This window comes from Pelodiscus sinensis, chromosome 8, assembly GCF_052426305.1.
Source record: "Pelodiscus sinensis isolate ZL-2025 chromosome 8, ASM5242630v1, whole genome shotgun sequence".
Lineage (NCBI taxonomy): Eukaryota > Metazoa > Chordata > Testudines > Trionychidae > Pelodiscus > Pelodiscus sinensis.
Window position 1 is genome coordinate 28,030,963 of NC_143059.1, and position 251,005 is coordinate 28,281,967.

The 251,005-nt window shown below is 43.6% G+C and overlaps 4 protein-coding genes across 4 annotated transcripts; 2 read left to right on the forward strand and 2 right to left on the reverse strand.

Moving 5' to 3' along the window:
• Nucleotides 1-38,353: 38,353 nt before the first annotated feature.
• Nucleotides 38,354-134,286, forward strand: HK1 (hexokinase 1). The gene is made up of 18 exons (XM_006121526.4): nucleotides 38,354-39,232; nucleotides 52,943-53,105; nucleotides 61,848-61,996; nucleotides 77,627-77,746; nucleotides 84,332-84,427; nucleotides 85,616-85,715; nucleotides 85,806-85,989; nucleotides 100,065-100,220; nucleotides 103,025-103,258; nucleotides 105,149-105,453; nucleotides 109,458-109,606; nucleotides 109,723-109,842; nucleotides 111,240-111,335; nucleotides 116,177-116,276; nucleotides 117,553-117,736; nucleotides 123,355-123,510; nucleotides 129,733-129,966; nucleotides 131,549-134,286. Exons 1-18 carry the CDS (start codon nucleotides 39,170-39,172, stop codon nucleotides 131,691-131,693), a joined length of 2,754 nt encoding a protein of 917 aa, XP_006121588.3. The 5' UTR covers nucleotides 38,354-39,169; the 3' UTR covers nucleotides 131,694-134,286.
• Nucleotides 134,287-136,683: 2,397 nt separating this feature from the next.
• Nucleotides 136,684-149,375, reverse strand: TACR2 (tachykinin receptor 2). The gene is given in 5 exon segments (XM_089780338.1): nucleotides 136,684-136,950; nucleotides 140,948-141,144; nucleotides 142,989-143,145; nucleotides 146,602-146,846; nucleotides 149,298-149,375. Coding segments are annotated over 5 exon segments (831 nt in total). The 3' UTR covers nucleotides 136,684-136,796.
• A 14,944-nt stretch (nucleotides 149,376-164,319) lies between these two features.
• TSPAN15 (tetraspanin 15) lies at nucleotides 164,320-195,018 on the forward strand. The gene is made up of 8 exons (XM_075934942.2): nucleotides 164,320-164,491; nucleotides 175,797-175,982; nucleotides 179,509-179,583; nucleotides 184,866-184,961; nucleotides 187,665-187,781; nucleotides 193,697-193,744; nucleotides 193,854-193,970; nucleotides 194,805-195,018. The coding sequence occupies exons 1-8, from the start codon at nucleotides 164,396-164,398 to the stop codon at nucleotides 194,955-194,957; spliced, it is 888 nt and encodes a 295-aa protein (XP_075791057.1). The 5' UTR covers nucleotides 164,320-164,395; the 3' UTR covers nucleotides 194,958-195,018.
• Nucleotides 195,019-202,008: 6,990 nt separating this feature from the next.
• LOC102452307 (broad substrate specificity ATP-binding cassette transporter ABCG2-like) lies at nucleotides 202,009-230,450 on the reverse strand. The gene is made up of 15 exons (XM_089780339.1): nucleotides 230,431-230,450; nucleotides 227,115-227,174; nucleotides 226,601-226,718; nucleotides 225,950-226,105; nucleotides 224,832-224,989; nucleotides 224,271-224,422; nucleotides 222,883-223,047; nucleotides 222,243-222,430; nucleotides 218,247-218,398; nucleotides 217,755-217,844; nucleotides 215,568-215,692; nucleotides 214,691-214,845; nucleotides 207,806-207,895; nucleotides 204,055-204,107; nucleotides 202,009-202,215 (listed from the first exon to the last, which is right to left on the reverse strand). Exons 2-15 carry the CDS (start codon nucleotides 227,165-227,167, stop codon nucleotides 202,068-202,070), a joined length of 1,803 nt encoding a protein of 600 aa, XP_089636465.1. The 5' UTR covers nucleotides 227,168-227,174; nucleotides 230,431-230,450; the 3' UTR covers nucleotides 202,009-202,067.
• Between the last annotated feature and the right edge of the window lie 20,555 nt (nucleotides 230,451-251,005).

Below are 251,005 nucleotides of genomic sequence, written 5' to 3' on the forward strand. Positions count from 1 at the left end.
TTTTCTGAACTGTGGGCTAAGCCTTCTCTCCCCTCCTCCCAGCCTCAATTCATTTCCAACTTAAGTTACATATTTTTGTACCATAGAGTTCAGCCACTGATTACAGCACGGGTGGGTTGTACCCGAATGCCTCCTCAGCCTTACCTGAGGCAGCTTATTTAAACAGCACCCAGTGCCATGACGTGCTGAATGACACCAGGACTGGGAGCACAGGGCCAGTGGGGGAGCCGAGCATGTTTTGATCCTCAATGGAATGGGTCTATAGGGAACCAATACCTAATTTCTTTTGCATCTTTGGAGTTGGCTGTTTTAAGCTGCAGTCCCACTTTAGCTGGCTGGTTTGTTTCCTGGCCAGTGGCCATAAAAAAGTTCAACTGTGGAGACTGGGGAGTGCTTGTATAGCAAATCATGTTGGTAAAGTAATGAACTTATTAAGGGGAAGTTTCATTTAAACTGGGAGCTGGGAGTGTCTGCATGCTCCAGACAGTTATGATGGCCAAGAGTATGTTGGCCGGGGGAGGCGGGGAGAGAGCGCAACATGCCATCTGGGCAGTGTGGGGGGCTGGCTGCCCCAGCCCTGCCCCTTTTGCCCCAGGCCCCGCCCCTTCCAGGAGTGTGGTGGTGCCCTGCCATACATTACCGCGAGGCCTGGTGATCTTCTCAGTTCCCTGTCTCTACACACCTCCTTTCTTCCCTGTCTCTATTCCCCTCCTCTGAATTTTGCTTCTATTCTTTATCTTATTTTAATATTTTTTAAACTAGCTGAGTTTTTATAACCAAGCATTTGTTTGTAAATTGTGTAGTAATACTAATCAATTATTTAAGAACATAAGAATGGCCATACTGCGTCAGACCAAAGGTTCATCTAGCCCAGTGGGGGGTCCACTTCAGAAATTTTTGCTGTGAGGCTAGTTTTTCCTGGCATCTGCAGTACAGATGACATGTGGCCCGAGTGCCAACTGCCAACCTGTGCTAAAATAACCACAGCATCGAGGTATGCCACTGCAAACTGGCAATGGTGACAAAGCATGTGATCCATGACCTGCTGGAAGCTGGCTGTGGCTCTGTGCACTCCAAAAGACATGGAGGTGAACTGAAAGAGCCCCAAGGGAGTGGCAAATGCCTTTTTCCCCCTTATTCTTGCATAAGGAGTATTTGCCTGGGCCCTTTGGTCAAGTCTTGGGCCTTTCCTAGATTATCCATAAGCTCATCTAACCATGGTAGCAGGTAGGTGTTGAACTGGGATATAGTACAGAACCTCCAGAAATCCATGTAGAACCAGATAGTTCTGAGTTCCAGCATTGTCTGTATCTCCTGCTTCACCCAGCTACTCAATGATTTGATAGGTCTTGAAGAAAGGGAAGAAGCCAGAAAGTTCAGACATCCAGGGGATGCCTAAAGAGGCTCCCATGGTCAGGTGGAGGCAGATCCAGAAAGAGATAGTCATTTAGCACCTATAAGGGAGGCCAATCAGAGACTAACTGGCCAGATAAAAAGGGCTGGCTGTTTCTTTAAAGGGCCATTTGTGGGTAAAGCCAAGTCTGGGAAGGAAGGCTCTCCATGCCCTAATCCTTGTAACCTGTCTTAGACCAGGGCCTAATCTTGACAATGCTGGCCAGGGGTCTGTATGTAGGGTTAGGATACATATTATGGACTTCATCGCCCAAATGGCCCTTTTAAGTTGAGATTCAGTTTGTTTTCTGTAAATCCCAGAAGGGTCTGGGCTGAGAGCTGACCTGGTGAGAGGACTGGGCAGTGCTGACTGTTGCAGATCCAGGACATGAAAAGGCACTAGAAGAGTACCTGCAATGCTGCTCCCTCGCAGAAGGGGATTCTCTGGTGGTGATTTCACACTATGTCTGGTCCAGTCCGCGGGTGCCATTGGGCATGTTAGAAATACCTCAGATAAATGGAGAGAAGTGAAATGGACTGTGGTGAATGTAATGTAAAATGTAAACTAGCAGTAAATGGTGGGAAGCACACTCAGTTTAAAAAAATCAATATTGTTTTAGTTATTGACATCAGCAAAGAACTCTTTCCAGTTAGATGGGGCTTTACGCTTGAGTATGTGCCTTTAAGATCACACCTCATGTTTTCAGTTTTTGATTCATGCTGTGTGGCACCCAACCCCACTTCTGCATGCCAAAGCCGTGGCAGAACAATGAGAGAGCCTGGCACATGCTGTCTGCAGCATGCAGTACAAACCTAGTTCACTGTGAATCTCACATACCTTTAATAAAACAACTGCAGAAGAACAAGGTACTCCAGAAAAGGTATGGATTTTCTACAATTACAGAGCTATCAGTGGCAACTGGGACAAACCCTACATAGCTTTTGAAACAAATATGTAGAATGGCCACCATTTTGAATTAATTAAATAAATCCTGCAGCCACTTATGATACTTTAAAAGTCAAATTTTTGCTTTAAGTGTCCTGTTCTCTTTTTGTTTATACATCCTATAATAATGGCTCAAATAGAGAAATGAAGCTTTTTAAACTTCTAAAATGGCCTGAAGGGTTGTTGTGAGTAGTATCAATATGTGTGTGAGAGAAATGCTACAAGATTGTGATCCCACTGTATATTATTTCTGAATGTGTTCTTCTGGATTCCCTCCTTTTCTCTCCTTTTTATTTCCCATCTCTAACTCAACCTGTGATAGGGCTACACTGTGTCTCAGGGGAACTTATAGATTACTCTAGGAAAGATCTGGCAATCAGATACATCAGTGATGAACACAGTGTAAGTGCCGAGGCAAAAAGGCTTCTGACTAAATCTCCTACACAAATAATACACGGAGACCTAGAATTCTGGGGATGTTTTCCCACATTTATTTCTGCTTCTTAATGCAATAGCCAACAAAGGGGACAAGAACTTAAACAAAGAAACAAAAAACACTGACTATTCTACTTCCACTCTTGTTCTTTCATGGTTGGTTATGCATATAAAAAGAATAGAAACTTAGTATTTTTGACAACAGAAGATTAAAATAATCCAAATCTTAAATTAGAAAGAAACTAACTGGACAGGGATTTTACAACCACTAAGAAATAAAAGCTTTTTTCCTTTTTTGCAGGGTAGGATGGATGCAGTTTGAAAAAGGAGTAGAAGATGTGTGGGGAGAATATTAACAGTAGGGTCCTGATTTCCCTCTTGGTTAGACCAATGTACATCAGGTATAATGACTGAAATCAGTGGAGCCACTGATCAGTGGTGCAAAAGGGTGGAGAACTAGATCCTTTCAATACAAGAAATAGCAAAAGAGAGGAAACAGGAGAAAGATTAATGAAAAACACTGAAATACAAAGGCTGTGGTTGAGGATACAATTAACATAGTGGTTTATTGGAAGGGCTGAGGATATGGGAGGTTCTGCTCCACTTTGTCCCTCTACTCTGTGGTTTCCCTTTTGCAAGTAGCTCTTACCATTGGTTAGCTCCTGATGGGTTTTTGTCTTGGTAAGACGATGAAAAGTGTTCTCCTTGAGGGCCAGATTCTACATGGCTTTGCAGCTTGTATAGTCATCGACACCTTTGGCAAACAGAGTATGAAATGTTATTACTGGGGTAAATGCATGGCGAATTCAGATACATAACCATTTTACATGTAATCTGCCTAGGTCAGGGGTGGGGAAGCCATAGAAGTGAGAAGAAAGAAAAAAAAGAAGTCCCAAACTGAGGCACGTGCACACTTATTATTTAGTATTTTAGAGTGATGGCTTTTCCTTACCGAACCTTCCTTTTCTGGGTGCCACATGCAAGGAATGGTCTCGCAATCTTGCCTAGCTCTGGCCTCTCCTCCTTAAAGGGTGCGCTTTGCAGGGAAAGGACTTGGGGGCTTCCCTGCCCTTCCACTCCATCTGGCCACCTGGTGTGAGGAAGGGATTCCAGAGTTTGATGCCATGTGGCTTGCCGGTCCAGCCACCTCACCTGTATGTGCCTCTCCATGCAGGACCAGGAGACAGAAGTGTCCAGCTGGTGCTGCTGGTAAGGTTGGCCCCTGAATCTACACATGGCCCCTGAATCTTCCCACAGCATTGTACTACTGCTGCCCTTTCCCCCCTTCCCCCTTGGAGCTGGATTGAATTGTCTGGCTGGGGGGTCAGATCCACTCCTGGCCTAGGTGTAAAGGACACAGAAAATGCAAGCTAGTGGGGAAGCAGGACCACACAGTTTCCCTGCTTTGGATATAGGTAGTGTGAGCTCTCCAACCACCAACGTCTGTGTTGTCTCTATTCTCAGCCTGGCCCCAGATGCAGTGATGCCCACATCAAGCGTCTAAAAATAATGATTTGGGTCCCCAAAACCATGAGATGTCAAAAAGTAATACAGATTGGGTTCTATTTACCTCCTGGCTTTGGAGCCATTAAGGGCTCATGATTTCAAACTCTTTCTTGGTGTTCAAAGGGCTAACACTTAGTTTTTTTAAGTGGAAGTTGAGATTTTCAAGTAATCAAATATCTCCTGGAGGTGGGACTTTAAGGAAAACTTCAAACTCTGAGCAACTCAGCAGCACTCAGTCTAGCGGTTCAGCTGCAGGCCTAGAAATGATGGTTACAGCTCAGTTAAGGAGAAGGACATCAGTTCTTCAGAAGGAAATGGGCTGGCCAACCAGTCCTCAGGACCACAGCAAAGGAGACAGATTAGAGAAGCAGAAGGAAATGGGACCAGAAGGACTCAGGGACTGTCTGTTTTCTTGGGCAAAAAAGTCTCAGCTCTGCCCCATACATAGCCTAACCTTGCTTTCCAGTCAGGTTTTGAACAAGCGCTGACTCTGCAGGGATGAAGTCACTTCCTCCTCCCTTCTTAGTGGCAGCAAGCCGGGCCCAAAGACTCCATATCTTCTGCAGTTGAGCATAAATCAGTAGAGCACTGGCAGCAGCATCTGGACCATGAATTATCTGTCAGGTATAACTCAGCTAGCGTGACTGTTGCCCACTCACACTGCCTTTGCTCTGCCTTTCGTTCAGGCCCACGTGAGTCAGAATCACCAGCGAAGTTGTGAGGAGTGAGGAAGGTTTCCTTTGCAGTTCCCACACTTGGCTCATCAGCTAGAGGATAATCTTAGGGCTTTTAGACAAACACTCAAAGCTTTCCATCTCCTCCCCCTTTTCTCACTGCTCCAATGTGGACTGTAGGGGTACATCTACAAATCAACATTATTTCAAAATAACTAGCTTTACTTTGAAATAACTTAGTCCATGTCCACACAGCAGGCAGTTATTTCGAAATAATGTTGAAATACTGTCAAATTGGACAGTCTTACTCTGACTCTTGTAACCCTTATTGTAGAGGAGTAAGGGAAGTCAGAGGAAGAGTGCTATATTTTGAAATAAGTGCTGTGTAGACACTCCCAATTTCGAAATAAACTATATTGCCATAAGCTACGCAATTGACATAGCTCAATTTGCATAGCTTATTTCAAGTTAGGACCTGCTGTGTAGATGCATCCTGAGGGTACGTCTACACAGCAGTGTTATTTCAAAATAATCGCCGTTATCCCAAAATAGCAGAGTCCGCATCTACACCACAAGCAGTTATTTCAACATAATGTCAAAGTAATGTTGAGCTGGAGAACTTCTTCCTCCGACTACTGTAGCCCTCATTGTACGAGGAGTAAGGAAAGTCAGAGGAAGAGTGCTCTTTCTCAGACTTCCTGCTGTGTAGATAGTGCCAAAAGTGGAAATAAGATATTTTGACCTGAGCTACACAATTGATGTAGTTTAAGTTGCGTAGCTTATTTCAGCTTTAGTTTTCCGTTAAAAGCATTTTCGGAAAAGAGCATCTAGATTGGCACGGACGCTTTTCCGCAAAAGCACTTTTTGCAGAAAAGTGTCCATGGCCAATCTAGATGCGCTTTTGCGCAAAAAAGCCCCGATCGCCATTTTTGCCATCAGGGCTTTTTTGCGCAAAACAAATCTCAGCTGTCTACACTAGCTCTTTTGCGCAAAAGGGACTTTTGCCCGAACGGGAGCAGCATAGTATTTCTGCAAAAAGCACTGATTTCTTACAGTAGGAAGTCAGTGCTTTTGTGGAAATTCAAGCGGCCAGTGTAGACAGCTGGCAAGTTTTTCTGGGAAAGTGGCTGATTTTCTGGAAAAACTGGCCAGTCTAGACACAGCCCTGCTGTGTAGATGTGCCCTGAGAGTGCCATAGAGGGAACGAGCATGAAGGGAGAAGAAGGTGGTTAATGTTGGGTTGGCTCAGCCTTTCTCACTCGCTTGTCCCCTGGCCTTGAGCAGGCATCTGTTGCCAGAACCACATATTCCAACCTTCCAGGAGGGGTCATCATAGTAGGAAAGAGTAGACAGAAAACGGGGTGGGAGGTGGAGGGGAGAGAGGGAAGAGCCAATGAGTGAAAGAGTGGGGATTGGAGCTGGCAGGAGAGAAAACACTGAAGATATAATAAGGGGAGGTAAAAGTGTGGCTAACGCAAAGCTCTGGTAGTCAGAAATTCAGGAGTCTATTCCCAGCTCTGTGTGTAGTATCTTGGATAGGTCACAGTCAGCTCACCCTGGCTTTGGTTACATCAAGTTTGATAAAAGAATGAAAATTGATGGTGTTTGGAACTGAAGTGGTTAATTGAGCAGATAAGCTACATGACTGACAATTTGATCAAGGGAGGCAAATTTGCTGGGAAAAATATGAGAAGAGCACACAGAGAAAGCTTTGGAAAGCTCAATAGGTTTTAAAAGAAAGTAAACAAGGAAGGTGCTGCCGCTAGAGGTGCCTCAACAAAACTTCAATGAGGAAGGTTAAGGACAGTGGTTTTAGAACCATAGCTGATTGTGGAAAATGAATGGGTTAAATGTGGCATGAGAGATAAATTGTTTAAATGCCTGAAGGGCACATGTGCTGCAAGCAGTAATGCTGCAGGAAATTAAATTAAATCAAAAAGAGCTTACAATGCTAAAAATCAAAATGGAGAGAGATGTGATTTTATAATGTAGCTAAGTTAAAGTGATGGGCCTGACAAGGTGTTCTAAGTTGTACTGTAGTCACACAAAGCATGTCTATACTAGGGAGTTATTTCAAAATAACACCCCTTATTTCAAAATAACAAGGTGAGTGTCCACACTACCAAGTCTGTTATTTCAAAATACTGGGCTTGTTATTTTGAAATAATAACTCCTGCTTGTGAAGAGGAATAAGCTTACTTTGAAATAGTTTTTTCTGGCGTTATTATTTCAAAATAACCTGGTATTGTAGACACAGCCACACTGAGGAACACAATAATGCTTTGGCTTCTGCTATTCAACTTTTCAATGAAGCATCTCCATTTAGTGCAGGCATGATTCTATTTTTGCTGATTGAATTTTAAAGATGTTTTGTTATATATTCAGAAACCATGGTCTAGAAAATTTTCTATTACTTTCATGTTTGTTTTTTCAGTGCAAGGAAGCAACATTGTGTCTCTAAAGCACAGTCTGTTAGTCTGAAATTTAAATAATTGCATGGTCATTAAATTTTACACAAAAAGGAATTGACTCTAAAACCAGCTGATATGTTATCATGATTAGAGCAATAGCAATGCCTTCATTCATGATGACGAAGTTACATTGTCGGAGTGCATAATTCACTGAAATTGAAAGATTAAAAAGAATTTGTTTTACAGCTTTCAAACAAACTTTTAATTCAGCAAACAAAAGCGGGAATAAGCAGTAAGTAGCATTTTTATCCAACCAATATTTATCTCTTTAACGATGGCTTGCTGCCAATAGAAATGTGAAAAATGTAATAGTCTACTGTGCTGCCCAGTTGAGCCTGTCTCATGCTGACAAATATCAGAAAGCTGACAGGGAAAAACTTTGTGTAAAGAAACAGGGGAAATATTTAATGTTAGCATTCTTTTAGAAGCAGCCCTAGCTTTCAGCACTCAAGTTTGGGTTTGCTGTCATAGATATGTTAAGTTATGATGTTTCTGAGGATGTCTTGGCTAAAGAGTTTTCAGGGACAACACCTATCAATTTAAATGTTTTCTAAAGTATTTGGGTTTCTTTTTTATATTGTTCCTGAGGTTAAAAGTATTATTGTACTTAGAGATGCTTTGAAGTTTGTGTGTGTTTGTTCACGTATTTTGGATATAGGCAATGAGTCCCAAAATTGAACTCTTGTCTTCCTTCAGTTGAAGGATAATGTTGACTATAGAGAAGTCTCTCATTAATTAAATAAGTCTAGTATCTTGCTTCTTCCAGTGGCCTTTGCTTGTGTCATTCTCTATGTATCTGTCACAAATCTCAGACTTGTACCTTCAGACAAAATTAGGTGCGTGTAAAATTGATATTTCCAGACCAAAATTAGAGTTTTCAGCCCCAAGCAAAATGCTGTTTAGAAACATACAGTATGGTTAATTACATAGATCAGATCAATGATAAATGGAGACAGGATGCAGCCAAGCTGATTAATTTGTTGTGAGGATGCTACTCAGAAGGAGGTAAAAATCCCACATAATATACTTGGATTTTTTGGAGCTGGTAATCCTTACTTCAAAGAACATTTGTAAGACTGTTACAGACATTGCTATCCATGGGGGGAAAGGATCTTGGAGTTATCAGTCAATAATCCAAAACCTGAGGTTTGTTTACCTTTATCTTTGTATGAATATACATCACTTGATATATGTTTATTTTAAAAACAGCAGTGGGAAGAGAGTGATATTGATGCTGGGTGATATCACAACTTTAGGGGGTTTTTGGCTTTAAAAAGTCAGGTTTTTAAACAATTCTCCCTCCCAATGTTGTTAAAACATGGTTATATTGTGGACTGGAACTAAGCATGTTTAACTATGTTCCCAAACTGTGCTACTTCTCTTCTCTGTCCTGGACTGAGGCACTGTTAAAGACTGTGGTTAAACCATTAGCTCCTGTACTTGGCACATTTTAAGGCAGAACTATATTTTAACCATGTTGGGGAACAAAGATGCTTTAAGGAGGTACCCAGCTTAGGGGCTGTTATAATAATAGGCTCCATAGGATGATTTTTATCCATTTCAGCTTTAGCTATGTTATAGCTGTACATGTTGCTCTTTCTGCAAAACAAGATTATCAACTATTAACATTACTGAGATGTTCAATTCCAGAGTGTAGATACTGACATTATTATTAAACACGTTAACATTTAAAAAAATCAAACAACAACAAAAATTAATTACTTCTGAAAAGAATATTGTCTTAGATATCTCACCTTTCATTTCTCTGGCATGGGTTTTTTATTCTTTCTCCAAAGATAGATTGCTTAGAAATTGTTTTCTCCTGTTGTTCCTTTTTTTTTATTTCCCACACTCCCTTTCCCTCCGGGTACCAGACTAGTGGCAGGAACAAACAAACCAGTTTAGATTAAATAAAGACTCTTTAATCCACCCACATTCTGGGATTCAAGAATATTTTTCTCTCAGATTCTACTTCATTTTTGTATACCATGTATCTGACAGGGACTGAAAGTGTGAAAATACACAAGACTCTTCCTGTTTCTGTTTGGGCTGGAAATACCAGAAGCTTTGTAGGTGGGAGAGAAGAAGCCGGGTTTGGGGGGGGGGGGGGGGAGACTATTGTTGTGTAATTTACATATTTACATCTGAAATCTGCAGACTCAACAAGAGCCGATGAGGATTTTATTGAAGCTGAATTTTGAATCTTTTGACCATCAGCTGTAATCAATAGGATCAAAGCCACTTTAAATACAGCATGAACATCCTGACAGCAAATTCAACCACGTGCTTTGTTATAGGAAATTCTGTATGCATCTTTTCAATGCCCAAATGCCCACCTGGAAAGAAAATAACTTGATAATGAGTGCAGTGTAAAAATCTTGATAGATTGACTGTAAATCAATCTAGGAGGAGATGACTAGGTTGAGGAGCATCCAAATCCATGAGCAATTCCTGGACAGTGTGCATGTGGAGACAGCTGAAGTAGCTGTCCCAGTACACAGGACTGCTGACACACCACGGGTGGAGGAGATGGCTATGGGGGGACACTGGCAACTGGTTACTTCTGGCAGTAGGCAGTGCTCCACCCCTGCTCCGAACCCTCCCTCTGTGGTACTAGGAAACTGTTATGCTCTTCTTGATACAGGAGATAAGGAATCACCCCCTACAACAGAGGAGGAGAAGCCTCATGCCCCCAAGGCTGGGAGGTCTGCTACCACCACTGCAAAGAAGAAACATAGGGTAGTGGTGGTCGGAGACTCTCTTTTGAGGGGGACGGAGGCGCCCATCTGTCGCCCTGACATGTCATCTCGGGAGATATGCTGCCTGCCGAGGGCCCGTATCCGAGACGTTACAGAGGCATTGTCGAGGATTATCTGGCCCTCTGACTACTACCCCATGCTACTCATCCATGTGAGCACTAATGATAGAGCGAGGTGTGACACTGAGCAGATCAAGAGTGACTACAGGGCTCTGGGGGTACAGGTGAAGGAGTTTGGAGCACAGGTGGTATTCTCTTCAATCCTTCCTGTCAAAGGTAGGGGCCCAGGCAGAGACACCTCATCCTGGAGGTGAATGCCTGGCTGCGAAGATGGTGTCACCAGGAGGGTTTTGGCTTACTCGACCATGGGATGCTATTCCAGGAAGAACTGCTAAGCAGAGGTGGCATTCACCTTTCGAGGAAGGGGAAGACTGTATTTGGATACAGACACGCTAACCTAGTGAGGAGGGCTTTAAACTAGGTTCGATGGGGACAGGAGATCAAAGTCCACGGGTAAGTAAAGAACATAGAGACCTGGGAGATGGGTCAGAAATGGGAGGGATTGTGGGCTATAATAGCAGAGAGAAAGGAGGGACAAGGCAGAACTGGGAGGCAAGATCAAATCAGTATCTTAGATGCCTATATACAAATGTAAGAAGTATGGGTAATAAGCAGGAAGAACTGGAAGTGCTAATAAATAAATACAACTATGACATCGCTGGCATCACAGAGACTTGGTGGGATAATACACATAATTGGAATATTGGTATAGAAGGGTACAGCTTATTCAGGAAGGACAGGCAGGGGAAAAAAGGGAGGCGGTATTGCCTTATATATTAAAAATTTACACTCTTGGACTGAGGTGGAGATGGACATAGGAAACGGCTGTGTTGAGAGTTTCTGGGTTAGGCTAAAAGGAGTAAAAAACAAGGGTGATGTCATGCTAGGGGGTCTACTACAGGCCACCTACCCAGGCGGAAGAGGTGGATGAAGCTTTTTTTAAACAACTAACAATATTATCCAAAGTACAGGATTTGGTGGTGATGGGTGACTTCAGCTATCCAGACATATGTTGCGAAACTAACGCAGCGGGGCACAGACTATCCAATAAGTTCTTGGACTGCATTGAAGACACCTTTTTATTTCAGAAGGTTGAAAAAGCTACTAGAGGGGAAGCTGTTCAAGATTTGATTTTAACAAATAGGGAGGAACTGGTTGAGAATTTGAAAGTAGAAGGCAGCTTGGGTGAAAGTGAGCATGAAATCATAGAGTTCATGATTCTAAGGTATGGTAGAAGGGAGAACGGCAAATTAGAGACAATGGATTTCAGGAAGGCACATTTTGGTAAGTTCAGAGAGCTGGTAGGTAAGATCCCATGGGAAGCAAGACTGAGGGGAAAAACAACTGAGGAGAGTTGGCAGTTTTTCAAAGGGACATTATTAAGGGCCCAAAAGCAAACTATTCCGCTGAGTAGGAAAGATAGAGAATATGACAAAAGACCACCTTGGCTTAACCAGGAGATCTTGCATGATCTAAAAATAAAAAAGGAATCATATAAAAAATGGAAACTTGGACAAATTACAAAGGATGAATATAGTCAAACAATACAGGAATGCAGGGGCAAGATTAGAAAGGCAAAGGCACAAAACAAATCAAACTAGCTAAAGGCATAAAGGGAAACAAGAAGACATTCTGTAAATATATTAGAAGCAAGAGGAAGACCAATGACAGGGTAGGCCCATTGCTCAGTGAGGAAGGAAAAACAGTAACAGGAAACTTGGAAATGGCAGAGATGCTTAATGACTTCTTTGTTTCGGGTCTTCACCAAGAAGTCTGGTGAAGGAATGCCAGTGGGAAGGGGGTAGGTTTAGAAAAAATAAAAAAAGAACAAGTTAAAAATCACTTAGAAAAGTTAGATGTCTGCAAGTCACCAGGGCCTGATGAAATGCATCCTAGAATACTCAAGGAGCTGATAGAGGAGGTGGCTGGGCCTTTAGCTATCATCTTTGGAAAATCTTGGAAGACAGGAGAGATTCCAGAAGACTGGAAAAGAGGAAATATAGTGCCCATCTATAAAAAGAGAAACAAGAACAACCCAGGAAACTACAGACCAGTCAGTTTAACTTCTGTGCCAGGAAAGATAATGGAGCAAGTAATTAAGGAAATCATCTGTAAACACTTGGAAGATAGTAAGGTGATAGGGAACAGCCAGCATGGATTTGTAAAGAACAAATCATGTCAAGCCAATCTGATAGCTTTCTTTGATTGGATAACGGGTCTTGTGGATAAGAGAGAAGCAGTGGATGTGGTATACCTAGACTTTAGTAAGACATTTGATATGGTCTCGCATGATATTCTTATCAATAAACTACGCAAATACAACTTAGATGGGGCTACTATAAGGTGGATGTCTAACTGGCTGGATAACCATTCTCAGGGTAAGTCTACACTACCCTCCTAGTTCAAACTAGGAGGGTAATGTAGGCATACCGCACTTGCAAATGAAGCCTGGGATTTGAATTTCCCGGGCTTCATTTGCATAAGCGGGGAGCCGCCATTTTTAAAACCCTGCTGGTTCGAACCCCATGCAGCGCGGCTACACGGGGCACGAACTAGGTAGCTCGAACTAGGCTTCCTAGTTCGAACTACCGTTACTCCTTGTGAAATGAGGGGAAAGTTTCTGTATCAATCTGCAGGTTTTATGAAAAGGTCTTAAATTGTCAAGGGCTGAATTTGTTGTGAAGCACTGATGTCATTCAGAAACTGTACACAGAAAGGTGTATCCCTTCAACTTTTGGTATTCCCCCGCTCTTGCTTCTCTCACTTGCTGGTGAGACTGTGGCTGGAAGCAGAGGGGCATAAAGCTCTCTTATGCTGATTCTCCACTGGTGTAGGTCCCTTAGGAAACCGAAAGGAACTTCACACCAGTTGGCTGCTCTAATTAGTGCCTCTGCTGGGCTGACGCTGGTTCAGGGAGCCATAACAGGATTCATGATGGCCTCTATTTCCCCTGAACAAAGCAGAACTTGGACACGGAGGGTATGTCTAGATTACATGCCTATGTGACCCAGAGCCATATAAATTAGACTACCCGACATAGTCAACGAAGCTGGGATTTAAATATCCCCTGCTTCATTAAAATAAAAATGGCCGCCATGCTGTGCTGGCTCAGCTGATCGTTGACACAGCGCACGAGTCAAGACGCGGATCAGTCGACAAGGGAAGCCTTTGTCGATCAATCCGCATCTTGACTTGCACGCTGTGCCGACGATCAGCTGAGCCGGCACAGTGTGGCGTCCATTTTTATTTTAATGAAGCCAGGGATATTTAAATCCCAGCTTCATTGACTATGTTGGGTAGTCTAATTTACATGGCTCTGGGTGACAGCGGCATGTAATCTAGACATACCCGGAGAGACAAGCCTAAATCATTATGTATACATGCAAAGATAGAGGGGTAAGGTTAGTTAGCCAATATTAAGCTTCATGCTTGCCTGTGGAATGTAAGCATGTGAGTTTTCTGCAGTGGGAAAAGGATTTTTGCCCCTCATTCTCAGTGCAACTTAAAAAAAATCTTCTCTAGGAGGCAAGCAAGCCAGGATGGAAAATATAATACCCAAACATGATTGATTTTTTAGTTATAAGCGTAGGAAATAAAAGGAAGTATTCTGCAATGTTAGTTATTATAGCAGTTATGAGAGTACCTGTTTTAGTGAAACTTTAATACCAATGCCAATCAAAATGAACTGATGCTACCAGTTCTTTAAATTTCTACATTTTACATGGTAGCTGGCCCTCTGAAAGGTTCAGGTGCCCAGCCTAACTGTGACAGGCCTTGCTAAGGAGAATGAATCAGCCTCTAGATCCATCTGTGGATGCCTAGGTCACAGTTAATTTGCTAAGAAAACATTTGGCCCTAATGAAGGTTTGAGGGCTCAGACAGGACACCACAAAACAGAGGAAGCTACTGAGAAGAGGGATTGTCAGGGGAACTAGTTAGGGAAGTCACCAGGAAAGGCAACTTAGGAGAGTGATCCTTAGAGGAAATAGATTCTGCAAGGGAAGAGCTATGAGTGCCAAGCTCCTAGGAAGACCTGGTCTGAGTGAACAGATGTTACCAGATGCTGGCAGGTAGCCTGGATCATGCTGTTGTAGAGAGGAGCTGCCAAACCCCAAGGGAGACTTGGTCCCATTGAAAGGTTCTTTTCTGATAGTGGCAGGCAGCCCGCCCAGATTTCAAAAGAACTACATTTGCTCTGGAAAAGAGTTAAGAGGTTTGGACACAGCACCGTCACAGAAGACAGTGGGAAGGTTCCCACAGGTGATGACAAAAGGCTTGATTAAAGAGGGGAACCCTGGGCCATGAGGACCTTTGTCATAAGGTGCCTGAATGGAGGAATGCATAGACTCAAGGGGGACATATGGATGAAGATTAATTCAGCTCCCCCACCTAGGGCACTGGGAAAAGGTGTGTTTGTGTACCATGTTTGGCCTTTAGTTAAATAAATTAGATCTCTGAAGGGACCCTGTTTCTTATATAAAAACCTTATTGAAAGTCCATCAAGGGAAACTGAGGCTTAGTTTTGCACCAACAGGTTAGGGTGTTCTGTATGCTGCACTGCTATTAAGCAGCACTGTACATGGTTCTGTGGTTCCCGTGAAAGGGCTCAGAAGAAGGTGGGAAAGGCTGAAGTAAAAGCAAAGAGCCTGACAAGAAAGCCAGCTTAGGGCAGTAACAGCTTTTGCTTGTCTATGTGACTCTCTGTATATTCCTGTTAGAGTCTGGAATCCAGCCTCTCCTTCTCAGTTTGTATTTCTTCTGCCAGCAACTACCTAAAGCACAATCAGTTCCTGCTGCTAGATGCCTTCCTAACTAAAGATATAAGCCAGTATTAGCCTGCAGCCAGAAAAAGGAAAGAGAAGGAATAGTTACTGTACCTGCCCTGTGTCTGTCCATTGTTATTAATCAACAATATAGACCGGCAGGTGGCTGCTCTTATATTGGAGAGAGTATAACTTTTACTCAACCTAATTAAGGCCAGGGATTGGTACTGGCAGTATGTTGTAGATAGCTTATATGATGTGCTATGGTCTTCAGGCTTTTATTTTCACAGACCATGGTGAGTTTCTCCTCAGCAGCTGAGTTTCTGCTCTCAACAATTTCTCAAAGTTTCTTTTGTGTTCTAAAAAGTCCCGAGTGTCTATACATTTTACCCTCTTCTTTCTCTCTCCACCCCACCCCACCTCACATTTTCATGAGGTTTCATACCACTGAAATGTGATACCAGGACTTTCCTGACAGCCCATCAATGAGATTTTTAGTCAGCTAAAAAGGCTTGCTACTGAGAGATCAATGGCACTTCCTGCCCAGGAATTCACAGTCTGCCACAAGGATCACAGCATTGGCAGTGGGTAATGTTGTAGGCAAGCACCAGCCTGGCTCCCCAGCCACCAGGGAGGGCTGGGACTGAGCTGCAAAGAGCCCTGGCCATCTGGGTGGCCAGGAAGGATCAGGCTTGAGGGGTGGGGTTGGGCGGACGTTGGCTAGAATGGGGCGGGGGAAGAGAGAGGTTGTTGAAGGGTCTTGGTAAAAGAGGAGTAAAAACAGGACCCTTGTGGTAAGTGGCTGTCTGGAGTGTGTGTTTGTGTGTGGGGAAGTTATTTGCTGTACGCTGAGCTTGTGTTTGTCTGTTTGGTTTGTTTGTTTGTTTGTTAGTTTGAAGGAGCTTCTAAAAGGTTTGAAATCTAGAAGCCTCTGTTAATTGGCTGAGCCTCAGTCAGGGGGAGGGGCTACCAGAGCTATATAAGCCTGTGACTCAGTGACCAGGGAGCTTGCGAACAGGAACAGCTAACAGGGAGTTTGGAGAGGGAGGTTAGAGGGCACTAGTAACTTCTGACCTTCTTTAAAACATAACTCTTAGAATAATCTATACTCCAGAGGTTTAAAAAGAATACCAGTTTATACTTAAACTTATTCATTAGAAAAATGGAGACAGAAGCCCAGCAGCAGAGTGGGGGCTATCCTGTTTATTGCGTCGAGTGTAACATGTATGATTACCTGCCCTGTGAGTGGGTGGCATATTTGTGCACCCGTTGCAAGGAGCTCCTGACCCTCAGAAACCGAGTTCGGGCTTTGGAGGCCAGGGTGGCTGAACTGGAGGAGCTAAGGGAGTTAGAGAGCTATGCTGATGAGACTTTCCAGGACACTGTAGTACTGTCCCACCTCCAGTCTGAGAGCCCAGTGCTCTTAAGGAGGATGAAAGTCTCAAGGGAACACAGCATTCAATGGGAGCAGAGGGAAACCATCCCATAGTTGGGACCCTCCTCCCAGAGGATGTTGCTATCCTCTCGCACTGAGGATACCTCTGATGGGGAGGGAATGCCAGTTAGGAAGAGGCAGGTGTTAGTAGTGGGTGATTCGATCGTTAGAAACATAGATAGTTGGGTTTGTGATGACCGGGAGAACCGTATGGTCACTTGCCTGCCTGGTGCGGAAGTTGCGGATCTCTCGAGGCATCTAGATAGACTTATGTGTAGTGCTGGGGAGGAGCCAGTGGTCGTGGTACGTGTAGGTACCAATGACATAGGGAAGGGTAGGAGAGATGTCCTGGAGGCCAAATTTAGGCTGCTAGGAAAGAGACTGAAATCCAGGACCTCTATGGTGGCATTCTCGGAAATACTTCCAGTTCCACACGCAGGGCCAGGTAGGCAGGCAGAGCTTCAGAGTCTCAATGTGTGGATGAGATGATGGTGTAGGAAAGAGGGGTTTGGATTTATTAGGAACTGGGGACACTTTTGGGAGAGGGGGAGCCTATACAGGAAGGATGGGCTCTACCTAAACCAGGGTGGAACCAGACTGCTGGCACTAAACATTAAAAAGGCCGTAGAGCAGTTTTTAAACTAAGAGATGGGGGAAAGCCGATTGGTGCGGAGATGCACGTAAATCAGAGGGAGACTTCTCTTAGAGGAGAATCTATTGATAGAGATTCTCTGAGCTGTAGTCAGAAAGAGAGGAGGGGAGAGGGCAAACCATGGGCCAGAGCTGACAAACAACCGCATTCAAAGGAATCCAATGCATCAGGGAAGGGCAGACAAATAAACAGTGGCAAATTTTTAAAGTGCTTCGACACAAATGCTAGGAGTCTGACTAATAAGATGGGTGAACTAGAGTACCTTGTATTAAATGAGGAGATTGACATAATAGGCATCACTGAAATCTGGTGGAATGAGGAAAATCTGTGGGACACAATCATACCGGGATATAAAATATAAAGAAAAGACAGAGCAGGCTAGGCGGGTGGCGGAGTGGCACTGTATGTGAAAGATAATGTAGAATCAAATGAAATAAAAATATTAAGTGAATCAACATGTTGAATAGAATCGCTGTGGATAGTAATTCCATGCTCCAATAAGAAGAAATTAGCAGTAGGGATATATTACCGATCACCTGACCAGGACAGCAATACTGACATTGAAATGCTGAGGGAGATTAGAGAGGCTACCAAAATAAAGAACTCTATAATAATGTGGGATTTTAATTACCCCCATATTGACTGGATACGTGTCACCTCAGGAAGAGAAGCGGAGATAAAATTTCTCAATGGCTTAAATGACTGCTTCTTGGAGCAGCTGGTACAGGAACCCACAAGGGGAGAGGCAATTCTCGATTTAGTCCTGAGTGGAGCACAGGATCAGGTCCAGGAAATAACTGTTACAGGACTGCTTGGGAATAGTGACCATAATATAATAACATTCAACATTCCTGTGGTGGGAAGAACACCTCAGCAGTCCAGCACCCTGGCATTTAATGTCAAAAAGGGGAATTACACAAAAATGAGGAGGTTAGTTAAACAGAAATTAAAAGGCACAGTGACTAGAGCCAAATCCCTGAAAGCTGCATGGAAACTTTTTAAAGACACCATAATAGAGGCCCAACTTAAATGTATACCCCAAATTAAAAAACATAGCAAGAGACCTAAAAAAGACTCACCGTGGCTTAACCACCATGTAAAAGAAGCAGTGAGGGACAAAAAGGTATCTTTTAAGAAGTGGAAGTCCAATCCTAGTGAGATAAATAGAAAGGAACATAAACACTGTCATATCAAGTGTAAAAATGTAATAAGAAAAGCAAAAAAAGATTTTGAGGAACAGCTAGCCAAAAACTCAAAAAGAAATAACAAAATATTTTTTAAGTACATTAGAAGCAGGAAGCCTGCTAAAAAACCTGTGGGTCCCCTAGATGATCAAGCTATAAAAGGAGCAATCAAGGACGATACAGCCATTGTGGAGAAACTAAATGATTTCTTTGCTTCAGTCTTCACGGCAGATTTGGGAATCTCCCCAACGTCCTCAGCCGTGAAGACTGAAGCAAAGAAATCATTTAGTTTCTCCACAATGGCTGTATCGTCCTTGATTGCTCCTTTTATAGCTTGATCATCTAGGGGACCCCCATTGTTAGTGGCAGAATTCCCATTCACTTCACTACTTCCAGAAGTTTTTTTTGTCCATCTGTATTTGACACTGTCATTTCTAGTCAATCCACATGTGCCTTGCATTTGGCTGTGTTCTGGAGAGAGGCTGCTATTGTTTCAGCTAACCGATTGCATAAATGATTTTATCGATTCCCTACCTTTATCCTAAGTAAAGGGTGGCTGTTCCACCTACAGGCTTCAGAAAGGTTTAACCCATAGTAATAAATATAAGAGAAATTAGTTTCATAAGCATCCTATCCACTGAGGCATCTCTCTTACCCTTTTGGCTTGTCGGTGCTTGGTAATTTGCTGAGTTATCTACTCTGAAATAGCTGTTTCTGATCAACTTCCTTAGAAGAAGGCAAAAGCCAAAACACATAAATGGATTGGTTTCACTTGTTATTAGATCCTTGAATGCATCATGGTGAGAAGTTAATAGCTATTTGGATCATAAGGCCTTGGGTTGTGTTTTTAATTGTACAACTGTTTCCGATGTATTTATTTAAATAGGAAAAAATATATGTGCATTTGGGGGTAAGAGGAAGTGTTGAAAACATATATTGCTACCTACTTTCTTTTTCACAGCCACTTGGGATTATAATGTGACATCACAAGAAGTGCTCCAGCTATGGCCACAGAGGAAGACCTTAATGCCTTAGATGAGTCTTCCTATTGGTCTTCCTCAGAATGTAAAGTAAGTGATTAATAATCTAAAGAGATACAAGGTAAAGTACACTGCACAGATTGGAAGTTTGTTTCATTAAGTAAAAAGGAAGCAACATGGTGATTATAGTAACACAGAAGAGGAAAAACATCCTTGTGTTGAATATTTTCATCTCATTCTTTAGAACTTTCTCTTAAACTGTGAAACAAAAATTGCATTTTAGAATGTTAAGCCTTATTAATAGAGAAAATAAAATGCCAGCTATTTCTGGTGGTACCACCACACTTTATTTTGGCACAAATGGAAATCTGAAATTGTCAAAATTAAGTAGAATCTGTCCTACTCCAGTGTGATGTACCAGAACAATAAGCTAATGTGTCACCCATCCCGTGTGACTTCAGGTGCCTTATGAAGCTTTGTTGAAGTTCTCATTTAGGGCAGGCTGCTCACAAAGAATCTCCAGAATGCAACCACATCCTCGGTGCCTGTGTGTAGCTGCAGCCAGCCAGCCATACTTAGATTACACTCTGGCTCTCATCAGCCTTGGTTATACAGCAAGGTGACCCAACACTCTCAGATTCTCTCCCCATGCCCCACCCCCAGAAATGTATGTCCTCTGCTGCTGTGCCCTCTCTTGGATGGACCCAAGTATTTTAAGTTTATTCTTCCTGAAATTGTTATTCAGACACTTTGGCTGTGTCTAGACTGGCAAGTTTTCTGCAAAATCAGCTGCTTTTGCGGAAAAACTTGCCAGCTGTCTACACTGGCCGCTTGAATTTCTGCAAGAACACTGACTTCCTACTGTAAGAAATCAGTGCTTCTTGCGGAAATACTATGCTGCTCCCATTCGGGCAAAAGCTCTCTTGCGCAAATCATTTGCGCAAGAGGGCCAGTGTAGACAGCACAGTACTGTTTTGTGCAAAAAAGCCCTGATGGCTAAAATGGCAATCGGGGCTTTTTTGCGCAAAAGTGCGTGTAGATTGGCACGGACACATTTCCACAAAAAGTGCTTTTGCGGAAAAGCGTCAGTGCCAATCTAGACGCTCTTTTCCACAAATGCTTTTAACAGAAAACTTTTCCATTAAAAGAATTTGTGGAAAATCATGCCAGTCTAGACGTAGCCTTTGATTTAAATGCATTAGATTAGATAAAATGGTAGAACAATATTAACTACAAAGAGTTTAAGTTGTTTATTAATATCTAACTTAACAAACTATATAGAGATTCAATAAAAATTTCTAACCACATGCTTTCAACTATGTAAATCAGGACTCTCCCCTAGAAACTAACAAATGCTTCCTTTGTCATGTCAGGTGAAGTGAATCCAATGGACATGGAGAAAGGGGAAAGTGTCATGGGGTGTTTTGTGCCTCCTTTTATAGATTCAGTCCCTCTCTTGAAAAATACTTCCAGCAATACACTAGGGGTGCACCTACACTGCACCTGTAGCTCGAAATAAGCTGTGCAATTTGAACTATGCAAATTGCGTAGCTTATTTTGAGTCAATTTCAAAATAGCTTATTTTGTAATTTGGCATTGTCTACACAGCGCCAAATTTCGAAATAACCCGCTATTCTGAAATGTCCCTTACTTCTTGTGGAATGAGAATTACAGGATGTTGGCATAGCAAGCCTGTTATCCCGAAATAGCGCTGAAGTGTAGACGAAGCCTAGGAGTCAAAGAATCTATGTAGAAGCATGTTTCCTGCTGGCTTTTTCTCACCAGCTTGATGACTTTGTTTACTGCTTAAATACAAATTAAGCAGAGCACACATTCCTTTGTTTAGGACAGATCTGTTTGCCAACCTCTGTTTGTGGAGGACCGTGGGGTTTGGAGCATAACGTAACAACGTCAGACAAGGAAATCTTATAACTTTACATATAGTGTTGCCACACATTTTATGAAGAGAATACTGACCAGCAAATTAAGAGTTTTCAAATGATACTTTACAAGATATGCTTTCCACAAAATGATTATAGTCTTTTATGGGGTATGAACACTGGGGTGTATTCTATCACAGGAAGCTTTGAAATATAATTTATAAACTGCCTGCTTCTAGGTCAGTGGGCCCCAACCTTTTGGGACTGTTTTGCGCAGGGGGGCGGGGCCGCTAACGTGCCGTGTGTCCGGGGGCGGGGCGGGGCTGCTCACGCGTTGCATGCTCGGGGCCAGCACCGCACATGTGCCGTGTGCCTGGGGCAGGGGCTGCCCATGCGCCACATGCTCAGGGCTGCCACCACACATGTGCCACGCACCAGGGGCGGGGCCAGTCCAGATTGTTCGACAGGCGCACATAAATCCTCCAGTGGGCACAATGGCACCCGCGGGCACTGAGTTAGGGACCACTGCTCTAGGTAATAAAAGGAGATCTCTGCTTCATCAATGTGTTTAACACAAAAAAGTGCTCCAGATCATGATCTGGCGGTGGGGGCGGGAGGGAAGAGGAGGAAGGCGGAAAAAGGGAGGGAGGAACAGAGGGGAAATCCCAGGCTGCGGGACCCTCCTCCATGCAGGAAAGCAGACAGGCAGCAGGGAGAAGGAAGTTCTAAGCCGCGCACCAGATCCAGCTTCTGAGGAAGTACACCAGCTATTTTGGGGAGGGGAGGAACAGCCCGTGTGCTTCCTGAGACGCTGGCTCTGGCATGCAGCCTGGGACTCCTGCCTCCCCCTCTCCCCCAGCCACCAATGAAGGAAGGAAGGAAAAGCAGGCAGGCAACAGGGGGAATGAAGTCCCCTGCTGCGTACCAGACCCGGCTTTTCAGGATGTGCGACAGCTGTTTGGAGGAGGGGAGGAGCAGCCAGATCCCCCAACAGCACCCTACCCTCTCCCCCTTCCTAGACCCCCACGAGTACCCTGTCCAGGGCCCCACCAGCACCCTATACCCTGGCCAGATCCCTGCCCCTGCCACCTGGCCAGACCCCATCCAGCACCCTGCTCCTGCCCCCTCCCTCCTGGCCAGGCACCTACCCTCAGCTTGCTCCTGTATCCTATTTTCCACCCAGAATCTGCACCCTCATCACTATCCCACTCACTGGCAGCCCTGTCCCGCACATTGGATCTCTCATTTTTGGCCCCACTTTAGAATGTAGAGGGGCCCACAAATTCCACTAACCCTGGAACCCCAGAAGAGTTAATCTGGCCTGAGGCCTTGAACCTCAGTCCTATCTGCCCTCCCCCCACATGGGGCTAGAGTGCCAGGGGAGTGAGGTGTCTCAGTTGGGGCACATCAGTGAGGCTTGGGGATTTTTGGAGAGGTTGTTTTTTTACATCTCACTTGTGTGGTCCCTGACTGATTTTTCTGTGAGTCAGTGAGTTCTGACCCAAAACACATTCCTCACCTCTCCCATAAATAAAGACAATGTTGAAACATCGTGTGTTTGACATATTATTTTATTTAAAAATGAAGCCTGGCCAGCAAGTCCCCAATTGGGGCCAAGCCACCATGTGGCCGCAGCATCATAACACTCCTGTCCTCCCACTCCGACCTCAAATCTGAGTCTATCATACACCCCCTGCCCAGAGCCTCTCACATCCCCAACTTCTGCACCCCCAGTCTTCTGCCACAACACTACTGCACCATCCACACACCGCAAATCTGTGTCCCAAGCCCATCATACTTCCAGCCCCCCTGCCCTGAGCCCCTCACGCATCCCAACCCAACCCCCTGCGTCCCCACATCCATAGGCCTGTGGCTTGCTCAGCACCCCAACCCTCCACCTGACCCCAACACTCCCCAGCCTGGAGCTCCCTCCCTGAGCCAGCATCCTCTTTTCCACTTCCTCCTGCATCCAAATTTCCTCCCCGAGCTTGCACCTCTCACCCCTTCCCACACTCAAATCCCTCATTCCGGCCCCAGAACCCACACCTCCTGTCTCAACCCAGTGAGAGTGAGTAAGGGCTGGGGACAGCAAGTGATGGAGTGGAGGGGAACAGAGAGGGCGGGGCCTGAAGGAAGGAGTGGGGTCTTGGGAAAGGGTTGGGGTAGATCTTGACTTGCCCTGATATTTAAAAAGTGATCTTGGGTGTAAAAGGTTGGAGATCACTGATTTAATTGCTGCTTCTACTTCTAGCAGCTCTGTAGAAAGATTGCAAACGATTCTCTTGTGCTGTTTTATGTTTGACCAATAGGGGAGGCTTGTGCACAAATAGTGAAATTGTTCATGTCTGGAAAACTTACAATGTATCATCAGATCTGTGACATATAGTAGGGTGTCTAATGAACTCACTCTCTTGACTTACTCTAAAGATGCTAAACATTTTGCAGAAACAGTCAATGCTAAAAACAGACATTTGGGCATTGGTGTGAGGCTCCTACCAAGCATTTCAGAATGATCTGTATCCTCCCTGTGAACCCATACAGAATAACTTTGTTGTATAATAGGAAAGCTGTAATTGTTGCACACAATTTTATTTTAAAGAGTTGTTTCCTCCCTCCACCCCACCCTTTTCTAGTGGGAATGTCAGGCCTTGGAGAAGTGAAAGAAGTGTTGCTGGTCTTTCAAGCCTAGATCTAGGATTTAGACGTGCAAGACTCAGTGTAGCAACATGTAACATTTAGGCTTTCTGTAGAATGCATAGGGAGAGTTAGGTTCCTAACCTTCTATTCTTGGAAGCAGTGACTGTGAAAAAGACTTGGGGATTATTGTGAATAAGCAGCTGAATATGAGATCCCATTTTGATGATATGGCCAAAAAACTTAATGTGATCCTGGGATGTATAAACAGGGAATCTTGAAAAGGAGTAGAAAAGTTATTTTCCATCTGTATTTTTGCACTGGTGTGATTACTATTGGAATACTGTGTCCAGTTCTGATGCACACAATTCAAGAAGGATGTTGATAAACTGGAAAGAGTTCAGAGAAGAGCATTAGAAAATATGCCATATCATGATAGACTCAAAAGAACTCAATCTATTTAGTTCAACAAAGAGAACATCAAAGTGGAGTGATTTGATTACAATCTACATAGGGAACAAATATTTAATAATGGATTCTTCAATCTAGCAGAGAGAGGTGTAACATGATTGAATGACTGGAAATTAAGCCATACAAATTCAGACATGAAAGAAGGTGTACACTTTTAACAGTGAGGATAATTAACTACTGGAACAATTTGTTTTGGGTTGTAGTGGATTCTCCATCACTAACAATTTTTGAATCAAGATTGGATGATTTTGTCAAAAATCTGCTCTAGGAGTTATTTGGAGGGGAAGTTCCATGGCCTGTGTTAAAAACACAGAAAAACAACCCCCAATACACACACCTTCCACCCCGTTATAGCCAATAGCCCATGACTAGGGCACTCTGTCATATTTGGAACAGAGATTTGAGTCCAGATTTCCCCTATCCTGGAAGAGAGCCCTAACTGCTGGGTTATTGGCTATATGGGGTGACTTTCTCTGTATTTCCTCTTGAAGATCTTCAACTTTGTATTCATTGGATCAGGGATTTGAATGTGCATCTCCCACTTCCCAGGGAGGGCTCTAATCACTGGCATATGCAGTGAGTCCAATTCTAGCCCAATGACGAGTCAATAGTTTATACGAAGTGTGGACCAGCTTCAACAGGAGAGACTGAGATCTGTGCCAGAAATCCAACAGCCCAGCGGTTTAGGTCAGGGGTGGGGAACCTCAGGCTCGAGGGCCCTTGGCTTGTGTGGATCTGGCCCCTGAGGCTCAAAGCCCCTCCCCAGCATTGGGGAGCCCAAGCTGGAACTCTAGCTCCTCCCCTGCTGCCTCCCTGTGAGGCTGGAGCACACAATAGCTACTAGGCTGGGCCTCCCTAGGCTCTGGTGTGAGGGAGGAATGTGGGAAGCGTCTTTCTCTTTCTCAGTCAGGGGCCATGGCAGTTGTCCCCAACCCAAAAAAGATTCCCCACCCCTGATTTAGGTGCTTTCCTAGGATGAGAGTGACCTGGGTGCCTGCCCTGAGCAAAGTAGAGTGGGGATTTGCAAACAAGCCGACACAACCAGATGAACACCTATCCAGGGGGGTATTGGTTATTCCAGGGGATACACATACACATGTGATTGTGCCAGTCACTCAGACCCAAACATTCCTGATCAGCTCACCTCTGGCTGTCTTTGTGCATGAGGCCCAATGTGCTAGGTGTGCTCTGAGAACACTTGATGGATTGGGGCCCAGCAGATGATGTGCTAGGACAACACTGCGCTGTTTGGTGTTATCAGGATTTGAGCAATTTTGCATATACCTGAAATTTACTGGCAGGAATTTAGGCTCCCCCACAGTCAGAGGGCAGCTGAGGGGTTTTGAGAATCTCATTGTCACCCAAACATTGGACTTACGTGCCTAAAATTCTTTGTGGATTTAGTGCATAGTTCCCAATGGAGCAGGCTGCAGTCCTGCTGCCCTAGTCTTGTGGTGCACCTAAGAGGAGGGCCACTGGCCAAAGTGACTGGAGACTTTGGAAGTTAATTCCCAATCAGAATTCAGGATGATCACAGGGCGGTACTTCTACCTGTGAGCTGATTCCGTGTGCAGGGACAGGGTTACTCTCTCTCTCCTCAGTCCTGACACTACAATAAAGTCCATTAATCCAAGGAGCTTAAAGTAGGATACAAACAACCATCAAGCTTCCCCACCTTCTGAGGTAAGTATTGAAGCAATTTTAGTAAGTAAACTAAAGGTCAGTCAGAGTCATTGACTTGCCCAAGTTCAGTGCAGGATTGCCAACTCCAAGTGGTAAGGATTCTCATGGGTGGTGGGTAAAGGTAGGGCTGGGGGAGGCATGCCCCCACTCTTACTCCCCACTCCCAGTTCCACCCCTTCTATCCAGGCCCTGCCCCCACGGGAGCCAAGCCACCCCCTTGCAGCACCTTGGGGAGGGGGAGTGGCACGCGGTCCCAGCCCCACCCCCTGCAGCACCATGGGGGTTGAGGGGTGGCATGTGGCTCCAGCCTCCCTGGCCCCAAAGCATGGGGAGGGCAGGTGGTGGGGGACAGCAACATTTTGCCCCCAGTGTGCTTACAGCAAGTGTTCTGGGGCCGGAGAATGTGGGGGGCCAGGCTGGTGGTTTGGGAAAGCAATGCCTTCCCCCGCCTTCTGTATCCACATCCCCCCACTGTGAATTCTACAAATTATAATATGACTCCATCCAGTCTTATTCAGACTTTGCTGCCTGCAGTTTCCCCACATCGCTGATGATCAGCTTGGCCAACTGGAGGATGAGCAGGAGGATGTGGAAAAGAAGCTACTCTCTGAGAGCCAGGGTCTTTTCTGGACTCCGGAACCTGCTAATGGCCAAGTGGAGAGGCAGCCTGAGTCCTGCCCCACTACAATAGACCCTGATTCCTGCCTGGCATCAACTGACCTGAATCCCAGCCAGAAACGCAGGCTGGGCCTGAAGAGTCAGATCCTATGGAATGAACTTGGGCATGTAAGTTCCTGTTGGTGGTGGTGGTGGTGGTGGATGTAGGCTAGGAGTCCCACCTTTCTCCCCTCTTTTTGCTGCTTCAAAATGGCTTCCCTCAGCATGGTACAGTCACAATTTTTTGTCCCCCCTTCTTGTCTTGCCCTGTGGCAGATTTGAATAACAAAGCATTCAGCTGTGAAAAATTCAACAGTTTATAGAGGCAGAGCTTACAGGGGAAGAAATGTGGTTAGTTTCCATGGTTTCCATGAGGCCTGAGTGCACACTGTGTGGCTGGTCAAAGCACAGACAATGAGGGTTCCTATGGAGATACAGACATCCCGTAACACACATTGTAGTTGACAGCCATTGCAGGATCCTACCAATTTTGCTTTGTACAGGGGAGATATATCAAAACTTTTCATACTAAGAAACAGCTGGTTTTTGTTTTGCACAGTATAGGGAATTATCCCACATGTCCCCAATATCAATTGCAAGACCTTTCCACTCCTGCAGCACTTCTGGAAAGACAATCCCATTGAATAACTTTACAGTGTATCTTGGTGGTCTGCCCTTTGCCTTTTAAATGAGACCATCCTCTGCCCCCTAATCATGTGCCTTACACGTCTAGACTACTGCGTTTTGTTGACGGAAGTTTTGTCGACAGATACTGTCGACAAAACTTCCGTCGACAATTTGCGTCCAGACACATGGAGTTCTGTCGACAAAGCAAGCCGCTTTGTCGACAGAACTCCATAGTCTGGACGCAACGTTACAGGCAATAACACCTTCTGTCGACAGAACTCTGTCGACAGAAGGTGTTTTGCCTCGTAAAATGAGGTATACCAGCGTCGACAAAACCGCGGAGTTCTGTCGACGTTATGTCGACAGAACTCCGCGGTAGTGTAGACGCTGGTATTGTTTTGTCGACAAAAGTCCACTTTTGTCGACAAAACTAGGTAGTCTAGACACACCCTTAGTGTAACATCACTGAGTGTCAGAGCAGCTTAAAGGGATGTATAGGAGATTACTTTACGCTTGCTCCCCATAATTTTACCCTTTACACCTCTGAGGCCATAGTAGCACCTCCAGTCCACAAAGAAAGCTGTAATAACAAAACTAGAACATAGCTCCAAACACCTCACCACACTCCTAACAGCATGAAAACAGATACAATAGAGTGAAATCCCAACACACTCTTTGTGCACATACAGACCACTTACCTCTGGGTTCTCCTAATAATGGGGAGTGTCTCAGAAGTAAAATCACATATACCTATGTAACCCTTCTGCCAGTAGCAGTTGGCAGCCAGAAGGGCCGGGTTCAGTATCTAGGGGTTCTTTCAACAATGTAACCAAACTGGCTTGAGCTCCCACCCAGTAAACAGGGAAAAATCCAACCTACCCACTGGGCACTTTTAAAGGTAATTCTTCCCCTCTCACAAGCACTGAGTTGGAGATAGAAGCAGTCTGTTTAATAACAGTAATCTAGCATTAATCTAAGGAAACACAAAGAAAACCCAGAAGCAAGACACCATCCCCAGATGTCTGTAGGGCAGAGACTCTTGCTTCAAGATTGTTAGTCCAATCCCCAAATCTTATAGTGTGTCTTGCCCCCCACACTTCAAACTCCCCATTCATGGCTCTGTCCATAGGGAGCAATGCCACCCATTTTAAGTCTCCCCTCAAACACCCACTTGCTGTTCCCGCCAGCCAACCTTGTGATGGATTTGACTCTGAGCCAAACCTTGTGATTTCAGCTGCTCAATGATTTCAGGTCTTGACCCAAAACACAGTCCAGCCCCGCAAAATTCCAGCATCCGTGGAATAAATTTTAAAATCATAAAAGAGACTCCCTATGGAGTCCTTTCTAGTTCTGTCTTTGGGGGAAGGGAGAGAGAAATACGTTAAACCAGTCTTATAACTCACGCTCATGCTCTTGCTGATTCAGAGTTCTGCCCTCCCCTCACTTGACTTCTGTACCCAAGGTTCTTTACATGACAGTTTCTCTCCTTTGAACTGAGTTAAACACAGTCTGCATTTCCCTAATAACTGCAAGCATTGGTGATCATATCTCACAATTCCTGCATTTAGTGTTAACACAGTTTGTGACCCCACAACGGCCAAATTGATTATAATGGGCAAAACACCATTCTAACAGTTGAATATCTAGTAGGCCTAAGAAACTGAGTGAACTGTATTTACAAAAACATGGGAAACATGTATTTCCTTTCACATTCCACCTGGCTATAATGGAAGAATTGATTCAGACTCTGCTTATATCTAAAAAAAAAAAGCCCCTCCAAACCCCCAAAAAACTATTATGCCTTGGTTGGGATATGTTTTAAACTGTTTTTCCTCTGCCTCTACTCCCATAGTCACAGCACCTGCAACAGACAAGCCATCAAGGATAGAGCCTCTATCTACTACTAATAGGCTGCCAGTCTGAAGGAAAGAAAAAGGAAGACTTGTACAATGTGTTGGCAGAACTCATGGCAGAGTCACAGAGGAAAACCAGACAGCTTCTGAGTTTGGAGGCTGCACATGAGGGCCCATAATGAGAAAGAAATGCACCTCCCCCAAGTGATTACAGCACTTGTAATCTGTGTATCCCTGCAATAGTGCTCTCAGAGGCTCTCATTCACATTTCAGATCTAACCTCTGGGCACCAAGAACAGCAGTGCCTACGAGTCTAGCTCTTATCAGCCACAGCACCGAACCCGAGAATGCATGTGGACAAGAAGTGCCAGAGGCAAAGTGTGTACTCACTCTTAACTTTATGGATACCCTCTCCCACCAATTACTGTATTTGAAATGTTCTCATTGTTGTACTCTGAGCTTTGTTTGCACTGTTGCAGAAATTAAATGTTTGCATATAGTTGATGACTAAAGATTTGTTAAGTATATTTCCAAATGCAAAGATATATTCTTCTATGGGTGTTATTAAAATATTATCTTTTTATTGTTCTTTCATAATAAAACTGTTTACAATACATCCATTAAAGTAGTCATTGCTCTTAACACAGACAATCCTTTACATAAAGTTGAAATAATTCAGGGGGTTTACAATCTCTGTGCATACAATCTCTGCAGTCCAACACGCCCAACATAGGCTGACAGATTTAGGCAGGAAACACTAAGTATGAACAACAGCATCCTTGATAGCACTCTCTCTGGTGTTTGTGTTCTTTGTGGGATATGTTGTTGGCATCTCAAACCACTAAGCAACTGTGCATTTCTCCATTAATTTAAATAGTACTGAGTTCTAAAGGATCCTGGCATTGTGGACCACCCAGCCCACCTGCATTCATGTCTGTAAACATGCCAAGGTGGTTCACCAGCCCTTGGAGTATCATGGAGAAATACCCCTTTCTGCTTATAGATTCTGTGCCCCGCCTGTGGAATGATAAGAACCTGGGTTCCATCAGTTTCCCCACAAAGAGTTTGGGAAGTGATATGTGCAAAAACATAAGTAATCTCCTGAGCATTACAGAGCCTCAATGCCTTGGTTAGACAGCACCTTATCAGTATCATAGCAGATCTGCATGAGAACACCTCCAGCAGTTAATCCTCCCTTCTTGGAATTGGTTGGCTGCCTACAGACCAATAACGTTCTGAGGTGGCCAACTTCCAGATGGAAATAGAAACCTGTTTCTCCACAGGTACAAGGCAGCACATGTTGTTACTTTGTTCTCAGTGAAACTCCAGAGTCAGTTCTGCACAGATCTCAAAAAAGGTAGCATTACCCATCCAGAAGTTCTGTTGTTCTGCCTGCTTTCCAGACCAATCCACCCCTACCAATTCATGCTGGTTTCCTGGGCCCAGAAACAGTGCTGAATGCCATGTAGGTGATCCAGAAACCAGTCTTCTTGTTCCAGCACTCTCATCCAGTGCTGAGTATAATTTAAAGAGGAAAATAACATGTTAAGTGCTATTTATTATTTATTATTATTAATAATTTATTATATGCAGACTAGCTTTTTTGGTTCCAAGTTATTAGAGAGACAAGGTGGGTGAGGTAATATCTTTCACTGGACTAACTTCTACTGGTGAGAGAGAGACAAGCTTTTGAGCCACACAGAGCTTTTGTCTATTATTATTATTATTGAATGTGCCTGGAGTTCTTACTCACACAACTCAAAAAATGGGGAGGGGAATGGGCTGATAGTGAATGTGCCAGTCTTGCTACCTGGAAAGAGAAGGATTAATTTAAGTAGCTACTCTAAAACATTTTGTCACATGTGAAGCAGCTCATTTATAATCTCTCTAATGGAACTTATAAATGCAGCAACAAAATGGGTGGGCAGAAGTGGAAAGATCTCTTCCTTTCCCAGATTAAGAAATCTGATGATCTGTCACTACATTCTGAGATAGAGGGGAGTCTTTGGGAGATGAATTGCTCTATGGAAGCCAATACAATCCAGTTAAGCCAGTAGGAACACACAAGGAAACTCTGGTGCATGAAAAAGATCCCTATTCTTTAAACACAAGATTACTGCTGGCCTCTCAGTTAATACAGCTGCAGATTGGGCAGGGCAATCCCTCCCTTCTCCTTAAGCATTCAAAGCATGCTTAGGGGAAATCAAGGATGCTTTCCCCTCCCCCTCCAAACAAAAGAGAAAGGAATAACGTATGCAGATCAGTGAAACTCTTGATGGAAATGCCACAAGAACTGAGCTTAAATAAATACAGAAATCTAGGGAATTAAATCCTGCTCAATGGGGCTGACTTGCCAGAGATAAAGGAAGATAAGCCTTGCAAAGAAGCTTGGGAATTTGGTGAATGCAAAGAACTGATTTCACCAGAACAGTTTTGAAAAGGAAGACAGCACCTACAGGCCAAATATTTAATTATTTGCCTGTAGTAACTGACTTTGATGCAAACATTGTCAAGGCAATGTTTTAATGTCAAGGCTGTCTTTAGGGAATTACAGGCTTTCTCAATAACCTTTAGCATAGCCAATAAATTTCCTCATAGTGTTAATTGCAGGGAACTTCCTTTAGCTTCTCCTAGCAATCAATTCAGTGCTCCCACCCTAGCTTCAGTTAGTGGAGGCTGTTGTTCTAGTTTAAAGTCAATGGGAGCTGTGCAAGCACATTGGAGAATGAATTCGCCCTTCAGCATGTAAAAAGCCTCTGGATCGCCAACATATTCTTTCTAAAATATTTTTCAACGTTGTGGGCCAGGACCCTATTGTGCTAAGTGCTGTACAAACACAGAACAAAAATACAGTCTCACCTCAAAGAGTTCACATGCTAAGCAATTATGACTGAAGTATCTATTAATAGGTAAATGTGTGACTTTTGCTGTGTTTGAAAACTTTTCCTCCTCAGTATGGATAACATACGAATTATTCAGATACTATGGTAATGGGAGCTTACAAGAACCTAGCAATCTAGTAATTCATGTACCTTATATAGTGTCTTTAGATCTGAAGACAAGTCTCACAAAATTTGAAAAGAGTTCGAAATGACATTCCCTCCTATAATCCTTTCTTTCATATTGCTGTTCTATCAATGGGCAGTATTTGGTCTATTTATAGAATGGCCTACACAAGATGATGAACAATATGAAATAAGTTTGTTTTCATCTCATTTCCTTTCCTGGCTGGTCAGTAGTAACATCTAGGCCACCAAAGACATCTCTGATTTGCCTAGTAGAACAGGACCCTACTAACTGTTTGGGAAAATCAGCCTTCAGACTAATGAAGCGGGATACAGTTTCAACTCTGTCCCCTGGATTAGAATATATCGCTGTTAGCTAGGAAGGCAGGAATGGCTCTCTAGCCTCTGTTTGCCAGAAGCTGGGAATGGGTGATGAGTCTCTATTACATGTGTGCATGCTCATAAACATGTATTTATATGAATGACAACTGGTACCTGATTTTGCACTCAGAGATCTTACTACATCTTACTGCCTGTTCTGCTCATTCCCTCTGGGCACCTGGCATTGGTCACTGTCAGAAGACAGGGTACCGGGCTAGATGGACCTTTGATCTAATCCTGCATGGCTGTTCTTATGCCTCTGTAATGCAGCAGCAAGTCTCCCAAGGAAGCCAATGTAGCTCCCAAATCTGTGTATCATGCTGAGCTACAAGGCTAGATATTACGCTGCTGCTGTAAGATAAATTTAAATGAGCTTCTCAGGGGAACTGACAGGATTGCTGGTCCCTGGGCAATGGGTAGGGCCTAAGGTGAAAGGGATGGAGCTGGGACAGCCAGGCTCCAGCACTGCCTGGATGGCATGGCGCCCCGCCTCCGCTGGCCCTCAGAGCTGGCTGGAGTGCATGGTGCGGGGCTCTAGCAGCAATTTTAAAAGGCCTGGGGCTCCGGCTATCACTGCTGTCCCCTTCCTCCCAGTTCGCAGGCCTGGAGCTTTTCATTTCCATATGTAGTAAGATCTCTGAGTACAAAATCAGGTACCAGTTGTCATTCATATAAATACATGTTTATGAGCATGCACACATGTAATAGAGACTTAATTACTTTTTTTAATGCTTGCTAAATGTAGCTGCAACCGTTGTAACAGCTTAGGGGGAGATATTTAAAAGGCAAATGAAAATTAGATGCTTAAATGTTATTGACATTCAATGTGAAGGAGTGTGAGGAGGATTATCTATGTAGCTGCCATTTGTACCTCTGAAAATCACCCTTTTAGATTACGGTTTTGGGTATGGATCACTCTTACTGCAGGATAGGAGAGTGTTTGGTCAGTTCCATGATGAAGTCCTGGCTATATATTCCTTACTTCTCCCCGATCTCATTTTAAGCTTCTCTATCCTTAGTTTTTGCGCAGCAACCAGTGTGTCTGAGTGATTAGTCAATATGAGTCTCTTCACTGCCTGTATATGCTGTTCTTAAATTGATTGTAGAGGTAATTCATGAAAAATACAAGGCAGCCCCAAGAAAGCTGAGCTTCCAGCTCTGCAGCTCCCCTAGTCCCTGCCAGGACAAGGGACAGCACTGAAAGGCTCTTAAATAACTGGGCACAGCTTTCAGTGACTTTTAGAATAGTGCCATTTGAATCCAAGGAAAAAGTTAACCTAGGAATCAATCACCAGAGTACTGCCATTAGGACACCAGCATGGCAACTGTCATTAACTCCTTGGGTGAAGGTGGAGAGCAAACTATCAAAACACAGTGGGCTACGTCTACATTGGCAAGATTTTGCGCAAATACTTTTAATGCAAGAGTTTTTGCGTTAAAGTATTTGTGCAAGAGAGTGTCTACGCTGACATGTGCTTTTGCGCAAAAGCATCCGTGCCAGTGTAGACGCTCTCTTGCGCAAGAAAGCGCCCATGGCCATTTTAACCATCGGGCTTTCTTGTGCAAGAAATTCATGTTGCCTGTCTACACTGGCCTCTTGCGCAAGAACAGTTGCGCAAGAGGGCTTATTCCTGAGCGGGAGCATCATAGTTCTTGCGCAAGAAGCACTGATTTCACACATTAGAATGTCAGTGTTCTTGCGCAAGAACTCTCCGCCAGTGAAGACAGGCAGCATGTTTTTGCACAAAAGCAAGAGCTTTTGCGCAAAATCATGCCAATGTAGACATAGCCAGTAGAGTATAGAATTAACTCTAATGGCTATTTTTCCTCTAGCACAGCTACCAGCTGGCTGAAAACCTGCTATCTTTGGATTTCCTTCAAAAATCTCCATGTGAAGAAGGTCTTTTAAAAATAGCTGTGACTGTTCATTTTTAACATGTACTTTTACTGTTCTGATGGCAAGGCACGTTTTATAATAAAAATCCAAAGCCTAAGGTAGATTACCATCTTCTATGGTCTTGTAAAATTATTGACAGCATCCGAAGGGCTGGGACAGTGGTCTGGAAATCAGATCTGAAATATCTAAACTTTCAAGAGCCTCAGATTTACATTGTAGGCTGCTTGTGCCGTCTGGCTGCTCTCTACTATTCTGATGGCTCGATGGCAGGTGTAGGGAACCTTTTTTTGGGCTGGGGGTTTGGCAATGCAGCTTTTTCCAGCCCATCCGAGTGAAATAAGCTCTTCTAGAAAAAGTGCTTCTTGCACAATTCCATTTGTCATAAATATTTCATCGCATCCCTGACCAACACAGCTGTGCTAGCAAAAGTTAACAGCGAAGAAGTGGCCTAAGCCAGTGGTTCCCAACCATTGGTCTGTGAATTGCTGGTGGGCCACAAGCCCCTGCCTGCTGGTCTGCCCTACACAGCCAGGCCATGCCCGCAAGTTCTAATGAGCTCCACCCACTGGGGAGCAGTTTCCTAAGCCTCCTTTGCAGAGCCGTGCAGCAGCATTCACCACTCACTTTTGTACTGGAAGGCGAGTGGTGGTGGCGGTGGCCTGGTGGGCCACTGCTCTGCCCGCCTCCCCTTGTGCTCCAGCTGGAGCCAGGGGGCGGTGACACTGTCTCTGCTGGATCAGTCTCACCTGCCCTAGTTCCAGCTATAGTGGACACCAGACAGCCCAGATGGCAGGATCATGTTGCAGGCAACTGTACCCGTTTGCTGTGGCTGGAGCCAGGGCGCAGTAAGGCTGCCTCAGTGGGGACAGCCTTACCACGCCCCGGCTGCACCCATGTGCTCTGGCTGCCCCCCTTTGCTGTAGAAAAGTTGAGAGAGGACGGTTGAGGTAAGTGACTCCTTTCTCTGAGTCAGAGGGGAGCCAAGGAGGAGGTTTCACTCCGAGACTAAGTTTATCCTCCGATGTGCTCCTGGGCAAGTGCAGGTATATGTCACCTCTCCGCAAAGGGGGTTCATAAAGTTACAAGCTAGCTCTTTATGAATATTTTCATTATATATTTTCAAAGAAAAACAGACATTCTTATGCTGATTATAAAACATCTATTTGCCAAGGAATACTCAAGTACATTTTTCTTTTGAACGTGTATGCTATTAAGCTTGATTCTTCAAACAAATTAATGATTGTTGCAAAGCAGTTTTATTGTACACTCATAGACAAATTTGGCATTTTTTCCCAAGGAAATGAATAAGTGTCATCATCTCCAGTCCCCTTCTGGTCTCCTTCCATGTTAGGTTTGGTTCTTTTTTATTTTTGGTTCTTTGATTTGATTTTTTTCAGCGTTAGCTTCTGCAAAAGGGGAGCATACAGTTTTTATTATTATAGTTGATATTAACATATTGAATTGGCCAACAAGACTTGAACCTTTCACAGTATATGACGTTTTGGAGGTAATATAGCAGCTCCTCAGTTAAGACTGTGCTGGAATTTGCATTGAAAGAAGAAATTAAACCTATTTTTTTTAAAATGAAGAATGAAATGTATCTGGCTACAGTTAAGGTTAGCAGATAGTCTGGGAGTGAAGATGATTTACAAGTAAATGTATTATTTACTTTTATTGATAAGTCTTCTGATATAGTCTTGCATGCTGCTTAATTTTCAGTTTTGTTCTGTAAAGATAGACTGTATTGAATGTATCTCAACATAGAATTTGGCCCACTGTGTGCCAAACTGTGTGTTATTTTACTACCTCCTGGCCTTCTGTGGATGGAAGCATGGGATCTGTTAAAGTAGTGCTTGTGCACAGAAGAAAGGTGTGTATGTGTGGTTTAGAGAAAACCTTTTTTATTCTAAGATAAGTTGTTTTGGTGTATTTACTTAAGATTTATATCATCACATCAAGGCTTTACAGTAGTTGTTAGTGCCTTCCTCATAGCAGAGCAATAGCTTGTTAGCAGCTGTGAAATGTTTGGCAAATCTGATCCTAACTTTTTTGTGCAATCCTCAAGAGAACTGCTTTAAATTGAAATATGCAAACTTTGTAACTGCAAACTCCATGTTCTGCTCAATTATAAAATCTGATATCCAAGAAAAAAATGTGTGTAAGCTTTTGTCACAAAAATTAAAATGTTTTTAGAGGGAAGGTCCCTTGCATAAATTCCTATAACGGGGGAGAACAAAGCAATTCATATTTTGTAAGTAGTATGACAGCAACAGCTATAGTCCTGCTATTTTTTTTTAAATTAAATAAAACTTTTGGTGAGGAAGAGAAATTACATGATAGCACTGATTATTTTATAACATTTGATTAAATGCTATATAAAAATGAGATTATTTTAAATGTACTACAAAAATAAATATTTACTTACTTCAAATTAAACTACATTATTAAGTGCATAGGAATAAGCACACAGGTTAGGCCACTGAATGACGTGTACTATGTGTGTACAGATGCAATGTAAAACAACATGTGACTGTTTAAATGGAATTACCATAATGAATATGCAACTATGCAAATAAATTAATTACCACAATGAATATGCAAATGTTTCAGTGCTGGTTTGCCAAAAGTTTTTGAATGAGTTGGCCGGTCCACAGTACAGTATACAAAAGGTTGACCCACTGGCCTAAGCAGCCGTAAGCTCAGTTTACAATTGTCACTGAATTGGGTAAAAACTGGAACATACTGGTGAATTATTTGGTCACTGGAGTGCCTTTTCACTATGTAGAGGTTATATGAGACATTACAAATCCAAGTTTTGTATGCTTTCTGCTGTCCTTATGTATCCTACAGCACATTCCATAATGTCCTGTTGTCCTTGGCCAAAATCCTTACTTCAAACTCCTACACTAGTTTCCTGCTTCTTTCTACCTTAGATTTATCTGTTTCGCAAAGTTATTGTAGCTATTTGGATTGCAGTGCAGTGTTCTCCATTTTATACTGGGAATAATCTGAGAACATAAATCATCTGTGTAACTGATTTTTGTTGGTCACTTTAGCTGCAGTCGTCTGTGCTATTTATAAATGGTATCTGAACAAATACCCAAAATAATCTTCTGACTAGCTCTTGACAAATGATTTCTGACGAGTGGCTAGAAGGCTTCACTCATTAGGGAGCTAGCAGACAGTATGAGGTTTTAGTTACATGTTTCACCATAACAGATTTTTAATACTGCTAATTAGGACAAAGACTGTAATTATTCTTCTCCTTGATTGTAAACTGTCCAGCATAAGAAGGTAGCTGCCTTCTGAATTGAATACAAGGCCTTGATAAATGAGGGAGCAGAGGAATGTAGTTTAGCAGCTATTCAGAATTAACCAAATGACTTACAAGAGCTTCCAAGCATGACTACTATGGCTGCAAATCTGCCAAGATTCATTCAGTAGCTAGGAACATACTTCTTTTGGAGTTTCAGAGAGGAAGCTCTTTCAGCAAAAACAAGAGGAGTCTTGCAGCACCTTAAAGATTCACAAATGTATTTGGGCATAAGCTTTCGTGGGTTAGAGCCCACTTTATCAGATGCACTAAAGCTTATGCCCAAATAAATGTGCGAGTCTTTAAGATCCTACAGGACTCCTAATTGTTTTTTGCTTTGAGTAATTTCCATGCAGTTTCTCAGATATTTGCCTTTTGTGATGATAGCTTTTTAGTGTGAAAGACTGTGTTATAATTTTACTCTGATTATGTATGTGCAGGTTTATTTATTTCTCTAATCATTAACAAGGCTGCAGGCAGACAGCCCTGAAACTGAGAAATCTTGTCCCCGTGAGTGGCACATTAAATATTTTCCGCGCCCACCCTGCAGCCCCGACCTGACAGCGAGGGCGCCGAGAGCACCATAGGGCCCGGCGCTGCAAAAGTCTCGCGGCCCGGAGAGGGGGAGGGGAAAGCTGCAGCAGCGGGTCACATGACAACCAGCGGGCCCGCGCCTAGAGTCTGGGTGTGCCGCGTGTCGGCTGCAAGCGAGCGCTGATGGAGGCGGCGCGCGGCTGCTGGCCGGTTGCAAGACGAGGGCCCGGCCGAGCGCGCCAGGCCCCTTTCCTTGCAGCGCGCGCTGGGGGATGCAGGCTGGCGGGCCACCTTAACGGGCTGAACAAAGCACTGCGGGGCTGACACCTGCACGCCCTGTGGGCTGGGAGCATCCCGGGGGCCCCGCCACTAATAAAGCGTGTCCCGTTGGGTCCGTGCCGCGCTCCCTTGGGCTGTGGCGGGGCCCCCGGGAGCCGCTCGTCCGGTGCGTGCAGAACGCAGCCCGGCCCCGCTCGCGCTCCCCCGGGTGCCCTGGCCTGGCGGGGCGGGATGGGATGGGATGGCGGGCTCGGCGGTGTGGCTGGCTCTCTCGCTACCACACGGACGGGCGCTCAGACGCACTGGCAGTAACCTACGTGGGGGACGTGCCGTGCTGCATCACTTTGGGGGCGCTTGTTTCTGCACAGCCTGCCCGTCAGGGCGCACGGGAGACTGGTTTTCCCCTCATGTTGCAGAGCCCTCCTTTAGCAGCCAATCCCCGCGCAGGAAGTGGGCAGGTTTTACTCTGTCACTAGCCCCTGTATGGAAAAAGCCTCTGCATCCTTTTGCTTGGCGGGGGGAGCGGAGAAGGAAGCAGTAGCAGCCGCCGCCGCCGCCGCCTTTCTGTAATTTGGACGCTTTCCGAGCAAGGGGGGGGAAAAGAGATCCCTTTAAATCGTCCCTGTGAGAGTTGTATCGGTGCTCTGGCTGCCTCGGTATTCAGCAAAACCCTTCCATTATCTTGCTTAATCAGACAGGATGATAGCTGCCCAGCTTCTGGCCTATTACTTCACAGAATTAAAGGATGATCAGGTCAAAAAGGTAAGTCAGAAACCGCGTATTTGCCTCCCAAATGGCCAAATTATTGTTCACAGATAGCTTTTGTGTTGCTAGAGCCCGACATGTGCTTCCACTTGGTGAAAATATTGGTTAGAGAAGCTGAATGGAACAAAATCGGAAATATTTGCTTGAATAAAGGGAATCTCTTGTCTAGTGCATGTGGGGTGTTTTAAAAAAACAGTGGAGTCTTAGTAAAATTTGAAGGATATAATCCCTAAAAAGCTGTGTAATGTGCTGCAGTGTCCTTGAAAGAAGGATGTAGATGTCATTTCTCCACTGAGCAGTCCTTGTAATTTTTTCCTGCTCCAGGGCCTTGGTAGAATAGTGTTAAAATACACGAATATAATCAGTCAGTTTCATAATATGTGACTGGTATGAATGGTAAGTACATTTGATTATTGTGGGAATTCAAGGCCCAAGCCAATTATTATTTAAAAATTAAGTTATCTGAACTGTAATGTATTTATTTTGTGAAGTAGAGGCCTAATCAACAAAATCTGCATATTTCTTGTTAATTAAAGCAATCTTTTTAGCAAGCAGTTGAGTGAAGACACTGAGTAAAATGCAACATTTAAAATTTAGATAGATGGTTCACAAATTTGAATCAATTTATTCATATTCTTATTAAAGGAACAAATAGGGTCACTAGTTTTTCCTAACGTTATTTTGCACATTTATGCTTTGACCACATGTCTCATAGGCGCTTAGAGAGATGGGCCTCCATATAGAGATGAAATACTGCTTTTTAATACCATAATGTCCTTAGGCCTCTTAAGGGGAAAGGCTAACATTTTATTATACTAGGTTTAGCGCCACTATGGGTGTAGGCTATAAACACAGGCTTTGCAAAAATACTCCAATTTTTTTAATCTCGAAGAAAAAATATAAATGTTTCTTTATGCTATTTCAACTACATTTGATTTGGTTTTGTTGTCACTATCATATTACAGTCTCCTTTAAAAATGAAAAGAACTTTGATTACCAAAAAGTCAGTTCCACATGCATCACTTCAATATCAGAGGGGTAGCCCTGTTAGTCTGGATCTGCAAAAGGGACAGGGAGTCCTTGTCACTTCAATATGTTACTTTTTATTTCTTGCTTTTTGTAAACAAGAGCATGTATATAGAAGGGATCACTCCTTTTATTACCAGTGCTTAAACAGTTGTGTCTCACAAGAATGTGAGTTAAAATAAATTCAGTCACAGTCAATTTTGGATTTTATATTTTTGTGACATAAATTTATTGGACTCTAATATTTTTATAATTAGTTGACAGTCTGGAAGTTATGTTAAGACATGTTTTATAAACTATTTTGGAGGAATTTTGTTGTGTGCCAATTAGTTGCATGGCTTTATTGGTTAACATCAGAGTACAAAATGTGTGTGGAGTTTAGTGTAAACACCTTTCTGAGTACTACAGGTTGCCAGGGTGTGGTGCTTTAACAGGAAAAGGAAAAGCTTAGTAGTTAAATAATTAGCGGTGTTGGAGACTTTGGTACTAGGCCCTAAAAAGTTTGACTTTCTCTGTCTGAAGAAGCTTTCACAAATAGCTTTAGGTGGAAGATTCCCTTGACCCTTTCTGTACCAAATTTGTCCATGTTATGTGGATTTGCAGGGAGAACTGGAGAGAAGGAGAGAGGAATATTGTTAAAAGTGCATGTAAGAGTTTTCTAAAATTCTGTATAATGCAGCTTTCTATATTTCTGTTTAATGTTAGAAAAGGGAGTGTTTTTTCTGGTAATATTGGAACTTGTCTACACTATGGAAATTTGCACCTGTGTGGCTAGATTGATGTTGCAACACTGATGTAAATATTCAGCATTTGTGTTATCTACCCCAGTAATTAGGCAAGATGAGTCACATTGGTGCACGCCCCATCTTTCCACTAGTGTATCCCATCCATGCAGGGGTTTGTTCCTGTGTGATACCAGTGAGCAATCCCCTCCTTCAAAAAGCTATTGCCCTCCTCCTCCTCTCCCAAGGCGGGAACTTCCCCCTCCCCCACCAACTCCCCCCTCGCCAAACAAGCCCTCCAAACCCAAACAGAAAACCCAGTTAGTCAGGGCCTTAGAATGTGCTTTGTTTTTAAAAGTTGCCTTTTATAGCTTTAGGTCCCTTGCCCATCCTATTGGTTTTCCCCATCAAAAATCCATGTATGAGGTGGAAGCTATTATTTAGTGTGGAAGAAGATCCTGAATCTGCCTTCTCAGGAGTATTCCCTGTAAGCTGAGAGCTTGGGTGGCTACACAAGAGATCTTCAAGTGCCACCCAGCTGACTAGCATTGCGCCTGCAGCATGTGCATATGTTTCTACTGGTGGTGCACCTCTGCACATGCCCTGGGGGACACAAAATTTATTTTGCACATGGATGGAAAAAAATTAGAGGGAACATTGCTTCTCACTGAATTTTTCAATTACCTGAATCTATGCAACATGCACATTTGTTTTCTTGAAACACATGCTGCTTACTGTTCCAGATTTACATTTCCATGTAAGGCATACTGTAATCTGTTTTATTGTTATATTTAAAATCTAAATTTAAACACAAACCCAGAACTACAGTATAGGTGGCTCATACAGAAGTCTTCAGAGGCTTTATATTTTTACTGTATCTGAAGTGATTGTTATGCATGCTAATATAAGTGATTGTGTATGGTGGCATCTCGCAGATTTTGTTATAAAATATAGATGGTGGCTTTGTAAATTGTTAGTGAGAATCATAATTTTAATGTGGCTGTACTAGAAACCACTGTGGTGAGGTATTTAGAAATATAGATATTTTATAAATTAATTTGGTTTATTGAGCACTCTAAATGGGGTTTTTAAAATCAATTTAAGCGTATAACCAAAGTCTTTCTGTATGTGCACCCATATCAGAATCGGGTGATATTGGAGCTGAGGACAAAACTCCCTCTGGCCTCCTTTAAAAAATAAATAAGTTAATAAAAATCTGTTTTGGAATCTTTATGAGGGAACTCGGTGGATCAGAATTCTAGTGCTGTTCTGCCTTCAAAATACTGGAACCTTGTAAACTGTGCCCCATGTTGCCCCTTACTAGAAGTGCAACTGTAATCATCCTGGGCAACACGGAAGGAGACTTGCAATCATTTCTCATTTTCAGCTTCCTCCTAGTTGTGCTTCTTCCTTCTCAAAAGGGTGAGGTCTCCTTATTCCATTATGGAGTATTTTATTTGCATCCTTCATTCACCACCCCTCTATTATCTGATTCCCTTGTACTGCAACACATCCATGTACAGTAGAGTCCCGATTATCCGACCTTTGGTAATCCGACATTCTGCTTTATCCGACATAGCCGCGGACCATTGTCAGCCGAGCGTAGCGTGAGTATGTCCCCCCTAAGGTCAGTCGCCCTGCGCTGCTATGCCGCATGCAGCCTTCCCGGCTGAAGAGGCTCCAGCAGTCTCCTGTGGATTGTAGCCTCCTGCCAGCGCCACTTTGTCCCCATCCTTGCCTGGTCCCTTCCCTCCCTGCAGCACCCAGGTGCCGGCCAGGAGAATTGCCCCGTTCGCTGCCCCATCACTCTCTTGGTGCCGCTGCTGCCGGCTCCGCTTCGTCTCCATCCCTGCCTGGCCCCTTCCCGGAGCCAGGCAGGGATGGGTGGTACTGGCAGGAGCAGCATCAGTGGTGGGGCAGTGAGAGCAACGGGGCAGCAAGTGGGGCAATTGTCCTGGCTGCTCCCGGGAGCTGCAGGGAGAGAAGGGGCCAGGGCCAGGCAGGGATGGAGACCAAGCGGCGCCAGCAGCTATCCCTCCCTCCCTCCCAGTACTCACTATTATCTGACATTTTCCGTAATCCGACCACTTGTCGGTCCCGTTTAGTTCAGATAATTGGGACTCTACTGTAGTTTGAATCCTGAATGCAGATCAGGACTGCAAATGTCACACTCTCCTTCACTGGGAGCCTGAGGTTTAGGTGACAGCCGGTAGTGCAGGTGGTGAGTCTCTCTGAGAATGCCACCATAGGACATGGAGGATAAGGAAGGATTATCAGCAGAGACAAGGTAAACTGGAATTTGTTCAGCCTCATCCCACAGTGCCCTAGATCTCGGTGACTAGAAAATTTCCCTCAGCCACAGAATCACTGTGGTCACATAGTAATTACAGAAAACAGGCAATTCTCTAGTATCATTCACCTGGTAGTTAACTAGTTTCCTCAGTCAGTAACTTTAAGGATTTGTACAACAGCAGTTACCTTAACCTGGTGCTTCACTGTGGCTAGGTAGAATATGGAGATTTGGTTCTGAGACATGTGGAGTACATAGGCATAATGATTTAAGAATACCACTTCCAGCTTAACTTGAATATAGATATAAAATTTGTTTTTCTTTAACAGAGGCCCATGAAAGAGAAATCCACTCATTTTGCTTAATTCAGTGTCTGGAAGATTTTAAAGGCAGGAATTACCATGATGTGGAAAGAACAGTGTGTTTCATGAGCAGAAATAGGATGTTATGTGTGTGCAAAATTTGTGGAGTTGTAATATATAAAAAAGCCACTTCCATATAAAATCATGACAGTATATGATCTCATGCAAGTCCAATATGTACATAAGATGCATATAGTTTTGTTCTGTGTGGGTTAAAATGTGAAATGAATTTGAAAACATACTTTTTCATTCTAATTGTCATCAGTAAGGCTTTTGCTTATAGCAGCTCTGGTTGCAGTTCTAGTATAAGATTTTAGGGGGGGTATGCTAAGTTTTTGTCTGTGCACATATGCTCAGACCTGATCCTGCAAAGAGTTAAAGAATATGCTTAACTTTGTGTACTATGAGATACAAGGGGATGGGGTGAAATAATGTATTTTGGACTGCCTTCTGATGATAAAGTGGGGTGAGAGTGTTGCTCAAAAGAGTATCTTTTTCACCTACAGAAGGCAATCCAATAAAAGATATTTTTTAATGCAGCTTGTGTGTCTAATATTCTGCGGCCTCAACATCACTGCAAACAGCCTTATGTACTGTGACCAATCTCAGTGACTTCAGTGTAACAGCTCGCAGTACATAAAATTGAGCTGGTGTATAAGTCTTACAGGAACAGGACCTACCGAATGCTTCAAAAGGCTGAGTACTTTTGCTTTCCATCAGATTTACTAATGCAGTGGTAACCTATCTGTAAAATGTAAGATTTTGCCAATTTTCTGTCTGTTCAAGGAGCTATTAGTTTTTACTCATTTGGGTGCCTTACAAAATCTCAAAATTGTGAAATTAAAAAGAAAAAACCTCTGAAATGCATTTCATGTCTTAAAAATACAGATAATGTGATGTAAATAACAATAGTTATAATGTAGTAAAATTAACTACCCAGAATCATACTGCGTAGGAGTCATTAAAAGGTTAAAAAAAGATGCATTTTTTTGATAGAGACTAATACTGCTGTTTTGCATCAGTGCAGCAATAAACTTCAGATGCACTCTGCTAAAAATTTTAAGGGCTATTTCCCTTCCCTTCTGTATAAGTTTCTCAGAACCATCTCTGTTTGCCCCAGCAGCTGCCAGATCTTCCCAGTTTCGATTACTTTCTGTCCTCATAGCTTTTTTTCTCCCTGCCAGTGTTACTAAAGTGACATGCACGTAAAGCAAGGGCACGTCAAGTGAGGTGTGTTCTTGTTGCACACAACATGTAGTCTAGGAGCCATGCGTTCCCTCTGCAGCCAATCTTAGTACAAAGTAGCCAAAATGCTGCTATCTTTCAGTCGGCACACCCTCCAAATTCTAGATATGCAAGCACAATTAGCAAAACTACCCTATCCTGTCTTGGATCCAACAACCTTACAGCCCACTAAGTAGCCTCGGTTGCCCATTGCTGTTTTACATGTTTTTTGTTTACATGTTTTTTGTTACAAGTTTATGTAGCAATGATACATTATCCCTGGAGGTGGTGAGCTCAGGAAGTTTGGTCTTGATATTCTTTGTTTGAACACCCTCACTAAAGTACTTATATAAATAAATAATTCCATAGACAATTCTATTAGTATGCATGCTTAGAATTTGCTGGATGGGAGGGGGGTTGTGTTAAGTTTTTCGGTAACTGAAACACTTTTAAAGATTTAAGTAGTTTCTTGAAATACATACTGAATTACATAAAATATCTTACTGTTTCCAACATAAGAATCATAAGCATGCAAATCCTCCTGTCACTGGGATAATCAAAACAATATAAAACTGAAGCACTGTAGATATATCCAGTATCCCCTTAATGCTCGCAAACTTTCAGTGGTAACAAAAAAGCTTGTTTAATGAGCAAATAGTATTGGTAGATCATTTCTTTAGCCTTCGGTGTGGTGGTGTTATCACAGGAGGTGGAGCATCTATAGAGTTTATTTTAGGTGTGTGATATAATATTTATTATTGTGGATAAATCCCTGTAATATTATACTTTGTACTAAGATCTTGTCCTTTTAGATCTATCTTTAAGTGTTCTTATAGAATCTCTGTAACACTTCTCCTATAACTTTGTATTAAGATAGATCGATCTTGTAAGAAAAAATGTCTTTTGAGCTCTCCCCTTTCCTTGATTGTTCTGTTGAAATGAATGTGTGAATGGAGAATGAAAGGTGAGCACCTCCAGTAGCAGTTGCAAGTGTGGAGAAGGTTTGGGAGCCAGATCCAAGACAATACCTGTAAAGTGAGCTCATTAAGAAGACTGGACATACAGACCGTTTGGGAGTCAAGCAGCAAGTGCCTGCCCTTGGAAGAACTCTCTTTGAAGCAGCATTAAGAAAGGCAAGGCTGCATGAGAGGGATAAATAGGAGGCATCTCGCAGAGGGACCCCGGGTTTTCATCTTGTCAACATGGGAGCATCGATCCGGATCGGCAGAAGCCCGGCTCCACCCCTCCCCCATCTAACTCACCTAGCCAGTGCAGTTAGGGGGAGCAACTTTTGGTAACAAGAAGACGGAGTGTGCTTGTTTGTGTGTGAGAGAATGCATGAGTGTAATGTATCCTATGCATATAAGTATTGATTGATCTATGTATGTTCAATAAATGTGGCATGTTGTGTTACCCCCCTGAAAAAGATCCCGGGTCCTTCTTTTAAGCACAACATTATAACATTTCTAACACCTTATTAGATCATTTCATGGGCAAGGAGGTTATGGGCAATCAAGACTCAGAATAACAGTACAGCCTGATCAGGATGCAGCCTTAATTAGTGTTGCCTCTTGTTCCTGGCTGAATGCTGATGACTGACACCTTCTGTTTATTCACAGAAAACTTGCCCCATGGGTAGCAGCAGTGCAGGCTCTTCATCCTTTCACCACTAGGCTTTAGCTGTTTGGGAGAGACAGCCCTGGGCAGTAGTAGTGCAGTTCAGTGTCCACCATTGCATTCTTGGTAGGGATGTGAAAAGTTAGCTGGTCAGGGCTGGAGCAGCTTCCTGCCTGCTGCAGGCAGAGGGCTGCTCCAGCCCTGCAGTGGGCTCACCATGTACAGGGGCTGCTCTAATCTGGAGCAGCCTCTGTTCGCAGCAGGCCCGGGTACCCCACAGACCCCTGCACTGGGCTGCTCCGGCAGCGGCTGGGGATTGGGAGCCAGTGGCAGCTTTAACCTCTGTGTGGGGCCTGGGAGCCATAGCCAGCTTCAGCATGGGACTGGAAGCAGGAGCCTTGCAGGCTGGGGACTGCTCCAACTGAGCTGTGCCCTCCACTCGGATCCCATTTAGTTGGTTAAATTTTAGGCTAACCTAACATTTAACCTGTTAACTGATTTAACTTGCCTAGCTCTTGATCTGTTTTTTGAAATTGGCCAGAAGAGCACCATCTGTGGTGGTTTCTGTGATGAGGCTACTCCTCCACTAGGAAGGAGACTGAACACCAACACATTCCAGCTGGGAGGGTGGGGGGGGGGGGGGGGTTGTAACAGCATCCACCTGCTGCTGATCTTGGCTTCAAACAGATGACTTCAAGATCAGATGGCTATTGTTTAGGTATAGCTTTGGATAAATTGATATAATCTGCTGCTTATGGGGTGGTGAATGCTATTATTTCTTGTGATTTCCATGTTTCTCTTTTTTTTCCAATTTATCTTTCGTTAACTTTAACTTTCCAATTTTCTTCTGTTAAGCTTTGTGTTAAATGCCTCACAGCATATTCAAGGATAGGTTGAAACTTTTTCATTATCTAACTTTGAGGCAGTGGAGTTAGGACGGAGCCCTATCAATTTAAGATGAGACCAAATTAGATCTGGCAAGCTAAATATTGTTAGATGTGCTTAGCACAAGAGAAATCTAAGGTGCTGCAAGAAGTGTTGTTTTTGGTGGGTCAGTATTTCAGAGCACTCATACATTAATACTTGGTCATTATGTTAGGATGCCTTGTACTGTCACATGTGCCATCTGTGGTTGAGATATGAAACTGAGATTTTGATCACTTGTGGCTGAAATACTTTTTGCCACTAGTAATTGTATTGGGACTCGTTTCCTAGCCAAATTGCATTGTGAGCCCTAATTACATTCTGACTAGCTACATTCTTCTTAAGCTGGAGAACAGTATAGTATTCTTTTTCACTTCCTGTCTTAAACTGTCTTAAATTTAAGATGTGTTTTTTAATAATAAAAAATTATATTAATCTTACTTAATTATACAAATTAAAGGACTGGGTCTTGGCAAAGAACCTCATATGTCTGACGTGTTTGCCACTGCAGGTGTATTGATTGTCATCAATTACTTGGGCTGCATTTTAATGCTCTGGACCACGGGGTTAGCAGTGCTTAGCTTAGTATAGTGAGTAAAAGAGGCCATGTAATGTTGAAAGTGTTGCCTTAGGCTGATGAATTTCTAGGCCAGTGTTTGCAGGCCAGAATAGACACAAAGCTGATGGTAAACAGGAATGGGACACAAATGTTTTTAACCAGATCTCTGAAAGTTAATTTTTTTTTAATTGTTCGATTGCTGCTCTTATCCTCTTTGAAGATGAAGAGGATTTGTGTAATACAGTGAACAAAACAGTGTAGGGCTTCAGAGGAAGCTGGAACTTTTGCCTCTTCCCATATAATTTCTTATTTCACAACCTACCTACATGGTTAGAAATAATGAAATGTAAAACTGACATATTTATGTTTAAAAGCTGGCATTGACTCAGATCTAAGTTACCCTGGGCCTTTGGCCAGGGTAATTATGGAGAGGGTGTGGGAGTGGGTCCGTATGAAGTTACTCAGGGTTTAGAATGCAAGAATAAATTCTGGAGATGTGGATTAATGACAAGGGCAGATGACTCAGTCAGAGATGTGTGATAAGGTGCAGATTTGTGAAATTAATTTAACTCATATTGCCTCCATGTACAGTAAAACCTGTATTATCCAATACGCTTGGGGATTAGGTCATTCAGGTTATCTAAATTCCGGTTATCTGAGTCCCATCAACCTAGAAAAAAGCAATGGACAATAATAGTAAAACTCAAGTTTTTAATATTGGTAGTTTTTATAGTATGAGTTGGTCTCAAATTTCTATTTTGAGTTAAAGATGATTAGTACTACTTAAATAAAAAATTAAGCCAATCATGGTAAACCAAGCCAGGCCTGTGCACTTGAAGATGTGACAGTATTGTGGCTGGGGGCGATGCTGGTTAAAAAAGTTTTCTGGTTAACAGAGTGCTGGATAACAATGGTTTCACTGTAGTAGGTGTGTGCCTTCCTCACCGGAAGTAATTCTCTCCTTCCCCTTCCCCCTCATCCACTGAGATGAGAATAGATGTTAAAAAGGGAGATTTTTATCCTAAACTTTCAGATCATCATCAATCCAAAGAGTTGGGAATGAGTTTTCCTTGCCTCTTCACATTAGTCCAGGTGGATTCATTAATAATTACAGCTTTTTCTGTTGGGCATGCCAGCTCTTGAGGTTGTAGCTGTGTTCAGATGTGGCCAGGAAGTTTTGTAACCCTAAGTCTTGCAGGGTAGATGCAGCTTAGCCAGACTGACTCCTTTGTGTGTCAGTTCCCATGTAAGTCTGCTTGTATTTCTTTTCAATGCTACACACATGTTGTTTTTGAATAACTCCACAAAAGCTGTCTTGGTTGCTGTTGTCTCTTGATATCCCTTGCCCTGCGGAATGTTTCTGAGAAAATAGTTTTGGTATATTAGATGGGAGAAGAAGCCCATATCATTGTGCATGCTGGACGGTGGACACAGTCCTTCCAGCTGTCATAGACTGAGGGTGGAATTCAGTTTGTGATGTTGAAATGCTGCATTTCCTAGTATTCCTTTTTGTTTGAGCATGCAAGAATTGAGCTCTGTCTCTGTCAAAGTTATTACTGCCTTCCATGTTACTGCAGTTTACTGCACTACTTCATTAGCTCTTGGGAGAGAACCAGAGAAATGAGGACTCTCTTCTCACTGGATATTTTTTTTAATCAAATAAGCTATTGAAAGTTATTTTGATTATTTTCTTGCTCAGTTTGATAAATATTTTAATTGCTGAATTGTAAAATAATTAACTTGAAGCCTAAGGGATATATGTCATGTCCTTGCGGCAGTTGCTTTTGTGGAAGAGGGAAAAGATTTTTAAAAAGAAGCAGCACAGCAGACAGTTTATTCATTAACATTTTTGTGCAGAATAATTTAACACAGATATTTACGTTCAGTGAAGAGCATACCCGAAGATAGAAATGATTCAAATCTTGAATTCAAACCTCTGTACCTCTTAGCTATTGGGCTTTTTTCTTTGTATCAGATAGTATTTCAATGGTTTTGGTTCCATTCTGGATTCAAAACTGGACTAGACAGGTTCTATGGTTATAGTTTGGATGCAGTTAGTGATTTTGCAAGACTTTCTCCATGTTGCTTTTGTAAACAGTAAACAAATGAGTAATGGTCTCTTTGAGTCTTCTAATTTTCTTTAGAGCCTTCAGTAGACAACCCTGCTAACTCAGATCAACTTTCTGCAAAATGTGTCTAGATCTACCATCCTGTGACTTTTGGGGAAATAGCAGTAGGCTGATACTGTGGTGAATCCTTGATTCATTCTGAACAACACTTCACAAAATTATGAAGAATTCAGATTCCAAGGTTTTCTGAAACTGCTGCTACTACACAACATATTTAAAGGTCTTTGTGACACTCTCCTTTGGGAACCCAGATCTGCAAGCCACATTGTTACCCTACTGCCTTAGGCTACGTCTAGACTACATCGCTCTGTCAGCAGAGGGATGTAAATGAGGCACTTCGAAAGTGCAAATCAAGCGGGGATTTAAATATCCCGTGCTTCATTTGCATAATCATGTCATGGAGCTCTTTCGAACAAGCGCCATTTTGGGAGTAAAACTGCGGTCTTAACGCAGTTCTTTTGAAAACAGCATTTACATCCCTCATTTACATCCCTATGCCGACAGAGCGATGTAGTCTAGACATAGCCTTAGTAAGAGAGAGTTTGGTAGAGAGAGTTTGGTGGAGAGAGACCAGTCAGTCTGCATCCCCAACAAATACCTGGAGACTGAACATAAGAACGGCCGTGCTGGGTCAGACCAAAGGTCCATCTAGCCCGCTATCCTGTCTGCCGACAATGGCCAGCACCAGATGCCCCAGAGAGGGTGGACCGAAGACAATGATCAAGCGATTTGTCTCCTGCCATTTCTCTCCAGCCTCTGACAGACAGAGGCCAGAGACGCCAATTCTATCCCCTGGCTAATAGCCTTTTATGGACCTAACCTCCATGAAATTATCTAGCTTCTCTTTTGCTTGTTCTAACTGTGCTTTACACAAGTGAACCCCCAATTCCTGAATTCTCCCAGTATGTCTTCTCTTCAGTGTCCGCTCCCTCTCACTGAGCACTCGTAGAAATTAAGTTTGCTGCCTCCAAAAGCCAGAACACATAACCGTCTGTTAGTTTGGCTGAAGTCCTAGCACTGGGATGGCTTTGTAATAAAACAAGAATTAGATTATTAATAAAGAACACAGATTTAAATGATACCAAGGAAGAAAAGACAGGAATGGATTACAAACAAAATACAAATGACACACTTTCTGGTACCTAAAACTAGGGATGTGAAAAGGTAACCATGGTTAAATAGGTAACCATGTAATTGCTGAAAATCTCAGCAGTTACATGCACTGTGGGCTTTGCAGTATAAAGATTAAATAAGCTTTATATTGCAGAGCCTGCAGCAAAGCCTTCCCTGGAGTGGTCCCGCCAGTCTCTGCTGGCCCCACTCCCAGAGTCGCTTCCCTGGGAGTGGAACCAGCAAGAACTGTGGCACAGGGCAAAGTAGGGCCCACCACAGACAGACTGGAGCATCACTGCCTGCACTGGGTCCCGCGGGGCTGGAGCCGTCCCCTGCCTGGGGTGGGCAGAGAGCTGATCCAGCCCTATGGTTAACCAGAACTGGTAAGAATTAACTGGTTAACCGATTAATCGTTCACATCCTTACAGACAACTTAATTTTAGCAAGCTGTGTCTTTGTCTAAAAATAATTTCAGTTACATCAAGCTACCAGCATCTCTAACCCTTCCAGGCAAGAGGATCCACTGTTGACATGATCAGAGGGTGTGCCCTCTCTGATGAGTAACAAGAATGTCTTTTTGCTCCCCTTTCATTTCTCAAAGTCCATTGTCTTTATCTCAAGAGTCAGGAAGACCTCCTGGAAATTCAGAATCTAGGGTGGTTTTCCCTCCTTCCTCCTCAGGTGTGTTCATCAAACTGTTTCCTCTGCTGTTTGTTAGTTTGATTGCCTTGTTTACCTTATGTGTAATTTTACTTTAATTGTCCTCTCTCTCTGTAGTCAAGCCAAACAGACAGATAAACGTGCATTCCCTTGTCTATGGCAGGTTCCTTTATCCAGTACCTCTGAATATATTTAAGAACGTAGTTCCATTACACATACATAATTCTTAATGATTTATACATGTAAAATTATGTATACGTGTAAAAATGTATGCATCAGGCAATGAAATTCATTACCAGCAGCATGTATTTAATATGATAACTTTACAAGGCACTGTTTGACTAAATCAGCTGTATGTTGCCAATTGGCATAAAAGACACAACACTGGCAAGTTTCTGGGCTGAAACATTCTCAAGGGTGTGAAAAATCTCCTCCCTCCCAGCTAGTTTCAGTGCAGTAATTTGCTAGTATAAACAGGCTCCCAGCAGGGCTGTTAAAATGTGGAGCATTTTTTGTAAATGTGGACCCACTGACATTTTCAGCGGTTATGAGGGAGGTGGCTCCGCAGGATCTGATGCACATGGGAAGCCAGCTTTTAAGCTCTCTGTGCATTCTTCTGGCTAACCTGCTGGAGCCATCTGTCCCTGCTCCCCCTTTGTATCAGGCTAAGGATGATGATAAAAAAGTCCCATGCTTCAGGACATAAGCTGATTACCTTCAGAGAAGAAGGAAAGGAAGGAATTTCTCTTTTCTCCTCAAATGTATAACTACAACCACATGCATTATCTTTTTGGAGGGAGTTTCACCTAGTTTTAAACCTGAGAGGGGAGGCAGGGCTAGATGTGTGTCTGCTCTGATTTGGCATGACAGTTATTGCGTTCTTTTTTTCTTTTTGAGTGAAAGAATAGAAAACTGGTTGCATCTTTCATTTGATTGGAATGTTCCAGAATCAAACTAGAAAAATCACATGTTCAGTATATAGACATTTAATGTGCTGGAAAAGTCCTGTTAAAGAAACAAAAAGTCTGTATTGTGCATTCACAGAAACAAATGCAGGATTTTCATGTTATTTTTTTTCCAGATTGATAAATATCTGTATGCCATGCGACTCTCTGATGAAACACTGCTGGATATTATGGCTCGCTTCAAGAGAGAGATGCAAAATGGTCTTTCTAGAGACTTCAATCCAACAGCCACAGTAAAAATGCTTCCTACATTTGTACGGTCAATTCCCGATGGCTCAGGTAAGGATTAGATATTGTGTGATGTGTTGATGTAACACACTACTGAAACCAAGTGAAGGATTTTGCTTTCTGTACAGTCTGGTAGGCATGTATTCATTCCAGTGTATGGAGTTAATTTGGGCAATATGTGTCACATTAAAGCTGGAAAAGAGATCTTTTCACTGCTTTCTAGATCGTCTATCCATCACCACTCCCAAACTGTTAATTGGATTTAAAACTTTGTTTTCATTGCAAAATTCTTGTCAGTAAAATTACAGTTTAGCAGAGTTCTGTAATGTACAGAGCCACCAATGCGGTCTGGGAGAGGGCAGCTGCCCCACACTCCAGTGATATAAAAGAACCCAGGACCTCCTCCGCCACCGCTACAGTGGCAATGGCAGCTGCCAGAGTCCCAAGCTCTTTAAATTGCCATCAGTGCCCTGGGCAGAACTGAAGAGCTGGTTGGGGGAGGCTAGCCCCTAGTTCTTCCCTCTTCTGCCTGAGACCCCACCCCTTTTGGGGGACCAGAGACAACCTGGACAACCCCCACCTTGCCCAGGACCTGGTGAAGTATATTGGCTACCCTGAAAGTGGAATAAAGGTTTTAAAAGTGGACATATGAGTGAGTCTGTCTTATAAAAATGCCACACATTCTTCACAACCCAAAGAGATGGTATGTTGGTATTTGAGAGCAAATTTTGCCCTTAGTTTTGATTCTCCTAGTGATCCACTTTCTATCTCTGTGTTACTTAATAGACATGAGTAAGGGATTTGCACTGCATTTCTGCAGTAAATTTTAAATCTCTTTTTGCAACATAGTTGTGCACTCATGTTGGGAGAACTGGTTGGGTTAATATTAGGCAGTGAAATGAGTGGAAATCTTTTATGGTTCTGCTCTGCTCTCACTACTTGTAGCTTAATGATAATTTTTTATTTTTGAAATTAGAGAATCGTGTTAAGCATATTTTTAAAGTCTCATGATTTCACTGCTGAGCTGTTGGCTACTATGTTGAAATTCACCAGTATGTGGCTCACCAGCCCAAAGCCATAACTACTTAAGCCATGCATAGAGGCGACTGTGGCACATGGCATGTGCTGTGAGTATCATTGTGGCCCCCGGGGCTTCCAAAATTGAGTAGCCCTGTGTTAGATTGTATGTTAGCCTAAAAAGGAAGCAATGACATATCTATGACTAGCCACACATTCTATTTTCTTGTTCATTGATGCAGAGAGTATATATTCCTGGTGCCCAATGACAGTTCTAACATCTTTATTGATCTTGAGCTTCAGGTTTTTCTGCATCTTCACTTCTTCCAGTCCAAGCACAAATATCCCCTATCCCACCAGCACTCAGTCACTAGCATGTAAAAAACAAGACACACACAGAATAAGTAAAACTAATAGTATTATTAATGATTAAAAGATGTAAAGACAGAACCAGGGATCACTAGGCACAGTGCAGCATGCTGCAGGATGGTGTAGGTCTGGAATAGGTGGGATGTGTTGGGCTTCAAGACTAGAAAACCATCAGGGTGCAACAAGCCTAGTTCTTGGCAATTCTGTTGGTGCCTGACTTTCATAAACAACAGCTTAACTTGCCATTGAAAATAAAATACAATAAAATAGTGACATTAAAATCCAAAGCATAGGCAGATAAAATATTGGTTTCAGCATAAATCTTACACGATTTACAAAAAGACACTGAATATTATTCACGGTGTGCTTTTATTGCTCAATCTTGTTTCCATTGAAACTGGTGGGACTCAAAACTCCCATTGCCTTCATTGGTGCACAAAGAAAGTGGTGGTAGTGTGGATGTTGCTGTGATAACATAGAAAATGACTCCAGCCTTCCTCCAAGGATCTTGCAATCTATATCCATTTCAGACACAGAAGTAGACTGTGCATTCCTGAAGTAGTGCAGGCGTTTAGTATTTGTCTATGAATAATAAATGAAAACGACACAATTGTGCTGTGCAATATCTGTATAGAATGTGTCTCTCACTTAAAATATGAAAAAATACAATATTTTCTGTAGGTAACCGTTGGTGTCTGTGTTCCTGAAATGGTAAATATGTTGATCGTCACATCATGTGTCTTATGTTCCCCACAAATGAAAAATCCACTATTGAACTAATGAGACTAAAGTGCCCCTTTCCTTTTTTTAACATTTAAAAAATGTTATGACAAGAAACAGTAGGCTTAAATTGCAGCAAGGGAGGTTTAGGTTGGACATTAGGAAACATTTCCTAACTGTCAGAGTGGTTAAACATTGGAATAAATTGCCTAGGGAGGTTGTAGAATTTCCATTTCTGGAGATCTTTAAGAGCAGGTTAGATAGACATCTATCAGGGCTTGGTCCTGCCCTGAGGGAAGGGGACTGGACTCGATGACCTTTCAAGGTCCCTTCCAGTACTAGTATTCTATGATTCTATGAACAATAGCTTGCTGTCGGAAGATTTTTGCCTTGTCTCTTCGGTAAAACATCCTTTACCACAGTCATGAAAAAGTGGCTGTTATAACTCTGTTTAGACTCTAGTAAAAATGCTGGACATATGAACCCAGCCATTGTGAGAGCTAATAAACACTTGCCCAAGATGAAACTGGAAGTGGGGAAAAATATAGAGAAGTTCAAGGATTCCTGGTGCCCAGCAGCTAATATACTTAGATCTGACACTTGTGTATCTAATATCAGAATTGAGCCCTGTCGGACCAATCTTAGCTGTCTTGTAACACCTATGAAAATAATTAGTTACAGTAATTTCAGTGCACAAATCATCTGTGAATCCTAAACCATGCATGGTGAATGAAAGCTAAATATTCTGAAGAAATACTGTTGTTCCGTTAGTTGGCTACATTTCTGTACTGTAGTGACAGTAAACTTTTGAGTAATATCTTGTAATGACTGTTGAAACATTCTTAACGTTGTTATTATTAAATTCTGCATTCCTTAATTTGAGACTGCAGCAATTTTCCTGGCCATAATAGTTAGGATTGCACCTGAAGCTATTTAAAATTCTTCACAAAAAGATCTTTCTACGTTTAATTGCATCTTTGTGTTACAAAACTTACATTTAATGGTGTTAGAGTAGTTTAAATCTTGACATAATCTGAATTAATATACTCAAAGAATGTTTTAGGTTGTTTTTTAACTGAAATACATTAATTTCTCATTAAACCTTTGGTTTGTAAGGAGAGTCAAATATATTTGAAATCAAATGTGTTAATTTGTTATCTTTTGCCAGAATAGATGATTCTGAAGTGCAGTATTTGTTTGAAGTATATTCCAGGGTGCACTTAAGCTTGAAAGGACCATCTGTTCTAGTGTTATCATTATTTATTGAAGGTAATGGCTTGTAGCAGACAATGACGCTCTCTCATGGTATGGCTAAATCAGGTATTTCATTTAATAAGATGACTGGGATGAACATTTTAACTTCTGATTCTGTGACAATGGAGACAGCTAAGAAACCAAGTTCACGGTGTTAAATATGATGAAGCTACATGTAGAATTTTGAGGAGATGTTCAGATTCTAAATTATATTCATTTAAACACCTTAACATAATTTCTAAAACTTTGTAGTTTTAAAACGCATATGAAAGTACTGGAAGAAAGCTCCCTTAGTAAACAAAACATAGGTTCAGCCCAATACTTGAGGTCGCAGAAAAAGGGACCTTAAAGTTATGTGGTAAAGTATTAGACGAGCCTTCGATAAGAAGTTATAATTTAATATTCAGCTTTACAATTACAGTTTATTTTCTGTGTCTTTGTCTATACTGGAAAAGTTTGGCAACGGAAGTATTGTTGACATTCAAATGTCCCCTAAGTTGAAAACCAATCAGACCTGTTTTTCTGCCTCCTTTTGTGGACATTTTATGGCCACATTGTTAGCAGCTCTGCTGAGGGAAAAAGCAAAGCAATGTAGGTAAGCATCCCACAGTGCCTAGAGTGTCACCTTCAGTCACTAAGAACTTTGGGACTGCACAACAAAGGGATGGAAAGCTTGAAAAAGGACCATCTGTTTTAGGGAGGGAAAGCGACAAGTGGAAGTTTTTTGTTGCCAAAACTGGGCATTTGTTTTGACTTCTGTCGTATCACAGTGTGTACACTGTCCTGGTTTTGTCACCAAAAATGATTTTTTTAACGAGAAAACTTGCAGGTATAGACAATCCATGTATACATTGTTGTTTTTGATGTCTTTCAAGTGGTGGCTTACTTGCTACTATATGCTGCAATGTTGAAGATCTATAACAGCTTCTGTGTGGAACTTACTTCCCCCTTTTATAGTTTGTAATTTCGAGGATAGAAAATGACAGTTGATAGATTTCTGATAGGTCCAGTTAATTCTCTATACAGTCATCAGTCTGTTGCAAGTAGCCATTGGGCCCTACCTGCTTTCAAGTGAAATGGGTCTGGGTAGTTTAGTTGCTATTTCTAGCTCTGGGGCTTTAGAATGTGCTCCTGTCTGACATCCTTCTTTGAGATGTGGAACACTGCTATCCAGCCACCCTAAATGCATTTACATATGCTCCCCCTGCATTTACTTACTTTATACCTTGATCTGGCAGAAAAGCAAGAAACCCAGGCATAGCAGAGGAATTGCTGAGCCACGGTCAATTGAGGCCTTGTCTTGATGGATAGTTAGACCTAGTCTACACTATGTTCTGCCCCCCCCCACTGATCTAAGTTATGCAAATTGAGCTCTGCAAATACTGTAGCTGAAGACCATGTACTTACCACAGTGTTTTTTTTCCATGTGGTAAGATTGGCAGGGGCTGCTTCTCCAACTACTCTGCTTGTCCTGTTGGAGTACCAGAGTCAATGGGAGAGCACTCAAAGATTGATTTATTGCATCTAAGCAGACGTGATCAATCGACTGCCGGTGGGTTGATCCCTGCAGTGTTAATCCACGTTGTAGTTCAGACAAACCCTAAGTGGTAGTAGGGTCTGCATGTCGAGTTAGCGTGCAGTCTGTTATTATGCTGTAGGTTTGTACACAGACTGCTGCGTATGAACACTCAGCGTAGGCAAACCATTACTGTTAAAGTGTTTGAGTCACAGCTCTTTGAAAATAACAAGTCCTGACACCTTCTCCCCTCATTGGAGCTCACCCTTTCATGTTTGTCTGTGGTTCATCAGGGCTTGGCTTCTCTGCTATGCTGCTGTAGCACTGCAGTGAAGATGATACCTATGCCCACAGGAGAGCTACTCCTCCCTGAGAGGCGGAAGATATGTTGACAGGAGAAATACTCGTGTAGACCCCTGTTGACATTAGCACTGTCTACACGAGGAGTTTGGATGTGGTTTTTCCTTTACCCCCCTGAGCGACATGGTTATATAGACATAAATTCGTAGTGTAGACTAGGGCTAAGTGTTTCTGACAGGGCAGTCTCTTCTGCACATCCTCGTCCTCTGTGTTGTTCAGCCCCCTGCAGGGAACAGAATCCTGCCCTTTTAAATAGGGCCTTGTTTTCATGCAATGTGCTCAAAGTTCTGTAGTCACCAGTCTTGCTTACCCCATCCTCTGGAGCTTTTGTGGAAAGACCATTGTTCCCTGAGGGTGGGGCAGTAGTGGGGAGTCTAAGTCAACAGCCCCAGGCTACAGTCTTGATGGCTTTCAGTGTATCAAATGACTTTCCCAGGCAGGGCAGATGCCTGGAATGCAGCAAAGTAGGCTGCCCCTGGACAGGTCTGAATTAATGCAGCTACAGTGCCAGTATATCAACACAGGTACAAAACAGACTTCACAATTGGATGCTGTCATATCCACTTTGTCACAGTGAGCTCATTCCTCCTTGAAAGTTACATTGCCTATGGAAGCTTCCTAGGCAGGGCAGTATTTCTGGAAGGCTATGTGTCTGCGTATATAACATAAAAGTGAGACCAATGAGAAAAATAAGTATAAATAAGACTAGGGATGATACATTTTGATTAATCAACTAATTGAGTAGTTGATGGAGTTTCCATCAACTACTCAATTAGTTGATAAGGGGGACACTATCCCCCTGTGTATCTCCCTTTGAAATGCACAGGAGCTGCCACTGGCTCTTGTATGTTTCAAAGGAAGAGGGGCAGCGGGAACCTGCCAGAGGGGACTGAAGCAGTCCCTGCTGGCATGGGTTTCCCCTCTGTGCCTTATAAGGGAGAGGAGCTGCAGTCAGACCAGCACAAGTGGGACTATTTCAATCCCTGCTCACACTGTTTCCCACTGTGTCTCTGCCTCCTCTATACCCCGTGAAGACGGTGCTGGGAGGAACTGGCTTTCAAGCCAGCTCCCCTCAGCACTGGCTCATGCTCCTCCCCTAACTGCCTCTCTCTGATAGAGCAGCAGTGGGGGGAGAGTGACTAGTTGAGAGTTCCTACTCAACTACCCTATAAGTATTTGCTTATCAGGTATTCGACTAGTTGCTTACATCCCTAAATAAGACTAATAGTTTTTGCTGAGAAGTGGTCAGAGTAGTGTCAGATGGAAGTTCTGGTTTGAAGGTGCCAATAGGAAAATTACAGACGCATGATTTGGAGTCAGTCACACTAGATTCTTGATCCTACAGATGGATGTGACATTTGAGTTGAAGAGAAACTGGAGACAATGAAGTTTTGGGTTTGATACTTAGCAGTTCAAAGTGCATCAATATTGATTATGCAGAATTGAATATATGGCTAAAACAAGCAATGACGCAAGAATTAGAAGTTTCCTTCATAGGAATTACACAAGAAGTTAAATTCTAAAGGAAGATGAGATAGGGTATGTCTACACTAGCCCCCTAGTTCGAACTAGGGAGGCTAATGTAGGTATTTGAAGTTGCAAATGAAGCCTGGGATTTAAATATCCCGTGCTTGATTTGCATCTTCCTGCCTGGTCGCCATTTTGAAATTTCACTAGTCCGGACTAACTGCCCACGGCTACACGCGGCAGGGAGCTGGTAGTTTGAATTAAAGCCCCTAATTCGAACTACCTGTTATTCCTCTTGCAAGGAATTAGTTCGAACTAGGGGGCTAGTGTAGACATTAGATATTTATATGGATCAAGGATTGAATCCCACTGGATCATCATAGTAATGATGACAAGGGGCACAACTGGGTCTGTGCCACATACTATACCAAGGATTTTGAAACTCTGGATCGTGGTTTTTAAGGGCTTACTGCAGCTCCCATTGGCTGGAAATGGTGATCCATGGCCAACAGGAGTTGCAATTGCCCATACCTGCGGAAGCACAGATAAAGTGTCTCATGGCCAGGAAGCAGCTTGTCCTTAGATGCCACGAACCAGAGTTTGAAGTCCCCTGTACTGTACCATTTATTGTGGCAAAGGATTTAGTCTTACTTTTGGTGATGACTGAAATCCTGACCCTACAAAAGCCAGTGGCAAAACCATCATTCACTTCCATAGGGCCAGGATTTCATTTAATATGTGTAATATCTGATTTGTAATTTAACTAAATTAACAAATTGGTGAAGAGACTGAATTTGGGAGAACACTAGGAAGCATGGTGTTGTTTTAATTGTTCAGCTAAGCTGTGAGCAAACCTGGGCTTCTCTTTTGTCGCTGGGGCGAGGCCGGGAGGACAGGAGCACAAGGGCTTCAGTGTTCATGTACTGAACACACAAGCCTGTAGCTTATTGTGGCGATTGTGTAAATGTTTCCCTCATTATCTCTTCTTCAAACTGTTAAAGATAACTGTCTTTGTTTGTTCCATTGTCTGATAAGACAAGACAAGAGCAAGTGTCATCTTTTGGATCAGTCAAGTATATTTGCACAGCAGTAAAACAAGCACTGAAAGTGTGACTTTTCAGATAAATGCCTGTCTGTATCATGATTGGGTCACATTCATAAGGCTTTTTGAGCTGCTCTTGAAGGAGGTGATCAACTGATTTCCCTTCAAAGTTTTGAATTCATCTCTTGTCCCCTGAGACAGAGACGGAAATGTTCTTTCTTTTCTCTTGTTCATAGGAGAAGCTACTTTTAGGCAGTAGTATGTGTCAGATTTCAGCAGAACTTACACGTTTTGAACTCCTCTGTTGTGACAGCTATAGGTTTGTCAAGGAGGTTTTTTGTATGATTTCTCTCTTTTACATCTATTTCATTGTTGTAGTTTTCACTGACATTTAGCTCCCATAAATAAAACAGTTGGTTTATAGTTAACTGTGTTTCATGTAAGTTGGGGGTGGGGGAGCATTCAAGGCTAAATTATATCCAGCACCACCAAAACTTCAGAGTTATCCCAGAAGTACGTTAGGTCCCTCTGGAAAGACTCTTCCTCTCATTCGGTGCTCATTCCCCACAGATTCACTCTTTAATCTCCCACGCGCTGGGATTCCATTCCATCCAGACCTTGCAGCTTGCTCCTCAGATCTTCCTCACATAGAGGCTGGCAGATTTGCTAAGTCATGATGCCTGAACCCTGATGGTTGACCACTCCACTGCCCTGTTTGGGTGTGCCACACTATTATTTTCTTTACATCACTGATTAGTGTTGCTATCACACTAATCTTAGATTAAATTATAGGGAATTAGCTTGACATATTGTGTATAAAATCTACAAGCAGCACCTTCGAGACTAACAAAAATGTATATAATATGAGCTTTTGTGGGCAAAACCAACTTCAGATGAGCTGGAAGCTTGACTGGAAATAAGAGGAATTCAGAATTAGACAAAAGGAATTGGAAAAAAATTGTGCATAGATCTGCTGTAGATAGCTTGATGTTTCATAGGTCCGGGCCATTTAACAATTTTGATTACTTTTATCTTGTCTTCCAAACAGAGAAAGGAGATTTCATTGCGTTGGATCTTGGTGGATCTTATTTTCGAATTCTGCGAGTGAAAGTTTCTCATGAGAAAAAGCAGACCGTACAAATGGAAACTGAGATTTATGATACACCAGAAGATATCATGCACGGAAGTGGAACACGGGTAGGTTTCTTTTCTCAGAGATCCTTATCTAAATATTAGATGCTATACATTATTTATAAATTAGCATTGTAAAGAAGTGTAGAAAGAAAAATCATATTCATGCTTTAATATTCAAAACTATATACTGAACTCTATAATTATAATGAGATGAAGAATAAATGAGCGGTAATTATCCAAGAGAAACACATCTCTTATTGCATAATTCACCCCTGCTGAGTTTGTATGTACTGATCTAAACCAATTTCTGTGTCTTGTGTATGGAAAATCAATGTCTGTATATTGGAACGGAGGGTTGAAAAACTCCCAGTCTATGTAAGCGGTTATCTGGATCTAGAATGCAATTGAAATGTAGGGCTGTATCAAGAAACAGATAACTTGGTCCTGTCACCAATCTTTTTCATCAACCTGCAAGAAGGTGTACATGAAAGAGTATGAGCACTGTGGTGTCAGGTGAGTTTAAAAAATTATACTGTGTGTAGTAAAGTGTTTTGTCACCACAAATATCTGACTTGGTAGTGAATGCTGTATGAAACCAAATAGGAGACTGAAAAAATTATGCCAGTGTTCTGGGCATTCCAAATTTGGCTATGGAGAAATATCCACTTTTTCCTATGTGGAAATATTCACCTTTTCATATATATATATATATATAACACTGTACTCCAGTATCACACACGTGATGATATTTTTTTTTGTTGGGTAAATGCAGTTTTTGCTACCTCCTTTTTTTTTTTTTTTTTTAATTTCTTAATGAAAAGCCATTGAAGAATGTAAAGATGGCTGATTTGAAAATTCAGAGTTAATTTTTGAAAAATTGGTTGTAAAAGGATTTCCAGCCTTAATATAATTTTTTCAGATCTGATGACAATTACAGTTAGGGATGTGAAATGTCAACCGATAAGCCAGTAAGCATCATCCTTAACAGTGGAAACTTACCAGTTCCAGTTAAGTGGTGGGGGCTGGAGCAGTTCCCCTTCCACCATGGGCAGGGGGCTGCTTCAGCTCTCCATGGCAGCCTGGGCACCTTGCAGGTAGGGGATACTCTGGGGGGGGGGAGGGGTTCGCTCCGTATCAGGAGAGTGGGGAGGGAAGGAGTGCGTTCCAGGCTTAAATGGTTAACTGGTAAACTTCACATTTAACTGGTTAACCAAATAAACAGGATTTTATACCCCTAGTTACAGTATCATCTGACAATCACTCAAGTAACTGGGATAATGTATATAAAATTGCAATGATATTTGAGCTATACTATTAATATTACAACTGTTTAAAAAGTTACATGTTTTATTGTTTGGCTGCATTTAATTTATAGGGGTTTATCTGAAAGTATACCTTAATGTTCATATACATTTTAAATTGTAAATTGTTTTATGTTATGATTTGGCGAAGGAGTGGGGTTGAAACTAATGGGAGGTTTCTGGTGGAGAGGTACCAAGAGAAGCTGATAGCCCCCAAGGATGGTTGTTGGTGTACATTTAACACATGCAGCACTGCTCTCTCCTTATCACTTCCCCAAATTTGATTGTGGTTTTGCCATATACTCCTGACTGCCAACCAATTTTTCTTTAACAGTACATTGACACTGGGAAAAAAACGGCTGCTGTCTGTTATTCCTTATGTGATCAGCTGAGTGGGTTTCCAAATGTACTGCTCCTGGTTGTTCCCTAGCATGACCATATGTTCCAGTTTTGTAGGGACAGTGCCAATATTCGAGAATTTACCCTGTCCTGATTTTTTTTCATATTTCCTATCTGGTTTCCTTATAGCTCCAGGATGTATTACAGAAGTAGGAGATTTGGGCAGCTTCATGTAATTTATCATCTGCTTTCCTTGTCCCATGGCAACAGCAGCAGCAGGAGGAGATTCTGTGGAAGAATTTGGCAATTGCCAGCTTTTCATAAGACTGCTCATTCTTAGTTTTCCAGCATTCCCTGCTACTTCCCTTAATGCCCCTTACCTTTTTGCCACAGTGACTACCATAAATGTGGCCTCTAATTTTTTCCATCCATAGGTGGAATAAATTTTATGTGCTCTGAGGCATGTGCAGTTGGGCACCACCAGTAGAAACACACGCTGCTGGCTGTGTGCAGTAGGGGCGCTTTGCTAATCAGCGGGGTGGCATCTGAATCTCTCCTAGGAGGCCGCCCAAGCACTCAGCTTACAGAGAACATTGGCTACTGGTCTTGTGGGACTCTTAAGTGCTTCATTGCCCTTTTAGAACCATTGGATGAAGAGAGGTGAGGGGAAGGATTTGGACATCACTCCATCACGTAATGATGCTTTGGACAGACAGGTGTATAAAGAGATGGTGTGTAGACAGGGAAATTTGGGATTTGTGGACATTGATTTTCATACTACAGAGCAGCTGGGCTGCCTGGAGTGAGTTTGTTTTGTAGTAGTAGCTAGGATAGGTCTACTCTTGAGCTGATATAGGGACCTACCTGTGCTAGCCCTCATTGTGCTAGCACACACTGATCATAGGGTGTAGCTACAATGTCATGAGTGGCAGGGGGGTCTCACTGCCCAAATACATGGTTGGCATCGTGGATGGATATGTACTTGAAGTGGCTAGCTCCTTCTGCCAGCCACTCCTCTGCCACTGCACTGTGTTTTTAGCAAGATGGCTTGATCAAATGTCTCTGATTAAGAATTTACACCTGCAACTTGAAGTGTTGACATACCCTTAAAGAACCCAATGGGGATTGCTAATACTGTGCAAACACACAGTGAAAGGCTGTCCTGGTCCTGAAGAGAATAAAGTCTAATTTAAGGGAAGATGCCAGAAGCAGGTACTGCAAACAATGGAAAGGAATAGGGGAGGGGGAGGGCAAAGGAAACACTAAATGTTAAACACTTATTACTTGAGTTAGCAGAGTGTGTAGTTAGATAGCTAAGGTGAATGATTGTAAAAAGTAAGTCACAGGATAAAAAAGGTAAATATTAGAAATCCCTACATATATTAAAGACCACCAGTCTGGGCTCAAAACTAAAGAATTGTAAAGAGGGCTTTAAACTGGGAAGAGAGGTAGGAATGGTGGCTACATTTATACTCTGTAAGGAATGTGCATTCTAGATACTCTGTCTAGTATGTAGATATTGGTAAAGAAAGAAATCAGAAGAAAAGATTATCAGGATTAGATCAGTTTTCTTAGTTCTTATATGACTGAACATAAACATGACTAAAATTTACAGTGGTGCTATGTTAGTCACAGAATTTGTGCTGTACTTCTACAAGGACATCTAAGGAGACTGATAGGCACTCAGGTGGTTAATAATTAAATGCTTTTGAGTGATTCTGATGCTCGTTGTTCCTTTAAATTTGTGAGCCAGTTATCGCAATTATCTGAATAGCTGTTCCGTTGACCTACTGAACAGCATTGGTTACTAATGCTCTTTTTCAGCAAACTGCATTGTTAAGATTAAAGATTTATACCCTTAAATCTCATTCTGATTAGTGGAGGAATTGTGAATGATAACTTCATGACTAGCTGGCAGACCTTATTTTGAGATTTTCCACATTAGTGTATTCAGGCTTTTATCCTCACCCGTCTGTCAGGTACAAAACACTTTTCACTTTTATATAAGTCCATTTCAATTCCTGTTGAAGCCAAGGACAAAAAAACTCTCATGGGTTTCACTTATGCAGTATCATACTTAAAGTTTCTAGAGAATCTTCCAAGTCTGCCTAAAGTGCTAGAGCTAATATAAGACCTGATTTCTGTATTGATCTTTGTACTATACATCTTATTGAAATAGTTTTTGAATCTGAGCAGTGCATATTTAGCTGACTTTCCACTGGTTTCCTTGCTCCTGGCTATCACATCTGTAAATTTCTTCTAATTAGACATTAACTCTTAAAAGAATGCTGATTTGCAGACTTCCACCCAAATGGAACCTTAGACGTGTATGAGTCACAGTGGCTGTTTGTCTGAGAGCAGGAGTTTGTACTAGTGTCCTTGGATAAAATTTCCTCTTCCTGTACTGTAATTTTACTGGAAGACTTACCCTGTATTGCCCAGGGGTGTGGTCTGCGCAGGCCTCTTGCCAGCACTTTCCCAGAGCCAGAAGGGGGACGCTGGCTGGGGGTTAGGGGAAGCTCTTTGCAGGCCTTGTGCCAGTGTTGCCTGGGCCAGGAGTGGGGGTGGGGGCACTGTGCAGGTCTTTCACTGGCATTCCCCGAGCCTGGGGCTGCGGGTGCATGCCACGCAGGCCTCACACCAGCATTCCCAGGGTGGAGGTATGGGTACCACACGGACCTTGTGTCAGTGTTCCTGGGGCAGGGGTTCCCTATGCCTGTCCTTGGAAGCAGGGGTCGCTGTAAAGGTCTTGTGCTTACACTGGGGTCAAGGGCCAGTGGGAGAGGTTTGGGGAAGAAGAGTCAATTACCTGGGCTGGTGGCAGGCAACATGGTGAGCCCCATCCACAGCTGGCCACAGCTTTGACAGTGTGGTGCCCCCAGCAGTCATTCCCCGGTGAACTTACATAAAAGTATAGCTATTCCCTGTGCTTGCTGCTCCCAGTAGTGTCTGTGAGTATCATGTCCCTCCTCTCTCTGCCCCCTCCCTTTCCATGTTATGGAAAACAGTTGGACTCCAGGCACATCCCGTTTTCCTGGCATAATCAGACCCTCAGTAGGGATGTGAAGGAATAGTTGACAGGATAGTCAACTAGTCTCTTCCCCCCCTATTGCTGTCTCTCTCAGATAGAGGCAGCAAGGGCAGTGGAGAAGAGGAGGATTACTTCAAAGTGGCAGTGCTGCATGGAGCCTGGGGTCAGCTGCTCTGTGTGGTGCTGCCGCGTTGAATGCCGCAGGGAGCCTGGGATAAGCTGGGGACTGCCCAGCTGACACCGGGCTCAGTGCGGTGCCGCCGCTTTGAAATGCTACTGCGGTGTTTCAAAGCGGCAGCACCCCAGATGCCTTCACCTTTGAAGTGTTGCAGCAGCCCTAGGGTGGAGGCGCCCTATGGACTAATCGAATAGTCGATAAAAAAATGCATCGATTATTCAATTAATCAGTTACCCGATACTTAACATCCTTCACCCTGACCTTGCTTTAAGCTATGATAAGAGGAAGCTGCATGCCAAATTTGGTGGTCCTAGTTCTTTCCATTTAGGACAAACAGTCTCACAGACGGACTCATAGACGCACACACAAATCTCTAAAATATATATAAATTGACTGTCTGCTGGTTCAGTTCCTGGCTGTCACATTTAACCCTAGTGGGGTCTATATTTTAGTGGTGGCCTGTGTAGTTTGCAAAGTGCTTACAATTGGAAGTTGCTGTATAGATATATAATGCATTATTACTGAAACAACTCAGTATATATAAAATGTCATCCTTTTAAAATTATAATTTCCCTTTTCATAACTCTTTTTATCTCCCATCTTGGTAGCTGAGCATTATGTCACAGAATACAGCCTCTGTTATTTCCTTGACTTTCTCATTGTGCATGAGAGGGCTGGTATTCTTAGTCATAAAGACTCTAGTAATGTTTCCTCTCTGAAACTACCATAGCAATACTTAATCAGATTATTAAATCCATAATCACGAGCTTTCGTGGGTACAACCCACTTCTTCAGATGAATGGAGCAAGTCGTCTAGCAGTACAAATAAATAGCAGAAAAAAAGGAGACGGTTTAAAAAAAAAAGTTGTCAAGTAGAGGTGTCTGTGCTAAATGAGGTATGATACTACAGGTTGAACCTCTAAAATCCAGAACTCTCTGGTCCAGCAACATCTGTGGCCCCACAGGACCACAGATACTGTTGGACCTGAGAGCCCTCGCTGGCCAGGTTCAGAATGAGATCCTGGGCTGAGGTGGCGGGTGGAGAGCCCAGCCCCAGCAGGGCCAGTGCCTGGAAGATCATAGCCCTGGCCAGGGCTGGCGGCAAGGAGCACAGTCCCAGTCAGGTCTGACCTGGAGGTCTGACCTGGAGGTAGCAGGGCCAGTGGCCAGGAGTGCAGCCCTGGTTCGGGCTGGCGCTGTGAGAAGCACAGCCTCAGTCGGGGCTGGCGCAGTGCAGGAGTGCAATCTTGGCTGGGGCTAGTGGCAAGGACTGGAGTCTTCTGGGCACACAGCCGGGATTGGGGCTTTGGTGTATCCGTGTGTGTGTGGGGGGCGGGGGGAGGAGGTAGTCACTGCTGGGGGTGGAGGCAATGGGGCTGGCCCCTGTGTGGGGCTGGTGTGGTGGGGGACACAGAAGTGTGTGTGTGTGTGTGTGTGTGTGTGTGTGTGTGAAGGGGCTGGAGGCAGGCGGCAGGGAGCACAGCCCCACCCGGAAGCAGTGCCTATACCAGGTAGGGACCCTTGACCTCCCCTCATCTGGTAAACTCCATTGTTTGGGTCCACTCAGGTCTTGAGGGTGCTGGACAAGGGCAGTCTGACCTGTATCTACATTTTTTGTTAGTCTGTAAGGTGCTTCAGGACCATTTATTGTTAAAGTTTTTTCATTTAGGGCATGTCTACACTAACTCCCCTTATTTCGAACTAACAAGGCAAGCGTCCACACTACCAAGGCTTTGAAATAACCTGGAACTCTAGACATAGCTTTACAGACTAATATGGCTACCCCTCTGACACTTTTAAAATAAGAGCTGTAGTCTAGTAAACAGAGATGTCATGCAAACCACTTTTTAGTTTCAGTACTCAGTAGCCTTGTAAAAATTCTTTTTAGTTTCATATTTGCTGATGTATGTAATATTTACAAGACCCTACACCAGTAGAGGAAACTATTTTGATTACAGCTAAAGAGGAAGATACTTGGCAACCTACGGGTGATAAAAACGGTATTTTGTAGTCTAAGTTAGTAGCCCCGTAAGACAGAGGGTTACAATAGGAAAGAAATAGAATCTTCTTCTTTGGGTAGTGTCCCCGTGGGTGCTCCACTCTAGGTGTCTGGCTCGTCCCGGCGCCACACATCAGAGACTTGTCAGCCGTGGTTCAGCCGTGCCGCGCATGCGCGGCAGCGGCATGTACTGTTCACACCATTTGTGAGCTTGCGTGTGGCCCGGCTCCCGCTAGTTCTTCCTAACCATCCTCGGTCGCAGGTGGAGTAAATCCCTTCTCCTCAGTCTGGAAAAAGAGACCTATAAAAGTTGTAGATAGTTAGCCAAAAAAAGTTATAGTTAGTCATAGTTATAGTTATATACTTTGTTTTGGTTCCTGTTTTTTAAAAAAAACAACAACAAACAACAGTTTTTTTTCCTCATAGTGTTGTTATAGTTAGAGTAATGCCAGGGTCCCCCGGATTTAAGAAGTGTGCGGACTGCCACGATGCGATGCTGGCCTCAGATGGGCACTTGATGTGCATAAAATGTTTGGGCGAGGGTCATATCCCTCAGAAGTGCCCACACTGTTCCAAACTCACGGCCTGGGCTCACGAGACTGAGAGATGCGGCTTAAAATGCTTCTATTCAGCAAGGCTGTGCAACCTGCTGACACCGAGCCACACGGATCACCCGCAGCTTGGGGGCCCATAGCGGACAAAAGATCACCCCCGCGACATTTTGTCTTCACGGAAGAGTCTGGGTGACAAACCAGGCACCTCGGGATTTATGGTGTCCTGGCATGCTGACAGGCATGAGATGAGCCGCAGAATTTCTGAGCTGAGCACTTCCCTCCATAGGGAAGTGACTATGACACTGGCCATAGCCTCAAGATCTGATTCTGCCCCGGTAGCTGCGAAATGAAAGTCTACAGCACCGACTACCAGGGCCCCGTTGGCGGCACTGACCATTTCTGCACTGACGACCGAGTCTATATCGGCACTGACTCCTCTGGCACCAGCCTCCTCGGCACCAGCTACCACGGCGCCATCTCCGGCACTGTCACATAGTGGTGTATCCACACCGACGTCGGCACCTATTGCCTTACCGGCACTGACTTTGGTAACCAGCATAGCAGAACAGTCCACTCTTCAACCAACGGCATTGGGGCAGAGCACGTCCCACTCTGGTGCCCTTCCTTCCTCAGTGCCGGTGAAAGCTAAACAAAAATATTGGAGGCTAGTGACTCCCTCTCCAAGTCCGGAACCGGAGGGTTTTTCTCCTCAACCTCAGTCATCAGCTTCTGTCTTTTTGGTGCAGTTACAACAGGAGTCCCATATCACACACAGACAAGGTCAATAACAATTCAGACCATCACCTCGGTATTCGCTATCGCCTCAGCGATATTACAGGCATTCACATTCAACAGCCTACGTCACGTGTAGATCTCGTTCACCTACACGCTTGTCATGTTACAAGTATTGTCACGACTCTAGAAGGAGATACTCACCAGAATATTCACCAAGATGGTATCACCATGACCGCTACTATCAGTATCGAGATTATCAGGGCTCGACAAATAGTGTAATCTACTCGCCCGTGGCAAGTAGATTACACCCTGGAAGAGCCGGCGTGGAGCGATCTGCGCATGTGCAGAATGATCTGCACATGTGCAGAGCGCAGAACTGTGCAGCTGGCGAGTGGGGCTTGCCGCTCCTCAGCGAGCCCTGGAGATTATCATTATGGACACCGTTACCCTTCAGGACGTTCGTTTTTGAGATCGCCGCAGCGCTATCAGCAGCACTCTCATAGCACTGTAAGGTTACCAACACCACCAGAACCTCCTACAAGGCCATCCAGAGATATGTCTCTCCGTCTCTGACAGCCAGAACCAACAGAACTATCTGTCCCTGAACAGGCACAATCACAAATTCAATCTCCGACTGACCAGTCTTTGTCTTCCCTGGATGAGGCAGTTTTCTCCGATGATCTTTCTCCCATGGATGACATTTGTCAATTTCACGATCTCTTTAAGAGAGTAGCGGAGTCCCAGGAAGTCCAGCTAAGTGAGGTTCAACAAAAACATCATTGCCTCTTAAAAAATCTCCAACCATCACAAAAGTAAAAAATGGCATTCCTGTTAGACGAGGCAATTCTAGAGATCGCTGATGATATTTGGCAGGTACCATCCTCTTTTCAGGCCACACACAAAAGAGCTGACAAAAAATGTTTTGTCCCCTCAAAGGGGATGGAGTTCTTGTTTGCTCACCCACAACCTAATTCTTTGGTTGTTGATGCAGCTCAACAGAGAGCCAAGACATCCCAAAGCAAAAATGCTGCTGCGGATAAAGAGGCAAAACAGCTAGACCCGTTCAGCCGAAAGGTCTCCTCCTCCTCGTTGATCCTCAGGATGGCAAACTATACTGCCCTCCTCTCCAACCATAGCTTCGATAACTGTATGAAGCTAGTGTCATTACTGGAGCACCTACCTGAGAACAAGCATCAACTTTTAAAATCTGTAGTGCAGGAAGGTTATGCAGCATAACAGCTTAGCAGATCTCTCTTGACATTGCTGACAGAGCAGCGCGTGCCATGGCAACATCAGTGGTCATGAGAAGGTCATTTTGGCTGCAGCTGGCCTCAGTGCCTAAGGAACTGCAAGCCAAAGTTGAGGATCTGCCCTTCGACAGGCAGACTCTCTTTGTCGAAAAGACAGACCAAGACCTACACTTGGGCAAAGACTCCAGAACAACCCTGAGAACGCTAGGGATGTATGTGCCCCCATATCGGCGTAAATGTTTCACACCCTACTATAAACAGAGGGCCTTCCCTTGCTCCGGGCCTACATATAGGCATTATGTTCAACAGCAGCGTGGCAGACCTCGACAAGAGAAGCATCGCCTGCAAACGGCCAATTCACAAAACAACAGGCAGCAAGTTTGACAGTCCTGTCGCGGGACTGCGAACCATTCCCCTCACATAACTTTTGCAATCCCAGAATGTATTTCACCATCGTTTAAGACTTTATCAACTCAGGTGGTTTGCCATCCCCACCGACCGCTGGGTTCGTGAACTGATAACGTCCGGATACTCGATCCCACTTCTTTCTCTTTCTCCTACCTCTCCCCCATCCCTGTCCCTCTTCAGGGACCCATCTCGCGACACTCTGCTAATGCAAGATGTCCTATGGCTCATACAGATCGGGACAGTGGAGAGAGTACTGGAACAATGTCAAGGGAAAGGATTCTGTTCTCGGTATTTCCTCGCCGAGAAAAAGTCAGGAGGATAGAGGCCCATTCTGGACCTTCGACGTCTCAATTGGTACCTCCGGAAAAGCAAATTCAAGATGGTGACATTGGCTTCTATCTTCCCAGCATTGAACTCAGGAGATTGGTTCATGTCCCTCGATTTGCAGGATGCGTATTTCCACGTTACTATACACCCAGCTCACAGATGCTTCCTCAGGTTCGTTATAGGCACGCAGCACTTTCAATACAAGGTCCTCCCCTTCGGCCTGTCGTTGGCCCCGAGGGTCTTTTCCAAGACACTCACCGTGATCGCTGTGCATCTACATTGCCAGGGTATCGTCATATTTCTGTACCTGGATGATTGTCTAATCAAGGCGAACACGTACGATCGTGCCCTTCGTGCCACCAAACTCACAAGAAATATATTTTCAGATCTGGGTCTTGTGATCAACATCCCAAAGTCGTTATTCATACCGCAAACGTCCCTAGAGTTCATTGGGACACGGTTAGATTCTACAATGGTCAGGGCCTATCTTCCTCAGGAGAGATTCCACAAAATACAGAATCTTGTGCAGATGCTTTCAGCCAGTCCCAAGGTGTCCAGACTCACCTGTCTGCAACTCATGGGACAACATATGTAGTACACAACAACATATGTAGAACGACACACGAGGTTACACCTCAGATGCCTCCAACATTGGCTGGCCTCAATCTATTGACCAGGCAACCAAGATGTACACAGACGAGTTATGATATCTTCCATGGTACGACAATCTCTAACATGGTGGACTTCTCCTACCAACATGCTTTCAGAAGTGCCTTTCCACCGTCCACATCCCACGATTCAGATGACTTTGGATGCCTCTCTTCTGGGGTGGGGAGCCCACTGCGTCGGCGATTTACGCTCAAGGACAGTGGAATACTGCCACGGTTTACTACATCAACCGGCAGGGTGGAGCCAGATCCAAGTCCCTCTATGCAGAGGCCACAAAGCTATGGAACTGGTGTATACGCCACAGAGAATCAACATCATAGGCACATACCTCCCAGGCAAGGACAATACCATTGTAGATGCCCTAAGCAGACATTTTTTCCCCCCAGCATGAATGGGAACTCAACCCAGCTGTAGCTCTTTCTTTATTCCAAAGATGGGGATTCCCCACTATAGACCTGTTTGTGATGCATCTCAACGCAAAATGCCAGAAATACTGCTGGAGGGCAGCTCTGGGACTGGGATCGTTGGGGGATGCATTTCTGATAGACTGGAGTCATCAGCTACTCTATGCCTTTCCTCCAGTTCCACTTCTTCTGAGGGTTCTGGAGAAGCTATCCGAAGATCGAGCCACGATCGTACTCGTAGTCCCGTTTTGGCCCAGACAAACATGGCTTCCTCTCCTGCTCCAGATATCAACCCCCCAGATCCCTTGCCAAAGCAACTGGACCTCCTGATGCAACCAGGAATGCCCATGATACATCCACAAATCGACCAACTACACTTCACGGTGTGGCTCCTAGCTGGTTTCACCGAACAGAAGTCCTCCGCTCTCAAGAGGTGAAACACGTACTAATGTATAGTAGACGCGATTCTACTCTAAAGACTTACTGTTACAAATGGCGTTTTCACTCATGGTGTTCGGTCAATACTTTCAATGAAATGTCTATCCCAGTCCATCATATTCTGGACTATTTGCTTCACTTGCACCACTGAGGACTGAGACTTTCTTCCATCAAAGTCCATCTCATCGCGATCTCTGCATTTAAACAACCTATTGAAGGATTCACAGTACTTGCCCATCTGATGACCAAACGTTTCTTAAAAGGCCTAACAAATCTATATCCTCTGCACAGAAGACCTCCTGTACTATGGGATCTGGAGCTGGTTTTGGACACCCTTAAATATCCACCCTTTGAGCCATTAGCTACCTGTGATATATCTACACTCACAATGAAGGTCGCATTCCTCCTAGCCATAACATCAGCTCAAAGGATTGGAGAACTGGCTGCTCTCTCCGCTAGTCCACCCTACACTCTATTTACCATCCAGGGAGTAATACTTTGACCTCACCCCAGTTTTTTGCTGATGGTGAATTCGGAGTTCCATATTAACGAACCCATACTACTTCCAACATTCTACTCTAGCCCATACACCTCTAACCAGGAAGCCCAGCTATATACCTTAGTCGTCCGAAGAGCCTTGGTGTTTTACCTTCGGAGAACACGCCCCTTCCATCAATCTCAACGGCTCTTATTCTGCATGGCCGAACGAGTTAAGGGCCAACCATTGTCATCATAGCATATCTCAAAAATGATTGTAAAATGTATTACAACATGCTACTCATTACGAAACAAGTCAATACCTACCTCAATGACTGCTCACTCCACCAGAGTGACATCCACCTTGATGGCTTTTCTCAAAGGTGTCCCACTTCAGGACATTTGTCGCACAGCAACCTGGTCTTCGGACATGACATTTGCGAAACATTACGCAATTGATGCTATTGCTCGTGATTCAGCACTGGCCTCTGCAGTACTTGCCACAGCAATTAAATCCTAATATTAGTCCCACCTTCATACGAGGCTACTGCTCTGTACTTACCTAGGGTGTGTCTAATCTACATGGCTGCATCGATGGAGCCATGTAGATTAGGCTGATCGACAGAGGGAAATGAAGCAGCAATTTAAATAATCGCGGCTTCATTTAAATTTAAACGGCTGCCGCACTCTGCCAACCAGCTGAGGATCAGCTGTTTGTCGGCAGATCGGGGCAGTCTGGATGCGCCGCTGTCGACAAGGAAGCCTTTGTCGATCGGCGCAGGTATGCCTTGATGATGATATACAAGTAGGTTTCATAGTAATTGAAGAGAATATCACGCACGCGCGCTCTCTCTCTCACCCACCCACCATGTCTATAATGAGTAGGTAAAGCCAAGGGGGGATAGAGAAATGGCATTGATGGCAAGTATTTCCTACTATCCCCTCAAAAAAACCCCCAAAACTCTGAGTGTAAGTTGGAGCTGTTGTTGTCCACATTCATTAATAGTACATCTCTTAACCAACCCTCTAATTTTTTTCCACCGCTGAGCAGAATGAATTTTTTTTTTATATGCACTAAGGCAGAGGTGATGTGTGACGCAGACATGATGTGTAATACACCACCTTCATATTGGGGCACAAAATAAAAATCATGTTACAGAGGTGGGACCAAGGGGTTCTGAGTATGTGAGGGGCTCAGACCTAGAGCAGAGGTTTGGGGTGAGGGCTGTGGCTGTAGCTGTAGCTGAGGGACTTTAGGGCTGGGACAGAAGTTGGGGTACAAAGGCTCTGGCTGGGGGTTCAGGCTCTGTACTGGGGTTGAGGAGTTAGGGGTGTAGGATGGGGCTTCAGGTTTGGGGAGGTGCTCAGGGCTGGGGATTGGTGTGCCTGCGGGGATACAGGCTCTGGGCTGGGTGCGTTCGCTCTGGGAGTGGGCCTGGGATGGGGGCTTTAGGGTGCAAGACAGGGTGGGGCAGGTGATTGGGACTTGGGCTCAGGATGGTTAGGATGGGCTACTTTCCCGTGGCCGCAGCAGTTTTAGGGCTTGGGGAGAGATCTATCTCCCTCAGCTCTGAGCCCCTGCGTGGGGCTCAATAGGAAGCACACAACTGTGCAGCTTTGGGGGAACATAGTTATCTCCTCTTACTTGTATTGCTTTTTCAGGGACGAACCTAAATAAAGTAAACTTCCGATAATCTGGCACCTTTGGGACCCAGGGGGTGCTGGATTATTGGATATGCCAGAATATCAGGAGATATTCCGGAAGGGAGGCTGTGAAGGGTCTGGGGGGGGAGGGTCGGCGGGGAATGGCGCGGCATGGGGCAAACCCTCCGCCGTTTTGCAGGGAGGCGGAGGAAACCCCGCACAGCTGCTGGTGACAGGCCAGCTGGGGCTGCAAGCGGCAGCGGTGACTTGGGGAAGCGGCGGACCAGAGCAGCTGGGGTGCTACCCGGTTGTTCCCGCAGCGCTGCCTCTCACTCCCCTACTCGACACCCAGCAGCACCCCAGCTGCTCTGCTCCGCAGCTTCCCCCAAGTCCGCCACTCGTCCGTTTCAGTAGTGGAGCACAGCAGCTGGGGTGCTGCCGGGTGCCGAGCAGGGAGGTGAAAGGTGGTGCTGCGGGACCAACCCGGCGGCAGCACCCTGGCTGTTCTGCTCTGCACCTCTTCCCCAAGTCTGCCAGTGGTCAGTTTCAGCAGCAGCACAGCGGACTTGGGGAAGCGACACGGAGCAGCTCCAATTTTCCGGCTGGCCAGAGCACTTCCAGATTCCAGTTGGTGCTGGACTATCGGGAGTGCCAGACCACTGGATGCCGGACAATTGGAGTTTTACTGTATTCATGTATGATGTCTTGCATGCTGGCAACATGGTTAGTGGCCCCATGAATGTCATGTTAGCAGCTAAGCTATTGGTATTAAATGTAGATTTGCTATTTGCAGAAAATGACACTTGAACCAATAAAATTCATACTATCAGCTTTGTAACTGGTGAGCCACTGAAAGGATTAGTCGTTTCAGCATGCATATGGGGTTTTGCCACCTCTCTGAACTTTCTTTTTAGGTGTCATCTGAAAAGGAGAGATATTGTTTAAAAGATGGAGCATGAGTCACTAGTCTGATTTGCAGCACAGAGTGTATGGGTATGTGCAAGCCAGACTGGAACTGTGGTGCCATTTGTTTTGAACAGGCCATGAAGCACTTTGGCATTTACCTGATTTGAGATCAGAGAATTAAACTACCAAGTAAGAACCTCACTAAATGGGAAAAGGGGTTGTTCACCCTAGTATCTTGTCTTGCTGTGCTGTGCTGTCTTGGTTCTCCTCTTTGTGGTAATGCTGTCATGCTTGTTACAGCTGTTTCATAACATCTGAGGAGCTACAGGACAATGTACTCGATTCAAAAATGTACTCTGCCAGCATAGTTTTGCATTTTAAAAATCAATATACTCTGATTTTTTTAATACTTTTTTTTAAAAGTTAAGATATTAATCAAAGGTTCAATCCTGTAAGGTTCTGGTCTTCTGTGGGCTCAATCTAGTAAAACTTGAAGAAATGAGTAGTTCCTTATTCTAACAGGATTATTCACATTCTTAAAAGTTTACCTTGCATTGATTTGTGGATTGGCTTCTTGTATGATCAAATGCCAAATAAGGCCTTTCAGCATTTACCTGGTAAATTTAAATATAACCATTTACCTGGTAAATTTGTTATTAATAACCTCTTAAAAGAAATTGATTTTTTTGTCTGACCAAATTATTAATAGATGTGATTATAATAGATCCTAGAAAGGCACTTACCATAATCTTAGGTTTTGCATTTTTTAAAAGGTGGTGAAAAAGGCAAAGTAGAATTTCATAAAGGAATAATTTCTTTTCCTTCCTTAATTAATTAATTTTTCTATGTTGCCATAATTTTAAAATGTAGCAATTCTAAGTGACACATGGAATGTCTTTTTAGATTTGGAATTTCTTGTTTATAATGTTCACTTTAATGCTTTCCAGAGTTTCCTGTGAGGGTCAGAGCATATATTTTCTTAAAACTGTTTTTCTGCCTGTTGTCATTGTATGCGTCTCTTTTTTTCTTACAGCTCTTTGATCATGTTGCTGAATGCCTGGGAGATTTCATGGAAAAACAACAAATCAAAGACAAGAAATTACCAGTTGGGTTTACATTTTCTTTCCCGTGTAGACAATCGAAGTTGGATGAGGTAAGAATATTTCAGAATTGTTTTAATGTACAGAAGAGACACCGTACTGTTAATCCTTCCCTGCCCTTCTCCCTGTCAGCAAACCAGCAGTATTCCAGTTGGCCTGACTTCCAATGTAAGAATCAGGTGTTGCACTTTTCATTGTACAGGTTGGACTTTCCTGGTCCAGTACCCTGGGGACCTGATCCGTCCTGAATGAGGGAGTTTGCTGGCTGGGCCATGGAAGATCAATTCTGGTCCCTGGCTGACAGCCTCCAGGCTTTCCTGTGGGCTGACAGCCTCCCCATCTGGCCACGCTGCCAACCCCGACTGCATTCCCCTCTCTGGTTGTGCTGCTGGCCCCAATGCCACTCTCAGCCCCGACCATACTTCCTGCCCTGCTCCCAGTCCCAGCTGTGAGCCATGGAGAGTTCCTACCTGTGGCACTTCATCTCAGAATTATTTAAAAATGCTTTTAAGCAAATGAACAGTCTGTGCTATGGTATATTAATATTTTAGGTTTAACGAGGATGCTCTAATTGAAAGTAAAGGATAATATATGGGTTATAATTCTGAGGGCCCAGTTCACCAACACTTGCTCATACTGACTAGCACATACTGTGATGAAAAAATGGAAACCGGTCCGAATTTAGTGACCTAATCTTGAGAGGTGATGAGCATCTTTCACACTCATTGAATAAAAATAGAAGTTTAAGGTGCTCAGCCCTAACCAGAATCGCTCCACTAGATTGGAAAATAAATATGGTTACAAAATGAAATCTGTCTGGCTGCATTGTAACTCTGAATGCATAATGATTTTTATGTGAAACGCTGAACTGCAGAGTCCCCTGTAGTGTATTTCTGCATTATTTCTCATCTTTTACTTTAGATAGCTAGAATGACTCAGCAGCATGCTAATACAGTATTGCTATAGAAACTGTGTACCAATGCTTATGGACTAAGAAGCAATGAAAGTGCACATATTGATGGACATTCAGGATATGGCTACACAGCAACATTATTTTGAAATAACTAGCATTATTTCTAAATAAATTAGTTCACGTCTTCGCAGCAGGCAGTTACTTCGAAATACTGTCAAGCTGGAGGACTTCTTACTCTGACTCCTGTAACCCTCATTGCACGAGGAGTGAGGGAAGTTGGAGGAAGAGTGCTCTATTTCGAAATAAGTGCTGTGTAGATGCTCCCAATTTCGAAATAAACTATTTCAAAATAAGCTATGCCGTTGATGTATCTCAATTTGCGTAGTTTATTTCAAATTAAGCCCTGCTGTGTAGATGCACCCTCAGTGTTTTAAACATGACATCTGTACTAGTTGTAAGGGCCTACATTTTATGGAGAGCATAGCAAATAACACCTTGTTACACCCCTGGTGGACGTAGAGGTGCCAGCAGAAATTTGTGGTATAAACTTGGTCTCAGGCTATGTCTACACTCGTGGCTTCTTGCGTGAGTAATATGCAAATGAGGCTGTGTGGAATATCGCCGAGCCTCATTTGCATACCTAATGAGCCACCATTTTTTTCAGAAGAGGCTCTTGCGCAAGGAACGTCTACACTGCCCCTTCTTGCGCAAGGAAAAATCCTCTTGCGCAATGCCGTTACACCTATTACTTGACAGGAAGAACAGCATTGCGCAAGAGGGTTTTTCTTGCGCAAGAAGGGGCAGTGTAGACGCTCCTTCTTGCGCAAGAGCCTCTTTTGAAAAAAATGGTGGATCATTAGGTATGCAAATGAGGCTCAGCGATATTCCACACTTAGCCTCATTTGCATATTACTCGCTCAAGAAGCTGCGAGTGTAGACATAGCCTCAGTGTGTAACATTGGGCATTTACCCTTTCTTGTGGGTGTCCCTTTTTAGGGCTAGTTTTATTCACTAATGTTTATAACATGCGGTGAGGTCTTTGGATGGAAGTTGCTCTAGCTGTATGTAGGGCATCTGCTCTTAATATTCATAGTGCGTTTCACATCACAAAATAGGCCCTGAGGTGGTAGGCAGAGGATCATTTAGTCTCTGAGTTTAGGTATAATTAGAAGGTCCAGAAAGAATATACTTTTCCAAACAAAGCCCTTGTAATGAGAGCAGCCTTCAAGCAGTTTATAGAGTTCAAACAGCAGCTGGAAGCCTGTCAATAAAAGAAGCAGCTGTATCGTGTGTCAGTCATCAAATAAGAATTAGAGGCAGGCATGTGACTGAAGAGTCCCAGGGATAGTATCTGAGTTTGAGAAATGTCAACTGTGTATTGAGAGCTTCCCCAAGTAACAGACTCAATAAAATTAATAGTTAGGTAAGCTCTAAGAATATATAACCTACTAGACGCAACACGAGAGCACAGGGTAGTGGAATTATTTACATGGTTAACGAGAAGTCCTGTGGCACCTTAAAGACTAACAGACTTATTGGAGCATAAGCTTTCATGGGCAAAGACTCACTTCATCAGATGCATGTCCCTTTGCCCACAAAAGCTTATGCTCCTATAAATCTGTTCGTCTATAAGGTTCCACAGGACTTCTCGTTGTTTTTCCAGATTCAGACTAACGCAGCTACCCCTCTGATACTTATTTACATGGTGTAATCGATGTACATGGTGCTGTGTAACAGGCAAAATGGACTAGTCCAAAAACAGAGTACCTGTACGGAAGAGTGGATACTTGCAGGCAGTGGTCTTGCACTGGGATATGCAAGGCTGGACTCCTGCACTTGCAGGGAGGCCGCGGCCTAATGACTTCTGCTCTGGAGAATTTTGTCACCGGGTATAATGTTTCCTAGGGTTATCCAGGGTTCTGAGACCTCTCTATCATCTCTGTAACCCTTACTCATCCCTGTGCCCTTTGCCAGTTGGCACCAAGAGGTCCCTTGCACAGAGTGTCCTTAATGGCATGTGGGCAAGAGCAATTACTTAGGAGTTAGTTACAGTCTATATCTGGGTGGGCAACCCGTTCCAGGCGAAGAGCCGGGGCAAAGTTGAGCAAAAGAACGTGCTGCACTGGGGGAAAATAGGTGCTGGTACACCGTCCCACAGCTGCCTTTTTTTGAGGGGGGGTAACTTTTCCCCCAGTCTTCGCGGACCTGCCTTGTTTGTTTTGTTTTGTTTTGTTTGTTGGCTCAAAAACTTTGCCCCGGCTCTTCACGCTATCTCCACTGCTGTTGTGGCTCACAAAAAAAGCCCTGGGAAGGGGTGAGAGGTGCAAGCTCTGGGAGGGAATTTGGATGCATGAAAAAGTAGATAAGAGGCTGCTGGCTCAGAGGGGACTCCAGGCTGGAGAGTGTTGGGGTCAGGTGGAGGGTTGGGGTGCTGAGCAAGCCACAGGCTTGTGGCTGTGAGGGTGCAGGAGTTCGGGCTGGGGTGCATGAGGGGCTCAGGGCAGGAAGGCTGGGAGTATAATGGTCTCAGGACACAGATTTGCAGTGTGTGGATGGTGCAGGAGCGTTGTGGCAGAAGACGGGATGTGGGGGTCAGGAGTTTGGGGATGTGAGAAGCTCAGGACGGGGTTCCAGTGTATGATAGGTTCAGGTCTGGGGGGGTGTAGGAGTGTTATCATGCTGCGGCCAAATGGGGACTTGTTGGCCAGGTTTCATTAAAAAAAAAAAAATTGTGTCAAACACAAAATGTTTCAGTGTTGTCTTTATTTATGAGAAGGGCTGGGAACCTGTTTTGAGTCGGGTCACTGACCCACAGAGAAGTCAGTTGGGGCCACACAAGTGAGATGCAAAAAAACAACCCCTCCAAAACCCCTCAAGCCTCACTAATGTGACCTCAACGGTGCTGGTGGGGGCAGTGGACAGGGTGCTGGGGCAGGGTACTCATGGAAGGGGATGTGGCCAGGGGGAGGGGACAGAGACAGCAGGGGCCAGTACCTGGGGATCCCAGGTCTCAGGAAGCGCACGGGCTGCTCTTCCCCTCCCATAAGCAGCTGGTGCGCTTCCTGAAATTCACGGTCTGTTGCTCCGCCAGGGACTTCTTTCCCTTCTGCTGCCTGCCTGCTTAGGGTGTGGGGGTGGGGGTCTCAGGACTGAATGCCAACTCCAACTTCTTAGGAAGCACGCGCTCTTCCTCTGCTCCCCATGATAGCAGTGTGCTTCCTGAGAAGTTGGAGCTGGCATGCAGTCCCAAGATTCCTATTCCTTCCCTGCTCCCCTCTGCTCAGGCAGGCAGCAGGGAGAAAAGTCCCCGGTGGTGTGACAGACCTGGCATTTCAGGAAGCATGCCAGCTGTTGAGGGGAGGGGAAGAGCAGCCTGCTCTAACCCAGTCCCCCTTTCCTTCCCCAAAGCCAGGCACACCCTGACCCTGACCCAGTCCCCCCTCTCTTCTCCTTCCCTAAAGCCAGGCACGCACCCCCACCCAATCTTTCTCTCCTCCCCTTCCCCAAAGCCAGGTACACCCCCCCCCAACCCAGTTCCCCTCCCCCGCTCTAACCTAATTCTTGGGTCCTGGAGCTATAGCCGTGCGTCTTCCTCCAAGCGCTGGGGCACGTGCGCTGAGTGGCTGGCTTTGAGCATGAGTTGGCCGGGATGCCGTGCACAGCCCAATCCTCCTTCCCTTCCCTTCCCCAGAGCCAGACACCTCCCCTCACTGCTGTAACCCAATCCCCCCCCACACCTTATGCTCGGGTCCCGGAGCCAGAGCTGCTGCGTTGCATCTGGGACGCCATGTGCACTGCCCCCCTCCTCCGATCCCCTCCTGGTATCTCCCCTCCTCCCCACCTTGTGCCCTGGTCCCAGAGGGCTGCCTGCACTCAGCAGCTGGCTGCTAACACATGCAGGCTGGTACGCTGTGTGTGACCCAGCCTGCACATGCAGGGTATGACGTAGTGCGCTGGGAGCGGAACGGCGCAGGCCGTGAGCACGCATGCAGCTCATAGTGGCTTGGGCGTGAGAGCGGCTAACTTGAGCAGTTCTGGGTTCCATCCCGGTTCCGTCAGGAGCCGCTATTATTATTATTATTATTTTATTTATTTATTTATTTATTTATTTATTGGGCAGCTCGCGAGCCTTGGGTTGGCCACCCCTGGTCTATATACATCAGGCTGTAGAAAGTGTGAAAGAGCTGATGTAAATAGAGCCACCATGACAAACCTTTCACCTGTATCTGCTGGAATAAAATTGTCCAATTTTGAGGGAAGCAAAATATCTCTTTCTTTTTTTAAAGAGTTTATAGGAAGAAGTGGTAACCAGTTTTTAAGAGGAGAAATTTGCTGACATGCAGGAGTATTAGATTATAGGCCATTTGTAGACTTGTACTTTAATTGTTGGGAAGGCTCTGAGAGACTGCTGCGGTTGATGATGTTATAAAAGTCTGGATGGGTGTATCACTTGGGCATGAGAGAGAAAAGGAGGAAACAAATGTTGTTAGTTTGTATCTTTTCTCTTTTGTTGATCAGCCACTTTTGACGTCGTCTTTCCTTTCATTATTATTTATTATTTATTCACTGAAAGCCCGAAGGGAGCTTGGCATCAACCAGATACAAAAAATTAGACACGGTCCTTGTCCTGGAGAGCTTTCAGTCTAATTAACACAATTGCAGACAAGGTGGTGGGTGAGGGAAAGCAATATAATGGTGGATTTATTATTATTATTATTATTATTATTGTTTGATCTTTATTTCATTCCTACTCTTGACACTTTATCCAATACGCTCGCTTTCTCTTCCTTGATTATTTAGTGAGCCTAGACAAGTGTCCATTGCTAAGTCATTTAACCCTAACATTTATTCTAATGTATGTTTTTATTTTATGCCTTACTGTTACTTACTTCTATTTTTAATATTTTATTTGTTTTATTTTTAACCTTTGCCTTTGTTCCTATTTTTTATTCCTCTTGCGTCCATTTCTTTTCAGTATTTGATTTATTTTTAACCTTTATTGTTTTAACCCTTTTATTTCTAGATAAGCCTATCATATTTTGTTTTAAATGATTTTTATGGCTTACTCATTTGCCATTTTTTAAAATTTATACTTGATCTTTTCATATTCACCTTTTTGAAAATGTTAGCCTTTTAAACCTTTTAAAAATAGTTTTTAGCCCCTGCTACATTTTTAATATTTCAGTGTATTTCAGCCCTTGAACACTTTTTTCAAGTTGCAAGATGCCTATTCATCTCTCTCCCTCCTAATGCAAATGAGTGATGGTTCCTCATGTCATCTTTTTTGGTCTCGTCACATGAGTTTGCTCGTCACATGGGTTTCATTCTTGCATGGTGAACCCTTTCTGGGAGATGCTGGGTCCTAATTCCTTAAAGGGAGAAATGGGAACCAGGAATGGGTCTTCAAAAAGGAAACCATTGAGGAATAATAATAATAATCGGAGCTTGTAAAAGATTTTGAAATTTCATCCAAGCTCTCTCTCTCAAAATCTTAGATAGAAAACTTTCCCTGTTTTTTCAACCAGCTGTAGTAAGAAACAAAGATTACCAATCACATCTGATTAAGATGGCATTGTAGGTTTAAAAAAAAAAAAAAAAGATTGCCCATCCAAACCCAGAGATTTGTAGATCTGCTTGAAGTACTAACATTTCGTTTTAGAGAAAAAGATAATCTTTTTTTGTTTGGCTTAATATTGTACTTAATGTTACTCTCCTTTTTTATTAGGGTATTCTGATAACTTGGACAAAACGCTTCAAAGCAAGTGGCGTTGAAGGAGCAGATGTAGTAAAGCTACTAAACAAGGCAATCAAGAAACGTGGGGTAAATTTGTTTAGTTTTACATACATAAAAACATACGTACACACACTCGCAACGAGAGAGAGAGAGAAATACTCTGATATTTTCAGGAGCTCATCATGTGATGTGCAGTAGGGAAACGGAATGATTTTATAGTTACTATGTGAAAATATACAACAACTTAATTACACATCTCATCATAAAAAAATTTTGCTTCATGGGACAAATGAAAGTTACTGGGTCTCTCAATAATTAACTTGAAAGCTTGAGCAATTTTATCACTCTCCTTAAATATGAAATTATATGTATCACCTTACTAGTTCTCTAGTGTTGTCACCTGTAGCTCAGTAAATTCACTTCCTGTGTAACTACTTACATGTCAGATGACTAGTTCAATCGGGTGATCCTATTGATGTCATAAAGTATGGCTTGGTCTGAAAATGGAATGCTTTGTTGAAACTAGACACTTTGTTATATTCCAGAAGCAAGAAAATCATTGGTAAGTTGATTTTGTCTTCACCAAGACAGGCCATTATGCAATCAATTACTTTTTCAGACTTTGGAGAAGACAAACTAACACATCAGATAAACTCATAAATGGAAATGCATGTATTTATGTAATTTTGGTAAATCCTTTGATTTTTATTATTTACTGATTATGTGCATATGTTCAAATCTTTACTCAAAGTTTGCAGTTAATATTAATTAAAGAAATCTTGACATCATTGGGTAGGATCCTTGGAGACTCTCAGGCTCTTCAAGAAAAACTTACCAGAACATTTTGTTGTAAGACCACTTGCTCTCTGCATTATATAGCTATGGGGTTTTTTTCTCTCTTCAGTTACTAGAAATTTTATATAAAGACAGAATATTTGTTCTTTAGAAGTTACACTGTTTCTGTTACTTATCCTTCACCTTGAACATTAATCTGCTTTTAGTGCTCTTGCAATTCTCTCCACATACATTTATTACCAACACAAGATTTATGACTTCAGGTGGAGAATAGGCTGGAAGAGTAGGTGATTTCTTAAGAACAGAATTCCACTTTACAAACAAATGCTGGTTCTGTAGTAATAGAGAAATTGATTGGTATAAGCAGAGCTGTCTTTAAATACAATGTTTTTCAAGGTTTTATAGGTCAGTGACATTTTACATTGATATTAATTTTTTTTTAATGAAAGTATATAAGTGAAATTATTTTTTCTCCTTCAGGACTATGATGCAGACATCATGGCTGTTGTAAATGACACAGTAGGAACAATGATGACCTGTGGGTTTGATGACCAGCGTTGTGAAGTTGGCTTGATTATAGGTGACATTCATTCCTCAGCTACAGTGAACATATTACATTTTGTTTTTGTTGACTTGTTTTGTTAACATCTGCTGGTATCTTTTCCAAAAGGCACTGGCACAAATGCTTGCTACATGGAAGAAATGAGGCACATTGATCTGGTGGAAGGTGATGAGGGGAGGATGTGCATTAACACTGAGTGGGGAGCCTTTGGAGATGATGGGTCACTAGAAGACATCAGAACTGAGTTTGACAGGGAGATTGACCGAGGATCTCTTAATCCTGGAAAACAACTGTGAGTGAGACTTTAATTGACTTATTTAGTGGCACAACATGATTTGAGACTGATTTCTAAACTTATAATAGAACAAGCTCAGAATTAGGCAGTTTAGTGAGGCAAGGAAGCTGGCCAGTGAAGTCTATCTCATTTAGAAATATTCCATCCTATGATCTTTTAAACAATAGGCCAGGGGAAGCTTGGTAATCTTACTACTGGAGGGGGAAAATGATTTAGAAAGAAATATAAAAACCCCTCCTGGACTCCTGTCTATGGCTCAAGTGAATTTATCCAAAATATTTTTATTCTAAAGTCTTTCTCTGACATTTAAAGCCTTCAATAAGATCATCCTTTTCCAGTCGAAGTTTCCAAACATACTTCCCTTTTCCCTCTTCCTTCACTGTGAACTTTCCACAAGCCTCAGCTCCTTTCTTCCCTTAATACTATACTGGGCCCAAATTCCCACTTGACCACACCTTAACCTGGTAAAGTTTAAAAAACTTAAACTAATAGTTTTGCAACACCTTAGAGACTAACAAAAAATGTGGATGGTATCATGAGCTTTCGTGGGCACAACACACTTCTTCATATGAATGCAGTAAGGGCTCCAGGGTAGAAATAAATAGCAGAGAAAGAGAGAGGCTATTTATTTGTACCCTGGACCTCTTACTCCATTCATCAGAAGAAGTGTGTCATGCCCACAAAAGCTCATGATACCATCTACATTTTTGTTGGTCTCTACGGTGCTGGTAAATTATTTATTGTTTAAGTTTTTTTCAGTCACAGACTAACACAGTCTGAGACTGGTAAAGTTTAGTTTACAGACCCAAAAACTCAGGCACTAATTTGGCTTCCAATGAGTTTAAATATCTTGTACTATAGGATCTCAGTGAAACCACTGAGTGTTTCTTCCCTATCCCCATACAGCACCCTTCTCATTGGTATATGCCTTTCCAGTGGTTCCAACCTTTATAGACTACTGTACTCCTGTCAGGAGTATGATTTGTCATGTGTACCCCTAAATTTAATCTAATCTAAAAATTATTTGTTTATAATATCAGACATAAAAACACAGACCTGTCACAGCACTTAGGAATATTGCTTACTCATTTTTACCATATAGTTATAAAATAAGTGACTTGAAATGGAAATATTGTACTTACCTTTCAGTGTACAGTGTACAGAACAGTACAAACAAGTCAATCTTTATATAAAATGTTAGTATGTACTGACCTTGCTAGTGCTGTTTATGTAATCTGATGTGAAACTGGACAGATATGTAAATGAATTGATGTACCCCTTGGAAAACATCAATGTACTCCAAGGGTATGCATGTCCTTGATTGACAAGAACCGGTTTATCTTATATAACCATTTTCCCTTTCAAATTTCCTGTGCCCTCAGCAGCCTTTAGGACATTTGTCCTATGTAAATCACCTGGCTATATCAGGCTGCGAGAATTTCAGTGAGTCTGAAATTTGCCATTTGATCCGGCTCGCGGCCAGCGTTGGTGGGGCATAGATACGAAACCTTGCGCACTTCCAGGCCCCCATTGGCTTGGCGGGAGTAGCATAAGAAGTCTCTCCCCAACCCTCACCACCAGGGGCACGTGGCGTGTAGGTGGAGCAGCAAGCTGTTCAGAATGGCTGGCTGTTCTCTCTATGTGCCACTTGCCTGGGGGGCGGGAGGGAAAGAAGGAGATATTGCAAGCTCCCTTGCCCCCAGACCAGTCATCGCAGCTGGGGGTAGGGGAACGTGTAAACTTTCTCACCCCCCGCCAGCTGCTGGCTTCATCTATGCGCCTCATGCCCCTGGAGCAGAGTGAGAGACTTTGTGCTCTCCCCCGCCCCCAGCTGCGATGATTGGCCTGGGGGTAGGGGACTGCGCAAAATCTCTTCCTCCACTTCCCCCCCCCCCCCACTAGGGGTGCACGGCACATAGAGGGAGTTACCAACTGTTCAAAACAGCTGGTGATTCCCTCTAGGTGCCGCATGACCCTGGCGGGGTGGGTGGATGTGTGTGTGTGTGTGTGTGTGTGTGTGTGTGTGTGTGTGTGAGAGAGACTTTGCACGCTTCCCTGCCCCCAGGATTTGATTGGATGTGTGGTCCTGAGTAGCACATGAAGGGAACCCATGTGGCTGGGGCTGCTGCAGGGGCTCAGCCTCCGGCACCTCATCCCCTCCCACTTCTTAACACCCTTCCCCACGTCATCACCCCTCTATACCCTAGAATACCACCCAAATCTTCCGCACACCGGCCCAGATCACTATTCGCTTCCAGACTCTGCACCTGCTGCTACACCCCTCCCCCAGGTCAAAATTCACTCCTGCATCCCTACTTCCTCCTGGCCCCAGTACTCTAATCTCCTGCCCAACGTCCCAGCTCCCTACTTTACCTCAACTCCCTCTCAGACCCACACTTTCTCCTGCACCCCAGTCCTCTACCCCAAGCTCCCTTCTGCACCCAACCTCTGTTCCAAACCCTGCACTCCCTCCACAGAAAAGTGCATCCCTTGACCACTTTCCAAAATCTTGGATCTAAAATGATTGCCTACCTCTCATCTAAGGATATGTCTACACTACGGCATTAGGTCGAATTTATTGAGGTTGACATTTAGCATCCGATTTTATTAAGTCAAAGGTGCATGTCCTTACTAAGCACATATGGTCAATGGAGTGCATCCTTACCACCATGGCTACCATCAACTCTACCGTTGTTCATTGTGGGTAGCCATCCCATAGTTCCTGACATCCATTTGAATTCTGGGGTCAGGCTCTCAATCCCTGATGCTATAAAAACATTGTCATCAACCTGTCCTGATGCACAAACCTCCTTCCCTGCTTGAAAGCAACAACAAATAATGATTTTATGCCTTTTGTCCCTAGTTATCCGTGAAGCTGCCATAGCACAGCAAACCTGGACCCTGTGCTCAGCTGCACACTACTGTGGCAAGCATTGCAAACAGCTGGCACGTTATGCTGTGGTTTTTCCAGAGCCTAGCTAGGAGCAGCCTGTCTGAGGAAGAATGTTTTGTGTGCATGGCCTCCTCACAATTGGCATATACTGGTGGCAGTCAGGCATGTTGACCCAGTGGGACTCCAATTCTGATCCTGGGAAACAAGCACAGACTGGTGGGGCCACATAGTTATGCAGCTATGGGACGATTACTCTTGGCTGCAAAACTTTTGCATGCATAAGGCCACTTCATGGAACTTTGTGAATTGCTTTCCCACACCCTGAAGAGCAGCAATACCAAAATGAGGCTTGTTCTGACAGCTGAGAAGCAAGTGGCAATAGCCCTGTGGAATCTTGCAAAACCAGACTGCTACAGTTGGGAATCAATTTGAAGTGGGTAAATCTACATTGGGGGCTGCTGTGATCCAAGGAGCCAGGGCAATAATACCCTTCTGCAGGGAAGGATAGTGGTAGATCAGAAGGGCCATTTCACCAGCATCAATGTGGGATGGTCAGGAAAGGTGCATGATGTGCACGTCTTCAGGAACTCTGGTCTTTTCATGAAGCTGCAAGATGGAACTTTCTTCCCACCAGAAAATTACAATTGAAGACATTGAAATACTAAGCATTATTCTTGGAGACCCCGCCTACTCCTTGTTTCCATGGCTCATGAAGGCATATACAGGTCTCCTGGACAGCAGTAAGGGCAGTTCAGCTATAGACTGAACAAGTATAGAATGGTGGTAGAATGTGCTTTTTACCACTTAAAGGACACTGGCAAAGTTTATAGACTAGGTTAGACCTCAGTGAAAGTATTTCCATTGTTGTTGCTTGTTTTGTGCTACATAATATATGTGAAAGTAAGGGGTGGGGAGTTTCTGGTGTGATAGGGGATCTAGACAGATCTCCTGGTGACCAATTGCTTGCAGTCAGACACCAGGGCAAAAATGAGAGCACATTAAGGTGCACTGCACGTAAGAGAGGCTTTGAAAACTGGCTTCGTGAATGAGTAGACAGTGATGTGATAGTTGTGTGTTACTTGTTATCAAGCTGCCTCCTATTGTACAGGTGAACCAACCCGCCCCTCCAAACGCAGTTGTCACAATGAATAAAGACCTTGTTGTTCTGGAATCATGTATTTTTATTTAGGAAACAGAAAACGCAAACATAACTAAGTAGAAAAGGAGTTGTGGGCATAGCTAGGGTCTGATGATGGTGTGGAGGAGCACAAGGACACACGACTTACTACACTCAACCTGTGTAGCAATCAGAGCTGACAGAAATGACAGCCTTCTGCTCCAGGTCCCATCCCTGTGAGTTAAATTAAAGGCTTCCCAGACCCCGCCTCCTCTCTTTGCATTCTAGGATGGCTTGGAGAGGTGGCTGTGGAACTTGGTGAAGAGGGCAGGTGGCTTATCAATGGGTGGAGTGGGGCTCTGAGCTCCAGGTACTTTTCCTGCACCTGTCAGGCACTTCATCAACTCTGTTTGCTCCCCAATGAGCCTCAACATCTTGTCCTGTGTCTTATGCTCCTGTTCCTTGCATGCTTTCCTGTCCTGTTTGGGGTGGATGATCTCTAACAGCGTTCGCCTCCAGCCATTCAGTTGAGCCCTATTGTGTAGGCGGATTGCATGAGCTTGAGCCATTTCATCACATGTATTTTTTTTACTTCAAATTTGTGAAAGCCTAACTGCTGGAGGAGCAGGGACAGGTAACATACTCATGGTTCCTGCTGCACTGGGGGGGAAGACCAAGGATAGATTTTAGAGAAGATACATTGTAAAAAAACAGAAGGTTAATTCTTTTACAGTGAATGAAGCACTCTATAGCATGAAGCCCATGCATTATGCACAAAGCCGAATTTTGCATTTTAAACGGAACATCTGCCAGTAAGATATAACACAGTAAAGAATTGGGCAGCTGAATTCAGTTTGCAGGCAGGCATGGTAAACAACACGTCATGTGTGCTCTTTTGCTTTTGCTTTGAAAACATGGGAAAAAAGTGTTTGCAAACTCCAGCCCTTGCTGCTGTTCATGTTTGCAAAGGAGGTGTTTGCGTTTAGAGGGGCACCTCCCACTACACACAGTATTCTTACAGACTACAGCTCTCCTTTGGCAAATTGACCTGATTGAGTGGGGTGGGGATAGGGAAGCTCAGTTGTGGATAGGTAGAGCATGGTTGCCCCCCTTCTGACTAGCATGGCTATGCTCTGGGATGATTCCATCAAGCCCATTGCAAGCAGGGCAGCAAACTTGGGATCGTAATTTGATGGGGATGAACAAACAATTTCATTGCCTCAGTGCTATCAATTACAGAACTTCACCAATTTCACCCAGGTCATCATGAGTGATATCAGCCTTCTCCAAATCAGAGAGCATAATAGGGAGTGGATGCTGTAGGAACGTGTCCAGAAGCAATCAGTGTCCTTATGCTGCAATGCTTTGTACTGCAATGATGCCAGTTCACTTACTGGCTTGGTGTGGGAAGGCCATGGAACAAGGCAGGACTTCCCAGAAACCTTCTAAGAAGGATTGAAGAATACCTCAGTAAGAGCTTTGTAGAGGGGTGCAGGGAGGATTTCTGCTCCATCTCAAGACATGTTAACAAACTGTTCCGGGGACCTCCCTCTGTGCAGGCAGATTGGCCTCCACTATATCCCAATTGCTCAGGGCAGATAAAAGATTAAACATTTAACCATTACAATATGATTAGAAATGGGAACTCACCTGGGTTGCCCTCCTCACCACCAGGGTATGGCAACAGTGGATCCTGGAAAGGAATTGGTTCCAGAGTTAGAAAAAAGTCCTGCTTGTTGGTGAGATCGGATCCTCTGCTTGCTTGCTGAATTCCATGCAGCAGCTCCTAGCAGTGGCATGTCTGAGGCTCTGACTTTTTACTTCCTTTGTCTCCTGGTATGTCTGCCTGAGCTCCTTTATTTTCATGCAGTACTGCTGGTTGTTTCTGCTGTATTCTTTTTCCTCTGTGTCTTGTGCAATATTGGCAAAGATATCAGAATTACGCTTCGTGGCATAGATATCAGAGTTCCACCTCCATAGAGTCTTCTCCCCAAACAGAAATCAGATCCTTTATCTCCTGCATACTCTGTGTTGGAGCTCGTTCACAGCCCGGGCATTCATGGTCAGGTTTGCTGCTGGGCTCGCCATGCTGATCAAACAGGAAATAAAATTCAGACGTTCCAAGGGCTTTTCCTGTGTACTTGGGAGTGCAACAGGGTTTAAAAGTGCTGGCCAGAGTGGTCGCATTGGGGTATAGTGGGACATCTCTTGGAGTCCAAGAAAGTCGACTTGAATAGTGCTGTGCTTGTACTATCCCAAGTTTGGTCCCAGAAGATTGAATTTAGTGCTCCTCCTATCTTCAAGTTGGAGTTCAGAAGTTGATTTTAAAAGCCCTTAGGACAGCAGAAGGGGCTTGGTGGGTGTAAATACATTAATTATAAAAGTGATCTAATGCAGCTAACGTTGGCCTATCCTCATAGCGTAGAGCAGGCCCAAGATTGGTGATGGGGAACGAATTCAGTTGTACTTTTTCAGGCTCTCAGCGCTTTTAGCTTTTGATGGCTCTCTGATCTTCAGGCTCAATTCACAATGTTCCTGCTGGAATTTATTGCTGCCTGGTGGCTACTCTAAACTTGCCCAGCTAGTTATGACTCCCATTAAGAGACAGGGTGCAGCAGAGGGTTTGGGTCATGGTTTGCAAAACAAATATGGACTGTCTGAAGTGGCCAGATGGAAGCAAGATAACTCTATTTTACTACCAGATAATTACTTAAGATGGGGGCTGCAGTAGGTGGAGGCATCGGAGCTAACTATGCTGATAATATGCCCACTGAGTCAAGGGAGTTTTAACACTGCATGTTTGCAACTCATGGAAAAGAAGGAGGGGGACATTCCATCCACTGAACTTGCATTATCACTTGTGAAATTGCTGCTTGAAAATGAAGCAGTATTTAGCACCATTTTTAGTTAGGACTATCTCCAATCCTCCTCAGATGTAGCCTTGAAACTCCATATCACAAACCCACACCTTTCCTCCCTTTCATCATTGCACGGTATCTAAGGGTATGTCTACACTGCAGAGTTTTTTTCCGGAAAAACTACACTTACATCCACACTGCAATTGTGTTCTTTTGACAGAGTCTCGAAAGAGCAGAGGGTTTTTTTCTGACAGCGGTAAACCTCTTTCTGTGAGGAAGAAGCTTTTTTCCAAAAGAGCTCTTTTGGAAAAAGGCATGTGTGGACAGGGAAGAGGGTTTTTTTCCGAAAGAAGAGGCCTCCAGGAAAAAACACAGGTGCCCTGGTGGCCACTCCATCCATAGTATTCACAACTTATGGTAAATGTGAGATAGCATCCAATCAGCGTGGACACTGTCTTTTGAAAAAGCAGATTGCTTTTTCGATTCGCTTTTGCTGTGTGGACGCTTTCTTTCGCAAGAAGTTTTTCCGGAAGATCTGTTCCGGAAAAGCTTCTTCTGAAAGAAGCCTGCAGTCTAGACATAGCCGAAGTCTTTTGGTTCTCAGAACTGATCATGGTTTGGTCCAGATGGAATCCTATTGCATGGGATTTTTTCTTAATAAGCATGCATACACCCACTCAGATTTAATGGAAGCACTGGGTGTGGTTATAGCACCCTCTCTAGCCTCATTGTTTGAGTTTATTACTGAAATGGACTATCAATTTTACTACCACCTGGGTCATAGTATTATCAGTGTTTCATCCTTGATAAATAGCAATGGTGTAGTACTCCTTTCTTTTTTTTGTCCATGCTTTCCTCAGTGATAACAGAAGTAGTCCATTTTACAGTATTAAACAACCCTCTTAGACCACAATATTTGGTACAGAACAGTTTATGTATACTGTTAACCAGTATGACCCCTCTATTTGGTTTAATATGGAAGAATATTTATAAATTGCCTTTGATAGTTGACACTTAGTCTAGGCTTAAGAGGTTAGAGAAGTATTTTGCATACTTCTGTGTACTTGGAAGGTTAAAGCAACAGCTAAAATGAGCAGTGAAGACTCACCTGTGCATTGCTAGAAGAATACAGACACAGTTCATCAAATTGTGCCTTGGTTGTTTTGTTTAAAGCTACTCAGGTCAGTATTTGAGCTGGATCACACAAAACCCAGGTAATTTGCTCTTGGTTTTTTTTGAAGATCTGTTCCGGAAAAGCTTCTTCTGAAAGAAGCCTGCAGTCTAAACATAGCCTAAGTCTTTTTGGTTCTCAGAACTGATTATGGTGCCCTTCCCGCCATCAGTGCCTGGTAGCGAGATATCCTGGGAGGAGAGGGGATTGTCTCCAAAGTTGCCTGGCTGTTAGTGAGAGGGTGTTCCACTCACCTGCTGACTGTTCTCCTCCTCCTCCTTCCTCATCCACAGTGTCCTCCACACTGCTGCCAGAGGAATGTTGATAGGAATTCACAGACTGGCTTGGGAAACTGATTGGGTCCCCTCCTAGAATCCCATGCAGCCGGTCATAGAAGTGGCATGTTTGAGACAATAATCTAGACCATCCCTTTGTCTCCTTTGTCTTCTGGTATGCCTGTCTCAACTCCTCTATTTTCATGTGGCACTGCTGGAGGTTCCTGGCGTATCCTTTCTCCTCCATGCCCTTTGTGATCTTGGCAAAGATATCAGCATTTCTTATGCTGGCTCGTAGTTGTGCCTGAAGAGATTCCTCTCCTCACACAGAAGTGAGGACCAGGATCTGCTGCATGTGCCATACTGGAACTTGTTTACAACCCTGGGCATTCCTGGTCAGGTGTGCTGCTTGCTCTGAGGTCTGCTCGCCCTTACTGACTACATGAGAAATGAAATTCAAATTTTCCAGGGGCTTTTCCTGTGCACCTGCAAATGAACAGAATTGAAAATCCTGACCAGAGTAGTTGCAGTGGGGCACTGTGGGACAACTTTGAGGCCAAGAATAGCGACTTTCACCGCACTGCATCTGCACTACCCTGAAGTAGACTATGCAATGTCGAATTTACTGTTCTTCCTTGTGAAAAGCAAGAGTACCAAAATGGACTTTAATGGCCCTTAAAGTTGATGGAACAGGCTTGGTGGTGTGGATTCATTGTGTAGAAAATTGACCTAATGTGGCTAAGTTTTACTGAAACTCCCCAGTGTAGACCAGGCCTTATTCTCCATATCATCCCATGTTACCATGTTGCAGTTTCTTGTCAGTTCTAATTGAGTGTTATTTCCTGCATTTAGAGTCCATTGTTACCCAGCTCTGCCTGTTTGAATCCTGATCCTCTTTGACTGTTCCACTGATATGTTCAGATGCTGCCTTTAGAACCTCTGCTCTCAGTGGTGTTTGATATTTTTTTGTCTTGTACAGTGTGGACACACTGGATCGTAGATACAACTGCATCCAGAAGTTAGCTGGGACCAAGTGATCTGAGAAGGCAGAGCTGTTGCAGCTGTCACCACCTCGCTCCTGAGTGAGAGGCCTGCCCCGTTACGATTCAGACCTTTCAGCTGCAGGTTTTGCTTGCAGCCATTAACAGGGGTGGCCTAAAAGCCCTTTGGGAGGCAGACCAAGGGCGAGGGTGTGTGTTGTGATGGCGGATTATAATTGAGTGTGTGTTTGTGTGTGGTGGTGAGAGCAGCACACCTGGTTGTGAGATGGCCTACTCAGTCTTTGGTGAGAGCAGGGAGGGCAGGCGAGGGTTCTTGGTGAGAGGAAGTTCACTTTACCTACCCAAACTGAAGGTGTGTTTGTTCTGCTCCCGCGCCATTATGTGGTTTGGCACAGCTGGGGTGCCTAAGGAGGAGGGCTCAGATGGCATCATGGCAATTGTGACCTGTAGGGGAAGATATGGAAGTAAGATCTGGACTGGCCAGCCAAGGGGAATGAGGTTTAGACAGTTACGTGCTATTCCTTTTTCCGGTCCTGTTCCCAGTCTTAAAAATTTTGGGAACTTTTATACCTGGCCATCAGCCCTGAGGGTGCTGTTGCTGAATGCCAGGTCAGTATCCCAGAAGACAGTTGTCATCCACGATTTAATTCTGAATGAAGGGGCTGACCTGGCTTGTCTCACTGAGACTTGGCTGGGAGTGGAGGGAGGCGTTGACCTTTCCCAGTTATGCCTGGCTGGGATCTCAGTACAGCATCAGCCACGGCTTAATGGTCGTGGAGGTGGGGAGGCAATTGTCTGTCAAGGTACTATCTCACTGGCTAGGGTTTTGGTTCAACAAAGTGTCAGATTCGAGTGTCTGTACTTGATGATGGGTGGCCGGGATAGGTTGGGTATGCTGCTTGTGTACCACCCACCTCGCTTTACGGCAGATGCTCTGCTCGAGCTGGCCGACGTGGTCTCGGACGTGGCGTTGAGGACGCCAAAGCTTTTGGTCTTGGGGGACTTTAATATCCACCCTGAGGCTGTTCGGTCTGGCCCAAGATTGTATGGATACCATGACCACCCTAGGACTATCCCAAGAAATAACTGACCCAACACGTGTTGCAGGTCATATGCTCAATTTGGTTTTTTGGACTAAGGGTGATAGACTTCTTGGGATCAGGGATGTGGCTATACTCCCTCTGTCATGGACTGATCGCTACCTGGTCAAGTTTAGACTATCTGCTGACTTTCCCCTCCACAGAGGCGGAGGACCAATTAAGATGATCTGCCCTTAGAGGCTGATGGATCCGGAGGGTTTCCTGAGGTTCCTGAAGGATTGTTCAGCCATTATGGCAAATGGTCCTGTAGATGCCCTAGTCGATACATGGAACATCGAGGTAGCCCGGGCAGTAGATATGATTGCTCCTAAGTGCCCTCTTTGGACCAGTCGAGCCAAGTTTGCTCCCTGGTTTTCTGGGGAGCTGATGGCAGCAAAACAGTCTGTGCGATGGCTAGAACGCCACTGGAGGAGAACTAGAGCTGAGTCCAATCGATTGACTGTGGGTTAGAGCTGAACTGTGAGATTACTCTATGGTGGTGCTGACAGAGAAGAAAAGCTACTTCTTCACCCGTATTGCGTCCACACAATGCCGTCCAGTGGAATTGTTTTGAGTAGTGCGGGGCCTGTTGCAGTCTGGCACTCATGACAAAATAGAGGAGCGTTTGGCCTCCTGCTGTGATCTGTTTGCAAAGCATCTGGTTGGATTTGGACTCCAGTTCCTATGTAAAGGGGGCACAGAATGTGTTGAGTGCACCACCCAGTCTTTTTTTCTCTGGATCAGTTTCAGCTATTGCAGACTGAAGATGTAGACAAGATGCTTAGAGGAGTGCGACCGACCACGTGCTCACTTGACCCCTGCCCTTCATGGCTTATTAAATCTAGCTGGGAAGGATTGACTGGCTGAGTCCAGGGGATTATTAATGCATCTTTTAGATCTGATATGGTTCCTGCTGCCTTGAAAGAGGCAGTGATAAAACTGCTACTCAAGAAGACTTCCTTGGACCCACATTACTTAAATAACTATCGCCCAATTGCTAATATTCCCTTCTTGGGCAAAGTACTCGAGCAGGCAGTGGTGTTGCAACTCCAAGCTTATTGGAAGAAACAGACTACTTAGATCCTTTTCAGTCTGGCTGTAGGCCTGGTTTTGGAACTAAAACAGTGTTGGTCACCCTGGTAGATGATTTATGCTGGGAGATAGACGGGGGAAGTGCATCCCTGTTGATTCTCTTAGACTTCTCAGCGACTTTTGATACCTTTGTCCATGATATCTTTCTGGGACGCCTGGCGGAGTTGGGTATTGGAGGCACTGTTTTGCAGTGGTTCCGGTCCTACCTGCTGGGACGCTTTTAGAAGGTGGAGCTAGGGGGCTGCTATTTGACCCCATGATGATTGTGCTATGGGGTTCTGCAAGGTTCCATCTTGTCCCCTATGCTGTTTAATATCTACATAAAGCCGCTGGGAGAGGTCATAAAGAGTTTTGGAGGATGGTGCCATCAATATGCAGATGACACCCAACTCTATTTCCCTGTGACATTAAAACCAGGTATGGCGGTGACTGATCTAAATCAGTGTCTGGAGGCAGTGATGGTTTGGTGAAGTCAAATAAGCTGAAGTTGAACCCAGATAAGACTGAGGTCCTGTGGATCAGGAGGCCATCTGTTCGTCAATGTAGCATGGCACCTATTCTAGATGGGGTTACTCTCCCCCTGAAAGAACAGGTACGCAGCTTGGGAGTCCTCCTGGACCCTTTTTTAACATTTGAAGATCAGAGTTCTTCGGTGGCCAGGAGTGCCTTTGGGCAACTTCTTTGATCCGCCAGCTGCTACCCTTACTGAACAAGCATGATTTGGCCATGGTGATCTATGCTCTTGTTATATCCTGACTAGATTACTGTAATGCACTTTATGTGGGGCTGCCTCTAAAGAGCTTTCAGAAACTTCAACTGGTCCAGAATGCGGCTGCTCTAGTTTTAACCAACACTAGTTATACGGAGCACATTGTGCCAGTGCTTTGGCAACCGCACTGGCTTCCAGTATGTTTCCGGGCACAATTTAAGGTTTTAGTTATGATCTATAAAGCCTTAAATGAGTGAGGTCCGGGGTATCTGAAGGACTGTCTTCTCCCATATGAACCTGCCCGGGGATTGAGGTCAGCTGGGGAGGCTCTGCTTCATGTTCCCCCACTTGTGGAGATAAGATTAACATCTATGCGGAACAGGACATTCTCAGCTTTTGCTCCCAGGCTGTGGAATTCTCTTCCTTGGGATATTCGCATGGTGCCAACGCTAATGTTGTTTCAGCGTCAGGCTAAAGCCACCCTTTTTATTTGTGCTTTTATTAATGTTTGGGTTTGTATGTGTGTGTTCCTCCTCTCTATGTGTTTTTAGCTGGTTATGTCCCTCTGGGGTCTCATATTTTAAATTTTTATATATATTTGTATTGTGTTTTTTTTTTGTTTTTTGGTTTTTTTTGGTAAGCAGTTTGAATATTTTAAATAGGCGAGGTAAAAATATTTAAATAAAATTAATAAATAAATAAAGTGACGAGTGTGCGTGAATGCAGTGAGAGGGTGTCAGTAAGATTTACGTAAGAACATAAGAACGGCCGTACTGGGTCAGACCAAAGGTCCATCTAGCCCAGTATCCTGTCTGTTGACAGTGGCCAATACCAGATGCCCTAGAGAGAGGGATCACAACAGGTAATCCTCACGTGATCCCTCCCTGTCATCTACCTCCAGAGAAACTTGCTAATTTTATCAAGTTGTGGCAGGGGACATTTCCCTTCCATACCAGAGCCCAATGAAAAGTTCACAATCAAGATGTCCTGCTACCAAAGTGTCTTCAGATTTACATTCTGAACTTTTTTAATGCCTTTCAATAAGAAGGGGAGATTACATTTATGTTTAAATGGGTTTATTTGGTTACATTCATTGCTAGGCCCTGACTGCTTCAGTAGCCTCTGGGTAGCAGTGACACTTGTCTCTTAAAAGTAGCATTGTTATTTGAAAAAAGAAGAATCTAGGATGTTAGGCAGTACAGTCAGGCTTTCAACCTTTCATGCTTGGTCTGATGCAGAGCAGATAAGTGGATAAAACCCTAAAACTAAGAAATATTTAAAACCTTACGTATGTATATAATAAATTGTTTCCTTTATACATTTCTCCAGTGACATTATTAGTACTGTTTTTAAAGCTGTTACCTGATGACTCAAAAATTCTCATTGTATCATATGATGGGGGCCTTTGTGTACATAACAGGCCAGATTTTCAGCCAGCCCTTAGTCCAGCTTCCTTTTTAGCAAGGCTAGCTCTGCTCTTGCATGTATTTGCAAGTGCAGACCAGAGCACTAGGCATTGTAGTTCAAGAAGGTAACTTGTAGATGCAAATCAGGCACCATACTTTATCATCCAAGTGATAAAATTTCATCCACAATTCTATGCAGATGCATTTTGGCCTCTCTAAGGTTACTCTCTTTATAAGGCCATTTTCCACTCATAAGCTCTGTCCTGTGTGTGTCACATGCTTAAACAGTCATAATTCAGTGATATTATCTACATTGTAGCAAATAGCAGAATATAGCTTCTCTTCTTAGTAGAAAAGATACAAAGTAGAAAAGCATCAAAGGTGGCTTTAAACCTGAATGTTATGTCTGAATCTGCGAGTTCACTGTGCAAATATTTAATTTGTGGGATTTTTGTTTATTTGTTGTTACAGGTTCGAGAAGATGGTTAGTGGAATGTATATGGGTGAGCTGGTCAGGCTTATCCTTGTGAAGATGGCCAAGGAGGGGCTACTATTTGAAGGGCGAATCACTCCAGAGCTTTTAACCAAAGGAAAATTTGAAACGAAACACGTGTCTGCCATAGAAAAGTGAGCGACGCCTTCCTGGCTTGCTTTCTTTTTTCTGACTTGTAAAAGAATCAGCATGTTTGCAGTGTGGTAACCACCATTTCCTTTTGTAATTGTTTGTTGCCCCTTTCTTGTTTGGCAGCGGCTAGGAAAGGATGGTATAATTATCTTAGTGGCTGCTGCGTGAACAAGGAATTTCAGGGTGGGCTCTTGGATGGGCTGTTGGAAACAACCATTACCTTACTGCAATGTGAATGAGTAGTACCCGTAAACTATAAATCTACTTAGTCTTGCAGCCTCCAACCTTTTGGCTAATGCCCCTACCCAGAGTTCTGAGTTGTAACTGCCAAATGTGTAAAGTGAAGCTGGGGCTTAGATTTCAAATGAACTAACACTTAAAACAAGTACAAATTAGATCCAGGATCTGATTCTTATGTATACGAAGGCCTTTACACCACTCTGGAAAGTATGAAGGGGCCTGAAAGTGTGTTTAAAGGCAAAGGCCATTTATGCTGTCAAAATGGTGTAAAGGGGGCCCTAGTATAAATGCAGATCAGGTTTGTAATACGGGCACTCCAGTTTATTACACTCCTTTTTTTAACAGTGTCTGTATTAAAGTCCTGGGGTGTTCAAGCATCCCTGGGGCACTCCGCTATTTCCAAACTGCCTTTTCCCAGACCTAACTACCTGAGTGAGTGACTTGCTCCTTGTGCCTCCTCTTATGTTGGTATCGGGTGTTTTGACAGCATTTCTGGCATTTTGCTGGCTGTCCTCTTTTCAGGAATGAGAGGTCAGAAACAGACACTAGAAATACTGATGTGCTGATGCAGTTTGCCATTCTAAACCACTATGCTTTCTGGAGTAGTAATGACAGTGAAGAATGTGTATCTTTGGCATGCCTATGGATAGCTGAAGCACTGTCAAGTCTTGGCAGGTGGTTGGTGTTTCTACTGAAACCTATCTCTACTATCACAACTAGAACGTACTCCACCATGGTGTACTAGAAATATAGGCTCCTCCTGCCATGTAATTTAACCTGCAGAAAGCTTTACTCAGTGCATCCCAGTAAATGCTTGCTTAAGTGAGACACTCTCCCAAACTCCACAGTACCATCATGTACAAATAAAATCAACATGAAAAGTATACAGAGCATCCCATCCAGTAAATGATGATAAATATTATACTGACTATAAAATATGAAGTTTTGCATGTTACAATGTTAACATCTTTTCAATAGATACTTTTGGCTTTCAGTACCCATTTTTAAAATTTGTGTGTCTGAATAATATTCCCCCTGGTCAAATTTTTAAAAACCTACTTCTCATTTTTTTGAAACTGCCATTTTTGGTATGATATTGTGGGAACAATCAGTAATTTCTGCGGAGCCAACCCTTTTCCTCTACAAACATCTACAGATCATATTCCATGAGCAATTCCACATAAAAGTGAAAATGGATCCACCTTATGTTCACATGCATGTATAGTCAGTTAAAAGGTAAATGAAGAGAATAAAAATATTGTTGTGTTTAGAAACCACCAATGAGAACCACTGTAAAAAATTTCATCATGAAAGCCAATAGTTTGAAAAGTTATAGAAGTCTGAAAAAGAAGCTTTAGAATGAAAAGTACATAGACAGCCTTAGCTGTAGCCATATCCGTTCACCCTGGCCATAATTCAGCAGACCAGTACAGCCGCTCCCCGAGTTACAAACAAGTTACGGACCAACACTTGGTCCGTAACTCGAAGTGTTTGTAACTCGGATCCCATAGAGTTACATGGCGACTGCACTGTTCGTAAGCGCGGATCGCTGTTTGTAACTCGGATCTACATTTACGACCGCTTTGGTCGTAAGTGCGGATGGTCATAAATGGAGGTGGTCGTAACTTGGGGAGCGGCTGTAATACATATGAGTATGGGATTGCTCATATGTTCAGAGATGCATGCATACTTAAGTAGCTTGTGGAATTGAGGCCTCTGCTTATAAAACAGAATTTTGAATTAGTTTATAATTTAAACTCACTAAGGCATAAAGACATTTAATTTCTCTAAGCCTGTAAATGTCTACAGCGGATATGCTTTCTATTGCCTTGAGGCAAATAACTAAAGGAATTTTAATGGGGTTGCTCCTCTTCATTTTGCTTTGGTTGTGACCAATGACTGGCTTCCACAAGCTTCTCCATGCTTTTATTACCCTGCTCTTACCCAAGAACATGAATCAGGTAATGCTTACAAATAGTGTGTATATATACGGCTGTCTGCAGTTTGGCTCGGTTTCACACTTGTTTGAATTATGTCAGGTTCAGTGGAAAGTAGACTTGCTTATATAGTCTAGCGTGGTGAAGAATTGTTCCCTGTTGGAGATGCATCTTATAAACACACCTTAAGACACAATACACTGTCAGCAAATGTACTTGATGCCAATGGCAAACAAATTTGAGGAGATGAATATCATTTTAACTATATATACATGAGTAATTTGGCACATATAATTGTACTGACATAATTGTTGAAACTACATTGTTCCACTGATAGAAATGATTTCGTAGACAATATATCTCCATTGGGCTTTACTGAAAAGCTGTATATTCTTAGCACGCATTATTTTGTTTTTACTCCCCCTTTTTTCATACTTCGTAATTCTGTAGTCCAGTTAATAGAGGGATTGCCGTAGGCTGATATTGCCATTAACTGCTTTTCTTAACATCCTTCTCAGACTCTCAGAACACCATCACATGGTAAAGTGCCTGATGTCAGATCACATTACTTAATTATGCATTTTATAATTTCATATTTGAGAGTTCTCTCTTTAAATTCCTGTTTGTAGAAGCAAAGAAGGTCTGAATAAAGCCAAAGAAATTTTGACACGTCTTGGGGTAGAACCATCCCATGAAGACTGCATTGCTGTCCAGCACGTCTGTACAATTGTTACATTCCGTTCTGCTAATCTGGTGGCAAGTACTTTGGGTGCAATTCTAAATCAACTGCGTGATAATAAAGGAGTAACCAGGCTGCGTACCACGGTGGGTGTGGATGGTTCCCTTTACAAGATGCATCCACAGTAAGTCCTGCTGTTTCTGTAATTAACATTTGGCACCTGTTAGAATTCATCTTTTGCAAAGGTCAAATATGTAACGTGAGGCCAGCATCTTGACGTGTAGTCACAAATGACTGAACAGAAGCTACTTGTCTGCATATATAGAGAAAGAGGTAAACATCTCTGTCAACAAATGTTGTTGCCATTTACTGTAGAACTAGTTTGAGAGTTGAAAAGAGCTTAAAGAAAATAGGCATCTAACACTCATTGAAAGGGATTTGAGTTCCTTACTTCCTTAAGTGCCTTTGCAAGTTCCAACAGTAAAGAACAATTTATTTAATCAAAAATACAGTTAAACAAATATCCAAAGACTGTATTTGTGCCTATGGTCTGAGCTCTGAGGAGGAAACCCCAGTAATAGAATATTGTTCCCTATTTCCAGTTTAAAATGAATTGCTTTGAAAGTGACTTTGATAACTCCATTTCTTCAGACTTCCTCTTGCTTATGCTTGGAAGTTAGAAGGAAAAAATAGTCTCTGAATTTCCTTGTCCTTACAGAAACAGCTTGCTTATTTTTTGCCCTATTTTTTTAGCTGCATTTTTATAATGTATTAGTTTGGATTTATGTAAACTTCATAGAAGAGACAGTTATTTTTAATGGGTATGCAGAGTTATGATGTAACTTGTTTAGTCACTTGAACATACTCTAGTTATAACATTTGAACCAGTGACCAAGGTCTTGATCCTGTAGAAGCTTACATATTGAAGTCATTGGGGTAGAGATAAGTGTTTACAGATTCATGACTAAAACCAAAAAAATGATATAAGTAACTAAAGTGCAGGCTTGATTTCTTTAGTATCCTTCATGTACAGAGGCTAACATGTTTTTCATGCTGAAACAATAATCTGCTTTATAAATTAGTTAAAAATTAGTTTAAAATGGTTTCCATCTAGCCTGCAATACAGTTGCTGTCCCTCACTTAAATTTTGGTGTACACAAAAGGTGAAAGCCTGTACTACCTCTAACTACCAGTATCTAGCTGAAAAAGTTAATTACTTAAGATATTATGTTACTGCTTGAGAGCTGGAGCATATAGTATTAGGTACATTGTAGATGGACTATAAAGGACAAAGGTAAGTATTTTCTATAGAGAATTTTGGGGGAAACCCTAAGTTTCCCTCCATCTCCTAAAACTTTTTGTAGACGTTTTCCAGTTTGGTTTTGGTTTTTTTTACATTTTTTTTGTTCAGAATGAATTTTTTTTCCTGAACATTTTTGTTATGAATAAACACCATTATTTTGATCACTTGCACTAGCTGTCAGGTTTTTAATGTTTGCTGTTCATTCAGTCTGTTGTTTTTAGTTTATAAATTGATACTTTGAGCTTTTAAATTTATTTTTATGTTTTTCCCTTTAATATTTAAAAAAAAATCCAAACAAATGCAAGAATATTGTGATACCAGCTAAAGGGAATCTGCAGTAATAAGAGATGCTGTAGAAGCTCACACCAGATGGTGAGTCAGTTTGATATATCCTGTTAGGAGCATGATATTCTGAGAGGATTTTTTCCATGACTTTTGCTAGGATTTCCTGAATTCTGGAAAAAGTCTATCTATGAGCTGAATACTTTTCCACTCTACCATCATGTAATGATGATTCTTTTTACATGGAAAGGCATATTTCAGCTTGTGTGATAGGAGGGAAGCACTGCTCAAGGAGGGTTGGGGCTTGGTTGGAACACTTGCAATGAAAAACCCACTGTGTAGCAGAAAGCAGCGACTGACCAATTTCAAAGGCAGAAAAGCTAATATATATCCCATGTTCCCTTCATGTGTATAGCCAGCGATGACCAGTGCAGGTTTTTGAGCTGACCTGAGAGAGATTACTATTTTACAATTTTTTCTTCTTCACAGATACTCCAGGCGCTTGCACAAAACGACAAGGCGATTAGTTCCTGACTCAGATGTCCGATTTCTTCTGTCTGAGAGTGGCAGTGGAAAGGGTGCTGCAATGGTCACAGCAGTAGCATACAGGCTGTCTGAGCAGCACAGGCTGATAGATGAGACTCTGGCTGAATTCAAGCTTACTCATGAGCAGCTGTTGCAGGTTAAAAAAAGGATGCGAACAGAAATTGAAGCTGGGCTGAGGAAGAAAACTCATGAAACAGCAAAAGTAAAAATGCTGCCCACCTTTGTTCGCAGCACACCAGATGGAACAGGTAGTTTCATTATAATTGTTGCAAGAGGAGCATCGTAAAAATATAGCAGTATATAAAGAGCTGTCCTATCCATAGGGCATTCGGGGTGGCTGCCCTGCACTTTGGGGGACCTTGTGGCAGGTCATTTGTCCTATGAACAGGAGGGAGCTAGGAGATTGCAGGGATCACCGTCCTCCCCACTCACTGCAGCAACAGGATCCGGAGTGGCCCAGCAGCCTGCTCTGCTCTGCCCCAGTGCCCTGTCCCAGCCTGCTGAACTCTGCTTCACTGCAGCAGCCAGAAGTAAAGTATCTCAGGCTTGGGCGTTCCAGTTCCTGGTGTCGGGGCTGGGAGAGAGTTGTGGGGTGGGGCAAAGTAGGCAATGGGGCCACTCGGGCTCCTGCCGCTCTGGTGAATGTGAGGGGAAGGCAACCCCTGCTTCCACCTGGTTCCAGGCCCTGTAATCCCCTGGTTTGCATTGCTGAGGGAGGGGGCAAGAGAGCATAGTAGGGGTGGGGTGCAGGCAGAGCAGAGGCAGGGCTTGGGGAAGAGGTGGAGCAAGGGCAAAGGGGGGGAGGTGTTGTGTGTGTTTTTCTCTGGGACCTACACCTGGGGCACTGGTGGAGAGTTGCTCCAGGTTCCTGTGCCTCCTAGCGAAGGTCCTGAATCTGTACTTCCAGGCAAGCAGGATGCTGTGGTGCAAGAAAACCAAAAACATACACTTGGAGCTGAATTGCTAGTTGGTACTTTAAAGAATTGGATCTTGAGTAGCATTTATATTAACTACAAAAGTCTTAAACCACCAAAAAGAGGAAATTGAGGCTGTAATTCCTCTTTTAACATATCTTTTGCAAGTTAGAATTGTTGTTTGAGCCTATTCATAAATATAAATATAGCTCCCTTCATGCTCCACTGCTCTCCATTAGCTGAGAGTTTATAGGTAATTTTGCCTCATCTAGTACTTGGTTCAAAATCTGTAAGTTAGGGTATGTCTACACTACCGTGTTATTTTGAAATATCTAATTTCGAAATAACACGTATACACACAAAATGCATTTCGAAATAACGTTTTGCTATTTCGAAATAGCGCCTCCACACTGAGTGGACTCTGAATCGTATTTAAGGCTGGCCAGAACCAGTTCCAGCAGGGCACCAGGTCAGGACTTACTGTGTGGGGCTGTTGCCTGAGGCTATATGAGGTCTGTGCTTAAAGGGACTCCCCCCGCCCCCTCCCCAGACAGCCGGTTTTCAGCTTTCCCTGCTTGCGTGCCTACCTCGATGTGGGACAGCAAAGCATTTGTCTCTGTGTGCTCTGGCTGCGCTCACTTGGGACATGGAGCCAGAGCTGCCCCTGGGCACTCTGGTGCTTCTCTTGGATGCCTTGCTGCGAGCTTAGCCTCACTTCCTGCAGGCTGCCATCCGAGAGGTCATTGGGGGGCTGTCAGTGTCCAGGAGGCCCTGCGGGAGAGCTTCCATTCTGAGGAGCACTAAGAGCCTCCCTGGTCTGCCCCACTGGGAGCTTGTGCCTCATTCCTCCCTCACGCCTACCGCTTCCTAACCCCCCCTTCCTGCTGTCAAATAAAATACATGTAGTTTCATGAACACAAACTCTCTTTATTTAACAACTTGGGGGGAGGGAATGAAACTCTGGTGAGACTGGGGAAAGGAGGCAGGAGAGGGGAGAAGAGAGGGTGGGAGGAGGGAGCTGGAAGGGGAAAGCAAGGGGAAGAAAGTGGAGGGGAAGCTCAGGGTTGGGGGTCTCGCCAGACCAACTTGATTATCATGCAAATCTGCTCCTGAGTTCACATGTGGCCTTTGGTGGCCAGGCTGGCAGCTATCCTGCCATAGACGGCTCCATCTAGTGCGGAGATCATGGACGTTGGAGGTATGCCTGAATAAGGTCCATGATCTCCACTCTGGACCAGGAAGGCGTCCGCCTTCTCTGGGCCCTGGCAGGCTCCTGGGAGCTGGAAGACTGCTCCTGGGGAGCAGTGGAGGGCTGGCTGCCTGTGGCTTGCTGGCTTATGTTTTGTGGCCACTGGGTCTGGGGCAGTGACTGCTTGCTCTGGGCTGGCAGGCTTGGAGCTGGCACAGGCACTGTGGCCAGAGTCTACCCCTTTAAGGGCTCCAGGGAGGGGGGTAGAGAGAGAAGTGTTATTGGTTGAGGCTGGAGTGGCCACCAGAGCACCTGTGAAGGCTGGAGGCCCCCTATTTCGAAATAAGTGTCTACACAGCACTTATTTCGAAATAGCCAGGGCTTGACAAGCAGCAGCGAGCTCTGCTTGCCAGCTGCATGGTTTTGCATGCTGTGCATGTGCAGACCGTGCTGCGCATGCACTAATCGCGCTGCGGCGCTGTCCCGGGCTAAAATGTACTCGCCACGGGTGAGTAGATTACCCTAATTGACGAGCCCTGGAAATAGCTATTTCGAATTTGGCATTATTCCTCATAGAATGAGGTTTATAAATTCAAAATAAGCGCTCCACTATTTTGAATTTACTTCAAAATAGTGGTTTGGCTGTGTAGACGCTAGGAAAGTTATTTCGAAATAACTTGGCTGTGTAGACATACCCTTAGTGGGAGTGTTTCAGAGCGCTTTGAATTCAGTCCATGAACTGTGGCTAGTTCCATTCTCATTGGTCATAGATAGCAATTGATACTTCAACTAGAGATGTTAAATTTAGATTAATTGGCTAATCGAATAGTTGATGCAATTTGCATTGACTGTTCAATTAGTTGATAAGGGCCCCTCTGTATTTGAAGTATAGCAATAGCCCCAGGGCTGTTGCTACACTTCAAAGGTTAAAGCACAGTGGGGAGAGTAGGGTTACCAGGTGTTCGGTATTTTCACCTCCTGTTCGGTTAAAAAAAAAATCAGAAAATACCGGACACCTAAAATATCTGGTATTTTCTGATTTATTTTTTTTTTCCTGGCCAGGAGGCGAAAATACCAGACACCTGGCAACCCCCCGGCCTCTCCCGCCTCCCGCCCCCAGAGCCCATGCTTACCTGGTTCCGCAGGGAAGCTAAGTTCTGGCTTGAACAAAAACACAAAATGGCCGCTGGCAAAAAGCCTAAAGACCAAGGGGAAGCAATGCCTTCCCTGGGTCTTAGTGTTCAACTGCTCCCCTGTTCCTATCCCTATTCTAACTCTGCACTCACTCTGAAAGAAGCCATGCTGTTTTATTATTTATTTATGTATTACTTAATAAGTCTCGGAGTCCCTTTTTTTTCCCTCAACAACTTTGGCCTCCTCCCCCTTTTTTTTTTTCCCCTCGAGATAATTTTTTCCCCGGTGGGGTGTTTTTTTGTTTTTTGTTTGGAGGGTGGTGAGGGGGGGAAGGTGTTCGGTATTTTTGGTTCAACCATCTGGCAACCATAGGGGAGAGGGCTTGTGGGAGAATCAAGTAGTCCCCCACTGGCTCCATGCTCTCCAGGGCATTCCAAAGCGGCAGCGCCTCATGGAGACCAGAGTCAGCAGGGGAGTCTCCAGCTGTCCCCGGGTTCCGCCAGGCGCTGCCACTTTGAAGCACACCCTCTTCTCCCCTCCTCTCCCTTCTCCCCCCCGCTCCCCCCCCCCCCCCGCTAGCTCTTTCTGATAGAGGCAGCAAAGGAGAGGAAGCGACTAGTCATTCACATCTCTAACCTCAGCCAGTGGAGGCAGTGCTGTGCTTTCTCTAGCTATCCATAGGCACTAGAGGTGGAATGGCCACCTTTTTTTTCCCTCTCTCTTCTACATATGCAGCGTAAGACTACACTCTGCAGTTGGTGAAGCAGGAACATAGCACCATCTCCTGGCTTCCTGGAGAATTCTTCACTTTTTAAAGAGTGTATAGTTCAGCACGTGCAGGTTTTCAACAAGTAGGGAAAAGGCTTAGAATAGTCATGAAGAACCTTTAAAGCCTTCAGACTATTGAGAGAACTTCCAGAGCCTTATGCCAAAATGCCTGCTCAGAAAATGAAAAATGGACATCTGCTTTTGCTTTATTTCTGTGTTCCTAAAATGTATAAATACTTTGTTACAGAGAATGGAGATTTTCTGGCTCTCGATCTTGGAGGAACAAACTTCAGAGTTTTGCTTGTGAAGATCCGTAGTGGTAAAAAGAGAACAGTTGAAATGCACAATAAAATATATGCTATTCCTATAGAAGTCATGCTGGGTACTGGAGAAGAAGTGAGCATTTCTATTTTTTTCCTGCATTATCTCTGATTTTTAAAGAATATATAAACAGATATATATTTAAATAAATATGACTAATTGTAATGATGTTTATATATTTCTTTTTAAAGCTATTTGATCACATTGTTACCTGTATCTCAGACTTCCTGGATTACATGGGAATAAAAGGCGCACGACTTCCCCTTGGCTTTACATTTTCCTTCCCTTGCAAGCAGACCAGTTTAGATGCTGTAAGTTTTTTATAATATCTTTGTTTCTTTTGAATCTGTCCATTAGTATTTCTTGTGGATCTGATTCTCCAACCTTGCACAGGCTACATTATACTTACTCATATGAGTAGTTCTTTTAAAATTTGCAATAGAAATGCTTGTGTGTATAAGTCTGTGGAAAGGGTTGTAGAATTATCTGCCCCAAATTTAATATTGACTTCTAGAAGGGTGACATTCTTTTCAATACTGTTTTAGAAAGATGGCTTTCTCTACCACATTTTTATCTAGAATTTCAATGTCTAGGATATGTGGTTACATTCTGGGCAGTAGCAGTCTTTCCCAGCAGTGTGATTTTTTTTTTTATTTTTTCTATGACCAAGGCTTTAGCATCTTCCAAGAGCAAAGGCTCTTTTCTTTGGGACAATGACATCCTCCGTTTTCATTTTTTGTCATGCTTTTTCAGTGTTGAGTAGAATATGGAATGATTTGATCAGCAGATTGCATTTTAATTCTGGAGGTTTTTTTAATTCAAATAGAATATGTTGCTTTAGTCCAAATTAAAAGTTGACACAAATTTTGAAGAAGCAAAGAAAGCTTCTATCTAAATGTAGCTTCATAATAAAATATATAAAATTTGGAGCAAGTGGAAAAATATATAAAACATTCCATGTTGAAAATAAGAGGAATCTCATATGTAAAGGAGTGTGCCAATAATGGTGCTCTGTGACACATTTTGGATCTTTGAGACTTTTCACTAGCAAGTGCCTAGGTGAGTATCTGTCAAGTAGGCATTTTTAATGTTAAAAGCAAAGCCATAACATGATGAATGTTGCCTAGAAACTAAGGTTGGGGGTGCATCACCTGCAATATCAGGGAATAGAATTTATCACCTTCAGTTTGAAAAACTCCTTGCCGCTTTTTTAGTTTGAAAAATTGTTCTCTTACCAAACTACTTAAAAGAGCTGCTCCAGCCAGGGGAGAGAACCTGGGCACGACTGAAATACGTAGTATATGCTGTTCAGTAGAGGGTTGTGGTACATTTCTATATGTGTGTTGTATTTTCCTGGCGAACACTGGAGATCTTCTTCTTTCAGAGCGCCGTATCTGTGTTTTACCAGTGTACTATCCAAAAACTGGGTTCCATTTGCAAGAGTTATGGTCATGTCTGTGAGATCACCATCAGCATATAATGTGGCATCAGGGTTAGAATGTACAATCTTTCACAGTGGAACAGTGTTTATCCCCCAGGTTTAACTGCAGTTTTTAACAGAGATGTTCATTTTGTGCTTTTATGTATGTGTATGTATTTAGTCTTTTAAACCTGTGTGTTTCAGAATGTTTTTTTAATAACTCTCTCATATTCTAATGAATGGCATACTCAGAAACTTAGTAATTATGCCTTTTTTTCTTTCTTTTAGGGTATCCTCCTCAACTGGACCAAAGGCTTTAAAGCTACAGAATGTGAAGGAGAGGATGTAGTGTATTTGCTTAGGGAAGGAATTAAAAGGAGAGAGGTGACATTTCAATATTTCATTATTTTCTTGAATGAATCTGTTAACTTGATTTTTGTGTGATGGAATTCGTATGTCTTTGGTATTCTGTCATTGATTAATTCAGAAGCACTTTGGCTGTTTTTATTTGTACAAATGGTGTATATCTTACAAAGGAGGTAGGAAATATGCAAAAGGATTGTAACCAAAGAAAGCCACTTGCTTTTCTATGCTTTGTTGCTTTGTGGGGCTAGTGTCTGTGACAGGGATTGGCAACCTATGGCTCTCAAGTCAAATATGGCTCACATAGGAGCCAAATATGGCTCTCAGCTTGAGCTCTGCTCCCCGCCCCCCCTGCAATGAGGCGCCCGTGCTGACTTTCTACCCCTCTCCCCAAGATTGGAGCCAATGCCAGATTCCTGTAGGGAAGGGCTGTCACTCCAGCCTTGCACATTTCCTCCTCCCCGCACAATAATGGAACCAGTGCTGGCTTCCTATGGAGAAAGCCCCGAGCCTTGCTGCATGATTAGAGAAGCATAGCCACAAACAGCTCTGCACTCTCCTCCTCCCCCAGCTGGGAAACAGCAGCGCACAGATGCGCTGCATGGAGGCTTTTCCTTCTGCTCCATTGGCCAGAATCCATCCAGTGGAGCAGCGGGAAGCCATGCCTGGGACAGGGAGCCTGAGAGCAGCGCAGGGCGCAAAAGCTAGTAAGTGCTGCCCAGACCCTGCACCCCCAGCCCGCTCCTGCACCCTCTCCCCGGCCAAAGACCTATTCCCAGCCTACTCCTGCCCCCTCCCCCTGGCCAAACCACTACCCCCAGCCCGCTCCTGCATCTCCCCCCTTGCCAAAGACCTACCACCAGCCTGCTCCTGCCCCCTTCCCCTTGGCCAGACACACTTCTCCCAGCCTGCTCTTGTACTCTTTCTCCCACCCATATCCTCCACCCCATCCATATCCCAATTCCACTCAATGGCAACTCTGTCCCCACACACTAGACCCCTTATTTTTTGCCCTATCCCAGAGCCTAGGGGGCCCTACAAAGTCCACTGACCCTGGAACCCCAGAAGGGTTAATCTGACCTGAGGCCTTGATCCTCAATCCTCCCTCTCCCACACCACCCTGCCATGGAGCTGGAGTGCCAGGGAAATGAGATGTCTCAGTTGGGGGTTACATTAGTGAGGACTGGGGGTTTTTTGGACGGGGTGTGTGGAGTGGTTTGGTTTTTTTGCTTCTCACTTGTGTGGTCCCCAACTTATTTTTCTGTAGGTTATTAGCCAATGACCCAAAACAGGTCCTCCACCTCTGCCATAAATAGACAGATATAATATTTTACTTTATTTAAATTTTGTGTTGGATATAATATTTTACTTTATTTAAAATGAAGTTTGGTAAACTAACATGAGAAAGTGAAAGTGCCCAGCTCCCATTTGGCTGCAGTGTCCTGTCCTCAGCCCTGATCCTGGGACAGGCCCTGTCGTCTGGCCCCCATGCAGTGCAGGAAGGGCTGGTGGCAGCAGCTCCCCTCCTGCTGCAGCATGGGTGGGAGGGGAGGCTGTGATCTGGTTGTGGTGATCCTGGCCTGGCCCCTCATCCAGCTACTGCTGCCTGGGTGCAGCAGCCCAGCCCTGGGCAGGTAAGGTAATCCGGCCCCCACTCCAGCGCCCTGCCCTGCCTCCTGCACCTCCCACACACCCCAGTCCTCTGTCCCAAGTCCCTCATACAATCCATCCCTGACTCCTGCACCCCCACATCCACAAACTGCACCCCCAGCAGCAGCAAAAGTCCAATTAAATGAAGCCTGTGAGTACAATGTTTCATTCATGCTGCTATTAATCATCATGTCAATGATCTGTAATACTAAGTTGTATATTTTCAGGCATGCAAAAGGGTATTCTTGTATACTGGGTCTTTGTTGACCACTTGTTCTGAATTTTGAAGTAGTTTGGCTCTTTGGCTTGAAAAGGTTGCCAGCTGACCACTGGTCTATGAAGTCCAGTTGGTATGTAGGAGCTGTGAGGAGATGGAGCATGCTCAGCACAGATGGATCTTCAGGAAATTTATCTACCAAACTTTAACACATTTCTACTGAGCATGTGTGAACTGACATTTTTTAGAAGCTTGTAATTTGGCCAAATTTAGTTGAGTTTTCATGGTGATGAAGAGGCATGTACCTGACACATTTTAAGTTCCTGCTCCAAAGAAAGTAAGGACTAGAGTTTCTTAACAGAATTCTTGTAAGATTTTTTTTTTTAAATAACTTATGTTCCCCAAGTGTATTCTTGGAAATGGCAGAACTTTTCTAGGCAAAATTTTCTGGAACAGTTCAGCAAGAGGCAACCAGCAGAGTTGGAAAGTTCTTCTTCGAGTGATTACTCATGTGCATTCCAATATAGGTGTGCGCACACGCAACGTGCACACTCCATTGGAAGTTTTTCCCTCAGCAGTACCCTTAGGGCCAGCAGGGAGCCCCCTGCAGTGTCGCTGGTATACCGGTCCGTATATACCCCTACTGGCCCTCTCAACCACTCAGTTCCTTCTTACTGCCGTGACTTGACGGTCATTGGAACAACCCTCAGCTCCTGAATGTGATCATTGTCGTCATTGTTCTTCTTCAATCTTCAGTTAATCTTCAGCTAAGTGTCTGCAATTTAAGTTAAAGACTTTTTTGTTGTTTTCTGTTGATTGCTTGGCCCACAAGGCTTTAAGCCCTGCAAAAAGTGCAATAGGCCTATGCCCTGCGGTGACCCGCACTCGTCGTGCTTAAAGTGTCTGGGAGAAACACACCTCACAGAAGCCTGTAAAATCTGTAAGGCGTTCAAGCCAAGGACAAAACATGAGAGGGAGTCGCACCTTAAGATCCTCCTCATGAAAGCGGCTCTCCGACCAGTACCGGCCTCGGTGCATGATGGTTCCATGCACCGTGCCTCTCTGGTACCGCAGGGACCCCGGCACCACTCTCAATCGCCGGCGCCTCAGAAGAAGAGGCTTGATCATTGTCTTTGGTCCACCCTCTCTGGGGCACCTGGTGCTGGCCACTGTTGGCAGACAGGATACTGAGCTAGATGGACCTTTGGTCTGACCCAGTACGGCCGTTCTTATGTAGGGGCCCCCTAACAAGCCCCCAGGGCCCTGTCGGGGTTTTGGTGGGACCCTCGAGGGCATCTTACTAGTCTTCTCTCTACTTTTCCAGGACTGTTCATCCCATTTCCTCCAGGCCTGGCGGTCTGTTACGTCAGACTGATGGGTGCTGGAAATAGTGGAGAGGGGTTATGTAATCCCTTTCCACTCTCCCCCTCCTTCCCAACTCCCTACCCCGTCCCTTTTCAGGGACCCCTCTCACAAGCCTCTGCTACAGGAGGAAGTAAGTCATCGCCTCACTCTAAAGGGCAGTGGAATGTGTTCCCCCCTGAGTTTTGGAACGGGATTCTATTCCTGTTACTTTCTGGTTCCAAAGGCAAAAGGGGGCCTTTATCCCAATCTGGACCTCAGAGATCTAAATTCCTTCATCGTCAAGACAAAATTCAAAATGGTGACTCTGGCGTCCATTATCGCTTCCTTAGCCCCTGGAGACTGGTACGCTGCCCTTGACTTAAAAGATGCTTACTTTCACATTTCAGTTACCTTCCGCCATCGAAGGTTCCTACAGTTTACCATGGGCCCGACCATTACCAATTCACGGCCCTCCCCTTTGGTATTTCTATGGCCCCTTGGGTCTTCACTAAATCCATCGCAGTGGTGGCTGCCAACTTCAGAAAAAGAGGTGTCCATGTGTTCCCCTACCTAGATGATTGGCTCCTGAGGGGGGAGTCAGAGACTCAGGTGAGAGCCCACATCACCACAGCCCACAAACTCTTCGAAGACTTAGGCCTTCTGTTGAATCTGGACAAATCGACCCTGACTCCTACCCAGATAATAGAATTTGTGGGCACCACCCTAGATTCCCTGGCACAGAGAGCCTCTCTGTCCAGCTCCCCTTTTCTCACAATACAGACAGTGGCCAGGGTGCTCCAGAACTTTCCGGTGACCACTGTCCACACATGCATGCGTCTATGGGCCTCATTGCCACCTGAACTTATGTAGCGCAGCACGCCAGACTGCGCATGCGCCCGCTACAGATATGGCTATTGCAAGTCCACAATCCGGTCGTCCACTCTTGGGACAGGGTGCTGACAGTCCCCGCCCCCGTCCTCCTTGCATTGAAATGGTGGACCCACCGGGCAGAGGTGTGTGCGGGGGTTCCATTCTCCAGACCAGTGCCGTCCATCCAACTGGTCACGGACGCGTCAGACATGGGCTTGGGAGCTCACCTAGGAGACTTCCACAGGCAAGGTATGTGGTCTACGGACAAAACCTCCCTGCATATTAATGTCACGCACACACCTATATTGGAATGGACATGAGCAACACATCTCAAAGAATCACAGTTACGAGGTAAGTAACCGTTCTTTTCAACCTGGTTTAAGGTTGGAAAAGGTATAAACAGTTGAAATGAGGGTCATATAATGGAAACTTTAGAGCAACATTCACAATATGACTGCCTATAACACGTGTATGTGTGAGAGAGAACGGTGAATGTTATCTTATTCCTATAAGAAGTACATATCCTAACCTGTACTGGTATTCCTACTGCAAGGAAGTAGTATATTGTACAGCTCCAGCAAATTATACCAATAAGTCAAAATACCTGCATGCAAATTACATTGTGCTATTTTGGTTTTTTTAACTCATTTAAGAATTGAATGTTAAGTTAATATTTTTATCCATTTATTCACTTGACACATTTTAGACAGTTGATTAATTCCTTGCAATCTAACAAACGTTGCAATGCTTTTTCTGTAGCATTATATTTTTTTCTTCAAAGGAGTTTGACTTGGACGTGGTGGCAGTGGTGAATGATACAGTTGGCACTATGATGACTTGTGCATATGAAGATCCGAATTGTGAAATAGGACTCATTGTGGGTAGGTATTTAATGACTTTTTTTTAAATTTCAACTGTAATATAGCCTTATAAACAAATAGTTTTATGCAATTAAGACTTAGGAATGTAAGTGTCTAGTCAACTAATAACTTGACTAGTTGCTCCCTCCCACCCTTTTGCTGCCTCTAGCAGACAGAGGCAGAAAGATGTGGGGAGCAGGAGCCAATGCTGGGGGGAGCCGGCTTAAAACCCAGTTTCCCCCAGCACTTTCTCTGTGGGGTGAGAGCAGGGGTGCAGTGGGGAACTGGCAGCTCTTCCACCTTTGAAATGTAGCAAGAGCCAGGCTTCCTGTGAAAAGTGTAATCTGAATCCATTCTATAATTTTAAAATCTAGATTTGAATTAGGGATTTTTTTGGTCATTAGAAATATTAACTAATAGATACGAACCAACCTATGATGACTATAATTTGAAAACCAATCTGTTACACAACATTAATGCCATTAGGGTTGGAGCTATGGCCAGGAGCTGTGGCTGCTCCAGTAGCCGGGGGGCTTTCTTCAGCGACCCAGGCCGGGGGAAGAGAGGGGATTGTTCTGGTGGCCCACGCCAGGGGCCGCTCGGGCGGCCCGAGCTGCGTGGCAACAGGGCTCCTTTGGTGGCCAGGATCTGCTCTGGTGGCCCAGGCCACATGGCAGTGGGAGGAGGCTGCTTTGGTGGGTGGGGCCGTGTAGGAGCCGGGGGCTGCTTCAGCGGCCCAGGCTCAGAGGCTGTTCCGGCAGGCCCCATGGCAGCAGGGGAGTTGCTCGAGCAACCTGGGCCCTGGGGGGTGCTGCTCCAGTGGCCTGGGCTGCATGGTAGCTGGGGAGATGTCCCAGCAGCCATGGCTGCGTGGTGGTGGGAGGGGTTTGCTCTGGTGTCTGGGGGCTGTTTCAGTGGCCCAGGCCACGTGGCAGTGGAAGGGAGCTACTCCGGTGGTCTGGGCCATATGGAGGATCTGCTCCGGTGGCCAGGAGCTTCTCTGGCAACTTGGGCTGCATGGCGGTGGGACTACTCTGGTGTCCGGGGGCTGCTCTGGTGCCCTGGGCCACGTGGCGGTGGGAAGGATCTGTTCCGGTGCCGGGGACTGCTCTGGCAGCCGGGGGACCATGTGGCAGGGGGGCTGCTCTGCGAGACCAGGTCTCATAGTGGGGAGGGGGACTGCTCTGGTGGCCAGGGGGAGGGGGGTGCTGCTTTGGCAGGCAAAAAAGAGCCCATAAAAGTTTCTAATGCTTATTCTAGTATATTTACAAAATAATTTGTTTTTTCACGTGTTTAGGGACTGGCAGCAATGCATGTTACATGGAGGAAATGAGAAATATAGAGATGGTTGAGGGAGATCAAGGACGAATGTGTGTGAACATGGAATGGGGTGCATTTGGAGACAATGGATGCCTGGACGACATCAGGACCACTTATGACAAAGCTGTTGATGATTATTCATTAAATGCTGGAAAACAAAGGTATTTAAATATGGAATAAAAGCAAGAAATATGATGCAAAATTTATGGAATACTAATGTGCTTGGAATAAGTGATGTTGCTTTCAGCTGGTGTTAAAAGGTACTGTAATAAGATCTGTTTTTGTTAGAAAATGGAAGGATTACGAGGATATAATAGTTTGTGCTGTGACCTTCCTTGTTCCTGGTTTCCCAGATGGATGACTTTCTCTATCTGACAGGTTAAGTGGTTGCAGTCTTTTCTTCAGTGTGAACTCTGTTGGTCAACCATGCCTTTGTCACATCAGGGTCTTAAACTGCACTGCACTGTGCTTGGCACTACCGTCTCACGTCCACCTGGAAATTTCAGCTAGTAGAATGAAGCTGTCTGCTTTTTAAGGTGGGATGAGCTGTGATGTGCCTAGAACATTGGCTCAGACCTCTATACTGGCCTTTTATTTGTGACAAGTTAATTTGAAGGTTTTGCTAAGAGCTTGGAAGTGGGAGTATGAATGAGCATTCTTTGAAACTCTTAGTTCATGTTAGCACAGTGAGTTAGTGTGTGGAAAGCTAGTGTGTTACAGATTCATGCTGCAGTTTATTGTGCACTAACTTGCTGTGTGTACAAGCCATCACACAAATATACAGTAATATGTATAGTATGACTGAAGTGTAAAAACACATGAGGAATACAGGGAACGTGTCAGAGTATTTGAGATGCTCCTAAATGTGACAGTAGAATTTGAAGGCCCTAAAGAATCAGGGCACTGAGGGAGCTGAGAGATGTTTTCTTTGCAGTGGCAGCAAAGAGAGTATGGAACAAGTGGTCAGAGGGGTATATAATTCAAAGGGTACATGAGAGAGAGAGAGAGAGAGACCATTTATAGGGTACAAGGCTGTTAATGGATTATATGGCTCCCATGCAATGTTATGCTGTACCTAGGTTGGATAGGCGAGCCAGTAAAATCTCACATTTGTACAAAGGATCAAGACAGACACTATAATTTAGTGAATTATTGATTAAACAAAAATAAAAGCGGAATGTATCTTGCAATGAATTGATAGATGCGGAGTCTGAAGCACTGTGTATAACTCTGGTCACCCATGTTAAAAAAAGATAAATTCAGACTAGAACAGATGTGGAGAAGGGCTGCTAGGATGATTGTGGCAATAGGAGAGTCTGTCCTGCAAGAGGAGACTGGGAGTAACATGTATAAAGTAAATGAAATTGTGGTTGTTGCACAGGTAAACATACCTGTGCTAATCTAGCTAGCATAGGTAATGGTCATAGCAAAGACTTGGTGGCACAGGCTTCTGCATGGATTAACGATCCAACTGCATATCCAGAGTCCCCACTGGACTTGTGTTATGGTGACTAACACATGCTGAAGTCTGTGCTGCCATGTCTTCCTGGGTGTAAATGATAGTTTTAACTGCATCAAATTTTAGTGGTTACACAACTATTCAATAGTCCCTGGGGGCGGCAGGGCTGGCAGCCAGTGCGCTCCAGCCCCACTCCTGGAGACCCCTGTGCCACCCCATACTTCTGCCTCTGTATGAGAGGCAGCAGCACATGACGGCAGGCAGGAGTTGGTCGGGGAGGGGGGTCAGTTTAAAAACTGGCTTCCTGTGTAGACTGGCTCTGCCTTCTGCCCTGCACTGCTTCCTCTGATATAGAGGCAGCAGCGCAGATTGGCAGCAGCCCCTGCCCACAGGGGGTCCAAGCTCCCTGCAGACAGAAGCCACTCGGAATTCCATGGAGTAGCCTCTGTCTGCAGGGAGCTCAGACCCCACACAGATAGGGACTGCTGCCATGGAGCAGCCTCTGTCTGGCAGGCCCAGGCTCACAGTGGACAGAGGCTACTCCATGGGATGCGGAGCAGCCTCTGTCTATGGGGAGCTCAGCCCCTCGGCGGACGGAGGCTGCTCCGCGACAGCCTCCATTGCCCGACCCCCTGCACTGCTTCCTTTGTCAGAGGCAGCAGTGTGGGGATGAGGGTAGTGACTCTTGCATGTCCACCCCTGCCTTTGTAGGAGGCAACAGGGGGTGGGGAGACGGCATGGGCGGAGAGCTAGTTTAAAAGCAGACTCCTCACACGTATTGGCTCCCGCTTGCTCCCCTCACTCTCCGCACTGCTGCCTCTGTATCAGCAGTGCTCCCCACCCTCTGCTGCCTCCAATCCAGCATGTAATTGACAGGATTAACCAATAAGCCTAGGTATTACATGTTGACATCCCTAGAGAAGATATGATTGCTTTCTGTAAATATACAAAGGGCTTGGGGGTAAACACCAAGGAGGGAGAAAAGCTACTTAAAAGCTCAACGTTAACGCAAAAAAAATGGGTAGAAACTGATCATTTACAAATGTAAGCTGGAAATTAGAAGATGGTGTCGAATGATCGAAAGAATGAGGTTCTGGAACAGCTTTCCAGTAGGACAAGTGTGTGTGGGGGGGGCAAATAACCTAGCTAATTCTGGGGCAGACCTTCATACATTTATGAATAGGATTATATGATAGCAGGGGAGTGACCTTGATGACCCAGAAGTCCTGTCCACTTTTATGTCTTATGTTCCTATGTTTAGTTTAATTATTAAAATAATACTTAATCCTGAATTAGTAAACGTACATTTATAAATATTTATCGATGTCCATAAGCTGAGTACTTTATCAGTGAAAAGGATAGTACAAATTGAGAGATGTATCAGAACCCTGCTTTTAAAAAGCTTATTTATATGAGACCTCAGTACTGCTTTGTCTCCGTTACTGTATCACTGCCGAGAAATGGAAATTGATCAATGGCTTCTGTGTTTGTGTTTGAGCAGAGTGTGAGTTAGCAAAATTCTAACAAATGAGTGTAGTAACTCCTTGCTTAACATTATAGTTATGTTCCTGAAAATACTACTTTAAGTGAACTGATGTTAAGCAAATCCAGTTTCTTCATATGCATTAATATTAATGGGGCGGGAGAGTTAGGTTCCAGGGAAATTTTTTTCAACAGACAAAAAGCAGTATAACCAAATGCAGTATAAGCTTTAAAAATTGTAAACAATATAGTACTGTACATAGCAATGATGGTTGTGAAATTGGTTTGGGTGGTGAAATTAGACTGTAGTATATTTCCCAGGGAATATAATCATGCTACTAAACTGAACATGATGTTGAATCCACACAATCCTGCGGGAGTGCATCACTTTCTCCTCCAGATGGTGCATACATGGCTGAACAGTGCCAGTGAGTATATGTGAGAGATGCACACGTGTTCTGAGTGTGTGTGCGTGCATGTTAGAGAAAGAGAGAGAGACCGAGAGAGAGAGAGAGAGATCAACCTGCATGTCCCCTTAAGTACACTGACTCCACTTCTGAACTGCAGCTGCCCAGCTGAATACCTCACAGGGAACTTAGGGGACCTGATGGGGGACTGTCAGCCCACCCTGGTTCCAAACCCCAAGAAAGACCGGTTGCTTTTCCAAAAATCCTGTAAGTAGTGGACAAAGCAGGCAGCCAGACAACCTTAGAAAGGAGCATTGCACAACTTTAAATAATCATGTTCTCTAATAGATAACCTAGTCTTGGTTAACATTAATACATTGCTTAAGTGAAGAGTTACTGTAATTGTCAAATAAGTTAAACATTTGAGAATAATGTTAGCAATTCAGTGAGAGCTAGCAGGAATTGCAGTACTCAAATCTGGATGCAAAATTGACAATCAGTTACAGGAGCTGGGCAAAGAGGGTTGGTAAGCATATGTTCTAAACGTAGTAGCCCAGCGTCTGTGAGTCTGTAACGCCGAAATGCTGGCTGTTCCCTCTGGGTGGCTCGTGCTGCATGGGGGCTTGCACCAAATGGCCACTTGCACCTCTTGCACCCCTGTAGCGGCATGGCTGAGCGGCGCAGAAGTCAGCCGAGTGCCACGGTGGGAGGGGAAGCGGGGCGGGGCGGAGACGTGCGGTGTGACAGCAGCTCCAGGCCCTGCCCCCTGGCCGTGAACATCATCACCCCGCCCCCCCTTTGCCTCCCGCCATGGCGCTCGGCTGACTTCTGCGCCGCTCAGCCAGGCCACCGCGTGGGAGCAACCAGCGCAAGCAACCGTTTGGGCTCCACGCCCCCCATGCAGCACGGGAAGTGCGTAGCCCAAATGGCCATTTGGGCTCTGCGGTACCCCGAGTGAGATGCAGGAGGAGGAGGAGAAGTGGAGAGAGAGGCAGGAGGCGGAGGAGAGCTGAGCGGGGGGGGGGGAGGAAGCAGGAGGAGGAGGAGAGAGAGAGAGAGAGATGGAGTGAGAGACTGGAGGCTCAGGAGAGAAGACCGATGTGGAGGAGAGACCTGAAAATCCCGTCTTATGATGGACTACTTGGCTAGTGTTCTAATAATACACAATAATTGTGTTTGTACACCTTTCATCTCAAGAACCTATCATGATTTGAATACACCTAATTACACTTCACAACACCCCTGGCGGTAAATAAAATACCGGTCTGGGTCTGTGTATCCAAAAGAAGGGGGATCTAATTTAATATAAAAGAGCTTCCTCAGAAAATTCAGTTATTCCTTTTCAAGGTGTGTGTCAACTGTTTATTGTAAACATCTATAATATTAAAAACCTAGTTTGCCACAGATTCTCAATTTTTTTCCTGGGCATGATCTCAGGAACTTGATAAGAATTATCAGGAGTTATAATGACATGGATAAAATAGAACAAAATGCATTTTCCATAATCTTTAGTGTAAGAGGCACATCCCAACATGCAATGGTGGGTCAAAATGTGTGTGTGTGTGTGTGTGTGTGTGGTGTAAATTCAATGATTTGTTATACATCTGGACATGTGCAACCAGACACTAAAATAAAATCTTCAGTGATAACAATAAACAGCCCTACTCACTGTACTGATGAAGTTATTAATAATTAAACAAAGAAGTAATGATCTGTACTCCTGGAGATACTCATGAACATATAATATGACTTTTATCACTATTCATGGGCTTACTTTTTTCAGTGTGCTACCCAATATGTTTATGCTCTTTTAGAAATGCTCTATGAAAAAAGTCAATTGCTCCAGGGACTAAAACTCAGCTCTAAACACAGAGCCTGTGTCTAGATTACATCCCTCTTTCAACAGAGGGATGTAAATTAGGCACATCAAAAGTGCAAATGAAGCGGGGATTTGAATTTCCCACGCTTCATTTGCATAATTGCATCATGGCACTTTTTCGAAAAAGCGCCATTTTGAAAGTAAAACCGTGGTCTAAATGCGGTTCTTCGAAAATGGAAAGCTTTTTTGAAAGATCCGGTAAACCTCGGGTTTTCGAAAGAACTGCGTCTAGACCGTGGTTTTACTTTTGAAATGGCGATTTTTGGAAAAAGCGCTGTGACGTGATTATGCAAACGAAGCGTGGGAAATTCAAATCCCTGCTTCATTTGCACTTTCGAAGTGCCTAATTTACATCCCTCTGTTGAAAGAGGGTTGTAATTTAGCTGTACCCAGATAGTCTGAATAAACTGCCAACGCTGAGGCCAATCCATTTCATATTCTAAAGAAGTTAGTTTTGAGACAGTTACCAAACTCTGCACTGCTGTCCTGCATATCCATGTAAACTAGCTAGACTATTTTCTTTCTGAACTGAACCATTGTGTTTAATTCCAGGTATGAGAAAATGATTAGTGGAATGTACCTGGGAGAAATCGTTCGCAATATTTTGATTGACTTCACTAAAAGAGGATTCCTATTTAGAGGTCAAATTTCAGAGACACTGAAGACCAGAGGTATCTTTGAAACCAAGTTTCTTTCACAGATTGAAAGGTAAGATTGATGCAAGGTAGAATTACTCCAGTTGAAATAGTGCATTTCTAATTTAATACTGGTGCTTTAAGGAGGTCTTTGTAGCGGGATCTTCATTCAGAAGTGATGAGTATCAGCAGATCTTTATTTTTTTCTAGAATTAAGATGTGATGTATCCTCATTAATTAAATCTGAGTAACTGCTTGGCATTCAATTCTTCCTGAAGCTCAAACTGATTTGTAAACTGTATGGTCCTACTTGCAAACATTCACGTATATATATTTAATTCTGCTTGTGTAGCCTTATTCATTCACTGTCCCATCTTAAGGAAAACTAATCCAGAGGCACATATTTGCACTATCAAGGCCTACACTGAGTAGCTCTCAGATTCTTTGATGTCAAAACTAATACACATGCTAACTGTTAAATGGTGCACATGTTGTGGTCCTGGATAGACTTACATATTTGACCTGTCTCTCTTGTAGGGTAGATGTTGCTGTTTTCATTTTCATACTCCTATGAAATTAATTGCCTCAGTCCACCGAATTTTAAACTGTCTGACTAGCCATTATAGCATGTTTATATCTAATCATGTGTTTGGTTTCTTTTTGATTTTCTGAAAGTAAGATCTTCTAGCAGTTTAGGAATTCTAACATTTATAAAATGCAACATTTTCCTTTTTAGTGTCATACAGTAGTTTTACTTGTCCAACTTAATTTGCAGTTTATAATCTGGAAGGGAAAAAAAGATTCATGCCAGATTAGCAAAACTGTTTATAGAGCACAATAATGAAATGGGAAGTTCATCCATAGGAAACAAAAATTATTTTGTGCTGAAATACTTCTGTAAATACGAGAGAAAATATTTTGTTTTTATCTGCCCCAGAGGCAAAGGTGCAAGAATTCTTTAGAACAGGGGTCGGCAACCCTCAGCACGCATGCCACAAGTGGCACGCAAGTCAGTTTCCCCTGGCATGCAGGGCAGGAGCTCAGCCCAGCCCCTCTGCCCTCTGTGCAGCGGGAAGCTCGTGCTATGGCTTCAGCCTCAGCAGTGCAGCTGCAAGCTGGAGCAACAGCTCTGGCTTCCTGCTGGGGCAGCGGGCAGGAGAGGTGTGTGTGTGTGTGTGTGTGTGTGTGTGTGTGTGTGTGTGTGTGTGTGTGTGTGTGTGTGTGTGTGTGTGTGTGTGTGTGTGTGTGTGTGTGTGTGTGTGTGTGTGTGTGTGTGTGTGTGTGTGTGTGTGTGTGTGTGTGTGTGTGTGTGTGTGTGTGTGTCCCCGTCCTTAGAGCTGCCCCTGCCAGACCTGGGTGTGCATCTGCCCCTGCCAGACCTGGGTGTGCATCTCCTGGGAGCTAAGGGGGTTAACCTCCCTCTCCTGGCTACAGGCTCTGCAGAGCCAGGGCTGGGCAACCGGTCACATGTAGCGTGCTGGCACCCGGGCTTCACCGTGCTACTCCGCAAGGGCTGTGTGCAGGGGCAGGGAGCCTGTTCCCCAGTGCCCTGCTGTGCATGGCCAGGCTGGAGCCATCCCTGGGCTGCTCCGGGCTCTACCCACCCCAGCTCCGGAGCTGCAGGCAAAGGGCTGGGCAGGGCAGGGAAGAGATCCTTTCCCTTCTCCACCCCCCCCCCCCCACCTCTCCTCACCCCAGCACTGCTCCTGGAGGCTACAAGTTCTAGTGCTGCTGTCCTGCCAGTGAGTGCACTGGGGGCACAGGGATCTGGGGGCAGGAGGGGAAGTGAAGGAGGATACAGGGGCAGAATGGGAGGGTGCAGGGGTTGCACTGAGGGGCACGGAATGCAGGGGATTAAGATAGGCGGGGGGAATCATGGGGCAGAGGGAAGATGCGAGGGGGGGAATGCAGTTTTACTTTGCAGAAGCTGCACTCTCCTTTACTCCCCACTTCTTTGCTTCCCTCCCCAACTAACTATTTGGCTGCAATCTCACCCTCTCACCTTTTCTGTGTTACTCCCCCAACCTCCTCTCACCCCCAAACTCCCTCTTGTACCCACACCCTCTCCTGCCACCAAACTCCCTTCCAGACCCTGCCTTCCTCACCCTGCATAAGAACAGCCATACTGGGTCAGACCAATGGTCCATCCACCCCAGTATCCTGTCTGCCAACAGTGGCCAATACCAGATGCCCCAGAGGGTGGGAACACAACAGGTAATCCTCATGTGATCCCTCCCCTGTCACCCACCTACAGAGAAACAGAGGTTAGGGACACCATTCCTACCCATCCTGGCTAATAGCCATTGATGGACCTAACCTCCATGAATCTATCTAGCTCTTTTTTTGAACCCTGTTCAAGTCCTAGCCTTCGCCACATTCTCTGGCAAGGAGTTCCAGAGGTTGACTGTGTGCCGAGTGAAGAACTTCCTTTTGTTTTAAACTTGCTGTCTATGAATTACATTTGGTGATCCCTGGTTCTTATATTGTGGGAATAAATAAATAACTTCCTTATTCATTTTTTCCACACTGGTCATGATTTTATAGACCTCTATCATATCCCCTCTTAGTCTCCTCTTTTCTAAGCTGAAAAGTCCCAGTCTTTTTAATCTCTCTTCATAAGGGACCTGTTCCAAACCCCTAATCATTTTTGTTGCCTTTTTCTGAACCTTTTCCAATGCCAATATATCTCTTTTTTAGATGAGTGTGTACGCAGTATTCAAGATGTGGATGTGCCAGGGTTCTATATAGAGGCAATAAGATATTTTTTGTCTTGTTCTCTATCCATTTTTTAATGATTCCTAACCATTCTATGTACTTTTTTGACTACCCCTGCACAATGAGTGGATGTTTTCAGAGACCTATCCACAATGACTTCAAGATCTCTCTCTCTCTCTCTCGCATAGTTATAGCGAAATTAGTCCCCATCATATTGTATGTATAGTTGGGATTATTTTTTCCAGTGTGCATTACTTTACATTTATCAACATTAAATTTCATTTGCCATTTTGTTGCCCAATCTCTTAGTTTGTTGAGATCTTTTTGAAACTCTTCAGTCTTCTTTGGTCTTTACTATCTTGAGCAGTTTGGTATCATCTGCAAATGTTGCCACCTCACTGTTTACCCCTTTCTCCATCATTTATAAATAAGTTGAATAGGACGGGTCCCAGGATAGACCCTTGGGGAACCCCAACCATTTATTCCTACCCTTTGTTTCCTGTCTCTTAACCAGTTATCAGTCCGTGAAAGAACCTTCCCTTTTATCCCATGACAACTTACTTTACTTAAGAGCCTTTGGTGAGGGACCTTGTCAAAGGCTTTCTGGAAATCTAAGTACACTATAACTAATGGATCCCCCTTGTCCACATGTTTGTTGACCCCCTCAAAGGACTCTAGCAGATTAGTGAGGCATGATTTCCCTTTACAGAAACCATGTTGACTTTCCCCCACAAATCACTGTCCGACTTGCTGGTAGCCCTGTACTGCACATTGAACCCCTCATTTTTGTTCCCACCCCAGAGCCTAAGGGGGTCCACAAAATACATTAACTTTGGAGCCCCAGAAAAGTAAATCTGGCCTATGGGAATCCCCGAACCCCAGTCTTCTCTGTCCCTTCCCCTCACTCCATAGGGGCTGAAGTGCCAGAGGAGTGAGGTGTCTCGGGGGTTACATCAGTGAAAGTTGCGGGGGTTTGGAGGAGGTTTTTTTTGCTTCTCACTTGTGTGGTCCCCAGCTAATTTTATTGTGGGTTAGTTACCCTTGACCGAAAAAAGGTTCCCTACCTCTGCCATAAAGAAAACATTGAAACCTTTTGTGTTGGACATTGAATATTTTACTTTATTTAAAATGAAGTTTGCTAAACGAACATGAGAAAGTTAAAACGCTTAATCTGTTTAATCGATTAAATTAAACCATTCTCCCCAGCTGCCGCATTAGCAAAATGGATTGAGCATAATTATGTAGTTAACAGTGAGTTTCCATTAGCAACTGGTATTCTGTGGAATAGTTTGCATTGACCCAAATGGTTCTCATGGGGCAAATGGTGGAGAGCGCCTCACTTCCCCACCCTTCCTGGGAGAGCAGCACATCCCAGGACAGGAGGGTTAAATCTTGGCATGCCACTTCAGAAAGGTTGCTGACCCCTGCTTTAGAATGTCTTCTTGGTTCATAGGAGTATTTCCAGTGATGGTCATGTCTACACTATCATGTATGTCAGGAAAACTTGTATTGCTCGAGGTGTAAAAAAATGCCCTCCTTAGCTTAAGATAATTAAGATACAGTAGCCTAAATGGTAGCATACATAGTGCTTTGTCAGCAGGAGAACTTCTCTCATTGACATAGCTGTTGCTGCTCATGGGGTGCTGAAATTGTTGGTGGGAGTGACCCCTTGTCAGCAAAGAATAGCTTTGAAAAGATCTTAGAGTAGCACAGCTGCCTTGGTATGTCTGTGCCGCTGGATGCGTTCTAGTGTAGATGTAGTTGAGGATAGTGATAGTCAGGGCTCGACAAACCACGGCGAGACCTACTCGCCAGCCCCGTACCGTGCATGCGCCAGACCAGCACCTTGTATGCACACAGCACCGGTGAACAGGGCAAACGGAGCAACCAGCTGAAATCTACTCGCCACGGGCAAGTAGAAACAGCGGTTCGTCAATCCCTGTTGATAGTAATCAGAGATGCTCTTTCTGGGTTTGCTTTTTCATTTAATTATTTATATATTTAAAAGTAGTAGAGGTATAATTATTAAGCTATCCTGGCAATAGCTACTAATTGTTTGTTTGTTTTTTAGTGTATTATTAGTGCTAACTTAATATATTGTAAAGTAATTTAAAGGCCACTTGATTTATCAAGGAAAAGCATGGAGTAATAGAGACTTACAAACACTTTTCTCATGGAAATCTCCGTGAGAACAAAGGATGAGGGAAGAGACTAGCAAAAACTCCAGTCTGTTGAACCAATATTACTTCCAAGTAGAATGTGCTGCAGTGTTTGCCATGAGTATGTGATTACTGATTCTGGGATGCATCAGCATAAGGTAGAGAAATGAACTCAGGATTATGGGACGTTCTCTTGAGAGCTCATCTGGCTCTGAAAGCAAAAACTTGCCAGATGTGCCTGTGATGCTTTGGGATTTCACTTAGACCTGTAAGAGGTTCCGTCACCACCTGCTTTGTAACCTTGGGGACCCTCTATGTTAATGCTGAGGCCAGTAGCATGTCCACAGCACGGCAATCTCACTCTGGCTTCTACTAGCCCAGTTACTCTTTGCAGGGCGACACCAACAATTTTCCTGGCCCTGAGTCTCCCCAAAACCACCTGCCCTGCAGTGTGGTGTTCCTACTGGGTGTTCACAGAGGTAATACCAAGCTTCCAAAGAGCTAGTACACACAACAGTTTGTTAGTCCAGCTGGGTTTATACAATCCACCTTAATGCACATCACTGAGATAGCTTTTAGTATAACTGAGACTAAGTTTATTAACAAAAACATGGATTTAAATTATTTCAGGTCACAGCAAAAGAGAGAGGAATGGATTATAAACAAAACAAAAATAACACTCTAGTGTCTAAATTTAATTCTGGTAAGAAATAATGCTGCCTTATGAAGTTTCTTACTTACTCCAAATTGCCAGCATTCGAAGGCCTGTTTTAACGGGAGGATCCAGCTTTTATACTATAGACACCAAGCAATGGCTTCTTTGTTCTCTCAGATGATAGATTATTCAAATTTCGCGTGTGTCCTCCCCCCCCCCCCTCCACCCCCCGATATTGCCCCAAAGGCTTCCTGGGTGTATAGACTCTATCCCCCATTGTCATCTCTTCCACTTTCTTGTTTGGTGGCTTTGTTTACCTTACACATAGATGTATTTTTCAGTGTCCTCTTCAGTCAACTGGGTCAGACAAGTAAATACATATTCATTTTTCTAGGACAGGCTGGGATTTATGGTCTGCCTGTCAAACACGTTTTTAGGACATCTTTCCATCCTACATTTATAACTCATTGTCCTTACTCCATACATACATCATACAATGGTGTTGGGACCAGTGTGTCACCTGTTTGCATATGATTCTTTCCACAGAATCTTTTAGGTGCTGATTATGACAATAGTGTGTGGGGGCAATGAGTGTCAGGTCTGATGTGAGTCATGGTATGTTGGCATTCAGAGGCTCCTAGGGCCACAGTGTTTCTCAGAGGGGTTGTGAAAATGTATTGGGAGTTAATTGTTGTATAGATACTAAATATTGTAAAAGGCTTCATTCAGTGACCTGGTTAAAAATGTTGTTCCCCTTTCATTTCAGTGACAGGTTAGCATTGCTTCAGGTACGAGCAATCCTCCAGCAGCTGGGTTTGAATGGTACCTGCGATGACAGTATAACTGTAAAGATGGTTTGTGGAGCAGTATCAAGGAGAGCAGCTCAAGTGTGTGGAGCTGGAATGGCTGCTGTGGTAGATAAAATACGGGAGAATAGAGGCGTAGACCACCTGGAAGTAACAGTTGGTGTAGATGGGACTCTGTATAAACTACATCCACAGTAAGTAGTAGTTTTTTTGCTGTGTGTCTTTGCAACAAGTGCTACATTGTCATTGGCCTTTCTTTGAAGTGTTTCTGGTCTCTTAGACCTAGATACAGAGCAATGGCTTCTTTGTTCTCTAAAATGATGGATTATTCAAATGTTTCTTTCCCCCTTTTATTACCCCAAAGGCTTCCTTGGTGTACAGACATAAATTAATAGCAACCAAAAACAGAGCTTGAAAAAAATTTAGGTTGGAACTTTGTGTGGGGAATAAGAGACTATAAAAGAAATAATAAAGCACAATTATTTTTTGTCATCTTAGGTGAAAGAGTGAGAGGTGGATAGGGAGAGATACCTTGGGGGTGTTTTGCCCCTCTTTTATAGTTCAGTCCTCCTTTGAAATGCATTTTTTTGAGGCTTACCCCTAGATAAAGATCATTCCTATAAGTGAGGCTGGAGTAAAAGAGGTAAAGGAGGTTGAGGTAAAAGAGGTTTCGTGCAAATGCTTGTTCTTGCATTCCCCTCCTTGCCAACAAATGTTCCCTTGGTAGGTGATTGCTCATAAACTTTGATGAAACCTGGCTAGAAATGTCAGCTTTTTCTTTCTCTCCTCAGACCTCTCCAAAGGCACATTTTGTACAAAGATTATTGCTGTAGTGTGTTAGGCCGTGAATACAGGTCTGCATCTGGTCACAGTTACCTCAGAGTAGGGATGTTAAATATCAGTTAATTGAATAGTCGAGTAACCTCATGAATTCTTATCGGTTAGTCTACTAGTCTATAGTCCCTGGGAGTGGGGCCAGCAGCGGCACAGGGTGCCAGGTGGGAGCTAGTCTGAGAGGGGAGCCAGTTTGAAAACCAGCTCCTCTTGCAGACTGGCTGCCTGTCACCCTGTGCTGCTGCATCTGATAGGGGCAGTAGTGCGGGATGGCAGCAGCCCCTGTCTGGAGTGGGTTCTGAACTCCTGGACCCAGCGCGAACCAGAGCTGCCTGCCCACCCAGCTCCTAATACACTTTAAATGCAGAACAACAGCAGGGATAGGTCCTGGACCTGGTATGAACCAGAAGTGAGCTGGGCTGCTGGCCAGCCTGCTAAAAAATTTACTGGTAGGAGGGGAATGCATGTAGTCTATAACATTAACCTATAAGCTTTCACTTATTGGTTAATCTACTACACTATTACATCCCTACCTCATAGCACTGGGGGGAAGCAGGAACAATCAAGCCAAGTGGTAAAGACAATTCTTCATCAGCTGTGGGTCTTAAGGAAGCTGCTCTATAGACCTCTCAGAGGCAGCTTGTTTTAATGCTAGTGGTGGGGAAGGGCGGGAGAAGGTGCCCTGCCTCTACCAGCAGAGCTAATAGAAGTTAAGGCAAACATGGTCTCTACAGCAACTTAAGTTAGCATTTAAAAAGCTTGTCTTTTCATAACTACCATTATTATACAGTTTCCCAATCACCTGCACACTAACAGTATTCTTCATCTCTTTTTACATGCCTAGCTGATGTGCAGAATTTTGTTGAATTATGTTTCTCATGGCTGGGTCTTGCACAGATGGATGCTGGATTACACTTATATCCCTATCTGTTTTCTTTGTAGCTTTTCAAGAATCATGCATCAGACAGTAAAGGATCTCGCACCAAAATGCAATGTGACATTCCTTCTTTCAGAAGATGGTAGCGGGAAAGGGGCAGCTCTCATTACTGCTGTGGGATGTAGACTTCGTGATGCTGAGCAAAACTAAACTCCAGAACACTGGCTTTAATTCTGCCTTTTGAGCACTTTCTTATAAAGCAGCGACTCTGTAGTCTGAACTGTTAGAAGGCCAGAATTCACTGCTTTATTGAAAAATACAACTAATGACATAAAAATAGGATACAAAATAGAGTGTGTGCTGTTGATAATATCACTCATCTCTGGACCCCCAATCTGCATGTTTCTTTTCCACCTGGTTGGTACATACATTCCCCATCTCTAGATCATTAAATTCAGTTTATTATTTATGCTGCTGTCAAAATAAGTTATTGTTTGAAATAAAATTACAGCCAAATCATATACATTGAGAGCTATTGTTACTTTGTATGAAATATATTCTCTCCAGCAGATACGACGTCCATATTAATGCACCATTGAGACACTGAACATAAAATCAAGGTGTTCATGCTTATAGAAGCAGAAGTAACAATTCCCTCCTGCATTTCTGCCTAATGTTGTTTCACTTAAAATGACTATGGAAATATTACAGTGTGTCAGCACTGTGGGCAAATGTAACTCTATAGTGGGACTTAGAATATGACTTATTTGCCCCTTTGATTCATGTTTTGTTATAGTAAAAGTATATGGTTGTGTCCCACAAATCTGGTATCACTGGTATTTCCCATTGCTTCTGTGAATAGTAATGTGTTACCAAGTACAATCTGTATTGTTTCAAGAGGAAAATCTTTACTAATAAAGCCAAGTGATTGATTGGGGTAATCCAAATCTCTGGACATGGGAAATCTGTGGTTCTTTCAGATTTTGCTGTATTCTTCAGAGTCTGATTTCTCGTAAAAATTTTCTGTCCTTTTTTTTTAACTAAATAAGCCAGCACACTGCTGCTGTTTTGCCGAGTTTGCAGTTAAACAGGCTGAAATAGCATCATACAGGAGTGTAAAATTCTCCCTCTAACTTTAAAGAGTTTTTTTTGTTTGTTTTTATTTTTGGTTTTTTTGCTTGAAAGCAAGTTTTAATGTATAAACACCTTGTCAAAACACAAATACCCAGCTAAAGTGAATGAGCCTTAGGAAATACCAGGGTCTGGCTTTGGTTTTGACATTGAGGACTTAGGTGCATAAAACAAATCACAAAAATAGTGCCAGGCCCAGTTATTCCATGGAATAAAATAATAATGACAAAACATTATATACATATTGAGTATTCCTTCCTATGCTGTATTGATCCTGTTGTCATAATTATTTAGCACATCCATTTTTTAAACTATGAAGCAAGTTGAGCAAGCCTACATTAAATAGCTTTTATGTCACACTTTTTCCCTGCAAAAAAGAGAGCCCTTTGTAGTCAATTACTCTTTTTTTTTTTTTTTTTAACATACCAAAAATGAATTGAAGTCTCTGCATGGGTTTTTTTCCCCCCTCTTCTCTTTTTCTGCAGAAAATCTAGCCATGTAGGTTGCTCTCCCATCTTCCTGCATCACCCTCAAGATTTGGATTGCCCTGGATATTGATAACATTTCAGTATGCACTGTGATTGAATGTTGTAAGGTAACATGTGAGTCACAAACAGTACTTGCAGCTTTAAGTGTGTGTGTCTACCTGAAGAATTGCATGCCAAACTGGTTTTGCAAAGGTAGATAGTCTTTTTACTTTGCACACTAGTAATAGTTATATACTAGTGTTAAATAATATTTGTGAAAAATATTAAACTTCTTTTGGTGTGTTAACTGGTGTCCCGTGATTATTTCTGGAAGAGGCTCTATTGTGGTTTGGGACTTTGTGAAGCTTTGCTGTTTTATAAAGGAATAAATCCTAATAACAGTGATGCCAGTGCTTTTTATATTCATATGTACGCTGCTAGTAAGGAGGAATCCACAGGCATGACAAAGACCTGGCCTATAGAACTCAAGCAAATCTGTAGAAATACGTTTGACTAGCTGTTCAGTTCTGGGTATGACACATGCACCATCCTTGTTTGTGTACACCATCTGACATTTGCACACCCACATATTGGTAATTACACACATTTCCATATTCTGCGTATACAGTTGTATGATTAGTATGTTGAAATGCCAGTTTGTGTGTACAAATGTTGTGCTCACACAGGGGTTCCAGTTGTGCTTCTGGTTGAAACTGTAATGCATAATCTCTGCACAGGTATCAACCTGCCAAAACCCAAATATGCATCTGTATTGCAAAATAATGGACAAAATGAAGTGAGAAGCTTGCTATGTTGAATAGGGTTTTTGTTCTTTGTTAGCGTAAGTTACTTTTTCTGTCATTTTAATTTCACAAATCTCATTTACGATGGCAGCAATCTTTTGGAGATGGCCTGAGCTATAAAATTTGGATCTGAATTTTGAACACTAGAAAATGTGGGTCTGTTTGAGCATTTGGTTCAGCATAGAAACTGAATGGGCAGAAAAATTCAAATCTGGATCAAAGTTTAGATTGTGAAACCTCTTCCCCTAAATTTGGAGGTGCTTGGCTAGGTGGGTTTTTGGTTGGGATAAATAAAAATGGGATGACGCCAAGCAGAGGTGGCTTTATAATGTTGGATGTTTCCATGTTATGGAAGATAGTTCACATGTGATGATAAGCCCTACTTCTTTTCTAAGCAGAGGATAGATGTAGACAGGACTTTAATCTCTAAACTGCTTCTTATCCATGAGAGGTGTATTAAGATTGAAGCACAAGTCTTTAATGTATTTTTAAGAACATCTTAAATTCCATGTTGAACAAGCAGTAACTAAGATGTCTTACAGTGCATTATTTAAAGGTTTGTGGCTTAAAGAATAAAACTGTGGTCCTTACTTTGTAAGATGTTTAAGTTATTTAAAATGATCATATAAACCTTATTTTATTTACATATCTATGTGATACTATAATTTGCTCATACTGCTACAGTTGACGGTCCTTCAGTGTTTCTCTTACAACAGTCTCATCAGAATTTGTCTTTCATCAGAATTTGTCTTAAATCAAGCAATTTTTGTTCTTTTTAAATTAGTAGAAGGCAAAAATAAAGCGTTTCCTAATTTCTGAAACTATTTTGTGCTTTTTGTTTCTTCATGTTGTTGGAATGATGAGATTCTTCAGACAGTTTTTCCGAAATGAATACAAGTGACCTCTTCTTGATATTTAAAGTTAAACAACTTTACATGGCAAATTTCAGTAGATGGATATTTTAAATGCAGTTTAATAATTAATAATTTCTATGTATATTATCAAGGATTGTATTTATTATTGAGAGCCAGCTTCTTGTTAGCTCATAAATTGCTGTAAATAATGTAACCTGACATACACTGCACTTATTACTGTGCCTACTGAATGATGGGAAGAGTCTCCACTTTCAACTACTTGATCTGGGAAATACCATATCTTCCCAGAACAGAAATTGAGCCAGGACTTCTAAAACTGAAGAAACCATTTTCTAAATATGAACTGGAAACAGGCTAACAAAAAGCGTCACTGACTGATCCATCAGAAAATAGCTGCAACCTTCATAGCCCTACAAGTCAAGGGGGGATGGTGATGCTAGCTCTGCAATGTGCTATCTCAGCCCTTCAAGAGCAACCACAGCTTGACCCCCAGAAGTTTAGTCTATAGCCCACTCCCTCAATAAAGCAACACTTTTTGGTTTCTTATTAGTATATTGTAGAGCTGTTTAGTGGGAGGAGAACTCAAGTTAGTCACCTAAAGTGCAAACTGATTGTATGTCAAGAAGAGATGGAAGATGAACTAGCTTTCTGGAAGAATGGACACAGGCTCACCGTGTCCATCACTGATCATTTTTAAATAAGATTGGATGGCTTTTTTTTTTTTTTTTTGAAAGGTGCATCTTGATAGTGTGTCAGATGTCTTTTCTTTGTTCCATACACACAACTGCATTCAAGGATCCCAGCTAGGATTGTGTCCTGTTTTCACTACTATAAAGGCATCAGGAAAGATGTCTTCATATTTGCATTTGCACTAAGCTTAGAAGTTTTGGTTTTCCTTCTTCCCATTGCTCCAGTTGCACAAAAGAGGAGGGGGGGGGGGAATGCTAATCATAGAATAATAGATGATTAAGTTAGGAAGCGACCTGAGGAAATTATCTAGTCCAATGCCCTATTCAAAGCAGGACCTACCCCAACTAGATCATCTGTGCCAAGGCTTTGTCAGGCTGGCCTTAAAAACCTCTAAGAATGGAGATTTTACCATATCCCTAGGTACCACCATCTCCTTAGATAGTCATCTTATCTAACCCAGGAGCAGAAATACAGTCAGGGGACCCATCAGTAGATCTTTGAACCCGGTGATCACATCTAGTAGTTTCTCACTTCATCTGAATCTAAGTAAGGAAATGTTTTGTTTGACACACAATAACATTTTCATTTTGATTTCAGGTATTGTAACTGTTTGTTTATTTGCTTAAATAAAGGCAAACACAGTGAAGGGCTAGATTCACAAAAAAGAGGTGTTTAGGACAGTCATTGAGTAAACATGTTTGAATCCCTGCTCTAGAGCAGGGACTTGAACCCAGGTTAGTTTTCTCCCAGCTCACCAGGCCCTTGGTTGCCCACTTTCTATGAAATACTTGACTATTCAGAGAAAGAACATAAGAGAATGATTATATAGTCTGGTAGCTACTTATATGCTCCAGACCTGGGATTCAAACATGGAAATCCCACATTCCAGGTGAGTGCCCTAACTAGTAAGTGCTATTGCTGTTTGCTGTCCTCTCCATTTTGTGAATGGTGCCTAAATCCCCTTGTGAATCTAGCACCAAAAGTCTAAATGTTTTCTTTCACTAAAGCTGAAATAACCCATTTAGACATTTCCTTTTGTTGTTGTTGCTTGTTGTTTCAAATGAAACAGACAAAATCTACATAGGTTTTGATTCAAACCTGCATCTTTTGGAAGTCAGGGAGGAGTGGAGAAAGGTTAGGCTGAAAAATTCCATCCAGAATTACTACTCTTATCCTATTTCCACTGGTGATGACATTTGGAACAGCATGATCCAAAATAATAAAACTACCCCAGGCTTCTAAAGTCTACTACCGTATCTTTTAGACTGTATTTTGAACAATATTAAAGAGTATTAGCATAAAAATCAGTGTGTCAAATGCAAGCAAGATACTGATGTCTTCTTTTTCTCATTTCAGTGTGTCTGTTTTTGAATTAGCTTTGTTTGCCTGGCGGTTGCGGATCAGCTGTGACGTTGATGGATAAGTAAGTTTAAGTTTGTCTCTCTCTGTTGCTTTTATATATGGGCACCATTGGAAAGCTAGTCTAAAGCCAGAATGAAACCTGCAAACGTGCACAAACACAAAAACGGAAATTACCATGATCATACTAACTGCAAAGAGAGAAACAGCTGTGCCATGTTTCACCCTTGAATGAGCACGGGAATATGAAAGGCTCCCACTAAAGTTAGTGGGAGCCCTGTGAACTTGTCTGAGAGAATTTGACTGTTGAGGGATTAAATGCCACCAAAAAAAAGAGAGAGAGAGAGAGAGAGAGACTTTAACTGCTCAAATGACAAAGCAGTAGGAGGCAGCCAACAAAGAGAATGCTCTTTCCTTTCAAAAACAAAACAAAAAGCCCCTACAAGTTTGGGCTATGGCAAGATTGTATTTGATCTAGTTTTTCATTCTGACTTTTACAGAGGGGATGTTCATGTTCTCTCATGTGTTTAATATGGTCGCTCTTCATAAATGCTAAGTGACCATAAGCTGTATTGAGGAAATTCCAGTGATGCCTGGGCTACCCTACGAGTTTAGTTTGAAGTTAGCTACATTAGGTCGATTTTTATAACAAAAATTAGTCTAGAGCTACCAAACCCCTTCAGCCAACGTTAAGGGCTTTTCACGCCAATTTCTGTCCTTGACAAGAGGAGTAGCGCTAAATTTGACCATCTATGGGCAACTTTGGAGAAGTGCAGATGATACCCAACTCTATTTCTCTGACACATCAGATCCAGCTGTAGCAGCAACTAATCTGAACCGGTGTCTGGAAGCAGTGATGGACTGGATGAGGTCAAATAAACTGAAGCTGAATCCGGATTAAGACTGAGGTCCTGTTGAGCAGGAAGCCATCTGACTAGGAATGTGGTGTTACCTATTCTGGATGGGGTCGCACTCTCCCTGAAGGAACAGCTTGGGAGTCCTTGTGCCCTTTCTAATATTTGAGAACCAGATTTCTTCGGTGGCCAGGAGTGCTTTTGTGCAGCTTTGGCTGATGCACCAGCTGTGACCCTGAATAGGAATGACTTGGCTACGGTGATTCATGCTCTTGTCACATCCCCATTGGACTACCGTAATGCACTCTATCTGGGGGCTGCTTTTGAAAAGTTTTCAGAAACTTCAACTGGTTGAGAATGTGGCTGCTCGAATTTTAACTGACACTCACTATGCAGAGCATGTTATGCTTGTGCTCTAGAAGCTGCACTGGCTTCTGGTAGGTTTCCGGGCACAATTCAAGGTCCTGGTTATAACCTATAAAGCCCTATAAGGGCTGTATAAACCTGCCTGGGGATTAAGGTCAGCTGGGGAGGTTCTGCTCCATGTTTCTCCACTTACGGAGATAAGACTGACATCTGTGCGGGGCAGGGCCTTTTCAGCTTTTGATCCCAGGCGATGGAATTCTCTGCCCAGGACATTCTAGCACCATTGTTTCAGCGCCAGGCTAAAGCCTCTCTTTTTACCCATGCTTTTATTGGTGCTTGAGTTCGTGTGTGAGTGCGCATGTGCGCTTCTTCTCTTGGTGTGCCTTAATAGGTTTTATGCGCCCTCCCCACACTTGGGGTCTTTTATTTTACTATTTTATATATTCATTTTAAAATTTTGTAAGCTGCCTCAAATATTTTAAATAGAGAGATGGGTAAAAATATTTTAAATAAAAAAATAAAATGCACTCCAACACAAAGCATGCAGGAGGTACTGGAGTTCACTGCTGTATGGGGAGAGGAATCTGTGCAGGCAGAACATTGAAGCAGCAGGAGAAATCTGATCTCTATGCCAAAATCACACAAAGCATGGTGGGAAAAGGATACTGAAGGGACACTCAGCAGTGCTGTGTGAAAATACAAGCACAGGCAAGCGGTTGGCCCAGGTCAGAGCCTCAGGTTGCTTCTATGAGCACCTGCCTGGCATTGTAGTGGGGGATTCAATCACTGTCCCCAAACTGTCAATACCTTCCAAGTGACTTTTCAGGCTGCCATGAGCAACAATGAAGACATTGTAGAGGAGGAGAAAAAGAATGCTCAGCAGGCAAGTGGAGGATCTGATCCCTCCGACAGTCAGCACCTTTTCATAACTTTGGAGACAATCCATTCCTCCCAGATGGTATCGCTGCCAGACCTTGATGGTGGGGAGGGCACTTCTGGTAAGTTCATGTTTGTAATCATACTACAGTGGCTAAATGTAATTGGGTTTAATCTGTTTGATATACCCTGAACAATTGTGTAAAATTTTAACTTGTCTGGAGGTGAAGTGGGAATCCTCCCTGCACATCTCCAGAAAGCTCTCCTGGAGGTACTCTGTAATCCTTTTCAAAAGGTTTCTGGGTAGACCGCCTTATTCCATCCTTCATACTAGGACACCTTCCCACGCCAAGCCAGCAGTAAGTGGTCTGGCATCATGGCAGCACAAAGCATTGCAGCATAAGGCACAGGTTTTGAGGCACATTCAGTCAGCATCTGCTCCCTGTCATGCTCTTGGAGAAGACTGATGTCATGCATGGCAGCCTGGATGAAATAGGGAAAGTTCCGTAAATGATAACACTGAGGACATCCACCTCCATTTGTTCATCCTCCAACAAATCATGACCTCAGGCTTGCTGCCCTGCTTGCAATGGGCTTGAAGGGATTATCCTGGAGACCAGCCATTTTGGTCAGGAAGGGGGGTGACCATGCACAGACTGCATGAACCCATATACCTCTACCCGATTCCCCCCCTTAGCCAATCCCACACTCAATCCCCCCTTTGCAGGGCCCCTCACAAACATTGCCCCCCTTTGCAAATGCTGATGCTTACATAGCTATGAGGGGCTGTTCTTTGCAAGCACTATTTCATACATGTGGAAACAAAAGAGCAAGAACCCCAATCTCTTGCTTACCATGCCTGCCACCAAACGAGTTCAGCTGACCAGTGCTGGATGTTCTACCTGCCCGGTTAGGCACTCAGTTTAAAATGAAAAACTTGGTCTTGTACATAACACGCCTTTTCCGCAGCACACTGTTTCATTCATTGTAAAAGAGTTAACCTTCTCTAAAGGTTATTGTCTCTAAAGCCTACCCTTGTTGTTTTCCCCAGTGCAGCTGTTACCTGCTCCCCCTGCACGTTGGCTGTCACACACCAGAAAGTGGGAAAAAAATGTACACAGGATGAAATGTATAATGAACTCAGACAGTCTGCCTGGACTGATAGAGCTCAGCTGAATGTCTGGAGGAGAATGCTGAGAGAAATCATCCTCACGGAACGGGGCAGGAAAGCAAGCAGGGAACGTGAGCATAAAACACAGAATGAGATGCATTGAGTCCTCCTGCACCCTATGACCAACCACCTGCCCTCCTCACCAGTTCCATCGTCTCCACTCCCAGGCATCCTAGAATGCAGGCAGGGCGAGTCATGGGAAGCCTTTCACTCAATGCCTAGGAGTATCTCCAGGAGCAGAAGGCTGTCATTGCCACTGCTTTGTAACCAGCCACTTGCCCTTGCACTCTCCTCCTGCCATCAGACTTCATGCCCTAAACTCCTGTTCTGTCTATGTTCCCAGTGGTTCCCAAATAAAACTGGTTTCAGAAAAACAGGATCTTTATTCATTGTGCCAACTGCATTGGGGGAAGAGGCCAGTACATGTACAGCAAGGGACACCTTGTTAAAAGCAACATACATAACTGTCACATCATTGTCTGGTCATTTGTGAAACTGGTTTTCAAAGCGTCTCTGATTCACAGTGCCCCTGAGTTTGCTCTCCTTATTGTCCTGATGTTTGGCTGCTCATATTTAACCACTGGATGATCTGTCTCGCTCCCAACCCTGCCAGAAACTTTCCCCCTTTACATTCACACATATTATAGAGCACACAGCAAGCAGCAGTAGCAATGGGAGTACTGCTTTCACTGTGGTCTAAAGTAGTCAGCATCCCTTGTAATGGCCAAAGTCACATTCTGTCAGCATTCTGCACTTGCTCAGCCTGTCTTTGAACTATTCTCAACCGCTGTCCAAGCTAGAGGGGGCTGTTTGTTTTTTGTCACGTGTGGGTTTTCTGTTGTGATTTTTTTTTTTTTTTTTTTGCTACTAACCTTTGATTAAGGCAGCAGTAAATAACTGGATTGTACACCGTAGAACTCATAGCAAGCAGATAGAATGCAAGCTATACTTGCTGAATATACTTTTGCTGATAGATGTCTTTCCTGATGCTCCCCAGGATGAAGTAGAGGTGATAACTTTTGCTGTCTGTTGGTTACCTTATCACAACAATTACCATGGTCCTCACAAACTAGAAAAATAAAAGGAATATTTTATTATGTCTCTTTGCAATTATCTGAAGTTTTATATGTGACTGATTTTAAAACAATACTGTTCTTCCACCTGAATTGTTTAATCACTGCATATTTTTTGTAATAAAAATAAAAATCTTAGGGGCCTCATTGTGCCTTAGGTCATAGAATAGAATACTAGGACTGAAAGGGACCTTGAGATGTCATCGAGTCCAGTCCCCTGCCCCATTGGCAGGACCAAATACTGTCTAGATCATCCCTGATAGATATTTATCTAACCTACTCTTAAATATCTCCAGAGATGGGGATTCCACAACCTCCCTGGGCAATTCATTCCAGTGTTTTACTACCCTGACAGTTACAAACTTTTTCCTAATGTCCAACTTAAACATCCCTTGCTACAGTTTAAGCCCATTGCTGCTTGTTCTATCCTCAGAGGCCAAGATGAACAAGTTTTCTCCCTTGAACAAGTTTTCTCCCTCTTCCTTATGACACCCTTTTAGATACCTGAAAAATGAGAAGAACTTCTACCCTATTGATGCTGATAGTGGTTCTGAGCACAGACATCACAAGAGCATATAATGACTGTAGACTTCATATATTTCTTTGCATTAATACATTTCAGCTTACTAAGTCAGCCTGCACCATACAAATTGCTTGCAGTCAAACTGGAAATATTGGGGAAAGGTAGGTAACGAGGCCAGCAGTTGAATTGTGGCATTGCATAATGGGAAGAGAAATTTTTTCCTGTCTATAGCATACATAGATCTTATTCCTTGAGGCATGAATCCACTGGACACTACCTTCTACACTCCATGTAGCTTTGGGCAAAACAGTAAATTCTCCCAGAGGCCAGGTATATACGAGGGATGTGAACAACTAGTTGACTATCCGATAAATGCTTATCAGATAGCTGACACACTAGTCGACTAGTCACTCCCCCACCACGCTCCTCCCCCACTGCCTCTATCAGAAAGAGGCAGCAAGTGGAGGGGGGGGAGGAGAAGAGGGTGCTTCAAAGCAGCAGTGCTGCATGAAGCCTGGGGTCTGCCGCTTTGAAACACCGTGTGCAGCCCGAGGTCAGCTGGGAGTCCCCAGCTGAGAGTCACCTCCTGCCCCTTGCTGACAGTCCCCAGCTGACCCCGGGCTCCATGAGGTGCTGCCGCTTTGAAACATCACGGGGGGCACGGGGCCAGAGCCCCCCACTGGCCCCTTGCTCCCTAGAATGCTTTAGCCTTTGAAGTGTAGCAACAGCCCTGGGGCTATTGCTGCACTTCAAAGGCAGAGGCGCCCTTATCGACTAATTGAATAGTTGATTCAAATTGCATGGACTCTTTGATTAGCCAATTAATCTAAATTTTACATGACTAGTCTACACTAGATCTGGAAGGTTGGTTTAAGGTATGCAACTCCAGCTACGCAGAATATGTAGCTGAGTCAGCTTATAAACCGAGCTTAGCAGTGTCCACACAGTGGAAGGCTGATGCTCCCGTCGGCTTCCTTCATTCCTCATGATTGCGAGGAGTACAGGTGCCAGCTGGAGCCGTCCTCAGCTTTATGGGCCTATGCTAGACCCGCCAAGTCGAACACCAGAATTTTGATCTCCAGTGCAGCAAGTGTAGATGTGCCCTTAGAGACTGTCTTATAACAAATCACCACTTTTCACACTCATTAGGAGGTCTGTGAAAAATTGTCACCTCTCCTCCCCCTACGCTATTTTGTCAGACTTTTCCATACATCTTTAATGGGCCAATGCACAATCACAGCACACTTTGAATGAATGTAAGTTACATTTCACAGCTAGACTCAGAACAGTTGGCAAGGTAAGAGTTTCTTTTCTAACCTTTTTTTGGGCAGTAACTTGGTGGTGATAATAGACTCTATTAGCGTAGTCTCCAGGAACCGTACTCCTCCAAAGAGTAATTCCTATAATGCTATATGCGACAAACATCACTATTAAAGGCAGCAGATAAACCAAGGCAATCCCTGTGATGTGATACCTGAAAAATAAAAATAGATACATCTTGACAGTTAATGTGTGTCTCCAAAAGCTTCTGTCCCAGTGTCAAATCACCACACGTGTGTGTGCATGGTCCCCATTAACTTCAATGGGAGCTGTGGTACTGCCTGCCTCTGAGAACAAAATTTCACCATGAAGCCTCAGTGCAGATGGAAGGAACTTCCACCAACTGGAAACATGCGTTTCTTTCATGTGCCAAGGGTATTTCCTTGAACTGAAGCCTGGGCTCCTTTAAGACAACATTATTTATCTTTCTAACAGTGACTTAGATTTCATGTCAGCTTATTCATATTTAGTTGCTTTACTGGGGTCATGGCAGAAGGATTTATAACATTTGTTGCTATAAAAAGTTAACTACAAATTACAGAAGCTATAAAATCAAAATTATACATAATTATAAATAGGAATGTCAATTGACCTGTGTTAATGCCTGCAATTAACGCAGGACAGGATTATGGTGTTAATCCTTTAAAACACATTAATTGCAGGCATTAATGCTGTGCTGGCCCTTTGAAGTGTCGCTCCATCACTTCAAAGGGGCAACGCAAGTGGAGCCCCTTTGAAGTGCCGCTCTGGCGCTTCAAAGGTGATTTGCAACAGCGGAGCTGGGGATCAGATGGGGACTCCAGCTGATCCCTGGCTCCATGTTGCAAAGCCCCTTTGAAGTGCCGCTCCAGCACCAAAACGGCATTTCAAAGGGGCAGCACAAAGGGAGCAAGAGATCAGCTGGAGTCCCCAGCTGATCCCCATCTCCACTGTTGCAAAGCACTTTTGAAGTGCTGGAGCAGCACTTCAAAGTGGCTTTGCAATGCAGAGCTGGGGATCAGCTGGAGTCCCCAGCTGATCTCAGTCTCCTAATGTGCTGCATCTTTGAAGCATAGGGTTGCCAGGTGTCTGGTTTTGAACCAGACAGTCCAGTATTTGAGCTTTCTGATCAGGAAACAAATTGAGAAAATATAAATGTCTGGTATTTTCTAAATAAGATGTAATGTAGATTGTGATGTAATCTCAAATGTGTCCGGTATTTTATTGAAACCATCTGGCAACCCTATAAGTGCCATCATAGCTCTTCAAAGGAGCAGCGCTGCACAAAACCTGGAGCCAGCTGATCCTGGGCCCCTTTGAAATGCTGCCACAGAGTTTCAAAGGAGCAGCACATGCGATTAATGGCATGATTCTATCTATTAGTCCTTTGGGCTCCTAACGGAGCATAGGGCCTCCACAGTCATTCTCCATCTCTTGCGATCCTTAACCATAGTCTTGATTTGATCCCACGTTAAGCCAGCTGCTTTTACTTCATCCAAGAAGCTTCATCGCCATGTTTGTTTGGGACGTTCTCTTTTCCTCTTTCCTTTTGGATTCCATTTTAATGCTTGTCGCATGATACATTCCTCAGAGTCCTTAAACAGGATTTGGCCTGCCCATCACCAGTTTCTCTTCTTAATCTGGACCTCCATTGGTTCCTGATTTGTTGTGGTCCACAAGGTTTCGTTTGGCATACTATCATACCACTTTAGCTGGAGAATGTGTCTGAGGCATTTATTGACAAATGTCTGAATTATCTTAGTGTTGCTCTGGACAACGCACCATGCCTCCGAGCCATACAGCAGCACTGATTTCACATTAAAAGTGAAAATGCATAGTTTGGTTCTTATTGAAATGGCTCTTGTACCCCAGACTGGTCACAGTATGGCAAAGGCTTGTTGCGCCTTTTGTATTCTCACACCAATGTCCTCTTCAGTTCCCCCATTCTTGCTGATAACACTCCCCGAGTATACAAACTGGTCAACCTCTTGCACTGGTTTTTCTTCAATTGTAATTTCACCTTCCTGTCTTTTGTTAATACTCGTTAACTTGGTCTTCTCTTGACAAATCTTGAGGCCCACTCGTTCAGCTGTAGGGCATCCATCTTCTCTTGCATATGCTCTAGTTTATCTGCAAGCAGGGCTAACTTGTCTGAAAACTCTAGCTCTTCAAGTCTCCTAGTTTGAGTCCATGGGATTCCCCTTCCTGAGTCAGCATATGCTGTTTTTGTGACCCAGTCTAGGATAATCAGGAAGAGTAACAGAGAAAGAAGGTAGCCTTGACATACACCTGTTGTGACCTGGAATTTTTCCAACTATTTTCCATCATGGATGACTTGGCAGGAGTATTCTTCATACAGTTTCTTGATTATGGTAATCAGTTTGCCTGGAACTCCATAATGTTGCATGATAGTCCAGATGGACTGCCTGTCCACACTGTCGAAGGCTTTCTTAAAGTCTATGAAGTTGATGTAGAGTGGTGCTGGCCATTCAATGCATTGTTCTACGATGATCCGAAGTGTTACTATCTGGTCTGTGCAAGATTATCCTCTTTTTTTAATTGCATGATTAATTGCAATTACTTTTTTTAATCGCTTGACAGCCCTAATTATAAAGTATCTTGCAATATGCAAGGATGCTGGATTTATTTCGGAGGTTCTTAATCCTGCAAAACTCCTGTTGAAGTTAATGGGAATTTTGTTGGATTAAGTACTTCAGACTTAATGTACTGGAAGCAAATGACTGAATTGGTAAGAAAAAATAACTGGCAATATGTGTTTAGAGTTTTGCTAAGTGAATGGCATTCAAACTTAGATTATTATTTATATCATTTTATTTATTTACAAACACAAAAATAAATAAACCAACTGTCTAAGCAGGATCCACCAGCTATCTCTACCAAAAGCAATACCATCACCTTTGATTGTATAAAAGAGCGCTATCTAATGTTATCCAACAAGTTTCATTTCATGTAAAAAAACCATAAATATTATGCTTTGTATGATTATTTTGAGCAACTACCATTTATGGAGAGGGACCACCTGACTTATTCAGTTACAGCAGATGTCATTTGCACATAAACTGTGTTAAAGGAGGATTATTCATGAAGCATTTGGCACCCACTTCTGGCATTAATCACAAAAGGCTGCATGTGTATGTCTTCTCAGAATGATGACATTGTTATTTGCAAGATCAAAGTAGATTATTTTTTATAGTTAATTATGTAATCCCCAAATCATAAAAATACTTGGATCTTTTTCCTGCCTGAAGCTAGGATTGGGGAGATTACTGGAACCAAAATTTATTGTCCATTTAGTAGCGTTTACATTTAGTTTTCTCTTATGTTTATACAACACAACCCCCATTTCCATTGCCTTGATTTTCTCCTCCTGCAACATCAGCTGGGTTACAACACAAATTCTCTGATCAAAGAGATGAACACAGTTTTATTTCTAGCTAACAAGTAATGCTCAGGTTACAGTTGTCCTTCCCTCTGCATCATATAGTTCAAAAGGACATTGCTTGCTTTTAACACTTGTATCCAAGAGCACTGCATTTAGAAAAACTTTAAACTTTCAAGCAATGCTGCATAGATTTTTCATTTATATTTTATACAAATGAGATGCTCTTACATGAGCTGATGCTTTCGTCCAACATCATCTGGCCAGGTAACAATACATTTAGTCATTCCGTTATCAATCGTTATCTTAGCATAAAAGCACTGCGGGAAGGCGAGTCCATAAGCCACCATCCATATTATTTCTATAATTATTTTGGTGTTTACAGTAGAAAGTTTGGGCTTAAAAGGATAAATGATAGCTACATACCTAGAAGAAAAATGGGGTAATGTTTTTATTATAGCAATATATAACCAAAACTACATATTTTGATTGGTGCCATTATTATTTTAAATTGATTTGTTTAGTAACTTCTACTAGAAGGAAAAATTAAAACATTTTATAACAAGCTATTGTTAGTTTATCCTAAGGGAATGCACTATTCCGTGTGAAACTTACACCTTGTAACGCTATTGTCTTTCTCTTTTGATTAATACAATAATATTCGTAGAGAGAGAAATTATTTTGTGTAAGACTGCATGCATAATACATTTGCAGAGATCCTCCCGCCTTATAATTTTAATTACTGCTTCCTTTCTATAGCTTATAATTTGCTAATTTAGAGATCTTGAATAAACTAAGATCAGTGAAACTTTCTGCAAAGACTGACACAAACTATGTCCATGAATGAACACAGTCCACCTTAAATAACGAAGACAGCTGAATGTACTGCTGTTGTGGAACTGATATTAGGCCCAGCTGAATAATTGCAAAGCCAGCTCAGTCCCCAAGAATGATCTGTTACAGTGGTGCAGCTGTCTCTCACTGAAGCTAGAAAAAAAAATACTGAATTGGTGGTATGTGTTTGCTCTGAATCTTAACAGCATGAATTGCATTCAAATTTTCAGCAGCAGATGTATCTCTGTGTTAAACCTTTGAGTTACATACTTCTTTGTTCTATGGAATCTATTTCTCACTATCAGGGAAGAGTAAATTAAAGCAGGGTTTCTACCAAAGTCTCCTATTATTTTCTCAATAGCTGATTATGGCCTTGCACGTCATTTGCCATTGATCTGCATTGTTGATTTTAGCAGTGGAAACTTCTCGCAGCTCCCTCCTCTGTCTGTAACCACTCTAGCACTTGTGTTAGTAATTTGTAGTATACTTTTGATCCGTTCTCCCACACCTGTTCAGAACAATCATGCTAGATATCTATTGGACTGTTAAGGCATTACTCTTCCTTGTAATTTGTTTCTAATTTCTCTATGGAAAAATGCAGTTGTATCCCAGATAATATATAATCAATTATTCATGTCTGCCTTATTCTTTATCATGCTTGTTTCAAAGTCCAGCTAGAGTGGAAAACGTAAATGACTTCCTTGTTTTTTGTAGCAAAGGAAGAAGAGCTACTGAAGAAAATTCTGTCCAGGTCTTCAAAGCATGGGTCACAATCCAGTTCTGGGTAACGGAATGCCAGGCACTGGGTTGCTTTGCTATAGGGCAACCAGGTGACTAGTGGTGGTTGCTAAGGCAGGCTTCCTGCCTGTCCTGGCACCACGAACTGCATTGCACTCCACTCCAGCAGCAGGTCCAGTTCCTGGGGGGGCACACAGGGCTCCTTGAACTGCCCTTCCTCTAGCATATTCTCCACACTCCCATTGACTGGTTCCCAATTGTGCACCTCTGCCTAGGACTCAGACATACTTCTGGCTGCTTCTGGGGCACAGCATGGTCTGAGGTGTCAGGACAGGCAGGAAGCCAGCCTTAGAATCCCAGCTACACTGCTGACTGAGACTTTCTGGAGTAAGCCCATGCCCAACCCATCACCCCAATCCCCTGCCCCAGCCTTGAGCCCCTTCCTCCACCCTAAACCCCTCTTTCCAGCCCCACCTCAGAGCCTACACTCTAGTCAAAATGTATAATTATGTTGGGTCACAGGCATCAACAATTTTCTTCAACTGGTTTATGGAAAAACAAAAGTTTGAAAGCCACTGATATAGACACAATAAAGAATAAATGAAAGCAAGCCCACAAGTATTTCATATCAGTCAGAGCTTTGTTTAGGAAGAAGTAATGTGTACAATTTCTGTGATATTTTATTTAGCCTAGAGGATATAAAGTTATACTTCACTGCTTGAGTCCCCCCACTGGCCCCATGCTCCCTGCGGCGCTTCTGCCTTTGAAATGTAGCAAGAGCTGGCAGGGTTCTTGCTACATTTCAAAGGGAGAGGTGCCTTTATTAACTAATTGAATAGTCAATGCAAATTATTACATCAACTATTTGATTAGTTTGACTAATCTAAATTTAACATCCTTAGTTCTGGAACTAAGGAAGACATTACAGCAATAGAGAGCAGATTAGTGAAATGATGGTTTTAAACACCAGGTTTGGACATTCATCCAGATCTTGTAATTTCTTCTCCCTCCCTCCTTACTATGTCCCTGAACTCCCCTTCTCTTTCTGTTCCTCCATCCCTATAGACTTCCAGTTCATTATGCCCCCTCTCTGATTCTCTGCCTACTTAGACAAAACAACTGGATCGGTTCCATAAACTTAGTGAGAACATTAATGAACTTTTCCAAGAGGTCTGGAGGGACTTGTTATCTGGAACTTGCATTTCCAGCTGCTGATACACCTCTGCCTGGAGGCTTAGGTGTGGCTTATTTTCATTAGAGATATTGTGCAGCTTCTACCTGTAGTGTAATACACAATGCAGCTGGAAATGTTAGGAGTTCCTTTTGCTAGTAAGAAACAGCTCAGTGCTAAAAACTGTGACAAAGGCTAAATGAATAGAGTCTTTCCCATAATAATGACTAATAGTAGTGTAAGTGACTTTTTGATATGCCATTTTTAGTTTGCCACTTTAGGAGAGACTGTTTTAAATTACAGTGGTTCATCAAGGTTAGATAACTGAGCTTGAGCAGACATTAATAACTATAACAATAAACGGAAACAGAATCTTTGTTTCCAGGAGACAGTGTCAGGATCTAGTCAAGGTCAAATTAAGGATAGTTAAGCATGCTTAGGGCAGAGCCGACAAGTTTTCTTTTTGATCCCCATCATATAACTAAAATGGTTTTAGCTTCATAGATATTTTTACTTAGAAGCCCTAACAAGTAATGGCTGATAAAGAAGAGAATAGGCTGAGGTGAAACGGATTTTTAACTGTTCTAAGGATGTACATAAAACAGTTATAGCAGTACTTTCTTTAAAGCCAGAAAAGCAAACTCTCTGCATTTTAAAATCAAAATCTATACATACTGACTATGGGCTAATAATTAGCAGCAGTAGTCTGTGGCTGTGTCTAGACTGCATCCCTCTTTCAACAGAGAGATATAAATTAGACACTTCAAAATTGCAAACGAAGCAGGGATTTAAATATCCCGTGCTTCATTTGCATAATCGTGTAATGCCGCTCTTTCGAAAAAGCACCATTTCGAAAGTAAAACCTCAGTCTAGAACCCTCTTTAGAAAACAGGAGGAGTACAGGATCTTTCGAAAAAGCCTGTCATTTTCGAAAGAACTGCATCTAGACTGCGGTTTTACTTTTGAAATGGTGCTTTTTGAAAGAGCACCATTACGCAATTATGCAAGTATAGATTTCAGCATATATTGCGTGTATAATGCTCTGAAAGAACATGACTTATTTTGCAGGATATTATGCAAGCAAATCTGTTTGTCCTTAACTTGATTTCTCCATCACTAGGTTGGCAGGGACTGGGTGCCTCTCAACAGTTACTCTCACTTCTGAACCACACTGGTAATAGCAGAAGTGGCTATGAAAGCAGTTCCTGGTTAATAATTAAATAATGCTTTTGGAAGAGTTCCAGAGGGAGGCTTGTCCTAGTCTGGCAGATAATTGATGTTTCTGATAGAGAGTTGGCAGGAGACTTATATGTTGCCCATTCTTTGATTGGGGGGGGGGGGAGAGAGGAATTCTGAGAGACACTGCAGTCCCATTGAGAAGAATCAGTGAAATCTAGATATAACTCTGGACTCTTGAGTCGTTGCTTTGAGTGACTTGGGGAAGATTGGAGAAGGTATGAGAGAAAAGAGTAGGTAGGAGAGAAAAGAGTAAAGCTATTTCCGAGTGCTGGGTGGAGAATGGAAGAGCCTGGGGAAAAACTGATCTAGGATATATCAACACTATGTAGCTTTTAATGACAAGGCTCTGTCACCGTAGCCTTGTCACTAAAAGTCAGCTTGTGTGAATGCTGTTTGTCGGGACTTTTGCAGTAGCCTCCCCAAGAATTGAAATGGGGGAGGTTGAATTTACAAGGGGGGGGTGTCAGGGCCGATGAGGGGTGACTATGAGGGTGAAGGTGGGCTTTATGGCACCATAGTTCACAAAACTGGGGGGTATACACCACTATGGGGAGGGTGTACACCCCCCTTGGGGGAGGTGTAGGGAAATCCCTGGACTTTTGTCAACAAAATTCTTCTATCTCCAATGAGGGGGTTTCTCTTTGTCAACACCAGAGTACTCCTGATAAATCAGCATTCATTTTCACTCGCCATGGAAAAATCTTGTCATTCATGAGCTTTTTTTATGCACCCTTGAATGACAAAAGTTTTGTTGATCAGATACAAGTGTAGACACATTAGAAAGGATCAAGGAGAATATCAAATAGGTCTGAAGAAAGCTTGGAGGGAACTGGAGAGTTTGGGAGTCAGTTTAGCCTCCTCACTCCTTTTCCTTTCTTAGGCTATGTCTAAACTCTTTAAAAAGAGGCTTTTTCGAAAGTATCTTTCGAAAAAGCCTCTTTCAAAAAAGAGCGTCTGGACTTTCAAAAAAGCACAGTTTGCATTACACAGCACCTTTTTTTTGAAAGAGCACTTCAAAAAAAGGCATTCTTCCTCGATAAATGAGGTTTTCCATGGTCGAAAAAACTGCTGCGTCTTTTGATTTTCTTTCGAAAGAATGCGGCAGCAGTCTAGACACAGGGGAAGTGTTTTTCAAAAAAAAGTGACTTTTTTTAAAAAAAAAAACCTTTAGTCCAGATACATCCTTACAGACAATGAAAAATGACTTCCATTGAATTTAAACTTCTTCCTATTAAAGAAAAATATTAAATCATTTAGCATGTGAACCATAAATGCATCCGGTCCAGCCGAGAGGCAGCAACAGCCCCCATCCCCTCCCGTGCAAAACAGCCGTGGCGGGGCTCTTTGTGGTGCAGGAGCTGCGAGCTGGCAGGGGAGGGTCCACCCCCCCGCACAAGCCCATTGGCCGGACCTGGACAATGGCAGCTGCAGGAACCTACCAATCCCCAAGCACATGGCCAGGCAGCTCCTGTGGGACAAACGGGAGAGCAGCGCATCTTGCTGGTAAGTTTCCAGCCCCCCTCCAGCTACTCCCACTCTGATATCTTCACCCACAGAATTCTCCTCCCAGACTCTGCGCCCCAATCCCCTGCCCTGAGGTGCAATCCAAACCCCTGGCCTGAACCCTCCTCCTCCCCTTCTCCCCCCAGTAAAATATCTGGTATTTTCAGTTTCTCAGCTGGAAAGCCACTTGGGACATTCTTCCCCTGCCATGTAGAAGGGAGTGTGAGATTTAAAGGTGCCGTGATTTTTTTGGGGGGGAAGGGTGCTTTTTTTGCTCAACATTTGGACACCCCCCTTTTATTAATGCAGAATTTTTTTAAACGAATTACAATATAATTAAAATAAAAATTATCCAACTAACTTAAGTTTCTATCAAATTTACGCCATTCACATTTAATATGAAAATAGCCTTCAACTTCACATTTGACGTCTTTTTTCTATTTTTTCTCCAAAGGGGAGCCCGTGAAATTGTGCTGCGCTGGCCCTGCAAAACTTTCATCTGCCCCTGACTGATACTGCTGTTTTATTGTGCTTTGCGATTTATTATTTTTATAACATTTTGCCCAAAATGAGTGGTTCAAATAAAAGACAACGTACGTATTATTTCAACGCAGAGTGGGAAGAATCCTATTGTTTTATTGACAATAAAGGGAAATGTGTTTGCTTATTGTGCGGTGGTACTGTTGCAGCGCCAAAAAAACTAATCACAGCTCTTTTGACATTAGCCATCCACTTAAATCTGAGTTGACAGAGGTTTGACTTGAGTTGATTAATTTTCTTCTTTCTGCCCAGCAATCTGTTTTCACTAGACAAGTAGTAAAGTCTACAAGTGCTACTATTGCATCCTTTAAAATTGCTCATCTGCTCGCAAAGAAGAAAAAACCCTTTCAGGATGGTGAATTGTTGAAGGAAGCATTTTTGACTGGTGCTGATTGCCTGTTTCAAGGATTTTCTAATAAGCATGAGATTTTGTCGGCAATACAAGACTTGCAGTTATCAGACAACACAGTTACGAGAAGGATACATGCAATTTCAAGCAACATGCAAACTCAGCTAAAGGATGACTTGGAAATATGTGACTGGTTTTCTCTGCAGTTCGATGAGTCGACAGATATAGCAGATACAGCGCAGTTGGCAATTATGGTGAGGATGGTATTTAGTGACTTCACCGTAAAAGAAGAGTTACTAAAAGTATTGCCTATGAAAGGGTGAACAAAGGATGAGGACATCTATAATTTATTCAAATCATATGCAACATCAATTAGTATGCCACTACACAAGCTGTCTGCGATCACCACTGATGGGGCACCAGCAATGATGGGCAGCACCAATGGATTCATTGCACTCTGCAAGAAGGATGAATCTTTTCCTAAATTTGTCTTGTCTTATTGCATTATCTACCAAGAAGCTTTGTGCGTCAAAGTTCTTTCTTTTCAACATGTCATGAATGTCATTATTAAAATAATTAACTCTATTCGAGCAAAACCTTTGCAACACCGACTTTTTAAGGCCCTGTTGGAAGATATTGATGATAAACAATCTGATCTTATCTTGCACACAGAAGTATGATGGCTGAGCAACGGTAAAGTTCTTGCACGTTTTTTAAGCCTACTTGAAGAGATCAAAGAATTTCTGAAGTCCACAAATCAGAACTTCGAGCAACTAGAAGAATCCAGCTGGTTAATGGACTTGGCTTTTCTTGCTGACATAACTGACAAATTAAACATTTTAAATCTTGAGTTCCAGAGAAAAGACAAACATGTGGCTCAAATGATAGGTTCTGTAAAATCATTCAAAGCAAAACTGATCCTGTGGATATCACATATGAAGACAAAGTCTCTCATACATTTCCCAAGCATGAAGCAAATGGTATGTGACAGTGATTTTTAACCCATCACCATTTGTTATCCATATTCAAACACTTCTGGAACATTTTGAACAGTTCACCATCATTAAGCCTGTAGTTGCCTTTCTTGTGAATCCTTTTACTTCACAAATAGAGGTAACAGAAATGGCTACATCAATTGTGAGTCTCATTTAAGTAAGAACAGAAGAAGTGGAACTGGAGATTTTGGACCTTCAAAATGATATTGTTCTAAAATCCTGTGCAACAGATGAAAACTTTTGTTATCTGGTTGACTGAAAAAAGTTTCCTGCCTTAAAAAATGTAGCATACAAAATAAAATCTTATTTTGGCTCCACTTATCTATGCGAAGTTCTGTTTTCAACAATGAACTTCATAAAATCAAAGTACAGATCTTAGCATACAGATGCTCATCTTGATGATTGCTTACGAACGGGAATATCATCCTACTTTCCCAACTACGAAAAATTGACTGAAGAAATGCAGTGCCAAAAATCACACTGACTTTTATTAGAAAAACCACATAAATTAATGTTTTTTTCACTATTTTCCATTGTGCTGATGAGCATGTATGATTAATTTTGTATGTATGAGCATGTATGATCAATGTTTTACTTTTTTAAAATAAATAAGATAAAAACTGTTTGATATTTATTTTGTAAAAATTCTTTAATTTTTCTTATAGGTCGATTAAAAAAGAGCAAATTCACATGTAAGGTGAAACAGTAATTGCCGAATAATGTAATTAATACCTTTTACATGTAAAATTACCTTTATCTTATGGATTCATATATTATGTAATATTAAATATTATGTTTTCCATATTATTTAATGTACAAATACAAAATAAGCCTTGAAAAATTGTTGGTACCCGCCACACTCTTCTGAAAACATGAATGTGCTATTGACCACAAAAAGGTTGGGGACCACTGATCTACAGCATCTGAAGTCATGACCCTGGAGCATGTGAAGCCAATATGTAGGGCCTTTTAAAGCTCAGTTACCTAGAAATATGTTTAAAAATTCCAGTTAACAAACATACACTGTGGCAACAGCGTTGATTAATTCTAACCATCTTTCTATTGTTAAACTGTATCCTCATAGTTATCACTTTTTAGTTAAGTGGTTAGTATGCTTGTTTCTCAGTGTAGGCTTATATTTTATTTGGGTGACTATCTAGTGTTTTTATCCAAGAGATAAACGTGACAGACAATAGTAACTCCAGATGTTCTCATGTTTCAGGTATTGTTGCATACATTCTGCAGGTATGTTAGGATGGGTGTTTTTGGATATGTAATACGTTCTGTTATACTGTGTATATTTGTAACCATGAAAAATTGCTCTTCTGAGACTGCCATTCTAATCAAGTTTAAAAGATCCATAATTTTGGCCCAAGAGGAACTGAATGCAGTCAGTTAGATAAACTTATTTGCATGTGGACTCTGTTACGTGGTTTCTTGGGTCTGGAAGAAAAAATGAGATGAAACATTTTCAGTAATTATGAGACTAGAGTTGACTCCGTTTTAACAATAACAATTAGCTGAATCCATCCCCCTGCTCCCCGCCCTTAGAAATCTAATCAATTGTGCTCAATTAATGAGTGTAAATCAAAAAAATGTGGAGTCATCAGCAGATTTACTCTATGTATACATTCATTTAAATAAGCAAGACTTGGCCCTGTGTTTATACTTCAGGTTTATTTTTATAAATTAGAATTGATATTTGCACAGAGTTTAAGACAGGGTTGTTTAATTAGTAATTAATATCTCAAACATTACTGAAAACATTTCTCCTAACCTGCAGGTACAGGTTGGACCTCCCTGGTCTGGCACCCCTGAACTTGATTGGTCCCAAACCAGGGAGTTTGCTAGGGGAGGTCAATGAAGACCCAAGGGCACTTGGCCCAACTTCTCTCTTAACCCCAGCTGGGTCCTCGGCCGTTGGCCCCCTGCTGTCAACCTGGCTTCGCTACTGGGGTTCTCTGGTCTGGTAACATCTATAATTCTGCTGCCATAGTCTCTCCCGCCCCTCCCCCCCACACACACACATTGCTCCAACCACAGGGTCCCCAAGGATGCCAAACCATAGATGTTGCCAGACCAGTTAGTCCCAAATTAGAAAGGTTCAACCTGTGGTCTGTTCTTTACTTTTGCATAATTTGAAGATCAACATTTACAGAATTAATGTTTTAATGACTCCTCATTCTCATAGTATGCACTGTATTCTAAACCTTCAACCCCCTTCCCATCAAAAGAAAAGTCTTAAGTATTTGCTAAGTGAAAATGCTAAGTCTGTAAAGTTCTTTTATCAAAACCCCTACAAGTGAATTCCTTCGTAATTCACACACAAACAAAAAGACAGCATTTTCAGTCATTGCCTGCATCTTACTTGGGTTTTCAAGAGAGAACTCTTTAACATATTAAGTGAATCTAGGAAAGAAATATTGTCCATAATTTACTCTTTCTATCTCTTTTTGTCTCTTACTCTCTCTCACAGAATCTCTTTTGTTTACTAGATCTCCCAAAGTTCTTTTACATGAAATAAAGTAACTTTCTTCTGCTTACAGTGATGTCTAATTGATCATGAAAATAATGTCACCATACCATTGTGCCTGCATGGATGTTCCATAATGATGTCTATATTCAAACCAAGGATTTTGTAAAATATTGTCAGGTGATTTTGTAACCTAGTGGATTGGTCAAAATCTTATCATAATTTACTGGCTTGGTTTTGTTCTAGTGATGTATAAGAAAATTTTCAATGTTTTTAATAGTCTTATAATTTTATCCCTGACTATTTTGTAATAAAGCAATCACTCTCAAATGGTTACACCTAGTGTCAGTTTGATAATTTCAGTGTCAGTTTCAACTGCTCTCCTTCCAGGATGGAGCTCTGATCTCTCTCACCTCTGGGTTTTTGTCTCTTCACACATACTTGTACTTAACTGCCTTTTCCTTTTGGGCTGTTGCCCTTAATTGACTACTGGTTACAACTTCAAAGAATGAACAGCAAGCAGAAAAACAGGCTGTCCTAGCCTCAGTCCTGACGGACAGCTCCAGGCAGGGCCGGGGGAGAGACCCAGCTCCAAATATTGGTGAAGCAGGGCCCCCCGGCTCTGAATATTCCTGAAGCATGGGCACCATGAGCCCATATAACTCGTCGCCCATGCTGGTATTTTGTTGTCAGCTATGTGGGTGTAACTGTTAAGTGTAAGCCAGCAGTGAACTGTTAAAAATTTTCAACAGGGGTTTAAGGAGACTTCTAAGAGGAAGTGGAGGCTATGGTATAAAAGAGCTAAACAATTTGACATCAAATGAAACTTTGAGCTAGTGCTTAAACTTTTCTTTGTGTGATCTTCAAACAATGTCTGAAATTAATCTATTCTTGTTGAGTTCTATATCCCTGGATGCATATGATAGCATTTTACTAACCCTGAATTTCTTTTGCTTCCAAAACTCTCATTGACATCAAGTGGGCATTTCACTGTTCAAGTAGCAGAGAAATGGGCCAGTGGAATGCTACAAATATAAATGAAAGTGAACAATATCAGAACAAAAATGTACAGAAGACACTAGAATAGTTTTGTAGTAAAAGAGGAACTTAAAAGTTATGGGAAGTTAATGCAACACAGTTAGCCAAGGGGAACAATAATTTGAGAAGGGTATTACCTGTCTGATGGGCACTGGCCCAAGATGTGAGACACCTGGGTTCAATTCTTTGCTCCACCACAAATATCATGTGTGACTGAGCCTATCTGTGTCTCACCCCTCCCCATCTGTAAAATAGAGTCCCAGAATGAACACAGATACTGCTGAGATAAAACCCGCCCAAGATGGAGTGATGTTACTCTAAATGTGCAGTATTTAAAATTTGTGAGTTATTTATACTTTAAATTACTGAGACTGGTTCTACACCTAAAATGTTGACCCACCTAGCTACATCACTCAGGGCTGTAAAAAAAGTCGTATTTTGTGTGATATAGTTAGATTGACTTGAGTGATGGAAGAAATCTGTTTACTTAACTATCCCCTCTTGCAGGGGTGTATAGACTACAATAATGGAAAAACACTTTGTCTTGATAGTGTCCTGTAGTGGTTGTGCTGCTGCAGTGCTAGTAGTGTAGACATACCCTGAGACAATATGCTTTTTGTGCTTTATAAGTCCTGCCTCAAAAAACTTCACTCTTAGGGCACAACCTGCATAGGCTGGAATTTTAAAGAGGGCTCAGCCTTGACCTAATTCTGCTCCCTTTGAGGAAAATAGCCCTTCAGGTTAGGGTTACCAGATACTTTCACGAAAAATCCAGAACATGGCGGGGAAAAAATTGATTGAGGGGAAAAAAAACCCAGGAGACCAAACTTGTTGAGGGGGAAAAAAAAGTCACTGTGCCTTTAAATCCACATCCCGGCCCCGCCAGTTTTCCGGTATTTTCTGTTGTGGTTTTTTTTTTTTTTTTTTTTTTACTGGACAGGGGCCACAAATACTGGACTGTCCAAGCAAAAACCAGATACCTGGCAACTCTGCTTCAGATAAAATCTGTACTTCTGTCTCTCTATAACATCCACTTTGATCAAATAATCATTTGCTGTGGGGGAATGCAAAGAAAAACTCTGAGTTCCACATTGTCCTAATGATAATATCCAAGCAATAATAGTTTATGAGGTTCCATATATGCCCTTTTCAGGTTCCTTGGTGCAACAATATTATTTCATGATCTTTTTTACTAGCAGATCCAAACATACAGAATCAAATTATCTCTCTCACTGCAGTAAGATAAAGCAGGTGTTCTATGAGACAATATGAAGAAAAAATATAATTATGCATAAACAAATGTATACAGATTTATACATACCAGGTCTTGTACTGTTATGATAGAACCTCAGTGTTACGAAAACCTTGGGAATGGAGGTTGTTCATAACTGAAATGTTCATAACCGTGAACAAAAGGTCATGATTTTTCTTTCAAAAGTTTACAATTGAACATTGACTTAATATATCATTGAAACTTTATTCAGCAGAAGAAAAATGTTATTTACCCCCCCCTTTTTAATGTAGTTTGTTTTACACAGTACTGTACTGTGTTTGGTCAGTTGATTTTTGTCTTTGCTTCTGCCTAATTGCATACTTTTGGTTCCAAATGAGGTGTATGGTTGACTGGTCAGTTCATAACTCTGGTGTCCATAACTCTGAGGTTCTACTGTGTATGTTATACTCCCAAGAAAATATCTCCCTCTTTATATTGAAAGCTACCCTAATTCACACCTTCCATTTCCTTTTCTAGAAACACATATGCAGCAATACAGTTTTAGATGTCCTATCATACAGATTTACATATTCTTCCCAGGCTCTTCAAAAACCTGCTCCACACAAACTTCACCAAACAACTTAAAACCCCACAACACTCTGCATACTATGCCCTATAACTTTTATCTATTCTACATTATACTTTTAACTGCTAAAAGTATTCCTCCAGGTTTTTCTTGGCTTGGTTATAGTATCATTAAATTCCAGAGATAATCTGAGCAAGATTTTTTCCTGATTTAAAAAAAGAGAAATCAGAAAAGCAGTGTCAATAATACCTACAGATTGCAGAAAACAATACAAGATTAGAGGAGAGAGTGCAATTTCGAGATGAAACTAAATACATATTACATGAAATTCTAAGGTGACCAGGGTGTTAGTCTCTTTCATTAAGCTCTACAAACATGATAAAAGATTTCTTCCACCCACATAATGATCCATTATAAAGCTTTATAATCTGACTACTACAACCAACCTTGTGTCAACACTGCATCTTATTAGCTGCCTCGTATCGTCATGCTGCTCATTAATACACTCCTGCCTTCCCATTCATGTTCTATTTATATAGTGCCTATATTATCGTACCAGCATCTTGCCAGTTACATAGATTTTTTTTTTAAATGGGACCAAATGTTCTCATGGCTTGTGTATTGAAAATTATAGTAATTAATTTAAATCGTGCCTTTAAATTCTTCCCAGAAGCCAGAACTGCCTGGCTAGCATCTTACTTCTAACACAAAGAAGGTCCCACTCAGAAGAACTGAAAATAATTGTAAAATGAGGATAATTTGTGTAAAGCACTTTGTGATCTACTATTGAAAAGAGCCATAACAAGTGGTATTAGTACTACTTACATATTTATTTATATTGCAAGAATGTTTGTTTAAATCTTGAACAATATTACATAAGTCACCAATTGTAGAGGTTATTCTAGACCAGGTAAAAGAACTGCAAACTTGTAAAAAAAAAAAAAAAAAGTTAGTGGTTAAGTAGTGAAGTATGTGTCTTGTATGTTTGCTACCCTGGAAAAATAATACAAGATACTACAGGCAGCAGAACCTGTTTCTATAGCTGTTACATGCATTGAACTCTTGTTGACTGCAGTAAGGACTTTGTACACGTAACTGCTACAAAAGTAGGACTTAAGCAACATTAATTTCCTATAGGTAGAAATCCACCTTGGGTGTGACAAATAGTTTGATTGTGGTTGTATGACTCAGAGGTGTGCTGGGGGAAAGACAGTAGAAGAGCAGCTGCCCTACTGGTAGTTTCTGAAAACAGGCAGAGAATTTTTGTGTGTGGGGGTGTTTGTGTATGTGTGTGATGCTTTTAAGGGATACCCTACCAGCACCTGCCCTTCGCTTGAGGAAGCCTTGTCCACATGCCAGGTCTCAGCTAACTGACTCACAGCTACAAGCAACACAAGCACTGCCCACACAGTTCCGCAGTTAAGCAACTGGCATATTCCAACACTCAGGTTCTTTGAGTGTCTCCCTAAGCGTACATCTAGACTACTTTTTTTCGAAAGGAGATATGCAAATTAGCACTGAATTTGCATATCTTCCAATTGCTTGTTTGAAAGTGGGTTTTTCAAAAGTGAAAGTAGTCTGGATGTGTGTTTTTCGGAAAAAATGCTTTTTCGAAAAACCACGTAAACTTCTTTTTCAGGAAGAGCATTTTTTCAAAAAAGGTTTTTTTTCTGAAAAAAACATGTTCAGACTACTTTCACTTTAGGAGAACCCGCTTTCAAAAAAGCAATCGGAAGAAGATATGCAAATTAGCACAATTTGCATATCTCCTTTTAAAAAAATGTAATCTAGATGAACCCTAAGTGTCCTGAACCCCCCTGCCCTGATGATCTTAACACTTATTTCCAGATCTTCTTTTCCCAAAGGAATAGTACGCCTCAGCTTACCGATTACAACAGAAGGGCACAGATCTATTTAACACACAGGACTTAGATTTATTTACAGCAAAAACAAGAATAAAGTTATTGAACAAAGTTCAAAGACCCTACTGAAGCAAGCAGAAATATTAGAAACAAATGTTTCAGAGGGGTAGCCAGTTAGTCTGTTACTGGAAAAAAACGTTCTTCAGATAAATGGTATTTAAGAGGTCCAGTTTTCAAATAAATAGCACAGAGAGGAAATGGGGGGGGGGGGGAGGAAAAAAGGGGGGGAAGAAATTGTCAATTAGAGTGTTCATGCTAAATGAAGCTAATAAGAGCACTTAGTACCCACTCTAAGTACCCTTAGTTGGTTTTTTTATGTCATTAGGATGTGGAATGTAGCGGGCCATCCACCCAATGTCTCTGTTGAGACTTCTGTTGTAGGAATCAAACTTGTAAATGAAACTAAGTTCTGTAGCTTCCCTGTCCAGCTGGCTTTTGAAACTGGTTTGAAATAATACAGTGACTTTGAGATCCATTAATGAGTACCTGGGCAAGATAAAAAGGTTCCCCAACAGGTTTCTGTGTATTGCCTTTTCGGATATCTGATTTGTGTCCTTTGTTGTAGAGACTGTCCAGTTTGGCCAATTTACATAGCAGAGGGGCATTGCTGGTATTTGATGGCATAGATCACATTAGTGGATGTGCAGTTGTATGAGCCTCTGATGTGATGGTTTACGTGGTTATGTCCTGTGATGATAATGCCCATATAGATGTGTAGACAGAGTTGGCATTAGAGTTGATTGCAGGGGTGGGTTCCTGGATGAGTATGATGGAGGTGTGCTGTGTGGTTACTGGAAGAATTTATTTGAGGTTAGGGAGTTGTCTGTAGGCAAGGATTGGCCTGTCCCCCAAGGCCTGTGACAATAAGGGTCATTTTCGAGTAAAGGTTATAGATTGTTGATAATGCATTGGAGGAGTTTGTTGGAGGCTGTAGGTGATGACAAGTGGTGTCCTGTTTTATTTTGGGCCTGTCTTGAAGTAGCTGGTGTCTGGGTACTCATCTGGCTCTGTCAATCTGCTTTTTTCACTTTTCCGGGGTAGGTATTTCAGTTTTAAGAACGCTTGCTGTAGATCCTGTAGGTGTTTCTCTGTCTGTGGGATTGGAGCAAATCCAGTTGTATCTTAGGCCCTGGCAGTACACAATTGATTGGCAAATGTTTCTTGGATGGAACGCTAGAGGCATGAAGGGAAGTGTAACAGTCAGTAGGTTTCCAGTATAAAATGGTAAAAATGTATCTGTCGTGTAATTGTACTGTAGTGTCAAGGAAGTGGATCTCTCATGTGGACTGATCAAGGCTAAGGTTGATGACTGGGTGGAAGTTGTTGAAATCCTGTGAAATTCTTTAAGGGTCTCTTTCCCATGGGTCATATGATGAAAATTTCATCAATGTAGTGCAAGTAGAGTAAGGGTGTTAGAGGATGAGAGCTGAGAAAACATTGTTCAAAGTCAGCCATAAAGACATTGGCTTATTGTGGGGTCATGAGGGTGCCCATAGCTGTACTGCTGACTTGAAGATACTAAGTGTCTCCAAATTGGAAATAGTTGTGGGTGAGGACAAAGTCGCAGAGCTCTGTAACCAGGTGTGCAGTGGTGTCATCAGGGATGATGTTCCTGATAGCCTGTAATTCATCTTTATGTGGAATGTTGGTGTAAAGAGCTTCTGTGTCCATGATGACCAGGATGGTGTTTTCATGAAGATTACTGAAGTTCTGTAGTTTCCTCAGGAAATCTGTGCTATCTTGAAGATAGCTAGGTGTGCTGACAGCATAGGGTCTGAGGAGAGAAGTCAATATAGCCAGATAATCCTGTTGTAAGTGTGCCAATGCTTGAGAGTATGGGTCGTCTGGGATTTCCAGTTTTGTGTATCTTGGGTTACGGGTACCAGAGAGAAAACTCTTGGTCAGGGACTACGGGGGGTGTTTGTATAGATTTGGTCCTGAGTAGTATCCAGAAGCTTCATGAGCAGTTGTTTTAGGGTTTTTTGGTATTCTTTAGTGGGATCAGAGGAGAGAAGCTTGTAGAATCTGGTGTTAGTAAGTTGTCTGGTTGCCTCCTGTTCATAGTCTGTTCATGACTACAGCACCCCCTTTGTCAGCCTCTTTGATTATGATAGAATATTTTTTGAGGCTGTGTATAATAGCATTACATTCTGCATGACTGAGGTTATGTGTTATATGTTGTTTGATTTTTGTATTCAGACAGGGTTTGTGATCAATGCCTTTATTACTTCCAGGCTGAAGTACTGCAATGTCATCTACCTAGGGCTAAAATAGGAAAATCTTCTTTATTATTACAATCAAGCCATCATGATAGTTGTTTTCCCTGTCTTCATAATCTTCTAACCCCACATCATGTAACTTACACCAACTTAAATTTATTTATACCACTTTTTACATGACCTCGGAATGATATTTTCTGGAGAATATAGTTATATTTTTTGTGACTTATGTATATGTTATTCACATATTGCCCTGGGGCATGGATTAATTTATTATTTTTAAGAAACAACCCAGTTTATCAGAAACCTGTTTTGATAAATTGGGCCTTCCCTTGTTCCCACTAAAGACCAGTGTTGCTGACAGGGCTGAAAGGGAGGTGGCAACAGAAGGAGCAGCTATCCAGTGGAGTAAAGGGGGGGCGGGAAGCACAGCTGCGGGGAATTGGGGGCCGTGAGGGTGGTCAGGAGGAAGGGGGAGTGGGAAACACAGCTGGTGGGGGGGAGGTGCAGTGGGGGGGGGGGAAGCAGAACTGGCAGGGGTGGGGAGAGATGCCCTGGGGAGACCAGGAAGAGGAACGGGCCAGGGGGAAGCAGAGCTGTGGGAGTGTAGGGAGGGGGTGACTGGGGAAGATCAGGAGGGGAAGTAGGGGAGAACTGTCTGGGTGGGAAGTTGGGGGGGAGAGGGATGAGCAAATTGAGAAGTGGGAGCGGTACTGACCTGGGCACTTGCTGCCTGTCCCGCCCATGCTCCTCACACTCAACCAATTGAGGGACCTGGGCAGCAATCGCGGCCCCGCCTCCCAGCTGGGACTCCCAGGCTTGGCAGCTGGAAAAGTCAGAAAATACCGGACATTGCACATGTCTGCTATTTTCTGATTTTTTTTTTTTACCGGACAGAGCGTGCAAATAGCAGACGGAGTAGTACAATACCGGGCACCTGGCAACCCTAGGTGTCAGGGCGCTGAGGGGTGACACTGAGGGCGAAGGTGGGCTGTACAGCACCATGGTTCACAAAACTGGAGGGGTGCTGGGGAAATTCGGGGGGGGGGGGGGCGCACACCCCCATGGGGCGGGGTAGGGAAATCCCTGCCCAGTGCTGCGTCAGGCCGCTGCCGGCTGGGTGCTGCTCGCGGTCTGTGCTACAGGTGGCGGCGGGAGCAGCAGGAAGCGGGGCGGGCCGGGGCAGAGCCCAGCCGCGGAGCAGGATGGCGGCCGGGGACTCGGAAAACGTCCGCTACTGTGCGCGCTTCTCCTACCTCTGCCTCAAGTTCACCCTCATCACCTACTCCACGCTCTTCTGGGTGAGGAGGCGCCCGCGGCTGCCGGGCCCGCAGCCCCGCAAGGGGGGGGGCTTGCCCCGCCCGCCCCAGGGCCGGAGGCGGCTGGGATACCGCGCCCGGGGATGTTGCGCGGGGAGGCGCCGCCCTGCAGCCCCTGGCGGCGCGCCCACCTCCCGCCGGGCAAGCACCAGAGCTGCCCGCGAGGCAGAGCTCTCGGGGTGACTCTTGGGTGATCCTGGGCGTGGAGGTGCGTCCCGCGGGCTCATCTTCTGCGCTGCCCCGTCAAGTGCGGGAGGAGGCCAGGAACATCCCCCTCCTCAGGGCGCTACACCGGGGCCTGGGCTGGGCATGAAAGTATTTTGTGTCTGCCCCAGACGGGCCTTCGGGGGGTCCCGCTTGTCTCCTCTGGGATGCGGCTTTGTGGTTCTGGTGGGTCATGATGAACTGGTTTGGGCTCTTAGTGACTTCCATTGGCAGTTAGCATGGCAGTCAGCTGTGTACTACACTGTAACAATACAAAACATTGCTCTGTCTCACTCCTATGGGGGTGTAACAGCTAAGACGGGGAAAGGCTTCACCCACTAGAAAACCAGTTGTTTTTGTGTCCAGTTAAGGCATTTCAATTTTAAGCTTGTGGGGCTGTTCAGTGATGTTTTATCTGTCTTTGCTGTGGCTTTTAACAGAGCTAGGTGCAATGTTGTTTGCTGTCTTTTACTGATTTTCCTAGGAAAGGAAAGTCTCTACTGTGTGGTATTTCTACTACTGTGCAAAGCAGTAGACCAGCTCCCTTAGGGTATGTCTACACAACAGTGTTATTTCAGAATAACTGACGTTATTGTGAAATAACAAAGCCGGTTACACAGCAAGCCGTTATTTCAAAATAATGGCGAGCTGGAGGACTTATTTCTCTGATTCCTGTAACCCTCATTTTACAAGGAGTGAGGGAAGTGGAGGAAAAGTGTTCTTCCTTCAACTTCCTGCTGTGTAGACAGCACCAAAAGCCGAATTTAGCTATTTCAACTTCAGCTACGCAATTGATGTAGCTGAAGTTGCATAGCTTATTCTTGTCAAAGGAAGGTATTGAGGCCTACCCAGAATATGTCAAATGAGCACCAGTTTAATTGTAAATGTAAAGGAAAGGCAGCATTGTGAGATACAGGAGATAAAAATAAAAACAAAATTTGATTGGATGACCAATAACCCCGCTTTTAGGGAAGTAAGTAACTCAGACAGCAGTATGCAATAAAGTGCTGATTACCCCAAATGGAGCAGACGAAAGTTTTTGTAAGGGCAGAATGAGACAACAAAAATCTAACGTCAGCAATTGTCAGGCGAGTAGAGGAGTACCAAAATACCGAAACAGGGTATATAAGGTTGGCTGAAACAGACCAAGAGTGGACGAGTTGCGACTCCAAAAAGCTAGGTCTGATCAACCAGGGCTCCCTCCCCAGCGCTGAATCTCGCTGCCGCACATAAGCTCCAAAAGGGGAACAACACTGGTCGTAAGTTGCAACGAAAAATCCAAAGAAAGGAAAAACATAAAGAAAAGAATATCTCCTGAATCTAAACAATGCTTCTATCTTTCTTAATGTGAGTATTATATATTTGTTAACTCCATAAATTGTTTAAAGGTAAATCAGGAGGGTATATCTGTAGGAGAAGTTATTATTTATGGTTTTTTTAACTGTACTGTTTTTCTACTTTTTCTTTGAATATTCTATTGTCTTAAAAGAATAAAAAATAGTGAATTGATTTAAATGGAAAATTAATTATAAAGTAAATAGAAAAAATAAAAAATCTTTGTTTGACCCTAAAAAGAAGTATTCCTCTGTCTGTGGTTTCAAATCCTTTAAAGAACCAAACCCGGTTACCGAAAAGTCTGACTTTTACCCTGCTGTGTAGACGTGCCCTAAGTGCTTAAGAAAATTGCTCAGGCTTGCTAGGTGAAGAAAAAATAGTCATAAGCTTCTGTTGAAAGAGACATCACCCAAGCTGTTATACCTCAAATATGACTTACATGTCTGTCCTCAAAAGTGGCAACATCACCTTTAATAGGCAACCTGAGAATGAAAATGATGATCAGAGGTTAACACTCAGTAAGCCAAAAAGGAAAAAGAAAACAAAAAATTAGCTAATTTCCATTTTTAGGTTGTCAAGTTTTAGTTTTACTGTTTTACCATTTGCAGTTCAGGGACATTTCACATATGTTAACATTTCAGATTCCTAGATGAGTTTTGTTTCTCTGTCTTAAAAAACCTCCAAGTTTAAGGTTATTGAATTTCTTGTTTTGGAGAGCTAAGAAGTTTTCCTAATAGGGATAGATTTTTAAGGTAAGGTGTTTTATTTTTAAAGCATGAGCGGGGAGAACATGTTACTTTGGGTTTTTGAGTCTTCATAATGTACCTTTTTAGGTTTTGTTTTGAAAAAAGCAACTACAATTTGAGGAATGACTGAAAATCAAAACTTAACCCATATTATCTTTAGTTTAGACTTTTTTATATTAGGTATCTTTTAGCCTTTTTTATTATTATTTTCTATTTTAATAGAAAATTAAACTTTTCTCCTTCTTGGACCCCTACTTTCACTCCAGCAACCAGTCCATAAGTAGAATTTTCTGCAAAAAGATTGCCAGGTCAACCAACAGTAATTATAGCTTTTCCACGTTAGGATACTTTTCCCAATAATAACATTTTACTGATTTTGTTCTGTTGTTCTGTGTTCAAAAGGTTTCTAGTAATTTGATTTATACACAGGTATGCCTTCCATTCTTCCTTAAAAGCCACGTAATTTTTTTGGGCTGTAAGCAGATTTTCTGCAAAGGCACCTTTGTTTCTAATTTAATTATCCACTCTTTTGTTTGGTGTGGTAGACTTTTTTTAATGTGGCATAATACAACTGAATAACAGAGAAGTCCTCCTTAGTATTACAGAGTACCGGCAAAGTAGCTTTCAAACACCTTACATGTAGTCTTTATATGTAATTCTCCCCTTTCTTCTTCTTGGATTTTCAACCAGGAAAGAATACTAAACTTGTTCCTCCTGTCATATATCAAAATACATATAAGGCTACATGTCTAACACTTTGGAATAGCTATTAAAAATAAATTAGATATAATGTTTTGGTAAGTATTATAAACTAAAATTCCTAATGTTCATGTGAACTAAGATTAGCTTATGTGAGTGGATTTTGCGAACATATAGTTTACAAGACACTCCTGAAGAGACAGAATTTAAATATGTATATTAATGGAGGAAAGTTTATACACACTGTATCTTCTTTTAAATAACTTCTTGTCACCTGAGCACAAAGACCAGGCAGGTTGTACCATACCATACCACTTCATCCTCAACAAAATTACAGCAAATATTCCAGAAATGAAAAGAAGAAAAACTATAAATAACAGACTTGCAAATATAGTATTCCCAAGGCTTCTATATTTTAGTGACCCTTTCATTTTATTTATATAACTTTATTTATATCTAAACTCTTTAATCTATTAAACAGGCGATTTAGAACTTGAAAATGGGGCAGAGGGCACAATGAAAGAACTGTTGGAGGAAAAGATGGGGGCTGATGGCATTTGTTCTTGCAGAGAGCTTCCTTTGTTAGTATAATTGAATTCATTCACACTTTGAACCTATGATGTATTCTTTGAAATATGTTGTAAGCTTGATTCTCTTTAAATTCTGCTTTCTCCCAATCAAGTGATATAGTGTTCCTTACTTATCCAAATGTGTAATAAGTTCCCAAGGCTGAATTTTTAATCCTGTTATGCTGACAATAGTCCCCCACTGACATCTATCTGTAAGAGCAAAGTTTTGTTCTATACAGTGAACATCCCTTCTAGCTTGTGAAGGAATTTCAATATGTTATACTTGCTTAAAATTTTTGTTGACTGTACTAACTACTCTGTACTTTCCCCTCCTGTTATTACATCTTGTTTTGTACTAAGCACATTCACCCTCCCATTTACTTCCACATGTGCATTTGACACATCTGTTTAGTTAAACTCATTTTTGCTTCTTGTCAACATTATTGAAGATACACACACAAAATAGATTAAAAATAGTCTGAAAAAACTTGTTTTGGCTGTCAAAATGAATAAATGTGTTGCAAGGTCCTGTCACTGCTTAGGTTTCAACTGGGCATATAGAATTCTGTTTAAAATGTTAGATTTTCTGGATAACAGATTTCTAACACTTACAGCTAAAGAGGTAGTAGTATAATTTCTCTCTTCAGTATAAAAAGTATTTATGCCATGCTAGCCATAATAATGTTATCAATGCACATCTCGCCTGCATTGTAGGTTGGCTTGTAGTAAGGTTTGTAACAATAGTGGGTGTGATGTAAACATAAAATATTTTACAACACTGTTAGACTTGAATTTATCTTTGAAATTTTCTTCAAACATGAATACAAAGCTTCAAAAAGCTGTTTTTCCAGAGTTTCTAGCCAATAATGTTTTTTAAAAAAAAATGATTGCCCACATTCACATTATCGAGGTGAAAATAACTAATATTGAGTAGTCACAGAATTAGATGACTCGCTTAAACTTTTTTGTATGTGAATGAAATTGTAAATTTTGTTCTGGGACCAGTTGTTAAAAATCTACTTTTTCTTCTGCTTGGGAAAGTGACTCCACCCTTTTCCACACACACAATAATACAGAGGCTGTTCCTATCATTTGGTGATATATATTCAGTTAATACAAATCAAGGCACATCTGGTATAATAAAATATGAATTACCAAATTTAAATTCAGTTCTGAAGTATACAGAATGCAAAATATACTTATGTCTTTATGGTTATCCGTGTGTTCTTTTGGACTTCAGTAGCAGCTGGAAGGAGGAAAAGGATCAACATTAGCAGGAAAGAATGAGCAGGAGGGGCTAACAACCTTTCCCAAATTGTTACATCTTGGTTGAGGCAAAGTAATGATGCTGTTGTTTTTAGCCATCTAGGCTGTGAGTTTTGTTTTTTGATTATTTTAAATATAGTAGAAATAATGAGTACAGTAATAAAGCTGATTTATTATGCACGTTTTACAACAAATTATTTCTCTGGTGTGTCAGAGAAGTGCCCAGGCGGACAAGTTTATACAAGTAATGACATTGCTGGATGTCACCTTCTACATTTTGATCTGTACATTAATGCTAATCTAGGATTTTAAAAAATCATATTTCAAATATTTACAAGTTAATCTAAATATAATGCACAAGGATTTTTAATAATGCGTCTGTTTTTTATTCTGGAATTCCCGCTACTCAAAAAAGTCTTTATAATACAGTATGGAATATGTGTGTTTTGCATGACGGTACAGGGTAAATGTTTTATTAGCATGATTGTGGGAAACTTGCATTACTTCTAAATGGCAGAGCTACAAATGAGTGCCAATAAATGCTTTTTAGCTCCCACATGATAAATTTTCAATTTTTTCAAATTTTGCAGAATAAATATTTTAGAAATGTTCTACAGAGTTTAAGTTTTAATGGGACCAAGTTTGTAATACTTTATCTGACAAGCACTACTACAGGTTGAACCTCTCTAGTCTGGCACCCTTGAGACCTGACTGTTGCTAAACCAGAGAATTTGCTGAACTGTGGAGGTCAATATTGTCTAGCAGCATTATCAACACTTCCACTGCTTACTGGGGTCTTACAAGACATTTAGGGGTAAATTAAAGCTAAATAATAGAGACAGGACTGGTGGCTTTAAACAAACTTTATGGGATTATGGGAAAATTGGCCACACTCATGATAAGTGGACATCCAGCTAACTAAAATCATGCCAGACCATGGCTATTGCTAGACCAGAGAATGCCAGACTAGAGATTTTCAACCTTTACCTTGAAGTGCGAAATGCTGGAACCTTCCAGAATGAGAAGTAAGTGCTGTATGACCTGTTAGAAATCTCAGACTATCCCTTGAGGTATAGTTCACATTTTGACTCCTACTGGATCCGAGACGCATCTTAAACCTGTCATTTTCACAACACTGAATGGTGTCCATTCTGGTTCTCAGTGAGGCCAGTGTAACCATTTCGGGAGTGGGATGAAAGGAAGCATTTGTGTGGTATGTTGATTTAATAAAGGAAAATAACTGAAACTTCTAAATTTGGAATATCTGAAATAGTCTGGGAGGGGCTGGGTGGGCAAGAGTGCAGGATTAAGTAGACAAAAGTGCATTGTGTGTTGTATGGTTCTGCTGTTAATTAGTTAGGTATCATCACCAGATATGAAAAGTCTGATATATTATTGCTGCCAGACAATTCTTTAGATGTAGTTTGGTTTGTAAATATGGATCAATAATTCAAGAAAAAAAGCTTCAGAGGGGTAGCCAAGTTAGTCTGTAACTAGAAAAACATTAAAAAAAAAAGAATAATCTAGTAGCACCTTAAAGACTAACAAAACATGGAGATGGTATCAAGAGCTTTCATGGGTTTTGCCCACGAAAGCTCACAATACCATCTACATGTTTTGTTAGTCTTTAAGGTGCTACTAGATTATTCATTGTTTTTTCAAGAAAAAAAATCTCTCAACAGAATTTGCTAGTGTTAAAACAATAAACTTCTGAAAACTAGGGTATTCAAATGTGAGTTTCCACAAATAAACTTAACTCTGACTCATATTCCCACCACTTTGCACACCCTTGTATAAATTATATACTTGCTTGACAAGTATTTCAGCTATTAGGCAAATCAAACCCTCAAAACTTGCTGGTTTGATTAGATGTTGACAGCTGAGGACATCTTAAACACTGTATACCAAGGATGGGCAAGATATGGCCTGTGAGCTGGATGCAGCCTGCCAAGCCATTTGATCCAGCCTGCGGCAGCCCCACCTCCAGGTCAATCGGGATGGGGAAGTGCATGAAGTCATTCACTGTTCAAAGCAGCTGGTGGCTCTTCTCCTCCCCCTTGCCAGGAGCATGTGTCACCTAGAGGGAGCCACCAGCTGTTTTGAACAGCAAATGACTTTGCGCACTCCCCCACCCCCAGATCTCGATTGGATTGGGGACGGGAGTGCACGACGTTTCCTCCTACTGCCAGGGGTGTGCGACACCAGTGGGAACCGCCAGCTGTTCAAAGCAACTGGTGGTTCCCTTAGGGGCCATGCACCCCTGGCTGGGTTTGGGGGGGGGAGGTGAGAGATTTTGTGCACTCTCCTGCCCCCAGGCAAATGGGGCCTGGAGATATGGGTTGATTTAGTTGGGATTGGTCCTGCCTAGAGCAGGAGGCTGGACTTGATGACCTTTTGAAGTCTCTTCCAGCTCTGTGGTTCTAAGATTCTATGATATGAGTGGGGGAGAAGTCTCCTCTCCCTGCCATGGACACACAGTGCCTGGAGAGAACCACCCCTTCTATCTAAGGTCTCGCCCATTCCACGTAAGGATGTGCCTTTTCTGACAGTGGTCTTGGCCCACGACCACCACATAAAATGGTGAAGTGGTCCCCTTGGAAAAATTATTGCCCATTCCTGCTGTATACTACAGGGTCTTGTGTGTAGTTGCTTGTGGTAGTGTGTGTTAAATTCTACCAACCAGCTTTTCTTAGGAGAGTATACCAAGGCTGTGTCTACATTGGCACCCTTTTCCGAAAAAGGGATGCTAATGAGACAAGTCGGAATTGCAAATGCTGCGGGGGATTTAAATATCCCCCGCGGCATTTGCATGAACATGGCTGCTGCTTTTTTCCGGCTCGGGGCTTTGCCGGAGAAAAGCGCCAGTCTAGACGGGATCTTTCAGAAAATAAAGCCTTTTCCGGAAGATCCCTTATTCCTCTTAAAATCAGGATTTACCAGATTTTACTCTGGAGTAGATTTTATTGTTGAGATTTAAGTCCCTGAAAATTGGAGTTTGTAATGGAAAAACTGACACAGTCCTAACAGAGGTGCTGTAAGAGGCTTTCATATGGTCAGCATGTAAAGTAGGCATTTGAAAACATGGCAAATCTAAAAGTGCTGATTTAATCAAATTCAGATTTAAACCTATGTAGCAGCACCATGTAATAGAAAAAACTTATTTGATAAAAGATTATTAGTTATATTAATATATTTATGCTATAATGGCCGAAAAGCTTGCAATTTTTCCAGTAAGTTGGTGTTCAAGATTATTGGCGAGACACTGTTAAAGGAGAGAAGTTGAAAAAACATGTAATTGTATTCAAGTGTTGAGAGACTAATTTTAAATAAACACAGGACTGATAAATTGTGTGTTCTGTTATTGGCTTTTAGCAAACTATTTTCCCATTTTTATAAACTGCAATAACCTCAAAGCATTAGTTAGTATAAACTTTTTCCTAGAATAAGATTAAAAATGCTATATTGCATAGTAATTCTTTTAAAATTAATGAACTTTGCAAATCTTCTAATATACATTTGCTGTTACAAGGTTTATTACAGGTTCTTTGAATTGTTTGCTAATGTTCCTAAGTTTCATATAAGCTAGAGTAATATGAATTATCATAATCATTTATAACAGATAAGTCAAAACATTTTACTTTTTGAAAGCTAAATTAACATTAGAGATCAGCCTTCTAAAGATGTAAAAGCAATTAAAAATAGCTACAGTAGAAAAAGGCTCTTAAGGTAAATACTAAGCTGAATAAGCATTGTCTGTCTTTTCTCTTCTCTTCTGTGAGTCATAAACTGCCTGATACAATAGGTACTCTGAATTGGGGGAAGGGTGTTAGACTGAATTCAGTATGATTGAATCAGTTATTTATTAGCTGAATTCAACAATACAGTGATAAGTGTTAATGCATACATAGAAAAAGACACTAGTGTCAAGTACACCACTACAAGGTTGAGAACACTGTGTCGGATTCTCTAGAGACATCTTTATTGTGTACCTCCCCCTTCCCCTCCCCCTTACCCAAATTCCATTGAGTCATCACAGTGTATCCCGTCCCAAATTAGCTTGGGTCTTCCTCGCACCGGCTGGTCATGCCTCGGGGGCACTAGGGGGTGCGGGGTTGGGGGACTCGGGCCCGCCTACTCTCCGGAGTCCCAACCCAGAGCCCTAAGGCAGGGAGAGTGCTCCCTGTCCAGCAGGTGGGGTAGTAACCCCTAAACTCACCCGCTCTCGGGTTCTGCAGCCCCGCCCTGGGTCACTTCCTACTCTGTCACCTCAGCCCCTTCATCCCCCCAGTGGTCCCGGGGTCCGAGTCACCTCACTCGGTGTCAGGTCTCTGCTCCCTCGGGTTCCTGTCCCGGCTCCTGTGAGGACCTTCTCCCCCACTCCAGCGTCCCCGGGTCTACTTTTCAGTGTCCTGCCGTCTCAGCATGTGGCGTCATTGTTCAGTGTCGACGAGCTGTTGCGCTTGGCTCTGACGTCCTCACCCGGTGCCCCAGGGTCAAGTTGCACAGCGTTGACGTCATCCACATGCGCCACCTGGCTCGCCTCCCTGGCATTCTCAGCGCCGGAGTCTGGTCGGGTTTGGGTGTCCCCTTCCCTTGGATCCTGCGTGGTTGCTCTGGTGGCTTTCCCATGGGCATCCCCGCCCGGGAGTCCCTTCTCCTGGGGAACCCCCTATCTCCCCTTGCGTGCGGGGTTGCTGCACCCTGCCACACACCATCTATAGAAGTGTTGTGTGGGTGAGATTTGCTGTGGCAGCAAGAAGTTCAAGAACTTGCAAAGATCTTGGAAGTTACCTAAGATTATTGACTACGTCTACATCACAGACCTTACAGTGGAACAGCTGTATCACTGCAGCTGTGTCCCTGTAAGGTCTCTCATGCAACTGCTCTTTGCCAAGCTCTTCTGTTGGCAGAATTAAAACACCACCACCAAGTGGCGGTAGCTACTTTGGAGGAAGAGTATTTCCTGCCAATGTAGTGCTGCCTACAACAAACACTTGTATCAGGCCTTGTCTGCATTGGCATGTTTTGTCGCCAAAAACTGCCTTTTGTTGACAAAACAGTGAAAGCATACACACTACAATGCAACTTTTGTTAGGAAAAACACTCAGTTTTGGTGACAAAAAAATTCCATCCCTGCAAGAGACTTTTGTCTTTTGCCCTCCCTTTATTGTCGACAAAAAGCCAGTGTGGACTCTGCTGTTTGTTTCGTTGAGAGAACTGGCTTCCATCAGTATCCCACAATGCCTGCCCTGATGGTTGTGCTCATTGTTTTGTGATCTCTGCTGTTCCAGGAAGTTTGACAGCTGAGTGAACTGCACCCTTTGGGGAATAAACAAAAACAGAAAATCATTAGAATGCTCCTGTTCTTGAGAGATTGCTTTTGACATTCCTCAGCATGGAGAGCTCACAGAGCTACTGGTGATGTTGCTCCCAGCAGCTGAGAATGCCTTCTCTCACTGCACTGTGGAGTACACAATGCTTTGCTCTATCTGATGACAGGGGAGCTACCAATGTAGCAAGGAAATGTCAACAATGGGATGCAGAAAAAACAGTTTGACCATTTTTCACTTTTGCATGTCAATAGCACTTTTTTGTCACCAAACCTTCCCAGTGTAGACAGCCTCAGTCATGGGTGCATTTTTTCACACTGACAGACAAAAGCATTACTGACAAAAGTGCTAGTGTAGATAAAACTTAAGAAGAGTAATAAAAGCTGTGATCAAATACATGTGTTCATAGATAAAGAGTCCATATGCAATCACCTTGTAGAAAAATTGAATTGGCAGGAGCTCCAATAAATATTTTAAATCAGCTTTTCATAATAATTCTATTGCTATGAAGTGATGGCAAACAATTAACTATGTACAAGCCATTTTGAACTTATTGCTTGCAATGTACTTTAATTTGGGGGTTATGTGATATACAAAGAGAACATTATATTAGGTAAATTTAGAGACCAGTTTTTTCCCTTAATCTAGTGCATAGTAATTGTAGCGGTAAACAATTAGTGAAAATACTTGTATATATCAGATAGTGAAAAAGACAAATTAATACAATTACAGGCAGTCCCCGGGTTACGTACAAGATAGGGACTGTAGGTTTGTTCTTAAGCTGAATTTGTATGTAAGTCAGAACTGGTACATATTGTAGGGGAAACTCTAGCCAAACATTTCTCCAGAGCTCAGTTTTATTCTCCCACACCTCTCTTCCCTCAGTCCTTTATTCTCAAGTTGAGGTGTCTGCTGAGAAAAGCCGCTCCGCGTCTCCCTGGTCTTCTGGGGGCGGGGGGAGGGAGCGCTAGCTTTGTGTCTCCCTGGTCTGCTGGGGGGAAGCAGCTAGTGCGGGGTTGCCTCACCCCGTTTGTAAGTAGGGATCCGATGTAAGTCGGATCCATGTAACCTGGGGACTGCCTGTAATCAAATTACACCTATTTAAGAAAAAACAACCATTTTTCTTTTTTCATTTCAGCTGATAGGGGCACTTGTTCTTGCTGTTGGAATTTATGCTGAAGTTGAAAGACAGAAGTATAAAACCCTTGAAAGTGCCTTTCTAGCCCCAGCAATTATTCTAATACTCTTGGGCATTGTAATGTTTCTTGTATCCTTTGTGGGTGTATTGGCTTCTTTAAGGGACAACATATGCCTTCTTCAAGCAGTAAGTACTCTAGTTTTTTTATGAGGCGTTATATAGTTTTTATATTTGTAAATATTACTTGACCTCAACCCCCGTAAGTGTTGCACCATGAATCTTTTAGAACATTGTATAAAACACAGTATTTTTCCTCTTCTTCAATTCAATAACAGAGAGAAACTATGTATAGCAAGGCTGTTACACTCAACTCTTAAGAAGCAATAAAATAAACTCACTTTTCTTTCTTCAATTAAACATAAAATTGTAATATTCAAATGAATATTTCATTGCATGGATACCTTTGTAATGAGTCATTTGGATTAATATTTAATGTGTACAAATTAGGGATGTAAGAGACTAGTCGACTAGTGATGCGACTAGTTACTTCCTCCCCCCTTGCTGCCCCTATCAGAGAGAGGCAGCAAAGGGGGGAGCAGGAGCCGGTGCTGGGGGGAGCTGGCTTAAAAGCCGGTTCCCCCCAGCACCTTCTCTGTAAGGGCAGGGGAGGTAGAGGCACAGCGGGAAATGGTGCGAGTGGAGACTGAAGCAGTTTCCGCTCGCGCTGCTTCTGCTGTGATTCTGCTTTTGACATGTACAAGAGCCACAGCCGAAGTTTCCTCTGCCCTACCCCTGCCCTGCGAGCAGTAAGCCACTTAGAAAAGTGCCGCATGCTCCTAGCAGCATGGAGGAAACTTTGTGTGCTCCTCCACCTCCAACCTCTGATTGGCCTGGGGGCAGAGGACACTTCATGCGCTCCTCCTGCCCCCAGGCTGATCAGGGCTTAAGGGCGGTGGAGCATGTGAAGTCTCCTCCTGCCCTGCCAGAAGCGCAAGGCACTTTGAAGAGGCCCCGGCCAGAAAATATTGCCCACCCCTGCTCTAGTACATGTCAAGCCCTGAGGGGTTTCTGCTTTTGAACTGTAGCAAGAGCCTCGTAGTCTACTTGCTACAGTTCAAAGATGGAGGTGCTCTTATAGACTAATGGAATAGTCAATGGAAATCCCATAGACTATGCGATTAGTTAATTAATCTAAATTTAACATCCCTCATACAAATGTGATTTTCACAAGTGCTCAGCATTGGTCCAGCTATATTGCTGCTGAGATATTATTGACTTCTGTGGGTGCAGAGTTCAGCCAATTTTGAGCATTTTTAAAAATCTTGTCCTAGTACCATAAGTGAACAAATGATGAGCAAATAAATGTCAAATATGTAAAGATTAGGTTGTTTACTTCAAGTAGAGTAAATATGATAAATACTTGCAATATTTTCTAATTAGTAGTAAGGTAATAAGATTCCCATCATCATAGTATCTGGACTCATTTTATATATCTTGAGATTAGAACCAAACATCTTCTAAAAACAAAGAACATATTCTTTGCAGACCTTTGTAGCAATAAACGGAGTGAGCTATGTCAGATTACAGTTGTAAATAAACTGTTTTAAGAGACTCCAGGGCTTACAACTAGAAAAAAGCTAAAGAAAGGGATACATGTCACACTTTAAAAGCCAGTGAATGCTTGGTGGTATCTAATTCTAGAGGGTTCACCACTATGAATGCTCTCCTTCAAACTTGTATGAGCTTCACTCTTGAAAGAGATAGCCAAAGCCTTATTTCTGTGTGTTTTTGTTGTTAAACAAAAACCATAACACTTGGGAGAATAATCAGTCTTTGGTGAGATAACTAGAACCTATGTAATGAAGGGATTTACAGCTAATATCCCAAATTATGACTAGGCAACCAAAATGGATTGCAGTGGCTGAAAGTTACATTTAGCCTTGGATACACTGTGTGCCATTTGTCTAGTCTGATGGTAGCAAAGGCATGTATTGTGGCGAGGACTGCATTTGAGAGGAACCTGCACAATCTCTTAGGCAGTTGAAAAAAAAAGAAAAAAAATACCTGGCCAGTGCTGCTATCTGAACAAAGAAGCTTGAAACTGTGAACAACTTTTATAGCCGAATTTTGCAGTGGTTCTCAAACTGTGGATTTGGACCCCAAAGTGGATTGCAAGCCCATTTTAATGGGGTCATCAGAGCTGGCTTAGAATTGCTGGGGATTGGGTCTTCAGGATTCTGCTCCTCCTACGGAGATCATGTTTTGTTTTCAGGATAGGACTGCAGGGCAATGAAGTTTGAGAACCTCTGGATTAAGGCATTAACTGAGGGGTAGTGGTCAGGAGAAGCATTCTGAGGAGATGGCAGCCTCAGATTGAGTCTAAACAAGTTGGCTTGCATTCAAATTTCAGTGTACCATTCATTGGAGAAACAGGGGAATGGTTCTATGGGCTACAATGAGAAGATGTACAACTGTGTAATCAGTATATTGGTGGCATTTTAGCACATAGTTCCTCAGAATCTTAGAGCTGAGATGGAAACAGCAGTAATCTAGTATTTCTCTGCTATTTCTGTGAAAGAATGAGTAGCTATTTGAGGGGAATTTCGTTCACCCTGCCCAGTGTTGTGCTCATAAACAGCATACAAACATAATTATTATTCACCTGCCAAATTTTAAGTTTATGGAATAGTTAAATGTGATTCATATCGTAGGCTAAAATGATGGGTGACTGCAGTTTTTAAAAGTTCACTGGAAATTGACTTGGAAGGCATTGAACTCTGGGCCATATAGATACAGAGAAAACTGCTGAGAATATGAGGTTGTGTGATCATAGTCTCTAATTATACAGCTGTATTGCTTCCCATTCTATGGCAGGAAACCTTACCATTCTTGCTGTTGCTTGTGGATTTGAATAATGAAGGCTCTTGGTGGTTTTTTCTTAGACTAATTCTGTCTCTAGCAAGGAAAGGACTTGAAACTATAGTGGTTCCTGGTTGTTCACAACAGTCTGAATAAACTCAGTTTACTAATATGCACAGTGTGCAGTGTTTTCTTCTAGCCTTGTTTACTCTTGGTATGTGCATGTGTTCGCAAATGACGCATTGTGTTTTCCTGTTTGGGGATTGGGAAAGGAAGGAATAGATCAGAAGCAGGAAGTAAAACATTTCTGATGCGCTAGTCACATAGCACAGCACTAATTTTTGCTCTCATGTTTTGGAAAAAAGGAATTGTGGTCGTGGTGGTGAACATCTGACCCTCTCAAAATTTGGCTGACTTTGAATATTACTGATCTTTTCAGGAAGCATACAAACATAATATTATGTATTTTTAGCAGTTCATTAATATGCTATTACAAGAGCTACAATAGTGATATGGAGAGTGGAAGAGGTGTTTTGGCATGATAAATGCAATGTGAATGTTAAAAAAGCTATGTTAATTTTAGTTGAGTTGAAAACAGGAAAATAAATCAGTATTTCCAAATCAAAAAAGGTTCAGTTAGTAACATGGAGAAAAGGATCTCTTAAACCACAAACAGTTTATATCTATAAACTTATTCCGTGATAACCTTGATTTTTTCCTGTTATCTTTCAAAAGTACATGGAGATTTAGAAAATTGTTCAGTATGTTGTAGGTTAAGTAGAATAATTGAAGGAAAAACAGAGGAAAATTGCTTCTAAGCTTATTTAGGTGTTTTTGCCATTACATTTTGCAGTTCATGTACATCCTTGGTATTTGTCTCTTCATTGAATTGATTGGAGGAGTTGTGGCACTGATCTTCAGAAATCAGGTGAGCTAAATTAATTTACATTTTTATTCCTTAGTAATGTTATGTACTGTATGCAAATTTGTGGCTACAGCTATTTAGAGGGTAAAAGTTTTTAACTTGTCATGTGAACACTAAAAGGTAAGGGACTAAAGATACAGGTTTTTAAGTTTTTTTCAAATTAGTTGGAAAAAAGAAATTGTCATAGTTAGTGCAGCTTGTCTTGAGACCTAAGAATAAGAAAAAAGATTGTGTGTATGGTTTGTTAGTAAGGATCTGCACTATGTGCAGAACCGGTTTATAAAACCTGTCTGTATTATAATATTCTTTTCTTTATTTTACTTCCCATTTTACCTCCCTTAGCTGCTTTCTGAAATTTTTCACTGTTCAGGGAGACTTGGTCACTTTTGGGTCAACAATCTGTTTTGCATTTCATTTTCATCTTGTTCATGAATATTAGTTCAGTAGTGCTTTCATTATCTCAGTTGTTATTAGGTCAGAGTATCTTTCTTTCAATAACAAAATTACTTTGCTCAGACAGACCAGATCAAGCAAACACACATTACATGCTGATTAAATTGAATAATGGACTAATTCATCTATATGTGTGTGTTTTTCTGGTAATATAGTGAGTGCTCTTTTTGTTAAAGTTTTAGGACATAAGTATGTATGCCATGTTAAGTAGCAGAAGTATATACACATCTATTTTTATATTGGCAAAATCAGTAAGAACATTCAGAAGGAAAAAAGGAACAAAAAATAAAGGGTCACCCACCAATGCCTTACATCACTCTCTTCTAAAATGTGTTCTTATGGATAGCTTTCAAACACATTGTTTTTAAATGAGAAATCTTGCCATTGTATTTCTCACCTTTGTTTTGAAACAAGCTTTCCCTTTCTCCAGGACTGCTCTTTCTACTTGATGCATTCTTGATGCTACTGTGAAGTTCTGAAATTGAATTTGAACATCAAAAGATGGGTTATCTTCACTTTTAAAAGTTGTAATTAACGGCGACAGTAATGTATACTTCATATTGTGCAAATTATTCTTCTAGATTCCATTTAAAGTGAGAAACTAGACATCAGAATGCAACCCATTAAATGCATGTACTGTATCAGAATCAAAATGAGTGGACATTATAGTAAATAGAAAATTTGATTCATGGTTAATAAAACATCTGAGTGCGGGGAAGGGTTGCTGTTGATTTTCATAAAGTAAAGGTACAAATGGTCATTCCTGTAACTCTCCCCTCACCGCTTTTTTTTTTCTGTTGAATTAGTTAGCTGTTTCAGCAGAGAGATTAATAACTGAAAGGACTTGGGGGCTGTACTACTCGCTTTTAGAGTTGGTGGAGTGCTTGGCGTCAATTGTTTAAGGATCAGGATATAATTTTAAGGATCAGGATATAATTTTAAACTTCTTGCTCCCTTCAGTAATACACTGAATTTCATAGAATTATAGAATACTAGGACTGGAAGGGACCTCAGGAGGTCGAGTCCAGTCCCCTGCCCTTGTGGCAGGACCAAATACTGTCTAGACCATCCCTGATAGACATTTATTTAACCTACTCTTAAATATCTCCAGAGATGGAGATTCCACAACCTCCCTGGGCAATTTATTCCAGTGTTTGACCACCCTGACAGTAAGGAACTTTTTCCTAATGTCCAACCTAAACCTCCCTTGCTGAAGTTTAAGCCCATTGCTTCTGGTTCTATCCTCAGAGGCCAAGATGAACAAGTTTTCTCCCTCCTCCTTATGACACCCTTTTAGATATCTGAAAACTGCTATTATGTCCCCCTTCAGTCTTCTCTTTTCTAAACTAAACAAACCAATTCTTTCAGCCTTCCTTCATAGGTCATATTATCTATACCTTTAATCATTCTTGTTGCTCTTCTCTGGACCCTCTCCAATTTCGCCACATCCTTCTTGAAATACGGTGCCCAGAACTGGACACAATACTCCAACTGAGGACTAACCAGCGCAGAATAGAGCGGAAGAATGACTTCTCTTGTCTTGCTCACAACACACCTGTTAATGCACCCCAGAATCATGTTTGCTTTTTTTTGCAACAGCATCACACTGCTGACTCATATTCAGCTTGTGGTCCACTATAACCCCTAGTTCCCTTTCTGCGGTACTCCTTCCTAGACAGTCGCTTCCCATTCTGTATGTGTGAAACTGATTGTTCCTTCCTAAGTGGAGCACTTTGCATTTGTCTTTATTAAACTTCATCCTGTTTACCTCAGACCATTTCTCCAATTTGTCCAGATCATTTTGAATTATGACCCTATCCTCCAGAGCAGTTGCAACCACTCCCAGCTTGGTATCATCTGCAAAGTTAATAAGCCAATTCTAAATCGTTGATGAAGATATTCAAGAGAAGTGGTCCCAAAACAGAAACCCTACTTGTTATACCTTTCCAGCAGGATTGTGAACCATTAATAACTACTCTCTGAGTACGGTTATCCAGCCAGTTATGCACCCATCTTTTAGTAGCCCCATCTAAGTTGTATTTGCCTAATTTATTGATAAGAATATAATGCGAGACCGTATCAAACGCCTTACTAAAGTCTAGGTATACCACATCCACCGCTTCTCCCTTATCCACAAGACTCATTATCCTATCAAAGAAAGCTATCAGATTGGTTTGACATGGTTTGTTCTTTTCAAATCCATGCTGGCTGTTCCCTATCATCTTGCCACCTTCCAAGTGTTTACAGATGATTTCCTTAATTACTTGTTCCATTATCTTCCCTGGCACAGCAGTTAAACTGACTGGTCTGTAGTTTCCTGGGTTGTTCTTGTTTCCCTTTTGTATAGATGGGCACAATATTTGCTCTTTTCCAGTCTTCTTGAATTTCTCCTGTCTCCCATGATTTTCCAAAGATGATAGCGAGAGGCTCAGATACTTCCTCTATCAGCTCCTTGAGTATTTTAGGATGCATTTAATCAGGCCCTGGTGACTTGCAGGCATCTAACTTTTCTAGGTGATTTTTAACTTGTTTTTTTTTATTGTATCTTCTAAACCTACCCCCTTCCCACTAGCATTCACTATGTTAGGCATTCCTTCAGACTTCTCGGTGAAGACCGAAACAATGAAGTCATTAAGCATCTCTGCCATTTCCAAGTTTCCTGTTACTGTTTCTCCCTCCTCACTGACCAGTGGGCCTACCCTGTCCTTGGTCTTCCTCTTGCTTCTAATGTATTTATAAAAAGTCTTCTTGTTTCCCTTTATTCCTGTAACTAGTTTGAGCTCATTTTGTGCCTTTGCCTTTCTGCTCTTGCCCCTGCATTCCTGTGTTGTTTGCCTATATTCATCCTTTGTAATTTGTCCTACTTTCCATTTTTTATAGGACTCCTTTTTATTTTTAGATCATGCAAGATCTTGTGGTTAAGCCAAAGAGGTCTTTTGCCATATTTTCTATCTTTCTGATGCAGCGGAATAGCTTGCTTTTGGGCCCTTAATAATGTCCCTTTGAAAAACTGCCAACTCTCTTCAGTTGTTTTTCCCCTCAGTCTTGATTCCCATGGGACCTTACCTATCAGCTCTCTGAGCTTACCAAAATCCGCCTTCCTGAAATCCATTGTCTCTATTTTGCTGTTCTCCCTTCTACCCTTCCTTAGAATTGTGAACTCTATGATTTCTTGATCACTTTCACCCAAGCTGCCTTCCACTTTCAAATTCTAAACCCTATTTGTTAGGATCAAATCTAGATGCTGTTGTTTTGCATAAGTCACTTCCCTCTGAAAACTAAAAAGTTATGTTGCTTATCTTTGAGTCATGCTTGCTTACTTACTTATAGTATTTTGTCATGGCACTTGTTTACCATCCTTTATCTTCCATAACAGAGGACATATCAGTTATGTATTTACATAATAGCTGCATAAGAACATAACAATGACTATACTGGGTCAGAGTAAAGGTCCATCTAGCCCATTGTTCTGTCTTCCAACAGTGGCCAATGCCAGGTGCCCCAGAGGGAATGAACTGAACAGGAAATCTTCAAGTGACACACCCCTTGTCACTCATTCCCAGCTTTTGACAAACAGAGTCTAGAGAAACCATTCCAACCCATCCTGGCTAATAGCCATTGATGGACTGAGCCTCCATGAAGTTCTAGTCTTCACAACATCCTCTGGCAAGGAGTTGACTGCATTGCATGAAGAAGAACTTCCTTTAATTTGTTTTAAACCTGCTATATATTAATTTCATTTGGTGACCCCTGGGTTTTGTGTTATAGGAACAAGTAAATAACGTTTCCTTATTCACTTTCTCCGTACCAGACATGATTTTATAGATCTCTGTCATACAGTTGACTCTTTTCTAAGCTGAAAAGTCCCAGTCTTATTAATCTCTCCTCGTATGGCAGCTATTCCACACCCCTAATCATTTTTGTTGACCTTTTCTGAACTTTTTCCAATGCCAAGATATCTTTTTTGAGATAAAGTAACCACATCTTCATGCAGTATTCAAGATGTGGGCAGACCATAGATTTATATAGAGGCAATAAGATATTCTCTGTCTTACTCTCTATTCCTTTCTTAATGGTTCCTAACATTCTGTTTGATTTTTTGACTGTTGCTGCACACTGAGTCGATGTTTTCAGAGAATTATCCACAATGACTCGAAGATCTCTCTCTTGAATGGTAACAGTTAATTTAGTCCCCATCATTTTATATGTATAGTTGGGATTATGTTTCCCAATATGAATTACTTTGCATTTATCAACATTAAAATTCTTCTGCCACTTTGTTGCCCAGACATCTAGTTTTGGGTGATCCTTTTGGAGCTCTTCTCAGTCGGCTTTGGACGTAACTATTTTGAGCAGTTTTGTATCATCTGCAAATTCTGCCATCTCACTTTTTACCCCCTTTTTCAAGATCATTTATGACTATGTTAAATAGCTATCTCTCTCCATTTTGAAAACGTACCATTTATTCCTATCCTTTGTTTTCTATCTTTTAACCGGTTATCCATCCATGAAAGGACCTTCCCACTTATCACATGATACCTTATTTTGCTTAAGGTCCTTTGCTGAGGAACCTTGTCAAAGACTTTCTGGAAATCTAGGTACACTATTTCCACTGGATCCCCTTGTCCACATACTTGTTGACCCCCTCAAAGAATACTAGTAGATTGATGAGGCATGATTTCTCTTTACAGAAATCATGCTGACTTTTCTTCAAAAGAAGATAAGTTCATCTATGAGTCTCACAATTCTGATCTTTATTATGTAGGTGTTGAGTCTTAAATATCATTGTAGACTATGTAAGTGACACATTTTATTTTGCTTTTGTCCCCTAGACAATTGATTTTTTAAATGACAATATCCGAAGAGGAATTCAGAATTACTATGATGATCTGGACTTCAAAAACATAATGGATTTTGTTCAGAAGCAGGTTTGTTATTATGGGAGGGTTTACTTAAAACGAATGTTACAATGGAACATGAGGTAACCCTCTGAATGTTACATACAAGAATAAGTATTATGGAGTTTATTGTTCAATTGGTGTGTTGACCTAACTCCCATTAACAGGGGGAACAGATTCCCTTTGGTGAACTGGAGAATCAGATTTGGTGCTAGCAGGGATCTTATGGAATTCTAGTTGGCCTTTAAAGCCCTTTTCTCCGCACAGGTGTGAGGAGTGCAGACTGCAACTTTTACACCTTTGAATGTGAATCTGGGCCTAAGGATTCAAATCCTGCTGAAGACAATGCAAAGATTAAGTGAGGACCAAAACCTATTGCAGTTAAAGCTATGAAGTATTTTACTTTAAAAAAAATCTCATTTATTCCTGAAATGCTAACTGAAGGAAGTAGATCTGTTACTGATATTCAGAAATTATCTTGAGTATAGCTGACCAATATTGAATAGCATATGGAGTTGACTCATGGCCTTTTTAAAAGCTGCTGTGTTAAAATATTTATTGGATTATTTAAGAATTCTCTCACATAATTTTGAAGAAATAGAAAGTGTTCAGATGTTTGAAAAGGAGCCTATACAACTTATAGCTGTGCTAAACACTTTTAAATAGACAGCATATTGAAGTTGTGTCCTGCTCTTGAGGACCAGGATTCTTTAGATATTTTAATATTCTCTCTGTTTTGAGTGGTACTGTGATATAAGCATATGCATACACTCACATACCTGCTAATCAAAACAAAGCTGATAGTCACATGTTATTTGCAGTTTCAACACTACCCCTTAATGGCATATTTACATTAATAGCAAACTGATTCTTTAAGTTTAACTTTTCCTTCCTGGTCAGTCGAATAGAAGCGTTTCTTTGGATACACTTTTATAGACAAAATATAGTATTGAACTGTCTCAACAAACATAATTTTGAGAGATTTTCCTCTTTCATTTTGCCTCTAATCCTTTGGTTTTACTGGTTTCTGTAAAAGATGTTTGAGCTTTTTACTTGAAATGTTGTATCTGATTGGACACATTTTAAATCTAATTTTTCATTTCACTGCTGCATACTTTATTTGTGGATTTGACTATAATTTTAGATCATGCTCTTTTATAACGGTTGCTAATGAATGTATGGTATGATAAACAGACTCCATAATAGCTGCTGCCTCTTGCCTCCCTTATACAGTAAACTTCCGATAATCCGGCACCTTTAGGACCCAGGGGGTGCCGGATTATCAGATATGTCGGACTATCAGAAGGGGCGGCTATGAGGGGTCTGGAGTGGGGTGGGAGGGGATGCCACCCCAAACCTCTCATAGCCCCCCCCTTACGATAGTCTCGCTCTGCCCCAGGCGTCCCTGATTCAGCCGCTGCTGGTCAGTTTCAGCAGCAGCTGAATCGGGGATGCCTGCAATAGAACAGCTGGGGTGCTGCCGGGTTGGTCCCGCAGCGCCGAGGGGCGGCGCTACGGCACCAACCCAGCAGCACTCCAGCTGCTCTTGGGGAAGCCAGGAGCAGAGCAGCTGGGGTGCTGCTGGGTTGGTCTCGTAGCGCTGCCCCTCGGGGCTGCGGGACCAACCCGGCAGCACCCCAGCTGCTCTTGGGGACGCCTGGGGCAGAGCAGCTGGAGTGCTGCCGGGTTGGTCCCGCAGCGCCAAAGGACGGCGCTGTGGGACCAACCCGGCAGGACCACAGCTTCTCTGCCCCAGGGGTCCCTGATTCAGCCGCTGCTGAAACAGATCAGCGACTGATTCCAGGAAGCCCGGGGCAGAGCTGCTCTGCCCGAGGCTTCCTGGAATCAGCTGCTGATCTGTTTCAGCAGCGGCTGACTTGGGGACCCCTGGGGCAGAGCAGCTGGGGTCCTGCCTGGTTGGTCCCGCAGCGCTGAGGGGTAGTGCTACGAGACCAACCCCTCAGCACCCCAGCTGCTCTGCCCCAGGTGTCCGGATTCAGCCTGCTGGTGAAACTGACGCTGCTGGTCAGTTTCAGCAGCGGCTGAATCCCGGGGCCTGGGGCAAAGCAGCTGGGGTGCTGCCGGGTTGGTCCCGTAGCGCCGCCCCTCGGCGCTGCGGGACCAACCCGGCAGCACCCCAGCTGCTCTGCCCCATGGGTCCCCAAGTCAGCCACTGCTGAAACAGATCAGTGGCTGACTCCAAGAAGCCCCGGGCAGAGAAGCTCTGCCCCGGGCTTCCTGGAATCAGCCGCTGATCTGTTTCAGCAGCGGCTGAATCGGGGACCCCTGGGGCAGAGACGCTGGGGTCCTGCCGGGTTGGTCCCACAGCGCCGTCCTTTGGCGCTGCGGGACCAACCCGGCAGCACTCCAGCTGCTCTGCCCCAGGCGTCCCCAAGAGCAGCTGGGGTGCTGCCGGGTTGGTCCCGCAGCCCCGAGGGGCAGCGCTACGAGACCAACCCAGCAGCACCCCAGCTGCTCTGCTCCTGGCTTCCCCGATTCAGCTGCTGGTCAGTTTCAGCAGCAGCTGAATGGGGGAAGCCTGTCTGGCTGCCCCAGCACTTCCGGGTTCCTGATGGTGCCGGACCATCAAGAGCATTGGATGCCGGACTAATGGAGTTTTACTGTACTTGAGCTTTCTTAAAATGAATTCCTTTCTATATTTGATTAATTCTTTAATTATTAGAAAACTATTAGAATTTTAAAAATTAAAACAGCATATTTTTCTTTTTTAAGTTTAAGTGTTGTGGTGGGGAAGATTTTAAAGATTGGTCACAGAATCCATACCATGAGTGTTCTGCACCAGGGCCATTAGCCTGTGGAGTGCCTTATACTTGTTGTATCAGAAATAAGGTATGTATAATCTTCTTGATCTAATTATTTTAACTGTTTTTCATTAAATTTCAATGATTCACAGAAAAATAACTATCCAAAATTGTTCATCAGTCTCTTAAAGAACTGTTCATCAGTTAAGAATCTTGGGATGTATGTCTGTTAATGAAGCAGAAAGGAACAGATTTTGATAGTTGCTAGGTTTTAATGCTAAGCAAACATAGCTTCCCCAAGGTTGTTTTGGGACCCAATATATTATATAGAAGACCCACCTGAAGTGGAAACTTTAGATCTATGACATTGGAGAACTTGTAAAGGGGAAAATAATTCTGAATTGGCTGCATACTAAATGCTTCTCTTATCCTTGTTAATTTGCACATCACATCTATGTTCTTAGGACAGTTCATGCTTTACCTTTAGCGTTATATGCATTCACATGCGTGTACACAGCAAACATGTACACACATACTTAATTAGCAATTCATCCCCAGTGATGAGAAACCTGAATACTTTCAATGAGAAACTAACCCTCTCCTTTCCTCAGTGGTGTGATACACAGCAGGAAAATTGGTTTGAATAGCTCAAAAATGCCTCTGCTCTTCTTGTTGCATGCCTGAAAGCAGTGAATGTCAACTTACTGACAGGCAGAAACTAACTGTGACGGAGGTGCGGTCACAGACGACCCCTGGGGGTGCCTCCCAGGGTGCTGACGCAGCCACTACCTCTTGCCTTTCCGCTCTCTGGGGCTCCTCACTGCCCGGTCCTGCTGGGCCAGCTCTGCTGGTCTCCCCCAGCCAAGGCCCCGAGCTGAGGTCCCTGCCCCCACCGAGAAGCAGTACAGACACCGAACCACTTCAGGTCCAAGGAGAGTGCAGTTTAGGGCCCAGCCTCCTGAGAGATCACTCCCCAGATGGGATCAAACCCCAAAGAATTAGGTGAGCCCCCTTTAGCAATGAAAGGGGGAATGTGCACACTGGTTGCCCCCCCAGGTAACAATCGCTTACACTGGGTTTGATAGAAAATGAAAATGGTTTTATTAAGTTAAAGCAATAGGATTTAAGTAGTAATAAGAGAAAGTAGGCAGAGCAAAGTAAGTTACAAATCAAAAGAAACAAAACCGCTTGGCTAATTCTTCACTGAAACCTCAGTGCAAACTTAAACTCACCCTAAAACCTCATTTCTAGCTCCCACTCTAAACCAGGGCTCTCCGCCCCACGCTGGGGTCTCAGGCTCCTTCCTTCAGGTGCAGCCCAGCCAAAAGAGCCAGGCCTCTCCTTTCCTATTCCTTTTGTTAAGGGGTTGAGGCCGCTCTCTCTGAAGCACGGCTCAGACTTAAGGACAAAAGATAGTTTAACAGTGGCTCATCTAGAAGTTGCAGGTAACACCCTCCGTGTCTCCCATTCACACATTTGAAACTCACATAGTATTCCCCGCTCCATGTGTCTATTTTTACACAGATAAATAATACATACCACAGAGTAAGATAAACAGAACCAGCAGATCATGACATGAAGATCGATGGGTTACATGAAATAATTCGCTCAAACCACCTTTGAGTTGTATATATTCGTGTCCATGAGTCCATTTCATAAAGCATGGGGGGAGGGGAGACTCCGTCACACTAACTTTTCTGTTTTTAATCTGAACCCTTCCAAAAATACTGAGCAGGGTTAGAGCATTGGTTAGAGCAGGGGATGTCAAACTGTGAATCGAGACCCCCAAAGTGCATCACAATCCCATTTTAATAAGGTTGCCAGGACTGATATTAGACTTGCTGAGGCCCAAGACCAAGCCCCACCACTCCAGAATGAAGCCAAAGCCAGAGGGTTTCAGCCATTTTTTTGGGAGCCCCCAGCCCCATCTAGGGATGTAATAGAACATAAGAACGGCCGTACTGGGTCAGACCAAAGGTCCATCTAGCCCAGTGGCCTGTCTACCGACAGTGGCCAGCACCAGGTGCCCCAGAGAGGGTGGACCGAAGACAATGATCAAGTGATTTGTCTCCTGCCATCCCTCTCCAGCCTCTGACAAACAGAGGCCAAGGACACCATTTTATCCTCTGGCTAATAGCCTTTTATGGACCTAACCTCCATGAAATTATCTAGCTTCTCTTTAAACTCTGTTATAGTCCTAGCCTTCACAGCCTCCTCTGGCAAGGAGTTCCACAGGTTGACTACACGCTGTGTGAAGAAGAACTTTCTTTTATTAGTTTTAAACCTGCTCCCCATTAATAGTGTACTCGATTAACCGATTATCGGATAAGCAAAGCTTATAGGTTAATGCTATAGACTACATGCATTTCCCTCCCCTCTCCACTGGTCAGGGGCTGCTGCCATCCTGCATTGCTGCCTCTGTATAAGAGGCAGCAGCACAGGGCGACAGGCAGCTGGTCCATGAGGGAAACTGGTTTTTGAACTAGTTCTCCTTGTGGACCAGCTCCTGCCTGGCACCCCACGTGGAGTGGCAAGGGACTCCTTGGGACAGCGGACGGAGTGCACTGGCTGCTAGCTCCACCTCTGGGGACTATAGAATAGTCAACTAACCAATAAAAATTCACAAGATTACTCGACTATTCAATAACCGATATTTAACATCCCTAGTCCCACCTCCAGCCCCGCCCCTTCTGATGAGGCCCTGCCACTTCCCTGCCCCCAACCACAGGGAGGGGAGGGAAGCAGGCAGGTGCGTGCTCGCCCCAGCCTCCCCAACCCCAGGGCACTGGGGAGGGAGGAGGGTGTGCAGCATGGCCCCAGCCTCCCTAGCCTGGGAGGAGGGCACGCTATGCAAACCAGACCTTCTTGTCCCGGAGCACCAGGGGAGGCAGGAGGGCATGCTGCATGGTCCAGCCTTGGAGCACCAGGAGCATGGGTGCTGGGGGCAGCAACACTCTGCCCCCAGAACGCCTATGGTAGGTGTTCTGAGAGCGGGCCCAAGCCTGGTGATTTGGGAAGGCAAAGCCTTCCCCTGCTTTGGTTACTGGATTCCCATGGCTTCAGCCTTGGGCAGTGGGGCTCAGGTTACAGGCCCCCTGCTTGGAGTTGAAACATTTGTGCTTTGTCCCTCCCCACACCCAGGGTGGCGGGGCTCAGGTTTTCAACCCCCTCTTGGAGTCGTGTAGTAATTTTTTTTGTCAGAAGGGGTTTGTGGTGCAATGAAGTTTGAGAACCGCTGGAACAGTTTCAATATCTATCATACACATCATAATCAATTTGTAACCAGTGCTGTTATTTTGAAGGGTGAGTTTGATAAAGAAACAATTACAAATATTAGAAATACCTTTCACACATTTTTCACTTTTTGAAAGTGAAATCTGTATACAAGACAGAAAAATAAGGTACTTGTGTAATTCCTCAAAGTTGTTCTTTGTGCAGTTCCATGATTTCCTGTTCCTGACCAAATTCATTTTTAAATGAGGGAATCTGGCATTAGTATCTGTACATGCTGCATAAATGTTTCTCCACATGCCCAGGTACTTACAGTTCTTCTTCAAGTGATTGCTCGTGTCCATTCCATGTAGGTGTGCGTGCTGCGTGCATGCGTCATCGGAAGTTTTTCCCCTAGCAGTTGGGCCAGCAGAGGAGCACTGACTGATCTGCAGGTCCTCAAGACGCTTTCCTCAGGTGTTTATTGGCAACCTTGAGAACCTTTGTTTATGCAGCATCACTAATTAGCACAGCCATTCATTGGATAATCATCCTCACAATAGGTGGTCGAAGCCCATTGCTCCCTCCCAGTCAGAGAGCATTTAAATACAAGCACAGAGCCCATATTTATAACTTTACATATAAAAATCATACAAGTTTATGAGTAGCATACATAGAATCAGCATAACATGAGCTTTCATTTGACACCTCACATGGCCCACTTCGTACAGAATTTGGGGCAAACACACAGTAGTGGGTGCAACAATGTCCTGCCTATTCACATTAAAATCCAGTAATGTGACACAGGCTTTACCCACATGTCCAACAGCCCATTTGTCAGTGGGACCTTAACATGGTCCTGACCAGACTCACAGGCCCCTACTTCGAGCCTCTGGTGACCTGTTGGTTGCTGTACCTTTCCTGGAAGGTGTCGTTCTTAGTGGCTATCACGTCAGCCAGACATGTGTCAGAGGTAAGAGCCCTTACCTCTCACACTCACCCCTTACACAGTCTTCTTCAAGGACAAGGTTAGGCAACGCCATCTCCCCACCTTCTCACTGAAGGTGGTGTCCCACTTTTATGTCTCTTAAGAATTTTTTTCCCCAATGTTTTACCCCAAGCGCACGTTCTACACACGCTAGATGTCAGGAGAGCACTGGCTTTTTATTTAGACAGGATGAAGCTGTTTCGTAAGTCTCCACAGTTGTTTGTGGTAATCGCAAAGAGGCTCAAGGGCCAGCCAGTCTCTGCTTATAGGATTTCTTCATGGATAACCTCCTGCATCAAGGAGTGTTATGGTCTGGCTGGGGTTCTGGCCCCACCTCTCATGCCCCACTAGGGCACAGGCCTCCTCTACTGCTTTGGTGGTTCAGGTCCCTATTCTGGACATCTGTAGGACTGCCACGTGGTCTTTGGTCCATACCTTTGCTAACCACTATGCTCTGGCTCACTAGGCTAGGGAGGATGCAGCCCTTGGTAGGACTGTCCTCTGCTCAGTGGAAAGTTAGAACTCTGACCCTGCGTCCTGGGGTTTCTGCTTTGAAGTCACCTACATGGAATGGACATGAGCAATCACTTGAAAAATCAAAAATGGTTACTTCTTTGTAAGTGTTGTTCTTCGAGATGTGTTGCTCAAGTCCATTCCAAATCTCGCCCACCTTCCCTTCTTCGGAGTAGTCTGGTAAGAAGGAAGTGAGGAGGTGGAGGGCCAGCAGGGGTATATATTAGCCAATATAGTGGTGCCATTCCAGGGGGCTCCCCTGCTGGCCCAACAGGTACTGCTAGAGGAAAAACTTCTGATGACACATGCACGCAGCATACACACCTACATGGAATGGACATGAGCAATACATCTCAAAGAACAACAGTTGCGAAGGTAAGTAACCATTTTTCTCCAGCATGGATACAAGGCTACCGTGTTGTCTTTTTTACCGGGTGCCAACAGACATGCCAGGCCCCAGGCAATGTGGGGGCGGAGGGCCTGGTTCTGTGCTCCCATAGTAGGGAGGGACTCATTGGAAGAGGCAGGGCCAGGGCAGCCATCCTCCATGAGCTCTCAAAGATGGTTCCAAGATTGCTTCAGCTAGCTCCTTCTGTACCTTTGAATACATCTAACTCATTCTAAATAGTCTTTAACTTGTTCTTTCCCTATTCAGGCTTTTGTTCCTTCTCACTTGTCATTAATAATATTTGTCCTAAGCATCAGGTCACAATTTACCTTTTTAATGAAGACTGAAACAAAACAGATGCTAAATACCTCAGCCTTCTTGGTGTCTCTGGTTTAAGTATGTGCCCCTTACACTGACATAGGAAAACTCTCTCTCCAAATGGCCTAAAGCCATGGTAAACATACTGGTGTTGACACAGTGCGAGTGTAGACGTTTTGTAACTTGTATCTATCCTAATTGTCCTCCAGCAGTTGTTTTACAATGATTTGTTCCCTGTGACAATGATTTCTTTGGTCACCATAAATTTCACTGGCCATGGGTCACAGACACCAGAAGCAACCATCCTTTTAAAATACCTTTGTATTTTTGAATACCTTTTCCTGATTGCCCAGCTTGGCAAGCACACTTAGCAGCTCACCCTAGTGTGCAATGGCCTAGCCATCCATGCACAGGACATGATTGTAGCTGAACAAGGAGGGCCTGTCAGGAAAAGAGGCTGTGTAGGCCCAGCTATGGCTTTCCTATATGCTTTGAAGTTGCCTTTACATAAATATAAGTGAAAAATAAAAACATTTCATTTTGAAATTCTTTTTTAAAATTTTTGACATTTATTTTTTCTTTTCAGACAGATATTATGAACACTATGTGTGGATATAAAACTATTGACAAAGAGGTAAATAAAATATCTTAATTGTAAAGCATTTCATGTTTCTTCTTTCTAAGTTTTGATAGGGTTAATATTAAATAAGTGTTTTTAGAAGATATATTTCATTATTTTACAGCGTTTGAGTGTTCAACACATTATATATTCCCGAGGATGCACACATGCAGTCCTCATTTGGTTCTTAGACAACTACAGCATCATGGCTGGTGTCCTGCTTGGCATATTGATTCCTCAGGTAAGTCTACGTCATTACATTGTCCGTTAAGAGGAATGTTTGGTTCATTGCCTTGGTAGACAAAATGGCATTTGATTTTATAGTTAATGAAATAAACTTATGTGGCTGGAACTTTGTGACAGCAATATCATAGTGAGCAATTTTTCATGACCCTTATCTACTTCACCTGAATTCTGCCCACTAATCTGTCTCCTCCAGGACTTATTCTAACATTCCATACTACAGGCATCAGTATCTTTTTTTTTTTTAAATAGCTGATCATAAATACAGTCCCTTCATTCCCCCAAATGTGGATTTTCTCTTCTCCAAGATTGTGCTGTATTGAGCCCCCAATTTTCATATATCAATACTAGGGGTCTGCGCCCCCTGCTCATTATGCTTGCCAACCTCTTTCTGTCTGGGGGTAAGTGTCTGGCCGGGGGGAGAGGGCAGAAGCAGGCCGGGGGTGCGGAGTCTTGGCAGAAGAGGGGAGCGGGCTGGGAGGGTTGGGCTCAGATGGCGGAGAGGACTCTGTGTGGCCTGGGTGGGGTGGGATGTCAGGCTCAGATGGCAGAAAGGACCCAGCCCCAGCAGCTCCTCCCCAGTGGCACAGCCCCAGAGCATGAAGCAGGAGCTGGAGTTGAAGCTGACCATGTCCGGAGGGGACAGCACTGAGGCTGGCCACAGCAAGGAGCTGAGAACGGAGGCAGGCAGTGGCAGCGGCGTGAGGATGCTGATGTGATGACATCATTCAGTAGTCCTGCAGGAACATTTTTTTATATATATAGATTTAGAGTGGGAGGTTGGATAAGCAGTACGTTGTCTCCTATTTATGTTTGCTGTTTTATTTTTCAGTTCCTTGGAGTGTTGTTATCTTTACTTTACATAACTCGTGTAGAGGATATCATTGCTGAACACAAACTTGATGAGAGTCTTCTTGAAGGAGCGCAGCAGAAATCAGAAACTGGAATTGAAGGCGCAGGTTGCTGCATGTGTTATCCTGAGTAATATAGTGGCCATGCAAGACCTCAAGTGCTGTTTAAAAAAAAAATAAAAACAAATTTTGTGATGTTTCTTGTATGTATTTCTGCAGATCTTAAAGGTCTTGATGCTAATTAGCCTTTCTTATTTAAAAACCCCCACACCCTTCTACTTCCAAAACAAAACCTTAACTTTCTCCACCGTGTGCTCTTAACTACTTTTCCTGTGGATATCAGTTTTGAGAATGCTTTGAATTTTCACAGGATCTCTCAGGCCTTGCACTGCAGACTGCTAGATCTCATGAGAATTAAAAGGTGGACCAGGTAATCCTGTATACTTTAAAGGAATGGGAGTTCTGCAGAGGCAAAAGCATTGCCACCATAGATCAGTTTAAACATTTATTGTGGTGCTTTTTTCAACTCTACTGCCCCAGGCAGCAGTTTGCGTCTAATTCATGCTCTGTATCTCCTGTCCTGTCCTCATTTATATATCTAAGGCAGTACATGGCCTTCAGGTTTGACTCTTTAATTGCACAAGCCCAGGGATCTACCCTCCTAGATGGTGGTTGACTAAACATTTTTGTATGACTACTGAAAGACCTGTGGCGAGGAATACTTTATGTTGGGAAAACTGAGACCTAATTTTTTTGAAAGAGCTTTTGTATTTTAGTTTAACATATTTAAATAGTTATATTTTCAAATTGATTCCTAATCAGAAGAGAGACTTCTGTGTTTTTGTCTAATAAGCCAAATTGTGATATTAAATACAGCACAGGCTTTGTTATCTGGCATGCAAGGGGAATGGGGACTGCTGGTTAATTAAATGTGCCAGTTATTTGAGCTTTTCTGAATACAAAAATGTTTAAGAAATGAAATAACCATACTTAACACTACAGCTTTTAACATTGCACTGTATTACTGTATACACTACGACTACGTCTAGACTGGCATGATTTTCTGCAAATGCTTTTAACGGAAAGGTTTTTCCGTTAAAAGCATTTGCGGAAAAGACCGTCTAGATTGGCACGGATGCTTTTCCCCAAAAGCACTTTTTGCGGAAAAGCGTCCGTGCCAATCTAGATGCGGTTTTGCGCAAGAAAGCCCCGATCGCCATTTTCGCGATTGGGGCTTTTTTGTGCAAAACAATACCGCGTTGTCTACACTGGCCCTCTTGCGCAAAAGCATTTGCGCAAGAGGGCTTTTGCCCGAACGGGAGCAGCATAGCATTTCCGCAAGAACACTGACAATCTTACATGAGATCGTCAGTGTTTTTGCGGAAATTCAAGCAGCCAGTGTAGACATCTGGAAAATTTTTCCGCAAAAGCAGATGCTTTAGCGGAAAAACTTGCCAGTCTAGACGCAGCCTACAACTTTTAACACTATTACTGTATACAACACTGTAATTTACTGTTCCTGTACTGCCCCAGGGTAATCAATATCAGCAACTTCTACTGTCGATGTTGATGATGCTGGTCCAGTGGCATAAGCTGCAGAAGCTTTTGAAGCAACTTGCAGATGTCTGCCTGCCAGCAAGTCAGTTACCTTTTCTTGAGGAAATTGTGAATAATGTGCAGCTGCATGACTTTCTGAGAAGAATAAGACGACTGATGCTCAGTGAACTTCACCAAAGTTTCCAGACACTATGCAGCAGTAGGCCAAGAGATTCTGAATCTATTTCTTCTGCACTTCTTTCCATATGGACAACCATTTCTATAATTTCAGAGTCTGTCAGGGTTTTTGTAACATCTAGATTTTGATCGGCATTTACCCACTCTGTAACTTCATTATCCTTCAGTTTACTGATTGGGTTTGTGGGGTTGCTATTTTGAAGTATCTGCAGTAGTGATTTACTTTTTGAAGCCCTGAAATTCTTCATTAGAGGACCCTTCCACAAATACTACTTGGCCCACAATTTTCTCCATGCTTCTTTAAAGTTGTTGGGTTGACAGCAGACCAGGCACATGCCACACTGAAGATAGCATCCTTGAGCTGTACCATGACTGAAATTCTTGGATTGTTCCTTTAAAGTTTAGCAGCTTCCTCATAAAATCCCTCCTGTAGATGACTTTCAGGTTCTGAAAATTCCCAGATCCATTGGCCGCATAAGTGAGGTGACATTTGCAGGCAGGAAGACTGTGAAAATATTGTCAGATACAAGCTCTGCTTCAGAAGGGTGAGCTCAACAGTTATCTAAAACCAGAATAATCTTTGTGTCTTCTGGCACGTCAAGTTTTTAGGTGGTCTTTCACAGCAGGAAGGTATAGTGGGACAAACACACAGATATGTCTTTGTACTCCACTGGCAGATGGACAATACCCTTGAATGCTCTTGGCCACTTGAATTTTGAAACCACAAGCAACTTGATTTTGGTTGTGCCAGCAGAATTTGCTCACATAAGCAGAGTGATATGGCCCTTGTTCCTCTTGAATCCACCAACCTCACTTGCACCAGCAAGGGTTGAAGAGAGCAGGCAATGCTAAAAGTGTCCCGTTTCATCAGCATTGTAGATGTTCTCTGGGATTACGCCATGCTTCCCAGTCAGCTTCTTAAAAACACACACAGTATCTTTCTGTGACCTCATGATCAACACACTGTTTCTCTCCAGAGACATTAAGCCTTCTAATACCATGCCACATCTTAAAGCATCCCAGCCAACCATCAGAAAAACACAGGTCTAGGTCATTTCCATCAACTGATAAGTCTTTGGCCTTTTCGATCAACATTGGGCCAGAAATTCGATCACCCTCAGAACATTTAAAGGAGAACCATTCATCAAGTGCGTTGTCTTAATTGCTCCAATTTTGGTTTATGCAAAATACGGCATTTCTTAATTGCTTTGCTTGTCTCAGCACTTGACATGAATTTCATCAGGTCTGCCTTCTGCACCTTCATCTCATAGATTGTCGACAAGCCAACGCCAAACTCTTGCATCAAGTGGCTCCTGTTTTCCCCTTTTTCAAGGCACCTAATTAGGCTCAATTTCTGGGCTATAGTCAGTACAAATGTTTTCTTTTCTGTCCTTTGCCTGTTGCTGGTGTATTGCCAGCTATAGCTGCAGAATGGCTCAGATAATATCTGGTGATGGCTCTCTTTTATACAGTACTGTACTCAGAGGCAGGATAAGAACAGCCTTTACTGCCACAAGTTTACAATTGAGACTTCCACAAGTCCTGGAAAATGATGCCGGATGACTGTTGGAATTTTTCTGCTTAACAGAAGGGGGCATTGTATTGCCATCTATGGCAGATGCCAGTTAAGAGTTTTCTGGATATTAAAGTGCTGGATAACACAAGGCCATTTTCCCCTACCATTGACACCCACATTTTCACATAAAAAATTATGAATGGGACACATCCAGCCCACTTAATTAGCTTCATCAACACATGTCATACAATTGACAGGTGCTTCTTTTGTAGTTGTATATATCTTGGATTCTGTTATTTCCACTTCAACTCATCTGATGAAGTGGGTCTTACCCACAAAAACTCATAATCCTATATATTTTTGTTAGTCTCTAGAGTGCCACAGGACTACACGTTTTTAAAGTTATAGACTAACACAGCTACTCCCCTGAAAGCTTGTACTGTACATGTTTTAATAACTTTTTCATGCTGTCCTGACTAGGATTGACAACTTTGGTTGGGAGAATTCCTAGAGGTTTCATCACGTGACATAATCTTTAACTAAAGATTAATCTTTTATTCCTGGAGACTTCAGGATAATCCTGGAAGGCTGGCAACCCTAGTGTCTTATTTAATGACATAATGTAACTGCCTGTAATGCAGCACACTTTCATAGATGAATCTTATGTGCCTTTTAAATAATTTATGTATATGATAGTATTGGGTCTGTCAAGTAATGCTTTGACAAACTTTTTAACACAATTTATTACTGTACAGATTTTGTATGTGAGCTATTGGATGTTTGGCTAATTTAAATCTTGTAAATACTGTATTTTCTTCACCAAGTAAAGTAACTAGATTGCCTATTGATTTTTGGAGTTCTGTTATGTGCAGATATTTCATTTTCAAATTGTATTGTTCTAATAAAGAATAAATGTTGTGATTTTTTTAAAAATACCTTATTTAAAACTGATTTCAATTATAATTTTAAAGAGGAACTGTACTAGATTTGAGATATTGACAAAAACAATCTTTTCCCTAGTCTATTTTTCATTAACTCTTAGGCAAGTGCAGAGAAGTTCAGTTTTTATGTGGCTGTAGGATTAGTGAGTTACATTGTGTTATATTCAACTACTTGCAATAATAAGATTTTTATACAGCAACAGAAACAGTTTGTTTTTTTTCTTGAGAATTTTGAAGGTTTGGGAATCAACAGTCTGCATAGTATTTCAGCCTTTTTGACTGGTGAAGAATATCTCGTTTCCCCTTCAACTCTATCATCTGCAATTCTCTTTAGAACCTGTTCCCTTTAGATGCCTGTTCTTCCTCTGCTCTTCTTTGCTCACTCTTTGTATTGTTAGAGGTGTAATCTAGCAATCTGAGCAACATTGGGAACCAGAAGTATCTGAGTTTTACTCCTGGTTTTGACACTGATTTGTCCTATGGTTTTAGATAAGTTAACCTCTGTGCCTATATTTTTCTTTCTGTAAAATGGAAACTGAATTTTCTGAAGGTGTTGTGAGGACTAATCCATATTTTGTCTGAACATGTTCTCTGAAGAATTTCCAACCTCTGCCATACTCACAGGCAAAAAGTGGTGGTATTATGGAGTTCTCTAAATAAATAAAAGCCAAATTTTAGGCCAGGAAATCTTTTTCTGCTGTTTTTGTTTTTGCCTTCATCGGCCCTTCCTTTTTTGATACTCTTATGTGGCATGGCAAAAATCCAGCATCACCTTTTTTTCCTGACTTTTTCTCTCATTCCTCTTTTATTTCCTTTCCATTCATTCATCTTGTTCTCTTTGCTCATTTCCCCTCCCATTTCTTCTTCGCTTTCCTCACTTGCCAGGGGTCTCTTCAAAGGTCATTGGTGCCAGAAATGTCTGACTTGTTCTTAAATAACAATAAATACTATCATAGGAATTGGGAGGGGGGGGTGGATGGGGGAGAGGACAGTCCTATTGGACCATGTCAGTTCAGGATCATCCCTACAGTACATTTTTAGAGTTGCATCCAGATAATTGTTAAATATTTCTGACTGTTTCACAGCTTTATAGAGCTCAAGAAGTTTTCCTTAATGTTTATACTGGGTTGCACTTGTCTCTCTCTTATGGGTCACCTTTGGCAAGCTTAAGGGGAAAAGGTGTGTTTTAAAGAAGGATTTGAATAAAGAGACAGAATTGTAAATGAAGGGGGCATTTTCATTTGTAAATGAAAAGAGGAATCAAGATGAAGGACTAGTGAAGGATAAAGAGGGGTATTTTTGAGCAGCTTAGGCAAAAGGTACTTTTTTTTGCAGGAAGCAGAACACAATGGAGTAGAAAAGTGAGAGCTGAGATGTAGGCAGAGGTATAATATTGAACATGAAGACATAAATCTTGAACTTATTGTGGAAAGTGAGAGGAAGCCAATGTTGGACTGTCCCGTGGTGAGCCAGGAGTGTGAGTACCAACCTCAGGACAGATTGTTAAGAACTAGCGCACAAGCCCCAAACTAACTATGAATTACATACTTAGATTTCACCAATCAGTTATCAAGTGTAAACTTCTCAGGCGCTGTAACAGTCACAGACCTATTCTGACCTATCTTGTCACCTAAGCAAGCTTGTCTTTGTGATAAATGGTCCCTTTTACCAAGAATCAGCAATCCCAAAGGAGCAGTCACTTATCCCAGGTCATGTGCACCTTACATCTCACACCAAAGACAATGCTTGTAGCCAATCCTAAAATAAATTATACACTGATTTATTATATAGGAAAATGAAATCAAAGTGTTATTTACAAGGTTAAAACAGGTAAACATATATACAGAGAAATGGGTTCCAATCTTGCATTTCAAAAAGTAATAGACACTTTTGTAATAAAAAAGCTCTATTTGTCCTTTAGGGCTAACCCATGTTTAGCAGCTGGTGATCCCTTGTTTATGCCTAGAAACCTTGCCCCTACTGTCCAAGGAACAATGAAATACAGTTAATCCTTGTTATGGGTTTTTATTCTCATTTCTCCTTCTGCTTCGAGCTGCAAATTTAGTTTACTGGAGGAATTCACTTGCAGGACTCATCTTCCTGGTTGAAAGCAGAGTGAACATCAGAGTTATTTGCTGTTTAATCTGTCTGGTGTTAATGGACCTTCCTTCTTGGGCAGGATATAACACCTTTGGTAGGAGACTAGCATTTCACACTTCTTAATATTTCTCTCCTATCTCATGATTTACAGTTACAGAGGTTTATAGTGCAAGTGCTCAAATATTACCTTACAATATTGGATTCAGATGTTTTAAGTAAAAGTAATACATGCAGCAACTCAAAAGCATTCTATATAAAGTCTAAACACATTGTTGCAATTCTAATATCTATTTCAACAATACAAATACTTTAATGGGTGAAATACACTGATTTTAAATACATATTTGCCAGTAGTAAATTGAAACTTGGGGACTGTGCAGATGCCTGATCTACCAGAGTCATAGCCAGCACAGAATTTCGAAGTGGTAAATTGATATAAGGGTGATTGGGATATTTTGAATAGATAGTGATAAGGTAAGATGTGGGATGGCCAGAAAAGTAGAAGTTGGGGTAGACCTAGCAAATACTGACTAAAGCATAACCAAGAATTTGTGTAGGAAGAATGGAAAGGAAAGAATAATTATTGCTAGCTAAAGACAATTCTCCTTCAAGGGGTCCGATGTTTTAGCAAGAACTCTTGTGTTCCATTCTCCACACTGTGTGTGTGAGGTCAGCTGATTATTATGAGCTATGGATAGTTATGAGAGTATCTGACCATTTTCTGCATTTAAAAAGTAAAACACGTATATTTAATGAATGTTTTACACATATGTTGACACTACACTCTGTCAGTCTTGGTCAAATTACTTTTACATTTTCAGGCTTCTGGTGATTGAAGAGAAAAACCGCACAAATCAGGAGGCATCTGAAATCAAGAACATACCGATAGGAGGGGCCAAGGTGAACTCTGCATGGCTGCTGCCCTGATGGATGATAACTGGAAATTGCCCAGTTTACTTCCAGCGATTCACTCTTAACAGCTGGATGTAGGCAAAGAACAGGAACACAAGTGACAAGCACAAGAGAGCAACCTCGTTCTCCCAAAAGCCCCAGGCACTGTAGTCAATGCCTTGCTGCTGCAAGTACACCTCTCCAGGGACCCTGCAACAAACAGACACTAGTGTTTGGAACTGTTCAAATAAAACATGATCTTTTTCATTTTAAAGGTCACTATGATCAGTTTAGTGGTGATAAGTAAGAAAGTATTGCTGATAACCTGAAATGGCAAAGGAGGGCACCGTGCAAGTCTCTCCCCCTGTTCCTTTCCCATGGCTTTGCTACTGCAACTAGGTCCTGACCTGAAAGGTTGTCACTTCAAGTTATTCTCGTAGCCTCAAATGGCTCTGTCTTGAATGAATCTCTCCTGGCCAAAGACTACTCCCTGGAGGCTATTTGGAGAATACAACACTTGCTAGATCTCTTAATTTGTGTTATCCACATTAGCTACTAATTAGTGAAAATTGAGTGCATTAACCTTCTGCCACACCTAGCTCTATGATAATGCCTGTCATGAAGTCCTACAATGCTTCAATCACAGAGTGCCATCTTCTATTTATTTTGCAGTTTCTTGGAAGCAATGGTGAGGGAGCCTTCTGCTTGGTGAGCTACAGTAGATAAGGCGTGTTGTGGAAGTGATGCATTTGCTGCTCAGAACAGCTGCCAGCCTTCAGCCACCCACCTGGATGCTCCCTGAATAAGGAAATGTAGTCCACATTCAAATGCCCGGAAGACTCTTGACAAATAAATCTGGTTCTTCTAAATATATAAGTTGGGACTTTATACTGGGCTTTAATGTGCTTATTGTATGTCACTGTATACTCTGTAATTCTACAGTAGCAGTTGCTGTTTTATCAAGTGCTTATGACCACCCTTATAAAACTTCTGTCAGGTGTATTATGTGTCTGCCCATTGAGTTCCTATAATGTGCCCTTCTAAGTTCTGATGATGTGACTGTGTGAATTCCCAGATGAGCCATTAAGTACTTTGACTGTAATACGTGTGTTCTACTAACAGCACACTACAAACTTCCTGAGGGCCCATTGTGCATGAATCTCTGTGATGTCCCATATGGGCCCTGTCCATGCCCTGAGTTCCATAAATGCACAGTATAATCTTGTTTTTCTCTCGCTATGTGCCTTCTGTGCTGCTTAAAAATGCCAGGTAAAATGCTCTTATGTATTTTTCTGGTCTGAAAATTCCTTGTAAGTCCCGATAAGTGATTTCAGAGATACCCGTGTTCTCTGTTTCCCAAACATGCCTCTGTCTTGCATCACTCCTTTGGTGTACAGGACGGTGCAGGTTATCTGCATGAGGAACAGCAAGGACCAAAGCCTAACCTAATAATTACAGTAACTCTTTTATTACTGTACCTGCTGATTTACAATAGTGAATTCTAGTGACTTTTACTGAGTCACCTTCCCTTGGGTGAGGGAAGCGAGAACTAACTGGAGACATTGTACAAACATACTTCAGCAGGGTAAAAATATAACACACAAGGAATCAAATGCTACCCACCTAGTAAGAGCATTACATACCATTTGTTCATGACACTTTGTGTTAAAAGAACATTTTAAAAATTGTGAGGTTAGAGATTTTGGAAGAATATCATTATATATTGGAATGACGAATACAGCTCCCTCTAATGTGTAATATTTATTACAAAATATACTTGTGTGCGGTTCTTCCTGTTACTCATTGGTTCTCTGTGTATGTTTCTGACTCTGCAGTTTGTCTTTCAAAGGATCACACAGTATAGCATGCTGTTTATGCTCCAGTGGGTAGCTGTGTAGTATGTCAGATTCCTGGCTGTGTATGCCAAATACCTTATAAATAATATGCTTGTATGTGTCCTTGTGCTGAAGTGTGTCAGATTGGACATCATTTTTCTTCCCTCAGCTCTTGGATTGTTTTTAGTGGTTAGTGAACAGTGTGAGTACTTACGTGGAAAAATTCAAATGGAAAACTGCTCCTTTGAGCTCATTGATGGTCAGGGCCTAAAATAGGAAACACATGTTTAGAAAATCTAATATCTTAGGAAATGGCAGAGGGAGAAACTATTCTAAGAACAACAATGCCTTCCCGAGACATGGAGGCTGTGTCTACACTGGCATGAATTTCCGGAAATGTTTAAAACGGAATACTATTCCGTTTTCAGTTTTTCCGGAAAAGGAGCGTCTACATTGGCAGGCTGCTTTTCCGGAAAAGCCCTTTTTCTGGAAAAGCGTCTGTGGCCAATGTAGACGCGCTTTTTCGGAAAAGAGCCCCGATCGCCATTTTCGCGATCGGGGCTTTTTTCCAGAAAAGACTACTGGGCTGTCTACACTGGCCCTTTTCCGGAATAAGGACTTATGCCCGAGTGGGAGCAGAATAGTTTTTCTGGAATAGCGGCTGATTTTGTACAGTAGAGCATCGTTGCTTTTCCGGAAATTCAAGGGCCAGTGTAGACAGCTCGCAGCTTATTCCGGAAAAGTGGCTGATTTTCAGGAATAAGTGGCCCAGTGTAGACACAGCCGGAGTGTTTCACTTTGGCAGTGGTCCCTTCTTGTCTGTTGTTATACTGGGCCTGTATTCAGAGACTGGGAAATGCAGTATGACCATGACACGACTTTGGCAGTGGTTCTCAACCTGTTCTGTATTGGAACCACCCTCTGTTCAACAGCTTGGGAAGTGCAATGTGACCATGGTGCCCTGACACCTGTTCATGACCCTGTTCATGACTCATGGATTATGAGACTCAGGGATGATTAATTATGGACTAAATATCAAATGAATCTGCCCTGTAGCTTTTAAAACATAGTCCCTTCTCTTTCATGGGGAATTCCAAGCTAGAAAAGCATCTGGGACTATTGTGCCTTTCACTAGCATTGGAGAGACTCCGTGGTGACAGGATGTTTAAAGTGGAGATGGGACAGGACAGAGAAGAAGGAGGGAATCAGACCCTCATAAAAGTAAAGCCCAAACACACACACTAGCAGAACATGGGGAAGAGTTTCCTTAGTCTCAATGGGGGGGGGGGGGAGGACAAATATTTAGCTATAGGCCTTTTGTCTTGCAAATCTCATTGTAAACATATATAGAGATATTTATTCTTAGCCCCAGAAGCATGAATGTAATCAACCTTCATTGAAAAGAAGATCTTGATTTGTTTTACTGGGTCAGTATTGGATGGTGCCAGTAGATGGTGCTATAGTTTCTAATTATGTGTAGGACAGACTTCTTATCAACTGTTTTATTAAAAGAATACAGGAAAGTTTGTGTTGTGGCATAGATGGGGAGTGTGCATTTGTGCTTATTGTTTTCTTCACTTCTGACAAGTTCCATTGTCTGTGACAAAGCATAGTATCAAGTTTACAAAGTGAAAGACAGAAATGCAGACTTACAGGTGTTGCTAGTTATACACACACAGCAGACAGTCTGCACTTTCTTGGTTGGACAGAGGTGAGCTTCTAGGACAGGGGTGGGCAATAATTTTGGGCCAGGGGCCACTTAAATTTTTTTTGAAGAAGCCCTGGCTACCCGGAAGGGGTAGGACCTAAACCAGAAGGGGCGGGGCCAGGCTACTTCTGGGCTACCCCACTGCCAGCCCATGATTGGTCTGGGGGTGGAGGAACCCCTTTGCCCCCCCTTCCTACTAGGCACCCATACCCCTGGCAGTGTGGGAAGAGGCTTTCCATGCTCCACTGACCCCCAGACCAATCAGGGCCTGGAGTCTGGGGAGTGCGGGAAGCCGCCTCTTGCCCTGCAAGGAGCACAGGGCACTTTGAAGTGCTGCGCACTCCTCACAGGGCCAGGGCAGGTCAAAGGAAGCTTCATGCAGTTTTCCCACCCCCAGGCCCTGATTGGCCTGGGGATGGGGGGAGCGCGAAGCCTCCTCTCACTGTGCGATAAGCACACGGCACTTCGAAGTGCCATGTGCTCCTCTCAGGGTGGGAAGAGGCTTTGCGCACTCCCCCAGGCCAACCAGGGCCTGGGGCGGGGGAACTGCGTGAAGCTTCCTTCTCCCTGCCCCCGCCCTGTGTGAGCTTATGGCACTTGGAAGTGCTGTGCGCTCCTCGTAGGGTGGAGGAACCTTAGCACAGCTCCCCCGTCCCCAGGCCAATATCAGGGCTTCGGGGTGGGGAGCATGTGACATCTCCTCCCACCCTGCAAGGAGCGCGTGGCTCTTCGAAGTGCTGCGTGCTCCTCGCAGTGCATGAAGAAATTTCATGCGCTCCCCTGCCCTCAGGCCCTAATTGGCCTGAGGGTGGAGAAGCGTCAGGCCTCCACGGGCCACATCAACCCGCTTGGTGGGCCAGATTCAGCCCGCAGAGGCCCTTTTGCCCACCCCTGTTCTAGGACCTGTTCAGAAGACAGGTGAGCAACATAGATTAGATCATTCTTCCATTAGATTGTATTGGTTGTATTAGATGATTCTATCCCAGCATTTCTTAGACTCTGTTCCATGGCACACCAGTGTGTGAGCCAATCAGAGGTGTGCCACAGAGAGAACAGAACAAATTCTGATCCTCCACCCCCTGCAGAGCCCATAGAAAGTTCCTGCTGTGGCTGCCACCCCTCCCCCCCAGCTCGCAGGATGGCCCCGTCCCACCGGGGCCTCCGCTGCTGTGCAGCCTCCTCCTCCTCCACATGTGCAGGTGGCAGCTTTTACAGCAGCCGCTGCTGCTGAGAGGGGGAGGGGTGGCCAGAGCTGAGGAGCCACTCCTGGACCTCGGTGTTTTAAAACTGCTGCCTTTGGGGAACCCGGCTCAGGCTCTGCCTCTCTCCTTGCCCCCTCTCCCCCACCTTGGGGCACACTTGGGCTCTGCTGCCCCCTATGCACTGCTGCCTGGAGCAGCCCTAGATGAGCTGCCGGCAACTGGCGCTCTAGGCGAAATGTGTGATCGGCGCGTGATGGGTGCCCCTGCCTCCAAAGCCCTCAACGGCCATTTTTCTTGGTGCCCTAGGTGACCACCTAGGTTGCCTGTATTGACAGGCTGCCACTGACTGCTGCTCTCTCTCCCCCTGCCCCTCCCCAGCCTGCTGGGGAAGTGGCAGAGTTTAATCTGGCAGGGATGGTCGGGGTTTCTACTCCCCACCAGCAGGAAGCCTGCCTGGTGCTGCAGCTGTGCTGGGTTCCCCACTGCATGGGCAGCTGGGGGGGGGGGGGACTGAGCTCTCCACCCCTGTCCCCCCAGGAACAAGAGCATGCTTCCTGGAGGCTGTCCCTGCTGCAGCAAGCCAGGTAAGCATCCCCCCTCGTGCCCAGACCCCACACCCAAACCCCCCCCACTCCCGTCCCCCTGCCAAGACCCCAAGTCCCCTCCTCTACCTTCCCTCCTAGCCAGGCACCCTGCCCCGAGATCCTCATCTACCCTCCCTCCTGGTCCAGTGGTTGTTTTTTTTGTTTGTTTTGCTCCACAAGTTTTCCCTGGGGGCTGTTGTTGGTTTTTTGTGGGTTTTTTGCTCAACAAAAAAATCCTTGGTTTTCCCCATAAAAAAAAATTCTTGTTTGGTATTCCTCAGTCTTAACAAGTTTAAGAAACACTGTTCTATTCTGTCTTTGGCTAAGAGCTTGTGAACTATATGAGACATGAGAAGAGAGATGGCAAACAGGCTTGAGGGATTTTGTGTAATTTCAGGATGAAGTTCACTTTGCTTTTGAACCTGCTGTTTTGCACTTTGCCAAATCTTCCCTGTAAGGTGCGTGACTCACATTCATTCCGTAATGGAAGATGCTGATCCACTTGATCCAGGACAGCCAATTCAGCATGGAGTTCAGGTTTACAAGGAATCCACCAAAGACCTGTTGTGCAATAAAACAATATAGAACACACAATAACTGATCTAGTTGCCTTTTATTCCCAAAACTGCTAGGGAGTTGTTCCTCAGTACCAGACCCTTTGAGCCAAATGGGTAACACTCATTCATGAAAGAAGACCAGGGAAATTATTTTTTATCAAATATACAGTGTTCCTACCCACACAGTGCGCTGAGTAAGAAAATAATCATTTTAAAGATGTTTATCCAGTTTCTGTGTTAATAAAAATATATTTAAGATCATTGATACAGTTCTTAACTAAAATTTTGTCAATTTTTTTCAGACTATTTGACCCTACAGTTCACTAGGACGTCCTAACATTGGTAGTTTTCATTTAAAATGATTAGCTAAGAACAGTGGCTAATGTGACTGGTCAGTAACTCCTTTTTCATAAAAATTCTCTCATTGTTTATAGTGTTTTAGGCATCTAGAGTGGCAACATCTTGTTTGTATTATCAATTAAAAACACAAAAATTGTATTACAATAAAAATACAAAGGCCATTAAAACCTAGACTGAAGCCTCTTCTAATTGTACATCCCAGTGGGGAGGATAATGTATCATTCCACTGTTACTCAGGATATGAAATACAAATTTCATACAATATGAGTGAGAATATAAGTGTGTAATGCTTTCAGTTTTTAAGCTGCTTTGTAAATATTTAATAAACAATCTCAAATCACCTATTTGCAATAGGAAAGGATTAACCTCATTTGGAAATGGAAAAAATGAGTCAGAGACTTCAGGGCTTACTTAAGATCACAGGTAGTAATGGAGTGTTATACTGTAACAGTCACTAGGGGTATGTCTACACTACCCCGCTCGAACTAGGAGGGTAATGTAGGCATACCGCACTTGCAAATGAAGCCCGGGATTTGAATTTCCCGGGCTTCGTTTGCATAAGCGGGGAGCCGCCATTTTTAAAACCCTGCTGGTTCGAACCCCGTGCAGCGCGGCTACACGGGGCATGAACTAGGTAGTTTGAACTAGGCTTCCTAGTTCAAACTACCGTTACTCCTCGTGAAATGAGGAGTAACGGTAATTCGAACTAGGAAGCCTAGTTCAAACTACCTAGTTTGTGCCCCGTGTAGCCGCGCTGCACGGGGTTCGAACCAGAGGGGTTTTAAAAATGGCGGCTCCCCGCTTATGCAAATGAAGCCCGGGAAATCAAATCCCGGGCTTCCTTTGCAAGTGCGGTATGCCTACATTACCCTCCTAGTTCGAACTAGGAGGGTAGTGTAGACATACCCTAGGTGACTCTGGGAGACAGACTCATAGTCTCCTATAGACAACCACCTAATCAAGATGATTCCAACCCTGGTACCTTCCCTTGCAACAAACCCCGTTGCCAGCTTTGTCCACGTATTCACTCTGCTGATACCATTATTGGATCTAACCAAGTGAGTTATAAGATCAAGAATACATATTCCTGTGCATCCAGAAATATAATTTATGCTATCATGTGCCGAAAGTGTCCGTCTACTTTGTACATTGGATAAACATCTCAGACACTTCGCCAAAGGAACAATGCCCACAAAACAGATATTAGACAGGATCACAAAGAAAAAACAGTTTCTTGCCATTTCAACCAGAAAGGACACTGTCTCAACGACTTAATTACCTGCATCCTGCTTCAGAAGCCTTTTAAATCTGCACGTGAAAGGGAATCCTCTGAACTGTCATTCATGCTAAAATTCGACACTCTACGGGTAGGTCTCAACAAAGACCCCAGTTATCTTACCCATTACAAAGATAGCTTCCCTAATTATCACCTCTAATACCATTAGCTCACAGACATTTACCTTTCCCCGCCCCTCCTTCCGCATCCTCCTTCTGTTCTGAAATTTGATTTGTCCTTTTCATATGTGTTCCTTTTTTTTTAATTGTATCCTTTGGTATATATGGTTGTGTCTATTTTCTTCCACTATTTGATCTGAGGAAGTGGGTCTGGCCCACGAAAGCTCATCATCTAATAAACCATCTTGTTAGTCTTTAAAGTGCTACATAATCCTGTATTTTGTTTCAGCTACACCAGACTAACACGGCTACCTTTCTATCACTAGTCACTAGGTGGTGCTGCATGAAAATACCTTATTTAAGCTAACCTCAGCCATACCTGACATGGTATGAAAGGATCTTATGATGAACACCAGTTCTGTGTATAAACAAGCTATGTACCCAGTCCGTATCTGGTACAGGAATGTGACAAGGTGTTAGGAGTAAACTAAAGCAGAAACAGAAGAACCAGCAACAATGTTGCAAACAGAAGGCACAGCACAAGAAAGGTTGCAAGATCTCTCAACAGGCCACTCTTCAGTGCCCCCAGAGAATTTCAGCTTGACAAGCAGACTGGAAATATTTTGCAAGATTTCATATTGTTATCAAGCTGCACAAAGAAATGGGGGATATGCAGGTATCACATTTATGCTTTAGGGAAGTTGGTAGAACATAGCTTTACATTTTTTTACTTTAATAAAGACAGTCATAAAGATGACAGTGAAAGGATTATGGCTGTTTGATTCACGCTTTATACTACAGAGAAATGTGGTTTATGAAGTAGCATGTTTTCATGAACCAGGGGAAAATGTTAAATGGTTTATAAGAACTCTGCATACATTGGATGAAGACTGTGATTTTGGGAATGCAAGATATGAACGTATCAGAGAGAGGCTAGCTATTGGGTTAAGAGAGAAAAACAACAACCTTTCATAGCAGCTACAGTTAAAGACAGCTTTTACCCTAGCCTCGGCTTTTGAAATAGCAAAACAGAAAGAAAATTGTTTACAGTTTCTAAGCTAGTTTCAAGATCTCAAACACTTGAGTGTTTAAAGCCATTACCATAAAGCCCTTGATACAAGGAGATTGAACTAAGTTAGGAGGGACAAATTCCAACCTACAAAAATAAGATGTGGAAAAAGTCATATCCCAAGAGATGATGCATATCCAGACAGAAGCACATAGTGTAATATATGCACGAAATATGGATATATTTCAGCGGTTTGCCACACCAAAACAGTCTGGGAATTGACTCATATTACAAACAATGACCATTGTTTCTGTGATCTATCACTTGTGATGACATACAGCTTGCATGTAAAGTGAAATTTAATATTCGTGGCAAGACTGTTGTCTTTAAAACTAGCTCAGGCGCTGATGTCACAGTTATCTCAGAAGAAACTTATAATCACCTTCAACCCCTCCCAGAGCTAAAGTCACAGATATCGGAAGGCATTCTGAACTGTATGGTCCAGTTCATTACAAAAGTAACCTACGTCCATAATAGCTATGCAGTCAAAGTGCATCTGACCAAAAGATCAAAGACCAACAACCTTTTGTCACTGCAATGTGGTAGCCATGATGGGCCTAGTGCAAAATGTGGAAGAACCTGAAGGAGGATTGGATGATATTGGACTTTTGAAAGGACATCAAATCAACTTCAGATAATATCGAACCATGCAGTTTACAAACACTGTTAGCAGAGAAACCTCGAAAGAACTAGTTGCAGATCTATGCAAATTCAGATGACATCATTACCTGGTTGCACTGGGCTATTTCCCTCCCCCCCCCCCCAAATCATGTACTTGAAAGCACTTTTGCTCACTTTAGTATTCTGGGACAATTAGTGACAGACAATAGACAGTGACCATTCACTGCAGCAGAATTTAAGTGAATCCAAACAAAATATGGTTTTGATCATCTCACTAGCGGCCCATGTTACCCACAAGTGAATGGAAAGGCTGAGAAAGCTGTACAGATAACCAAGAAAATCCTACAGCAGGAAGAGCCGCCATTACTTGTGTAAGCGGGGGAATGATCCTGCTATTGTGGGGAACTTTCCTGACTTCTATACACCCCGGTGAAATGAACCAGCGAAAGGATCTGAGTCCCCGCTCCCACTTCCTTTACCCCACGGCTCCCTGATCCTGAGGGCTCCCCCTCCACTCTCCTGAGTAGCAGAGCCCTTGAAACCCCAACAAGGCTGGGCCCAGGTTTCCTGGGGCTTAATCCCTGACCTTGTAGTCACTAGGGGCAGGAGTTAGGGTGTTCCCACTCCGAGGTGCTCTCTTTACACTGCAGGCCTTCTTGGCCCAGTGATCACTTCATAAGGTTCAAAGCAAATACAATTTATTAAACAACAACTGATTAAAGAGAAAAGAATAAGAAAAAAATGAGAATGGTTAAATGAGAACACACAGCCCTGCTCTGTAGCACAGGGACATCAAAACAGCAGCCTGCAGAGTGTAAGGACAGTCCACAGTCTCTTCCTTAGAGGCCCTGGATGTGCTGCAGGGGCTGCAGGCTGGACACGCTTGCTCTGGCAGTGACCACTGTGGGGAAAATCCAATAACTCCAATTGTGTCTAAAGGGGGACTGTGCAGGAAATCAAAACTCTCTAAAAGAAAACTGCTGTAAGGGTTAAAAAGTTTTCCAGGCCTCTCTCCCTGTAACAGAGAGAAATCAAATTAACTCTAATCAAGACCCTTACAATGCCTCCTATCTCAAGTTCATGGATACTCCTAGTCTGTCACAATTTGTCATGTAAACCCTTATCTTTGTCACAGTTTGCCTTGTAGACTCAAGTTCTCATGTGGCTTTGTGTACTGTAAAAACTTACTTCTAGCACTCCTGGGGTGAACAGAAGTCTCAGAGTACTTCTGCTGAGACTTTGATATGTTAAAGAAGAACAATCAACAACTGAACTGTCTAAGCATTCTGTATATAGGATACCTGAATCTGTCTCTCATTGCTGCTGCTTTCACTCTTGGAAGTGACAGCCTGCATGCATGCATCATAAAGTTTTCCCTTCTAGGTTTCTCTCCTGCCTCACTGATTTGACCTCCGGCCTCGGACCCTTCTGGGGGCTCTGTACCCCAGGGGAGCGAGATTTCCCCCTCACCACACAGCCTCAAGTTCTAAGTGGCCAGACTCCTCTCCCAGTCCAGAGCCTCTCCCCACACTTTGCAGTTCCCAGCTGCTCACCACATCCAGCTGCAGGCTGTGCTGTGTGACCAGTCTCTAGCTTCTTGCATTGCTTCTCTGCTCCTTTTGGCTCTCTGAGCACTGCCAGTCTGCTGCTCAACACAGGGTCTGCGCTCTTGAGCTGTGTGTGTCAGGCTCAGCTGCTGCAAAAACTGCCCCTCAGCACACAGCTTGGTTTGCTTGGGCTGTCTCTCAGCTCCCTATTTTTGCAGGACTTCTTCACACAGCTTGTATTCCTATTTCAGCTCTCTGTCTTTGCTGGACCTCTTCTGCACACAGCTTGTTTTTTCAGAGAGAGAGCCAGAACAATCCCAGCTCACAGGGAGGACAGGGCCTGGCCTCTCCCCTTCCTCACTGGCCTGTCCAACCTGTCAATCAGGCTGAGCTGGAGTGTTGGCTGCTTTCCATTGTCTCTGGGGTCAGTCAGTCTCATGAACTCTTCCCCTTCAGATACTGCGAGCTGGCAAACCAAAAACTCCCACAGAGTTTTAGTAAGGGGTAACAGTCCCCTTACACTTGCCTTTGAGTTACAGATCAACACCAGTAGTGACTTTTGGAGGTAGTCCAACACACCATCTTGGTGGGAAGATACCTCAGAATGATTGTTCCAGTTTTGGAAAAGAGCATATCGCCAAAATGCCCAGATATGAAGAGAGTAACCAAGTCAGATAAAAAGGCTTAAAGAGTTTATGAACAATTTTACAGCTGACATTCATTTAAAGAACTACTGGGTCCAGAACCTGGCGACTCTGTTCGTGTCAAATTGGATGGAGAAAAAGGATGGACAGCTCCAGTTGTTGTAAAGAAACAGAATCCAGTACCCAGATCATATGTGATGGAGGCTGACAGCAGAGTTCAGCCAAGACCATCAATATCTATAGTTTCTTTCCTTAGAACAATCAACAGAGCAAACGCTACAACCTGTACATGCAGAGCTCAAGGATTCCAAAACCAACCACAGTCTGTTATTGAAAGTAGACAACCAGATGACAGTAAAGTACAGACACACTTAACAGATTGATTTGTACTGAACTTCGAAGACAATGCAATTGTGTAACTATTGTAAAGATAGGAATGTAGAACGTAAAGGGGGAGATGTGTTATGTAACTGTATTATGTTGCTCAGCCACTAGCTGGAATTTTGTATACAATAGTGTAGAACCCTGTTTATCTGACCCTCCATTATCCGGCTCTCTATATTAACCAAACAGCCAAAGAGCACAGGTCCAGAAATGGGCTATCTCTCCCATGGCCCTGGATGGTGCTGCTGCCTCACTCTTTCCCAATCTCCAAATTATCCATTTTTTGATTATCCTTTCTGTCCCCAGTCCCAATTAGATTGGATAAATGGAATTTTAATGTACTTTATTTAGGCTAACCTCAGACATCCCTGGAAGAGTGGTAAAGGATCTCATTATGATCACATTTGGGATATATAAGCAAGGTCTAGTAGCTAATCCATATCTGATTCAGAACATGACAGGTGCAGAGACAGGGTTAGAACTCAGGCAATGCTGACTGTCTTGTGTTTAGACCACACCAGTTGTACTAATAACTATATATAGCTACAGTTGCTTTGTATCTTGCTTTCTTCCATCAGAATTACTCCTGTTTTTTAAAAACACACCTTCCCAGAGCATTCCAATAGGGACCTAAACCAAAGCTGCAGATCTGAGCATCCCTTCAGTTTGGAATATTTTAAATCTGGATCTGAGCTGTGTTTTAAGATTTAGGCCTGCCTGAACCTAGTTGGGTTTGTATAGCCTGCAAGGCTGCCCTTGAGTGGATAAGAAGTTCTCACCATCATGAAGACGAAGGGCAAGGCGATTAAGACGTTAGCGATGGCGAATGTGCTGACACTGGCGCTCACCAGGAAGGCCATGCTCACAGCTGCCACATTTGTCAGACTGAGGGAAAGAACATACAGGAAGAAAGCTCCTGCATCCTGTTTCAGACCTGTGTATGGTGATACAGAGAAAGTGACTTAGTACCTTGGAAAGGTGTGGATCCATAACATGCATTGCCATGGAACTGCTACAGAGTGTAGGACGATTCCCACTACAGGAATCCAGCTTGGCATTTTCAGAAATTAAAAGTGTCATAACAAGCACTGCAGTGAGGATGCTTTCAGTGCTGGATGCATAGCATATCCTTCCAGGACAGTGTTGTGAGAGAGTTCCCATTACTGGAATTTTGGTTTGTAATTTGTGCATGGCTATGTTGAAGCTCACTGGATTTGTGAGGAATTTTCAGGCTGAGTGTCAGAGTTATCCCTAAAGAGCTAGGCAGTGCACCCCTCAGAAATGTTTGTATTTACTGGAAGGCTGGACCTGTTCTCATTCTCATCTGTAATCAGGCTCAAATTAGCAGTTTGGCTGTGTGGGTTTGTTTAACTCTTCACATGTCTCAGATAGAACTGAGCCCATCTGAGTGATTTTCTTGTACGGTTCCCTAAGCCGTGGAGGAACCTTAAGAGGCCACACTGCTGGAGTCCTGTTGGGACTGGATCCAGCCATGCTTTGTGAAAACGCAACCAGCTGGAGTCCGAGCTAGTGGTAGACTAGCAATAAGATGAATTTGTGGATGTGCGTCGTCTTATTGGGGGGCAAAGAAAAATTATTTTTGTCCTGAATCACTTCCTCAAAGAGGTGCTGAGCTACAGGAAATTCAATACTTACCCATCATGAAGTATGATATGGCAGAGAACATCAACAAGGGTATGATACGATTGGGAATCAGATCAGCAAACACCTTGGCCAGAAAATAAGCTGAGGTCCTATAGTATCCCCTTGAGCTCTCGTGACTGGAAAAAATGTGTGCAATAAATAAAACCACTGAAAACCAAAGTAGCTGTTCCATATATTTACAATATTTAACTCTATAACCACTTTAGCGTTTCGTCTTTTCCTCTTTTCCTCCTCAATTCCATGAACACCCATCTCCATCAGAACTTTCTTCATCTCCAGACAGATACTCCATTAAATTAGTAAGCACAACATCCTGAAACAAAACTCTATCCCCTTCATCCTCATTTTTTATACATCTCTCCCATATACCCTTACTTTCAGAAATATGCATGTTCAGCTTTAATTTCTACTCTTTCTGCCTTCTTTCTGGTCTGCAAATGTGCCTACCACATCTAAAACATCACCCACGTATGATACTATCCTGATGTCTCCTCTAATGAAACTCTCTCCTATGCTTCTATCTCCTCCTCCTCCTCTTAATGCTTATAACTTCCTCCTGCCAAATTTCAAATTGTCCAAAATATGGTGGCCAGTCTCTTCATCCATATCTAGAACTGTGACAACATCAGGCCAGCCTTCAGAAAGCTTCTCCCGCTCAAAGCTTGTTGTCTACCTCAGAATCTAGTAATATAATTTCTGCAAAGCAGGGCTTTATCCCTTTCTCACTGATTAGACTGTACATTTTTACATGAACTTGCCCAACACACTCTCTCTCTCTCTCTCCCTTCTTCACAGTATTCTTTCTTTTTCCGTAACCCAGTCCTCACTCTCCTCAAATATCCAATTCCTTTCTTTCCCTCCTTGTGGTCTCTTCAGAGTAGAATGTAGAAACTGCACTTTTACCTGTATTTTAGTCTTTTGTTTCTTAAATGTGTCCATTCACATCTCTCCTACATTGTCTATAGATGCTAAGTGTGTGCTATATTATGACTTAATGAACAGAGTGTGCTTATATTTGCATGTATAGCTTTCAATTGGCTGTGATTGTATTTGTTTTGAAACAACACTGAGCAGTATAATGTTGGGAGCTAAACTGAGACAGACTTTCTCAGATCCATGATCGGCGAGACATTTATCAGGCCCAGCTGGACCTAAATTCTGTGACACAGCATACTTATTTCTGAGATGTTCTGATATGAAAATTCTGTGCCAAGGTTCAGAAAAAGTACACTTTTTAAATGCATGAAACCTGAAAATGAAGACTACAATCTATTCATTATTCCCATGTCATTTTTATTCTGATACCCAAATCGAGTCATTTTATGCTGCCCCAGATTTTCAGTTTTTAAAGTGCTGCTGATTTTGGTATCAAAAATGTATAACTGTGTTGTAAAAGTTGTTGAAGGAATCTGGAGATTTTGGTAACAGGACAAGGAATAGATGGGGCTTTTGGCCCCTTTGGAAGTCCTGAAGAGAGTTTGGAACCTGACCATCTACAAGGCATTTGAGGCTTTTGGCATTGTTGGTGGGGATGAATTGTCCCTTTCACTTCCTTTTTTAGGCAGATGTGGAGATTATTTGAAATTTTGGGAGGACTTGATGTCCAGGAGTCCTTGTCATTAACCAGCAGCTTCCTGTCCCATTATCATCCAATGAGTCCAACAGACTCAGAAAGAAGACATTGTACTAGTATTCATTCAGTTCACATCTCAGAACTTTTCTTTGCAACTCGAAGGGCTACAGTTATTTTGGAATGAAAATTAAATTGTGGGCACACACGTCTGTGGCTGCCACCTCGGCAGCCACAAGTGGTTTATACCAGTGTTTCTCAACCTTTTTTTTATAAAGTACTCCTTTAAAATTTATATATATAATATTAGTACTTTCAGTACCTACCGTTTTCAGACAGAATTTTTTTCTACCATTGCAACACATTTGTTTAAACAACTTAATCATAGCCGGGAGGGCAATGAAATTTTTGGGTGTAAAAAGTACAAAAATAATAAAATGCTGTAAAACATTAAAAAATCAGTTTTCTCCAAATTTCAGTTGTGTTCATGTACCCCCCCCCCCGACTTCTCTCGAGTACCCCTAAGGGTACTCGTACCACTGGTTGAGAAACACTGGTTTATACCTCTTTCCAGCATTTTGAGTTAAAGTCCTTTTAGAGTCACTCACATGAAGAGCCTTCTCTCATTGATGAAGAGCTCTACTGCAGACAGATTCCCAAAGACCTGATTGATGACCAGGAAGAAGAAAGCTCCCAACCTGCAGAGAAGGGAGGAAAAGGGAAAGAGATGTATGTGGAGATCTCTTCTGGACTTGTACACAAAGGGCAGAGTTCTGTTATACTTCATGTTGCTCTCACATTACACTGTCTTGGAAGCATCCTCACAAAGGTAAGTGTTTCAAGTGGAAAATTTTTGAGTCTGTCACTGTCTTTCCTACTGGGAATATTCTCTGATGTCTTTTGATTTTGATTCCGTATAAGGTTTTGTATTCTAACCCCCTGGATGCCACAGGGTATTAGGCTCACTTGAGCTACTTGAAAGACCTTGTCTTCATCTCTGCGTTCATTCTGTAAGTGCATCATTCCCTTTGTCTCTCCATTCATCTCCCTCCCACGTCCAAGCTGGAGGAAGGGACTAAAGATGATGTTCTTCCTCTCACCTGTTCTGAAAGGCTTCAGGTAGAGTGGCTGGTACTTGGTAGAAAATGAGCCCCACCAACACAGAGAAGAAAGTGCCCAATAGCAGCTGGCCAATGGATGTCTGAGGATTCCTCAGGATGTTCTTCACGTTGCGATTGCTCACAGTGTACAGCTAAGGGAATACACGTGCACATAAATTCAGTGTCCTCACTTGCAATTTCCCAGGCTGGTCTATTGGACTGAGGATTCTTTACAACACTGTTTTGAGTCCTAATGTTCCCTTTGGGGTTTCTCCATGCTCAAAACCGCATGTTGCAGTTACCATCCATTCTAGCAAAGGATACTAGCTGCAAATCCCTCTCAGCTGCATTCTTCCATCATCCACAGAGATTTGTTTTGAGTGAAATGATGCTCAACCTCACCCCCAGATGCTAAATAAGACTGATCACTCCCAAGCTGTGCCTGCTCTAGTTGACTAGAACTCTGACTTGCACCCACACATCCTGCATGGCAGGTGCACAACAATATCCACAAGGCCACAGCCTCAGACTGGGAGACATGCACTTTTTGAAATGAAGTAGTGGGACTTCCAAGGCTCCCATTGAAGATTATGTGCAGCTGTAGCAAAGGAGCCTGCCTCTAGTGGAGAATATAATGTTTTGGAAAAACTGAGCATCAATCTCACTTTTGTGAAGATGGCTTCTTGTGACAGGGCCCCACAACCCCGCACTGAACCCCCCGCGGCGAAAGCCCTATTCGGGCGGCGGGGGAGCGCGCACTGGCATTGCGCTGGCTGTACTCGCGCCGCGGACCAGCTGACCGCCTCAGCGGCGGCGGCACAGACGCTGCGGGACAGGTGGAGTCAGCTGGTGACGTCAGGAGCACGTCACCCTCCGGCGCTGGGCGCGGTGGGAGTTTTAAATGCCGCCCCGGGCGGGGCAAGAGTAAGCCCCTCTTGGCTGTGGAAAGCAGGACTTTGCGGACCGCCGTGGAGCAACGGGGTCTGGAAGGTCATCCGGAGAGATGAGAGGTGGACCCACGGAGGGCCGAGTAAGCCAGCAGCAGTGGAAGGGGGGGGGGGGGAACAGAACGGAGAGGAAATAGCCCAGGGGAGGGCCATACAAAAGCCCCTCACTTGGGCAGGTTTCGGGAGGATGCCCCTGCCAACTGGACCTGGACCGAAGCTGGTCCGTGTCTATTAGGGCCCTGGGCTGGGGCCTGGGAGTGAGGGTGGGCCCGGGCCCCCCTCTCTCCTCCCTACCCTGTACCCCCTCTCGGCATAACTGAGAAAGAACGAAGGCCCCAGAAGGGGTAAAGCCCAGGCTGTGTGGGCAGCGTCGGAGGACAGTGTCCTGAATTGGATAGTATCACCGCCAGCAGAGCCAATTCCCCAAAGCTGACGACGAGCGACGCTGTGGGGGCGGACGGGACCCCTACACTTCTAAACCAGAAACAGGCAAATGTCTGTGAAACAGTCTGTCCATTGCCTGCAGCAATTATCCATTCACCTTTACTCTGGGACAATCCCAAACCATTCAACACCCATATATTTTACTTATGTACATCCTGGTATCTATTCTTATTTAAAAATACTTCAGTTACCTTCAGTAATAGTTCAGTGGACTATAGCAACTGTAAACTGCAGTATTCTGGGTTATTACTATAGAATATGGCAAGGGTTTTTTGTGAACTGATTTCTAATACTTAATTTTCTGATACTTAGGCTTTTAAAACACCCCTTGTCTCTGTTGATATGTCATTTTGGTGGGATGAGAAGTGTAAAGGTTAGGAATTAGGATTATCTCTGCAAGCCAGACAACGCTGCCTCATTTTCAAAGACTGTAGTGGCAATAGAATGAGTTCTGCAGATCATCATTTCTTCACACATTTGCTTACACAGAATTACATTTGCAATCACAGAGAGATGGTGTATTTGATCCTTCGTATGATTAAAAAAATTAACACCATGCTCTCGGTGTTACATTCTTTGCAACTCCTGCCTGAGAGAGACATCATTGTCAAAGGTAAACAGTCAATTTCTGATTTTGATTTTAATCCTTCCTTCTCCCTCTCCCCCACCCATTCAGTGAACTGGGTCACTTTGTAAGATCCATACCATTAAATATAAACCCCCTCAAGGCCTGATCCTTAGGTGGTGTATATCAGCATAGTGGCCTGGACTTTAAAGGAGTGACGCCAGTTCATACCAGCAGAGGGTCTGATTCATGTTGGATAACATAATTTCTGTATCTCTGAAAAAGCTTATTTTGTTCTGTCCGTTATTTACCTGCCTTCACTTGTTCCTTAATTTTACAGTTTATTTTGAATGATGAACAATAGAAATTCTTCCCCAGCATGACAGCAAAAATAGCTACTTCTTCACTGTACACTGCTGCCTCAAATTGCTCAAGGGTAACCTTCTGAGGTGAGTACCTGGGGATATGCTTTCCTATAAGAAAAGCAGGGTTAGGATTCTCATGAAGGGAGAAATTCAGCTCTGTAGCTGTGGAGGTTCCCTGGCAGTGGAACCTGTGCAAGTCTGTGGCAGAAGGGGATTAAATATGGGTGGAGTCTAGTGTGACACACAGCCCAGATCCATTGGGCCTCCCGGCCCAGCACAGTGTCAGGGGTAGATCTTAAGGCACTGCTGTGTTAACCCTGTGGTTTGCTTTCCGTAGAGCAGTGGTTCCCAAGTGCTGGTCTGCAAACTGCTGGTTGCCTGGCCACGGTGGCCCTGAGGGCCAGGACTGGGATACACCACCCAGCGCCTCCCTCCCTGCTGCGGCTGTTGGGAGAGGTGTACCCTGCCCCGCCTCTCAGCCAGCTAGTGCCAGGAAGAGGTGGGGTCTCCTCATGGCCGCAGAAGAGCGGTTCACTGTGTGGTGGGAGGGCCAAACAGAGCCCAGGTCGGCAGCCTTAGAGCAGCAGCGCTCAGCTGGCAGCTGGGAGGCAATTCAATGCTAGGTTAGGGGGCCAGGGCAGGCATTGGGTGTCCTGGGGTGAGGCTAATGCTGGGGGGCTCTGGCGTTGGGGGACTCTAAGAGGCAGGGGGCTGGCACTGGGAGGCTCTGGGGGCAAAGCTAATACTGGGGGGGTTCTGGGGACAGGGCTAGTACTGAGGTTGTCTAAGAGATGGCGGGCTCTAAAGGTGGGAGGTTGATGGGGGGCACTGGGGCATCTGGCATGGGCGAGCTGGCACTGGGAGGCTCTTGAGGTGGGGCTAGTAGTGAGAGGGTTATGGGGGCAGGGCTGGCACTGGAGGGTACTGGAGCTGGGGCTACTGTTGGGGACTGGCGCAGGAGCTCTAAGGGGTGGGAGGCTGCCACTGAGGTGTTTGGGGTAGGGAGCTGGTACTGCAGGGGTTGGATGCAGGGGACTCTGGGGTCAGTGGCTGGCGCTGGGGGTAGTGGAGGGGAGGGAGTCTCTAGGGGTTAGGGCTGGCATTGTGGGACTCTGGGGGTCAGGGCTTTTTATTCCATAGACTGGCATTCGCAAACTTTTGGTGGACTGGTAATATTGTATTTGCATATTTGTTATTTGCATAGTAAAGATGCAAATATGCAAACAAAATGTTACCGGTCTGCCAAAAGTTTGTGAATGGGTTTGCCGGTCCGCGGTGTAAAAAGGTTGGGAACCACAGCCCTAGAGCAGAGAAGATGAGGGCCTTGCTGAGCTGCCCCAGCCCAGTGCCTCTGCAATGTGTCTCAGTGCACAGCTTCTCCCAGTGGCCTTGTGGAGACTGTCAGCACACAACCTGCTCATTGGCCAGGGCACAGAGTCCCCATATCTGGTCCTATGTGGCTACAAAAATGAAGAATATTTATATTACCGGAAGGAGAAGAGGGGCAAGTCTTAGACTCAGTTGTCTCCCTAGAATTGCTGCACAGTCAATAAGTCTCACTAGGCAGAGGACCTAGTGAATCTACTGATTGCTGTTCTAAGGCCACAAAGCCTGAAACCTTCCTTTTCTTGTGCCTTTTATGTAACATTTCCCTCTCTTTTTCCCCTGCCCTCACCTGGTGGAAGAATGAGGTGGCGTAGGTGGCTTTTGTTGCACCAGTATCCCGGAGGTGGCTCTCGAATGGCTGTAGGTTTTCCAGCTCTTGCTGAAGCTGCTCATAGTAGCGGGACTTGTGGTAGTACATGGGCAGTGGATTCTTGTCACTGCAAGAGTGGCTATGAGAATCCGTCTCTTCCACTGAGGCTGCAGACCAAATGAGACAGTCCTAGGTCAATTGTTCCATTCCTGCTTCAACTTTGCTTTTGAAACATTTTGAAAGTGTTAGCCAACTCCCAGAAAAGCCACAAAGCTTGCTAATCGTCACACCAGCATTTTTGGGCTCATCACTGACACACTACTGAAGAGCAAAGAGAATGACCGCAGTCTGCACGCGAATTAGATGATCCTTGGCATGTCTCCTTGCTAAAGGGAAAGCGTAGCCTAAAAATGTTATGCCGAGACTGCAACTGTGTGTGCTTAACACTGGCAAGTGATTGAGACAGAAGGGAATCAGCACCATTCAGGAACAAGAATTATTTTGAGGAGAAACCAGTGTGTTGTGTTCAGGCTCTGAGCTAAATGCTGTAATGGGCACTGCTGAAGTTTGACTACCTCTGTGTTTTACAACTCCTATGTATTTGTTGAAGTGGATTAGCAAGGCATTGTCCTGTCTGCTATTCTACCATCACCTCTCTCTTTCTCAGCCAATGTAATTGCACAGCACTCACCTAACTCTGGACTAGGCCGGGACTGCATGATCTCACCACTGATGACATCCAGGAAGAAGTCCAAAGGGTTGTTAAATGCTTCACATTGGTATCCTGAAATACACCATTTCGTGAGAGAAAACCAAAGCTAACCTCATGTCCAATGCACAGTGTGAGTAAATGACAAATGCTCTGTGCTGAATATCATCCAAAATACGACATTTCATTTCAGGACATTTTGTGGCACAGAAATTTTGCTTTATTTGACATTTTGGGGAAATGGATTGTTACATATTAATACCTGTGAAAATCTGAGTTCACACATTTAATATGAATATTTATCTTGATACAATTAAAAATGCTGAGATGATCAATGAACCTATTTTAACTAAAAAATACTCCTAATATTGAATGCAGAAATGTGAAAATACATGAAGTAGAACTTCAAAAAATAACAAGAAAATTCCAAAACTTTTCATTTCTAGGGGTTTGAATTACATCACAAATATTTTGTACAGCCCAACATCCAGACTAACCTAGGGAGCCAAAGCACCATGCAGACTAACCAACCCATCCCATGTCAGACTAGTGCCTGCTAACCAACCTTTGCCAAACCCGCCTTCTCTTAAAATACGTAATCGATCTGTTGCTCTCACAGATCAATCTTTCACAGCCAACTTCACTCTTCAACCAGCTAACTTACTAGTCAACACAATATCTCACAAAGGCAGCTGAAACAACCCTTTTGTTTCTTTTAAACAGACCTGTCTCTTTTCCTGATGCATCAAGCTTCTGTACATCCTCTAATCTTGTGTGAACAGAACTCCTTTTGGGGCCCATCTACACGGCTTCTTGGATCAGCTAAGAGACATTGCTGTGCACTGATGCCAGTTTTCCCCTCTTTCTCAAGATGCATGTGGCACCTCTGAAGCAATTTCTTATGTTTTTCCCATCTGTTTCCCCCCACTGTATCAACTATTTCTTTAGAACACCCAGTCTCTGCTGTCTTTGTGAATTAGAGTCCTGGACAAAGAGTTAAATATAGATCTCTTGCATAGCAATGAAAAGCACCCTTATAAAGCAGTGGACTTGGCCTTTGCACACTGGAATTGGCTGATGCAATTAAGATTTGAATCACAGTTTTCTGTGGTGTCCTTGAATAGTGAACTGCTTGTCTCTCTGTTAAAGGTTCTCCTAGTCACAGTGCATCCTCCTACTAGCACTATGTTTGTGCACTTAAATACCTTGACTGCTAGCTTTAGGGTTCCATTAACAAAAACTGCTTTGTAGCTGTCCTATAGCAGTGATTCTCACGCTGCCACAGTGCCATCTCTTACCAATGCTGTTGAAATAACCAGTGGACTCTTCAGCTGGTCCTGCATAAATGATTTCTCCTTTATTCATCAGCATTAGATGATCAAACAGACGGAAGATGGAATAACGTGGCTGGTGGATAGAAAAAATCACAGTTTTTCCTTTCCTGGAGAGTCTGCAAAACAGAAGAAGCAATGGGTGAATATCAGAATCCCAGGCCAGCTAGAATTTAACAACTGTATTTTGGAGGAAATGCCATATTACGGCATTTTCTGCCAATGTCTCCAAGGGCAATGGAGGTAGACACTAAATGCTACAGAGTATTATTTGAAAAGACCCGGGTGTGAGCCTAGTGTTCAGACTACAGCTTCTTCTCAAAACAGGTGTTAGAATGCCTGGCTGAGTGCATTATTGTTGACCTCATACCATTGCCTGCCCTTTCAATACCTGAGCAGTGCCTGTGCTGAATATAACCCATTAGTTTGCGAAGGCATTCTGAGACAGCTTGCGTAAGGAAGGGGACAATCTCCAAATGAAATTGCTTAGCAGAGTGAGTGGAGTGTCAGAAACAGGGCAGGGCTCACTGGTGCAGCAGCTGCATGATGGCATTAGCTGTGTTGGCATCCAGTCCCGTGGTTGGCTCATCCAGGAATATCAGTGAAGGTGCAGTGATGAGCTCCATGCCAATGCTGCACCGCTTCTTCTCCCCTCCGGAAACGCCACGCAGGAACTCAGTGCCAATCTGTTGCCACAGAGAAAAGCAAGCAAAGAACTCACTTGGGAGAGGAGGCAGGTGAGTTTAAATCCAGGAGGTAGCGAGTGGGTTGATCTGAGATGGACACACATGGCAAACATACGGCTAAGGGCATGCCTGATCCTTTCATTCCCCCACACTGAGCTCCAGAAGCCCTGCTGGCTTCTCCCTATAAGATCGTGTGCAAGGGATGTTCTATAATTCCATTTGTAATTATTTCAAACAATTCACCAAGTATTGAAATAATCCTTACTGGTCTGTGTTTCCCAGGATCACCAGAACCAAAGGGCAGACTGGAAACAAGTAAGCCATGGTTCTCCAACAGGATCAGCCCATACACCAAAGAGCCCACATGCAAGCTCTGTGCACCTCACCAAAGCATAACGTTGCTCTCCTCATGGACCTGCCCCACTCCCAGCTCTTCTCCCTGTCTCCCTCCCCAGCAGGTGGAGGAGTAAGGGAGGATGGGAGGAAGAGAGAAATGGGAGAAGAGCCTTGCATCTCCACTGTGTAACCCCCTTCTAGGAGACTGTGAGACTTTGTCCCTCTGTAATGACTGGCCCATGTGAAACATGAGAATCTGCTATCACTCCCCACTCAGACTTAATCCTTTAGCTCAGGTGGTAAAGCTCATGGCTTCAGTATGGAAAGCCCCAGATTTCATCCCTGTTGCTGGCCTAAGAGGAGTTGGACATACATGCAAAGTTGCAAAAGGAAATCCTTGTGTGTGCTTTGTTCAAGCTGCTTGTACCTTGTGCATGTAGAGGATGGAATCTGTACGTGCCACTCAAATCACCCACCAAATCACACCCTTCTGTCACCATTAGTGTGAAAAGGGGCCTGTCAGGTGCTTGTGCACACACATAAGGCAGCTACTGCTTGACGTGAGGGGTGTTGTGGAGACACTTGTGACCTCTACTGGTTTTTATAAAAAGATAGCACAGTAACCTTGGTGTCAGCACATTCCTGCAGCCCCAGCTCCTGTATCACGGCATTGACCTTCAGCTGCTTTTCTGCTTCATTGTTCCGACTCTGTGGGAGGCGCAGGCTGGCAGAGAACTGGAGGTTCTCACGGACAGTGAGTGTTCCCATCAGAATATCCTCCTGTGGCAGCCCAGAACATTGGAAAACATTTGCTTTTAGAAGGAACATCAGCCAGAGTTTTGAGAGAAACAGCCTCTACAGTGGGTCTTGGTACCATCAGCATTGTTCTACTAATGTGAAGTCAGACTGTACCCAAAGGGGAGACCCAGAGAGAGGAATACAGAGCTCTAATGTCTTCCATAGAAGTTCTCAATGGGAGACTGAGACTTGTAGTCTCTTGAAGGAAAAGACAATGATCCAAATGGAGAAAATGCCTATGGTGACATGATCCATGGCTCCCTCTGGGCAATGCCAGAATCATGTGACTATAGCTCAGTGAAGTGACATTTCAGGATCTTAACTGCTCTGGTGTAGCCACAGGGAATGCACACCTGAGATAACCCAACATCATAAGCCCTTGATGTTGCATGTCCTGGGCATTTCAGACTTTGCATACTATGCAAATGAAAAACCAGGCACAAACTGGGAGGCACCATGGATTCTGCCTTGACTCACCTGCACGATGTAGGCAGAGCATAGGTGCAATTTTGAGTTTACTGCTTTCCCATCCATGAAGATTTGTCCATTTCTAAGACCCTTGGGGTCTTTCCATCCTGCAAGTACATCAAGGAGTCTGAAGAGAGAAGAGTGACTGTTCACAGTTTTTCAGTACAAGGCTTCTCCCATATCACTCCAACCTATGTACCCTTCTCCCCAGTCCTGCATGCACTGCCTTCTGCCCCAGGGAACAAAGGCACTCTCCAAGCTCATTCAGCTTTGAATTTCCTGGCTCTGCTCTACAACTGCCTTCAGGAACCAGTTTTGTCCCAGAGGTATCTCTGTTTCCAGTGGCAAGAGGGAAATTACTCCCCGTGTTTAGATGCTGCCAATGTACCCGAACCCAGAGCTGCGAAGTCCAGCCCACCCTGTGCTAGATGGGAGGGATTGAATTTCTGCCTGCTTCCTTCTTTGCAATAGAAGTGATATCAAAACTGACACAAGAGGCATTGATTTACACAGTCACACTTACGAGGTTTTGCCACTTCCAGTGGGTCCTAAAATGGCATTCATTCCAGGCTTCATAATGCCACTGCCAAAAGAAGGTTGTGAGAAGTATTATAAACAGTTCAGGAAATGATTTCACCTGAAAGAAGACCCTGCATGGGCAAGGAGAGTAAGTGAAAGCTAGAGGTAGTTTTTGGCTGGAAAGGGAATGAGACACAAGACTTAGCTTTATGAAAGAGCGTGTACTCTTTATGAAAAGGAAACTCCAGGAATGGCCTGGTCACAATGGTTCCATGCTGTGTGATGTGCATTGAGCTGTTCTCACAGCTGGCCCGGTACAGACCCCCAGCGGAATGTTTGTATCACGACTTGACTGGTTTGGAACATCAGCAAATGGACCTGAGAGCTGGGGGTGGAGTTATGAACAGAATCCTATCAGGTTATTTCCCAAACCAAAACACCTTCTTAGGCCCATTCAAAAAGTTGCTGCTAAGATCAGCATCCTGGCCTGCCCTTCTGACCACATCCTCCCCATTCAAATCTCTTTGCAGGCTCCCCCTTCTCCATCACATTAGATAGTGCCTAATTCATACCTTTAAGGATGTTCACTGCTTTATTTAACTCCACCTTGCCAACTTACTTTGTCTTTATAGTATTGTCAACTGCCCTCTTTCCTCTGCTGATTATGCCATCTCTCATGGACTACCTGTTCTCTTCTTCCAAAAGCATCTTTACACTTTCATCCATGACTCCTGTTAGGTGTGAAATATCATCCCAAAACAAATCCCTAAAGTCCTTACTCCATCCTCCTTCGAATCCCTCCTTGATATCCACTCCTGCTGTGATCCTGCCAGACACTGGCAAGTGATACAGAGCAGGTAGGTGGAGAACAGAGATTGTTACCGATTGTATCTTTATTTAGCTCAAAAGTCACCCTTTAAACACACATCCCAATCGTCAAACTGTGCACAGAGACAGTGCCAGTAGAAATGTGTTAACATGACTGTCAGCCCAGCCCCCACCTCTACTAGCCTTCCATTTATTTGCTACCCCCACTTCAGTGGCCACTAATCTTAAACTGAAGCTGTATGTTCTTTAAGGCAGAGACTGTGTCTGTCTGCACAATGTGCAGCACGGTAGGGACCTGATTTTAGCTGGAACCCCTTTGTTAGCTGAAAACTTGGGCATCCAGATTGTTTGTAGATCTCCCATATCTCAAGTAAAGGCTAATTCCCAAACCAAAACACCTTCTCAAGCTCATTCAAAATGTTGCTGCTAAGAGCTTCTTGGCGTGCCCTTCTGTCACTGGAAATTAAATGATTCACAGTAGCATTACTGCAGCAAATACGAAGAACTAAGAGTAGGGGTGTTTTCTGGGAGGCATTCCAACTCTCATAAAGTGCGCACACCAGCCTGGCCAGGTTTCAGAGGGCATCAGTTACTCCCACAACCAAGTGCACACACTCTCTGCAGAATCTGCCCTTTGGTACTTCTAGACTTCGGAATGCATGGCAGTGCCAGCCTCTTGTGCACTATTTCAGATTTAACACACTTACCACTCACTCTTGCAGTCCTGGGATTTGACAACTTCGGCCTTGTACCTTGGAGTCCCAGGAAAAACCTGGGGTGCCTAGTCTGGTCCAATGACGTTCTAGGAGGGTAGCTGAAGAGAGGCAATAGGGGGAGGGAAATGACCATCCCGTAGCAATTGATAAGTGCAAGGGAAGTGGAGTCATTCCCTGATTGTCAGGGCATACAGTGGTTGCATAATGGTGCTTTCTCTTCAGATTGTTGGTATTAGGAGGAAAGGGGGTCGGAGCTCAGTTGGGCCATGAAGGAAACCCTGTCTGAAATTCCCCGCCTGCCTGCCGTCCCACAGACTGGCAGGGGCTGGCAGCATAATATAGCCCACGGCGTGTTTATTGTGTAAACCCCTTGTTTCAGGCACAGTACAAACATATAACAAAGAGACGGTTCCTGCCCCAAAGAGCTAGCGTGCTCTGCCTCTTGAAGGAGGCATCCCTTGCCTTCCTCATAAATGACCCCTTCAGTCAATTAAGGATCATCCCCAATGAGCTGAGACAGGGTGCCCCTGGCTTCTTGGCAAGGGACTGGAAGATGGGAATCAAGGAAAAAGAGTGATTGGGTTTCTCAGGGATTGGGGCATTCCTGCAGGGCTAAAATGGTGGTACCCTCAGGATAGAGGCATACGTATTCCTAGGATGTTGCTGAATTTGTGAGCTAGCTCTGGCTGGGCCAGTCACATTAAAAGTTTCCTTTTGTTTTCAGTGAGGTACTCATGAGACACTGGCACACAAACAATACTAGGAATAACTTAAAAAACTACAAACAGCCTGGTAGCAGCTTAAAGACTAACAAAACATGTAGACAGTGTCATGAGCTTTCATGGGCACAGCCCACTTCTTCAGATGACCGGAGTGTTGAAGTCCTGATCCAAGAATAAATAAGGGAAGGAGGGAGGTGGGAGAAGGAAAATAAATTGAAGGGGAGGAAGAAAAAAAGTCAGTTAGTAGATAAGCTTCAGAGGAATAGCCAAGAAGGTCTGTACCAGGAAAAACTTAAAAAACAACAGTTAGTCTAGTAGCATCTCAAAGACTAAATAATTACAAGAGGCTGATAAGAACCATTAGTTCTGGAAACCTGATGGCCAGTGCTGGGGTCTGTCTGGCAGGAGTCTGTCTCCAGGTAAGACTGGGTTATAATAGCTAGACCAGAGGACCTGAGCATGACCTCCTACTCCCCCCAAATGTTGAAGCTCACACAGCAGCCTGCATAAGATCAAACTAAGCCAGATGTGATCTAGGAGGCACTTAATAGTTTGGGTCACGCTGCATCACTGACCACCTATTTATTCACTACTCTCAGAACTGGCAGTCCTCCACTGGGGGCTTCAATCAGTCTGGCTCAGGATACAGCTCTCCCATGTATGGGACTGAACAGAAGTACCTTATTGCCAAACATCAGGCAGAGTCCACCCAACCTTCTTTGATGCCCAGTGACGGCATCTCCCTTGGACTACTTGAGAGATTGGAAGGGAGAAAGACAGAAAAATAGAATAGAGAAGCAGACAGAAAACAAACAAGACCAGGAGAACATTCACTGTGAGTTTTAGTTTTTGTGCAGTGCTTAGATATTTGCTGTGATAGGAACCACAGACAATCCCGAGACAGATAACTACTATTCAATACAACTGGGTTAATTCAAATATGGGGTATTCAATACAGTACTTTGATATTTAAAATTTCCTAGGTCTCTATGGACCCAGAGCTCTATGATTCCTTACTTTGGCCATACACAAACAGAGAAGAGCTGTTCTTTACCTGACATTTCTGAGAATTTCCTTTTCTTCTGCTTCTTTTGAGAAAAAGGACCTGGTGGTGATGTGGACAAAGTAACTGATATTTTGGAAAGCCAGAGTTGGCCCAGGCACAGTCAGCTGGGCAACAGCTTCCTGAGAATCAGTGAGTTCCATGCCTGGGAGTCCAAGATCTGTTCAAACTAGATGGGAGAGGGGATGGACGGATGTTTCTCTTTGGATTAAAAACCTTGTCAGGGGCAAAAATCTGCAGAGATTTTTTTTTCAGTGTCCTTGCCACCAAATCTCTGTGTCTGCTTTCTCAAGTCCGATTGTTGAACACTTGTTTTTATCTGTAAAACATGCTGCAAAATCTTATTAGAGTCAAAGTCCTTCTCTGCTAAACTGCAATATAATTATGTAGCCAATAGTATGTTCAGCAGGGTTACGTATGCTGATATCAGACCGTAAAATGCAATAGGCCAAGTCCTTTCCTCCACTGACTTCACTGGTCTTTGCTTCAAGAATGACTTTGGCCTAATGAGTGGGGACATCCATAAATGAATGGAACTTTGACACTAGAAAATAACAGTAGAACAAACTCATTTGTGAGAGGACAAAAAAACAAGGGAGTCCTCTGCAAGGGAAGCTGCACCTGGATCTTTACCTGCTGCCCATCTCTCTGGCTTTGTCAGTCCGGGAAGGAGCACCACACTGCTCTGCCCCTGTGTGTGACAGAAACAGTGAGAAAATGGCAAGGTCTGTGAGCTTTATAATGCACTGGAATTTTAGCCGGAGAGAACTGGTGAGAGGCCCAGATGGTTCCTTACATTGCACTTCCCCTAGTATGCAAAAGGTGGGAGAGAGCATGTCATAATGCCATTTGGACAGTAGGTGGCACTCACTACTTACAAGTTTGATCTTTGCTTTTGGCATCTGCTGTTCCCAGCAGGCAGAGTGTAACCCTGTAAATCTACTGTGCTGCCTGCCTGGAGGCATTTTAATCCTAGACGACTTCAGAGAGATGCAAAATAAGAGCAGGACCACTTATCATGGTGTGGCATAGTCACACTGTGTGCAGGCTGAAGCAAAATGCAGGACAATGTAGCACTTTAAAGACTAACAAGATGGTTTATTAGGTGATGAGCTTTCGTGGGCCAGACCCATTTCCTCAGATCAAATAGTGGAAGAAAGTAGTCACAACCATATATACCAAAGGATACAATTAAAAAAATGAACAAATATGAAAAGGACAAATCACATTGCAGAACAGAAGGGGGATGCGGGGGGGGGGGGGAGGAAGGAAGGTAAGTGTCTGTGAATTGATGATATTAAAGGTAGGGAGAGTGGGATGTTTGTGAGTTAATGGTATTACAGGTGATAATTGGGGAAACTGTCTTGGTAATGGGTGAGATAGTTCAAATTCTTGTTAAGTCCTTGTTGGCAAGTGTCCTCCCCCCCACCCCCGCATCCCCCTTCTGTTCTGCAATGTGATTTGTCCTTTTCATATTTGTTCATTTTTTAATGGTATCCTTTGGTATATATGGTTGTGACTACTTTCTTCCACTATTTGATCTGAGGAAGTGGGTCTGGCCCACGAAAGCTCATCATCTAATAAACCAACTTGTTAGTCTTTAAAGTGCTACATTGTCCTGCATTTTGCTTCAACTACCCCAGACTAACACGGCTACATTTCTATCACTATTCTACATGTGTGCAGGCTGTGATGCAGCGGGGTTATAGTTCTGAAGGCTGAGGGGGCACAAAGATAATCCCCTTCCAGGCGCTACCTTCTGATCATTTGCACAACTCATGTAACATAAGGTATGAAATGCAGGGGTGGGCAAAGGGTCAAATTCAGACACATACAGGGGCAAGAACCCAGAAGAGTCTGGAGAGGTGCAGCAGGCTGTGCGCTGGATAAATATTACATCATCTGAACCTTGCTAATTCTGCAACAAGGACACCCCCTGCAAACAGGGTTGCCAGCAGTGCCTTTACTTAAATAAACTTAAAAAACAATGAATGGTCTGGAAGCACTTTATAGACTAACAAAACATGTAGATGGTATCAGGAGCTTTCGTGGGCACAACCCATGATACCTTCTACATGTTTTGTTAGTCTGTTCAGGATAAACTTAAAAAACAACAATGGATCTAGTAGCACTTTACAGACTAACTTGGCTGTCCCCTGAAGCTTCTTAATTAAATAGAAAATTGCCTGTCTCATACTACAGGACAACTTTTAGCTAGTATTTCAACAGCAGTGAGGCTGTACTCATGGGTGTATCTTTCTACTCCCCTGCTGACCCAGGTCCTTCAGTGCTGCAAAGGGAAGGCAGACAGAGTCATGTGCAGGAGCTTAGGGGTTGGTAGGAGAGTAGAAAAGATGGACCCAGGAGCATTGGCTCCTAGCTGGATGGGGCTCCTGCAGATTCCAGCCCTTAGCTCAGTTTGCTTTCCCAGTGCAGGCTCTGTCTGGCAAGGCAAGTGAATAGAGCTGGATGCCCTGGAGCTGTGCTGAAGGGCCAGGGCCAGGAAAGGGCTCTGTCTGGCAGGGGGTTGGTACCCAGGGGTGTGGTTCTACCAATATGCACCACAGAGTGCACAGCACCACAGCAGCCACAGCTCAGCCGCTGGCACTGTGCAGCGCCTGAACAGGAGTCGCAATGGCTGCTGGGCCAGCACCTGTGGCCTGGGTTCTCAGAAGCACCCACAACCTGAGAGAAACTCTGGGAAGCACGGGAGTGGGGGAAAGGGAGGTTCAAGTCAAGATGGAGACATCTGGAATCCCAGAGGTTCAAGTCAAGATGGAGACATCTGAGGTCTGGCCTGTATTTTTTAAACACCATGTTGGCAATCCTAATTGCACATGGCTGATTTTTTGCTAATTAGCAATTAAGGGGCCAGTCCTGCTCCCTCCCTCCAAAGTGAGGATGGCCCTCTTGCAGCAAAACTCAGCTGGGGACAGGCTCCCTGCAGCGTGCAGAGTCCACCTCTGTGGGAAGGTGGTGGAGGGAAGGTGGAGCAGGCTCGATTAACCATTTCTTGTTGGCTGTTAGTCCTTTCCTGGTAGCAGACAGGGTGGTGAGAAGGGAAGCCTGGGAGAAGGGGTAGCTGGAATGCACTGAAGAAAGGCTTGGTGAGGTAACAGAACCAGGGGCCTGCCACCTCCTTCTGCAGACCCACAGACAGGCCCAGGCAAAGAGTTTGCAGGGCCCAAGGTGGCACGCTGACAGCGGGGCCCAGCCGGCAGATGCTCTAGGTTAAGTCAAACCCAGTTGAGGGGTTACAGAGTCCAGCCCAGGCAGCACAAGTCACTCACTGGATATATTCAACAACATACTGTCCAGGTCAGATTCTCTGCTGAACTGTGTGACTCTCCCCTCCATACAGATCAAACATAATCTGCCGCGGACAGGGAGAAAGGCCAGTGGCTTGGGGCTGCATCCCAGCTCACTAGGCCCAAACACAGCCTAGAGCTGCCAACACACGTGCAGGCTGGGCCAGCTCCCGCAGCCTTGCCAATGCAGCCAGGCTGGAGCCCAGATGCCCACCCTGATAGGTGAGGGGACCCCGGCTGGGGCAGTGGCAGGGTGCCAGGCTGTGGGGCTGGCCAGGCAGGGACCTATGGAGATCTGTACGAAAGCCAGTGAGATGAGCAGAAGCAGCAGCCCCACGGCAATGCAGGTGACCAGTTTGTCCAGCTCCAGCTGCCCCTTGTACTTGGGCTTGGTACAGCGCAGGGCCCTGAAAGTGCAGGGCCCAAGGCAACCACCTTGCTTGCCTTGCCCTAAGGCTGGGCTTGCCCACAGAGATTCTTTGCTCCCTCTGTAATAATCCCCAGGCTGCTTTACCCCTCTCCATGCAAACCAATCACAATACATTTTGGGGGGTCCTGGTCACTGGTGCAAGTCAGCTGGTACGTCAGGGTTGTACGGACAGGGCTGGTGTCCTCCTTGGGCCACACAACAGAACCTAGGCTGTGTGAAATTCTTCTTTCTACGGTAGAAAGGCTGCTGTACCATTAAGACACTGATTGATGCTTTGCTGTACTGGAAAGACACATTTTCAGAATCACAGCAATGAAAGGAGCAGAACATGGAGCCACTACTCCAAGGAACCTGCACCCAGCGGCTCTCAGCCCCTGGTCCACAGCCTAGTACCATGCTGCGAGCTGCTGGGCTGCAGCAGCTGCCGGCACTGAAGCGAGCTGTTCATGGTGGCTTTGGGGGCAGGGCTCACCCTGGGCTCCTGAGGCGCCACAAAGCAGATGGCTTCAGCTCTTGCAGCCATGGTGGCTGATTTTGCCCAGCGGTGGCGATGGGGCTGAAGTGGCGGCAGGAGGAGGTGGAGCGGGAGGCGCCTTCCTTCCTCCTCCCCCTGCCACCCAGGTGGGAGGCTGGTCCTGATGGGACTCCACGCTCCCTCCCACCTCTTCCCATGGGGGCGCAAGACGTGCTTGGGGAAGAAGGGGGTGAAAAGGAGGAGGGAGCACACACGCCACCAATGGCTGCTCCCCCTGCCTGCAGTATAGTAATGGCCACGCTCCCTAAAGGGGCAGCCTTGCTCTGCGGAGTGCAGGGGTGAGGTGGGGGCAAAGAGGTGTTGGGTGAGGGTGTGGTGGGGTCACGGGACAAGAGGGTGTTGGCACGAGCTGTAGGGGTCAGAGGTTAAAAGTCAAGGGTCAAAGGGCATGCAGCGTAGGAGTGGGGGTCAGCTGGAGCCAGGTGCAGCACAACTCGTGCTTCTGTCTCAGGGGCAGCAGATCCGAGGGTGTCTGAGCAGGGTCGGGGGCCTCACAGCTTGTGGAACAGGCAGTTGCAGGGTCAGTGGGGCAGGATCAGGGTTTGGCACAACAGGCAGTCATGGCGATTGTGGAGCAAGGGGCACCGGGGCTAGTGGGGCAGGATCAGGGGGCACTGGGAGTGGTAGGGCAGGATCCAGGGAAATGGGAGGTTGTCAGTTTAAGTCCGGGGTCGCTGAGACACAGCGTGCCAAGGCTGGTAGTGACAGCGGATGCAGGACAGGCTCCAGGCAAGACAAAGGTGGTTGACAAAAGGAAACTGGCAGAAGGGGGTGTTGGGAAGTGGTAGATGGTGGGCACTGGGGTGACAGGCATGTAGTGGGGCTGGGGAGATATAGGGGGGATCAGATGATGGGTTTGGCAGGTTTCGTAATACAAAGACACAGAGTACCAGAGTTGGCTGGATGGAGTCAGAGGGTTCTGGGGTTGGAGGTAGAGGGATGTGGAGTGACAAGACTGGGTCAGCAGGTGAATTGGTTGACCGACAGATAACATTTTATTTGAATATTTGCATATTCATTATTTGCAAATATTCAACTAAAATGTTACTGGTCTGTCAAAAGTTTGTGAGTGGGTTTCCCAATCCGTGGTATAAAAAAGGTTGGGAACCACTGCCCTGTGCTGACCGCTCCTTTGGCACAGCTGTACCACCTCAAAGCATTAGGAGAGTTTCCTTTTCTCCTCCTGAATCCATTTTACTGACCGTTCACATAATGGTTTGTGGTTTAATAACTGGCTCCGAGCACCATCCAACAAAGTCTGGTGACATCATTAATGGTTCCTCATATATCAGGTGAATAGGTCCATGTTTTTCTTATATTTTCTGCCTAGGCACATTCCCTTCCTTGTCAGAATGAAAGGAAATGTCAAATTTTAGTCCATTAGGGTGTGTCTAAACTACATGGCTCCATTGATGGAGCCATGTAGATTAGGCTGATTGGCAAACGGAAATGAAGCCACGATTTAAATAATTGCGGCTTCATTTAAATTTAAATGGCTGCCGCGCTGAGCCGACAAACAGGTGATCAGCTGTTTGTCGGCTCAGCGCGTTAGTCTGGACGCTCCCGCGCCAACCTGAAAGCCCTTTATCAACCTCCCCATTATGCCTCGTAGGATGAGGTTTACCGGGGAGGTCGATAAAGGGCTTTCATGTCGGCAGGGGAGCTTCCAGACTGCCCCGATCTGCCAACAAACAGCTGATCAGCAGAGCGGGGCAGCCATTTAAATTTAAATGAAGCCGCGATTATTTAAATCGTGGCTTCATTTTCCTTTGCCGAACAAACAAATCTACATGGCTCCGTCAACGGAGCCATGTAGTCTAGACGTACCCTTATACTCATGAATAACTCCATCATTCTTTTCAATAGAAGACAGACTGGAGCATGGTATCTTTGGACTTACAATAACATGCACTGCATACATTATGATCCATCTTAGGGATGAGATTCTGGCAGAAACGCAAGGTTGCATCACACCTGTTTTCTCTATAAGAAACAACATCCTAGATACTGCTGTCCCAGGGTTTGTTTGCAGAGTCCACTCAAGCAAGTTTAGTGCTTGTCTCTGTGAGTGTGAGTATAGTCAGGGCTAGTGTCCTTTTCAGGCCATACAACAGCACCTACGCTATGTGAAATTCTTCTTCCTGTAGTATAAACTTTACACCAGTGGTCTCCAATCTTTTTGAGCACGAGATCACTTTTTGAATTTAGGTGCAATTCAAGATCTACCTGCCTTCTTCCTATCCCTTCTTCAAGGCTCGCCCCTGCTTGCTCCATTCTCCCTCTCTTGCCCATCCTCACTCGCTTTCAACAGGCTGGGGCAAGGGTTGGGGTGCAGGCTCTGGTCTTGGCTTAAAGGATCTGGAGTGTGAGAGGGGCTCTGAGCTGCTCTTGGAGCAGGCAGGAGGGATGCAGGAGGGGGTTCTAGGTGCAGGCTCTGGGATGGCATTTGGATGCAGCGGTGCTCAGGGCTAGGACAAGGGTTTGGAGTGTAGGAGGGGGTTCATGACTGGGGTAGGAGTTTGGGATGCGGGCTCCAGCTAGGCATTGCTGGTGGCTCCTGGGTGGTGATGCAGTGGGGCTATGGCAGGATCCCCCCTGCCCTGGCCCTGGCCCTCTCCCTAAAGCAGCCAACAAACTCCATCCCAAATCCTACTGTGCCCTCTCTGCTCTGTAGAGAAAGGAAACAGAATGGGAGGGGGCACCCTGACATCAGCACTCCCCCTCCCCTGCTCTGCACAGAAAGCAAGAGGTTCCCAGGGGGCAGGGCAGCTCTAAGCCAAAGGGCAGGAGATGTGCAGCAGTGGGGGGAAGGGACAGCTGAAGTGCTGCACTTGATAGCCTCTTGGCCAAACCAGCCAGGATCACCTGTCAGAGGCTCCAAGATCTACCAGTAGATCCCGATCTACTGGTTAGTGACCACTGCTTTACGCTCTCACCCACTAGATCATGTCACCAACTTCATCCTGGAGTAGGTCCACCCTTTTATTACTTGTGCCGGTGGATTATTGTGTATATTAACACCTATCTCTGGGTTGCACTGTACTTTCTTATCAGATTTACTCTTAGCTTTTCTTCCACTCTCTCTGAATTTTTCCAAGTTAAGGTTAGCCCTCTGGCAGTCTGTGCTTGGAGATCTTTACATGTGCCAAGTGCGTCTTAGTCAAATTCTTTGGGATTTATGCCCAAATTAAGAGCCTTGATTCCTTTCCCAGTGTAAGTCTGGTAAGTAACTGGTGGTGTCATTCTTCTTACTGGCTGGCATGCAGTAGAAGGCACAGACAGTTGTTCCATGCAGGGCCCAAGCCTTAAAGTGATGGCAGTTTTCTTTGATGGCAGTACTGTTCATAAACTAGGAGCTATGGTGCACACAGGAATGTAAGTGCATTCTAGGCTGCAGTGATCCGCTTTATCCTGGTAAAGCCAAATGCCAGCACACCTACCTAAGGGTTTGGTACTCCTGCCCAGCACAGGATGTAACCCAGCTCCTAACAAGTAAAGCAGAGTCCTATTTCTCCTCACACCATGTGCTTCCTGTAAACCTGGCTCTTTATTAATCTTAGTTTGCTGCTGCTTCTTACAGGTAAATTGACCGCATAGGTTTCAGTCTTTTATTCTTTTACAATAGTTCTGTTTGAGTATGTCCACAAGTGAAATTACCCTCTGTGCCTGTCAACACTCTGCAGGAGCCTGGATTACAGAGATTTCCAGTTTGTGCCCAACCTCTGCAGGTGGAAAGGGAATCAGCATCATCCACTCACCAAGTGAGACCCTGCTAATGCCACTGCAGCCACACTGCTTGCTTTCCACGGCCAAAGTGGAAAGTTATGTGGGCGGTGAGTTTCAGGGAACAAAGAGGAGGATGAATACCCCCATCAGTTCTAGGAGGTGGAATTGATGTGAAAGAGGAGAAGTACTGCTGCTTTTGAGGACTGACGGTTTGTAACTCTTACGTGATTATGTTTTAAATGCACATCAAGGCAATCCAGACCTTTAGAAAGGCATCCTTTGGTGTGGTGTTTCTTTTAGGACAAAATCTGAATACAAAGAAAACCCCAGTTCAGGGATGGGGGCAGGTGAAGCTGGCAAGGGGAATGGGGAGAGAATGTAGTTAGTTTAAAGACCTTCCTCTAGGTTCAACACTAAATTTCCAGCAATTGTTTTCAGACAGATCTTTACATAGATCTCTTTTCCTCTTGCTATAGGAATGCACACATCAAATATACTAAGTCAAAGGACAATTTCAGAAAGATCTACTGGGAAATGGAAAAATCTTTCAATTTCACGTCCTGACAAAAATCTGAGACTATTTCATTCACAAAAACTCCAGTGTCCTCAAAGATGACCTCAAACACACTACAAGAAACATTGTGTTCTTATGCTGTTTTAATTAATCATGATTTAATCAAGTCTTATAGGGGAAGCAAAGAATCATGAATTCAGGATTTAGAAGTGAGCAAGGCACAGAAAATGCAACTTTATCTGTCGTTTCAAGTCTGCACATCCACTCTATTAATTTCTTGGGAACTTAAACATTTTTTAAAAATTTTAGTTTATGAAAATGTTAGAAATGTACTGGTGTTTTGTGCTAAAATATTAGATCTCCCAGTGTCTGGTTTAGTTTCATGAAATGAATAAATGTAGAGTAGAATTCTGTTAGACTGAATTGACAGACTCCTCCTTTGGTAATGGTTTTGTAGATTGAAACGATGTCTGTGTTTAGAAATGCAGTAGCAGCAGCAAGCCGGAGCTTTAGGCCCCTTTGAATTATTGGGCCCTGGGGCAATTATGCCCTTTTACCGCCTTTTTGTTGACGGGCCTGCCCCTAGATTTATACTTAAATTAGCCTTTGGGGCCCAACTATGGACACACTTACTTAGAGCTGGGTTGAGGCTATTCTGACAGTTTGGCCCTCTCTACAGAATCAGCGCAGAGAGCTCCCAAAGTCAGAGGTGCATGAAAGCAAAAACCTCCATCCTTCAAGACAAGGAAAGCTTCCTTGTGTATGTTTTAATACCAAGACTGGTCAGTGTGCTTGGATGTCATTCACCCTCCCACCAACTGTTAGTTTAGTCACCTGCAAGTGCCTTGTACTTCCAGATGTGCACAATTCATTCCTGCCTTTGAGAACATCAGATTAAACTGCAGCAAGACTTTCCAGTCTGCTCCTTGCGAATGCAAAACCTGCTGAGTAGCCAGGGCCCACTCCTGTAAATAGGGAGCACCTTCCTCTCCCATTGATTCTGGTGGGGATTGTGACTACTCAGCACTTCAATGGATCCAGTCCATTGAGCAAGGGACAAACTAATCAGCAGAACTGAGCAATGGCTTTTGGAAAGTGAGTATTGGCTGGTGTTTCAAACCCATCACTCCGGGTGCTAATTAGTAAAGCCAAATACAAGTGTAAAGAGGAAACTGCATCCTGGTGTCCTGGCCTGTGGGAAGTAAACTGTGATGTGAGCTGGAGAACCTCTGACAGACTGGACCACCTCTGTGCTGCACGTGGTATCCCTGGCTCTGGTTTCTCTCCCTTCCTGTTCTTTTCAATCCTGGGAAGCTTCTGAATGGGCCAGGCAGTGTCCCTGCAGCCCCTGACCCAGCGACAGATGAGAACGGCAGGCCAGCACCAAGCTGGGATTATTGTTGGGTGTCAAAAAATAAATGAAAAGCAAGAGGGAGAGCAGTGAAGAGGGTCACTCTAGTGGCTCTTTCATTTCTTGCTGAGGAGGAAGTTAGAAAAGCAGAGCCCTCAAAGCCGTATTGAAAGAGGGACAGAGACAGGACAATGTGTGGGGCTGAGGAAAGGAATCTCCGAGTGCTCACCTCAGTGTCTTAATTATCTGACAACAATTGCGCCTTTCAGGGGGGAACATATGGTAGATGGTTTGCTTTAAAAAACAAAACAAAAGAAATTACTTTAGAAACTTAAATGATGTTAGAAAATGGCAGAAATTGCTATAAAGAGATGGGGGCAGGGAGACATGCTCCGGACACATGGGAGCCCAGCCTGGCAGGAGTTAGTTGGCAGGACTTGGTTTTTCTTGGCTCAACTCACTGCCAAGATCTGCCATTTCCCAGATTCACCAAAATGTATTTGGAGCCCAGAAAACAAATAAGGGAATGAATATGTAACATCTTTGCCTGTCCAGGCTCAGCTTGTCAAGCAGTGGGATCATCCAGAGGGTAGGACACTAACTTGGGAGTCCAGAAACTTGGTTCTATTCCCAGTTAAGATACTGACTCACTCTGTGAACTTGGGTGAGTCACTTAACCTCTCTGTTAACATTTGTCAGTCTGGTTTCTCCTCACAAAGCTTACAGTCCTTTACTTACATAGAGCATACTTGGACACTGATCTTGGCAGGGCCACTCGCTCCCTGCTGTGTTACAATAAACATTCTCCATAGAGCTGATTGGAACATTTCCAATGAAATGCATTTCCTTTGAATACTGCATACAGATGTGGTCGCCTCATCTCAAAAAACATATAAAGGTATTGGAAAAGGTTCAGAAAAGGGCAACAAAAATGATTAGGGGTTTGGAATGGGTCCCATATGAAAAGAGATTAAAAAGACTGGAACTGTTTAGCTTAGAAAAGAGGAGACTAAGGGGGGTGGAGATATGATAGAGGTCTAGATAATCATGACTGGTGTGGGAAAAATGAATAAGGAAAAGTTATTTACTTATTCCCACAATAAAAGAACTAGGGGTCACAAAATGAAATTAATAGACAGCAGGTTTAAAACAAACAAAAGGAAAATTTTCTTCACTCAGCCCACAATCAACCTGTGGAACTCCTTGACAGAGGATGTGGTGAAGGCTAGGACTTTAACAGGGTTCAAAAAAGAGCTAGATAGATTCATGGAGGCTAGGTCCATCAATAGCAATTATCCAAGATGGGTAGGAATGGCATCCCTAGCCTCTTTCTCTGGAGGGGTATGTCTACACTACAGTGTTATTTCGAAATAACGCATCTACACACAAAATGCATTTCGAAATAGTATTTTGCTATTTCGAAATAGCATGTCCACACTAGTTCCAGCAGGGCACCAGGTCAGGACTTACTGCGTGGGGATGCTACCTGAGGTTTTCTGAGGTCTGTGCTTAAAGGACCCTCCCCGACCCCCGGACAGCCAGTTCTCAGGTTTCCCTGCTTGCTTGTCTACCTCGATGAGGGACAGCAAAGCATTTTGTCTCTGAATGCTCTGGATGCCCTCACTCGGGACACCACAGCACTCGGCAACATGGAGCTAGAGCTGCCCCTGTGCACTCTGGTGCTTCTCTTGGACGTGTTGCTACGAGCCTGGCTGCACTTTCTGCAGGCTGCCATCTGGGAGGTCCATCAAGGGGTTGTCAGTATCCAGAAGGCCCTGCAGGAGAGCTTCCACCCTGAGGAGCACTAAGAGCCTCCCCAGTCTGCCCTACTGGGGGCTTGTGCCTCATTCCTCCCTCACGTCCTTCCACTTACCCCTCCCTAACCCCCCTTCCTGATGTCAAATAAAATACACTTATTTTCATGAACACAAACTTTCTTTATTTCACAAAACTGGGGGTGAGGGAATGAAACTCTGGTGAGACTAGGGAAAAGAGGTGGGAGAGGGGAGAAGAGAGGGTGGAAGAGGGGAGGGGGAAACCTCAGAGGAGGGAGATGGAAGGGGGAAGCAAGGGAAAGAAGGGGAAGGGGAAGCTCAGGTCTCAGGGGTGGGGGTCTAGCCAGACCAACTTGATTTGTCATGCAAACCTGCTCCAGGGTTCACATGTGGCCTTTGTGGCCAGGCTTGCAGCTATCCTGCCATAGACGGCCGCATTCCTATGTCTAGTGCAGAGATCATGGATGTTGGGGGCATCCCCCCCATACCTGAATAAGGTCCATGATCTCCACCCTGGACCAGGAAGGCATCCGCCTTCTCCGGGCCCTGTCAGGCTCCTGGGAGCTGGCAGACTGCTCCTGGGGAGCGGTGGAGGTTCTGGCTGCCAGTGGCTTGCTGGCTCATGTTTTGGGGCCACTGGGTCAGGGGCAGTGACTGCTGGCTCTGGGCTGGCAGGCTTGGAGCTGGCACAGGCACTGTGGCCAGAGTCTACCCCTTTAAGGGCTCCGGGGAGGGGGGAGGGAGAGGAGTGGTCTTGGTTGAGGCTGGAGTATCCACCAGGACACCCTGGGAAGGCTGGAGGCCCCCTATTTCGAAATAGCTACACAGCACTTATTTCGAAATAGCTATTTCAAATTTGGCCTTATTCCTTGTAGAATGAGGTTTACCAAATTCGAAATAAGCGCTCCACTATTTCGAATTTATTTCAAAATAGCGGTTTGGCTGTGTAGACGCTAGGAAAGTTATTTCAAAATAAGGGCTGTTATTTCAAAATTACTTTGCTGTGTAGACATACCCGAGGTGAGTGATGGGAGAGCTCATGTGAGGATTGCCTGTTGTGTTCCCTCTCTTCGGGGCATCTGGTATTAGCCACTGTAGGCTCACAGGATACTGGGCTGGCTGGACCATTGGTCTGACTCAGTCTGGCTGTTCTTATGAAGTGTGCTATCTCCTTGAAGAGGAGATGAGTTGTGGAGATTTTTGATGGATAGGTTTTGTGAGGCCACAAACTCTATGATTAGAGAGAGAGAAAGAGGCACTGGAAACCTGACTTCTTTGGTCTGAAAATGGATGTTTGGATACAAGTCTGCTTATATAAACATGGAAAGGTTTGTATTTCATTCCAGTGCAAAATAAAAATTATTTTTCTTGCATTTTTGGGCATGTTTCTCAAGGCTTGTATGAAAAGGGCTACGGCCAGGACATGCGTCTGTGCAGACCACGAGAAGCGGAGGGAGGACCTTAAGGCGAGGGAGGCAAACCGTTGCTCTGGTGCTGCCTCAAAGGCCTGTCTTTCCTGTGAGGAGCTGGATGCTATGATGTCTCAGCAGTTGCTCTCCAGGGAGCAGGAGATGAAGTGGCTTGTGGACAAGGCTGTCTTGACCAATATGCAAAATATGCAGTTGCTTAGGGCACCACAGTTTAGGGTAACTAACTGCCCCACATTTTGTCGTGCCCTAGACAGCTGTGTGCTGCGTATGGGGCAGAGCTGGCTCTGGTGGTCAGTCCCATCCCCTGGCTGGCCTTGCTGCAGGCTGTGCCTACCAGGCCATCCCTAGAGAGGTGCAGGGCCCGGGACCCTCCCCCCACCACACGCTGCCCTTTCTCCTCCCTGTCCTACCCACACTCCACCCCTTCCCCCAAGCTCCTCCCATGAGTGATATGGCGCAGGGGACTGGCAGGGGTGGGGCTGGTGCCAGCAGCAGGGAACAGGCCTGGTATTCATAGGTGGTGGGAAGCAGAATGTCTCAACCACAGTTTTCTCTGCTCCATTGGCTCCCAGACATGTCACTCCACTTCTAGCTGCCAGTGAGTGCAGGGGGCAGCTCCAAGCCATTCCCCTAAGCCAGGGGTTCTCAAACTTTGTGATACCATGACCCACTAAAATGCTAGATGAATTTGTCTGATCCCTCCCCTCACTGCCCTGGGTCGCTCCCTTCCCCCTTCTCACCAGACTGCTTGCCCTCCTGGGGTTCCTTCAAGGCATTTGCGGCCCTCAACGCCCTTCCCCCCTGCAGGCTCCTTCCCCCCATCTCTTTCTCCTTTGTGCCTTTTCTGCTCCACGTTCCTTTTCTTTCCTCTTCTCCTCCTCTGACCCCCATGTGCCCTTATTTACCTCTGGGTCCTCTGCCACAACCCAATCCCCCAGCCCGCTGCCTGAGTGACCCCCACCCTCTCCCAGCTGGGGAAGTGTTCAGTCGCCCGGCAACCATGTCCCGGTTGGCCCCTCACGCGTCCGCTCCTGTGCCAGCACCGGCCTCACGCTCCCGCCTCCTGCTGCAGCTGAGCCGCGCTCCTGGAGTCTGCAGCCCTGGCCACACTGCGCCGCTTGCTGGCAGCTGCTTTCCACCACCCTGCCGCTCTTTGCGGGCAGGGAGAGAGGGATCACAAGTGAAAAACTGAATCCAGCTGTGACCGCCCCCCCCTCTAAGTTGCTGCGACCCCCCTAGGAGTCATGACCCACAGTTTGAAAAACGCTGCCCTAAGCAATGCCTCTGGGAGTTCAGGGAGCAAAGCAGGCTGGGGATGGGTCACTTCACTTCCTGCTGCCACCCGTGAGTGAAGGGGCGGCTCCAACCACTGCTACCTTCCTGCCCTACTCCTGCCCCTGCAGCTCTGGGCCTGCCTCCCAGCCTGGACTGCAGCCACCTGTGAAGGGGCCAGCCCCCTCTGTGGAACAGCCCCCCATTGGGGGGAATGCATAGGGCACCAAAACTTCTAGGGAGGACCCTGAGCACAGAGGGGGGTGTAAAGTATAGGCTGGCTGTGTTTCTGGGAGCTGGCCATTTCCCAGTATAGTAAATGGAACAGAGTGCTGATGCATGCCAAGGTCTCACAAGGGCCTCCAGAGAGATCTCCAGGAAAGTTTCCTGGAGGTACTTGTTAATCCTCTGCTGCAGGTTCCATGACAGAGCTGACTTGTTCCTTCCTCCTTTGCAGGAAACTCCCATGCCATGCTGCAATTACTTGTGCAGGGACCAAAGCAGCACATAGGTGAGCGGCATCCAGAGCTGGTGGAAGCTGCAAGTATGCAGTACATGTACCCAGACCCCCGGCAGTGCGATGTCTGCTAGAGTGATCCCAGCCTGTGGAAAAGTGTGGGATAATTTTAGAATTTGTTCCCTGCAAAGCTGCAGTGGAACCCCAGCACAGACTGTGCGTTCTTTTGTCCATGTGGAGCCCTGTCTCCCCCTAACTCCAACACTCATCCTGCCAGTTCCTGGCAGAGATATAGTCCTGGCAGGGGTCAGTGAGATATGCATACCAACAGTGCATTGCTCTCTCTATTGAACATGCTGCCCACAAAGTGGACTTGATCTGTCGAGAGAGGGAGCAAGTGTGAACATTCTTTTTGGAATTTTTATCATGTCAGCTTTTGGGTATCGACATAAGTTTGGGTGCCCAAACTTGGTAGGGTAGACAAAGCCTAAGCTAGTCATTCAGTGAGGATGCTACAGCTCAAATGACAGCTCATCAGCCACTAATCCAATCACTCTGTGTAAGTGCCTTGTTGTTTCGAAGAGTGTTCGTTTTCACTCTCGCTGTGTAGGTTCAAGTGCAGTAACTTGACTTGAGTGTAGTAACTTGAACTAAATGTTGCAGTGAAATCAAGCCCTGAGTGTGTAAGGATAACTTAATCACTCACTGTAGTTTAGGGAGGGTTTTTTTAGTTCCTCATGCTGTGGCTGGGCTGGAGGCTTTATTGTCCTTCACTGCTGCTTTTGTGCAGATCTGGTAGCCAGAACTGGTGAGCAATTAAGTTAATCCAGGCTGCCTCCACTCAGAAAGAATCAACATTTGCTCTCTAGGGGGAATTGTCCATCTGCTCTATGGATCAGATAGATCAGAGTCAGGGTGCATTATCTAGCTCTGTGGAAGCAGAGCTGTGGATGGAGGTAGCAACAAATGAATGAAGAAGTTGTCGTCAGTTTTGTTCATGTAGTTTCTGAAGTTGCTTGGAAACTGGAAAATAGAGCCAGGTCCTTCTTGTTTGGTAAAAACAAACAGATTGGGAAGGGCAGGGTAAGGAACTTTAATTGGGAGATATTAACATCTCCTTATGAGAGCTTCAGTCAAATGAATGTCAATTCTTTAGGAAGAAATCACATTTTGACATTGACAAGTTTGCCACTTACTGCCCTGTTTTTATCTTACCCATTTGAGGAAAGATTATTGTGAGAAAACAGCCTTGGCATCATCTGGCACCCACTGATTTCTGGACTCATCGCCTTTGTAGTGAGATAACCACTCTAAATCTTTATTCAGTCCTAATTTGTTTGTGTTAAATTGGTGAATAAATTACAACTGTGCTGTTTCTTTTTGTAGTCTTGTGTTAAAAGGTTTTTTTTTAAGAAGGATGGCAACACTCATTGCTCAATATTCTCCAAGGCAAAAGTCAGATGTCCATGATGGTTTTCTTTACTTCAGTCAGCACATAAAGTGGTACTGATTCATGTACAGATCTTTGCAGGACTAGATGGAGTCACACTTCAGTGGTTTCATTCTGGGAGATTCCAGAGGGTGATATTCTGCAGTTATACATCTGTCCCAAGGACTCTTACAGGTAGACTACTGCAAAGGTCCATTCTATCAACCCTTTTCACTGTATATAAGTGGCCCTCCAGGAGACAATGAGCTAGCGTGGGCTTCAGTGTCATCAATATGTTGATTGTGTTCAGCTGTACACTTTGGTTTCCCAGACTCGGTCATCGGTGCTCAAAAATCGGGCTGATGGGCATGTCAGAATAAATAAATAGACTGAATAGGAAGGATAGCAGCGGCTGGTAATTTTGAGTTTTCAGCTTGTTTTCTGGATCTAGAATAAGCATACCAATATTTGAGGAGTCCTGTGGCACCTTAAAGGCTAACCGATGTATTTGGTCATAAGCTTTCAATGGTAAAACCCACTTCATCAGATGCATTGGAGTGGAAAGAAGTAGAGGAGGGGAGATATATAAGCCTCAGACTGAGGAGATCTTTGCCCCCAGAATAACAGGGAGGGGCTGGTTTAGAACCAGCAGAGGCAATCAGGGGCAGTGGAACACCTGGGGCTAATTGACAGGCCTCAGAGTGAGACCAGCCTAGGTCAATTAGGACACCTGGGGGTAATTAAGAAAACCAGTTCAGAATGGCTGAAAAAGAGGCTGGCCTGCAATTGTAGGGTGCATGCAGCTGGGAGGAAGGAGGACAGCGCTACTGGGAGTAGGAAGAAAGTAGATCACAAGTAGGAGGATGAAGCGGAGAGATGGAAGGTGCTGGGAAATGTGTGGGGATGTAACCCAGGAGTCTTGGAGCTGTATTCTAGCAAGTATCAGGGATTCACATGAGTAGCTACTGTCACAGGGCCCTGGGCTGGAACCCGGAGTAGAGGGTGCTCCTGGGTTCCCTCCAACACCTCCCCATTTCCACTCACGGAGGAAAGGACTGTGGAGTTTATCCTCCATTTTACCATATACTGGCCAATGATGAAAAGAGCTCAACAAACAGCAAATTGAAGCCCTGGGCATGGTACCTACAATTGTGGGCTGCTGTGAACCTCTGAGGCAAGCAAATCCGCCAGGAAGCTCAGGACCTACCTGAAAGGAGTAATTTATCAAGTGTAGGAGCTGCACATCTACTAACATGGTCTATGCCAGTATTTCCCAAATGGTGTTCTGCGGAACCCCGGGATTCTGCAAAGTGAAAATAAGGGTTCCGCAAGAAAATTCCATTACAATAACATTTTATGATTTAAAAAATAATTAATATGATATGATTTTTGTTTTTAAATATGTGCAATTAAACTAAATGTTGATCTCATGACCTTGTTTAGCATTTGTTTATTATTATCCTTACTTATTTGTGGTCTACTTTTTCAGCTCCATATATTAGACCAGTGATCTCCAACCTTTTTAAGCGCGAGATCACTTTTTGAATGGAAGTGGAATCCAAGATCTACCTCCAATATAAATACCCTTGTCCCGCCTCTGTCCCTCCCCTTCTCTGAGGCCCCATCCCGCTCACTTAGTCCTGCCTCTCTTGCCCATCCTCACTCACTTTCATCAGGCTCAGGAAGAGGGTTGGGGTGCAGGCTCTGGTCTTGGATTAAGGAATCTGGAATGTGAGAGGGACTCTGAGCTGCTCTTCACGGCAAGCAGTTGGGATGTAGAAGGGGATTCTAGTTGCAGACTCTGGGACTATGTTTGGATGCAGGGGGGTTGGGACAGAAGCTTGGGGTGCAGAAGGGAGTTCATGGCTGGGGTAGGAGTTCAGGATGTGGGCTCCAGCTGGGCACTGTGTCCCTCAGGTGGCTCCTGGGTGGTGGTGCAGTGGGACTAAGACAGGCTCACCCCTGCCCTGGCCCATTCCCTAAAGTAGCCAGCAAACTCCATCTCAAGTCCTGTTGTGCCCCCTCTTTGCTTTGTGGTGAAAGGATACGAGTGGGAGGGGAACCTTGACATCAGCACCCTCCTCTCCGTCCCCTGCCCTGCACAGAAAGCAGGAGGCTGCCCAGAGGGAGAGGCAGAGCCAAGGCAAAGAGCAGGAGATGAGGAGCAGTGGGGGGAGGAGCAGCTGAAGTGCCGGCACTTGATAGCCTCTTGGCCAAACCAGTCAGGATCACCTGTCAGAGGCTCCAAGATCTACCAGTAGATCTCGATTTACTGGTTGGTGACCACTGTATTAGACTGTTATTAGGGGTTCCACAAAATTCTTTCGAGTTTAAAACGGTTCCGTGGCGAAATAAAATTGGGGAAACACTGGTCTATGCCATCATGCTCCCACAATGCCCCTCTGCCATGTACATTGGCCAAACTGGACAGTCTCTGCACCAAATGATAAATGGACACAAATCAGACATCAAGAAAGGTAACATACATAAACCAGTGAGTAGGAGAACACTTTAATTTCCCTGCACACTCACTATCCTTCTACAAAAACATTTCAAAACCAGATTACAAAAAGAAACAGCAGAGATGCAATTCATTAGCAAATTTATCACATTAAAATTGGGACTGAATAAAGATTTAGAATAGGTATCTCACTGCAAAGGTAATTTTCCCTCTCTTGGGGTGTGTCTAGACTACATGCCTCCTTCGACGGAGGCATGTAGATTAGCCAGATCGGAAGAGGGAAATGAAGCCGCGATTAAAATAATCGCGGCTTCATTTAAATTTAAATGGCTGCCCCGATCTGCCGATCAGCTGTTTGTCGGCAGATCGGGGCAGTCTGGACGCGATGCGCCGACAAAGAAGCCTTTCTTCATCGGCACAGGTAAACCTGGTTTCACGAGGCTTACCTGTGCCGATGAAGAAAGGCTTCTTTGTCGGCGCATCGCGTCCAGACTGCCCCGATCTGCCGACAAACAGCTGATCGGCAGATCGGGGCAGCCATTTAAATTTAAATGAAGCCGCGATTATTTTAATCGCGGCTTCATTTCCCTCTTCCGATCTGGCTAATCTACATGCCTCCGTCGAAGGAGGCATGTAGTCTAGACACACCCTTGGTGTTCACACCTCCCCATCAACTGCTGGGAGTCAGCCGCATCAACTTCACTGAATTGTCCTCCTTGACACTGGTCCTACACTAGATAAGTAACTGCCTTATTTTGATTACTAGTGTAAATAAGCATATACCAAAAGAAGGGATAATATCCCTGCCTCTGTAATTTCTATTCCAATGCATCTGATGAAGTGGGTTTTACCCACAAAGCTTACATCCAAATAAATCTGTTTGTCTTTAAAGTGCTACAGAACTCCTTGTTTTTACAGATACAGACTAACACGGCTACCCCCGAGACAAATATTTGAATAATCCAAAATGCTAAATCTTCTGAAGTTCCCCCGCCATTACTTGCTGTCAGAATTCTTTCCCATTCACAGGATAGTGAGCTAGCTGCCTCAAATATGCATCTCAGTTCACAAATCTCTGCACCTGAGAAAATGTCATTCAAATCAGGGCAGATCCAAACATTCCAACAAGAACTATTTTTCACTGGAAAATTGTGTTTTTGACTAAATGAGTGTTTAAATAGGAGTTTCTACTTGCTGTGGAAATGTTTGATTTTTTTGGATAAAAATAGAACAAAACAAAACAAAAACCCAACGGTCCCAGCCTCAAAACATTTAGATTCTAATATCCTGCTGCAGAGTAGTGGTACTTTGATATCCTCATGTCCCCATTCTCTGCTTTGGATCAGGCTTCCCTGCCAGATTACAACTCCCATGAGGCACAATGGCACTAATTCCACACTGAAATATTTTAGTTTTTGGCTGAAATAGTTTGCTTTCTGCTAAAATGTTCTCCAGGGAAAAGCAATTTTCTAATCAGCTCTAATGCTGATAGAATTAGCATTAGTGGTTCCATCCTGCAGTAACACACACTTTGGAACCATGTGCATTTTAGCTTTTCTTGTAACAACCAACATCGCATGCTGTCTTTTCACTGGGGGTGTTTTCCTAACTTCAGTCAAAGATGGGCTTGCTGTCAGCCATGACTATTTGCGAGGGCACCCTGCACAACCATCACCACAAGCTGTGTGGAAACGGTTATGCTCTTTCACCCGGCACAAATGACACCATGCGCAATATTATTACATAGTGCCACTGATATTCAGGGAGATTTAGAGGCAAATGAGAAGAAGTAGTTCTCGTCCCGAGGAGTCTGCGATCTGAGTTAGGTAAATGAAACAAAAAACGGCAATAAGATGGGACTGACTAAGGAAAAGGGAA

What these genes read in the sequence shown, in the direction of transcription:
- LOC102452307 (XM_089780339.1), bottom strand. Translation starts at nt 227,167, where the DNA reads ATGAAGCCTGGAATGAATGCCATTTTAGGACCCACTGGAAGTGGCAAA. An exon ending in AGCAGACAGGACAATGCCTT is followed by an intron (nt 222,431 to 222,882) that starts GCTAATCCACTT and finishes TTTGGTCTGCAG; the next exon opens with CCTCAGTGGAAGAGACGGAT. An exon ending in CATATCATACTTCATGATGG is followed by an intron (nt 214,846 to 215,567) that starts GTAAGTATTGAA and finishes CACCATACACAG; the next exon opens with GTCTGAAACAGGATGCAGGA.
- TSPAN15 (XM_075934942.2), top strand. Translation starts at nt 164,396, where the DNA reads ATGGCGGCCGGGGACTCGGAAAACGTCCGCTACTGTGCGCGCTTCTCC. An exon ending in CCTACTCCACGCTCTTCTGG is followed by an intron (nt 164,492 to 175,796) that starts GTGAGGAGGCGC and finishes TTTTCATTTCAG; the next exon opens with CTGATAGGGGCACTTGTTCT. An exon ending in TGGATTTTGTTCAGAAGCAG is followed by an intron (nt 184,962 to 187,664) that starts GTTTGTTATTAT and finishes TTCTTTTTTAAG; the next exon opens with TTTAAGTGTTGTGGTGGGGA.
- HK1 (XM_006121526.4), top strand. Translation starts at nt 39,170, where the DNA reads ATGATAGCTGCCCAGCTTCTGGCCTATTACTTCACAGAATTAAAGGAT. An exon ending in GACAATCGAAGTTGGATGAG is followed by an intron (nt 77,747 to 84,331) that starts GTAAGAATATTT and finishes CTTTTTTATTAG; the next exon opens with GGTATTCTGATAACTTGGAC. An exon ending in TTTCTTTCACAGATTGAAAG is followed by an intron (nt 123,511 to 129,732) that starts GTAAGATTGATG and finishes CTTTCATTTCAG; the next exon opens with TGACAGGTTAGCATTGCTTC.